This window comes from Phycodurus eques, chromosome 9 (genome assembly GCF_024500275.1).
Source record: "Phycodurus eques isolate BA_2022a chromosome 9, UOR_Pequ_1.1, whole genome shotgun sequence".
In the NCBI taxonomy this organism is placed as follows: Eukaryota; Metazoa; Chordata; class Actinopteri; order Syngnathiformes; family Syngnathidae; genus Phycodurus; species Phycodurus eques.
Genome location: NC_084533.1, coordinates 11,597,612 through 11,842,953, shown reverse-complemented (window position 1 = coordinate 11,842,953; position 245,342 = coordinate 11,597,612). Strand labels below are relative to the sequence as shown.

At 41.6% G+C, this 245,342-nt stretch overlaps 14 protein-coding genes and 1 long non-coding RNA gene across 33 annotated transcripts in view; 7 read left to right on the top strand and 8 right to left on the bottom strand.

Moving 5' to 3' along the window:
• The first annotated feature begins 3,591 nt into the window (after nucleotides 1-3,591).
• On the top strand, nucleotides 3,592-10,559 carry cd74a (CD74 molecule, major histocompatibility complex, class II invariant chain a). Its single transcript, XM_061686159.1, has 7 exons — nucleotides 3,592-3,780; nucleotides 4,772-4,938; nucleotides 7,297-7,391; nucleotides 7,544-7,597; nucleotides 7,682-7,768; nucleotides 7,849-7,918; nucleotides 9,974-10,559. Exons 1-7 carry the CDS (start codon nucleotides 3,701-3,703, stop codon nucleotides 9,976-9,978), a joined length of 558 nt encoding a protein of 185 aa, XP_061542143.1. The 5' UTR covers nucleotides 3,592-3,700; the 3' UTR covers nucleotides 9,979-10,559.
• Nucleotides 10,560-18,744: 8,185 nt separating this feature from the next.
• si:dkey-201i24.3 (kinesin-like protein KIF17) lies at nucleotides 18,745-28,507 on the top strand. Of its 6 annotated transcripts, none has more exons than XM_061686621.1 (15): nucleotides 18,745-18,790; nucleotides 19,465-19,593; nucleotides 20,043-20,117; nucleotides 20,202-20,284; nucleotides 21,735-21,845; nucleotides 22,016-22,147; nucleotides 24,879-25,015; nucleotides 25,091-25,302; nucleotides 25,373-25,432; nucleotides 25,626-25,758; nucleotides 26,592-26,713; nucleotides 26,812-26,943; nucleotides 27,157-27,324; nucleotides 28,164-28,305; nucleotides 28,378-28,507. In XM_061686621.1, exons 1-15 carry the CDS (start codon nucleotides 18,785-18,787, stop codon nucleotides 28,452-28,454), a joined length of 1,719 nt encoding a protein of 572 aa, XP_061542605.1. In that variant the 5' UTR covers nucleotides 18,745-18,784; the 3' UTR covers nucleotides 28,455-28,507. The 6 variants fall into 6 exon arrangements, with proteins under 6 accessions (XP_061542605.1, XP_061542604.1, XP_061542603.1 ...); XM_061686620.1 differs by having other exon boundaries at nucleotides 28,164-28,311; XM_061686619.1 differs by having other exon boundaries at nucleotides 22,019-22,147; nucleotides 28,164-28,507.
• A 947-nt stretch (nucleotides 28,508-29,454) lies between these two features.
• slc35a4 (solute carrier family 35 member A4) lies at nucleotides 29,455-30,564 on the bottom strand. Its single transcript, XM_061686624.1, has one exon. The coding sequence runs from the start codon at nucleotides 30,554-30,556 to the stop codon at nucleotides 29,597-29,599; it is 960 nt and encodes a 319-aa protein (XP_061542608.1). The 5' UTR covers nucleotides 30,557-30,564; the 3' UTR covers nucleotides 29,455-29,596.
• Nucleotides 30,565-30,777: 213 nt separating this feature from the next.
• LOC133408121 (SLC35A4 upstream open reading frame protein) lies at nucleotides 30,778-33,392 on the bottom strand. The gene is made up of 3 exons (XM_061686625.1): nucleotides 33,199-33,392; nucleotides 32,798-32,896; nucleotides 30,778-30,975 (listed from the first exon to the last, which is right to left on the bottom strand). The coding sequence occupies exons 1-3, from the start codon at nucleotides 33,211-33,213 to the stop codon at nucleotides 30,778-30,780; spliced, it is 312 nt and encodes a 103-aa protein (XP_061542609.1). The 5' UTR covers nucleotides 33,214-33,392.
• A 141-nt stretch (nucleotides 33,393-33,533) lies between these two features.
• Nucleotides 33,534-61,717, top strand: hmgxb3 (HMG box domain containing 3). Of its 6 annotated transcripts, XM_061685885.1 has the most exons (22): nucleotides 33,534-33,715; nucleotides 38,286-38,438; nucleotides 38,519-38,693; nucleotides 40,425-40,551; nucleotides 40,690-40,904; nucleotides 40,995-41,090; nucleotides 41,758-41,892; nucleotides 43,994-44,241; nucleotides 44,328-44,419; nucleotides 44,511-44,588; nucleotides 44,730-44,803; nucleotides 45,042-45,137; nucleotides 45,261-45,401; nucleotides 45,911-46,221; nucleotides 46,357-46,484; nucleotides 49,983-50,114; nucleotides 50,227-50,411; nucleotides 50,504-50,726; nucleotides 52,114-52,247; nucleotides 56,458-56,577; nucleotides 56,690-56,899; nucleotides 57,742-61,717. In XM_061685885.1, exons 2-22 carry the CDS (start codon nucleotides 38,299-38,301, stop codon nucleotides 58,300-58,302), a joined length of 3,621 nt encoding a protein of 1,206 aa, XP_061541869.1. In that variant the 5' UTR covers nucleotides 33,534-33,715; nucleotides 38,286-38,298; the 3' UTR covers nucleotides 58,303-61,717. The 6 variants fall into 6 exon arrangements, with proteins under 6 accessions (XP_061541869.1, XP_061541867.1, XP_061541871.1 ...); XM_061685883.1 differs by having other exon boundaries at nucleotides 40,425-40,904; XM_061685887.1 differs by having other exon boundaries at nucleotides 40,425-40,904; nucleotides 57,851-58,028.
• A 6,044-nt stretch (nucleotides 61,718-67,761) lies between these two features.
• csf1ra (colony stimulating factor 1 receptor, a) lies at nucleotides 67,762-90,648 on the bottom strand. 3 transcript variants are annotated; one of them, XM_061685266.1, is made up of 23 exons: nucleotides 90,511-90,648; nucleotides 89,350-89,465; nucleotides 88,010-88,125; nucleotides 84,567-84,854; nucleotides 84,197-84,484; nucleotides 83,970-84,106; nucleotides 83,724-83,889; nucleotides 83,434-83,635; nucleotides 77,779-77,894; nucleotides 77,577-77,688; nucleotides 76,696-76,895; nucleotides 76,325-76,416; nucleotides 76,112-76,238; nucleotides 75,667-75,771; nucleotides 75,449-75,559; nucleotides 75,196-75,358; nucleotides 74,701-74,783; nucleotides 74,516-74,619; nucleotides 73,330-73,452; nucleotides 73,143-73,254; nucleotides 71,888-71,987; nucleotides 69,328-69,439; nucleotides 67,762-68,800 (listed from the first exon to the last, which is right to left on the bottom strand). In XM_061685266.1, the coding sequence occupies exons 3-23, from the start codon at nucleotides 88,059-88,061 to the stop codon at nucleotides 68,642-68,644; spliced, it is 2,952 nt and encodes a 983-aa protein (XP_061541250.1). In that variant the 5' UTR covers nucleotides 88,062-88,125; nucleotides 89,350-89,465; nucleotides 90,511-90,648; the 3' UTR covers nucleotides 67,762-68,641. The 3 variants fall into 3 exon arrangements, with proteins under 3 accessions (XP_061541250.1, XP_061541252.1, XP_061541251.1); XM_061685268.1 differs by having other exon boundaries at nucleotides 89,354-89,465; XM_061685267.1 differs by lacking the exon at nucleotides 89,350-89,465.
• A 307-nt stretch (nucleotides 90,649-90,955) lies between these two features.
• Nucleotides 90,956-144,699, bottom strand: pdgfrb (platelet-derived growth factor receptor, beta polypeptide). The gene is made up of 23 exons (XM_061685570.1): nucleotides 144,045-144,699; nucleotides 127,505-127,565; nucleotides 125,809-126,126; nucleotides 125,445-125,702; nucleotides 125,014-125,144; nucleotides 121,893-122,058; nucleotides 120,844-121,024; nucleotides 119,092-119,207; nucleotides 115,537-115,660; nucleotides 115,242-115,453; nucleotides 112,952-113,046; nucleotides 112,719-112,851; nucleotides 111,738-111,842; nucleotides 111,447-111,557; nucleotides 108,756-108,912; nucleotides 107,958-108,124; nucleotides 106,682-106,794; nucleotides 106,370-106,492; nucleotides 103,655-103,766; nucleotides 102,028-102,127; nucleotides 101,840-101,945; nucleotides 97,002-97,276; nucleotides 90,956-95,085 (listed from the first exon to the last, which is right to left on the bottom strand). The coding sequence occupies exons 2-23, from the start codon at nucleotides 127,545-127,547 to the stop codon at nucleotides 94,938-94,940; spliced, it is 3,294 nt and encodes a 1,097-aa protein (XP_061541554.1). The 5' UTR covers nucleotides 127,548-127,565; nucleotides 144,045-144,699; the 3' UTR covers nucleotides 90,956-94,937.
• cdx1a (caudal type homeobox 1a) lies at nucleotides 132,345-160,412 on the top strand. The gene is made up of 6 exons (XM_061685571.1): nucleotides 132,345-132,568; nucleotides 133,007-133,230; nucleotides 141,214-141,351; nucleotides 153,218-154,031; nucleotides 158,372-158,520; nucleotides 159,045-160,412. The coding sequence occupies exons 4-6, from the start codon at nucleotides 153,689-153,691 to the stop codon at nucleotides 159,243-159,245; spliced, it is 693 nt and encodes a 230-aa protein (XP_061541555.1). The 5' UTR covers nucleotides 132,345-132,568; nucleotides 133,007-133,230; nucleotides 141,214-141,351; nucleotides 153,218-153,688; the 3' UTR covers nucleotides 159,246-160,412.
• A 1,091-nt stretch (nucleotides 160,413-161,503) lies between these two features.
• Nucleotides 161,504-175,930, bottom strand: LOC133407742 (uncharacterized). Of its 3 annotated transcripts, XM_061685937.1 has the most exons (7): nucleotides 175,886-175,930; nucleotides 173,916-174,041; nucleotides 171,509-171,820; nucleotides 168,849-169,103; nucleotides 168,536-168,757; nucleotides 168,269-168,443; nucleotides 161,510-161,752 (listed from the first exon to the last, which is right to left on the bottom strand). In XM_061685937.1, exons 2-7 carry the CDS (start codon nucleotides 173,962-173,964, stop codon nucleotides 161,689-161,691), a joined length of 1,077 nt encoding a protein of 358 aa, XP_061541921.1. In that variant the 5' UTR covers nucleotides 173,965-174,041; nucleotides 175,886-175,930; the 3' UTR covers nucleotides 161,510-161,688. The 3 variants fall into 3 exon arrangements, with proteins under 3 accessions (XP_061541923.1, XP_061541921.1, XP_061541922.1); XM_061685938.1 differs by lacking the exons at nucleotides 161,510-161,752; nucleotides 175,886-175,930 and adding an exon at nucleotides 167,078-167,163 and having other exon boundaries at nucleotides 173,916-174,179; XM_061685939.1 differs by lacking the exons at nucleotides 171,509-171,820; nucleotides 175,886-175,930 and having other exon boundaries at nucleotides 161,504-161,752; nucleotides 173,916-174,324.
• Nucleotides 175,931-186,148: 10,218 nt separating this feature from the next.
• arsia (arylsulfatase family, member Ia) lies at nucleotides 186,149-190,041 on the bottom strand. The gene is made up of 2 exons (XM_061686109.1): nucleotides 189,728-190,041; nucleotides 186,149-187,547 (listed from the first exon to the last, which is right to left on the bottom strand). The coding sequence occupies exons 1-2, from the start codon at nucleotides 190,039-190,041 to the stop codon at nucleotides 186,149-186,151; spliced, it is 1,713 nt and encodes a 570-aa protein (XP_061542093.1).
• A 7,561-nt stretch (nucleotides 190,042-197,602) lies between these two features.
• Nucleotides 197,603-212,439, top strand: tcof1 (treacle ribosome biogenesis factor 1). The gene is made up of 8 exons (XM_061686571.1): nucleotides 197,603-197,840; nucleotides 202,766-202,830; nucleotides 202,918-202,973; nucleotides 204,431-204,480; nucleotides 204,553-204,721; nucleotides 209,072-210,223; nucleotides 210,297-210,358; nucleotides 212,302-212,439. Exons 1-8 carry the CDS (start codon nucleotides 197,733-197,735, stop codon nucleotides 212,437-212,439), a joined length of 1,800 nt encoding a protein of 599 aa, XP_061542555.1. The 5' UTR covers nucleotides 197,603-197,732.
• LOC133407318 (uncharacterized) lies at nucleotides 199,980-201,990 on the bottom strand. The gene is made up of 4 exons (XR_009769147.1): nucleotides 201,925-201,990; nucleotides 201,768-201,858; nucleotides 201,346-201,496; nucleotides 199,980-201,265 (listed from the first exon to the last, which is right to left on the bottom strand). It is a non-coding gene; the product is annotated as an uncharacterized LOC133407318 (long non-coding RNA).
• A 7,762-nt stretch (nucleotides 212,440-220,201) lies between the features above and the next one.
• Nucleotides 220,202-228,380, top strand: tmco6 (transmembrane and coiled-coil domains 6). 3 transcript variants are annotated; one of them, XM_061685036.1, is made up of 16 exons: nucleotides 220,202-220,382; nucleotides 221,033-221,139; nucleotides 221,213-221,325; nucleotides 221,425-221,608; nucleotides 221,683-221,787; nucleotides 221,871-221,962; nucleotides 222,685-222,801; nucleotides 222,918-223,032; nucleotides 223,517-223,697; nucleotides 224,320-224,414; nucleotides 224,506-224,673; nucleotides 224,755-224,886; nucleotides 224,954-225,045; nucleotides 227,226-227,312; nucleotides 227,618-227,760; nucleotides 227,903-228,380. In XM_061685036.1, exons 1-13 carry the CDS (start codon nucleotides 220,292-220,294, stop codon nucleotides 224,987-224,989), a joined length of 1,536 nt encoding a protein of 511 aa, XP_061541020.1. In that variant the 5' UTR covers nucleotides 220,202-220,291; the 3' UTR covers nucleotides 224,990-225,045; nucleotides 227,226-227,312; nucleotides 227,618-227,760; nucleotides 227,903-228,380. The 3 variants fall into 3 exon arrangements, with proteins under 3 accessions (XP_061541020.1, XP_061541018.1, XP_061541019.1); XM_061685034.1 differs by having other exon boundaries at nucleotides 222,864-223,032; XM_061685035.1 differs by having other exon boundaries at nucleotides 222,864-223,032; nucleotides 227,860-228,380.
• Nucleotides 226,790-231,700, bottom strand: aldob (aldolase b, fructose-bisphosphate). Its single transcript, XM_061685038.1, has 9 exons — nucleotides 231,502-231,700; nucleotides 230,140-230,252; nucleotides 229,851-230,062; nucleotides 228,437-228,491; nucleotides 228,208-228,368; nucleotides 227,873-227,956; nucleotides 227,631-227,805; nucleotides 227,210-227,409; nucleotides 226,790-227,033 (listed from the first exon to the last, which is right to left on the bottom strand). Exons 2-9 carry the CDS (start codon nucleotides 230,249-230,251, stop codon nucleotides 226,938-226,940), a joined length of 1,095 nt encoding a protein of 364 aa, XP_061541022.1. The 5' UTR covers nucleotide 230,252; nucleotides 231,502-231,700; the 3' UTR covers nucleotides 226,790-226,937.
• Nucleotides 231,701-234,057: 2,357 nt separating this feature from the next.
• The window catches only part of rnf20 (ring finger protein 20, E3 ubiquitin protein ligase), an 11,850-nt gene continuing 565 nt past the window's right edge, over nucleotides 234,058-245,342 (top strand). The window contains exons 1-21 of one of the 3 annotated variants that reach the window (XM_061686277.1): nucleotides 234,058-234,141; nucleotides 234,505-234,691; nucleotides 234,794-234,862; nucleotides 235,205-235,303; nucleotides 235,408-235,555; nucleotides 236,195-236,380; nucleotides 236,518-236,633; nucleotides 238,133-238,279; nucleotides 238,362-238,436; nucleotides 238,531-238,650; nucleotides 238,775-238,954; nucleotides 239,063-239,198; nucleotides 239,319-239,440; nucleotides 239,544-239,703; nucleotides 241,685-241,982; nucleotides 242,101-242,218; nucleotides 242,358-242,507; nucleotides 242,616-242,828; nucleotides 242,948-243,073; nucleotides 244,189-244,329; nucleotides 245,157-245,261. In XM_061686277.1, coding sequence (XP_061542261.1) covers nucleotides 234,515-234,691; nucleotides 234,794-234,862; nucleotides 235,205-235,303; nucleotides 235,408-235,555; nucleotides 236,195-236,380; nucleotides 236,518-236,633; nucleotides 238,133-238,279; nucleotides 238,362-238,436; nucleotides 238,531-238,650; nucleotides 238,775-238,954; nucleotides 239,063-239,198; nucleotides 239,319-239,440; nucleotides 239,544-239,703; nucleotides 241,685-241,982; nucleotides 242,101-242,218; nucleotides 242,358-242,507; nucleotides 242,616-242,828; nucleotides 242,948-243,073; nucleotides 244,189-244,329; nucleotides 245,157-245,261 — 2,886 coding nt within the window. In that variant the 5' untranslated portion in view covers nucleotides 234,058-234,141; nucleotides 234,505-234,514. Of the gene's footprint in view, nucleotides 234,692-234,793; nucleotides 234,863-235,204; nucleotides 235,304-235,407; nucleotides 235,556-236,194; nucleotides 236,381-236,517; nucleotides 236,634-238,132; nucleotides 238,280-238,361; nucleotides 238,437-238,530; nucleotides 238,651-238,774; nucleotides 238,955-239,062; nucleotides 239,199-239,318; nucleotides 239,441-239,543; nucleotides 239,704-241,684; nucleotides 241,983-242,100; nucleotides 242,219-242,357; nucleotides 242,508-242,615; nucleotides 242,829-242,947; nucleotides 243,074-244,188; nucleotides 244,330-245,156; nucleotides 245,262-245,342 lie in introns of all 3 variants that reach the window. The other 2 variants (XM_061686276.1, XM_061686275.1) reach the window with 2 other exon arrangements.

Below are 245,342 nucleotides of genomic sequence, written 5' to 3'. Positions count from 1 at the left end.
TGCTACTGTATTTTAACTTGGAAGAAGTCAACACTTACTTCAACTCTCTCTCTACAGCCTTCTGATCCTATATAACTATCACTATGAACATCAATATAATACTCTAGTAATATAAGATACACATATTTATTCCTATGTACTGTACACTAATACAAATTATACCAGCAGCTGCAGTATCTTGGATATTAATGAAGGAAAAAACAGCAAACAATGACTAAACCAGAGAAAACAAACACCTACATACAGACCGTTTCCAAAAAATTTGAAGATCAGGTTATTTTCAGAATTACATTCAAAATGTTAAACTTTCATAGATAATAGATTCAGGGCCCACAATTGAAACAATTTCCAGTATTTATTTATTTTTACATAATTTGGGCTTCCTGCTCTTAAAACCCACAAAATGAGGATTTAAAAAAAAAAAAAAAAAAAAAATTTGAATACTTTGAAGAAATCACTATGTACTACTTAGTTTTTTTTTGTAGAAAAAGAAAGCAATTAGGGTCAAATTAATTCAATCAAAATATGGTACATTCAAAACCATTTGTTAATCTTCAGTACTTTGGTGGGAATCCCTTTGCTTTAATCACTGCCTCGATCCACCGTGGCATTGAGGTAATCAGCCTGTGGCATTGCCTGTGAGTTACGGAAGCCCAGATTTCCTTGATGCTTGCTGTCAGTTCTTTGTTTTTGGGTCTGATGCCCCTCATTTTCCTCTTGATTATACCCCATCGATTCTCAGTGGGGTTTAGAGTCGGCGAGTTGGCTGCCCAGTCAAACACTGATGGCATGGGCATCAAACCAGGTTTTGGTGCTTCTGCTGGTATGGGCAGGGGCCAGGTTCTGCTGGAAGATGAAATCAGCATCTCCATACAGAGCCTCAGCAGAAGGAATCATCAAGCCCTCTAAAACATTCTGGTAGACTGTTGCGGTGACCTTGGATTTAAGAAAGCAGAGTTTACCAACACCTGCACTGGACATTGCACCCCAAATCATGACTGACTGTGGATATTTCACACTGGACCTCGAGCAGCTTTGGTTCTGTTCTTCACCAGTCCTCCTCCAAACCTTTGGACCTTGATTCTCGAATGAAAGGTAGACTTTACTTTCATCAAAAAGAGGACTTTGGACCACTGGCCAACAGTCCGGTCCTCCTCCCTCCTTGGCCCAGTTGAGACGCTTCCTACGTTGGCTCAGGCTTAAAAGCGGCTTGACCCGAGGAACCCGACAGTTGTAGCGCGTCTGAATGTGGTGGTTTTTTAAGCTGTGACTCCCGCCTCATTCCACTCTTTCTGGATCTCTGCTAGATTCTTGAATCGTCTCTGTTTTGGTAATCCGCTGAAGCCCACGGTCATCTCTTTTGCTGGTGCATCTTCACATTCACATTTTGTCCTTCCACTAGACTTTCCATTGATATGCTTGGACAGAGCACTCTGTGAACAGCCATCCTCCTTAGCTATGAACTTTTGTGGCTTACCCATCCTATGAAGGGTATCAATGATGGTCTTCTGGCCAGTTATCAAGTCTGCAGTCTTCCCCATATTGAACCCAACTGAGAGAATTGAACTTGAAGCAATTTCATGACACCTGGGGAGAAAACTGTGCAGGTTCTTTGAGTTTAGTAGGTGATTAGTATGTGACACTCAGTTTAAAACATTTATGGCCTGCATAATTTGGGCTGATTTCTTCACAGTATTCTAATTTTTGAGTTCCTGATTTTGTGGGTTTTATGGGCTGGAAGCCCAAATTATGTAAACATAAACAAATAATTACTTGAAATTGTGGGCCCTGAATCCATAATCTATGAAAGTTCAATGTTTTGAATGGAATTATGGAAATAAATAAACTTTTCCATATTAATTTTTTTTGGAAAGGGTCTGTACATAAAAAGTAATATGCATATAAAATGCGTTGTCCCATATATTATTTATATTGAAAACTACCTTTCTGATATTTGGTGATTTATTTTTTATTTTATTTTAATTTTTTTTAACTGGTTTATGTTTGGACATTGTTTCAGCTCTGTTTCATATACTGCATTATTTGATATGCAAATGTATTGTTATTTTTATTGTAGTTCAGCATTTTGAATACTAAAATTTTCCATGTCCCATAATTTATAACCCCCCCAATCTTTCTTGAAACATTTTCTGTAAATTGCTTGGTAGTAAATTGTTTCTGGCTTTGTAAAGAAGTTATCATTTGAAGTTCCACTATATAATTAATGTTGATTATTTTAGACTTTACAAATAACTGGTTGGTATGTTCAAGATAACCAACTTTATGCACTACTCTAACGCTCTTTTTTTGTAGCATGCAGAGTGGATGAAGTGCACTTTTATACAGTATCTATTGCCCCTGGCCCGACACCTCTTGTTTTCCTTTGGGCTTGTCGTGTTAGAGGTCACCACAGCGTGTCATCCTTTTCCATCTCCTGCATCCTCCTCTCTAACGCCAATTGTCCTGATGTCTTCCCTCACAACATCTATCAACCTTCTCTGAGGTCTTAGGCTCGCTTGCCTTGCAGCTCCATCCCCATCAACCGTCTACCAATATACTCACTATCCGAACAATCACAGTCTGCTCTCTTTAACTTTGTCTCCAAAACATCTAACCTTGGTCGTCCCTCTGATGAGCTCATTTTTAATTTCATCCAACGTGGTCACTCCGAGAGAGAACCTCAACATCTTCATTTTTGCCACCTCCAGCTCTGCTTCTCTCTTCAGTCTTCTGTCTCTTCATTGCCACTGTTTCTACTCTGTACATCATGGCTGGCCTCACCACTGTCTTATAAACTTTGCCCTTCATCCTAGCAGAGACTCTTCTGTCACATAACACACCTGACACCTTCCTCCACCCGTTCCAACCTGCTTGGACCTGTTTCTTCACTTCTTTACCTCACTCACGATTGCTCTGGACTGTTGACCACAAGTATTTGAAGTCCTCCACCCTCACTATCTCTTCTCCCTGTAGCCTCACTCTTCCCCCTCCACCCCTCTCATTCATGCACATATATTCTGCTTTACTTCGGCTAACCTTCATTCCTCTCTTTTCCAGCGCATGCATCCACCTTTCTAAATGTTCCTCCACCTGCTCCCTGCGTTTACTAAAAAGAGTTTTGCTTTAGCCATTATAGAGATACCACTTCTATCTGCACCCATGCTGGATGATTTGTTTTATTGCTACCTCATACAATAATTCTTGTCATAGTCAAATTTAGTGAAAGCTTATTTTTGTCAAATCAGTTTCTAATTTTGATGAATTATGAGTTAATGGTGTCCAACTGTTGCTGTCAATTTTCACCTGCACTAAATGTATTTGGGTCATCTGCCAATAATATGAATTTCAGTAGCTAGCTAGCTACTAGCTCGTGGGTCAATGATGCTTTTTTTGTACTGTTCGTGTTCATTTTTATGACAAATGTTCATTGAAATTAAATGGGAGGCTGTCAAAGTAAGTGGATCTGGGAAACTTCTGCCTCTACCAACAAGTGATGCGGCGCTAAACTGACGAATCACAGCTTGCTATTACTAAGCCCCGCCTACTTCCTTTTTTTTTTCTCTCTCTGTCATCCTTCTCGCTTCCTCTTCCTTGTTTTAAGAGAAGCACTGTACTGCATTTATATGGGAAAACTCTGCCCTTGTCCCACTGTGGGTGCTGTAGTGTGACGGGAAGAAGCCTCGAGAGAAACAAAAGACAAATGGAGGAGATTGGTGAAAATGCTCCCCTGGAAAGGGCAGGCAGTGCTGACAACCTGATTCGTGTTGAAAGATCCAGAAGGTGAGTAATGGTACCAGTTGAGCTTCGAATTTTCTCCCTTTTACCATAAAGGCCAAATCAAATGTATTTTGTCACTTTATTGTTTCCCCAGACTTGTCATTTGGCTACACGTATTTTGTTTGTTTTTGTACGACTTTAACATTATTTTTAAATTAAGTGGTAATTAACACGAGAATCAATGTTTCTCTTATGTTTTGTTTTTCGTCGGCGAGTTTCACACTTTCGTTTTCTATTTCACAAGAAAAAGTTGTTTCAAAAAAAAGGCAAAAATGTTGTAATGTACCGCAGGATTTTTTTTCAAGGTGATAAAAACACCTTAGTTTGATTGATAGTTTGAATCAATTTGAATCTTTTTGTTTTCAAACGGTTGAATTTCACAAAGTACTTCCTCTTAGTAGGCGATTTAATTAAACTGGCAATTAGATGATTACCATAAAAATGGCAGAACGTTTTAATACATAAATAGTACATACGAATCTAAACAATATACTATATATCGTGGACCCCGAGATACGAACGAGGCGCGACATAAGAACACGTGCTTGTATGATAATTATGACCTGGAAATGTTTTCATACAGACGTTTACTATTGACTTCACTACTGTGTTGCCATACCTCCATAGGTTATTAATAGATAACTATTTCAAATTGATTGTATTTTCTCATTAAATAAGAACAAAACTAAATTTATTATTGAATTAATAATACATTGAAATCAAATTAAAAACTAAAAAGTGATGTTAACATTAGTGAAGGTATTGTTTTTAATGAAATAAGAAAAAAATATTAATTAATCAACAATTGATGTAAAACAAATAAAATTAAAAACTAAACATTTACATTAGTGAAGGTAATTTACAATAGCTACTCAGACATCTGGTGTCTTTTATATTGAAGTGACTCCACTAAAATCACACTGACCTATTTAATCATGTATACTGTAAATGATGATTTATTATTATTATTTTTTCCTCCATGATGCCACCTCAGGGGCTCCAATAGCTACGCCCTGAAGGTGGCAGGCCTGACTATGCTGGCATGCCTGCTGCTGGCCAGTCAAGTGTTTGTGGCCTACATGGTGTTTGACCAGAAGCAGCAGATCCAAATTCTCCAGAAGAACTCTGACAATCTCAACAGGCAGCTGCACGCAGCTCAAGGTAAAATAATTATGCAACACCGAGTGGTCTGTGATTGGCTGAACTAGCAGTGAAAGACGGGGTGTCTTACTAAGGAAGATTAGGGAACTGGAGTTCAGATATAGTTAGTGGTAGTTTCATCCGTCGGTCATCACGAGAGAGCTAGAGGGTATCCCAGATAATTTGGGACTTGCATATTGGACTCTTCGCCATTCAATCACGACGTTACATTGTGGGTGGCCAGCAGGACGCTCATCCCCCCGTTACTATCATTTTGAAGCATAATTTGTCAAGCGTTGGATTGTTGGCCCACTAATAGGGACCATGATCTAAAAGGAGATGTAAGTGAAAATAAAAAGAGAGGGGAAGGTGTGAAGGTTATGCTCATCAACCGTTCTCATTAATTTGAGTTGAACCTGCAGCGATGATCATCCTTGGCGACAATGAATGCAAGCTTTGCTAGTTCAGCTACTGTTAACTCATAAATTATGAATATAATTAAGTGTTGTTGAAAAACAATACATACTTTATCAACTATATTTGTATGGCTTGGCAGCAGCTGAGACTTATAACGTGGAAATCCTGCATGAGTTGAGTAGGTGGGTACCAAACACGAAGTGGGCAACTGTTTGAACATTATTTGACAAAACTATACACACTGTCTGCGATTTCAAATCCACCTGTTTTGAGAGCCTTATGCCGTTTTTTTGCCTTTTGCATTCAATCGACAAACCGCATAGATGTCAAATTAAAACCACATCATAGTAGAAAAAAATGGATTCTGATGGACGGGGACCTTTAATTAATCTAACATGCATGTTTTAGGAATGTGTGAGTGAGCCGTAGTACATGGGAAAAACAGACGAAAGCACAGGGAGAACATGTAAACGTCATACAGGAAGGCCTGACCAGAGATCTGAACTCAGAAACTTGACTGTGAGGCAGACACGGAAACCACTACATACCGTGCCACCTGATGATTGTTTAATGTTGTTTATACCAATGTTTTCCAACCTTTTTTGAGCCAAGGGACATTTTCTACATTAGAAAACATCTCATTGCACACCACCAAACAGAAATGTCATACAAAGTGGATACACAGTTTAATTGTATCTTCTGCAGTCCCATGGATCAGTCTTGAATTGTTCTGCCTGTCACTATACGTCGCCAGCATAGATACAGTAGTATAACAAAGATACATCATTTGTAGTCAATAATTTTTGAACCAATTACACAAATTGGATTGGATAATAATAGCACAGGCGGCACGGTGAACGACTGGTTAGCACATCTGCCTCACAGTTCTGAGGACCGGGGTTCAAATCCCGGCCTCGCCTGTGTGGAGTTTGGATGTTCTCCCTTTGCTTGCAAATTCTGTCAGGGTATGTAAACTTATGAGCACAACTGTACATATATGCACTCATACGTACCCCTGTCCTTTTGGAATGAAAGTGTAGGCTACACCTTTTTTATAACCACTAGGTGGCGGTGGCATATTAGAATGAAAGTGTACACCTTTCTCATAACCTCTTGGTGGCGATGGCATATTGGAATGAAAGTGTACAGCTTTTTCATAACCACTAGATGGCAGCATACATTTATACAATGTGAAAGTTTTTCCATTTGCCCCTATAGCTATGTATAATGCGCACTATTGACTTTTGACAATTTTTTTGGGGGGGGGTGGGGGGTGCATTATACACGAGAAATTACGATAATTGTGTTGCAGCCAATATATTGCAGCGGGTCGCTTTTAACTCAAATTGAATTCATAACAATTGAGATGGTTCCTTCTCTCTTGGAGAGCGTACAGGAGGGGAGATTGCAGTGGGGAAAAAGATGGCTTTCAACCATTAAAACGTGCACTTGCGCAAGTGCGAAAAGACAACATTTTTAATCGCACAAGCCGGAAAAAAAAGGTTGCATATGAAACCAATTCGGTCGCAGTCTCGAGCCTTGTAGTATTACAGCAAACAAGCCACAATGACCAAAGATACAGTTAGCACATAAACACTGAGGAAAAGAGAGTCGTTGAGCAATGTAAGCGTATGAGTAATGGAGAGACAATGACAATTGTGCAACTGATGCAGTGAGTCGTCAAGCAACATAAAGTGACTAGTTTGCACAATTGTCATATTATAATTATTGCACAAGTTTGTCAGATAGCGAACTGTTCTGGAAAGAAAAAGCTTAGCATGCTTGCTTCAAGCTGTTTATTAATCACTCTTGTAAAATATGTACAGTATTTGTATGTGGAAAGTGAGGAATGAATCCAAATCCAGTTTGACATAATTTTTACTAAAATTCATTTAGCATAGCTTAATTTGAGTGCAACAACATTCTTAGGAAAGAATATCAGTTTTAAACCTGTCCCCACAGTGGCTACAATAAAGATGCGTGAACCAATGAACAGCTTCCCTAGGATACATGCGTTTGTGGATTTTGACTCGGTGGCGACCGAGGCACCTGTGAAAGTAGGTTCTACCCCTTGCTCCCTGAAATACATATAATTGGAACATTTAATGAAGGTTGGGTGGTCACAACTGCATGCCCATTTGAAATATTATAACACAGTATTATTGTAAATGTCTAATATTAAAATGATCCTTTTGTCTTCACATCGCAGCAAGAGAAGAAGAGGGATTCCGTTGGCATGGATGAAATGATTGGGCTCATGGAGGTAATTTTCACTCAGGACCACCCCCCCCCCCCCCACCCCCCCCAATCCTAATTTTAACTAATCGAGTGAAGTGGACAATTTCAGGAAAACTTTGAGATGCCCAAGTTCAACGACACCATATTGGCCAACCTGCAGAGCCTAAAGAAGCAGCTGAACGAGACTGAGTGGAAGGTGAAGCAGCCATGTTCAGAAATGAGAGAGCGCACACACACAAACATTTTATTTATGGTTTGAAATATTTTTTTTTGCAGGGCTTTGAATCTTGGTTGCGCAACTGGCTCATCTTCCACATGTCCCAGCAGATGCCTATAACCGCAACAGGTGAGCAACTGTCTCCCCATAGAATCTTCACTCCACCGTGTGTAGATTTCAAAGTCGTTTGGCAGATAGAAACAATTCTTCAAAAAAAAGAGGCTTAAAGCTGTTTATTACCAACCTGAGTTGAAGTTTTTGTCAAACTGAACATAAAACAAAGAGACTACACATTTTGTATTCAAACCTATCATATAGCTTTGCCTTAGATAAGTCCTTTCCATTTCCTGACCCACTTATCCTCGCAAGGCTCACAGGAGTGCTGGAGCCTATCCCAGCTATCATCGGGCAGGAGGCGGGGTACACCCTGAACTGGTTGCCAGCCAATCGCAGGGCACATACGTACATACAAACAAACAACCATTCGCACTCACATTCACACCTACGGGCAATTTAGAGTTGTCAATTAACCTACCATGCATGTTTTTGGGATGTGGGAGGAAACCGGAGTGCCCGGAGAAAACCCACGCAGGCACGGGGAGAACATGCAAACTCCACACAGGTGGGGCCGGGATTGAACCCCAGTCCTCAGAACTGTGTGGCAGATGCTCTAACCAGTCGGTCACCGTGCCGCCGCTTTAGATAAGTCTGTTTGGCTTCATGCTAGCTTAATGCTAACAAACAACACAAAATTCCATAGATGGGCTAATCAATAGCATCAGTGTTGCTGTGTTGTAACTCTTCAAGCAATGGATATTTGAAAACAAATAGTGTACCAACACATGTAGACTGATATAGCAATTCACACAGGCATATAGTCTTGATCCTCTGCGAAGAATGACTAATATTACTGTGGTTTACTGAACAATTGTGTCTTCTTTATGTATATCCCCATGTCTGTATTATACTGCCCACAGATGGGCATGGCGGGCAGCACAATGTCCATTAGATTGAAGCAAAAAAAAAAAAAAAATTATACTTCATTCTATTTTATGTCATTACTGCATTTTTGTTAATCTAGTGCTATATTATATTCCGTGTGTGCTATTTATTTAGTAAGAAACAACAAATTTATTTATTTATTTATTTATTTATTTATTTTTGGGGCGGTGGAGGCTGGAACAAAGAAATGGAATTTCCATTAAGTTAATTGGGCAAAAATTAGTATTTTTTAGTTACGAGCGCGGTCCTGGAAAAAAAGAAACTTGTATCTCAATGCACCAATATATAATGTATTAATGATGATCACGTCTTCATTTACAAATTTAGGCCTGTTTGATTGAACACAAAGCTATTCTGTTGTATGAATGGCAACAGGTGGATACACAGGTTAATTGTACTTTGTCATCTAGCGGAAGAACATTTAAGTGTTCTACCTGTCATTATACATCACTGTCGTAGATAGATAAATAAAGAAGACGCATTACTTCCGGTAAATAAAAAAAATAAAAAATAGTTTGATGAAAATGTAATGGACAAAAGTGAAATTGGATCATTTCACATGGCACACATGGTGATCTCTAAAGGCACAGTGGTTGAGAATCCACAATTAAACACACAATCAGTTCCAACAGGCTTTTCAACTGTCAGAGTTTAAATAACATTTTCCTATAAATTAGTTGAGATGAAATGTTTTTATCCTTGCTCACCTTAGCTGGTGACAAATCGTATCCCGAAGAAATTGAAGAACTGAAGTAGGGCATGGGGCGCACGGTGGGTGACTGGTTAGCACATCTGCCGCACAGTTCTGAAGACCGGGGTTCAAATCCCGGCCCCGCCTGTATGGAGTTTGTATGTTCTCTGTGTGGGTTTTTTCCGGGTACTCCGGTTTCCTCCCACATCCCCAAAAGATGCACGGTTGGTTAATTGAAGACCCTAAATTGTCCAGAGGTATAAATGTGAGTGCGAATGCTTGTTTGTTTATATGTGCCCTGCGATTGGCTGGCAACCAGTTCAGGGTGTACCCCGCCTCCTGCCCGCAGTTAGCTGGGATAGGTGCCCCTAGTGAGGATAAGCGGTTAGATAATGGATGGAATTGAAGTAGGACATGTACTAAGCACGTGTTCAAGGGATTAATACTCTTGAAAGCATTTTTTAAAAAACTCTTCCTTCTCCCTTTTACAGTTTGAAGAAGAAGTGAAGCCAAGTGCTGTATATTTCTTCATCTTCATCTGGTTGATATATGCATGATTATCATTTTACTTCATATATTGTAATGGAACTAACTGCTTTAGTGGGGCCACATTATACACAATTGCTTGTTACGAGGGAAGCTTTCTTTCGTTCTCAATACCATTTTCAACTAAATATCAAAATAAATCAGTATACTTTTCAGTTTTTTTGTTTGCCTTTCAAAATGCTTAAAAGTTTTTTTTGTTTTTTTTTTATAAACACTCTTGGATTCGATCCCGTTACATTGGGCTAGCATAGGCCTACTTAAATGATTTGTTAATCATCAATCGTTGTTGTTTTTTTGTTTTTTAAAAAAATGTATTTTGTTTGTCTGGCAATGTTGTTGATTTGTGCTTTTCTACATCATGAAGATTGACATTGTGATGCAGAAAAAGTTCCACAAAAATTTAGTTTATTCTTTCATACAAACCTACATGTGAAATATATGTTGCAAGGCTTGGGTGAATAAGTTTAAGAAGTTGGTGAAGAACTTTATTTGCAATTCTCTCCACCAAAATAAAGTTTTTGTTCGACTCTATTGTGCCTCTTGGACTCAATCCTTTTTTATCATCAGTTTATCTTTGTTATAGTCCTGCGCTAGTATCCAGCTAAAAGAAAACCTATGTATGAGATCACTTTGTTTCAGAATTGCTTTCTATGTACATGTATTGTGGTTTGAAATCATTAAGAGCATCTCCAGTAGTTAAATGTGGATGATAATAACAAGCCTGATGAAGCTAGTACAATAAATATATGGAGAAATATAAAATACAGTGACGCCGTCAGTGTGAACGTCTACACAAAGTTGCGTATATAATTTAATACTGTAAAAAAAAAAAACGAGACAATAAAAAAAATCCATCGTTTCAGTAGGCTCAGTCAATTAAGTGGCTCAAAGAAGTGTGTATTGCACTATCGGTGAATTTCATTGACAATTTCGGCTTTTTTTGGGAGCGCAGACATCTTTACAAGGCAGATGGTTTATTTCTAAAGAGACAAGGGGTTAAGTTGTTGGCTGCCAAAATTTTTTACTGTGTACGTTATTCAGTGGCCCGAAAGGAAAAGACTGGCTTTGTTGAGATGGCTGAAGGACGAAAAGATGCAGAGATAAAGCGATACGAGGCGCAGATGGATTTATCAGCGTCACTCAACCAATCGGAGGAACAAAATGAGATGAGGCAGCACTTTCAATCTCCCACATTCCTCCATGCCCCATTGGAGCAAAGCCCATTGCAAAACTCACTCTATACTAGGCTTTACACGATCAGGATTTTTGGGGCAGATCACCGATCAGTAAGTTTAAAAAAAAGATAACCAATCACCGATCCGATCACAAGATGGAGCAACATGTCTATTTACATGACTTGTTCAATTATTGTACATACTTGTGTACTGTATGACTTGTTCAGTTATTGTATATAATTGTGTACTATATACTGAGTACTTTATCTTCAGTTATTCCCTAGCATTTGAGAAAAAAGTTAAAACATCAATGACCTCCAGGCATTCAACGATTGGCCACTGACATAAGTTTAATTCAAATCAACATTACAACATGACAGAAATAATGGGTTCTAACTTACTGTAATTAAATTACTTTAACAAATACTGTTGATGACATGCTAACTCTAACTTTCTCACTGTCCCGGCTATATGGACGGGTGTTGTCCAGAGTTTGCGTCAGTTTGACTTTTCCTGTTTTGTTTAATGTTTAAACGGATTAACTTCATTGTTTTTAGCAAATAATCATTAACTTAGAATTTTATGGCTGCAACACGTTCCAAAAAAGCTGGGACAGGTGGGGAAAAAAAGGCTGAGAAAGTTGAGGAATGCTCATCAAACACTTGGTTGGAACATCCCACAGGTGAACAGGCTAATTGGGAATAAAAGGAGCTTCCCTGAATTGCTCAGTCATTCACAAGCAAAGATGGGGTGAGGTTCACCTCTTTGTGAACAAGTGTGTGAGAAAATAGTCGAACAGCTTAAGGACAATGTTCCTCAACGTTCAATTGCAAGGAATTTAGGGATTTCATCATCTACAGTCCATAATATCATCAAAAGGTTAAGAGAATCTGGAGAAATCACCGCATGTAAGCGGCAAGGCCGAAAACCAATATTGAATGCCCGGACTTTCAATCCCTCAGGCGCCACTGAATCAAAAACGAACATCAATGTGAAAAAGATATCATCACATGGGCTCAGGAACACTTCAGAAAACCAATGTCAGTAAACACATTTGGCGCTACATCCGTAAGTGCAACTTAACTCTACTATGCAAAGCAAAAGCCATTTATCAACAACACCCAGAAACGCCGCCGGCTTCTCTGGGCCCAAGCTCATCTAAGATGGACTGATGCAAAGTGGAAAAGTGTTCTGTTGTCCGACGAGTCCACATTTCAAATTGTTTTTGGAAATTGTGGACGTCGTGTCCTCCGGGCCAAGGAGGAAAAGGACCATCCGGACTGTTATGGAAGCAAAGTTCAAAAGCCAGCATCAACACATCTGTGAAGGCACCATTTATGCTGAAAGGTACATACAGGTTTTGGAGAAACATATGCTGCTATCCAAGCAACGTCTTTTTCATGGACGCACCTGCTAAGTTCAACAATACAATGCCAAACCACATTCTGCACGTGTTACAACAGCGTGGCTTCGTAGTAAAAGAGTGCGGGAACTAGACTGGCCCGCCTGCAAGTCCAGACCTGTCTCGCATTGAAAATGTGTGGCGCATTATGAAGCATAAAATATGACAATGGAGACCCCGGACCGTTGAACAGCTGAAGCTGTACATCAAGCAAGAATGGGAAAGAATTCCACCTACAAAGCTTCAACAATTAGTGTCCTCAGTTCCCAAACGCTTATTGAATGTTGTTCAAAGAAAAGGTGGTGTAACACAGTGGTAAACATGACCGTGTCCCAGCTTTTTTGGAACGTGTTGCAGCCATAAAATTCTAAGTTAATGACTATTTGCTAAAAACGATAAAGTTTATCAGTTTGAACATTATCTTGTCTTTGTAGTGTATTCAATTGAATATAGGTTGAACATGATTTGCAAATCATTGTATTTTGTTTTTATTTATGTTTAACACAACGTCCCAACTTCATTGGAATTGGGGGTGTACAAGGGACAGAAAGTTGGTCAAAGAAATATGCCACAAAAAAAGTAGAACTACAAATTTAGTGAGGATAAAATGTGAATCTATCAAACCATTGTCTCTGGTTAGCTCTGCGAGACTAGCTCTTTCTAATATCAGGTCACTGGGTAATACATCAATATTGATTAATGTCATCATTACAACCTATGATCTGGACTTTTTGTTATTAAATGAAACGTGGTTAACAGGAAGTAGCTGTTATACGATTTTAAATTAGGCCAATGCCAGCTAATTTAAATATTATGAACAAGTGTCCAATAGGGAAAAAAGACAATGGTACTGCTATTTTCAAGTCATTATTTCAGTGTAAAGAAATTATGATGATATGGTGATTTTAGCTCTTTTGAATATCTAGACTATGAAAGTTATTTTTAATCAACGCAGCAATTTCTTGAACTTAAATGGACTTTTTGACAAATTTCAATCAGGTTTCCGAACTCATCACTGTACAGAATCTGCTCTTATCAAAGTGCTAAATGATATAAGGTTGAATACTGACTCAGGAAAGGTGTCAATTCTGGTCTTGTTGGACCTCAGTGCGGCTTTTGATACGGTAGATCATAATATACTGCTGAACAGGTTGGAAATGTGGGTAGGACTAAATGGAACAGTCCTTAAATTGTTCATGTCCTACCGGGAGTAAAGGGGTTATTTTGTAACCATTGGAAGTGTTCAATCTCATCGAATGGCAATGACCTATGGGGTCCCTCAAGAGTCAGTCTTGGACCCCTCCTGTTCAGCCTGTATATGCTACCCTTGGGTCAAATTCTTCAGAACTTTAATTTTGACTACCATAGCTATGCAGATGATAAACTTTTATATTGAGCAGTGTCTCCGGATGACTGTAGTTCAATGGAAAAGTGGATTGCTGTTAGTAAATACCTGGAGTTACTCTCTTTAAAAACCAAAGACCAAGTCCAAAACCTTGGTGTTCTGATGAGATTCCGACCTGACTTTCAACAGTCATATCAAATCAATTACGAAAACTGCCCTCTACCATCTGAAGAACATATCCAGAGTGAAGGCTTGTATGTGTCAAGCAGACCAGGAGAAGCTCATCCATGCTTTTATCTCAAGTAGACGTGACTATTGTAAAGGTCGTCTGACTGGACTCCCTAAAAAGAGCATTAAACAGCTGCAGCTCATTCAGAATGCTGCAGCTCGGGTTCTGACCAGAACAAAGAGATCAGAGCATATTACTCCAATTCTAAAGTCTTTACACTGGCTTCCAGTCAGCTTTAGAATAGATTTTAAAGTTCTGCTACTGGTCTATAAATCACTAAATGGTTTAGGTCCTGAATACATGAAAGAAATGCTCATGGAATATAAACCCAGTAGAGCTCTGAGATCGACAGACTCAGGTCAAATAGTGGAGCGCCACCCAACCTCTGACAAGGGAACTGCAGGGCACAGCTCATTACAATTTAGCTATTATGCTGCACACAAATGGAATAAGTTGCCAACAAAAGTGACATCACCCCCAAGTGTGAATGTTTTTAAGTCCAGGTTTAAAACTTATTTTTTCTCATGCTTTTTAGAGCATTTCCCCTTTCAAATCATATTTCTTGCACTGTACGCTGTTTTAATTGTACTTTTATTTATTTTTTCTTTGTTTTAAATGTTTATAAGCTGTTTTTTTCTTTGTTTACCTTGTTTATGAAATGCGCTATATAAATAAATTAGCTTCTCATCATTTTTGGGGTTACTTGAAATGTTTTATTTTTACCTAATTTGTTAGCCTCGAAAACCTTTGAAACAAAATCTAATATTATACATATAGCACTTAATTGTTTTGTATGATTTTGATGTTGAGACAATTAAGACTCTGCGAAATGAATCCTCATTTAGGAGTGACATGGAAAGTTAACTAGGGCTAAGTCAACTCCACAGTGTTGAAACATGACAGAAATTTGATTGAAAGCAGAATGTCCTTCATTTTTATTTCTGCCTTTTCCAATTATCTAAATCCAATTATACTGGATTCATGGCTGATGGCTGAAATGACTTTGTACCATGTGTCTTTCACTAAATTCAACCTTTCTTTCACAACTTTGTAACCATACTCCTATCTTTCGTGAAAGTATGTTCTGTGTCCTTAATAATTTAGAAGAGTGTAATATAATCCATGTAGCCTAGTGGAGATGCAGACATAAGCACAGCATGGCCTCTGTGGACATGAGAGACGCTGTGAGTATTATTTTGTTGCAAAATGGCAGATTTTGTATTTTTTAATGTTAAGTTTCTGGTGACCTTTTTTTCCCACAGAAGTTAACGAGGGAGGGTGAAGCAGTAAAAGTGGGAGTCGTAGTAAACGCAATACCAGGTAAGGGTCATTGCTAGAACTACAATGTACATCTAAAATACTGGAAGTTAGTTAAATTTGTGGCAGCATGGTGAACTAGTGTTGAGCACATCTGCCCACTTTTAAGTTTCTGAGTTGAGTTTGTATGTATGGAGTTTGCATGTTCTCCCCATGCTAGTGTGGGTTTTCTCTGTTCCCACATTTATAAAAAGTGTTGGGTTCATTGAAGACGAAATTGTCTGTTTGTTTGTTAGCCTATCAATGCTATCAATGCGAGTGTGAATGATTATTTGCAGAGGTGGGTAGCGTAGCCACAAACTACTCAAGAGTACTGTACTTTAGAATAATATGGCTCAACTAAAAATAAAAAAATAAAAAGTAGTACTCCAAGAATAAGTAACCAATAAGAATAATAAGTACACCCACCCTGAGAATGGACGGCTGCCGTGGTCGCCCATATCAAAAACTGACACTGCTTTAAATTTTGTTTACATTCATGAAACAGCGCAATGTGCTTCTCACCAAGCAGAGGTTACAGAGCCGTTCTTTTCTGTTTTTACCAGGTTTGATGAAAATTAGTCACTGAAAACGTTGCTTCTGTGTGGGGCCCCGGGGACGCGCAAGCAATTATTAAAAAAATAAATAAAACAGCAAGCAGAATGTAGCTCAACGCAATGATGTAAAATGGTGACCTACAACTTTGTTATGGCCGCTGTATCCACACTGCTGCTTGCCGTGGACTTTCTCTGTGCCTTCAGGGTGCTAGTGGATGTTATGAACTGCTGCCTCATCAATGCTGTATCTTTTGCTACGTACCCGTGCAAATGGGGACCGCGGCTGACGGCAATTGGCGCCCCGTGGCGATTTCCGTCGCCTGAACAGCGCCACGACCCCCGACCGGTATACTGTCCAACACAAACAGGACTTCTCTGCCCCCCTGGTAGGAGTCACCATCTTTTCTGAGGTGGACCTGGTGCGTGGCTACCGTCAGGTACCGGTACAGCTACAGCCCAAGACAGCGGTCATCACACCCTTCGTCCTTTTTTTATTTCTACGGACGCCTTTCGGCCTCAAGGGGGCGGCACAGACATTTCAGCGCTGATGGACACTGCTGCGTGACATGCTGTTCTTGTTTGTCTACTTGGATGACATCCTGGTGGCCAGCGCGGGTGCAGAGGAGCACCTGACCCACCTCTGGCTGCTGTTCTAGCGTGTCAGCGAGCACGGCCTCAACGTCAACCCGGCCAAGTGCCAGATCGACCTGTCGTCCATTACCTTCCTCGGGCACCACGTCACGCCACAGGGAGCCATCCCCCTTCCCGCTAAGGTGGACACCGTCACCAGAGTCCTACGCCCCTCCACTGTGAAGTCCCTGCAGGAGTTCTTGGGCACGGTGACGTTTTATAACGGAGTCATTCCCCACGCAGCTCACCTCATGCGGCCCCTCATGAGGTCCTGTGGGGCAAAGTGCCCAAGAATGAAGTGCACTGGTCACCCGGGATGGAAGAAGCTGCCTACCGCGGCCCTGCTGGTGCACCTTCTCCCACCGCCTCCCTTCCCCTCACGACAGGCAAATCTGACTACGCAGTGGGAGCAGTGTGCAACCGCCTCATGTGGGTCACTTTGCTCTGCCCCCAAGGAGGACCTCCAGACCTCATCTTTTGAGCTGGTTTACAGCCATCCATTACGTGTCCTGGGGGAGTTCGTCCTGGATGCTGCAGCCCCCTGGTCTGGTGTCCGGGGTTTTGCCAACGCCTTTGTCCCCATCCCGACATCTTACCCCTGCTTCCTCAAGTCCCATGCGCCCGCGAACCTATCATCAGCCAAGTACATCTCCATCCGCCATGACAGCCATCGGCTCACGCTGCAGACCTCCTACGAGGAGCCCTTCTCTGTTGTGGAAGCGGGTCTAAGAACTTTGTGGAGGACACTGGAGGTAAACAAGAGTGGAACATGGTCGACCCCCTCAAGCCTGCTCAGGTGGACATTGTTGTGCTGTTGCAGCTGGCCCTGCCCCCACGGCGCGGTGCCCGCCCGCTGCAGTCTCCGGACCCAGCTCCGGCCCAGGCTACGCACCCGCTCCTTGGCCCTCACCACCCTCCTGCTAAGCGCAGCCGTTTTGGATGTTTGATCCACCCACCAACACGTTCACTGTTTATCTTGAGACTTTGCCATTGACTCTTCGGTTATGCAGTTTTGTTATGATAAATTGAAATGGCCCTGTGTGGTGACTCACAAAGAAGAGGCATTCACCAGGGACCTGTACCTATAAGAAAAGGACAGCAGTTACACGAGTGTCCGGGTTCAAAGAGGTGGACTGTTTGTTGTTGTTTTACTGTCAATTAGTTTGATGTGGCGAGTAAAGCAACACGATGCTTTTTCGTCTCATTATTTACCACAACTCCACCGTTTCCTCTTAAAACACACAGGTAAAACATATGTTGCACACAAGTACGATTTATTTTTAAAAAATCACTATAATTTCTCGAGTACAAAATGCACTCGAGTATAATATGCACCTCCCAAATCGCCCTTTCACAGCAGATTCTTCCTTTTTGGGATGTGGGAGGAAACCGGAGTACCCGGAGAAAACCCACACAGGCACGGGGAGAACATGCAAACTCCACACAAGGGGGGCTGGGATTTGAACCTTGGTCCTCAGAACTGTGAGGCAGATGTGCTAACCAGTCGGCCACTGTGCCGCCACTATGTTACCGTACTATGCATAAATTTGTAACATTAGACACTACTTATCACTAGAATGAAAGTATATCCTTTTCAAAACCCCAAGGTATATGTCTATACAATGTGACAAATTGTGGTCATTTTTCTGAAACCTACTGTATGTATAATCCACACCTCGACTTTTAATGAACGTTTTAGTCCACAAAAATGCATATTATTCTTGAGAAATTAAATGTAGCGGAGTTAATGTAGCACGTTCCCACCACCCTCTGGTAGTTTGTCTATATGTGCCCTGTGATTGGCTGGCGACCAGTCCAGGTTGTACCCAGTTTCTCTTGCCCATAGTCGACTAGAATAAGATCCAGCTCACCTGTGACTGTCATGAGTAGAAAACTGATTAGAAATGGATGTATGGGGTTGGAATTATCTTTGCATAATATCTTTTTTCTCTCAAAAGGTCAAGAGTGTGTCTTCATCCATGAAGATGGACAAAGTTTGGACTACATATCAAAAGATAAGGTACTCTCACCATTTCACATTGTTTGCCTCTTACAAACTCAATGCTTCTCCAAACAGCAACTACAGCGCTTGACCTTCGACCAAGCTGTGACTGTGAACAACATGCAGGTAACAAGATGTCTGGTTAATTTGAGTCTGCTTACACAACAGCGCCGAGCAACGTGTCCACACATGAAAGCACAGGTTTCAAAATTCCTCCGCCCTTCCTTTATGTGACTCGCATACAACATTTCCTTGACTTCTGTTCATGACTACCATAACATAACTAGCCATATTTAAATAACAAAATGTTAGGGCAATAATGTAATATGATGGGGTGACCTTCAGGGTTCCCACACCGAACACGTTCGCTCTCTAGCCACACGACTAAGCCGTACACAAACAGTGCAGCTCGGCTTCTGGCTGGTGCATGTTATGGCTCGCCATACAGTATGTTTGGAAAAAAATCAAATAGCACTGTACAAACCCAACAGCGAGTGGCAGTTAAATAGCCTTTCCCAAGCTCTTTTATAGCGTACTAATATTCACTGCAACAAAATTGCTGTTTCTGTTGCACTGCACCCTTCATTTCCTCAAATAAAGATTTTTATGTTGCACTTTCCTGAAGTAGTTGATGTTTTATTTGAAATGTCAATAACTCTACCTGTGTAGACAGTTTGTGTTGCATTTTCCTCCATAACTGTACCAAACTGGGATATTTTTGGCATCTAAGACTTTTGCATGTGGCCTGCAAGGGAAATGTTTGACAACTCTGCTTTAAAGTGAGCATGTTACACTGACAGAGGTTCCATGGGAAGCTCCTGCGGCCGCTCACTGAATGCACGTGTGGAGGTTACAGTGGGTCACTGCTCATATGCGGAGCCTCCATGGAGAACATCAGTACTCTGATTGACGATGTTATCATCAAACAGGTGCGTTACAATTTTGTAACATTCTTTCACCTTTCAAATTTTCACTTAATTGGTCCAAAAATGATCATTGACTGGAAGCTACGTAGCTTTGTTCATCTATCAATGCCAGTAACGTATAGTGACAGGCAGAAGAATTAAATGCTCTTCCACTAAATGGCAGAAGGTACAATTACCCAGTTTATCCACTTGTTGCCAAATCCCCAACAGAATAATCGCTTTGTGTTCAACTAAACAAGCCCAAATTTCACATTTGAGTAAGTACAATTGTGAGTAAACTGAGATGAGATCATCGTTATTTCTGCATATACTGTGTATGTTTTGTGACATTTTTGTTGGGTTGTGCGCCTGCTGTGAGATATTCCTAATGTAAAATGTGTGCCTCGGCTCAATAAAGGTAGGGAAATATCTATATGGTGAAAGTATTATTGCCCACCTTGTGCTTTTTACAGCTGTTGACAAATGCGTTCAGTGGTGTGATGTCACCTGTGAAAGAGGAACTGTTTATCGCTGTGTCCTACCTTCAGGTTTGTTTGTGTGATGCCATAACAAGACAGAGGATTGTCAACACACACATATATATATATATTTTTTTTTTTCTTCTTCTTAAGTTTCATCCAGATGGCAGTACAGTGGACCTCTTCAACCATGACACACAAACTCTGGAGCTTATCCCCCATCCGGTCCTTGGAGGGTGAGTGTAAATCAGTGATCAGTGATGGCTGTAGCCAGTTTTGCTCTGACCAACCAATCAGAGGATGGAAAAATACTGACCTTGTGAGGAAGAATTTGAAATCTGACTCGTTAAAGAAACAGTCCCATTGGTAGTGTAGTTTAAGTTACATCGGCCAGCACTACTGATTCTCAAGGCCCTAGAGCAGGGGTGTCCAAACTTTTTGCAAAGAGGGCCAGATTTGGTCAGATGAAAATGTATGGGGGCCGACCATTCGGCCTGACATTCCTCGAACCATTAACATTGTAAATTAACATGTAAATATTTAACTATATCACTTTGCTGTCTGCAGCTAGGTCGATATTGCAAATGAGAATCTGTTTTCAATTGCATTACCGGGATAGTTAAAGGTTAAAATAATAATAAATGAAATACAAATCAACTATTTTATAAAAGTTGACTGAAATTTTTTAGAAACATGTATTTATTGATTTTGTTCTAACAAATCACATCCCAGTGCATTTTGACAAAGAATAGTATAGTGGCTATGCAGCTAGTATAGTGATTATACTATTATTATAATGTATAATATAGTATAGTCAAATCAGATGACAGAAATTTGACAAAACTGTGGTTTGATCATCACAAAAAATCAATTCACTGAGACGTGTAGCTCGCCTTTGTAGAATTTTCATTTGAATCACGGGCTCTTGTGAAAAAGCGCTGCTGTGCTATCAAAACAGCTTCCAGTGGCTTCAGTTTTTCAGCGCGTTTGTTCGCCGGTAGCTTGTCGTAGTTAGCATGTTTCGTCTGGTAATTAAATTCTTTGAAAACAGCCACAGCCTCTTGGCAAATTAGGCGGACACAGTTGTTTCGCATGTCAGTGAAGAAATCCACTTGTCCTGGACACTGCGGCCCTCGTTGTCTACTTTCCTCTTTTTAGTTTCAGTTGCCATTTTAGAAATGGGCTAAAAACATACCACAGGGGTAAAAGTTCACAAAGGGGTCACACAACGAGAGTGCGGCCACAGGTCTACTGCCACCCTCTGGTGAAATATAAAATGGCTTTTTTTTTTTATATGTCTGTATTGTTTACTGTGGTAAACTGTGCTGGCGGGCCACATATTATTGATTTTATGACATGATGCTTGGGGCCAGAGGAAATCTGGACACGGGCCGGACTTTGGGCATGCCTGCCCTAGAGAGAGATAGATTGACATGGGACCTCAAAGAGGTTGAAATCTGATTGGACTAAAAATAAATAAATGTTGGAAATAAATTCTAACAATTTCATGTAACAAATATTACAATGTAGGTTGTAAATGACAGCTCACCACAGATTTAAAATATGTGCCTTGCCTCAGTAGAGGTTAGGAAACCTTAGTGTGACTCATCCCATCCAATGGCAAACAAACAGACGCATGTTTTGTTTCCATTGCATTGCGAAATTCACTCTTGTTTTTCCACTTAGTGTTATCAGAGGTTTGGGCGAGTCGTGCGTGGGCTCTGCAGAGGAAGCCTACACTCTCTATAAAACATGCAGGGAAGCACAAAGGGCCAAAGAGGAGTTCATTTCAACAAGGTAAGAGGTCAAATGAACTCTGGCTGTGTCTGCCAGGGACTCACCCTGTGTGGTGTTTACACAACCTATAATCAAGCGTTTGATGGGATCACACAAAAAGACTCTCCTTTACCAGCTTGCCCTGCATTTAAATTTATTTATTTTTTTTTATTGACTGCTTTTGTGTTCAGCAGATGTAGTTGGCTGTTCACAGTGGCAGTGGAGAGGAAAGTCCATGAGGGTAAAATGTCCTTGCAGCTCTGTCGTAGCAAACTGCGGGTGTTCAGTCTGGTGGGAGCAGCCAATGAGACGGACCTCATGGGGTCAGTTCACAACAGGCTTTACATTTACATACTAGCCGTTATCATGCCTTAAAGTATAGCTGCAATGGGAATTTGGCTTAGGTAATTGACAAGTTTTGAAAATGACAAAATAACCAAAACCCTATTATCTGCATGGAATTACTCTACCAAACATACATGCATGCAGATACTTAAATAAACCATAATGGCCAGCCTGGAAAATTCCAACCAGAATCTATCCCTCCATTTTCATGAAGTTCATATCTCAAGACAGCACTGTAGATGAATTTAGAATGCGCGTTGTGATTTTGCAAACCTGAGACAAATTGCGATGGCAGGCTTTTTTTGTCTTGAAATACCGGCTCTGAAAGGCAGGTGCAAACAGCACCGCTGTGCGTAACCATGACAAGGAGGGCAGGCAAAATGCGAGGCGACAGGGGGAACAAATCTCTTGCTCTCGTGTGAACATTTTGATATGCGACAAAGCATTTGTATTGCAACATTTTGTCGACTCATCAGTGCAATTTTGGAGCTTTTGACTGATCTAAGGACTGACTCGGAGCCAGTCACAAGGAGTCGTGTCATATCACCGATGACAAAACTCCTTTTAATTCTCATTTCCTTGCGTCCGGGTCGTTTGATTTCAGTGCACGGTGACAATTCGTGCTGGCCTTTCTTAGATTAGTTTTACATTTGTGCAGTCTCAAGTTTTTAATGCAATGTTACACAGGACGGGCATCCGGGACAAGTTTTATCAAACAAAACATGGCTTTCTATGCGGTTTCTGGCTTCACCCAGATTATCAGTGATAACAATTCTGTTCCAATTACATCACTTCAAACTTCATAGGCTATAATGGTTCCAGTTAATGGTAAAACCTATAAGAGATACCAGAAGCGCAAAGACCTCTTAAATATGCCTTTTTCTGGCACTTTTACACTTGTTGCCAACAACATGCACAATCAGTTAGACTGCACAGGTGTCAAACTCAATGCCCAGGGGTCAGATCCGGCCCACTACATCAGTTTATGTTCAAACATGTATCATGTTTGTCAACTTTCATAATTCTTGCTAAAATTTCAAATTGTTATAGTATGTAATAAATAACATTGCGACATAGCTGGCATTTTTTTGGTACCAAAACCCTTTTTACACTAACCTGAACAATCATACCTGACTTCTGATTCCAGAACTTTTTATGAATTATTTTTTTGTTTTAATATAATAATATCCATCCATCCATTGTCTGTACCGCTTTATCCTCAAGGATCGCGCGCGTGCCGGAGCCTATCCCAGCCATCTTCGGGCGAGAGGCGGGGTACACCCTGAACTGGTCGCCAGCCAATCGCAGAATATAATAAATATGATGAGTGGAATAAACATTTCTATGGTTTCGCAGTCATAACGGTCCTCTGCGGGAAACCGTACCAATGTGGCCAGCCACAAAAATGGGTTTAACACCACTTAAGAGTGTGTGAACAACCAATTTAGCACCTGCTATTTGGAGTCTTAGTAACTCAGGTCCTATATTTGCGCTGTGATTAACTGCCAACCAGGGTGTAGTTTGCCTTTTGCCCGATGTCAACTTAGATAGACTTTTTCAATGAGTGCCATATACTGTAAAACAATGGTGAGCAAACTACGGCCCGCGGGCCACATCCGGCCCGTACATCATTCAGATACGGCCCGCCAAAGCTTGGTACAGAATTGCCCAAATCATATCAAAATCATGACTACATTTATTTGACCTTGTCCTGTAATGCCCAGTGGTTCCACCAGGTTGTCCTGTAATGCCCAATGGTTCCACCAGGTAGCGCAGTAGGTACAGTGGCAAATTGACTTGAATTTGGCTGTTCTGTTTTTACTCTGCTACTGCTCTGAACCCTTCTTCAACCATGAGTGGGCCAAAGACAAGAAAAGTCGACAGTGAGTGCTTAGTGTTAAATATAGAATGGACTACGAAATATTTTTTCACTGAAGTCCGGTCAAAGGCTGTACGGCTAACTTATTAAGAAGCCATTGTGGTTTTAGAGGAATATAACATCAGCCGTCACTTTTGTACCAAGCATGCTGATTATGCTATCAGCCAATCAACACGGGAACTGATGGCTACGGCTCAGCGGTTAAAATCAAGCTTGCAGGCTCAGCATAACAAACACCTTTTTCTGACAAACTGCCATCGAAGATTCAGTCACACGGAAACAGCGCCACAGGAGCTGCAGATGGAACTGATTGATCTCCAATGTGACACTGTCTTAAAAGAGAAGTTCAACTCTCAAACTGGATGAGTTTTATTCTTCCTTAAATGCAGACAAATTTCCAAAAATCCAGAAGATGGCACAGAGGATGCTGGTGGTGTTTGGCACTTCATATGTGTGTGAACATACTTTTAGTGTGATGAACACAAACAAAACATCCTACAGATCCCAGTTGAGTGATGAACACCTCAGATGTGTTCTGAGAATTGCCACAGCAAAACTAACACCAGACTTAATGCACTAGCAAAAAACGGTGATCAACAAATCAACACTGTTAACATTAAAAGTAAATCGAAGTATTAACACTACAATGCCTGGTTTTGTTGTTTATTTTTGATATGTAAAAGCATCTGGTCCTGGCTTGGCCCGCCTGTCAAATTTTAAGTCAATGTGGGCCTGAGCCAAAAGGTTTGCCCACCCCTGTTGTAAAAGGCTAAAGAAATGTTTCATTAATACACCATTCCATGTTGTTCATGTCAATTTGTGCTTTTCAGCGTCAACCCACTGCTGAAAGTTATGGATCAAATCCCAAGTGAAGCCACCAAAACAGATCCGCTCTTGCATTTCCTTCTAAGCGATGCACTCACAGGAAATAGCAGGACTGCACTCATCTACTGCATTCAGCCTCAAGGTGCTTTGCTTTGCTCCTCCCCACGTCCAAACTAACCTTTGCGAAAAACATGAGCCTGATTCCTCATCATTACAGACGGTTTGGATGACGAGACCCGATCTGCTTTAGCTTTGGCCCAAAAAGTGAAGCGTTTCCTGACGAGGGCCTCTGTATGTTGTTGGAGTCCAGAGAAAACACAGCAAGAGATCCGAGGTCGCATTATGGAACTGAGACATGCAATGATGTCAGATGCGTCTAATGGGACGTATAACATCCACAGGCTTGCTGAGCTCATCCAAAGCCTGCAGGTCAATTATATACTGTAACATCAACAATGAACTACATATTGACCTCATAAGTGAGTGGTGCCTTCCACAGATAGTGAAAGAGCAGTCCTGGGAGAAGAAAAGGCACGAATCAGAGAGGATTCAATTTAAGGTCTGAACCTTCCTTAAATTTGTTTAAACCAGAAGTGTCAAAAGTACTCACACAATGTACTTAAGTAGAAGTCCAGACAATTGTATAAAACAAAATAAAGTAAGAAGCCTATTTGGACAATTTGTACTTTACTTCCCAACAATGCTTTTAACCCCTTCTCCCCCAAAATAAACATTTTGTGTTTGTTCGGCAGTTCCGTGTGCCCCAAAAGGGCCAAACGGACGGTCACTTATCTGCAGGTCACAGCATCGATGCCACGAGGGGTTCAGACAGCGTGGAATGCTTGCAGACAGAGTTGAGGCAGGAGATGGAGGCACATGTAAGAGGTAACAGGACATTTCAAAATGCAGTCCAATACAAGAGCTGTATCACAAACTCCACATTATGGTTGTACAGTAGATAACATTTTTATACAGCCCTGTTCAAATTCCAGGTTTTTGTGACATAAAAATGAGACCAAGATAAATCTTTTAAAAACATTTTCCGCCATTAATGTGACACATAGCTTGTAAAACTATTTATTATTTATTTTTAAACTGAGATAATATGGTTGCACAAGTGCGCACACCATCTTGTAACTGGGGGATGTAGCAGTGTTCAGAATTAACCAATCACATTCAAACTCAAGTGAGTCAGCCCATACAGTACCTGCGACCATTTAAAGTGCCTCTAATTACCTCTAAGTGCCCCCCCCAAAAGTTCAGCTGTTCTCGTAGGCTTTTCTTGATATATATATATTTTTTAACTTCTATCAAAAGCCTGAAGGTTTTGTTCCAGCTGAAGAAAAACAGCCCAAAGCATGATGCTTCCGCAGTCCACCACGGTGCTACACTGTAGCTTATGGCATTACGAAAATCTCCCAGAGGTGTGGGGAAATGTGTTACGGCCAATGAAACCAAGGTTGTACGTTTTGGTCATAATTCTAAGAGGTACGTTTGGTATAAACACAACACTGCTTATCACTAATCTAACCTAGTGGGGAACTAAGTGTTTTATTGACACTTATTATATATACACAGTATGGTTTGTGCCAATTCAAACTGACCTCATTATCTTCATAAAGGCCAACCTTTTGCTATTGGATGCTGTTCGATTAAACAGGTGTGCCAAATGTTGTAGCCATTGAGTGTGTGTTGTGTGCCTCGTGTCATGTCTGCAGAAGACGGAGGGAGCGCGGACAAAGTCCAGGAGAGGGTAACAAGAATCCTGCAGTTGAGAGAAGCTCTCAGAGAGGAAACGATGAAGAACATTTCTGCAGAAGAATGTGACCTCTGTCTTCAAGTAACACGCTTCATCTCACTTGTCTTTTTCATTCTTTTACATAAGCTTTTCTGTACGCATAAGACACTCTCACTATGGCTTTTTTTTTTTTTCTTTAGCTAAATGAGGAGTATCAGTTGGAAGACTGCCATGCACACGAGCGTAGGAGGCAACTGAAGGAGCTCAGCGGGAGATTAATACAGCAGGAGATGGAGAAAATGGAGAGAGACTTGGCAAGGGAGCAGCTTCCAGTAAGATAATGGGATGAGCTGATAGACTGTATGCATTTCATATTATTCAGTGTGTCATCCATCTTAGGAGAGGATGCTGAGTCACTTGAGCAAATTCATTATGAAAATAAGCCATCAATCAATGTGTTTTAGGGGAATTGTGAAACAAACTACAAAACACTCAGTAGTAATAAGAGGTAAGGCACAAATCATCTATTTAAATGTACTTGTTAGAGTGAGGGCGTGCGGAGAGAGCTGCTGGTGATGAGCAGAGAGAGACAAGTTCTGGTGCTGCAGATGGAGGCCCTGCGAGAGGAGGCCCAGCAGGCCCACAAGGACCTACAGGAGCAGCGTCACAACCACCAAAGTGAGCTGCGACGTCTGAGGGAAGAGAGCCTCCAGGTGGGTCCAACTGTGGAAGTCAGTTAGCAACACATGTAGACAGACAATACAATATTCTTATTTTTTGTTTCGTGTGAAAAAGGACCAAGATTACTGCAGCTTCAGTCAGTTGTAACTCATCGTCGTCATTGTCTGTATAATACTGCCCCCAAGTGGCCAAGGTGTGCAGACTGGAAGTACGGCTCTTCCACACAGACGCAACCAATCGGAGGATAGGGGACGGTCTTAGCCAAATATGGACAAAGTGGATACAAAACTGGGTCAAACAGATGTAGCTGTCAGACAAAACCAAGGTGTTTTTTTTTTTTTTTATTGAATTGAGACTTTCACACTAAGTCCATGTTAAAGAGTCACTCTGTGGAGGTCTAAATAAAAATACAGGACCTTAAAGTAACCTTCACACACCAGTTTAAATTATTTTATATTTGCAGCTTTCCCAGAATACGACAACCCCGATTAGCATTAGCAATGAAAAGCCTTGGAAAGTTGAAAAATAAATAAAATAAATTGGACGACACACAAAACTGCCTAAGGATTTTGAGGTATTTATTTTGTACACTGTAACTTCACTGAATCACCACTTTGTATTAAAAATAAGAATAAATAAGGAAAACAGCACAACTTGTCCCTTCTGAAATTACCATTGGTTGTTCCCTGAACAGGCCTTTCTTCTTTTTTTGGTTTCATTGCGTTCGCAAAACCGCAGAAGATCCTTACTGCTACTTTGATTGTATTAAAGCAATAACTCATATTACCGTAAATTTGGTAGCTCACTTGACACTTGAAATGCCGCATAGACGTTTTTCCCCCCTTTCATTCGTGTACATCTGTCTCTGAAGGTGTTCCGGAGTTTTCATGAATCTAGTGAGGATCTGAGGATGTCCGAGGCCAGATACAGAAGCGTGCTGCTGGAGGCTGTGCACGACGCAGTTTACCAATCTGCTCAAAACCAGCAACTCCGAGCTGACAACAAACAACTGCGTAAAGGTGTTTGTATCTACACTTGCATCATAGAGAGATCATTATATGTCTTACTTACGTTTTGTTTTACAGCTCTGGGAGAGTTGAAGGATACACTAACCAAGCAAGGTGCGCACAAGGCTTCTGTATCCCCCCCAAAACTAGTCTAAACGATGCAAGTGTATGGAAATTAACTGGCCCTTATGACAATAAAGAGGCAGCCCTCCTGAACAAATGATATTTGCGTCATTATTTGAAAGTCCTCAAACCATCATGAATGGAACTTTTAAAACAATGAAAATTAAGCCACAACACACACTGGACAAGTCATTACGAATACACCTCCACAATCTAATGAGCTACAATACAAGATAAAAACCTCTCTAAAGGTAATGATCGGGTAGGTATTTATGTAATTTTGTCTATTGGAAATTTTCAGTGGTGTTAAAGTTTTCAATAGCACTTGTTCTCATTGGGGTTGCAGGTGAGCTTGAGGCCGTCCCAACAATTACAGATTGTTAAATCAGAATCCTCTTTATTTGGAAAGTATGTTAAAAACACACAAGGAATTTGTCTCTGGTAGTCGGAGCTGCTCTAGTAGAAAAATTGTCTATAAATGGAGAACGTTCAGCACTGTTACTTCTCTTTCTCTTTGTTCACAATTGTTAGTGGTATTAGTTCAAGCTGACTCTGCTTGTTTATACTTGTGATTTAGATGATCAGACTGCATTTGATGGCCAATTTATGCAGAAATCCCAAAGGATTCACATACTTTTTCCTCCCACTGTATTAGCCTTTTTTTTTTTAGGTTGGGGGTTCAAATCTGGGCTCCAACCTTCCTGTGCAAAGTTTGCATGTTCTACGCATAATTGCATGGGTTTTCTCTGGGTAATAAGTCTTCCTCCCATATTCCAAAACCAAATTGTAACAATTCAAATTTTTCCTTAAGTGTGAATGTGAGCGTGAACGCTTGTTTATCTATATGTGCCCTGTACTTGGCTGGTGATCAGTCCAGAGTGTACCTTTACTTTCAGCCAAAGTCAGGTGGACTGGCGTCCAGCTCACCCGCCATCCAAATTCGGACAAGTGTTCTAGAAAATAGATGAAATAGATGGCATTTATAGTGCTACGTAAGGGCAAACATTGTATTCCATTACGATGCACACCTAATTGAACCAGTGAGTGTATATTTTTAAAGTACAGTAATAGTTGGATTTTCACATTCAAACTCACAAAAAAAGGCAAGAAGAAAAAACAAGAGAACCCAAAGTTGAGTATTAAAGCAGTGACTAGAGTTTTGGTGAAGACTCCTCTACGTGTAGTAAAGATAAGCTGCCAGGGCGACCATGGAGAGCGGTATAAGGAAGAGGAAAGTGAGCTGCAGCCCTAAAACGGCCCACGAGAACACAGCGTTGACCAGCATGGAGCAGGAGATGACGAAGAGTCGTGTGATACCGCTGCCGTGTTTCAACACCACAGACATCAAGAGGCCGTTAGCCGCCTGTCCGGCAACGATGGTCCAAACGGTCCACGAGTATCCTTCCAAAAAGCTCTTGTCGCTCACCAGGGCAGAGAGGGAGGACAGCCCGTTGATGATTACGCCAAACCCGTAGAGGTAGAGATTCTGCAGGCTGAGCGGCAGCTTCTGGCTCTTCAGCACCCTCTCTGTATAAACAGCCGCCAGCCCCGAGGCACAGCAGTACAACAGCATGAGGAAGAGCCCCCACGCTGTGATATGAAGCCTGGCCCCTCGCTGCGCTGCGCTCACGTCTGTTGGATCCAGACTGGCGAAGCTGTGGCACACTCCCGCCGTCATGAGAAGCCCCAGACTGAACCACTGACCCCAGCGCAGCCTCCTGCCCAGGCACAGGGAGAAGAGTAGAGCAGTGGCGGCAATTTTGAGGTTGCTAAGCATCTGGAACGAGCTGGGGTCCATGTAAGCCTGCATGAGGACTACCAGGTTGTTGTTGAGGGCGTAGAGCGCCGCGGGGACGGCGTAGGGGGCAACGAGGAACGGAGAAGGAGGTGAGAGTAAGGCTGACGTGCCCTCGGTCGTAACGAGAGCGGCGAAGGACAGGAGCAGCTTGGCCAGCTCGATCATAATGACGCACGAGGACGGATTGAAAGGGACGCGGCCCTCAACCTTGCTCAGAGCAATGAGCGGCGCGTGAGAGCCGTAGATGAGGACCATCACGCACAACAGGGCGCCCCACTGGAGCCTCGGCACCCGTCGCCGCCTGTACTTCGTCCTCTCATTCTTGATCACGATCATGGTCAATAATACAAAATTAAATAGTAACTTAGAACGTGAACTGCAGTGCAATTAACATAAGGCCATGTCAAGGACGACCAAACAAAACATTTCATGAAATGTAATGGACCAAACCTCACAAGCATGAAGGCTTAAATTATAAATAGTAAGTGAAAATTGCTGATTGCAGTCCATCACTGACAAACAAGAAGTAGCACCAGGCTTTCGCCAGTCCGCCCAAATTACTTGGAGCCTTTTTTCAAGTTGTTGAGACGGTCTTTGATGGTCCTTTCAATGTTGGGCACTTGATAGTTCTGTGCTGCATATATGCCAGTGACAGTCCCCAGGAGCAGCCCAAAGATGGCGGAAGAGCGGAGTTTGGCCGCCACATAACCGGCCAGGAAGCCCTTGAGGAACGGAGATCCCAACAGTGTGCCACCCTGCAAGACGAAGCAGACATGAAACCCCCTGGAAAGTGAACATGTATTTGACACACCACACAGAACAGCTGTTAAACGGAACCCCAATTGTAATGACAATTAACTTAACGCAAATCATTCTGGGATTGATGATGTATAATAGTTGCTCTTTGCCACCCTCTCTTATATTAGTTAATGCAGAGGTGGGCAGAGTAGCCAAACATTCTACTCAAGTAAGAGTACTGTTACTCGACAATAATGTGACTCTAGTAAAAGTAAAAAGTAGTCCTCCAAAATAATTACTTGAGTAAGAGGAATGAGTACGGTGGGTGGGGGACAAGTACTGAGTAACTGATTTTTTAAATCAAATCTCTTTAGCAACTGACTTCTTCCTTAACTATTCCTCTATCTTTTTATGGTTTAATAAATCTGATAGAGTGGCACGTTGGACAACTGGTTAGCATATCTGCCTCATAGTTCTGAGGACCTGGGTCCAAATCCGCCTGTGTGGAGTTTGCATGTTCTGCCCATGTCTTCATGGGTTTTCTCCGGGTACAACGGTTTCCTCCCTCATCCCCAAAACATGCATGGTATGTTAATTAAAGACTCTAAATCGTCCGTAATTAAAGACTCTAAATCGTCCGTAAGTGAAAATGATTGTTTGTTTATATGAACCCTGCGATTGGCTGACAACCATTTAAGGGTTCAGGGTTTCCCTGTGTTTCAACTGTGCGGGATGGGTAAAAGTAAGTATATGTCACAGATTTTCGCCAATTGCGGGTGGGTCTGTGACGCAAACTCAACATAATAATCACGGGTACACAGTTTCTCAGCCAATGACTTGGCAACTTGGCTGGCTGGAGTTCCAGAGCGAAAGAGTCACTTTTAAGCATCGGCTGAAGCACAATTCCATCAATGCCAAAAGGTAAGTATAGCTGCAGTAGTAGCACACGTCAACCTGAGCCAACAGTTTAATCAGAATTTCCTCCTGATAACAGTTGTCGATGTTGGGGGTGAAGTGTATTTGTGTTTGGCTATGTCATGTGCCACGTGTAATATTGAGGCTGAGTGGCGATAATGCAATTGAATACTATGGGCAGTCGTTTTAAGTGAGTCTGTCGGATGGATTCATTTGCCAGTGTTGCAAGGTTAGCAGCACTGCATGGAGTTTTTGTTGGATTCACAGATTAGCGTGAACTAAAAGTGGTAGCTTCTGATAAGCGGCACACAACCTTTCACAAGCAGGCTGGTAACCCACCAGGCCCTGCCTCTTAAAGGCACATGGATGTACATGCACACTACATTATCGACAGCATCGTTGTTGCTTATTGCTTAGCAAAATTTGTTTTGTGTTCGACTACATTTATAGTGTGTTTAAAAAGTGTGCTTCAATAAGTTTAAATGTTTTTAAAGGATATGAGAGGGGTAAAACTATTTAGATTTTTTTCTGTCTCTACTGCAGATGTTCACCTATCTGGGTGGGACTGAATCATATCCGCCACACAAAAAAAATAAATAATAATAATAATTATTGATCCTGGGGTTATTTTGACGAAAGCATGTCACAGACATGTTATTAAGACACCAGGGAAATGTTTGAAATTCTGAGGGGAAAAAATGCATACGTTTCCTTTAATATTAAGGTCAGCTGACAATCTGACTGAATATGAATCAAATTATTTTATATGGGCACAAATATGTACATAATTGTATATTTTACACAATATGTAGTTGAAAAGAACACACCATCACTCCATTTATGACAAATGTAATATTTAAAACTATATTCTTTTTCCTACTCCTGTGCTTCAGTCATCAGATATGAGTTAATCACGGAGCCTACCTGAGGAATTCCCACAGAGATTTCGTTCTCCACTCGCTTCTGGATGTCCTCCAACTGATTTTTGAGCTGCGTCAGGTCTTTCAACCGTTTCAGGGGATCCTAAAAATAGACAAGCGCTTCACCGTTCCGCTTGAAATACAAATCATCCTCGTCTTTCGTGTTTGCATTAATATGCCAACAGCAAGTGCTGCTATATTATAAAACATGTCATTCATGCTTTCTGCTGCAGAGATTTCCCGTAATAAAAGTTAAACAGCTCTGTTTATTGGCACACCCGTGCAACCATAACTAAAAGGTCGTCATACTTAAATTAAATCCATTCGCAATGTTCCACTCTTTGTCGCCACTATGGTCTGACTTATTTAAGACTAAAACAATAAAAGCCGGATAGTTCTACTCACCTTGTCATCCGCCATTTTTTCTCATCGAGTTGATCAGTGTTCGATTAACTAACCTAAACCAAGCGTTGCGATTAGTTAGGTCTGAGTGCGTCTCTTCGGTAAATCACAATGTAATTTAGTGCAGTGTCTCAAACGCTCTAATATCAAATAAAGACTCTTCCTTTTTACTTCAACATTATCGATGCGTTTCATGCGCAATCCCACGGATGTGTTTCATTCATCCATACCGGAACCTAAGTGTCACCTTCACGTGTCAAAAACGTCCAACGTGATTGGCCAGTGTTTCCATAATACCGTCTGCTATTTGTTTAGAACCCAAGCTGCGAAATCGCCATGTTTTTTTGTACCAGTCGATGTGACACAAAGCGACTTTTGCCATTTATCCCTCGCGAATTCCACCCTTTAATAATAGAGTTTATTCTATAGCACTATTATACAGCCTCTTTGCAATATCCGGCCGTTTGGGCGTACTTAACATCATTTTCAGAGCATCGTGAAGCACTTCGGGCCATCCGAGGTAAGACTTCAACAAGAAGCCGTTTCATTGGACAACGCTGTGAGTTTGCTGGCAGTATGCAGTCGGGCCATTAACGCTCCGTTGAAACATCAGAGTGCAGGTGTTTTAACTTGTGTCGACACTCCATTAGTGCTCCTGTGGGCCAATATGGCAACATTTTGGAATGACCAAGACACTGTCATAGCTACCGAGGTGACTTGCCTGTATACACTGGCCGACTGGTGTCTTAACTTGCTTCCAATATGTCCTTATTTTAGAATTCCGGCTGAGTTCAGTGCTGGCCCCTTTATTTTGTGCTAACTACGTGCGATAATAATAACAATAATATATATATATATATATATATATATATATATAAACTCCCCTGAGACTGAAACTCAGGCGGCGGCACAAAGTTTAACTTGGTCCTTCATCCAAGGCAGTGGTGGGTACGAAGTACAAATGCTGCTCTAAGATACTGTACTTGAGTAGATTTTTGAGGTATGTGCACCTTATTTGAATATTTATTGTTCTAACAAGTTTTTACACACACTACATTTGAAAATTGAAATTTACTTTCTACTCCTTACTTTGTCAAAGTAGACTTGTTAACCTATTTTTCAACCTCCGTAGATGACTACACAACTTCAAAAAGATGTACAGACCCTTTCCAAAAAAATTTAATATCATGAAAAAGTTTATTTATTTCATAATTCCATTCAAAACGTTTTAAATTTCTTTCACCTACTGTGAAGAAATAGGTCCAAATTTTTCAGCCCATAAATGTTTTAAACTGAGTGTCACACACTAATCGTCTAATAAACTCAAAGCACTTGCACAGGTTTCCCCAGGTGTCAAATTGCTTCAGTTTGGTTCAGTTGTCTCAGTTGGGTTGAGGGACACCAGACCCAAAAACAAAGAAAAACTGACAGCAAACATCAAGCAAATCTGGACTTCCATAACTCCCAGGCAATGCCACAGGCTGATTGCTCAATGCCACAGCGCATTGAGCCAGTGATTGAAGCATAGGGATTCCTAACCAAGTATTGAAGATTAACATAATTGTTTTGGAAGTACCATATTTTGATTGATTTAATGTGACCCTAATTTGTATTTAATTATTATTTTTATTTATTTACAAAAACTGAAGTAAAATGGTAATTTCTTCACAGTATTCAAATTGTTTTTGAATTGAATTTTATAGGTTTTATGAACTGGAAACCCAAAATATGTAAAAAATAATAATAATAAATACTTGACATTGTTTAAATTGTGGGCCCTGAATCTATAATCTATCAAAGTTTAACTTTTTGAATGGAAATAAACTTTTCCATGATATTCACATTTTTTGGAAAGGGTCTGTAAATGAACCATGGCTGAGCTCTTGATTATTATTATTTTTTTTGTCCTGTTTGGCTGTTAGGTCAAGCAGAATGGAGGATCTGTATCCCTTTTATGCCGGAACAGTTTTACTGTGTTACAGTGGAGTTTTTAAGCTTCCGCTGTGGTTAGTATTATAATTGATGTTTATTGAGAATCAGAATTGATCAGTCGAACAGAACAAGGTTTCTGGAGGGGAGAGAGAAACGAAGACAAAGCACTAATGGTAAACGGGATGAGAAAAGTAAATCATTACATATCTACAACAATGAAGTGAGTGTTGCATGCAGCTGTAGTGCAGGAAGAACAGGACAAGATGGAATAGGAGAAAAAGCATGCAGGACAAGGGTCGTGAACCCAGCTGTACAATTGAAGTGTGGTGGGATTGACTGTAAATGATAAAAGTCTATAGGAAAAGAATGTGAGTTAGGGGATATACAAGCAATTCGCATATTCATAAGTTATTTTCACAATAAGTGAGTGGCCCCACACCCAGCGAAATAGGCCCAGGGGTGTGTGCCTGTGGACACATGCAAGTGAATTGACACTGTTTTGCATACACAGACTGCCAGAAGTGTCCTGTAATTGCTATGCCTACACCGTGGAGGCTTAGGACCCCACCCAATCAGTCGAGGGGCGGATACATTTAATTACGCTGCAAAATTGATCAAGACGGCGGCTGCGTAGATAGTGTAGAACCAAGGAGCACGCTGAGTACGTCACCACAGCATGTGACTAAAACCGACCAATCACGAGAGATGATCTCCGCGGCGTTCTACGCACGGCAACAGTATTTTGCCATGCGCGCTTGAAGCTACGCAGAGAGGCCGTGTGGGCCAATTCATCGGTCACGTGATGCAATGCGGGCGTTGTCAGCCACGGGAGTATAAAGAGGTCTTAAGTGAGAGCCAACCTACCTCCCTGTTAGTATGACTGCCAGGTCCCCGACTAGCAGTATTTGGCCCTACCCCGTGTATCAGCACCCACTACCCGCCCTCGAGTGTGGAAGGTGAACCCCCCCTGTCCAGGGAGGGACAAAAAACCCACAGCAGATCCCACAGCCCGCAGGGGACCACCTGCCCCACCCCCACGGGAAGAGGAAGAGACGATCGCAGCGGGACGCAAGGAACGGAGAGAAGAGGAGGAAGCGGACCCGAGGAGCGACAGGGGGGCCCCACCAGCACCCACGGAACCACCAATGCTCCCTGGGAGGTCACCCCAGTGGTTCACCCTTGCCCCTGAGATCGGGCAGGAGTGAAGAAAGTCCTTGTTTGATTGAGATCTTGGGCTCTCACATGGTGTGAAAAACAGAGTCAGCAGCGACTGTGAGGAACGTGATCCAGGGCACCATTAACAACAACAGAAACAGATTTGGAGAAACAAGACATTCCTCATCCATGGCCTTATTTAATTGTTTCATGTTGTCGGCACCAAGAATGATTCGTGGTGAATGTGTTGTCTTGTGCCAGGCTAAAACCCACAAGCTTCCTATGTAAGGTGGCATGTAAGGTGTTTTCTGTTTAGCATGGAAGTCGAGCCAACACACTCGCTCTCTTCTCAGTATTGAGGACTATCTAAGATAAATCCTCCCTCACCCCCATTGTGCGGCGGTATTAAAACGGGCATTGTAGACTAATTGACCCAAAAAATAGTAAAAAAGTTTTACTTCGTACTTGTTAATACTAGACTTTACACCGATCTGATCGGCGTGATCGTTATCGGCCAATATTTAGCATTCTATGCTGATGGACTTTGTCATGCTGCCACCACCATGCTTCACTGTTGGGATTGTATTGGACAGGTGATGAGCAGTGCCTGGTTTTCTCCACACATGCCACTTAGAATTAAGGCCAACAATTTCTATCTTGGTCTCATCAGACCTGAGAAACTTATTTCTAACCATCTTGTAGTCCTTGAGGTGTTTTTTTTTTTTTTTTTTAGAAAACTCCATGTGGTCTTTCATGTGTCTTGCACTGAGAAGAGGGTTCCGTCGAGCTACTCTGCCATAAAGCCCTGACTGGTGGAGGGCTGCAGTGATGGTTGACTTTCTAGAACTTTCCGCCATCTCCCGACTGCATCTCTGGAGCTCAGCCACAGTGATCTTTGGGTTCTTCTTTACCTCTCTCACCAAGGCTCTTCTCCCCCAATTGCTCATATTGGCTGGACGGCCAGCTCTAGGAAGGGTTCCGATCGTCCCAAAGGTCTTCCATTTCAGGATTATGGAGGCCACTGTGCTATTAAGAACCTTAAGTGCAGCAGAAATGTTTGTGTAACCTTGGCCACAATTCTGTCTCTGAGCCCTTCAGGCAGTTCCTTTGACCTCATGATTCTCATTTGCTCTGAAATGCACTGTGAGCTGTAAGGTCTTATATACACAGGGGTGTGGCTTTCTTAAGTCCAATCAGTATAATCAAACACAGCTGGACTCCAATGAAGGTGTAGAACCATTTTAAGGATGATCAGAAGAAATGGACAGCACCCGAGTTAAATATGAGTGTCACAGCAAAGGGTCTGAATACTTATTGCTGTGTGATATTTCAGTTTTTATTTTTTTATAAATCAGCAAAAATTTCAACAATTACGTTTATGGGGTGCTGTGTGTACATGAATGAGAGAAAAAATGAACTTGATTTTAACAAATGGCTGTAATATAACAGAGTGAAAAATTTAAGGGGGTCTGAAAACTTTCCGTACCCACTGTATTTTACAATTGAAAAATCTCACGGCACGCCAACAAACAAAAATGTCACAAAAAGTGGAGACATTAATTACTGTATGTACTTCCTGCCATCTAATAGAAGACCATTCACTTGTTCTGTCTGTCGCTGTGCTTCACTGGCATAAATAGATGAACAAAGATACATTATGTATTGTAAATACAATTCTTTGAGCAATTAAGTACACAAGTATGTACAGTAAATGAACAGGTCATTTAAATAGACATATTGCTCCATCTTGTGATCGGTTATCGTTTTTTTTAAACTTGCCGATCGACCCCAAAAATCCTGATCGTGTAAAGCCTAATTAGTACATTTCAGAGTCTGTACTTTTTTACTTTTAAGTACAAGCGTTGAAGCAATGCTTTCTACCAGAGCCTTTTTCAAGTGTCTGTCCTTCTACTTAGTACAGAGTGTAAGTATTTATGTAACCTCTGACTGAAACTAAAACTAAAGTGACAACAAAGTTAAGTCTGTTATCCTATTGGTCCTAGATCCAAGGGAATTATGGAGAAGGTGGACCTATGTGAGGTAGTGAAGCTGACAGAGGAGGTGGAGAGCGCCTACAACCAGGTTGAAGTACTTTCCCCCAAGAAACGAAAGCGCAAAAGTCAGGAAGAGGGTGAGGTGAAGCCGAAGAAGCCCAGGTAATGCTCACATCAAAATGTTTGCACACTCACAAACTGGGATTGAGCCTCCATGATTTAAAAAAAAAAATGTCATACAGGTCTGCCTACTTGCTGTACTACTTCGATGTCCATCAGATTATGCAACAGGAGAGACCCAATCAGCCACAATCAGAGATCAACAAGCGAATCAGTGAGAGCTGGAAAAGGCTCAGTGTGGCAGAGAAACGCTACTATCTGGACAAGGCCAACTCGGAGAAGGACGGCACTGATACAGTACGTAAAAAAGGTTTCACTACTCACAGGGATTAGGGATTTTCAGGGATTAGGGATTTTCAGTTTTCGGGTGAACTTTGAGGATGAAACTAAAATGGAATATAACCATAGATCATTTTACACTTGAAACTATGTGAGTCCCAGGATGCACATGTCTGGAAGTAATAAATTGAGTATTCAAAAAGGAGTCAAAGTTTTTGAAATCCTCTTTGATATGCTGATGTGCTTCTATTTGAATTCAAAAGATTTATTACCATACATACAACATTTACGCATGAACCTTTATCTCACAGGGCTGAGTGTAAGTTACTGTATGAACACATTTGTTATGAGTTATACAAATACATGGTATTAACCTTGTAGGGTGATCAGAGTCAGCCACATGTGCTCCCAGCACCCCTGAAAGTGCAGTGTCACCCATGATTGCAGCGACTCTCTCCTGAAACTGGGTGAGTCCCTCGGCGCTGATTCCTCCGCCTGGTTTGTCCACACTTTGGCGGTGGGCAGCTGTCCAAATCAGATGCCCCAGCCACCTCATCTGGCTCCTCTCAATGTGGAAGAGCAGCGGCTCTACTCTGAGCCCCTCCCGGATGACCGAGCTTCTCACCCTATCTCTAATGGCCCCCTGCGGAGGGAACTTATTTTGGCCGCTTGTATCTGGATCTTGTTCTTTCAGTCACGACCCACAGCTCGTGACCATAGGTGAGGGTAGGAACGTAGATCGACCGGTAAATTGAGAGCGTCGCCTTTCGGCTTAGTTCCTACTTTACCACAACGGACCGATACAAAGTCTGCCTCACTGCAGACACTGAGGAGAGGCTTCCGTCGGGCCACTCTCCCATAAAGCCCCGACTGGTGGAAGGCTGCAGTGATGGTTGACTTTCTAGAACTTTCTCCCATCTCCCGACTGCATCTCTGAAGCTCAGCCACAGTGATCTTGGGGTTCTTCTTTACCTCTCTCACCAAAGCTCTTCTCCCCCGATTGGTCAGTTTGGCCAGACGGCCAGCCGTAGGAGGGGCTCTGGTCGTCCCTAACGTCTTCCATTTAAGGATTATGGAGGTCACTGTGCTCTAAAGAACCTTAAGTGCAGCAGAAATGTGTTCGTAACCTTGGTCAGATCTGTGCCTTGCCACAATTCTGTCTCTGAGCTCTTCAGGCAGTTCCTTTGACGTCATGATTCTCGTTTGCTCTGACATGCACTGTGAGCTGTAAGGTCTTATATAGACAGGTGTGTGGCTTTCCTAATCAAGTCCAATCAGTATAATCAAACACAACTGGACACCAATGAAGGTGTAGAACCATCTCAAGGATGATAAGAAGAAATGGACAGCACGAGTTAAATATGAGTGTCACAGCAAAGGGTCTGAATACTTATAGCTGTGTGTTATATCAGTTTTTATTTTTTAATAAATCTGCAAAAGTTTCAACAATTCTTTTTTCTTTCAGTATGCAGTGATGTGTGTACACTAATGAGGGGCAAAATGAACTTAAATGATTTTAGCAAATGGTTGCAATATGACAAATTGTGAAAAATTTAAGGGGGTCTGAATACTTTCTGTACCTTTCTGTCAGGTGACTCGAGTCTGACTCGAGTCAGGTGACCCGAGTCAGGTGACCCGAGTCTGACTCGAGTCGTCTGACTCGAGTCCGAGTCAGGTGACTCGAGTCCAGATCTCTGCCAAAGTGGATTTTACATGGTCTGAATCTCATTGTTTTTGATTTTATTACAGTTGTTGTCTCCCAGCCCATCCAAAGACCTCCCAGGCTTCCGTAAGATCCTACCGAGAGCTAGTTACCTTGTTTTGACCGACGATCCCCAGGCGGGAGGTTCTCTGGCAGAGAGTCTCAATGATCCAGGTAATGGAAATTTGTCCTTTCCTACTTTGACTCAAGAGCTGAAAAAGGCCCAGACGCTTGGCCTGGCTTGCAAAGTGGATGTTTCTCAGAGGTCTGTGGGTAAACCTGGGAATACAGGAGAGATGTCGTATTCCACAGCAATCCGAGGATGCACATCCTCCTCTTCATCCATTACATCTGTGTCTCCAACTTCCAAAGACATTTCTTTCTCACTGAGCCCTGTGGATGTTACAGCAAACTGTGTTCAAATGAAAGAATGTGAGATAAGACATGCTGCTGGTGTTAATAGTGGGGTGACAATGCATCAAACCCAAGGGGAAACCACACAGATGGTTGCCATTATCCCCAACGAGGTAATGCCTTCACATCCACCAACCATGTTTATTGACATGTCGTTTTAATGGTAAAATTAAGTTGCATATATATATTTGTTTTCTTTTTAGAACATGCTTGAGCCCAAATCTTTGGCAGGAGTCAGCCCTTTGGGCCCCCTAATGATGGTCTCTGTGGCAGCTAGAAAAGAGCCGTCATACAAGATGGTAACGACTCAGACTTTTCGAACAACCTGACAGTGCTGGCACATGTTGAAGGTGGAGGTTGCAGTTTAAAAACAAAACAAACCCCCCCCAAAAAACACTTTGTCATATACTGTGTTAAAACTGCCTGTATGACCTGACTATAGAATATTGTTAAAATTCTTTTGAAAAATTACCCCTCTTTGGCCACATGTTATGCTTGGAATTTAATTTTAATTATCATTTTAAATCTTGTCCCTCCATGACAGGAGCAGCCTATCAGAGACTGTAAAGACTGAAGAATAATTTGCTGCGCACACGCCACAGCCTCGCTGTCTGTACACACAGCAGCCTCATGCAGATTTTTTTTGGCCAGATTATTTACCTCCGGTTAGCAGCAAAAGTTAAAAAGAATACATTGGACAGCTGTCAAGACAAAACAAGGATCAAGTTTTAATGCGGCTTATTTTCTGTGCACGATTGCACAATGCATGTCTCATGCACGTTCACGTTAGTGAGGGGTGTGGCTTTGGTCAGAGATGCGGGGGGCAGGGGGGGGGGGGGGGGGAGTGAAGTGAGGCTCCATTTAAATCTTGCTTGCAGTTTGAAAACTGCAAACGTCAGCTTTAAATCCAAGAATATAAATGTATACTGAATGTACGATAACGTTTTGTCTCTGCTTTTTTTGTAGGCTGTGAAAACATACACCAGAAGAGGTCGTGGGAAGTGTCTAAATCCTCATTGTTCATTTATCTACGTCACACGACACAAGCCAACAAAATGCCCTGAATGTGGAAGCCACCTTGGCGGCAAATGGATACCTGCAGTGAGTAATACTTTTGTAGGATTTTCTTGCCTGGCCAACGTAATCAATATAATGTAATCATTGATATTGTGGTGGTAAAATAATATTTGATAGATTTCTCCCTCACCGAAAATGTTATGTACGCTTGGTCAAGCTAAAGACATCCATACAAAGGGAGCATAGAAATTCTGCCTTTGCAAATATTTTACAGATACAGATGTGTACGTGAACATGTACTGTAGTTTTTTACTGAGTGAGCTTTTTTTATAGTTAGTCTAGTGGTTCCGAAAGTGGGGGGACCAATTGCTGGGCGGGGGGGGGCACGGGACAAATTAATGAATGAAAACATTGCAATGATGGCAATGTTGAATATTTAAAAAAAAGAAACCTGTTACACTTAACACAATTGCGCAGTGAAGGTGCTTGAAAACAGTTACACTTATCGCAACCTGCAGTTTATGGCAGTTTACTTTTATTTTTTAAGTTGAGGTTTGTATCAATTACATTGTAATAAGTTCATTGCAGTTCATTTCACATGTAATTATTACAATGTGTGAAATAAACTGCGATGGACTCTGAAAACAAAGTGGTGGGGGGAAAAAGCTTGCTCTGTTACATTTGGCGCCCACTTTGTCGTACCCATTACCGCCACGCACAGGACCGAGTATCACATGGCATGTCTCATGAGTCAGACACTTTTGGCTGTCGGAATCATTCACTCATTCCCTCCTCCTTAGTCACTACCAATGGATTTGTATATAGTCGACTATATCGTTCACTCATCAGTCAAATAAAAACAAATTTTCAACTCCATTCGAGCTCGATTACCTCATTGCATTTGCATAGTTTCAACCAGGGCGGACTGGGGGGGAAATTGGCTCAGGAATCATGGCCAGACTGGCCCAGTTAATGCGCGCAGTAAGGAGCCAGCCAACCGGCAACACAAATTTCATGTAACCCAATGATTCAAAAGAATTAATAAAAAAATTATGCTCTTTTGGACCATAATTCATGGAGTAGTTAATAACCTCAAAAACTAAAAATATAAACAAAGACAAAAGGAACAGACTAAACACCATAGATCATTTTACACTTGAGACTATGTGAGTCCCGGCATGCAAATGTCATGGAAACAATGAGTCCCAACCCAGGAACAATGAGTCCGTGCAACTTTGTTCTTAACTGGAGAAATTGGGTGGGATGGTTGTGTTTAAAATGGATTTTGTCACGTTGAGGTTTTAAGTGGTGTTGTCGGTGGTACGACTTTATACAAATTTGACATACCAGCTCTTTAGTGTTATCAGGATGGCTGCGTTCATCTGGCTCGAATCTGAAATATTCCCACATCTTCTCTGTGGCATTAGGCTTTGGAACTAATTCCATTTATGACGCTCAATTTTCTGTAACTGCAGCTGCCGGCTTGCTGTCAGAAAACTTACCTTCATGTACGCTTGCGACCGCATTTCATACGCATGCACATGCGCGCGCACACACACCCAATCAGACGGAGGGTCCCTGCTCTTCAATAGACCGCCCTTTGTTTCAACAAACCAGATCAATGTCAGCTGGTTTTACCTTCAATAGTAAATATTGAACAAATAAATAAATAATAATTTCAAGATGAGCGAATTTGATTAAATCAATACAAAGCACTTTTCCCATCCATATTATGTTGCTTTTTTTTTTTTTGCCCCACAATTTACGTATTTGTTTAATGCCGAAAATCAAACAACACCCCCAAAACGGAAAATGAATTTTATTTATTGCTTTTCGAGTGACCGTAGGTTGGTTACTGATTTTCAAGATGCATTGTGGCATACATTGAGAGCACTGTATATGGTATAACCTATACTTACTACACATTCAAACAGCACTACAAAAAGGCAAACTCACTCACTATATAGGGCATTATGTATGGCGTACTTCCGAACACACAATTTTAAGGCCTGGGCGGAGTTCTTCACTGTACGTAATGCTATTCTACTGTATTTCTCACAATGAATTTTTTTATCATTCTTTCTATTAGCTCTCATTAGATGACTGCTCCTGAGTGTAGATTTTAATTTAGTGTCAGTAATTTTGCACTTTGTGTTGCCTAAATGTGCCTGCACTTCTAAATTAGGCAAAGAAAAGCCAGCAAAAAAATGTACAAGTTTCCAAGCTGGGGTCTGAAGTCAAGTCCGGTTCAACCTACCAAGACACAGTGCAAGAGGAGAACGCTGATGCTGGTAAAACAAAACCCAGTGGGGGCAAAAAAGAAGGGCAAAGGTGCTTGAAAAAGATGAAAGCAATTCCGGGTGAAGAGCCAGGAGAGGGCAGCAGCAAGTCACCAGATAAAACACTGTGCGTGTCCATGCAGCCACTAATAAAGTGAGTCACTCTACAAATTGGCTCCTCTATGCTCTATTATAGTTTGTCCTCTTATTTAAAATTAATCTGTCCCTGTCTTTGAATAGGCACGTGAAAGAAATAGCCCTCAAAAGACACAGCATGTGCAATCTTCAGGGGAGGCCTGTAAGACCCATCTTACCTTCCTATTGTAGCACAGGTGAAGGGGAAAGCTGCAAACATTCTGATGTTTTGATCTCATAGACTGTGTTCACATCGTTTTACACTCAGGTTGATAATTGTTTCTCCAGGTCCTGCTTTGTTTCAGATCATCACCGTCCCAACTGTGAACAGAAAAATTCCGACACGAAACAACAAAGCACCTTCTGGTACATCATGTTCTCGTTTTGTATGTATGAACTCTATTTCATGTGATGCCTTATTTGATGACAACAACAACAGGATGTTATATCACCCCCAAAATAATGGACATTGTGGTTGTGTGATAATATTTTTGTTCTTAAACACAGAGCCACGAGAGAAATTCTCAGGTCTCAAAGCTGATACCTTAAAACAGCTCGGCCAAGAAGTCCAATCCAAGCAGGTAAGCACGTTAATTTATTGTTAACTCTAAATTGTGCATAGGTGTAAATGCGAGTGTGAATAGTTATTTGTCCTGTCTGTTTGTGGTCTGTGATTGGCTGGCAACCAGCACTAAGTGTACCCCGGCTCTCACCCAAAGTCAGCTGGGATAGGTTCCGACTCACTCGCGAGCCTTACAAACGCTATTGAAAATGGATTGAATGTATCAGGTGTTTTTAATCAATTTATTTTTTTCGTAGGAGTCTTTTGTCACAGCAAGTCAGCTTGTGTCCTCCCCATCTGATATGACCATTGTATCAGTTGTGCCTTTCAATCATGCGACAGTTGACAGCTTTGTAAGTGTACCTTTTAAAAATCACGTTGATCTAGTTATTTTTTATGAACGCTGCATGTCCAGTCTGTTTTTTTTTTTTTTTAAATCTTGTTTCCACATTAGCTCCACTTCTTTCTTTTCCAAGAAACTGGGACTGTCAACAGCGAGAGGCAGAGGTCACTGTAAGAACGCACTGTGTGACTACATGTATAAGAACAGACACAAACCGTTAGTGTGCCCTAAATGTGGTTGTAAGCTGACCCGGGGGAATCCTAAGGAATCCAAGGTGAAAGCTGACTTCTTCTACATTGCATACTTAGTTTATTAGTTATTTAAGCTCAACCCCTATCGTGCTTCAGACAAATGTTTTTAGTATTTGTTTGTAGATGGGGGGTGGGGATTGGGACCATTTGCATTATCTACTTGTGTAAGGCTTTTTTGTTAACTTTACATTCAAGTGTGATACTCAGGGTACTTTATTCATGCTGTTTTAGTATATTAAAGGCCAAGTAGTTTATAGTTGTATTAAGAGTGGACAGATTTATTTGAATGTGATTGTTCAAAAAAATAAATAAATAAAGGTGGGCTGTGTATAGCGTAAGCGCTTTTCAGGCAAGCAGGACAGGACAGATTTATCTTAAATCTTTAACTCTCCTTGTCTTTGTCTTAACTGGTTAATCTATGTTGTTGATATTAACTTTTAACCTTAATTGATGTGCTGGATGATTTGCAGAAGAAATGTCAGTTGTGTTTTACCCCTTGAATATCTTAAGTCTTTGTGATTGTCTGTTTTAGAGGTCGGATCGATTGGTGGATCCATACCAGCCCTTGAGTCCTGTTCAGAAAGACATCCAGCGGCAATCCACCCTGCAGCTGATTCGCCGTTGCCTGCAGATTCCAGAGAGCGAGACCGAGCTCCAGGAAACACTTGCTCTCATCCAGGATCTTAACGGTCTTCAAATTGTCCTGGTCCAACCGGGGGAGCCAAAGCAGGATGGGACCGTTGAGACTGAGACCCTGGTGGAGTCTGGGTGGCCTCAGTTCTATGAATCATCAGCCACTCAATGTGTCCTGTGTAAAAAGCCTCTTTACAAAGGAGATCAGAGGTGAGAAGATGGGAACAAAAATGCGGACATATTTAAGAGCACTGCCCAATTTCAGCTTCTGTTTTTGTAACTGTACACTATTGTCTTGTGTGGGTGTCTGCTTGCTTAACAACATGTTATGTGTGTCTAACCAAGCACGATAGCAGGACAGGAGGACTGCTGGCTGCTTACTGAGATGCTGATCCAGACGGCATCTCTCCAGCTTAAAGTGTGTCTCAATGCTCGGTGTCTGGCTATGCACAGCTTCACTGACCTGCATCCAGGTAAACCCTCCTCAGGTAAAGACAAGGGAGGTGGTGGTGGTGGTCCCCTCCCTTGCCTTTTTCTTTTTTATGTTTGAATAAAGCCTCACACTAACAAATGCATGTAAGTGGGTCACCAAAAGTCTCCTATATACAGCCAACGCCAATACAGCCAAGTAAATCACAAACCTCCACCAAGGCTTAATTTTCCAACTTTTGATGCACACCCTTGCCTGTTATAGTCACTGTGAAGTCAAAAAATTATACTGATCTGGTACAACATTTAATGGGTTCTTCCTTGACACAATTTGCATCTAAGTGCATTTGTCACGCATTATGCATGTAATGCAGGGATGGGAGGGTTACTTAAAAATGTATTCTGTTTCAGTTACTAGTTACCAGTTAAAAAGTGTAGTCAGTAGTGTACTCAACGTACAGTGGTGCCTTGATAAAGTGAGTGACCCGAGCAATCATTTGGCCATTTTTTTCTAATTTTTTTTAATAACCTTGACATGCAATCTCAAAACTTAAGATATAGGTGCTGATTGGTGGCAGTGAACTCAACTCAACTAACTACACGAGAATTAGCGCTTTGGCAAATAGTGAACACTTCTTTAAAAAAGAGGCTTCAAGCTGTTTAGTGCCACTCCCAGTCAAAGTAAACATAAAAGTAGGAGAATTACACATTTAAAACAAATATGGTGTAAGCCTTTAGTCTGCTAGCTTAATGCTAATGCTAACACACAATGTGAAGTGCATATTGTATATAAAACCCTTTGAGCACAAACAGTCCAACAACACATTTAGAAATTCAGTAAAGCAGTACTCACGGTCATGTATTCTTTATCCTCTGCGAGGTGCTGAGACATCTACATGGTAAAAACGTCTATGTACAGTACTGTGTATCCATCAGAACAATGTGCATTGAATTGAATGAGAACGTGTGAAAAAAACTGTTTAATTCTATTAAGTTATGTCATAACTGTATGTTTTAAAGTACAATATTATTGAGTGCTATTTTTTGTTATATTTAGATGAATAGCATTTCCATCCGTTTTAATAGGGAAAGATGATTTGAGATTGAGTCATTGTCAGAGTCAGTCTCGTTGCCGGTGAGCTGTTCAGCAATGATGCCTGCTTTCGCAAAAGCTCGAACAACAGTCAAAGCAGATACCTTAGCCCAAGCATCCACAATCCATTCACATATGGTGGCGTAACTCGCCCGGCGTTGCCTCCCTTTCTTAGTAAAGCTGTGTTCGCCATCTGTCATCCATGGCTCCCACGCCGCTCACTTCACTTTGAACGCCCTGTTTACACGGATGTCCAGCGGTTCATCAAGCCTCCCGGAATGATGGCAAGCCCCGAGTTATTGCAATCAGTCAAATGGTGACTTGAGAGGCTTCTCCCGACTGTTCTTTACTTACTAATCCATTGCTCGAGTTGGTCTTCCAACTCGGGCCACCTTGCCTTGTTTCGACGTTTTGTTTTTCTTTTTTTTCCGCGGAAACTCAGCTTCGTCTTCTTGACTTGGCGAAGCTTGTTTTCCTGCTTCCTCCACTTGCGAACCATGGATTCGTTAATCTTGAATTCTCTCGCGGCTGCTCGATTTCCATGTTCCTCCGCGTAACTGACAGCTTGCAGTTTAAACTGTGCTTCATAAGCGTGTCTCTTCGTAGGTGTCATTTTCGGGGGTCCTTAGCCAAACCGACATTGTTTTGCACAATGCACACCCCGGAAATGCTCCCAGTCAGTCAAGCGGTAAGGAAAATAAATAAATAAATAAATATTTTTTTTTTTTTAAATTAAAAAGAAAATAAATAAAAAAACACCCCGGCGCTATATACCTACTGTCTTTAGCGTCTTACTTCACGCACCATTCCCCTGTCCTCAGCCATGTCCGCTTTTCCTCTGTGGAAGCAGCATGTCGGCAGGAAATGCTTAAAAACAAAAAAAAACACCCCGGCGCTATATACCTGGTGTGGCTTTAGCATCCTACTTAATGCACCCTTCCTCTGTTCTCAGCCACGTCTGCTTTTCCTCTGTGTCAGAAGCGTGTCGGCAGGAAATGCTTAAAAAAGATAAAAATTAAAATAAGTCAAGCGGAGCGCTCATCACACAACAACATTTATAGATGTTGGAACTCTGTGCAAACACAAGGCGCGCCGCATTATAAGGCGCCCCATCCATTTTGGAGAAAATTTAAGACTTTTAAGCCTTATGGTCGTGAAAATACGGTAATTGTGGCTAATCACAATTTTTGGTTAATTGTCACTGATCACACCCAAGCCTAATTACCACCAGACTTGTTCAATCAAGAAATCACGTAAACAGAATTTGTCCTGACAAAATCATGTCGGACAAAACATCTAAAAAAGCTGCAAACAAAATGACACGTTCCAAAGAAATTCTAGAACAGTCGAGAAATAAAATAATTGACATCTATCAGTCTGGAAAGGGTTACGAAAGCCATATGTAAAGCTTTAGGATTCCATAGCAAACCATTGAGAGAGCCATTATCCTCACATGGAGAAAACATGACAGTGGTGAATCTTCTCAGGAGATTACCCCAAGAGAACAGCAATGACTCATCCAGGAGGCCACAAAGAAACTCAGTCCAACTTCTAAAGAACTGCAGTCCTCCCATGCCTCAGTTAAGGTCAGTGTTAATGACACAACAATAAGGAAGAGATTGGGCAAAAATGGCATTCATGGCTGAGTTCCAAGTGAACAACTGCTGACTAAAAAGAAAATAAAGGCTTGTCTTTCTTTTCCAAATAAAAAAATATGAATGATTCCTCATACCTTTGGGTCAATCGTTTACAGCAGAATTGCAGTAGTAATGTACATTAGTGCAAATAGTGCTAAGTTAGTAAGTTTTAATATTCCAGTGACAGCTGGGCACCTTCCCTTGAAACTTCCTTTGGGCACACATTTTCTATGACCTCACTCTACATCGGAAACTTGCTTTCCATCCATCCATTTTCTGAGCCGCTTCTCCTCACACTAGGGTCGCGGGCATACTGGAGCCTATCCCAGCGATCATCGGAAAGGAGGCGGGGTACACCCTGAACTGGTTGCCAGCCAATCGCAGGGCACATACAAACAAACAACTATTTGCACTCACATTCACACCTACGGACAATTAGAGTTATCAATTAACTGGGATGTGGGAGGAAACCGGAGTGCCCGGAGAAAACCCACGCAGGGACGGGGAGAACATGCAAACTCCACACAGGCGGGGCTATGATTTAAACCCCGGTCCTCAGAACTGTGAGGCAGACACTCTAACCAGTCTTTCACCGTGCCGCCGAAACTTGCTTTCATCAACTGAAAATTTTGGAGAACGGGGATAGATGCTTTTTGTATCGTTATACCCAGTGACTTTACACATGAAAGCTGAAAAGTGTCTTGGGGAGCCAATATCCTCATTTACCACAGTTTTGCTAAAGAGCTGTGGAAGCAATTTAATGTAGTATGAGTATAATATCATTTTTTTTTATTTGTTATTTTCTTTGGCAGGTTTATTCAATATTGGAAACAGACTTCTGGTTAGTATTGATCTTTTGCTGACGGTCAGAGCCAAAATCAGACTGGGCCACCCACCCTCGCAGGCTGTCAGGACCTTATTTGACCATGTCTCCAATCACCCCGGTAACATTTAACAATGTGCCAACTAGATACATGGCAATTTATGCAGAATATTTTGATTGAACAGCACATTTGCATTTTCTGTCATGCCCACATGTCTCCGTGTTTGCATCAGTCCATACGCTGAGTCCAGAGGAGATGTCCCAAATTCAAGAGTTTCTCCTGATAGGCTACTGGGCCTTCGAGAGCCTGACACTGCGAGACTATAACGATATGATTTGTGGCGTTTGTGGTGTCGCTCCCAAGTTCGAGATTGCCAGGCGATACACAAAGAGTGTGCTGGAGCTCAAGAATGTGGAGGTGGCATAAAAAAATAAAAAACACATTTATTTAACCATATATATTTCTCAAGCAACTAAGTAATTTCCTACTGCTTTATTGCCTCTCTGTAGTTCACCTGGCCTGAGTCTTCAGTGTCAGACGAAGTGAACGTGGATGACTTCTGGCTGACCATGGAGACTGAGGCCATTGAGCAGGCTGCTTTCCCTACAGACATCCCCATCACGCGGGTGGACGCTTCAGTTATTGCGCCCTTCATCCCCCCACTGATGAGGGGCCCCACTGTTATTAACACAGAGAAGGACAAACTCATGTCACACAAACAGCAGCCCCCAGGTACACCTTACTTTTAATTTGTCGCTGTATTTCAGTCACTCACTTAATTCTGACAGTATGTGTATAGCGGCCTCTTCACCCTCATACACAAGACAGTATGCGTCCTCAGTACCCTCCTCTATGGCAGTGAAGCCTGGACATTATACTCTTGTCAAGAATGCAGGCTGAACGCCTTTCACATGTGGTGCCCCAGACAACTTCTGGGCATCACCTAGCAGGACCGCTTCACCAGCCAACAGGCTGTTGTCCCAGGCTCGCATGCCTAGCCAGTTCGCCATCCTGACCCAGAGACGCCTGTGGTAGCTGGGCCATGTATGCAGAATGGATGATGGGCGTATCCCAAAAGACAACTTGCTACAGGAACGTGTATCCAACAGGCCAGCCAAATCTTTGATTCAAGGACATCTCCAAACCCGACCTGAAGGCGTGTGACATCAGCCTCAGATCGCACCACGTGGTGATCTAAAGACAAGGCTGGTGCCCGCCTAGCTTAGGAAAGCGGGAGAGCCAGTGGGAAGAGAAGAGGACCTGCAGGCGTGCGAGGCCCCAGTCCGCCCCTGTCAAATTTACCACCAAGTACACCTGCAGCAAGTACCAGAGGATCTGCCGCTCCTGCATCGGGCTCTTCAGCCACAGCAAAGCGCTGCAACGCAACTGTGAACTGACCCAGATGCAGACTCCATTGTCTCCCAAGACAGACGGATACTAACTCAATGTGTACAGCATTAATTATGTATGTTGCTTAAGGTGCTCTACACCAGGGGTTCGCAAACCTTTTGGATCCAGGGACCTGTTATAAGGGAGAATTGTTTTTTCAAAATCTTTCTTCTAAAATCTCTTCTAACAGCTATGTAATGAACAACACTGGCATCAGGGATTTAAAAACTTGAATGATGTACATATACAGTATCTAACAGGCACAGCGACTGTCCAACTGAATTCCTTATTTGCAGGGCTAATTTTTCATCCCAAACATAGATATCTATCAGCCATGCCCACTAAGCTCTACAAAATATAATGCATAGTGTCCTCTCTTTATGAACGATGTTCCGTTTCTATGGCAATGACATAACCTGTATTTGTACTTAAATCAAAATACACTTTAGTCGATACTACATTTATACTAAAGTCACAGTTACTTAAATATTTGGATGTAAAACACTTCTAGGCCAGTAAACCTTAGCTATGGTAAATTCACCTTAACCATGGGAATACTGTAATGTATTGTTATGTTGCTGTGCAAACTGTTCCATTGTGTGCTATTTGTAAGCTCAAAAGATCTTATGTTGGTACCATCATAAGCTGAAGACCCCCTGTAAACCTAAAAAAGATTACTAAAACCATGTCTAAAAAAAGGATAATAAAATATATTTCTCTCCTGTTTCAGGAGCCCCATCAGTTCTGGTGCGCCTCATTCACGATGGTGAGTTAAGGCTGGACAAGATTGAAGACCACAGCGAGGATGAACTGAGAAATATTCTGCAGCGTTGCGGGGCAAGCATCACTCCATGCTCTACCAAGGTGGGTGTGGGTGAATGCGCCACAGGCAGTCATGCACGCACACACGGGGTCTGACTCTTTGGTTAGCTTTCTCCTCGCCGCCATCACTGCGCCAACTTTTTTCAACAAGGGGGTTCATGCGTCTGCAGGAAATTTGGAAACTTAGTGCCGGCAGAGATTTTGCATTGACATTTTTTTGGTTGTAGAGTTAAGATTTATTTAAAAAAAAAAAAAAAAAAAAAAAAACATTCTCCTCTCTAGCCGCAGAGCTACATATCTATGCTAATAATGTTTGACTAATACTGTGCCATTTAGTAAACATATTTCTTTTCACACTTTGATCCACTTCGTTTTGGTTTTCTTGCAGTCCATGAAGCAGACCATCAGGTCTAAAGTAAACCTGAAAGAGAATCACATCCTTTTTAAATTAACTTAGAATGTTACTGAAAAAACAAATGCACCCATTTCTCTTCTATCTTTCTTGGTTCACCTTTTTGTTCAATCAGTTCGCTTAAAAAAAACAAAAACAAAAAAAAACAGAATAGTCTGTCCAATGACAACCTCGTCAGTCAACATCATGGTTATTTTTCACTTTTTAACAGATTGATTCTCATTTGAAATGAGTACAGTGCTCATTGCTTCAAACGCATTTAAACATGAAAATATACATTTTAAACACACTGAAAATGTATTTGACAAACATTTTAAGCAAGAAATATATAGAAAATACACTACCTTGACTTACAAGTTTAATTTGTTCCGTAACCAAGCTACTAACTCAATGTATTTGTATATCAAATAGATTTCACTCAATGATTTAAAACGCCCTTAAAAGTGCCATATTTTATCAAACCAACTTTTGTTTTGTATTTGGGATGTAATATTGGCTCTATGATGCCTCAGTAAACATGAAATATTAATTAAAATTGTCCACGCCTTCCTGAGTTACAGACATTTTTCTCCCGAGAGGCGTAAAATCAGGTTGTTAGAGTTTCTCAAGTTTATCCATGTCACTAGTGAAATCTCCGATCTCCCAAGCCAGTGCTGTCAACATAACAAACGTGCGCTCTCACAAGTGGGTCTTTTACACGGAAGTAACCAATCAAAGGGAAGGTGGTGTTCTTGGACAAAGCAAATATGGACAAATCAAAACCAAAACTAGGTCAAACAGAAGTAGCTATTAGAGGGGCCTTTTCTGGACACTCGTGTAATAAAACCAAGGTCACTTTATGGAGGTCTAAATTGCAAAAATATGTAGGGGTGTCCCAATTCGATCTTTGCGATCGGAAATCGGTCCGATGTCAGCAAAAAAACCAAAACATGGTTCGGACTTGATCTATAATCTCAGATTTGACCACTCTTATACAATCAGTCCATTCCATGCGCCGCTCCAGCTCTTCTATCCAGCAGTGCCCGGATGGCATGCTATGCCCATTCGATCACAACAACAGGTTGCTAAGTTGCTACCATAGTAGCAAGGAGTAAGAGTGAATGTTGCTTGCTTAGTCGTTTATTGACACTCCAGTTGAAGTTCACTGTAAAACTAAACCGACATAACAAAAACGAATTGCACATATTGAATGTTTAAATACAACCCCAATTCCAAAGAAGTTGGGATGTTGTGTTAAACATAAATAAAAACAGAATACAATGATTTGCAAATCATGTTCGACCTATATTTAATTGAATACACGACAAAGAAAAGATATTTAATGTTCAAACTGATAAACTTAAGTTTTATACTCAATCATGGCACCCACCCGTTCCCAATTAGCCTGTTCACCTGTGGGATGTTCCCAACAGGTGTTTGATGAGCATTCCTCAACTTTCTCAGCCTTTTTTTCCCCACCTGTCCCAGCTTTTTGGGAACGTGTTGCAGCCATAAAATTCCAAGTTAATGATTATTTGCTAAAAACAATAAAGTTTATCAGTTTGAACATTAAATATCTTCTTCGTAATGTATTCAATTAAATATAAGTTGAACATGATTTGCAAATCATTGTATTCTGTTTTTATTTATGTTTAACACAACGTCCCAACTTCTTTGGAATCCGACACGGTTTCTTTCTTCATTCTTCGATTTTGTTCACAAAAATCGCTAGCTCAAAGCTAACAAAATAAATGAATAATACCATTGTCGAGCTAATGGAAAGCAGCATCGAATTTGCAGCACTTATATCTCAAAATAATGAATATTGGTGCGCAAACACTGTAACAACACTCAAACAGGTAATATAACAATACCCTCCGCCATATATTATTCAAACTCTGAAAAACAAGTTATAATGACAATATTCGATCATGAGTATTCAGACCCTTTGCTGTGACACTCATATATTTAACTTGGGTGCTGTCCATTTCTTCTGCTCATCCTTAAAATGGTTCTACACCTTCATTGGAGTCCAGCTGTGTTTGAGTACACTGATTGGACTTGATTAGGAAAGCCACACCCCTGTCTAGCTAAGACCTTACAGCTCACAGTGCATGTCAGAGCAAATGAGAATCATGAGGTCAAAGGAACTGCCTGAAGAGCTCAGAGAAATAAGACTCTCTGGTCTGATGAGACTGAGATGGTTGGCCTTAATTGTGGAATGTGTGGAGAAAACCAGGCACTGCTCATCACCTGTCCAATACAGTCACAACAGTGAAGCATGGCGGTGGTAGCGTCATGCTGTGGGGGTGTTTTTCAGCTGCAGGGACAGGGAGACTGGTTGCAATCGAAGAAAAGATGAATGCAGCCAAGTACAGGGATATCCTGGACGAAAACCTTCTCCAGAGTCCTCAGGACCTCAGACTGGGCCGAAGGTTCACCTTTGAACAAGACAATGACCCTAAGCACACAGCTAAAATAACGAAGGAGTGGCTTCAACTCCATGACTGTTCTTGAGTGGCCCAGCCAGAGCCCTGACTTAAACCCCATTGAGCATCTCTGGGGAGACCTGAAAATGGCTGTCCACCAACGCTCACCATCCAATCAGACAGAACTGGAGAGGATTGTTGCATCATTCCCAAAAAGACTCATGGCTGTATTAGCTCAAAAGGGTGCTTCTACTAAATACTGAGCAAAGGGTCTGAATACTTATGGCTGTGTGATATTTCCGCTTTTCTTTTTTAATAAATTGGCAAAAAATGCAATAATTGTCAATATGGGGTGCTCTGTGTACATTAATGTGGAAAAAATGGGGTAGCAAATGGCTGCAATATAAAAGAGTGAAAAATTTAAGGGTGTTTGAATTCTTTCCGTACCCACTTTACCTTGTGGGATGGCGTGGCTGTCTTCTTTCCTAAAGTAGGCATTTCAACAATCGATTTAAAAAAACAAACAGACAAACAAGCCTATTAGTGTTTCACGATCACAATTTTTACTCGTTATCGTCTAAAAAATAAAAACATCCAGAGTTGTCAATATAGTGAAAATTTACACCCCAGAATACGTAGTAGTTCAATGAGGAAATGTCCTCGCCTTCTGCATGTGTCAGGCTGTGACAAGCTGACATGGCCAAAATCTGTCTGAAAATCTAATATTTCATCAGAAAACAAGCACAACACGTATGCAGAGATCATTTGTAAGTCTGGAACTATGGAATAACCGCCAATGTTCAGAGTATTAAATAAGTCCTTTATCAAGCCAACTGTACAGTACTTTTAATTTGGTCCCTATAATTGTATTGGCTCCTCGTATCCATTTGTCATCCGAGGCCTGTATTACATTTACACATTATGTGTGTGTGTGTTTGCACACTTGAAAGTCTGACTACTAAACTACTAAACATGAATAGAATATACCGTGCCAAAAATATGACGGAAGTTTGATGCGAAAGCCGTCCAATGACAGTTATGTTTTTAAAAGATGCTTTGTTCAAAACCTTTTTTTAATTGCTCCTTGGGGGGAAAAAGGAAATGATACATTCACGGTTTTAATCAAAGAGCGACCTTATGTGAATACCCCCTCAAGCATCTTGGATCATGCTTTATTCATGATCATTAGACATCTGACATACAGTATGGCAAATTATCCCTGACCGTTTGAATGAATGAGTTCAGTTGAAACAGAACATGATTTTTTTTTACCCTCTGAAATTTTACCTGAAAACCCATTCCCTAACTTTTTGCGAGTAGTGTTGATTAAAATGCAATATATACCCTCAATGTACAATGTATGATGAAACCTTGATTGACATCTATAAATGACAGTCATTATGTGAAATGTTCCTCTCTCTCGCCTTATTAGAATGACCTGCTGACTTCTCTGATCTCCATGTGCACGCTTGTTCATAGTGGCCTCCCCACAGGCCCCCAGGCACCTGAGAACCTCACTGCCGGCAAGCTGTCCATAGTTTGCCCCCATAAGGTAAAAGCAAATCAGCGTGTTGTCTATGTACCGTACATAAGACACCTAGTTATCACAGTGAGGGACCAAAACAAGTGAGCGAGTCCACCTCCACCTTGTTTTTGTTTGTCAGATTGTGTGTGGCTCCAAATACTTGGTGAGAGGAGAGACGGCCCGGGACCACGTGGATCTGCTGGTGTCCTCCCGTTACTGGCCTCCGGTCTACGTTGGCGACAGCGCTCGACAAGTGGCGCTTTGTACAGACATGCAGTACCCAGAAATGGCCGGCAGGATGTGGGGCAGAAATCAGGGCTGCTTCTCAGAGCCTTTTGATAAGCCAGAGGTGGGAAGGAATCATTATTAACAAGTTTCGGGAAAGGAATTACAGTAATTTTGCAAGTGTAATACGAACCCCCAAAATCGACCTCCAAAATCAGGAATTACCTTCTACCTGTATAATACGCACAATCAATTTGCTGGTATCCGTACTCAAAACATGAAGTATTATCCGTATTTTTTTGGGGTTTTTCAAAGAAATATTCTGCTCTGTGTGCAAGTGCTTATGGTCCTGTTGCGTACTCACCATGCATTTCTACTCGAGTTCTCATATTAGCAAAGAACAAAGACGGTGATTGACTCAAATCGCTGCGCAATGATACTGTCAGTTTAACATTTCAATAGTACTTTAGCGCCTTCAATGACCACCGGAGACGCTAGTCCATTTGGTGTTTTTTTGTGAAACAGAAACAGAAAAACAGCGCTGCTGTTGTCCGTAGCTGATGCCAGAAACAACAGAACAAAACTTACCCAACGCGACGGTTAGATTGCTTGCGCTGCCAGTCCACCTACCCCCGGTTCAGTCTTCCCACACACCGAGCTGCGCGATGCATTTAAAAGCTCTAAAAAAAATAACAGCCCTGAGCGCAACAGAAAACAGCATGCTCCACAACCCCTTAAAGATCGGCCACGTGTATCTACTGTATCTGATACAATTTAATGCACATTAAATCTAATTTAACTTCAATTACCAGATCCTACAAACCACTGCTGAACAACAGTTTGTTGTGTTGCATGCAAAAGAAAATAGAATGTTTTATTTTTCTCCGCAATTACAGACTTCAGACTTGAGCTGTGGTCACATTATCGTGTTTGTGTCTAAGACAACCTCTGGTGTTTGCTCCACAGTTTGTGTCATGCGCTGAGCTGCATGAGAAGCCGTACAATGCCGAACTCTCTACGTTGGGGCAAAATGAGCATGTTCACCCTCTCACTAAATCTTCCTCTTGTTGGTTAGTACATCCCCCTGATTCGTCTCCAAGCCACGAGACCGCTGTTCCGGAGCACCACTCAATGGCTTTGTGCAAAGACCTAGAGCACCTCATCTGCACTGTGACTCAAATTGACAAGGAAGACATTGAGGAGCAAAAGCAAATGGTGGACGATGAACAACAGGGCAATCAGAGTTCCGTGAACTCTTTGAGGACACAACGTGTGCTTTTAAACAACCCGGCGCATTACTACCTCTACAACCGGCTGCTGGATTTTCTTTCCAGTAGGGACATCGTGACTGAGCAGATCAACCAAGTGCTAAAGGTCTGTCAGCCCGGGGAGGTCGTCATCCGGGATGCGTTGTACCGGCTCGGAGTGGCGAACATCAACCTGGAGAGGGAAGAAGGCAAAAAAAGTGAGGTGGAGGAACTGAAACAAGGGACAGAGACAGCGTATGAAGTGGTCCTGCCTGAATGAAAACAGTATAAGGCGAAAGTTTATGCCTGAAAGCATGAATACTGTACAGTTCTCACAAATTGCTGGTCTTTTGGGTGAAATCTATGTAATAATCCTATAATGATCATTGAATGCACATGGCTTCAAACAGAATATTCTCAGAGGGACGTGGCCACTGAGCTTTGATAGTCACCGTGTCATCGGCAGGGTGTAACGGACCAACTGGAAGAGTCACAGAAAGGCACAGAACCAGAAATCCTTGAAAATCGTTCAAACACCAGCTGTGAATATTACCATTCACCTCTTTGTTAGAGAATCGCAAGCTATGCCAAAAGTACTGAATCTGTGAACAGTTGGACATGTGCATTCAAATGTTGCGAGAATGTCAAATTAAAGGTCAGAGTACAAAGGTTTTATGGCAGTTGGTTAAAATTCCTATTTGCATTGTTAATGTTTTGTCATACACACGCGTCATTTACAGCAAGTTGTCAACCAAGTGGCTGAAAATGTGGTTTTATTGGGCACCCCTGAACGTTCCCGATTTTGAGACATCCTAAATGTAGTTCTGGCCACCGCAAGGGCTACCGGAGGTGATGTAATGTTTGTCAAGCATTACCGTCCTGCATTTACTCTGATGGGGAGCGGTGATTTGGAATACGAGCAGGATTAGGATTTATATACACAGGAACAGTCTGAAAGCAGACTTGTGGTCAAACCCAACATCTTTGAACCAATTCGGAGGTCAAAGCCTATCTTGGACGGCAGCTACTGGCTTCTTTTAACAGCTGCACAACAGATGTTGGAAGGTGCTCACTACTATAGGTCAATGCGACTGAGGACGCTGGAGAAAGCGCGTCACAGTATCACTAAGAGTGGATTGGAAATAAAGACTGGTTATGTGTATGTATATACGTATACATAAATACTGAATATAAATCTATCCTTGCGCCTGCAGGCGGTAGTCAACAAAAAGCCTTCGAATCAAGAGCAGTCAGCCGTACATGAAAGGTCACCAACGTGCTGCTCTGGTTTGAATAATTAAGTGCAAATTGTTTTAACCATTTTTTCAAATGCTCAGTGCATAATCACCACTAGGGTTGGGCGTTGAAAATCGAGAACCGATTGGAACCGGGACTAACCTTCCGGTTCTCCCGGAATTGTTCAAATTCAAAATATCGGTTCCCAGTTTCGATGCCTAGAGTTTGCCGAACCAACGAAGAAGAACATGCACGAAAACGTAGCGGCGGCGGACAAAAGCGTTTCTTAACTTTGTTAAAATTAATGACCAGTTGCCTCAGTGCAACACTTGGAATAAGATTATATTGTGCAAAGCAGGCTTTCACGATGTGTAGAAGTCTGACGCGCTCCGACCCTCAGCCTACACCGCGCGGCACTTCAGTCAAGTCAAATTGGGTAGTGAAACAATACAATGTCTATGCCATTGAGGTAGCTAACAAGTTCAACGGTGGGTTGCACTTTTGCACTGATGGTTTTTAGCATTTATTTTAGTCTTCAAACCAACGTAAGAGCCAATGACAAAAAAAAAAAAAAAAAAAGCTTTAACATTTAACTAAAACTTCACCAAAACAGCAACTTTACGTCACAATGAATTGGGACAAAATTCACATAAACATTTGTCTCACAATATCACAAACACTAACCTTGTGCCTCATCGGTGGGTAGGTAAAGGAAGCAACGTTTTATAGCATTTGGTTCCATTCATTAGTTTTTTTGCAGTCTCGGTTTACTTTCATTTTCAAAAATCACCAGTCATGTGAAGGTACTTTTTGTGCCAAAATACTCAGTTCTGCTGCGTAACCTTAAATAAATAAATAAATATTTTAACAATGCTATATTTAACGTTTAGCTGAAACAATTAATAAATATTGTCAATTGTGTTTGCTCCACACATATTGCCTTTTAGTTTAGTTTAGATATTGATCCTGGTTATAAAGAGCAACTGAGTCAAATGTTCATTTTAGTCCATGCTGCAGGCTGCTAAGAAAATGGATGTTCATAATTTGGACACCCTTTATTTAAACCATGCAAACATTTTTCACCCAACCCCCTAAAAGAATCTGAATCGAAATGAGGAACCGGAATCGGGACCAGAATCGCTCAAATTCGAAAGGTGCCCAACCCTAATCACCACCAGTAGTATATTTGTAATACATGCAAAGAAGTCTGTACCTGCATCCTGCATGTGCCGCTTTTCTCATTACAATGGCAGCTGGTGTCCGGTTTGAAGACACGATTGTCGAAGGGAAAATCTTAATCACCGCAGCTGGTTTCAGCCTGGCTCGATCTATGCCAAGGTATCCAATACTTTATGCTAAATGTTTACAAAAACACGCTGGTTTGACTCTTGAGTATCCACTGGACTAATATTGTTATTAAATTGCTTGGAAGGTGGAAGAAGCTCTTATCACTGCCCGCACCTGCCACACTATAAAACATGGTGAAATAGCAAAATACGCGGCACAATGCCGAACAGCGACGTGCGCGTGCGTGCTAACTCCAAATGAACAGAGGGGGTGACACCCCATTTGTTGTCACAGCCGAAAATATCCGACAATAACCCGAAGACAGGAAGGGCCTAGATTCAAAATGCAGACAACACATTCTGAATTCTATTTATCCATTGAACTGCTCTATGACTGCTATGTAATCCCCTTGACATTATGGTTTGTAAAGGGGTTCTAGAGGTATCAAAAATGTTTTTTTTTTTAATCTTTGTGCTCTGAGCTTTAAGTTCAGATGTAAAGTTTGTCCATTTTAGGTTTATCCTGAGTTTTCACCCAAAAGTCCCATTACCCCTAACTTTTTGTGAATAGTGTATGTTGTATAGAATGAGAAAAAAACAGATGTGAAAATATGGATACATCTCACAATTTGACTGCATTGTTTACAGTAAATAAACTATTAAGAAAATACAGTATTTCAGATTTAATGCACGGTAGAATAGGCTCAGCTCCCTGTACAAGGAGCATGAATGTTTTTAAGAGTTTTGTCAAAAGGTGAGTGATGTGTTGAACAATAAATAAAGAAATGTTGAAGTTGTGTTTCTTTGAGTTTTAATGCACAAGTGATTTATACACACCCCTCCAAAAGTATTGGAACAGTAAGGTAAATTCCTTTCAATGGCATTGAAAATTGATTAATTCAAACTGTTTGCGATTCATATACTGAATGTTTTCAATGTATCGCAAAAATAAAGACTTAGCCTAAATGTTCCATTGACTTTGTAGGGGAGTGTGGTTAATTATGAACTTCTATTGTCAATGTTTTCCCGTGTTGCATCCAATGTTTTGCGAGATTGTATTTGCGCTTACACATACACTTACCTCTCATTTGCCATTTGTTGCCTTCGGGACTGAAGATCGATGTATCTCATATGTAGACAACTTGGACTTTTTATTGTGGCATAAAACATTCTAAGATGATGTACTGTATACTAAGTGTTATTTATCAAAAAATAAAGAAGCTTAGCACCATGTTACATTTGGCTTGCCAAGGGCCAGAAAATGGTCTTCCTGTGGACTTCATGTGGGCAAAATTCAAAAGTTTGAGACTTTAAATGGAATTAATGAGAAATATTTTATTACCCTTTTGAAAATCCCTAATCAAAGATGTAGTGAGATGTCTAAAATACAGAAATCATTTCTTGAGAAAATGCCTTGTCTTTTGTTGCCTTTATTTCAAGGGGTAAAGCGAACCAATACACAAACCCAGTTCCAATAGAGTTGGGACGTTGTGTTAAACATAAATAAAAACAGAATACAATGATTTGCAAAACATGTTCGACCTATATTTCATTGAATACACTACATAGACAAGATAGTTAATGTTCAAACTGATGAACTTTATTGTTTTTAGCAAATAATCATTAACTTGGAATTTTATGGCTGCAAAACGTTCCCAAAAAGCTGTGACAGGTGGCAAAAAAGACTGAGAAAGTTGAGGAATGCTCATCAAACACCTGTTGGGAACATCCCACAGGTGAACAGGCTAATGGGGAACGGGTGGGTGCCATGATTGAATATAAAACTTAACAAACTTAAGCAGCTTTGCCAAGGAGGACGCATATCAGAGCGGGGACAGGGCCCTGTATAATTGAGCTAGAAACCAGCTGACTAAAGAAATTAACATTGCAAAGAGGAACTATGCAGCAAAGTTGGAAAACAGTTTAGCGCTAACGACTCTAAATCAGTCTGGCATGCATTCCGATCGCTGACAAATTACGAGCGACAATCCCCCCCCCAAGCTGAGAACAATAGCACACAAGCCAACGACTTGAATACCTTGTACTGCAGATTTGAAAAGGACACTTTCACACCCCACACCCACCCAGCCGCACCACCGACTTCTGCGTTAACCATCAGCGAACAGGATGTGAGATGCATCTTCAAACAGCAAAAGATTAAAAAAGCGGCAGGCCCAGACCATGTGTCCCCATCCTGCCTCAAAGTCTGCGCGGAACAGCTCGCTCCAGTCTTCACACAGATATTCAATAGATCTCTGGAACTGTGCAAAGTACCATCTTGTTTCAAACGCTCCACCATCATTCCAGTCCCCAAGAAACCTACTCGGGTCTAAATGACTACAGGCCTGTCGCCATGACATCTGTGGTGATGAAGTCATTTCAACGTCTCGTGCTGGATCACCTCAAGAGCGTCACAGGTCCCCTGCTGGACCCCCTGCAGTTTGCCTACCGAGTGAACAGGTCTGCGGATGATGCAGTCAACATGCACTGCACTTCATCCTACGCGAGGATCCTGTTCGTGGACTTCAGCTCAGCGTTCAACACCATCATCCCTGAACTCCTCTCCTCCAAGCTTCTCCAGCTCAGCGTCTCACCTGCCATCTGCCAGTGGATTTAGAGCTTTCTGACGGGCAGGACACGCAGGTGAGGCTGGGGGAGGCCACCTCATCCACACGCAGCATCAGCACTGGGGCGCCCCAAGGTTGTGTCCTCTCTCCGCTGCTATTCTCTCTCTACACGAACAACTGCACCTCAGCGGTGCGCTGAGGTGCAGTTTGACAGCCGGGTGCCGGCTGTAAAACTCCTGCAGTTTGCAGATGACACCACTGTCATCGGCCTAATCAAGGACGGTGACGAGTCTGCATATCGACAGGAAGTGGAGCGGCTGGAGCTGTGGTGCAGCCGACACAAACTGGAGCTGAACACGCTCAAGACTGTGAAAATGATCGTGGACTTCAGGAGGCATCCTTCGCCACAGCTGCCCCTCACGTTGTCCAGCTGCCTTGTGTCAACTGTCGAGACCTTCAAGTTCCTGGGAATTACAGTCTCTCAAGACCTGAAGTGCAAAATCCTCTCGGACCCTCCACATCCTGGTCACCAGCTCTTCTAGCTCCTTCCCTCAGGTAGGCGCTACCGATCAATGCAAACTAGAACTAGCAGACATTCACAGCTTCTTCCCTCTTGCGATCAACTTTTTAAACAGCTAACCTACAATTCCATGACAACATGCTGGCAATTTTTTGACTTGAGTTTGTTGTCACATTTCTGTGGGGCCAATTATATATTATATATTACTCGTGCACTCACTGTAGTAGTCTCGCCACGGTGCACTATTTGCATATCTGTTGTTGACCAATACTGGCCACTCATGCTAGAGTAGCATCTGCTCCAGCTGCATACTGATTGAGGAATATCTGCAACATTTGCACAATCAACATTGTCCCAGATTATCGCACTACTCGCTTGAAGTCCCGACGCCCTCAGCACAATGGTCATTGCACCGGACTATTGCAATGTTAGTCTTTCGAACTGCTCTTAGTGCTAGAGGAATTGTAAAAAAAAAAATGCATTACCAGATAACTAGCAACCCTTTATTGCTCAGTGACTGTTTTTTGTCAATGTCTATATGTTTCAAAAGTGTTCTCTGTCAATTGACTTTCTGTTGTCGTACTATAGCGGCTCCAACTACCGGACACAAATTCCTTGTGTGTTTTTTGGACATACTTGGCAAATAAAGATGATTCTGACTCTGACTCTGACTCTAACTCTGATTCTGATTTACTCTATGTGTGTAGGCCGCTTAAACGATAAACGCGTGTGTGTGTGTCCCTGCATGCATGTGTGGGCAAGTTCACAGATCAAACACAGCGTAAGACGAGCCGATAAACAAGCCTTCGGGACCATTTAGGATTATTGGAGAGAGAGGTAGAGGCCTGATTCTAAAAGGAGCTTCCCTGAATTGCTCAGTCTTTCACAAGCAAAGATGGGGCGAGGTTCACCTCTTTGTGAACAAGTGCGTGGGAAAATAGTCGAACAGTTTAAGGACGATGTTCATCAACGTACAATTGCAAGGATTTTTGGGATTTCATCATCTCCGGTCCGTAATATCATCAAAAGGTTCAGAGAATCTGGAGAAATCACTGCATGTACCAACCAACATTGAATGCCCGTGCCCTTCGATCCCTCAGGCGGCACTGCATCAAAAACAGACATCAGTGTGTAAAGGATATCACCACATGGGCTCAGGAACACCAGAAAACCAATGTCAGTAAATACAGTTCGGCGCTTCATCCGTAAGTGCAACTTGAAACTCTACTATGCAAAGCAAAAGCCATTTATCAACAACACCCAAAAACGCTGCCGGCTTCTCTGGGCCCGAGCTCATCTAAGATGGACTGATGCAAAGTGGAAAAGTGTTCTGTGGTCCGACGAGTCCACATTTCAAATTCATCCATCCATCCATTTTCTTTTCCGCTTATCCTCACTAGGGTCGCGGGCGTGCTGGAGCCCATCCCAGCTGTCATCGGGCAGGAGGCGGGGTACACCCTGAACTGGTTGCCAGCCAATTGCAGGGCACATACAAACAAACAACCATTCGCACTCACATGCACACCTACGGGCAATTTAGAGTCTCCAATTTATGCATGTTTTTGGGATGTGGGAGGAAACCGGAGTGCCCGGAGAAAACCCATGCAGGCACGGGGAGAACATGCAAAGTCCACACAGTCGGGGCCAGGGATTGAACCCAGGTCCTCAGAACTGTGAGGCTGACGCTCTAACCAGTCGGCCACCGTGCCGCCCACATTTCAAATTGTTCTTGGAAATTGTGGATGTCGTCTCCTCCGGGCCAAAGAGGAAAAGAACCATCTGGACTTATGGACGCAAAGTTCAAAAGCCAGCATCTGTGATGCTATGGGGCTGTGTTAGTGCCAATGGCATGGGTCACTTACACATCTGTGAAGGCAGGCATTATACCAACCAAATGACATCTTACTAGAACACATCCATAATGGTTGCATGTTATGAGGTAGGTGCACACCTATAAATAAATTGACTGCTGTAGTCCACTACTGTGGTGAGGGGTTAAATTAATGGTTTAACTACTATGACTACGCATACGTACACTTGCTCTTGTCAGTGTTTGTGAATTAAATAACATTTCAATTTACAACTAAATTCTACAATTAACATATAGAACTGAGCTGCCTGGGTGTGATAAAGACCAGTAAAAAAAAACATTCCCCCCCCAAGTCATGCTTTTAAAATATTTCCATGCTTGTCATGTGCTGTGACAGCATCACAAATCCATTTTACACACACACACACACACACACACACACAGTGGGTATGGAAAGTTTTCAGACCCCCTTAAATTTTTCACTCTTTGTTATATTGCAGCCGTTTGTTAAAATCATTTGTTCATTCTTTTTCCACATTAATGTACACACAGCACCACATATTGACAGGAAAAAAAACTGAATTGTTGAAAATTTTGCAGATTTATTAAAAAAGAAAAACTGAAATATCACACAGCCATAAATATTCAGAGCCTTTGCTCAGTATTTAGTAGAAGCACCCTTTTGAGCTAATACAACCATGAGTCTTTTTGGGAATGATGCAACAATCCTCTCCAGTTCTGTCAGGTTGGATGTTGAATGTTGGTGGGCAGCCATTTTCAGGTCTTTCCAGAGATGCTCAATTGGGTTTAAGTCAGGGCTCTGGCTGGGCCATTCAAAAACAGTCGCAGAGTTGTTCTGAAGCCACTCCTTCGGTATTTTAGCTGTGTGCTTAGGGTCATTTTCTTGTTGGAAGGTGAACCTCCGGTCCAGTCTGAGGTTCTGAGCATTCTGGAGAAGGTTTTCGTCCAGGATATCCCTGTTCTTGGCTGCATTCATCTTTTCTTCGATTGCAACCAGTCGTCCTGTCCCTGCAGCGTAAAAACACCCCCACAGCATGACGCTACCACCGCCATGCTTCACTGTTGGGACCGATTTGGACAGGTGATGAGCAGTGCCTGGTTTTCTCCACACATGCCACTTAGAATTAAGGCCAACAATTTATATCTTGGTCTCATCAGACCAGAGAATCTTATTTCTCATCATCGTGGAGTCCTTCAGGTGTTTTTTTTTTTTTTTTTTAGCAAACTCCATGTGGGCTTTCATGCGTCTTGCACTGATGAGAGGCTTCCTTCTGGCCACTCTGCCATAAAGCCCCGACTGGTGGATGGCTCCAGTGATGGTTGACTTTCTAGAACTTTCTCCCATCTCCCAACTGGATCTGTGGAGCTCAGCCACAGTGACCCTAACCCTAACCCTAACCCTCTTCTCCCCCGATTGCTCAGTTTGGCCGGACGGCCAGCTCTAGGAAGGGCTCTGGGTGTCCCAAACGTCTTCCATTTAAGGATTATGGAGGCCACTGTGCTCTTAGGAGCCTTAAGTGGAGGAGAATTTCTTTTGTAACCTTGGACAGATCTGTGCCTTGCCACAACTCTGTCGCTGAGCTCTTCAGGCAGTTCCTTTGACCTCATGATTCTCATTTGCTCTGACATGCACTGTCAAAAATTTCAACAATTCAGTTTTTTTTCTGTCAATATGGAGTGCTGTGTGTACATTAATGAGGGAAAAAAATGAACTTAAATGGCTGCTATATAAGACAGAGTGAAAATCTTAAGGGGGTCTGAAAACTTTCTGCTTTTAAGCCTGTGAGAGTGCTGTTATTTGCTCAATGCAGTATGACAATTTTAATCATGGTGCCATAAACATACTGATAATAATTACATGCTGGTCAATGCTAGACTATTCATTCTGTGGTTATTTTTTTCTTTTTTTTTTGTTAAATAAATTATTTTAAATAAAACATACAGTATTCACCATTTTTTTTTTACATTAAAAAATCGATCTCATTGGTCAATTTTGAAGAAACCTTGGACAATTCTAAACCACTTGTTTCATTTCCATCTAAAAGCTACACATTGAATATTAAAAAGAAACACTTGTCAACTTAAAAAAAAAAAAGACCATTACATTGCAAAGGTCACTAAAACAAGTATGCTAGTGACGTGCTACACCAAGAAGCAGCATTATTTTAGTGGAAACCACACAAATGCCTCTGAAGTTATTTTGAGTGTTGCAGCATTGACTGATAGCTAAGGGAAATCTATCAGAAGAAGTCAATTATCAAACAGAAGTCAGGAAAATAGTCAAAAAGTAAAATCCAGGACAAACTTCACACTGGAGTTTCAGTGTAAAGATTTTATTATGATCAAAGATTGTCTCACTTGCACAAAACCACACATCTTGTATACTATGCATTCACTACAACCTTTGCTAAATCCTAAAATAAAGATACTTCTTGATATACACTAGGAGATATATACATGATCATTAATTTCGCACATTTGAAATACAGTGTGGCATACACATCTCTCATAGCTTATGTTACTTTATACATTTGGCAGTGTAGGCTGACTCCTACATATGGTCAAAAATCAAGATTATATGGAACTCTATAAGAAAATGGACAAAAAGGTCTGAAAAACACAAAACAACATTCACATTGTCAAGCATAAAACACTAGTCATCTATTCTACGGTGGATCCATTGGTTGCCATGCGCAGTTCAGATGTATTGCATTGCCCTGAACCTGTGGAGAATGCATTTGACTTAAGTGGGGCGATCACATGTTGCCGACAAGCCACGGCTACTGTAATCGTGTCACAAGAGCTCCTGCTATGACCAAAGCGTGGAGGGCAAAAACAACGTCATCATTCTTTGCCTCCTTCACAGTCCATTTGCACGCACTAGAAAAAAAAAAAAAAACAGGCTGAGCACTTTATACACAGTCGTCATTTGTTTGTTTTCGACCGCTGTGGAATAAAATACAGATGTTCACTCCCGTGGGAAAAACATACTGTTGTGTACAATATTATTTTTATGTTGTCTTCCGGATTTATGGAGCTGAATGATTCCTGAGCTGATAGAGCTACAAACAGTCAAGGAGGAAGCATGAAAGCTCGTTTCCTGCAGTCATGTCTATAAGTTTGAAGTTTTTGTTGACGGGAGCGGAGGTTACAGACGGCACTTCATTCGTCAAGGATTTTCAACAAAACTGATAGCTGTTAGTCTTCATCAAAGGCTGCTCCTCCTCCTCCTCGGGGTCACAAGACTGCTCACAAGGGGTGTCACAGCACTTGGGCTGGTCACACTCTTCGGGCTCTTCGGCCTCCGTGACCTGCTGCTGCACATTCTGATAAATTAACTGTGGGACAAACAGAGTTTAGGAGGTGAAGTTGGAAAGAAAAAAAACACAAAGAAAACATGACTTTTGTTTCTCATGTCAGTGTCTGTTAAAAACACTCAAAATGTTTTCTCAAAGGAACGGCAATCGGATTGGTTTGAGAGCACACTTGATTTAATTAATCAATTAATCGTGTAAAGCACATTGAGTTACCTGGTGTATGAAATGCGCTGTATAAATAAATTTGCTTTGCTTTGCTTTAATCCCTCATCCATACATACATTTTTTTGTACTGCTTTCTATCTCAGCCGGTCGCAGGGCACTTATAGAAAAACAAGGTTTCATGCTCACGGTCACACCAATGGACAATTTGGAGCCCTACAATGAACCTAACATGGAGGAAGATGGATTCCACACAGGAAGGCCCGGGTTCGAACCCCCAACTCCACAACTGTGTGGCAAATGTGCTAACCAGTTGTCCACCGTACTGCCCGGTTACATATTCTTATCGAAAAATAGATGTTCCCATCCTGCTGCAGACAGCTCACCTGTTCCTGTTGCGCTTGTTCGCCGAGCTGTTTTTGTATCATCTGACTGATCTTGCTGAAAGTGGGACGTTCGGTGGGCTCCAGATTCCAGCACATCTTCATGATATCATAGCTGGAGCAAAAGAATGAAAAGGGGGGATTTTCATTTTTGATCATATTTTAAGGTGTTTGTTTTGAGGCTTTGGGGCAGTGACTTACATTGTTAATTCTCCATGCATACATAAAAGGTGTGTAGAGAAAAGTTTCAGGACTCCTGTCACAAACCCAAAGTGCAAACTACGAGTTTTCCCCCTCAAAGTGGACCAGACGATCCTGCGGTGTTTGCTTCGCTCAGTGCGCAAGAAGAGGCGAGAATTTTAGCCAGGCAACTCTTCATCAGGACAACGTGCCTGCTAACAATGCCCTGAGCATCTGACACTTCCTGGCCGAAGACACTGACGACATCGAGATGGCCATGACGGCAAGCTGCGGAGGATCCTGGAAGAATACTTGCAGAGAAGGCTGGACAGTGTGTTGGACTCTAGTTAGATTACTTTGAGGGGGGAAACTAAACTTGTACTTAGTAGTTTGAATTTGACATCTAGTGCAACCTCGGTTTTTCCAAGCCCTACTATTCGTATGATTCAGTTAGAAAAAAAATCTCGGCTAACTTTTGTCCCAGTTTTCATACATCCGCGAGGTTTTCGTACAAAAAAAATATTGCCATTTATTTCCTGGGATTGATATACGTTCATCCGAAGCATTTCGTAAATTGTCAAATTCCACAATGCAAGCTTTTATTAACAACTCAAGGCGATCACCATCCCGGCTTGCTCGGCAACATTAACACATCCTGTCAAAAGACAGACTTTCAAAATAAAAGCACACAATATAATAAATGTTTCAACACACTTCCTTGGGCTGCATTGTGGCTTACTAAAAAGTTGCATTCAGTAAACAAGCACAAAATAGTTTGAGTGTGACTGCTAAGCAAGCCACCATGGAGCCGTGCTTTTACTTTGAAGGCCTGACTTTCGACAAGATGCTCCACCGATTTGACCCCAACTTGGCCAGAGTGTTGCTGAGCTTGTATGACTTCTATTCTGTTTCTGTATGTATGATCATGCTTATGTTCTTTCACTGTTTCAAGATTTGCCCATACACCTTCAAACAACAACACGTGCATATTCCTGCGGGAACCTGTGCAAATGTGGGTAAAAAAGTAGTGCTTCAAGCTCCCCCCTGAATACTGTTACCACTGTACCATAATAAATGCACTCATTTATGGTATGTAATTTTACAGTTTCAAGATTCGCACCATTTTTCCTTGATTTAATCCACTGTTAAATCTAAAATCCATCTTTAGTAGACACAGGTCAAATTTGACACACAAACATTTTAACACCCGTACAAAAGAACGACATTTCAAAAACATATTTTCATTTTCAAATTTGGGGTCAAAGAATGACATTTAGGGAATTTTTGTTGTCAAATTTCACTATGTGTCAAATTTGAGCAGTATAGTATGCAAGAGTTGAAGTTGCAATCATAACAAGGGGAACTACAAGGAAGTGTTTACATGCTTGGACGAGAGATTTGTTCCCTGCCTCAGTCTGTTTTTTTTCTGCCGTGAAATAGCAGTTCCATGGCTTACCAGCATGGCGATCATGTGGCTAACAAGCATAACTGAGGTCTGACTCACACAGGCAGAACATATGATTGGGAACTGACTCACATTTAGTCTGTACTGTGTCCACAGCACAATTATTCCGGGGTGGTGTGACATCCGCAAAAAATAAGTACATCCTCAGACTCACACACTCACAAGAGGAACACACATTCTTCTGTATTTTCCGCTGCCTGCTTTAACTCACAGTCCGTCCACCAATCATCCTCATACATTGTCGTCTATTGTAAATCTAGCCATCCACACAGCAATCTATCATCCATCATCTGATCCTGTACATCAGAGGTGTCAAACTCAAGGCTCGGGGGCCCGATCTGGCCCGCCACATTATTTTATGTGGCCCGCGAAAGCAAACCATCTGTGTCAAGCTCCATGATTCTAGCTAAAATATGTACCAAAACCTCAAATTGTCATATGTAATAAATAAAATTCGTTAAAATAATGCAAGAATTTGTTACCAAACCACTTTTTTACAGTAACTAAACAAACGATTATCCTTAGTTAGTTAAGTAGTTATCCATCAATTTGTTGTGTATATGAAATAATATGATGAGGCCATCAGAGGTGGTCCTGGACCGTTTGGCATACTGTGCGATGGCAGTCAATTGCGGCCCTTGGCCGATCATCAGCGGGGACGGGGGGAGTGCAACCCCCCACAGAATGCTGCCCTCGGCAGTTGCCCATATCAGAAACCGCACCTGTGGCGATTGAACATTTATATGGTTTCACAGTCATAACGGCCCTCTGGGGGTAACTGTAACTACAATGTGGCACGTGACAAAAATGAGTTTGACACCCTATCTATCATCCAAACAACTTCCCTCAACCCATCTCCATCTAACATCAACCCAACCAGCCAATTCTAGGTGAAACTGGAAAGGAGGGGGAGCTTACATCTCAGGTGGAGCAAAGTCTGGCTGACACATCTGGTAGCCTCGTTTCACCATCTTGTAGAAGCTGGAGTCCACAGCCATGCTGGGGTAAGGGCTCTTACCTGGTGGAGCACAATCACAGCAACAACACGTAATCAGAGTAAGTTGTGTGTGAGTGTGTGTGTGTGTATGAATTGAAAAAAATTGTCATATTTGTTAAAACTCTCAGTATGACCTGACAGGAATACATGAGTAAAATGATCTGTTTAAAAAAAACAAAAACAAAAAACACTATGGCCCCATCTTGTACCACTAATGTGTTTTTAAGAAATCAGCGTGGCAGAGGAAAAACAACCTATGTGAAACAGAAGGTGTGACTGACAATGTGTCAATCATTTGCTAGTGGCATCGTGAGCGCACCTCAGCAGCTTCACGCTTTCCTGTTACCTTGGGCTTCAGGAGCTTTGCTGAAACTATGGCGGAATAACCATCCATTCATTCTCTGTACCGCTTATGCTCACTAAGGTCGCAAGTGTACTGGAGCTAACTTTGGGTAAAGGGCAGGGTACACGCTGAACTGGTCGCCATCCAATTAGACAAACAACCATTCACACTCACATTCACACCTACAGTACTGTCTTCAATTAACCGTCCATGCATGTTTTTGCAGTATGGGAGGAAGCCGGACTACCTGAAGAAAACCCACACAGGAGAACATGCAAACTCCGCATACGAAAGCTGGGGGTGAGATTTGAACCCACAACCTCTGAACTGTGTGTCAGATGTAGTAACCAGTCATTCATCCTGGTGTTGCGGAATAGCCAACACTGCAAAATATAAAAATGCCCATCCCTCGTTTGCCAACTAGGCGTATGGTAGCGAAAAGGATTCAAAAAGGGACACGGAATTTAACTTAAAATTTTCTCAGTGACTACAGAATGTATCACGACTATGCACTTTCATAATAATAATAATAATTCATAATATCATTTTGAATGGCCATGCATATTTGAGAATCCTGCTCATACACGTTAGTGAGAGGTGAGTTTTAGTCAGAGAGTCGAAGGTTTGGGATTAATGAAGTGAGGCTACATTCATCTTGTTCTCAATCTTGTTAGCAGTTTTAACAATGCAAACATCCCCTTTAAGGGGTGGAATCAATAATATCGACCAGTCTTTTTACACAAGAATCTGTACAGTAGAGGTTCTTAAGTGCAGAGTGTGAGTACTTTTGCCACCTTTTGGCTGTGTGTGGGTTTGGATGTGTGTCATCTCACCCAGAGAGAAGATCTCCCACAGGAGGATTCCATAGGACCACACATCACTCTGGACAGTGTATACACAGTCAAAGATGCTCTCTGGAGCCATCCACTTCACTGGCAAACGTGCCTTCAAACAGACAAGATCCCAAATCCATTGAAATGTGTGCACCAATGGAAATTAGGTTGACAAATGTGCCCTTACGTTGCCCTTCACCACGTAGTTGGTGTCACTCATGATGTCCCGTGCCAGGCCAAAGTCACAAATTTTGGCTACTCTGTGGTCCGTCAGAAGGATGTTTCGAGCAGCCACGTCTCTGTGAATACACTGCACACAAGAAAGCAGCTTGTCTCATTGAACAGCAATACTACTTAGAGTTTTCTTTTAAACATATCAATATGGCGGCACGGTGGAAGACTGGTTAGCACATCTACCTCATGGTTCTGAGGACTGGGGTTAAAATCCCAGCCCAACCTGTCTGTAGTTTGCATGTTCTCTCCCTGCGTGCGTGGGCTTTTTCCGGGTATTCCGGTTTCCTCCCACATCCCAAAAACATGCATGGTAGGTTAATTGAATTTTAATGCTCTTTTAGGGGAGTCCAGTCAGAAGAACATTACAATAGTCAAGTCGACTTCAGATAAAAACATGGATGAACGTCTCCTGATCTGCAAGCCTTCACTCTGGATATGTTCTTCAGCTAGTAGAAGGCTGTTTTAGTGATTGATATGGTATAACTGCTGAAAGTCAGGTCGGACTCTATCAGCACACAAAGGTTTTGGACTTTGTCTTTGGTTAAAGAGAGTGCCTCCACATATTTACTAACAGCAATCCTCTTTTCTTTACTGCCAAAAATATTTCTCTCTGTTTTGTTGTGGTTTATTTGAAGGAAACTTTGGTTTATCCATTAAGTTTATCCATTTGTTTTAGACTGTGACACCACACCTCAATTGAACTGTGGTTATCTGGAGACAGTGCTAGATATAACTGTGTGTCATCTACATAGCTATGATAGCCAACAATATGGTTCTGAAGCATTTGACCCAAGGGAAGCAGATACCGGCTCAACAGAAGGGGTCTAAAAACTGACCCTTGAGGGACTCCATATGGTTTTGTCAGTCGACCAGATTGATAACTTTCAATGGTTATGAAATAACTCCTTTCCTCCAGGTAGGACCTGAACTATTTAAGGACTTTTCCATTTTGTCCTACCCAGGTTTCCAATCTGTTCTTCAGTATGTTATGATCTACTTTATGAAACGCTGGACTGAGATCCAACAAGAACTGACACCTTTCCCGAGTCAGTGTTCAACTGTATATCATTTAGCCCTTTGATAAGAGCTGATTCTGTACTGCGATGAGTTCGGTAATCAAACTGAAAAAAATGACTCACATTTTTGGCAGCCAAAAATTCCAAGCCTTGAGCCACTTGGTAGGAAAACCTCAACATGTCATCCAAGCCCAACGGCCATTCTCCAGTCTCCTCGCACACTGCGTCTAGGCACAAGTCCCATCATGAGAGCAAGACAATGAAGTTCTGTTGTAGGAAAAATTCACGTTAAAAAATAACAATGTTACTTTGTAATGGCTTGCTGTTTGACAGCTGACACGGTCTCATCTCCAAGTAGCTGCTTGAAGACTCACTAGAGATTCCGCTGTCACTGTAGGATGATACAGTCACAAAATCTTGTGGAACTCGAGGTAGAGCAATTTGGAAATCAACTTGAAATTGAACAGAAATCAGGTCCAAAACCGGGATGAGACAGGACTTTGCGCGAGAGGCAGGGTACATTGTGGATTAGTCACTAGTCAATCACAGGGCACATATAGACAACCATTCACACTCATATTCACACCAAAGAACAATTTAGAGTCTTTAGGTAACCTAACATGCATGTTTTTAGAAAGTGGGAGCAAGCCAGACTACCTGGAGAAACCCCACCTAAGCACAGGGAGAACCCGTAAACTCTATGGACGAAGCCCTGATACTCAGATTCACAACCCAAAACTTTAGGGTTCAAGGATTAAAGGTTCAAAACTCCATCATTGTTGCCATTGTGCTTGGTGGCGTACCTTCTTATGAAAAGTTTCTGATTGCAGATGTTTTTATAGTCATTGGAGCTGTCCATTATGGCAGGCATGTTCATGACAAAGCTCATAAATGTTTCTGCCTTCTGGCGGAGGAAGTTCAGTAGGTCCCCAAGGCCGCAATACTCTGTGATTACCAGCACAGGTCCTGAAGAGGAACCACGCCACATTAAGACCATTTGAACTAAAACCTGTACTGTTGCTGCACGCATATTACTCAATGTAGAAAACATGTTACCGCCATAGGTGCAGGCCCCCAGTAGATTGACAATGTTCTGGTGGTGTCCCAAGTGACTCAGGATCTTCAGCTCTGACATCAGAGCTTCTCTCTCGTCAGAATGGGCACTGGCTTCAAACAAACAACTCAGTGCCATTAGTCCGCCGTTGCTGACTCGATCACATGAAAATTATGATTGTGTTTATTATATTTTCTGGAACAATAATTAACAGTCACACCTTTTAACATTTTCACAGCCACACGCATCACGTTGTCTCTCTCTCCAAGACCGATGGCTGTGGCCTCCACCACTTTTCCAAAAGCTCCAGCACCCAAGATCTTTCCTGCAAAGTTGGACCTGACTTCATGACTTTGGAACACCTTTCATCATTATATTAATGCCTGAAACTCCGGTATGATAATCATCATTTGCAGTATACTTATGCACTGAGATGCAATGCAATCAGAATTCTGTCTTTACAGTAGTAATCATTTGAAACACCTCTCAAAAACGAATGATGAAACTTAAACTTCGACTGAATACCTACCTCTCTGACAGTGTAAATTAAATTTAAACAATGCTATCTTTGTAAAGGCATGATGTTCAATAAATTTCTTCTTTTGGATCTGCAGGTGTTTTGGAATTTTTCTATTAGACTATTTCACATAAATCATGCTACCAACCTAGCTTGAGTTTGTCCCGTGGGAACTCCCATTTTTCATTGTAGGGCAGTTGCGTAGGGTCAACAAAGGTGTAGTTGTTTCCATCTCTTGCCTCAATGATCTTCCAACGGATCTCATACCTGGGTTTCTAATTAAGGTAGGAAGGGGAAGAATAGTTTTAAATGAAGCTGCATTTGCATTTAAACTGCCATCATATTGTCACTTGCACTTTACCTGCTTATATTTGTAAAAGACAAACACCATAAGCACAAGGAAGATGGATAGAATGCCTGCAGATCCGGTCAAGGTGGAGGTGAAAAGTTTGTCTGCATAACCAAAGAAAGATTTAGTCGCGGTGACTGACAATGTTATGTTACAAAATCCAGTTTCTCGAATATGTATCTGTAGAAAATGTGCTTAAATAGCTTTGAGAATGGGTCATTAATATCGTGAAAAGAGAATATTAAGCTCCAAAGTAAACAGCTGGCTGTGAGAAATAAAGATATTTTTTTAATGCAGAACATCAAATGTAGTCTAAATCACGTCCTCATGACTCGGATAAAAAAATCCTAAACTCAGAAGGGCATTTTCGATTAGATATTCACCAGACACTTCCATGGCAAATGTGTCGCTGCTGACTCCAACGAGGTTAAAGGCTACACACTCCACTGTCATCCTCCGGCTTGAAGGTCCCACGGTCAGAACACTCTCCACTGCCACCGCCCCGTACTCCTCCCTCTGAACCTCCACTGTCTGAGCTTGCAATGGGGTGGCCATCTGCAGCCCAGTATTGCTTTCATTGCACCTGCCTCAATGCAAACAGGTTTAAAGTTAGATTATGGCAGTGTTTAGTAGGATTTTGAGCAAAATTCCCTGTAATGGAAAGGAAGTGTAGTTGAGAACTGGCATCATATAAAATAAATACATTAATTTATTCATCTTCCGTACCGCTTATCCTCACTAGGGTTGCGAGCGTGCTGGAGCCTATCCCAGCTATCTTCGGGCGAGAGGTGGGGTACACCCTGAACTGGTCGCCAGCCAATCGCAGGGCATATAAAATAAATAAAATATTTTTTAACTGGTGAATTTTCTTAACAGACTTTTGGTGGTAGTTGTGAACATGGTTTTCATACAACTAGTATGCAATCAATTCCTACTCAATTCCTGACTGAGCCAATGGGGTTAGACTCCATCCCTTGAGTGACCCTGGACAGAAGAGTTATAGATGGATGAGTTTTTATCTGGCACCTCAACAGCAGTCAGAAAGCAGACTAGCATCCCTCCAAAACAAATTATTATTATTATTATTTTTTTTTTACTTTTGCCCACAGCATGAGCCGAACTGTGACTGACCTGTTCCAAAGCCCAAGTCCTTTCAGATTAGCTAGTAACTACTGCTGCCCTTTGGAACCACATTTTTGCCATCCGTTAAAGAATGCATATTTGAATGAAAACACATTGTTTTTCACTTGGGAAGGACACTCACGTGGGGCGTATTCCAAAACATTGGTACCAGATGATTCTAGGGGCAGGATAGCCGAAGGACGTGCATGTCAGAGTAGTCACATTTTCCCATCTCACCATGGCAACTGGTCTCTCTGCCAGTGAGAGGAAATCAATTGCAATCCACATAAAGCACAAAGTCGGGACCAGGGAGTTAAACCAAATGTGCTGAACACGTCACTCACGATACATCTGAACTTGGAATGTGACGGAGGCATTGGCCAAGTCGCTCCGTGCATTGAAGGTGTATTGACCTTGCTCCTGAGCATTCATTCTCTTCAGTTGCAATGTCGCATGGTATCTGACAGGGGAGATAAAGGAAGAGGAATTTAATTGTGACTAATTCAGAAGGTCTGCACTTCCACATCGATATAGAACAGAACTTCTGGCTTTCAGTAGTCTCATTACCTGGGAACAAAGGTGGCAAAGGTATCATGTTTTCACGAACATAAGGCGCACTTAAGTCTTAAATTTTCTCCAAAAAGGACGGGGCGCCTTATAATGTGGCGCGCCTTGTGTGTGCACCGAGTTCCAACGTCTATAAATGTTGTTGTGTGAGGAGCGCTCCGCTTGACTTTTTTTTTTTTTTTTTTGGACCGCTTGACTGACTGGGAGCATTTCCTGTCGACACGCTGCTTATACAGAGGAAAAGCGGACGTGGCTGAGGACAGCATGCGGAAGTAAAGGGGGAAGGGTGCGTGATGCAGGACGCTAAAGCCACGGCCCCAGTAGGTAGTAGCGCCGGGATTGTGTGCATTGTGCAAAACAACATCGGTTTGGCTAAGGACCCCCGAAAATGGCACCTATGAAGAGACAAGCTTACGAAGCACAGTTTAAACTCCAAGCTGTCAGTTAGGCGGAGGAACATGGGAATCGAGCAGCTGCGAGAGAATTAAAGATAAACGAATCCATGGTGCGCAAGTGGAGGAAGCAGGAAAACGTGCTTCGCCAAGTCAAGAAGACGAAGCTGAGTTTCCACAGAAACAAGCGTCTCTACAGTCACCATTCGACTGAGGGAAATAACGCTTACAGAAGAAATTAAAATCGAACATTTTCAAGGAGGTCCATCTTGGTGCTTTTGTTTTATGAAACGGCGCCATTTATCCATCCGGGCAAGGACTACCGTGGCGCAGCAACTTCCGGCGGATTACAAGGAAAAGCTGGCCATCTTCCGCTCCTACTGCAGTAAAAAGATTGCCGACAAACACATCCAGCCCAACCACATCACAAACATGGACGAGGTGCCGCTCACTTTCACTCACTTTCGACATCCCGGTGAACCACACTGTAGAGAAGAAGGGGACCACCACGGTAGCGATACGCACAACGGGGCACGAGAAGTCGGCTTTTACTGTTGTGCTTGGTTGCCATGGTAATGGACAGAAACTGCCACGTATGGTGATTTTTAAGAGGACAGATGGCGAACACAGCTTTACTAAGACTGGGAAGCAATGCCGGGCGAGTTACGCCACCATAGGTGAATGGATTGTGGATGCCTGGGCTAAGGTATCTGCTTTGACTGCTGTCCGAGCTTTCGCGAAAGCCGGCATCATTGCTGAACAGCCCCCCGGCAACGAGACTGACTCTGACAATGACGAGAGGGAACCCGGCGTGTTTGTTGGAGAATTTGCCCAGCTGTTCTTTTTGGAAATATAAGATGAGGACTTTGATGAATTTGTGGATGAGGATTGATCAAAAAATGCCTTTTTAAAAACATTGTTTTAGCGTGCATGCATGCTACCGTATGTTTTAAGATAGCGTATGCGCGCCTTATGTATGTGTTAAATACTGAAATAGACCCCGTAACTGAGACTGCACCTTTTAATACGATGCCTCCTATGGTCGTGAAAATACAGTACTCACACTCAAACAGTAAAGACACTTAAATGTAATGCAAGTCAATTATGTACAATACCCATTTAAATAAGTTTGCACATTGGAGAAAAACATCACTCCACACAAAACTTTTGTTTGCCTCTTATTCATTTGCACAGTGCTCGTACTGAGGGAAAAAGAGAAATAAAAAAGCAAAATAAAAAATGACTGAAACTTTTTTTCAGTTAAGTTAATTGAGGGATGTCTCGGTCCCTCAATTAACTTAACGGAAAGTAAAGAGTTTTTAGACGCCTTATTAACCCTTGCAGAGTTGCATAAGGCCTTAAATGATATGCCAACAGGTAGAGCTTCAGGCAATGATGGATTTTCCAAAGAGTTTTATAAACATTACTGGTCTATGCTCGAACCACAATTTTTCAGAATGATGATAGAGATCAAAGATAAAGGCCTAATGAAAAGCCATACGAACAAAGCCGCAATAAAACTACTACTATTAGTACTAACTAGAACAGACCAAACTTTCCGAAACGCCACAATTGTTTTAAGAATCCGATTATTGCGGGCACTTTATCAGCTTGATGGAAAAGTCTAGAAACCACACAATCTCAGTCAGCACCATATCATTCTTCCCCAGTCTGGCACAATTCCAATTTTGAGATGAACAAAATACCCCTTTACTGTAGCACATGGGAAGAAAGTGGAAGTGACCGGCTACAAAAATAATTCACTCATGTTACATGAAATCTTATTCCAAGAATTCCAAATTATAGGTGGTAACTTCCTTCAACACTATAAATAACAATCTTAAAAAAAATTTCAACACGTGAATACTTTGGAACTGCCTGTTTCTGTTCAGAAAATAGTAGAACTAGTAGTACTACTCCCACAAAACAAAAAAGTCCTTCCAAAAGTATACAAATTAATCTCAAGGACACTTACCAATAGCAAAATGGGGAAAGGATGTTTCAATGCCTCCTGCCAATGATTATAAATATGCAGAAATGCATTCTCAATGACAAAGGGGAATTAGCTTTAAGGTGGGGAGGGGCTGCCCCCCTTTACTCTGTAGTCTTCCAGCCGGTCGGGCCGAGTCTAGCCTCTTAACCCCCCTTCGGTTATCGGACTGTGGAGTGCCTCCCCCCCTCCCCCCCTCCCCCCCCCTCTCTTGGCACCCTCACCAGTCCTTGCTCACGAAGGGGCACTTAACATGAGCTCGCTTTTGGCGGGCTACGGCCGTTTTTGGGTGGCGGCTAGCTCCTGCGTTGGGCCCTGTTGGTGGCTGGGTGGTGGTGGGTGGTGGCGGTGGTTGGGCGTGCTGGGTGAGGGGTGGGGGGGATGTTGGTCCAGTGACCATGGCCCTCCCTCTGGGACTGGTTGGGGCTCTTCGTTTGGGCTGAAAGTACACTTTTGAATTTTGTATTCTTTGTTGTCGAGATTGTTGTTGTTGTTTTATTATTATTATATTTATTTATCTATTTATTTTTCTTTTCTCACACAGTTTAGATCAGTTTGCATGGTGAGAGGACACATGCATGGAGTGGGGGCTTCTTCTCTTGTCCCTGTGTTGGCGGTTCCAGTGTCTGTGGGGGCGGGATTTTCTTCACTCCTTCCCAATCTCGGGGGTACGGGGGAACCACTAGGATGACCTCCCGGAGAGTATTGGTAGTGTGATGGTGACCCGCCCATGTTCCGTGGGTGCTGGAGTGGATACTCTGGCTGTTGGTGGTGGCGGTGGGGCGTTGTTTTGTTGTTGTCCCTGCCTGGTTTGGGGGGCGGTCCACCTCCCACACTCAGGAGCGGGTACTGGCGGGAATGTGTGTGTCTGTGGGGGGGGGGGTGAGCGGGGGGGACCCGGGGTCGGTGCTGCGGTTCTGGGTGGGGCGGTGGGGGCAGGGGGTGTTGGCTGGGGGGCTGGCATTGGGTCCCTGTGGCCCCCGCCGGGTGGCCAGTTGTCGGGGTGCCTCGGTGGTAACTCATGAATAGGCGAATTGCTTGTGTATCCCCTCACTCATACTCTCGTCCTATAGACTTTTATAATTTACATAGTCAATCCCACCACACTTCACGACCCTTGTCCTGCATGCTTATTCTCCTCTCCTTGTCCTGTTGTAGCTTGTCCTGTCCTTCCCTCACAGGGTGTAGCACTACAGCCCCATGCAACACTCATATTTAATGTTTCATTGTTGTAGGTAATGTAATGACTTACTTTTCTCATCCCGTTTACAATTAGTGCTTTGTCTTTTGTCTTCGTTTCTCTCTCCCTTCTAGAAACTATTTTCTGTTCAACTCTCATTCTCAATAAACCTCAATTAAAATACTAAGAAACCAAAGCGGAAGTTTAAAAAAACCAATGTGACACAGTAAAACTGTTCCGGCATAAAAGGGAAACAGATCTTCCATTCTGCTTGACCTAACAGCCGAATAGGACAAAAAACAACAACAACTGTACATGCTATAAAAATGCGTTTAAAAATGTAGGGAAATGGTTAACAAAAAAATGCAAAATTAGCTAATGATAAGTGAAAAAATACACCTTGTCTGTACAAATTTGTTTCAGATTAGATGCTGAATGTTCTTATGCCAGTAGTTTGTGCTCAAGCCTGGCATAAGACAATGCATTCCTCATCGAGCGCTGTTGGAGCCGACAACAAAACAATTATCTTAAATAAGTCCATGGATCGCCGATATCTTGCATCCCCAAATCTGTTGCTGCATCGTCATATATGCACCCTGGTTCACGTTCCTCCATGTTGCTACTATCCCCGATTTTTCAGTCAAGATCTTAATCCCTGGTACTACCAGTCCTGTTTATATCGTGTCATCGTGTGCCGAAGTTGAATAAGTAGCAAGCTTTTTTGTTTTTCTTTTTTTTGACAAAGTAAGGACAATAATGTACAGCTATCTGTGTTGAAATGTAAGGCGTAAAAGTAAAAATGTATCACAAAAGTAAATATTGATATAAAGTACAGCGACACTATATTGCCGAAAGTATTCACTCACCTGCCTTGACTCCAACATGATTTTAAGTGATATCCCATTCTAAACCCATATGGTTTAATGTGATGTTGGTCTAACCTTTGCAGCTATAACTGCTTCAACTTTTGTGGGAAGGATTTCAACAAGTTTTATGAGTGAGTTTATGGGAATTTTTGCCCATTCTTCCAGGAGCATATTTGTGAGGTCGCACACTGACATTGGGCGAGAAGGTCTGGCTCACTGTCCACTCGAAATCAATCAAGGTATTCTATCAAGTTGAGGGCAAGACTTTGTGCAGGCCAGTAAAGTTGATCCATACAAAATTCTCCCATCCATGTCTTTATGGACCTTGCTTTGTGCACTAGTTCACGGAAATTTAGGAACAGGAAGGGATCATCCCCAAAAGATTTGACTGTCCAAAATCTCTTGGTATGCTAAAGCATTCAGAGGTTCTTTTCCTGGAGCTCCGGGGCTAATATTTTGGAGATTTCTAAGTTTATGGGAACAGTTTGTTCCAACATGACTGTGCATCAGTGCACAAATCATGGTTCATAAGGACAGATGAGAGAGTTTGATGTGGATGAACCTGACTGGCCTGCACAATCCTCAACCACACTTTTGGATGAATTAGAGCAGAAACAGAGCCAGGCCTTTTCGTCCAACATCAGTATGTAACCTCATAAATGCGCTTCTGGGAAAATGGTCATAAATTCCCATAACATACTCCTAGGCCTTGTGGAAAGCCTTTCCAGGAGAGTTTAGATACAATTGCAGAGGGTGGACCGATGTCATATTAAACTCTATCGATTAAGAATGGGATGTCACTTAAATTCATGTCTGAGTCAAGGAAGGTGAGCGAATACTTTTGGCAATATAGTGTACCTGGAAAATCTGTTTAAGTACAGTAACAATGCACTGTACTGGAATTGAGCATGCATGTACCAAAGCTAAAGATGCTTCTCCTCTATCCCCTGCATTTATAAACCCAATAATAATGGATGTTCAAAGGAAATGTATTCTAAATTCACCTATTGTTATACCGGATGAACTTGTTCTCCTGTGCAGACGTGCTAGGAGATGTTGGCGTTTGCCAGCTGTGCTCCACAATGTGGGGGTACGCCTCAATGAGCACAGTGAGCTCCAGATCTTCTCCCTCGTTCACCTCAATTGCAAGACCCTTGTGGGTCAGCTTCGGGGAGAGTTGGGGCAACAGTCGGATGTATGGCTTGTCTGCATACATGACTCACAAGAATCAGTTCCTGACAGCATCTTTTTAGTCTGAATCATGCATCCATGGGTGACTATTCTCGTAGCTTACCTACAACCAGCAGGTATGTTGTCGAACTGTTCACCCCTGCTTCATTAGTGCCGATGCAGGAAATGTTGCCCGTGTCTGCAAGGTCCACAAAAGGGATGGTGAGGATGCTCTGTATGTCCAGACGATTTTCTCCACTGGAGCGGACCCTCTCTTCTATGGTGGGTTTCTGACGACAACAGAAAGACAAAGAGGAGTTCATGATTTTTATAAAACCCAAGAGAAATTCCCAGCATGGATCATACTAACTGATTTGGTGGTATATATCCAGGTGACATTGTAGTTGAAATTGGGATTGTGTGTGGTGCAGGAGATTTTAAGTTCCTCCCCAGCAATACGGATGTATTCATCAGTCTCTAAAAACACATATGGAGGGAAGCGGAGCTCTATAGAAGGACCAAATTATACAATTAGTCCAAAAAAGACTGCAGGTATCAACTGAGAGTTTTGGTCTGTTAACCCTGAAGTGGTCTCACTCTGGATGACGTTAATGGAGAACGCTTTGGAGGTGCGCTCCACTCCGTTGACCTTGGCCGTGCATACGTAGTCAGCGTTGAAGCTGGGGTGGAGGCTGTGGATGAGAATACCACGGTGCCGGTAGACAGTGAAGTTCATCCCAGGCGGAACGGTGGTGCCGTTCTCCATGCGGAGACTGATATCTGTGGCGCCTGGGTCAGTTAGGAGGCAGGGTAGCAAGTAAACCTCACCCTCTTTTTTCACCACCCTCAGCAAGGTGCTGCTGGTCCAGAAGACACGGCTGGGATCTGGCATAGGGAGAGCAAAGGATTGGAATCGTTAACCAGCATTGACCTGGGTGGAGGGTGACACTTATGTGCTGGAGCTCACCTTTTACAAACACATGAACTGATGAGGTCAGATTATGATGCTGTGTCCCACCTATGTAAAAACACTTGTAGGTCCCGGTGAATTGGGCCGAGGGATGCGCCACTTTCAAAATGCTGACATTTCCTCTCCCCCTAGACATGTAGCGTTTGTGTTTGGCCAGCCTGGGTTGCCAGTTCACAGGTCTGTCGCCCTCACACCTCAGATCTAGAGGGGTGCCAGAGTTGACCACCACCTCAGGACTCAAGACCACCTTTGAGTTTAACCGGATCACCGGACGCCTCCACTCCACTGGGTAAGAAGAAGATCCATGATTATAGTTATGAAATCGTCAAATAAGCTCTTAAATGAACTCTTTGATAACGTCACCCTGTGACACTACTGTTTTTTTAAAATAATGTAAGACTATGTCTTTGTTTATGTTCTGAAGGTACTTACGGATAATGATAAATGGAGCCTGAATCCCTATCACTGCATTTGAAAGGATTGTATTTATTAAATGATTGACACTGAGACCATGGGAATATCCAGACCCTTTTTAAAAGAGGTTTTAGGAGTTCTTATGCTTAAATTTGATCTTAGCACCACTAACACACAGAGAGAAGCAATTTGGTTTTATTTTGACAGCAAGGCAGTTTTGAATATCTGTCTAAAATGGGAAGTTTATAGTACACTATACCATATGTTCTGTTCAAAATACAAGTCCCAGAATGCACTGCAATGCACAGTTGCTCATTTGCGCTCATATTGTTAGTTTGAGTCATGTTTAACAAATAAGGGAATTTTAAGGCTGCAATAAGCGTTGCAGTATAGTGGTGCCTTGATTTACGAGTTTGAATTGTTCCATTACCAAGCTCGTAACTAAAAACACTCGGCTCTCAAACCATCTTTCCCAACTGAAATGAATGAAAAAGCCATTAATCAGTTCGACTCCCTCCAAAAAAAACACCACCAAACCATTTTGTCACGTGTTTTTTTAAGAGGAAAAATAGCAATCTACAGTTATGTACTTCACAAAAACAGCCAGTCATAACAATTAAATAGAATGTAAAGAATTAAACACTTTGTGTGTCATTATTTCATGCTTTAATTCAATGGACATTGTGCTGCTCCTTCTCGTGTTTGTACCTTGTTCACCAGGGGAAGTATAACATAGCCATATCCAATATACAAAGAAGACAGTCACAACCAAGTAAGTTAGTAGGCTGCAGTTATATTTGTTGTTTTTCCACAGAGGATAAAGAATATGTACCTGTGATTGGTGTTATGTCTGTTCACATGTATTGCCGCACCGTTTGTTTTCAAATATCCGTTCCATCAAACTACCGCGACATCATTGCTGGTTTCGTTTTGCATTGTCTGTTCACATTAAATTAGTGGACATTTGTAAGACGCTTATATAGCTTGGTTAAATACACAATGTGCAATTATCTCTGTTTTATGTTTAGTTTTACACTAACAGCTTGAAGTGAGCACTTTGAAGAATTGTTCACAATTTGCCAAGCTGCTACTTGCTGTGAAGTTTCTTGCCATCATTGTGCGCTTGTAACTCAAATTCTTGCTCGCAAACTCATCCATCCATCCATTTTCAACACCGCTTGTCCTGGTTAGGGTCGCGGTTCGCTGGAGCCTATCCCAGCTGACTTCGGGCGAAAGGCGGACTACACCCTTAACTGGTCGCAAATCAGTCACAGGGCACATATAATACAGACTGTCACTAAGTGGGAACTGAACCCACGCTGTCCGCACCAAAGTCAGGCGAGTGTACCACTACACCATCAATGACTCTTGCACGCAACTCAAGACAAAACAAATTGCCTAAAAGATAGTTTGTATCTTAAAGAAATTGGAAGTTGGGTCCCTTGTAAGTCCACTGTATTTGGATTTAAAACATGTTTACACATTCATTTGTAATTCAAGAAAACAGAGGGGGAGTCCGTATGCCTCTCAGGGACAAAAGACATTTGGTTAAATGCACCGTTGTAAAACCTGAACTGAGTTAGTGAGTTCTCAGTACCAGACTGTGTGTTTCAACTGTCATATGGACTAACTGTGAATAACGGTCTAATTTTGTCATTTCTCCAGTCATGGCTTCAAGTTGCAGTTTCCTTAACTCCAGCGCTTAACATTTGCATTATAATGAACTCTGCAGTTAATATTTAAACACAATAGCAGACCTTCTTCTAACATCTAAAAAAAATAATGGTTATATAATAAATATTTGAGATAGGATTGTCATATGTTAAGTGGAATGCACTTTAAGTTTGTCTTTCTGTTTTTGGGCTGAGGGTCCCGAAGGTTCAAATCATGCCTTAGCCTCTGAGTGACACTCTGGTGACCTTCCAACTGCCGCCTGCTTGCACTCTCACACTATGTAGAATCAACACCTCCTCCATGCAGGGTTATTAAAGTTTGAATTACAGTTTGTTCTGAATCTTTAAAGGTCAGAGGACAAAGATAAAAAAAAAAAAACATTCTTGATAACTCTAGAAACCCTTTACAAACCACCACAGCCATTTCAAAGGGATTATATAGCAGATATACAGCAGTTAAATCGATATGATGCAGAATGCTTCTTCTGCTTTTTGCATCCCGCGCCTTCCGGTCTTCGTCTCTTATATTTGCTGTCGTATGACTTAACGATGTCACGATGCTTTATCGTGTGGCATTTGGTTGTACAAATGGTTGAGGCAGCAGCAAGAGGTTTTTTTTTTTGTGGCTTTCCAAGTGAAAAAGGAATACGTGACCGGTGGAAAGGCAAAGTCAATCGACAGGGGAAGAAACGTGGTCAGCTATGGGTGCCTAGCAAGCATTCCAAACTCTGTGCTGGTCACTTCGAACCGGCGTGTTTTGAGAAACACTTAGCAGAAAGCATTGGATACAGAGGTAGAGGCTGAAACTAGCTGCGATTCCATGTTCAGGATTTTTCTCTTCGGCACATTCCCAGCATTGGATGTGTGACTGAGAGACACATCAATCAGCATTCAGGCCTTAACACTCTTCTTCTGGGACTTTCCCACCCATACATGCTTTCCATTCAAACTTCCATTGACCTGCCCCCACATCCACATATTATACAGTAATCCAGTGGAAAGCAAAGCAAATTCAGTCAATTAGAATTAACATGGCACAATAGAGGAGTTTGTTTTCTAACACTAATATATGAAATGCAATTAGAGTTCAAGCAGTTGAATCCTATATACATCCTCTTAGGAGCCCCCTCCGCCACCACAAAATCATGGCAGTTAATCACAACAAGGACACCGGAAACAATTTATTATAGCTACCAGAAGACAGTCAGTTTATTGGGACAGCATCCCACAGAAAATAAATCGGGATTGGTTATAAGGAAAGATGCTTAACCCTAATGCACCCCCCAAAATGACTTTTTTTAAAATGGTTTTAAAGGAAAATGACTTAAATTGTGACTTGTTTCCCAGCCTTACCTGAGGCGACGGAGACCACAAATGCCAGCAGCAGAGTGAGGAGCGACTGCATCCTGAGCCGACTCCAAAGCAGCAATTGAGTGTGGATGTGTGTGAGTGCAACACAACACTCTAGTCTGCAACGTGCGAGAGAGGCAAAACCACATCACCAGCAGCAATTTGAGTCGCCTTCGTTAACTTCTCTTTTCTGACCACATAATGTAGCCTGTGCTTTATTTTCAAAAGGGAACTCAACCCAACAAATATACAGAACTTCCAGAAAGCATCTGTTTGTAAAAGTTAGGGGAATCAAAGAATAAAATAACCTTTGTTGGATATAATGAGGCAGTCTTAAGTAAGTATCTATATCTCGTACCTTAACTCTCCTGTTATACCCGAAACCAGTATTGTACTCGGGTATAATATTGGTACTCATAAATTCTCTGCCACTGTATGCACCGATACCACAGCGCCAGCCTGATATGCAGTGCCGTGAAAAAGTATTGGCCCCCTTCTCAAATTCTTAGATTTTTGCTTAGTTAGCGCACTTTGTTTAAGATGATCAAACAAATGTAAATATCAGACAAACATAATCCAAGTTAACATTAAATTCATATTTTAAATGTTCTTTAAAATTATTATTATGGAGAAAAAGTTCTTCAAAGTTACATGGCCCTGTGTGAAAAAGTAATGCCCCCTTCTTGTTAAATCATCCATTAACTGTGGCTAATCCCATTTTTTGGTTCATTTTCACTGACCACAAGCAAGCCTGATTACCTACAGACCTGTTCAATTAAGAGATCACTTAAATAGAACCTGTTTGAGAAAATGAAGTCGGCCAAAAGATCTCAAAAAGCTGCAACAAAATGCCACTATCCAAAGAAATTCAAGAACAGTCGAGAAATAAAGTAATTGATTTCTATCAGTCTGGAAAGAGTTACAAAGCCATTTCTAAAGCTGTAGGACTCCAGTGAACCACACTGAGATCCATTATCCACAAATGGAGAAATTATGGAATGGTGGTGAACCTTCCCAAGAGTGGCCGGCACACAAAAATTACCCAAAGAGCACAGCGACAACTCATCCAGGAGGTCACAAAGGAGGCCAGGACAACATCTAAAGAACTTCAGGCCTTCCTTTCCTCAGTTAAGGTTAGTGTTAATGACAAGAATAAGGAAAAGACTGGGCAACAACTGGAATTTTCAAGGCGATCACTGCTGACCAAAAAGAACATAAATGCCCAAGACTTTTGGGAGAATATTATATGGTCTGACGAGATGAAAGTTGAGCTTTTGGAAGGTATGTGTCTCAATACATCTGGCGTAAATGTAGCACAGCATTTCAGATAAAAAACATCATACCAACAGTCAAACATGGAGGTGGTAGTGTGATGGTCTTGGGCTGCTTCGCTCCTTCAGGACCTGGACAACTTGCTGTGATCGATGGAAACATGAATTCCGCTCTTTAGCAGAAAATCCTGAAGGAAAGTGTTCGGCTATTAGTTTGTGACCTTAAGCTGACGCACACTTGGGTTCTGCAGCAAGAACCAAGTCGATCCAAAATACACCAGCAAGTCAACTTCTGAATGTCTTTAAAAAAATACAAAATTAAAAGTGGTTTTGGAGTGGCCTAGTCAAAGTTCAGAGTTCAATCTGATTGCATTGCTGTGGCATGACCTTAAAAAGGCCATTCATGCTAGAAAATCCTCCATTGCTGCTGAATTAAAATAGTTCTGCAAGGACGAGTGGGGCAAAATATCTTCACAGAGATGTGAAAGACTCATTGGCAGTTATAGAAAACCCTTGATTTCAGTTGAGAATGGCCCAACCAGTTATTAGGTTTAGGGGGCCATTACGTTTTCCTCACAGGGCCAGGTAGCTTTAAATTGTTTTTTGTTTTTTTACCCTCAATAAATAAAATCAGCATTTCAAAACTGCATTTTATGTTTGCTTGGGTTATCTTGGTCTGACATTTACATTTGTTTGATCTTAAACATTAAAGTGGGGAAATTACTGTATGCAAAAATATAACAATTTGAGAAGGCGAGCAAATACTTTTTCACGACACTATGTATACATCTGTGTGTGTGTGTAATTAAAGTGAAACATTTTTAAAAATACAGCCACTTAACAGTATGTTTTTAAAATCCTTTTTAATTTGCAAACAGGTCAATTTGACTCATAACACAAAAGGAGGGTTCAATGCAGTTTTCCAAATGGAATATGCATCCATGACTGAGGCAGTAGAACTGTGTCGTTTCAGCAAATTAAGCTTGGTAATGTAATCAGCATTTGGGAAAAAGTACAAACTGTATTTGGTTTACAGTGGTTTGTGTATTTCAAGAAGAGAATAGCCGCAACAGAAATTATCCAAATTCTTAACGCAATTTTTGTTCTATTATTAGCAGTCCATAAAAGATGAAGACTAAGGATGTAAAGGCCAAATTTAATTCGCCCATGGTTCATAATATAATGCTCTCAGCTATTGTGACATCAACTTAGGTTAATACAAAAATTACTCACCAGTGGTTGTGTTAAGCCTGGCAGACGAGATGATAAAAATGCCAGTGTCCCTTTTTGAACATCAGCAGCAGTCGCTTCGTGTCTTCTTCCTGCTTCTTTACACTGTCTCCGCCACTCATGTCACACAGCAAACATGAAATGTTTGAGGCAAGTAAGTGGTTGGGGGAGGGGACTACGTATGTGTGCGTGTTTGTGTAGGGAGTGGGGGGAGTGGCGGTTCAGCACATTATGCTTGACGAATTAATGACCCTGCTCCAATTTGCCAGATCAAGGCCAAATTCTTCCAAGATGAATAGACTGAGGAGGTGCAACGAACGGCCTCCTCCTCTGCAGAACTATAGTTGCCTACAGGCTTCTCCAGCTGTGGGAAGTGAGACGATTAACGAGAAAAGCACACAAAATCACCCCAAGGAATCAGATGCATGCACTGAGAGTCTGTGTGCTGATACACATTTATTTTCACAATACATAAAGTACACACATAGTAAACCTTACATTGAGCTTTGGTACCATAGCTTGTGGTTGAAGTGTCGCATACGTGCATGACGTTTGTAGGTGCACGCTTTATATCAGTGCACAGTAGCCCCTCATTATAAGCAATTTGCTGCAACAATATGTACAGTGAATAGACTGTACAAAAAAGGCACTCATTTGTTTCATTTTGTGTGAAGGCAGTGATATGCTATTTTTATTATTCTCCTCAGTGTAACAACCACACATCCTCACTGGCAGGTGACACCTAAATCTATTTCGGCCGTTTATATTTGTTTTTTTCAATTTAAATCAACTTTTTTCTTGCTATTTATGGACACAACTTGAACGTAAGTATTGGGACATACACTGACAAGAAGATAACATGGAGGAAAATATAGGAGCAGACACCCTTTGTAGCTTCCACTTTTGAAAATAAGACAATCTACAAGATTGTGTCTGGGAGATGTTTTTGTGAAATTGGACTACCTGGCTCTCAAGTTCACACATACATTTATAGACCTTGCTTTATGCATAAAGTTGTCCAAAAATATCTTGCTTTACTGAAAAAATGAAGATTCTGAGGTATAACAAAGATGTACAGTCCTGTCAAAAAGTATTTGCCACCTTCTCAAATGTGTTTATATTTTTTGCAGCGTCCTCACTTTTAAGATCATCCATCCATCCATCCATCCATTTTCTGAGCCGCTTCTCCTCACTAGGGTCGTGGGCGTGCTGGAGCCTATCCCAGCTGTCCTCGGGCAGGAGGCGGGGTACACCCTGAACTGGTTGCCAGCCAATCGCAGGGCACATACAAACAAACAACCATCCGCACTCACATTCACACCTACGGTCAATTTAGAGTCTCCGATTAATGCACGTTTTTGGGATGCTATGATTGATGGAACTATGAATTTCTGCTCTTTAACAGAAATCCTGACGGAGAATCTTCAGCCATCAGTTTGATAACGATCTAAAACACACCAGCAAGTCAACTTCTGTATAGTTAAAATAAATAAAGAAAGAAATAAAAATAAAAGTGGCCGAGTCAAAGTCCAGAGTTGAATCCGATTGAAATGCAGTGGCATGATGTTAAAAGGACCGTTCATTCTCGAAAACCCTCCACTGTTGCTGAATTAAAACAATTCCGAAATATCTCCACAGAGATATGAAAGACTCATTGCCAGTTTTGGAAAATGCTTGATTTCCGTTGTTCCTGCTGAGGAGGACCAGTTATTAGGTTTAGGGGGCCATTACTTTTTCACGCAGGGCCAGGTAACTTTGAAATAGTTTTTTTTTCCTTAATAAATGAAATCACCATTTTTAAAACTCCATTATATTTTACTTGGTTTATGTTTGTCTGATATTTACATTTGTTTAATGATCTTAAACAAAGTGGGGAAACTATGTAAAAAAAAAAAATATATATATATATATATATATATATATATATATATATATGAATTTGAGAGGGCAGCAAATACTTTGTCACATCACTAGATTTTTTTCAATTTAGTGTTCTCATAAATGCATTGCAATAAACTGATGTACACATGCACACTAATACAGTATCTTCATTTTTCGGATTTAAAACATTATCACATGCCAGCGAGAATTTACAGGTCAAACATCATTTACCAGAGCGAACATTTTACATTTACCTTAACCATGAATATATATATGTGTATATATTCTACATAAAGTGCAAATCTGGCACAAAACTACAAATGAAGACATATTCAGAAAGAAAACATTCATTCCAAAGGACAAAAACATCTCATAGTCTTCTCATTAGCTTATTCAACTAAAGCCATCTATTATTATGGGTTATCAAAACAGTGCATAGATTCCGCATTTCAACATGTGCATTTTCAATATTTTCTAACACATTATGTTTGTTTCTTTATATAAGACCTGGCTATCACACATCTGTATGAGTTATGGATTTCCATGTATCTAACAAATATAGAGAAAAAAGTGTCATACTTTATGGTTAATATTTCCCAAATATCACATTAATTACAGGCAATACTAAAGAATATTATAAGGAATGTACCGTATCTATGTCATCCCAGCATTCTAAGAGTGACAAAACCATGCCGATTATTGATTGTACAGACTTACATTGTGATACATTTTAATTGTGGTGTGTATATATATATATATATATGTGTATATATATATATATATATATACATATATATATGTGTATATATATATATATATATATATATACACACACACACACACACACACACACACACACACACAATTCCAATGAAGTTAAACATAAATAAAAAACGAATACAATGAGTCATGTTCAACCTATATTTAATTGAATTCGCTACAAAGACAAGATATTTAATGTTCAAACTGATAAACTTGATTGTTTTCAGCAAATAATCATTAACTTAGAATTTTATGGCTGCAACACGTTCCAAAAAAGCTGCGACAGGTAGCAAAAAAGGCTGAGAAAGTTGAGGAATGCTCATCAAACACCTGCTTGGAACATCCCATAGGTGAACAGGCTAATTAGGAACAGGTGGGTGCCATAATTGGGTATAAAAGGAGCTTCCCTGAATTGCTCAGTTATTCACAAGCAAAGATGGGATGAGTTTCACCTCTTTGTGAACAAGTGCGTGAGAAAATAGTCGAACAGTTTAAGGACAATGTTCCTCAATGTACCATTGCAAGGAATTTAGGGATTTCATCATCTACGCTCCATAATATCATCAAAAGGTTCAGAGAATCTGGAGAAATCACTGCATGTAAGCGCCAAGGCCGAAACCCAACATTGAATGCCCGTGACCTTCGATCCGTCAGGCGGCACTGCATCAAAAACCGACATCATTATGTAAAGGATATCACCACATGGCCTCAGGAACACTTCAGAAAACCAATGTATGTAAACACAGTTCGGCGCAACATCCGTAAGTGCAACTTGAAACTCTACTATGCAAAGCAAAAGCCATTTATCAAGTGGAAAAGTGTTCTGTGGTCCGACAAGTCCACATTTCAAATTGTTTTGGGAACAATTGTTGGTGGACGTCGTGTCATCCGGGCCAAAGAGGAAAAGTACCATCTGGACTGTTATGGACGCAAAGCTCATAAGCCAGCATCTGTGATGGTATGGGGCTGTGTTAGTGCCAATGGCATGGGTAACTTATACATCTGTGAAGGCACCATTAATGCTGAAAGGTACATACAGGTTTTGGAGAAACATATGCAGCCACCCAAGCAACGTCTTTTTCATGGACGCCGCTGCTTATTTCAGCAAGACAATGCCAAACCACATTCTGCACGTGTTACAACAGCGTGGCTTCGTCGTAAAAGAGTGCGGGTACTAGACTGGCCTGCCTGCAGTCCAGACCTGTCTCCCATTGAAAATGTGTGGCGCATTATGAAGCGTAAAATACAACAACGGAGACTCCGGACTGTTGAACAGCTGAAGCTGTACATCAAGCAAGAATGGGAAAAGAATTCCACCTACAAAGCTTCAACAATTAGTGTCCTCAGTTCCCAGAACGTTTATTAAATGTTAAAAGAAAAGGTGATGTAACACAGTGGTAAACATGACCATGTCCCAGCTTTTTTGGAATGTGTTGCAGCCATAAAATTCTAAATGAATGATTATTTGCTAAAAACAAAGTTTATCAGTTTGAACATTAAATATCTTGTCTTTCTAGTGTATGCAATGAAATATAGGTTGAACATGATTTGCAAATCATTGTATTCTGTTTTTATTTATGTTGAACACAACGTCCCAACTTTATTGGAATTGGGGTTTTATATTATATATATATATATATAGATGATGAACAAAGCGTCTCGAGTGTTTGATGGAAATAAAAGGCTCCTTTTAGTTCCCTGTTTATGGCCTGTGTAATGATAGGGGGGGGGGGATCCTCCAGCAAATGTTTTTTTCCCAGATTTTTTTCCAGCATTCCTAAATGTGACTAAAGAAAGCTGTCTTCTACCTCGGGCGTCCCCGAGAAGCCCAGCAGAGCATCTCTCTCGCTGGTCCCTTCCACCCGTTCCTCTTCTGGGAGGGTATCGGCTGTGTCCTGGGAAACAGAGTCTGTCTCCTCTTCCAGAACCACGGAGCTGAGACAGAGACATAATGACACATTTAACAACGTGCCCCTGATCTGGCTGTCACATCACACCACTTTTGTTGCTATTTGTCCTTAAAACAATGAATATCATGCCTCATGGATCTCTCTTTACAGATAGGAAACTGCATTCAAATGTCTGAATCAAAGCGAGACACATTTTGACGTGAATAAACAATGGCTTGCATTCAAAAATAGTCACATTATGGCTGTGTCTTGAAGCCTTAATGTGACCAACCTTGAGCCAACGTGCACATTTTAAATTCGAAAATAATCTCAATGCAAACAAAAATGTCATAGAAAGTGGATACACAGGTCAGTTGACATCGAGTGGGAGAGTATTTAATTCTTCTCCCTGTCTTTTCACCCAAGCCACTACGAGTAGATGACTGAGTGCTGATGAAGCCTATGAGTTTCAGACACATCTTGCTATATGTTTTTTAAATATTTAGTGACTAATTTATACATTCCTGTGCTGGATGGCGCTCTAAAAATGACTGAGGAAATTATGTATTTTACCTACGAATGGGCAGGCCCATTTATGGAGGGCGCACAGGTCAACTGAGCCGTACAGAAATGAGAAAGCATGCGGGAAAGGAGGAGGGGGAGGCCAGACAAACATTGAGCCCACGTCATATCGAAGTGTCGAAGGTTTTGTTGTAATGCTGAATTACAGCATTAGGGGGTGCCAAAATTCACGCATTATAGCTTTTACAAAATTTTATTTGAAATCAGACGTTATGGTGAACTGCGGCATGCAAATATTGAAATTTACAACAACTATTCAATTTATGATAAGAAGGGATTAGGTGGAGAACAATGATTGCAATATCCGTTAAAAGTTAAGAAAGATTCAATGTGCGGAACAGATTGATTCATTTTCCAAACCGCTTCTCCTCACTAGGGTCGCGGACATGCTGGAGCCTTTACCAGCTATCTTCGGGCGAGAGGCGGGGTACACCCTGAACTGGTTGCCAGCCACTCGCAGGGCACAGATAAACAAACAACCATTTGCACTCACATTCACACCTGCGGGCAATTTAGAGTCTTCAATCAACCTACCATACATGTTTTGGGGATGTGGGAGGAAACCGTAGTACCCGGAGAAAACCCACGTAGAACATGCAAACTCCACACAGGCGGGGCCGGGATTTGAACACCGGTCCTCAGAACTGTGAGGCAGATGTGCTAACCAGTCATCAACCGTGCTGCCTGTGGAAAAGATGGCAAATAAATAGAACAAACTCAATGAGAAAGAAACTAAAGTGCTTGAGTGGGGCACATAAAGGGATGAGACCGGCTGGATCTGGCCCCCAGGCAGTGAGTTTGTAGAAGCATTACAGGTTTTGATCCAATCACATGACAAGTAAAGTTCAAATATTTTTTTTTTATAAAATGGATCTCAACCAACACGTGGGGCCAGAGACCTAAAACTCAAAGCAGCGATCTCAAATTTTCAGACCACTTCCATCTCGTTGCTTGATAGACTGCCTGTTCATAAATTCAAATCTATTTCGTAAAAAAGATAAAAAGTAGACATGACTAAAGCTAAGTATTTGCAGAAGTTGAAAATTAGATTTGGAAGAAAGCTCAATGATTTATGGATTATGTCATGACGTTACACCTCCCACCCCATCTGATTTTGACTAGACTTTTTTTCTTCAGGGTTAATCTAATAAAAACATTAGCAACCCCCTGAAAAGCTCAACAATTCATTTGGCCACCAGCGTCAGTTGCACTTGGCTTCATGTTCATTTATTGTACATGAAAAGTGACTATCTCAACATGCCCAATTCAGCTATTGTCTTAGCCTCACATCTGGATGTGTGGGTGTGTGACGGAGAGGAAGAGAGCTGCAGAATTTGGTGGACATGTGCAGGCAGCATCTTAACTTCAAAGTTCGAGTACCTTGCGGGACTTTCTGACTCCATTTCAGTGAACGAGTCCTCAGGCTTGGGGTCCGGGATGGGTATGATGTAGTCGTTGTAGGAAGGGACTACCTCCTGCGAATAAGCCAGGCTTGAGCCCTGACCGCGAGGTTGTGGAGAGAAGGAGAGGGCGACGACAGAGGGGGAGCTGAATGTTGAGTTGGCGTCGGAGAAGGGGGAGGCGAGGCGTGGCTTAGTACGGGCCACAGCCGGGTGGTCACTCTTCAGGAAGTTGTCAATGACTTGGCTGTATCTCTGATGAACAGACATGACTGATAAGCTCCCAAAGGCGATGATACACTCACTGACCTTTAGCATAGATAGACTTTTACCACAAATACTGTTTGAGCATTATTCAATAACCGTGATTTCCAGCTTAAGGTCCATGGCCTAGTACTCTCTTTGTCCTCATTGTAAGACAATTCAGGGCACTTGTAGAATGAATAAGGCACACTAGTACAACCCCAATTCCAAAGAAGTTGGGACGTTGTGTTAAACAAATCAAAATAGAGTACAATGATTTGACAATCATGTTCAACCTATATCTAATTGAATACACTACTAAGATATTTAGTGTTCAAACTGATAAACTTTATTGTTTTTAGCAAAGTTTAGCGCCAAAATGTATTTATTGGAATTGCTTTTCTGAAGTGTTTCTGAGCCCATGTGGTGATATCCTTTACACATTGTCGGTTTTTGATGCTGAGGGATCGAAGGTCACGGGCATTCAATGTTGGTTTTCGGCCTTGCCTCTTACATGCAGTGATTTCTCCAGATTCTCTGAACCTTTTGATGATATTATGGACCGTAGATGATGAAATCCCTCGCCCCATCTTTGCTTGTGAATGACTGAGCAATTCAGGGAAGCTCCTTTTATACCCAATCATGGCACCCACCTGTTCCCAATTAGCCTGTTCACCTGTGGGATGTTCCAAACAAGAGACCCTGGACTGTTGAACAGCTGAAGCTGTACATCAAGCAAGAATGGGAAAGAATTCCACCTACAAAGCTTCAACAATTAGTGTCCTCAGTTCCCAAACGTTTATTGAATGTTGTTAAAAGAAAAGGTGATGTAACACACTGGTAAACACGACCCTGTCCCAGCTTTTTGGGAACGTGTTGCAACCATAAAATTCTAAGTTAATGATTATTTGCTAAAAACAATAAAGTTTATCAACTTGAACATTAAATATCTTGTCTTTGTAGTGTATTCAATTAAATATGTCGAACATGATTTGCAAATCATTGTATTCTGTTTTTATTTATGTTTAACACAACGTCCCAACTTCATTTGAATTGGGGTTGTAAAAGCTTAAACAGTTTTCCACACTTGATCCTTATTTATGATGAAGGCCATTGCCTCATCGCTTTGTGATACTATGCAATTGGAACCATCTGGGACTATTGCCAAACAATGTGAAAGGATGCTGTGACAAAGTCAAACCCTCCAAATCCTTTCCAAGTTCATTTTTGAAGCGTTTAAATTTCTATTAAGATCTGGATCAAATATGTTAATACTTTACTGGAAACATTGACTAAGAAATGTCATGACATTTTCAGAATTCTAAACAATACCAAAGAAAAGTTAAAATCTTAGATCCACACAGACAGTGTGTTATTTACAGCTCCTCACAAAAGTGAGACATTTGTGTAAATATTTTATTATATCTTTTTATGGCACCATTTATAATTTTTCACGAGGGGACTACTCACTTTTGTTGCTTATATTTTAAAAATGATTGGCTGTGTGCGGAGTTACGTTGAGATAGCTTAACATTTACACTGCAAACAGAGGCGGAGCCAGAGGGGAGGCCGGGGTAGCACTGGACCCCCCCTGAAATCTGATCGGACTCCCCCAGATGATTGAAATATCACGGCACCGCACGTCTTGTCGAAAGGAGCCGTTTGCATTTTGAAATCAGTGACACCTTTTGACTGCTAAGTCCCTCCTGTACAGTAGTTGGCGGTATGTACCACAAAGAGTTGCAATCCACATTTATTAGGAGAAGAAGAAACGCCACCGAAGAAGAGGATTTTCCCCAGAGCCGGTCTACGTCACGACCTCATTCTAAAGTAAGTTTTAGTTTAAAAACACTCGTGTTCAGATAGGAGATCGTTTTGCTAGCAGCCACCAGTATCAAGCTAAAGTCAACGTTAGCGAACATTTTCTTTCATCATTACGTATGGGGAATTTTTTATTTATTTATTTATTTTATTTCTTTATTTTTTTAAATCTGAAAAAAATGTATTGTATTTGACCTTACACCTTGAACTTTTTTACATTGTGTGACCGAGTGCACTGGAGCAGTTCGCAGCCGAGTGTGAAGCGGCTGGGATGAGAATCAGCACCTCCAAATCTGAGCCCATGGTCCTCAGTCGGAAAAGGGTGGCGTGCCCTCTCCAAGTCGGGGATGAGATCTTGCCCCAAGTGGAGGAGTTCAAGTATCTTGGGGTCTTGTTCACGAGTGAGGGAAGAATGGAACGGGAGATCGACAGGCGGATCGGTGCAGCGTCTGCAGTGATGCGGACTTTGTATCGGTCCGTTGTGGTAAAGGAGGAGCTAAGCCAAAAGGCGAAGCTCTCAATTTACCGGTCGATTTACGTTCCTAACCTCATCTATGGTCACGAGGTTTGCGTCGTGACCGAAAGAACAAGATCCCGGATACAAGCGGCCGAAATGAGTTTCCTCCGCAGGGTGTCCGGGCCCTCCCTTAAAGATAGGGTGAGAAGCTTGGTCATCCGGGAGGATCTCAGAGTAGAGCCGCTGCTCCTCCACATCGAGAGGAGCCAGATGAGGTGGCTGGGGCATCTGATTCGGATGCCTCCCGGAAACCTCCCTGGTGAGGTGTTCAGGGCACGTCCCACCGGGAGGAGACCCCGGGGACGACCTCAGACACGCGGGTGAGATTATGTCTTTCGGCTGGCCTGGGGACACGTCGGGATCCCCCCGGAAGAGCTGGATGAAGTGGCTGGGGAGAGGGAAGTCTGGGCATCCCTGCTAAAGCTACTGCCCCCGCGACCTGACCTCGGATAAGCGGTAGAAAATGGATGGATGGAGAGTTGGACCGCGTGCCAACCGGCGTAAATAATACAACAAGAAGGCCTCAGCGGTATTGTAGAGAACACAAGTGAACAACAGCATCATGAAGACCAAGGAACACAGTACACAGGTCAGAGAAAAAGTTGTGGAGAAATCTAAAGCAGGGTTAGGTTTTAAAAAAAAAAAATGTGCCAAGCTTTGATCATCTCAAGGAGCACCGCTCAATCCATCGTCCAAAAATGGAAAAAGTATGACAACTGCAAATCTACCACGAAATGGCCATCCACCTAAACTGACAGAGTGAGCAAGGAGAGCAGTGGTCAGAGAAGCAGCCAAGAGACCCATGGGCACTCTGGAGGAACTGCAAAAATCCACAGCTCAGGTGGGAGAATCTGTCCACAGGACAACACCTTATGGAAGAGTGGCAAGAAGAAAGCCATTGTTGAAGGAACGGTATCAGAAGTTCTGTTTACTGTTTGCCAAAAGCCATGTTGGGGACACCGCAAACATGTGAAATAAGGTACATTGGTCAGATGAGACCTCTAACAGATGCTCCCATCCACACTTGAGTTATTTTGAGCAAAATTGTCATCATCTAGATATGTAAAGCTCTCAGAGACATATCCCAAAAGCATAGCTGTCAAGTGCCCTGTTTTGGCCGCGACAGTACCTTATTTTACCCTTCTGTCCCGCTGGCCTTCCGGATTGTTATTGTCCCGTAAATCTCCCGTATTATAATAGTAAAAAACAAAAAAGAAAACAACAACAAAAAAAAACTGATCTCTGTCACTAGCATCGCAAGAGTTAGTGCCGACAGCAGGCACACACTTGAAAAACAAATAAGAGCGATGGATGAACGTGACAAAGAAGGTATTCCTGCCAAAAACAACAACAAAGAGGTCCTGTAAATATTTAGAAAAATGGGACCGCAAATTAAATGTTCTAAAAGAAGAGCACGATGGGGCACAATCACACATTTTGTACAATTTCCAACTGGGATGTTAGTGTCTCACATAGGGGAAGGAATGACGTCAGTCAGCATGAAAAGTCCACCAAGCACCGACGCTGGCTCGAGGCACAGAAACATGCCCCAGGTGATGTCAGCATTTGTGATTAGAAATACCACCGGTATTTGACCAGGTCATAAATGCGGAGGTTAAAATGGCAATGATGTGTGCCAAAAACTGTTGCTTTCACCTTCCGTGACGACAAGTGTGTAGCTGAGATGTTCCCCGAGTCTGCTATCGCACGGAAATACTCAGCAGGAAAAACCAAGGCAACACAAATCATCAAAGATAAGTTCAGTCAAATTAAGTATGAATATTACTGTATGTATGCGTAAAAAATGTCCCTTATTTTCACATCCAAAACTTGGCATGTATGCCCAAAAGACTTGCAGCCTTAATTGCAGTGAAAGGTGCCTCAACAAATTGACGTAGAGGAGCTGAATACAAATACACACCACATTTATTAGCTATTTTCTTAATATTTGGAAAACTATGCATCATTCCTGTTCCACTTTACAATTATGTGCTACTTTATGTTGGTCGATCATATAAAATATCAATTGAAGAAACATTTGTTTGTGGTTGTGAAAAAGTTCAAGGCGTATGAATACTTTTTCCAGGCACTCTATTTACACTGTAAAGAACCAATGTTAAAAGAGTAAATGTATCATTATATATAATTATTTGGCCTCCAGTCATTAGTATGAAATCTACATAGTTACACAGTTGAAGATCACAAACAAGGCAGAGTGAACTCTATAAAAAATATACCTTTTTATAGCTTTCAGTCAGCATGTTGCCCATACTGTGAACGAGGAAGGAGAACTCAGGTCTTTTTTCAAACTTCTCATCCCAGCACTTCTTCATGATCTCATAGCTGAAAACAAAGCATGTATGTATTTCTTCTTTTTCTACATTCATGTTCGGGTTCCTGTCAACACTGAGGAAGCAAAACTTACACTTCATCAGAGGCGTGAGCAGGTTTGGCCATTCTGTATCCTCTCTTTAAGGCACTGTAAAACATCTCATTCATAGGCAGGTCAGGGTAGGGGGTTCCTCCTGTGAAAAGTATGCAAATTGTTTTAAATATATGACCGGGTGGCTGTTCCAACAAGCAAGTTCAACATTATCAATCTGAACCTGAGTTCTGACTTGACTTCCCCTGAAATCGAAAACTGGGATCATTCAGCTCCAGAACAGCTGATCTGAATAAGTTCAATCAAGTCTAAGTATGTTCAGCTTGAGCTAAGCTTGTTGACAGTCACAACCAACATCACCAATGGAGCCCTGATATGTCGATTCACCATGCAAACCGATAAATAAGTACATGTAAGCTGCGTACTTCCTTCCCCCTTGGAATTTGAGGTGCTAATGCGTGCGTTTAGTGATATGAAAATTAGGAGTGGGACTCAATTTAAAAGATATTGTATTAATTCGAGGCTTTGTAATGAATTAATCTTGATTAATAACATTTCAATCATATAACAATATTTGTCCTAAAAAACAACTTGGATCAATTGAAATGGATTTTAGTAGTTGACTGAATCAAATAATTGACACAGACAGGAATATAGTTAACTCTGGAAAAATGCATTTAATCCATCCATCCATCCATTTTCTGTACCGCTTATCCTCACTAGGGTGTGCTGCAGCATATCCCAGCTATCTTTGGGCGAGAGGTGGGGTACACCCTGAACTGGTCGCCAGCCAATTACAAAATGCATTTAATTGCATTTCAATACAAAATAGTAAAAAACTCATTCAATAACCCTGGCCAAAATTAAACAGACCTAAAGTTAAATTTCACATTTTAGGATACTTGGGACGGCACGGTGAACGACTGGCTAGCACATCTGCCTCACAGTTCTGAGGACCAGGGTTCAAATCCCGGCCCCGCCTGTGTGGAGTTTGCATGTTCTCCTCGTGCCTGCGTGGGATTTCTCCGGGTACTCTTGTTTCCTCCCAAATTCCATAAACATGCGTGGTAGGTTGATTGAAGACTCTAAATGGCCGTAGATGTGAATGTGAATGGTTGTTTGTTTATATTTGCCCTGCGATTGGCTGGCAACCAGTTCACGGTGTTCCCCGCCTCTCGCCCAAAGATTGCTGGGATAGGCTCCAGCACGCCCATGACCCTAGAGGGGCTAAGTGGTACAGAAAATGGACGGGATGGCTACAGACAGAGAGAGCGAGAGATGAATTTCTTATATCTCACCAGAATATGAAAACAGTTCTCAGAATAATACAGTGCAATTGTACGCCACTGAAAACTATAACAACATTAATAACCATGACAGAACATTGCCGCATTTTAATGCAGGCAGCTTTCTTGTTGACGCTTAATACAGTGAGTGGGTGCATAATATGTACATGATGTGATGACCTACGAGTTACGATCTTGGCTTATTTAGCGTCTGTGCTCTACAACTGACTGAATATCACCTCTTGAGGAGAAAAATGGTATAAACAAGAGCAGTCCAGTGCTGTTAGCTCAGCACTTAAAGTGCAAGATGCTCCCTTATTTAGCTCTGAAGATATGAATCCCTCTCATGATTGATTTAGTGTGAAAAATGTATTTGGACTCACCGAGTGTGAAAAGCTCCCAGAGAAGAATGCCATAGGACCACACATCGCTCAAAGTTGTGTACAAATTGTGGAAAATACTTTCTGGTGCCATCCACTTGAGGGGCAGGAAGGTCTAAATAGAACACAAAATAGTGTTACAAATTTGAATTTTCAAAAGGGGATGTTTGTCACATGTGGGTAGTAGCTGGACCCAAGAGCAGGCAGAGGCAGATATAAAATGATGAACAGTTTATTGAGGAAAGGTTATGGAGGTGGTCCTGGATGTGTTGGCAGGCAGCGGCATGGACAGGTGGCAGGCAGTGGACAGAACAGGCAGATGGCTTGGAGGCAGGAATGACGTGGGTCAGGACTTAAGGCGCAGGTGGAGACAGGCTTCAGCAAAGAGACGTGGAATGTGGGATGAATTTTCAGAGACTATGGAAGCTTCAATTGGATGGAAGTGGGATTGATGATCTTGGTAATGGGGAAGGGACCAATGAAACGCGGAGTGAGTTTCCGGGACTCTGTCTGAAGCGGGAGGTCGTGAGAAGAAAGCCAGACAGATTGGCCCACCTTGTATTGGGGCGTTGGGGAGCGATGACGGTCCACGAGCTGTTTATTGCGTGTGGCGGACCGGGTCAACGCCGCTCGGACGTCCTTCCACACTGCCTGGATTCTCCGGAGATGATCCTTGATGGCGGGGACTGCCACTGCCTGCACCTGTTCTTTGAATAATGGCGGTTGGTAACCATAGCAAGCCATGAATGGGGACATTCCGGTAGGGGAACTGGTGAGGGAGTTGTGGGCATACGCAATCCATAGGAGGAATTAGCTCCGGGAGGAGAGGTTGCGTGCGGCAACACAAAGGAGGGCATATTCAAGGGATTGGTTTGCCCCCTCCGTCTGGCCGTTGGTCTGCGGATGATATCCTGACGGCAAGCTGGGTGCTGCACCCACCGCTTTACAGAATTCCTTCCATAACAGGGATGAGAACTGAGGACCTCTGTCAGAGACAATATCGATGGGAATACCGTGGAGTCTAAAGACATGCTGGACAAGGAGGTTAGCAGTATCGAAGGCGGATGGTAGTTTGGGGAGGGTTATCTAATGGACGGATTTGGAAAAGCGATCGACAATAGTGAGAATGATAGAGTTACCTTCAGAAGGAGGTAGACTGGTAACAAAGTCCAGAGCGATATGGGACCAAGGGCGGCTCGGGCTAGGCAATGTACGCAGCAGCCCAGCTGGGGGCAGGTGTGAAGACTTCCCTCGGGCGCAGACGGAGCAGGCTTGGACGAACTCCAGGGTGTCTTCAACAAGGCTGGGCCACCAAAAGTGCTGCCGGATGAACTGAATGGTGCGAGTGATGCCAGGATGGCAGGTGAGTTTGAAGTTGTGAGCCCACTGAAGAACGTCAGAGCGTGCGGAATTGGGCACGACCAGGCGGTTTGGTGGCCCGGTCTTGGGATCTTCAGGGACTCAGGAAAGGTCAACGGGTGTGGAAGAGGGTGGAGGTATAGCTGAGAGCAGGCAGTGTGAGTGGCAGTGAGGGCTCCATCCGGTGATGGCTAAGTGTGTCCAGTCGATGGTGGGGTTGTGTTTTTTGAGCCAGGGAATTCCGAGGACTAATGGGGTATGATTCGGCCGTCCAGGGCTGTGTCTTTCTTCGGGGACGGAAGTGGTTGGAAAGGGATTTGGACAGAACAGGCGGCTGGCTCGGTGGCAGGAATGACGTGGGTCAGGAACACAGGGGAGCACGCTAGGAGGGGCTGTAATATTTAGGCGAGGAGTTCTGGGAACAGGCAGGCTTATATACACCGGTGGTGATGAGGCTGATTGAAGACAGGTGCTGAAAACAGAGAGGGGAGGGGGGAGGGGGGAGGGAGAGGACACAAAGCGCCCTCCCGGCACCAATAATGGAACTGCAGGGCAGTATATGACAATGTTATAAAAATCATTATTGTTATTCAGCTATTCAGTTATTCAGCTGTATTTGATTTGATGGAAACGCCAGGGCACTTAGTTATTGGAAAACAAGACACAAACAGTTAAAACGTACACTCGCTTTACTAATAATACACTGAAGGAAAAGGTTTCTTTGGCCACCAATGGACATAATAGTCACATTGTTTTTTTAAGGCCTGTTTTAGATTTTATTTACACTACAAAAACAACAATATGGATCCTTCCTGCCTTGTATCGTGTCATGGTGTGAGGGATATGTTCTTGTCACACTTTGAACCCCTTAAAATCAGTGTCATTTAAATAATACAGCCCATCCTAGAATTGTAGTACACACAAAATTCCCTACATGCTACTTCTAGTGAAATATTGCACCCTCTCAGAAATCCCAAATTGAATGGTTTCTTAAATTGACAATGAGTTGACAGTAACAAACAGCCTCTGCAGTCACCAGATCTGAATCAAATAAAGCATCTTTGAAAAATTCTGGAAATGCATTATGCTGTGATTTGCCAGTATAGAGCACAGGACTTCAGAGGGTGCGATAACTTCCGTCCATCCAGTGATGCGGGTAAATGGTAGATAGCCTATAAGATATACAGTAAGTAATATAGTCACCAAGAAGAGGACTGATTTTGTTCTGTTTTTTTTAGATCTCAGTACATAGTTAGCAATTATGTATTATACATTTATGTGTGCCTTGCTTTCGCGACTGGCAAGCAGTTCAGGGTTAGCATTATTTGTTCATCTGTGTACAGTAGGTCTTCCACTCACGCTGCCTTTCGAGATGTAGTTGGAGTCGTGCATGATGTCTCTGGACAGTCCGAAGTCACAGATCTTCACCAGTTTTCCCTCACAGATCAACACGTTCCTGGCGGCGAGGTCACGATGTACACACTGCATGGGTGGAATACCAAATAAATCAATCAATCAATCAACAACCCATGCTCGCGACATTCGCCTGTTTCGATACTTCTAACCAAGCTTGGACTAGCACGTCCTAACTCTCATATTTTGGGTGTCTTGTTATGAAATTACAATCTTTAATAATAAGTATAATAATTATTATTTTTCTTCATGTCTTACATTCTTGGAAGCCAGGAACTCCATGCCCTTAGCCACTTGGTAGCTGAAACCCAGCAGGTCATCATAAGTGAGTGTGGACGAGTCACTGATGACCAGGTCCAGTCTGCCGCCAACTGAACAAGATGAGATGACGCACAAGAGAAAGTGAGCGGATGAACATGATGAAGATTGAGGGTCACTGCGGGATGAAGTGCAGCAGTCCTGTGACTGATTGTTTCAGTGGTGTGCATGTGTGTGCCTGTGGGAGGGACTGTTTTAGAAGTGGTTGTGAGAGCTTTTCAGTGGTGTGTGTGTGTATGTGTGTGTGTGCGCATGTGTGTTTGTGTGTGAGCGAGAGAGAGAGACTGTTTCAGAAGTGTGTGTGAGTGTTTCAGTAGTGTGTGAGAGCATTTCAGTAGTGCAGCTGTTTCAGTGGTGTGTGTGTGTGTTGCAAGAGAGAGCGCATTGCAGTATGTGAGAGCGTTTCAGTTGTGTATGATATGAGAGTGTTTTAGTACTGCATGTGAGAATGTTTGATAGCGTGTGTGAGTGTTTGAGTTGTGTGTGTGAGCATTTCACATGTGTTTAGGAGTCTTTCAGGGGTTATGTGAGTGAAATGAGTTTCAGTAGTTTGTGTGACAGCATTTCAGTAGTGTGTGCGTGTGTGTGTGTGTGTGTGTGTGTGTGTGTGCGTGCGTGCGTGTGTGTGTGTGTGTGTGTGAGAGAGAGAGAGAGAGAGAGTAAGTGCTTTTCAGTAGTATGTAAGAGAGCGGTTTATTTTTGCGAGAGTGATTCAGTAGTGTATATAAGTGGGGGGGAAATGCATTAGTGCGTGTAAGAGCATTTTAGTAGTGCTTGTGTGAGCATTTAAGTTGTGTGTGAGTGAAAAAAAATTCAGGAGTGTGCATGAAAACGTTTTAATAGTTTGTGTCAGAGCATTTCAGTAGTTGTATGAGAGTGTTTCAGCAGTGTGTGTGTGAGAGGTAATCCAGAATTAAGATCCTGTTGCCCCTTTATATGTCGTATGAGCTTCATATGCGCATGCCTTAATTCGCCTGCCACTTCTCTCCAAGCTTTCAACAAAAAAACGGATCGTGCCTGTTGATTATATGACACTCAAATGCTTTAACAGCAATTGTCACAGACAAATATAAAATGTCGTCTTCTCAAGGTCTCATTCGCCTTTTAGGCAAATGTTACATGGATGGCTGCACATCATTTGTTGTAAAGGAGTGAAAAGGAATTCTTGTGAACAGAAGCTAGAAGACGCCATCGACGCAGGTGGCTCCAATCAAACCTTGTTCCTGGTAGAGGTCCTGCTGGTAGGCCGACTCGTATGGAGATGACTGGATGTCGGCGTACTTGATGGAGTCCATCTGCTCTTGCATGGGAACATAGACACAGGGCTCGTCTTTGCTCATGTCCATGTAGCCTCCGTCGCTCTCGCTTCCAAATGACACGTAGCTGCAAGGAGGGTGGGATCATGATCAGGCTTCTAATACCCCCACACGTATTGTGTAGACCGGTGGTTCTCCGACGTTTACAATGAAATCTATTGCACACAAAAGTGAAGTAAAAACATTGACCAAGATAAATATTTTAAAACAAAGTTTTTAACTGAATTGTACTGTACCACTAGAGGGAGCCCGCTTACCGCAAGTGGTACTTGTACCACACTTAGAGAATGACTAGTATCACAATGATATCATCACACATATTTCTCCGAAGGCGCCACTAGTACACAGACCCTTCTGTCATCTGACCAAGGTAGAGAAAACAGGAGAAATGGCTGGAATGATGCTGTTAGCCTTCTTTTCAAGTCCCATAGTTTGAATATGTTACGTGTCAGTCGAAAAGATGTTAGGAGGTAAATTGCTTCCAAGGGAGATGGAACGGCGACCGTAATTTACATTTCAACAAGTCGGTTGTATATCTGGCGGTGCTACCCAAAACACAGCAAGTTTTTGTCATCCTTTTCAGTTCAACTCAGCAGTCGTCAATCATTTTGTGCCACCCAGAAGTGGCCTGGTGCCTACAGGATTGCTTACAAATATTAGGAAAAGCTCTACAAAAAGTTCATTGCTGTCCTTCTCACCCTTTCCCCTGACTGAGCGGACTGCTTCCCCTCGAGATCACGCAGCCTTCATCTTGGTTCTTCTCAGCAAAATACTGCAAGAAAGTGTACTTGTTCCTGTGCAGGTAGTCTACCAAGTCGCCATAGCGACAATACTCAGTCACCAGGTACAGAGGACCTGATTGGTTGATCGAAGAGGAAAGGAAAAAGATTGGATTAGACGCACATGGACTATGACAACGTCATAAAGGATTATACACAAATATGAAAAAGAATAACCAGTTAAGACTCTAACATTATTTAATGCGTATGTACCAAACTAACTAAAACATACGTTACGTGTGGCATCACCTTGGTATTAAACCAAACAGTCAGCAATTACTTATGCTTAAGCTATTTTAATAATCATCAAATGCTTCCTGTTTGTTTGACTACATTTCTGGTGTTTTTTTTTTTTTTAAATCATTAATTTATATGTATTTTCTAATTTATTTGTTGATGTTTTTGGTATTACTTTAATATATTTGTTAGTTTGAGTCAAAACAAGGAAGTGGATTTCTAATTAGTCTGGCAAATCCTGTCATTGACAGTCAAGCTAAATGTTTCTTGAAGTAGAATAAGTTGTACCTGTTATGATTGTTTAAAGAAATGTGCAAAATAATAAAAATGACGAATACTGTGTTTGCTTCAAGAAAGTCATCCTTGACTAAAAGCCAGTCAAATAACATTTAGGATAAAACACATTCCTATGTGTTACACCATGAGATGAAGTCCCAATTTTGTCATCCTTTTGCATGAAGTCTGAACTCAGCTTCTACTAAGGGTAGTTGAATATGACGAAAGAAGACCCCATCCAGTTTTGCTCGTTAGAAACCCAGCTGAAGTACTGTTTCCCCCCAATGTTTAATATCTGGAGGAGGTCTTCACTCCTTGACGTGCCATTCGAATTCCAAATATGTGGTGGGGTTGAACCACAATCACAAGCTATTTCTGAGCAATCAATTTTCTGGTTTAAAAAATGATATAAGACGATGGAACCATACCAAATTTGAGTCTCTGGCTAAACAGCAAAACAAATTCCTCAGACAAAAATAAAAAAATCATGGACCACGGTATTAGTGTTTGGTTATCTATTCGTTAGCCTGCAGGCCACCTCCATTTCAAAAATATGCATGGTAGGTTCACTGAAGACTCCAAACTGTCTATAGGTGTGAAAGTAAGCATGAATGTTTTGTCTTTATGTGCCCTGTGATTGGCTGGCAAACTCACACTTGTCCTAGAACAAGATTGTCCCACGTAAAGTTATTATTATACAAAGTGAAAAAAAGACTACAACAAAAAAAACATCTTGTGGTGGGAAGTAACAAAGTAAAAAAAATAAATAAATCCATCCATCCATTTTCTGAACCGCTTATCCTCACTTGGGTCAGGGGCGTGCCGGAACCTATCCCAGCCTACTCCGGGCGAGAGGCGGGCTACACCCTGAACTGGTCGCCACCCAATCGCAGGGCACATACAAACAAACAACCATCCGCGCACACATCACAACTACGGGCAATTTAGAGTCTTCAATCAACCTACCACGGATGTTCTTGGGATGTGAGAGGAAACCGGAGTGCCCGGAGAAAACCCACGCAGGCACGGGGAGAACATGCAAACTTCACACAGGCGAGGCCGGGATTTGAACCATTGATTGATTGATTCATAGGGCCAAATTAAGGAAGATGAAAGAGCCCATCAGAGCAGAGTTCATTTACATGTCGCATAATATTGAGAAATTTGACTGTCTCAAATGTCTAGCGTCTCGACTACACTAGAATAGATTGAAAAAGGACATTTTTGGCATTTCCAGCCAAAATGATCACGCAAACCAGATAAACGTGTCATGAGCGATGCCCTGCAGTCCTTTTTGTTGGAGCCTGGTGGCGCTTTGCGCTCCTCTCACCCTCTCTTTCTCCCTCCCTCTCTCTCTCTTCACAGTAATCAGCACCTGTCATCAATCAGCTCTCATCATCACCTGCATAAAAGCCTGCCAGATCGCGGAAATTCTCGCCGGAGTATTAACGCTCTCTTGCGGTACGACAGCTCCTCAGTCTCCACGTAATCTTCCTCAATTCCTCGTGTCCTTTCTGACCTCCGTGTCTCTCCTCGTCCTCAGTGTTCCCGCCTGTCCTCGCCACCGCCTGCAACACGTTCCGTGCCTCAATAACCCGCCGACATATTTCAAGGACCATCTCCCTTCCCCTTTTTTTCCCACTAAACTGTTCATCACAACCTGCTCTTGGGTCTCGACTGAATCAACTCATGACAAAAAGGAGAAGTAGAAAAAACAGTGATGAAAGGGGACCTTTCAGTACATTTCAGAGTCCGAACTTCTTGCTTTTACTAAAGTGTAGGTGTTGAATCAATACTTCTATTTTATACCAGTTATTGAAACCTTTTTTCCTGCTCAGTTTGTGGTAAAAGATTCTCTCACAAGCGAGATTTAAAGAGATTTGATTGATTGATTGATCGGTTTTTACTTAAGCGCACAGTGTGAATACTTTGGCCAACTCTGTTTTTGGGACAGTTCCTTAGTGACTCAAACAGGAAAATAAGGAGCAAAATAAGGAGGATAATCCTCGAGCAGCATTTTATATGGCTTTGTATCAACAGTTGAAGTCATGTTAGGTTCGGTGTCGCTATAGCACAGATGCTCAACATGCTTCCCACCATGCTTGGTGCAGGCTCCCAGTAAGTTGACAACGTTGAGATGGGGACCCAGGTGACTCATAATCTTCAACTCTGACATCAGGGCTTGAGTCTCGCTCCTTCTCGCTGTCGCTGGACGAAGACAAAGAGACATTCAGCTTCACATTTTGGAAGAGGAGAGTGAAAGCACACACTGCCCAGTGGCTCGTTGGCTGCATGTCAAAGCAGCCTGGCAAGCAAACTAAAGCTCGGTTGAGAGCGGCTGCAAGTCCGCCTCTCTCCGTACGTTGTGCTTTCAACTGCGCGGCTTACATTTCAGCATTTTGACGGCCACTTTTGTGCTGGATTGGGAATGCGAGAGACCATACGCAGTCGCTTCGACCACCCTGCCAAAAGCTCCCGATCCGAGAGTGCGACCTGAAACACAAAGAAAGGCTCAGTACAAAAACTGGACTTGAAATGGAGGGCATGGACAATAGGTCTTGGAAAATGAATACAAATCTGTCAGTGTCAATCAAAATTGCGCATATACAGTATATAAAGTGCACATTTATTTATCATTTAGTAAAAAAGGGAAGATTAAAGACTAACGTAATGAGTGTTTTCACTGTTTGAAGTGTGACAGCTTGCACAAACACCCACATACATTTTGTTTTCTTTCTGAATGAAGCGAAGTAATGTGATTTGGATTTTTTTTTTTTTTAAAGACAATAAAAACATGATCTCTTCTAAATGTAAACATATGCAGAGAAATGTTAGTTTTAAGTGTACAAAATATATTTGAAACCTTAGTAATCCTATTATTTTATTGCATACGTAATACAGTATTATTACTGTATTACGTATGGTTCCTTAAAAGGCACTACATAAACGTCAGTTAATATTCTTATTTTGTTTGTATAATATCTATTCATCCATTTTGTATATCGCATATCCTCATGAGGGTCGCAGGAACTGGGGCCTATCCTGGGCAGACTACACCATGCACTGGTCGCCAGTCAATCACAAGCCATTCTTTGTAGGATATTTAACATGAATAAATACAAAATATTTGCTAATATTATGACACAATGCTTCTCAACACCGCTTACCAAAGTACCACTACGCCATCAGTGACTCGTCCTCAGATTATTCAAGGCATATTCGAGCTATAATTAAACCGGCCTTTCATTGGATTTCATCGACACACTTTCAGTTTAATTCTCGAAGGGGATAACGATTGTCAAAATGCCTGATTGAATGTCACATTCAAGTCAAAGTCACGTGACGAGCCTCTGCACGTGGAGGACTCACCCAGCACCAGGTTGTCTCTGGGCATCTCCCAGGTGAGGTCATAGGGCAAGTGGATGGGGTCCACATAGATGTACTCGTGACCATCCTGGCTCACTGACTCTATGACCTTCCAGCGGATCTCATAGCGAGGTTTCTGACCCCACACACACGCACACACACACACATACACACACACGTGTGACTGACTGCTGTGACGTGCACAGGAAGTCACAGCTCGCAGTTTGTGGCCTCACCTTCCTCCACACTGCGATGAGGATGATGATGGCCAGGATGATGATGACCACTAAGGCGAGGACCGCTGCCAACACTGCCGCCTGGGAGAAGAGAGCTGCAACAGAGAAGAAACACACAACATCAACACAAGCTCCTATGGACAGCCGTTAGAGCATTTATTCAATATCCTACTAGTATGCTAATTGTCCATACACTAGTATGCTCTTTGTCCTCACTGGTAAGACAATTTAGCACATTAGTTGAACAACCAGGGCGCACTAGTAGAATGTCTACCTATGTCTTACTAGTGATGTTTATTTCCACCACTGCCTTCTACGACTCTGTAACATATCTGCGCACTAGTAGAAGGACTAGGGCCTATTAGTAGAACAACTACAGGTTAGGCAAAACTGTGCACTAGTTATCATCTGTGTGCCACTAATGACGTTAACTAGTAGAATTGTAGGATGCCACTAGCAGTACTAGTAGCACACACTTGTCAACTAGTGACATTTTTTCCACAGCTGTACGACTAGGGTGCACGAGTATAAACAACTACTGGTTTTTTTTATAGATATACTTGGCAAATAAAAAGGATTCTGATTCTGATTTGCTAATGAAGCAAAACCTCACACTAATTGACATCCCTATTACAATGTTGCTATTAGTACGCGAAGCACAGTTTTCAACCAGGTACATTTTTTCACTACTGCATGACATTTCTGCGCACAAGTAGAAAGGCTTTGGCGCACTACTAGAACAACCAGGTTGCACTAAAAGAAACATTTGCATGTTTTTAGGCAAAATAACATCACTAAATGACATCTGTACGCTGTGAGTGAAGCACTAGATGTTAAATTGGAGAATCTTATAATGTCATTTGTAGTACTGGTGATATGCAGTTGTCAACTTACGTACACTTTTACCTCACAAGCAACGTGTAGGTTTTTATTTTCTTTCAGGCTGTTCTGCTCAGCTGCTTGGTTACGCAGAATAGAGGCTCTGTAAGCCTTTTTATGCCAGAGCATTTTTTTTCTGTGCAACAGAGGAGTTTTGTATTCTGCCTCTGTGATTTCGGATTAGCGTTACGAGGTTTGATTGGGCAGAGACAGAGAGAAAAACAAGTCGAGACACCAGATGTAAGAGAAACAAAAAAGACAAACCACTATATGACACCGCAACATTACATTGGAGTCATAAAAAAAAATTTCATTCATCAACACTTTTACTTTTGTACTTAAGTATATTTCAGTCTGTACTTTTTACTGTTACTTAAGGAGTTGAATCAGTACTTATACTTTTATTTTTTATTTTTATATTTTTTTACCTTAGTATCAGCATTTCTACTTAAGTATGGCCCATCGTGTGTGAGTACCATCTCTGCATATAAGAAATCTCAGCTACAGACATAATGGAAGACTAAGGAATGTTACAGTAAGAAAGAAATATGTTAACAATGCTATTAATGCACCAGATATTTATGACTAAATATAATATCAAGTGTTACTATTTGATAAAGAGGCCCACTACGTTGCTAAAACATAAACTTATGTTTTAGCAACATAGTAAAACATAAAATAAACTTTTCCTCAATTAATCTTGAGACGTGAAGCTTTTAGCAACAAACTGCCAAGTGTTTGTTTATCTGCCCCTCGTTTTATAGCATATTTTGTTCATCATGGGACAGTACGCTGCTTTTACCGAGTGTATTTCAAGAGTCTGCAGTGCAGTGCTGTGCTGTGCTAAAGTCATCAATGCGCTTGTCAATTCACAGCAATCCTTTTAACATAAAAGAGCAATTAGACATTAATAAGGGATACTGTATTTAGGTTTAGGCATTACTTGTGTTTTAGTGGGGGGGTTTTCGGTCCTAATTTTTGTTTTGCCTAGTAATGTGTATTTTTTAGTCGTAGAAATTCCACTCTATGCGAGAAAAATATAAATGGATCCAGCTGGAGCCTGTCCCCGCTGACTTTGGGTGAGAGGCTGCATGGGTACACCCTGGACTTGTCTCCAGGCAATCGCAGGGCCAAATAGACAAACAAGCATTCACACTCACAGTCACACCTATGGACAATTCAAAGTCTTCGATTAACCTGATAAGCATGTCTTGGGTTGTGGGAGGAAACAGAAATAGGAGGAGGGACCCCACACAAGAACAGGGAGTACACGCAAACTCCACACAGAGATTTGAACCTGCAACTTCGGACTGTGAGACATGCTAACCGCAATAACCACCAGCTGATATGAAAAAAAACCCAAAAGAAACAAGCATACGCTACATTGGGTAGTTCTTCACATGAAACTTACTGCTGGACACCAGTTTGACATCTCTTCTGTCCACCATCCCCACCTGGTTGCTGGTCTCGCAGCGAACTGTGACCTGCTGCGGCTTGTGGAAGGTTAGACGGCTCCACACCTGACTGGTTTTACGGCTCTCGCTGTGGGTGACGTTGGTCTGGATGCTCAGCACCTCTGCTTCTGGTGCCAGCGGTTGCCATATTGTAGTCTTGTTATTGCACCTGTGGAACAATATGAGTTGACTGAGATGTTTTGTTTCCTCGTGGTCATCGTAGGGTTTGACATTCAGCGCATTGTGGCTTACTTGAGCATGCTGTCGCAGCTGTACCAATGTATGGTCGGGGTCGGGACCCCCTCAGCTACACAGGTCACAAGGTGTCTCTTCCCGGGAAGGTGGTGGTCCGTCAGATCTTTAATCTGAGAGGGAACTACGTACACAAACACACGTGGCACAGGCTCGGTAATCTTGACTGAGGTCAGAGGTGGCTTAAACACGCCTTCATCAGGTAAGGGTGTTAGTGTGGCTGGATTTAAGGTTGTGCATCGCTCAACAGTCAAATGTGGTTGTGACAGCAGGATGGTCATGCAAGATAAATGTCTTGCAGGTGATAAAAACGCCATATTCGTTTGCAATAGGAGAGCTGTATGTGGGAACTGCTCTCCTCCGCCATCGAGGCTGCCACAACTGCTCTGACACAATGCGGTAATGCACACGTCATGCTGTCCAATTTAGTCGAAAAATAAGCTATCGGTCTTAGCTTATCACCGTATTGTTGTGTAAGTACGGAGGTCATGTAATAGCTTTTACAATCTACCATTTGAATGAATGTTTTATCATTGAATTTGGAAGGCCCAGCGCAGTACTGGACACCAAATGTTGTTTAGTGTCACAGAAGGCCTTTTCTGCCTCTGTATTCCATTGAACAGGTGATGTCATTTTAAGGTTGTCTTCATACATTAATTTTGACAATGGTGCAACAATTTCTGCATAGTTTGGAATCCATGCTCTACAATAATTTGACCTAAAAATTATTATTATATGTTTCTTCGTCTGAGGTTTAGGATTTTTTAAGACTATAGCTTTCCTGTCTTCTAATATAGTCCTTCCTCCTACACTTGAATTATGGCCTAGATATTGGACTTGCCTTTTGCACACTTTTGTTTTTGTTAATTCTCTCTTCTGCTAGATGATGCAGTAAGGCTAATGAATCTTTGATGCATGTCTCTCCATCTGGAGATGCCAGGAGAACATCATCTACATATCGTAAAATTTGGCTCCCTCCTCGGGGAGTGAATTTAGACATGCGTGGTGTAATTACTTGTGAATAAATGGTTGGACTTTCACAGTAACCTTGTGGCAATCTAGTAAATGTATATTTTTTGCCCTCAAATGTAAATGCAAACCAAAATTGACTGTTCTTTTCAACTGGTACAGAAAATAATGCATTACTTATGTCCACCACTGTAAATACAGTAGCGTCTGGTTTTAATGAATTTAACAATGTGTGTGGATCATGCTGCTCTTTGTATTACTCCAGAATTTACTGCCTGTAAGTCTTGTACCATTCTCCAACCCACTGAAGGTGGGGCCTTTTTTAGAGGGAAAATGGGTGTGTTACATGGTGATTCTGGACACTCCACTATAACTCCTGCCTTAATTAGTGCTTCAATTACCGGTTTGATTCCTTCATGTGCATCTGGTTTTAATGGATATTGACGAATCCCCGGTCTATATTCTGTTTTGGGTCTAATTTGTACTGGTAAAATGATTCCTGCCGCGGCTTTTACTTCATTGTCTGAGTACAGATAATCTACAGTAATTTTAGCAGGTGTCGCATGTCGTAACCTTTTCTCATATCAATGTCTACTTTGTAGGGTGTGATGCCGGCTACGGCCTTTTTCACATCCTCATTAGTCCAGGTCCTATAGACCAAAATAGCATCTTTTTTGGTCCTCTTGGACGTTTGGATTTGCCACCTCAATCATTCTTTTCACACTTTTTTTTCAACCATCTTTTTCTCCCTTACTCTTACCACTGGTCCTGTCTCGTCATCTTTCTGTCTTTGAAACAACATATCTTTATCCCTACCTGCCTGCCTTTTCTGTTCACTTTCTAAGTCCTTATTTTTCTTACTTCCTTTTTCTCTTTCTCTACTTTCTTTTTCTCTTTTCGACACCATGTTTAGCCAGAAGAATAAGTCGTCATATCCCTCTTTTTCTATTTTTGATATATTATTTTTGTGTCGACATTTTATTTCGTCTCGAAGTTGAACAGATTTTTGCGAATTTAGCTGACCAGCGAAACCGTATTTGGTTATCCACGTGTTTAAATGTTTTATTTTGGAAGGGTTTTGGAGTTGAACATATTTCCAGTCTTTACACGTTAAGCGTTCTTTTGGATCCATTTTACTGTTATTTTTTCCCATTTTGTGAATTTGGAAGTCAGTTTATTTGCACCTAGAGTGACCTAAATACTGACTTTATTCAAAATGACGGTGACAATGAATGTCTGGGTTTTGGTAATCCTCAGGCTTCTACCCATACGGGCGGAGGATTCTTGTATATGCTTCCAAACCCAGTTGTCACTTACAATCCTGTCTTATACATTCATACCTTTACACATTCACACGATACTAGTAACGGTTTTACAAACACCCGAAAACACGGAATTTAAGTACGTACAGGACTCCGCCGTCCTCGCAGAATTTCTCGGAATCCGCCGTCCCTCTTTTACTTGCCAGGGACTAGTATTACACAAGGTTTATTCTGCCGCAGACTTCTTTGTCGCGCAATTCACTCACTCTTTAATAAAGTTTTTTTATTTTTTTTTATTTTTTAAATTGAACTCAGTCGTCTTCATTCCTGTGGATTGTCGTCAACCTTCAGATCCCAGTTGAGGAGAACGAAGACCAGTCCCGTAAAGGGTCTTACTTGCCGTGGCCACGGTCTCTTAACTGGAGGTCGGCTCCACAACTGGAATCCTCAGGTGTATTGACATCCGGCTCGAAGGACCAATTTAATGTTGGATCTATCTCACCCAACACTTATAAAAATAGACACAAAAGGAATGAAGACGCTGGTTTCTTTTGCTCATGAGGAGGGCGTATGGGAGATTGTTCAGAGTACAGCCTCTCATCCCGCTCTAAACAATCTCTCCCGTCGCTCCTGTATTTATTTGAAATAGGGAGGTTTTACAAGACATAACATACTAAGCTTACAAGACACAACACACTAAGGGGAGGGTTTCAAGGTGAAGACATGAGACCAACACCTGCCACGTCCCCGGCCACGTCCTTGGTCAAGGCGCCCTTCTATCGGATGATTCCTGCTGAGTCATCTTCTTGAAGGCGAGACATCTTCCTTTCTCAAAATCGTCCATAATACTAATGCAACCTTAGCAAATAAATGATAACTTCTACAATATATTTAACACATTATCAGAAAAACTGACCTACATTTACAACCTAAATTCTAAGATTTGTTCCATTAAATTCTATTAACGGATTCACCAACATTGGAATAACTTCATTTCGTAGCGTTTCTCTTGGCTACAATGGTTCCACTTCTGTATGTGCATATTTTTTGTCCAATCATATTTCAGTCTCTTTGTGCTGTCATGTCAATCTAATCTGCCCAAGGCCTTTAGACTCAGTCGTGCTGGCCTTAATTTATATATATATATATATATATATATATATATATATATATATATATATATATATATATATATATATTCACAATGGGTCTGTTTCTTTAACTAAACAGATTTGAAATTCGTTCTCACAGGGCCAGAGCACTGGCCCTCGATAACCTCAGCATTTGATTCATTTAGTTTGACACCCCTGGACTAGACTCTCACCTAGGACTTCCAGGTCAAAAGTCACATCCTTAGTGTCATCTCCATTGGTGACCCGGGCAGTGTAGAGCCCCCTCTGCTCCGGCCTCACCCGCACCAAAGTGAGGATGCTGACATATCTGAGAGAAAAACGTAGTGATTTTAACAGAACTATGTAGTAAGACTGTTGGCTCCTAACTCGGTGATCATTAGTCAGCTTTGTAAAATACATTTGCAGTTATACAAGCATCCCTCTTGTATAACAGCAACTAACTTCTTGTATAACAGCAACTAGTCATTATTCTACAGATGCTGTGATGTAAGCAGCAGTGTCAGGGAGGGCATCCCAGGCTGGTGATTTGTTTTTAGGCATTGACTAGATCACAGTAATCCTATGCCCTCTACTGGTTAGATTGTGAAGTGTGGGCATCCTGTGCCAGCTAGCACGTCACGTCATTCATTCACAGGTTTTACCTTTGACCTTTGTGAGATACTCAATGAAACGATTGGACATTTGTAATTGTAATTTAAAATATATATATGTTTTCTTTACTTAAGAAACTTGGAAATATATAATATCACAACATGCAAACTCCTGTGCGGAGTTTGCATGTTCTCTCTGTGCTCGATTGGGTTTTCTCCAGGTACTCCCGCTTCCCAAAACAAAACATTCCCAAAACATGCATAATTAAAGACGGTGAACTGCCCTTAGGTGTTAACTTAAATGTGAATGGTTGTTTGTCTTAATGTGACCTGTGCTTGACTGCCGACCAGTCCAGGGTATACCCCGCCTCTCGCTCAAAGTCAGCTGGGATAGGCTCCGCATCACCCGCAACTCTAACGAAGACAAGCGCTATAGAAAATGGATGGATTAGGTTTATATCAACACAGGTAGTATATTTTCATGTTTGGAATAAAACGAGTAAATTTCTATAATCCATCCATCCATCCATTTTCTACTCTGCTTATTCTTTTCAGGTTTGAAGGGAGTTGAAGTCTAAAAGGCTTATTTCACCCCGAACTGGTTCCTAGACAATCACAGTGTGCATACACACAGGCAACCTTTCACACTCACATTCATACCGTCACTGCGTGAGTCCTGAATCTTCCCAGCCTGCATAACAGTAAGTAAGGCGAATGTACCACTACACCATCAGTGATCTATTTTTATACTATTTTATCCTTATCTTTTTATCCATTATATCACATTTGATCTTAAATTACATTAAGTAACTCAATTGCAGAAAGTAAAATAAACCTGTGTATAGAGTAAGAACATTTGCGAAGAAATTGAGATCAAGACTACTTGTACTTTTTGTGACATTTTGCATCAGAGTTTTTCTAATGTGAAATATGTGCCTTGGCTCAATAAACTTTGGGAAGTCATCAAATGTGGTTCCCTTCCCTATATAGGGTTAGGATGGTTTGGAATCAGTCTGCTTTGCATTTAATTTATGCATTTTTGTCCCTTAAAACAACCTTTAGATGTCATGGTTGTAAAAATGTATGTTCTTTTTTTTCCATGTCTCGTCTTTTTTCATGACCAGTTCCTTCAATTATAGAATATTTTTAGTGATCACCCAGACTTATGTTTATAGTTCCTGTGTTTTGGTTGTGAGATAAGTCCGAGCCCCCCATCAAAGACTATTGTGTTACACTCTGCCTTATCTTCTGATGACTGACAAGAACCGGTCGTCTCTGGAGGCTCTTCTTCCGAGGAAGCTTAAGCGCTAATTGCTTAAATATCTGAGCTTTGCGTAATGGTTCTGGTCGTACCTGATCTCATGCTCTTGTCTGTTCATGATGATTTTGTCTCCTTTGATTGCAGTTCCGTCTTTGCTCCAGCTGACCTGAGGGGGGGGGTAGGCTTCCACCTCCACCTTCAGCTCCACGTTCTCCTGCAGCCGGGCCGAAACGTGACAATCCTCAGCCGGCTGTATTGCCACAAAGCCTCGTTCTGAGGGAAAATGTTTCCATAGATCATTAGCCACACGATGTTTAAAATGAATATAGTATTGAAACGGTTATTCATACAGACTCCACTTAGTGGATTAAGTCTATTTAGCTGACTTCTCTGAGCGTCAGGAATGAGGTAAACATACACCACCTGTTTTCCACAGAAAGAAAACTAAACATAACTGGCAATACCATGGATCATGGAGTTTAGAGTTATTTAAACATTTCATAAACATGACACACCTCACTGCCGATAAAATATGCATCCACTAAGCCCCAAAAGGCAGGAACATTATAAAATGAATTCAATGGTTCTCATGGAGCTCCTCAAACAGGAATGAGGCCTCCTGCAAACCGAGCGATGTGGCAGAAAATGACTGAAAAATTATAATAATAATAATAATGCAATAAAAATAAATGATTAACAAAACATTTAATTAAATACAAACAAATAAAAGTGTATTATACTGACATATCATATCATTGTTATAAATAGTATTTAATTTCCAAAGTGTGCCCTAGAAACGCAAAATATAATATGTTTCATCACGTTTCATGTTTTGTTGTAGTCAGCTTTTCTTTTTAAACATTTAGTATGTGCTTCTGTGTGTGATATTTTTTTTTTTATGTGCTTCTGTGTGTTTTTTTAAAGTACATAAATAGTGTCAAAGGTTTATTTTACACCTTCACTTTTTCAGTAACATAAATAAATACAGTAGATATTCATTTCCTCGAAAAGAAACTTCCTTCTTGGCTTAACTTGCAAAAAGCTCACATAATAAGCACTCTTCTTTTGGTTAGTGAACCACAATAATAATCTGTCCTCTGTGAGTTTGTTATCTGTGTGTGTGTGCGTGCGTGTGTCTAACCGAGCACTGTGATGTTGACACTGGCGGAGGCCGTCTGGTCCTGGACCCCCTCGTGGACATGGCACACATAGTTTCCGCTGTGGCCTAACGTGGCATGAGGGAAAATGAGGCAGGACCTCATGTTCATAGCTGACAGGACGTCTGTTAGTGGTTCCACATCAGCTGCCTGGAGGAGACATTTTGTGAGCACAGTGGTTAAACATGCAATATGCATCTCTCGGGTCACTGAGCATGGGGAATATTGGTGTCAAGGATTATATCGTGAGTATAATAAACAGAGTAAATAAGACAAATATCAATGTAAGTTGTATATATAGAATACCAGGTTCGAATGTATATATACTGTATTTACAAACTGAATGGATGAACATTTTTCAACTACTAATCATAAAATCAGGTTTATCGGTGGTGATTTCAATTCAGTTTTGTTGAACCCAAATGAGCATAGAAAGACTGATGAATTATTGACTTACATCCTAAAATTAGCAAATCCCGCAGAATCACAAAACATGCAACTTTAATTGATATTTCAAATGAAATAGATAACAATACAGAATACAATGATTTGCAAATCATGTTCAACCTACATTTAATTGAATACACTACAAAGACAAGATATTTATTGTTCAAACTGATAAACTTTATTGTTTTTAGCAAATAATCATTAACTTAGAATTTTATGGTTGCAACACGTTCCAAAAAAGCTGGGACAGGTGGCAAAAAAGGCTGAGAAAGTTGAGGAGTGCTCATCAAACACCTGTTTGGAACATCCCACAGGTGAACAGGCTAATTGGGAACAGGTGGGTGCCATCATTGGGTATAAAAGGAGCTTCCCTGAATTGCTCACTCATTCACAAACAAAGATGGGGCGAGGTTCACCTCTGTGAAAAAGTGCGTGAGAAAATAGTCGAACAGTTTAAGGACAATGTTCCTCAACGTACAATTGAAAGGAATTTAGGGATTTCATCATCTGTGGTCCGTAATATCATCAAAAGGTTCAGAGAATCTGGAGAACTCACTGCATGTAAGCGGCAAGGCCGAAAACCAACATTGAATGCCTGTGACCTTCGATTCCTCAGGCGGCACTGACATCAATGTGTAAAGGATATCACCACATGGGCTCAGGAACACTTCAGAAATCCAATGTCAGTAAATACAGTTCGGCGCTACATCCGTAAGTGCAACTTGAAACTCTACTATGCAAAGCAAAAGCCATTTATCAAGTGGAAAAGTGTTCTGTGGTCCGACGAGTCCACGTTTCGCATTGTTTTGGGAAAATGTGGCACTCGTGTCCTCCGGGCCAAAGAGGAAAAGAACCATCCGGACTGTTATGGACAGACAGTTTAAAAGCCAGCATCTGTGATGGTATGGGGCTGTGTTAGTGCCAATGGCATGGGTAACTTATACATCTGTGAAGGCACCATTAATGCTGAAAGGTACATACAGGTTTTGGAGAAACATATGCTGCCATCCAAACAACGTCTTTTTCATGGACGCCCCTGCTTATTTCAACAAGACAATGCCAAACCACATTCTAGCACGTGCTACAACAGCGTGGCGTCGAAGTAAAAGAGTGCGGGTACTAGACTGGCCTGCCTGCAGTCCAGACCTGTCTCCCATTGAAAATGTGTGGCGCATTATGAAGCGTAAAATACAACAACGGAGACTCCGGACTGTTGAACAGCTGAGGCTTCTACATCAAGCAAGAACGGGAAAGAAATCCACCTACAAAGCTTTAACAGTTAATGTCCTCAGTTCCCAAAAGTTTATTGAATATTGTTAAAAGAAAAGGTGATGTAACACAGTGGTAAACATGACCCTGTCCCAGCTTTTTTGGAACGTGTTGCAGCCATAAAATTCCAAGTTAATGATTATTTGCTAAAAACGATAAAGTTTATCAGTTTGAACATTACAGATCTTGTCTTTGTAGTTTCTTCAATTAAATATAGGTTGAACATGATTTTCAAATCATTCTGCTTTTATTTATGTTTAACACAACATCCCAACTTCATTGGAATTGGGCTTATATATTTAATTGAATACACTACAAAGACTCCATTTGAATTTGATGCTTGCACAGGTGGAACGGTGGCCGATTGGTTAGCACATCTGCCTCACAGTTCAGAGGACTGGGGTTCAAATCCCGGCCCCGCCTGTGTGGAGTTTGTACGTTTTCCCCGTGCATGTGTGGGTTTTCTCCAGATACTCCGGTTTCCTCCCACATCCCAAAAACATGTGTGGTAGGTTAATTAAAGACTCTAAATTGGTTGTAGGTGTGAACGTGAGTGTTAATGGTTGTCTGTTTCTATGTGCCCTACGATTGGCTGGCGACCGGTTCGGGATAGGCTCCACCATGTCTGCGACACTAGTGAGGATATGTATATATATATATATATATGCGATTAAACATTTAAATGGTGTCACGGTCATAACGGCCCTCTGAAAGAACTAACTATAATGTGGATCACGACAAAAAATATTTTTGACACCCCTGCAATAAACCATGAAACATTAATCACAAAATTAGAACAATCTAGAATTAAAGGGCTTTGCTTGCATTACAGTGGGTGAAGAGTTACTTAAGAAACAGGATGCAATTTGTAAAAAAAAAAAAAAGAAATGGGTGAATATCAATCAACACGCTTAGACATTATGTGTGAATTTAATGTACACACAGCACCCCATATTGACAGAAAAAACTGAAATCTTTGCAGATTTATTAAAAAAGAAAAACTGAAATATCACACAGCCATAAGTATTCAGACCATTTGCACAGTATTTAGTAGAAGCACAATTTTGATGTTTTGCTGTGTGTGTATTAATGAGGAAAAAAACTTAAATGATTTTCGCAAATGGCTGCAATATAACAAAGAGTGACAAATTTAAGGGGATCTGAATACTTTTCGTATCCACTGTACCTAAAAAAAAAAATCTACCCAAGTACAGTAACAAAGTATTTGTACTTGTTTACTTCCAAACAGTGCAACAGGATGGTAGGCACACGTGTTACAGAGGTGTTTCCACATCTTGATATGATTTGGGCTTTGTTATGAGGTCTGAGTGTGATGATCGTGAGGGGGAATGATGAACAAAAGCTCTTTTTTGCTCCCCTCCTACTCACCTCCCTGTTGGGGAACTCCCAAGAAAAAAAGACCAACTCTGCTCCGTGCACGGTGCAGTTGACTGTCAGTGGCTCGCCCTGCTTCAGCACCGTCTTTGATGCGTTGATGTAGGCGTCGATGGCCTCTGGGACTGAGGGGGGAAGTGATGATAATGGAATGCAATGACTGAATTCAACAACTTGAGGTACATCTGAACTAAACGTTTTATCTATGTGGTTTGGGTGTTGTTTTAAAATCACTAATAAAAAGCTCCAAGTGCACTAGTAGGATGACGAGGGCGCACTAACAGAACAACTGTGTCTTAACAGTTATCATTAACATTTTTTCCCCCTGTGAGTACCATGTTTGAGTAATGGGGCTAGTTTGGGCAAGATATTGCCGTGTGTGTGGAAGTGAGTTAATAAATGTGTTGTAAATTCTGTTCACCTACCGAAGATACTGAAGACATAGAAAGCCTGGGACTCTTTCACCTCTCCGTTCAGCTCGCCACGACACACATACGTCCTGTCCTCCAGGGCTGCAGTGTACCCCTCGCTGGGGACATACAGCCCCTTGACTGGGAGGTCAGTATCCTTCTCGTAGAGGGAGACGTTAATCTTGGGGTTGGTGACCACACAGGGGATGGTGGTCTGCTCACTGGTCTTGGTCAGCATACCATGAGCGCTTTCAACGAACCATACCTGAGGATCTGCAGGCAGAGATGGATTCTCTCAAACACACAAATTCAGCAGGAATTAAACTATGTTTTGCACGACTGTATTCAAAATTAGCTAAAACTGTCAGTCAGTCCAAACCTGGGACAAACACCTCCACCTCCTTCCTTTCTCCGGTGTGTCGATCACTGCACTGATACACTCCAGTGTGCTTCCAGCTTACGTTCCACAGGCTCAACGCACTGGATTTGGCGCCATTTTTTACAATTTGGTAGCTCTGCACACCAGTTTGGCCTTGTTCCGCCTGGAAATAAGGAACGTCATCCCTCTTGAACTCCCAGGTGGTCTCCCCCGAGCCCGAGCAGGTGAGCATGAGAGAGGAGCCCGCGGCAAGGACGAGCTGACCGTCATGCGGCGTGACCTCCAGGCAGCTCACGTCGCCGCAGAGACACAGGAGAACTGCAGTTGACACAATAAGGGAGGGGTCAAGTTGGAGGTCAAAGAGACCAGGGAGTAGTGGCATTGGTCAGAGGTTAAATCAACACGACATGCCAGATCCTGTTCTGCCTTACAATGTTGATGGATACGAGTTGTACGGCGCAACTAAGTGAGGCGATGAAGACACCTTGTCAGTGACAGATGTATTGTAACGGAAAGAGTTCAGTCAGGATGTCAGGATGCCAGTTGAGAAGATTAGGAGTTATGATGCATCCCACTTAGATCTTTCAAGGGTGGATCTCAAGCATTCCAATTGAAAGTAAATAAAAACATGGCTTGATAAGCATGTTGTCTAACATTAGAGAGCCATCCAAGTTAATGTGCTGACAGCGAGTGCCAAACTAATCCTTTTTGCCAAACTTGTTCACGTTAATCATTTATTCACACTAATTTCCAGGCAGGACAAGTTGTGATAAATGCAATATTAATCATGAATGAAAATAAAGATAAAGTGGATATAATCAGATGGTGACACTGTTGTGTGAAATAAGATTTTGACATCTCAGTAAAATCCCCTGAAAGAGCGCTGTACAGTAATTTCTCTCTTGCACTTTTTCGAGTTAGAGAGTGATAGTTTCCAACTTCTAAGTTTTGTACAATGCAACTTGTTTGTCGTTAAAGGCTAAGAATGAAAAACAAAAGCATGTTGGCAAAATTTGTAATACATGTCATAGCAGATTATTTTTCCAAATTGAAATCCTTAATCTGATTGAAACTTTTTTTGTATTTATTACGATCTTATTTAGCACAAGAAATTAAAACCTATTCTGAGATTTGACAGTTTTACTGGATAATCTTTTCCAATGGTTGAACGTGAAATTCCAGGCGAATGTGCAATGTGGATCAGATGTGGATGATGATATGTCCGATCTTGAATTCAAGATACAAGGGGTTTGGCAGGTATCTGTTGTTTTTTTAATTCCATGTAATGCATATATTTATTTACATCATTTTTTGTAGTCAATATTCACTCAACAACAGTCCAATTTCCTAAGCGTTTGTCCTCATTAGATATGTAACTGGAAGCAGGACAGGGAGGACACAAACAACCATTCATGCTCACATTCTCATGCTCACATTCACACCCATGGACAATTTAAAGTCTTCAATTAACCTAACATGCATGCTTTTGGGGTGTGGAATATCTGAATATCCAGAGTAAAACACACGAGAACATGTGACTTTGAGAAGAGACTAAGTTTTGAACCCGAATCTCCTCGCTACGAGCCCGATGTGCTAACCACCGTTTTCAAGTTGACTGTATATTCTGATAGTGTTGCGACGCTCACCATCTGTTTGGCTTCCCTGTGTCAAAGCTTTCATTTTGATGTGTTCTCACCTGTTACTGTCAAATTGAGGGCGAAGATGGTCACACCTCTCATAGTGGATCTGCTGACTTTCTGCAAACAAGCAGATAAGATTTTTTTTAATGCAGTACTCTTCATTTGTGGCACTAATCACCTCTTACATACACATCTTTAACTCTAAAGAAACCTTTTGGCAGATAAATGTAATAACATGAGCTATTGTGTGCACTATTATGTATATTCTATTACTGAGGGTCAAACGGGAAAAAAAAAACATTGCTTTGCCCATGAAATAATATTAAGTCAGTTAAAATGATAAAAACAGCAGGAAAATCTGGTTTGGGTTCACCCCAATTAACATTCAACGGGTAACCTCTTTCCGTGAGCCTTTGACCTCCTATCATGATGGATGGATCCTTGTCCACATGAAATCCATTAGACTGAGTTAAGTTTGAGTTGTTTTTCAAAGCAGCCTGCTTTCAATCAGAAAACAGTGACAGTGGCCAAAACTGAAAAAAAAAAAATGTGTTGCCTTGTGTCGATTTGAGGTGTTTTAGACGTGTCTGTGTGTCTCTGGTGGTGTTTGATGCCTCGCTGCACCAGAACAGTGCACCAATGTGTGCCTCCTTTTTCTTTGCAGCTCATCAGGGCTTTGACCACCAACAAACCGGTCACTGTGTGCGTCTTTGCAACGTGCACAATGGCAACAATGCTGCGTCCAAGCTATTCTAGCACCACGCTGAGGCATTAATTGGTGTGCTGTCAACAAAAGTCAAATTGAGGGCATTCACATGAGCGGTTGACGCAGGAGCAACCTGAAAGGCTTTTGCACCACTTGGACGTCATGTTCTGGTGTCCCATGCTCAATTCATGAATTGGACTCTGACCTTTGTCTAGTGAGGTGATTCATGATGACCGGCATCATACCCACAGCCTGGAGTACTCAAGAGTTCCAAAGTGTGAGGTCAGAGGACGAGGGGTGGGGGGTAAGGGAGGTTTGCTGATGTGTTTGGGCTCAAGGCCTGCAGAACAGAGATGTCTGGAAACAGTTAAGGATGCATCACTGCTAGTATGTAAGCAGGATGGTGAGAGAGGCCGGAATAGAGAGACTTGGGAAGAGCGAGGGTGGAGGAGGAAGTGGAGGAGGGACCCAATGGAAAAAATTGTGTAATCTATCGAAACATCAAATTCCCTTGGATGATATATTATGCATTAAGTAATTAAACATGATTTTTGTGGAAAGTTTTGTTTCCACTTGACGATTAAAACCAACAGCTGTGGTATTGCCAAGTATGCTTCAAACTTAATCATTTAGTTCGAAATGGTTTAGTTCAACAACTTGGACAACAAACTGTGCAATCAATAGCTCGACATGATTTAAGCGGAAACTTTACTCACGTCATCTTAATTTTATTATTTGTTTTTGCTTTTGTTGTGCTGGATTATATGTGTCCTTCTCGACATTTTTGATCGTTTGACATCACTAACTAAATAAGATTACATGGGAAAATTCTTCACGTGATGAAAAATGAATTTAATTTTTTTTTTAGATTTTGCCCCAGCCTTTAAGATTCAAACCAGCAGATGAAACCTTTTAAATGTAATGCATGAAGTGGGGCCTTGAGATACAGGTTTAATTCATTTCTTGACCATGCTTGTAACTCAAATAATTTGCATTGCAAATCATCTTTCCCCATTGAAATGAAAGAAAATGCCATTGATCCATCCCTCCAAAAATTTGTAATTTGTTTTTTTAATGACAAAGTAGCACGCTAAAATATTGTGTTTTATAAAAACATACAGTAATGAGATAATTACATTGAAGTTAAAAGAATCAAAACACTTGCTCTTCCAATTCAATGCACATTGTGAAGGACAAACAATAGTCCTACATGGACGGTCTGTACAATTAGACCGCTCGGCTCCTCCTAAAGAATATATGACTGTCTACTTTTACACTGAATATTAAATGTGTTGTTACAACATTTGTATTCCAATATTAGTTGCTTCAAGTGTTGTATGTGTTTCCTATTATGTATTAGCATTAGCCTTAAGCAAATAAACTAATTTTTTTAATGTATCTCAAGATTCAAATTAACTTTTCTGGTTGTATTCCTTAACCGAAGAGCAGTGACGTCCTTATTATTGGGAAGCTTTTATTTTCTATTACCGTAATGCCGAGTATGAACAAAATTAGGGTCGGCTGGATTGACTTCTACTTTACGAGTGGAGGCTGGCTTGACTGCAGAGGAAAACAAGGCAAGGTGGCCGAGTTGGAAAACCAACTCGAGCAATCGACGAATGAGCAAAGAACAGCCGGGAGAAGCGTCTCTACAGTCGCCATTCGACTGAGGGCAATAACTCGGACCTTTCCATCATTCCGGGAGGCTTGGCGAACCGCTGGACATCCGTGGAAACAGGGCGTTCAAAGTGAATTGAGCGGCGTGGGAGCCATGGATGACAGATGACGAACACAGTTTTACTAAGACGAGGAGGCAGGGCCGGGCGAGTTACGCCACAATTTGTGAATGGATTGTGGATGCTTGGGCTAACGTGTCTGCTTGCACTGTTGTTCGAGCTTTCGTAAAAGCCGGCATCAGTTCTGAGGAGCCGCACGGCAACGAGACTGACTCCGACAATGACGAGAGGGAACCCGGCGTGTTTGATGGAGAACTTGCCCAGCTGTTCATTTCGGATACAGAAGATGAGAACTTTGATGGATTTTTGGATGAGGATTGACCAAAAAATAACCTGAGTACATTGTTAAATACTTCAATAAAGTACAACCGAACTCAGTTTTGCTCCCGCTGCCTTTTTAAAAATATTGTTTTAGCATGCATGCATGCTACTGTATGTTTCATGCTAGCGTATGTTTTACCATGCCTCCGTCCAATAATACGTTGCGCCTTATGAATGTCTTAAATAGAGAAATCGACCCTGCAACTGAGGCTGCGACCTTTAATCCGGTGCGCCTTATGGTCGTGAAAATACGGTAATCTATTGTGAAGTGAGTTGAGTGCAAAGCCACCTCACTGTATAGTGCGCTCAAGTTAAAGCAAAATAATCAGCGGAATGATGGCTCATATATTGAAAAACTCTTAATTCAGGTCCTTCGTATCTCATGGTACAACTGCATTTAGTGTATTACGAAATATTCAAGAAAATATTTTTCATGAACAGGATATGATGTAGGACCCAAATGCAACTCAGAAAGAAATACAGTTCCAAAAACACACTGTTTAATAAACAGGCTTGGTTGGGTACACGGGTAGGAACACGGGGTTAACCCTTTGAAATCCATCTTGACAAATCAACCTGTCTATGCCAGTCTGATTCAAAATGATTTTTAGAACTATTGACAATATAAATCAAACTAAGCATGACTTTAAGTGGACATTTCACCTCATTATCCAAAATTCCTAAATATATTGAATTGAATTTAATCTGTTTATTTCAATGTGCCATTTTTAAAAAATTACAACAAAAAAAGAAAACATCTTACTAGAAAAAGCAAGTGAAACAATGATTGCAACAAATGGAAAAAAAACAACCCAAAAATTGTAAGTAGCACAAAATAAAAATGCACATCTGAAAAGGAGTGGGAAGAAGAAAAATGTATAAGCTCTCACCCCTTATACATTAGTTCAAAATTTATATCCGTTCGCATGCTGAACATCTTCCAATCAACAGCTTTGTGGCTATTACTTATAGTGTATTTTACACCACATTGTGGTGCACCACACCACCACCACACGTATAAAAATAAATAACAATAATAATCCCTGAAAACACCATCGTCAAACCACAGCCTCAGCCTTGTATAGGGACATTATCATTTGTTTGAACCCTAATTTGAATTGACTAAACTCTGGACATTGTTTCAACGTCATTCCCAACCCATTCCACAATTTGGCCCCACATATACTGCAGATACACACAAACCTTTGCTGGTTGCTCTTACTGCTTGGACTTCAAAGTTCCTACACCCCCTCAAGTTGTAGCCCCCCTCCCTCTCTGTAAAATGTTTTGGGATATTACCCGGTAATATGTTTTTGTTGGCTTTATATATATATTGTGCAGTATAAAAGTTTGCTAAATCAAAAAGTTTTAATATTATTTACTGCAATAATAATGTTTTTATGTGATCAAAATATCCAACCCTGTGTGTGGTTCTAACTAATGTTTTTGTAATTTAAAGAGTGGATGAAGAGAACTTTTGTAATTGTTACCCTACACTTCCATACAATAGGTCAAATATGGCAAGACCAGTGTACAATAAAGTATATACAGTATAGTGCTTTGTAGTCCAAGACATGTTTTGCTTTGTTTATTTTGGATGCTTTGTATGTACAATATGTGTGGCTTCCAGCTTGGTTTACTATCAATAGTTATTCCTAAAAATTTGATTTCTGACAGTTTTTCAATCACTAATCCATCTATGTTTATTAATAGTTCAGATTTTACTTTATAATTACCAAACATAATTGCCTTAGTCTTATTTAAATGTAATGATCATTTATTATTACCCATCCATGTTTTCACTTTTTGTGTGTGTGTCTTTACGAGTTCATTACAGCTATTGCAAGAATAAAATGCATTAGTATCATCAGCAAACAATATGAATTTTACTCATTTTGTGGTGAACACAGGTGAATACGTAGTTCGAAAACCCATCCATTGAGTGCCGAACACGTATTAATACGTGTTTTGTGGTTGTTTTTTTTTTTTTTACGAGAAGTCATAGAGGAGGCGCTGACGTAGCTCCACAGGGACTCGAGATCTTGGGAAGAATTGAGGTACTGTGATACAACCACCAGCAGAGGGGAGCAATGCACCATTTTAGAGTTGACAAATACTGTTTGCCGGCCAAAAATGGCGGCGCACACAGGCTGGAAGTCGGACGAGCTGAAGTATTTTTACACTCAAAGAGACAAAGTATATGTACAGTATTGGCAGAATATGCATTGTGGTAGTTAGCGCAATTGTGTGTTTTTGTCAGAAATGTGTTACAACTGAGATCTTGTATGACGAGGATGACGGCCCCCATGTTAACAGCCAGGAAACAACACCATGCGTCATGACTGACGTGATTTCTGGTGAGTTTGCCTCACTAACAGCGCATTACAAAGCTAAATATGTGATTATTTTTACTTAGCAAAAATGTATCATATTAGGTAGCAATATCCAGTTAAATCTTCAGTCATCACTGTGTCTTTAAATAAGTTGCCTTTGGCACTTCCGCTCCTGAAAATAAAAACCTCTTGAGTTGCTCCAAAAACATGACTGGTTCGTTTCCTGTCCCACCTCCGGCGTCTAATAGAAATGGGTGAAAAAGTAACACAATGATACTTTTTTTGTTAACATGAACATGGCTTTTACGTCAAGGAATGCATATGCTATATTACACAGGCAGAGAAACACGCAAACACACATGCATGCATTTGCGTGCACACACACACACACACACACACACAATACTTCTCCCCCCTTTCCCCCTTTTGTCACTGGTGTGTGTGGGGCTCTCGTTCCCACAGTATTCCTCTAGAACTTTCCCAGGACCGCTGATACACTTGGGACCCTGCTGGCGATGATGATGAAAGTGGAGGGGTTGCATTCAGCCCCGTTTGGATCGGAGGGGGCTAAAGAGGGGAGAGTGTCCACCGAGGGAGTCGTGCTCCAGTGCTCATGACTGCTGGGTGGTGACGGCTGCACGTGACCACAAAGCGAAGGCGAGCGGCAAGCAGCAACAAATCTCAAGGTGATTCCAGTTCTCAGTAAGACAAGCTCAATAATGGGTTTCAGGCGTCTGCGTGACAAGCTCAGTGTATCAAATGATACAGTTCTAGCAGTGGCGTGCAAACGTTTGTTGTGCTGCCCGGGGCACACAAGGCTTTGGCGATGCCACTCTAAAAACAATCGTCAAGGGGGGAGCTGGAGGGGGGCGGTAGGTTTGGATGCCCCCCCATCCAGGTGGGCCACCGCCCTCTCCGCTCCTCCCGTTTCACTCACAAATGAGGCTGACCCTCGACTTAAATGTAATCAGCAGAACAACATTTATTGTGTGAAAATACGTTTGGAAAGTCCTCAATGTAATTATTAAGAATTTTAAATTTTTTAACAATTTTTTAATGTTATGAGGGGTGAAAAGAGTAATTAGTGTCCCAGGGCAATCTGCAAGGGTGGTTTTAATCAAAACTATATAGCTTTGTTTTTTGCTCCCGTAAACGTTATGTTCCCAGCGTGAAGGTCAGATCTTCTAAGGGAGTTTTTCCTAAGCATTTTACACCAAGTAGGCTACAACTGAAAAAAAATATTTAGCTCTCTAAGTACCACCATCATGAAAAAAATTAAAACAGAGTGCTTTATTCCAAAAAGTATATTTCATATTTTCTTAAGCCACTGTAACATTATGCTCAGTTTGAACATTAACACTGTGCGTAATTATTGGAAAATTAAAGAAATAATTACGTTGAATGATTTAATTAAAATGTATTAGACACAAAAATGTAAATAAAAATTGGTCCAAAATAAAAGTTCATAAACAAACAGTTCTTAAAGAATAAATTACGATGTATTGGGCTAAAAAGTTAAATACAACTGAACTGTACTTAGTGCAGTAAATCTTTCACTTGTGGTACGGCACTTTAAAAATCACGGCTCTCGGGCACAGGTGTCAAACTCAAGGCCTGGGGGCCAGGGTGATCCTTCTATGCACCCCACACACTAAAATAAATAAAGTGTGTCTACTTTATGTGTCGTGCTAAATGTATTGGTTCTTTTAATTTTGGCAGAAAATCTGTATGGAAATGGAAATTTTAGTTAATTTAAAACGGTTGTACAAGCATCTTCACTAAATCTTTCCTTAACAGTCAAATGCAGGGGCAATTGTGTACAGTACATGTAATATGGAATACATTTCTAATGCTATGGCTTTCAGTCAGATGTGGCCCGGGACGAAAATGAGTTTGACATTTCTAGTGGGTCGTTGGAATTACTTACCGGATCTAAAATTGGAATAAATTGTAGATTTCTTGTGACCTCCACCAATTAATTTTGGTTTCTGTGTTTGTGAATATGATTACATTAAGAGAAATAAAATATTTCCAGCTAATTTTGCACAGAATACACATATTTTGTTGCTGATTATTATTATTTTTTTTTTTTTTCATAAACTGGGTGGATGATGTCGAATTTTGATGACATTATGACTTTGCCGTCTTTGTGAAAGCATAGCTGGACCATGCTGACAATATGGAGAATACAGAGACTCAAATCATTATAATTTCCATAACCTATATAAATATTAAAATGCCAACCTCGTCGTGTGTGCAACTGCTCACTCTTGGACGTCAGATGGCGAAGGTTGCTATTCTATCTCACCCTTACTTGGCAGTGATCTGTGCCCCTGTGAGTTCCATTGTAGTTTGTGTCGATTTCTGTTTTGTTTTTTTTTCTTTGTCAATGTGTGAATGACATGTACCAGGGAACATTGAAATCAATAAATATGCATACGGAATTTTTATTTACCACATTTTTATTCATTTCCCATTGTATCTTAATGATAAAATAAAAAATAAAAATGTTAAAAAATAAAAATGCAGAAGGTGTTGTCAGTGAAGGTGGACAATTTGGCCAAAAGAATTGTTTGGCCTCAATCTTAACAATAGAAAACCTTATAGGCATTAGAAACACGGACAGAGTTAATGATCATCTAACAGAGTTTGTGTTTATTAACGTGATGGTACAATAATCACCATGACGGATGAACTGTTTTCTCAGAGATGCTGGGAATTCAGTGACAGAGTGACCCTTCCCGCTCTCCATAAACAACAGCAGCTCCACTTAAAGTGTCACCAGTCGTGGAGGGAGGATGCTAAAATCGACCACAACGAGAGGCACTCGGCCCACGCAGGCCCATGATCGTATACTTGCGTTCCCCAGCGACAAGTAATCCTACCGCTGGGTTCATCTCGACACACTGTAGTTGCATGTTTGATTTAAACATCTGGCAATGATAAAGAAGTGTGTGATTAGGTGGGAACCATTTCCCGAATCATATTTTCTGCCAAATGTTTGCTCGAGTGTGTCCCTCGGGGGATTGATATTGCACTTTAAAAATAGGACAAGCTTCACTTCACAAACACTCACTAGTTTATTAAGTATACCTATATTAATGGAGTCGAATACAAACATTTGGCAATAAAACGAGCTATAACGTGTAGCTTTTATTCGATCTGTTTGGAAGAGCAGTTGATTTATTCTGAGAGAAAATTTTCCAGAAAGGCTTTTGAGCCACAGCTGGAGGGTTCGCACTTCCTGTCCGGGAATCTCTCCTGACCTTGAGTGGGTGTGAGCCTGTGATGCATCAATGAGACAGCAGACCAACGAGACCACTAACCAAAAACTTACGGAGACAACGGGGGGACAACATGCATGTGATGCGACTGCTACACATGCAGAAAAAAAACAGCTCTCATCAACACGCTGTGAGGACAACATGACAAGTACATAACATACAAATAGCATACAGTATACATAGGAAAGATCACACCTCACACACACACACACACACATTTTTATTCACACAGGAAGTGTCCATCTGGAAAACAAACATCCATCAGGTGGAAGATAATAACCCTGGTCAAATATAAGTCAAATCACTGTTGACTAACACAATCATTTCCTCATTTGCTTCACTAAACTCTTATAAATTGATTAGATTATTCAACTGTGTGAATTGACCTGTGCTGTGGGAAAATAATGGCCTGGTCCATCTTTGTCCAAACAAACCTCCATTTTTATCACCCAGCCAAATCCCCCTGAGGCCAACCTTCTGCTCCCTCGGCAGAGTGAACACCACCAAGTCAGCTGTTAAGTTTTATGTGAAAAGACTCACATCCCAGGCACATATAATAAGTTTCCTTTCTACAATTGTCACACAACGGTGTTCTTACATTTCAGTACTGGTCGATAACAAGTACCAATACTTCATAATGCCATTACAGTATATCCCATTTTGGTAAAAAAAAAAATATTATATATATATATATATATATATATATATTCTTGTACATCGGATTAGTGTCGCCAAACATTTCACTTAAATGTAGCCTGTAACACAGGACAACTGAAGTGACACACTATCATACCGTCACTTCTTTTTACACTGGGCTCTGTTTTAAAAAAGTGAAGGACATGGTGTTTTTTAGGAAGAGTTTTATGTACTAGCTCTAGAATTGCCACAGTTATCCAAATAACAGCAGAGCGATTAAAGGAACCATTGATTAAATCAGCCAGTCACCGTTTCACTGTACAGGTCCTTATTTGCAGTGCTTGATATTTGATAGTATATACTGTAGATCAACCAGGTAGCTCCTGGGGCCCACTGGGCGGAGGTGGGCCGGGCGCTCGGAGATCTTCATATATTTCGCAGAGCATAATTCGCAGTCGTGGCGGCACGGTGGACGACTGGTTAGCACATCTGCCTCACAGTTGAGAGCACCGGGTTTCAAATCCCGGCTACGCCTGTGTGGAGTTTGTATGTTCTCCCCGTGTCTGCGTGGGTTTTCTCCAGGCACACCGGTTTCCTCCCACATCCCAAAAACATGTGTGGTAGGTTAATTGAAGACTCTAAATTGTCCTTAGCTGTGACTGTGAGTGCGAATGGTTGTTTGTTTGTTTCTATGTGCCCTGCGATGGGCTGGCGACCAGTTCAGGGTGTACCCTGCCTCTCGCCCGGAGTCGGCTGGGATAGGTTCCAGCACGCCCGCAACCCTGGTGAGGAGATGCGGAACGGAGGATGAATGTTTACCTTAAAGTATCTTCCCAGAAGCTATATCTCGAGCGGTAAAGTGGTATTGGTGTCATAGTCTTGGAGCATTTGTACGAGTTCGAGTCACAGTACAGACGAACATTATTGGCTCCGATACCTTTATTGTAAAAGATGAATGCCTAGTTGAGTGTGAGTACACATTTTAGGCATTCTCAAAGGGTAAATAGTTTGACATTGTTTCAATTTTATGTATTTTGATTATACACCTGTTAACGGGTAAGATTAAAGAAAGTATTATAGTATGTATATTAAATATATGCCCGTAATTATAATTACTCCTGCTATGTCGTGTGTCAAATCGATCTGTTTGAACTAAATACTTAAAAAAAGAAATGCTCTAAACATATTCCACTGGCGTTATTTGTTACTTCATTTTCTGCTTGAAAAAAAGGTTTTAAAGATTTCATTTCATTCTATTTTTGATGATTAAATGTAGAGTGGGTCAAATTGACCCATGAACATTCTAAGGAAAAGAAAAAAAAACAGAGCTGATAATAATATCACTTTACACTAAAGGTCACAATTGTTTTGTTTTTTTAACGTTAACACTTTGTTAAGGTTTAGCAAATAGCTTTAGTGCCACCTTGACCAGTTATAAATGGTATAGTAACTCATTAATGATATTTCTGACACTTTGCAATAAAGGGTGAAAATCCTCATGAGGTGATTGCAAGGCTGGAAATATTACTCAATAAAATAATGGTAGCAGTAGCTTGAACTTGACTTGTTGCTTCCATTACATTTCTAGAATGTGCATACATAGCCACAGATCATTAAGGAACAGAAAAATCTTCTGTCATCTTAAATGCTCAGTACTGTATATGCCCCACAATGTGCTGATTTGGTTAGTGAGTGTTGCAGAGCAGCTGGTCTGCGTGCATCATGCATTTTTGCTGTGTTTGAAACCAAACACTAAAGTGTAAACACAGTAGAATCAGAACAACATGGTCAAGTGTACTTGTTTAAGGGCCGCTATGCACAAGGTCAAGCTATACAAAGAGATGTCTCGTAACAGGATATTTGACAAAGGAATCAGCAAAAAGCAGCTTGTATCATGTAATTTAGTAGCAGCACCGACGCTATTACACTTGCATGATCAGATTGTGTTTCAAGAATAAAACACATGTAGCAAAAACGTCTACAAAGAAAATATAACGCCGAGATCAGCTTCAGGATGGCGTCAGTGTGCAACCAAAGCCACCCTGCTCTCAAACTGAGGCAACACATGTTCTGGAAATTGTTTATGTGGTTTCCTCCATCAAATTGAGCATTAAACTCTGTTTGTAGTGGCAGTGGTAGGACGTTACAAAGAGCTCCTGCGTTAGGACCAACAGTGGAAGAGAATGACAGGTTTGGATGTGGCTGGCGTTTGATATGCTTTCCATGGTTTAGTTCTCTGCTGGCGGCACGGTGGACGACTGGTTGGAGCGTCTGCCTCACAGTTCTGAGGACTGGGGTTCAATCCCTGTCTCTGCCTGTGTGGAGTTTGCATGTTCTCCCCGTACCTGCGTGGGTTTTCTCCGGGCACTACGGTTTCCTCCCACATCCCAAAAAACATGCATGGTAGGTTAATCAAAGACTCTAAATTGCCCGTAGGTGTGAATCTGAGTGCGAATGGTTGTTTGTTTGTATGTGCCCTGCGATTGGCTTGCAACCAGTTCAGGGTGTACCCCGCCTCCTGCCCGATGACAGCTGGGATAGGCTCCAGCACGCCCGCGACCCTAGTGAGGAGAAGCGGCTCAGAAAATGGATGGATGGATGGATGGATAGTTCTCTGCTAGTTTGGGGGGAACCTACACAAGAGGAAACACATGAAACATACTGTATGTTGTCGCTGGGGTAATGTACATGTGCCTGTTCTTCTGAAGCAGTAAATCCTTATGTTGTCGCCAATTGGGCTTCTTTTACAGCAGCCTTTTTTTAAAGAAATATCAGTCCCACCCACGATTCAAACTATTTCTGCTCCTATGGGGAAAGAAGGATATCAAATATTGTTGCAATTACCCCACCTTCCTCTTTGACATTGAAGGGTTCGAGCCCCGAGGAGGAGTGGAGGAGGCCTTACACACACTTGCAGGTCCCTGGGCTATTACACACCCCCACAAACCCCTCAAAAAGAAACAAAAACAGCTGAACACTATTAAAGCCAAGTGTCTTAGTCCCACTCTTTTCCCTCTTAAACAGCACCAGCTTGTTAAGATGGGGGAAACAAGCAACGGCCCTGAGTGATCGTTTCCACTATTTGTGCGCTTCTGGCTAAAATGGAATCAGTCACATTCATAGTCTTGAGGTAGCTCTGAAGCCTGACTACAGATGGGCTTGTTTTGACTAAAGTGCAGGGCTGCACAGAATATTTTTATCATGGAAAATCAACAGGATGTTTTTCTTGGTCCTCTTGTCTCACTGTACTGTATCACAAGTTGAATTGCATTTTTGTTGCTGTGAAGACACCATTAACTAAAAAAAAAAGACTCCTGCCAATAGTAATGTAGACAATGCATGACGAAAACCTTTCTATTTGCGTTTTGTGTGTGTGTGTGTGTGTGTGTATGTCTGTGTGTGTGTACACACACACTATAGTAATTATTAATTGTTAAAATACTTAAAAATTCAATAAATTTCTCAAAATTATTGTAGTAAACGGTATGAAAGAAATCAATTACAGTATATGCAAATATTGTATAATGTGTCTATGTATATTATAATTATCGAAATTAACACATAAGGTGAACAAAACTGTATATAGTATGGAAAACCATCCATTTTCTATATTGGTTATTCTTAAGAGAGTCGTGGGTGAGCCGGAGCTGACTTCAGGCGAGAGGCCGGGTAAACCTTCCACTGGTCGCCAGCCAATCACTGAGCACATATAGACAAAAAAACTTAACACGCATGTTTCGGCATCACGCATTTTCACCAATGCATGTGTGAAAACCCCCACACAAGCACATGGAGAACAAACTCCAAACTCCACATAGAAAATGCTCCAGCCTGGAATCAAACCCCCAACCTCAATACTGTGAGGCGGTTATGCTCGCCACTCGTTCACCGTGCCGTGCCACCCAGTGCAGAAAAGATACTGTAGCTTTAAAACTGTCAAAGCGTTATTCAAGAGCTGATGTGCAAGACATCCATCCTGTCGAAATACAGTCAATGAGAACAGAGAAAGAAATCCGATTCTGAAGTCTGGATTGCAGAGTGTATCAGGTGTTTGTTTTTGTCTCAACTTTTCAGCAAAATGCTCTATTGTCAGAATCAATTCAGAAAAAAATCTTTTTCCTGCTGTATACAAATATATCACCACTTGATAGAACATAAAGCTTGTTGTGGACCGCTTATTACATCTTTCCATGCTTTGTTTGTACTTTCATTATGTAGGTCGCTCCAAATGTTGAGTCTTACAACTCATAATGAAAGCATTTCCTCCTCGCAGTGTCCTGCAGGAGAGGCCGTGCTCAATGAGGTGCAGCTGCCTTGTCAGCGCTGTGCCAATGCGGTGGGAGGGAAACAAGGAGGACGCCAGATGGCAATAACACTTAGTGCTCTTCACTGAAGATACCTTTCGAATAAGTCTCTAAGTGCAGCATTAAAGAAGTGGTGACTAATTGAGGCCTGGCGAGCCAAGTTCAGTTCAAAAGTAGTGATTAATAATGAATCACCCAATAACTGACTGCCTCAGAACAAGTCACCAAGTGCTGCATTTGATTAGAAATTTAAAAAAAAAAAATACTCCCAAAACTGAAGTGATATGTATTTTTACAGTGTTACAGTAATTTGAGTAGCGTCCAGCTAACAGGGTAAGGGGCAACGATATTGTTTGTCACGTGAGCGTGACAGAACGTTTTGTGAGGTGAATCCGACTGCTGGTATGTTGTCAACATGGTTGTAATGTGAAGCACATTTTCTCAGAGTGGTTGGCATGCGGCGAGCGGCGAGGGCCAGGAAACAGCTGATGATGAAGGATTAGGGTCGGCCCAGTGGAATGGAGCCGACCGAGGAGTTCGTACGTACCAGGAGTCTGATGCACGCTGAGAAACATCCTAAAAGGTGAGGACTCCGATTCAACCGCACTTGTTCTTTCATTTTTTAGGTATCAGGAAGAGAAATGCCTAAATATTATGGCCAAAGAATGCAGTGGAACACAAAATGGTTCATATATTTGAAATTGCTCCAATAGGAAATACTCAGAAATATGGACATTTGAATGGAAATACAAATAATCTAGTCCAGGTTCAAAATGGTCACCATCATAAAAGTTTTTTTTTTGTTTGTTTTAACATTCTTAACTGGCATACAATTGCAAAAAGAAGTTAAATAATATTAATATCAAGAAATTAAAAACAAAACACATAAAAACAGGGCTCTATTTTTGTGACTGGTGTAAATGGGGTGCGATGCGTGGCGTAATTTGGGGTGAGGCAGGTTACACCCGGTGTTGGTAATTCCGTGGCCCAGCAGCCCCAGTGCATTTAAAAGCGCATTTTAAAGAGCGATATTAGCACTGTTGTGGGCATGATTGATGTGCTTTTCCCTGCACAATTGGGGCGTTTTAGATTAGGGGATGTCATCAATCTGTGCCAACTGTGGGCCTGCGAAGCCCTTTGAGACTCTTTTAAGGGCTATACAAATAAACCTGACTTGACATGAACACAACCGACTTCAACCCTGTCCAATCAAAGCGGCTCCTCTCTTTGCATTTCAATACGGCACACTAGAAGTGCACTGACAGTCTTTGACCTGGCGGAAGAAAATAACTGATCTGCTCGAATCTGGGAGTTCCACGCATGCAAAGTATGTATATACGGATAGTGTGACACACAGTGAAGGGGGCACTTGGAGACTGCCCCAACCCCTGATTTTTTTATTTGCCCCCCCTCCGCCATGCTGGCCAATGGGATGATTTAAAAAGTATAATACTGATAATAATAATAATAATAATAATAATGTATTCAATGAATTGATTTCTACAATGATTCAGAGGGTTTGATGCCTGCTGTTCACATATTCATGAATGGATGATGTCTGACATCCACATGTCTGCGGTGCTCAAAATCTATCTGTCTGTGCCTTGATCAAATTCACCAAAATCGTGTTAAACCAGCGGTCTACTTACTGCACCGGACTTCGACGTGGTCCCAGCAGGTGTACGTTTCGGCCGACTTTGTGCCAGTAAAATGGCACATGCGCCTGGCACATGCCAAAGCACAGCATCGTTGCGCTGGGACGCCCAGCTTGTTAAGACTTGTCTACCAAATTGGCAAACACACGCAGTGAACCCTGCACTTGCAGGAAAATCAAGATACACCAGCTTTTGCGCTGCGCGACAGATGCGCCGACTGTGAAAATAGTTTCCAGTCTTAACACATTTTTTTAAAACAAAACACTGGGGCTGGATTCTTACTGCTCTAAATGTGAGTCCACTTACTCCACAATGCCCTGCCGTGAATAGCAAAAATCCACGAGTAATAGAAAAGGTTTATACTGTTATGTAATTGCCGATAGATGACACAATATGGCAGCAAAGGATTACTTCTGTCTCAATGAAGCACCTCAACTCACTTAAATGGTTAGTTGGCAAATTACCACCAGATTGTGCCACATCGAGGTCTCACATGATATGCTGATGTTTTGTGTGATTTGATCCATGACAGTGGTTTAACTTCCAATGCTTTGGTGAAACGTTTGCGATCCATTCCAGAATTTCAAATGGTATGACATCAGTGGCATTGGGCTTCAGAGATTCTGATGTATGACCGTTGATGGGAAAGGTATGATATGCATGCAATTTTCCAATAGCTACTACAAAATGTCAGCACCAAAAATATCCAAAGGCCTGTCTCTAATCAACATCCAGAGATCACCCAAAGGAAATTCCAAAGAGTCGAGGGGGAGAGGAGCAGATGCATGCCAGCATAATGAATCCTCAGCTTCGTATCAAAAAGGTCATCGGGATACACAAGATGGACGTGCCATTTTCTGATCCAGCCACACATAGTGCGCTGTGTTCAGGTGCTGAACATCTGTCGGGTCGCAGGGAAGAAAAAGTATGCATGCCGCGTGTGTCCCAGGCCATGAAACAGCTCTCATTTCTATAGTGTTACTCCCTTCAGGTAGTAAAAGCTTCCACTGTGATATACACAGAGCGGTGAACTTATCAAAAATAACTGTTAAGTGGCAGGTTGGATTTCACCACCCTATCTCTAAACTTCAACAAGCTGTTTCGGTTTGGGTCATTCCTGAGGAAAACCATTAATGAATAAAACAGCGAGGACTGTTGGTTCACTCGGCGTGACTGAGGAGTGTTTGCACAAACAAACGTTTAAGAGGAGAGGCACAAAAGTGGAGACAATATAAACAGCTTGTGAAATGATGCCAGTGTTGTACGAACACAGGATCCCTCGATAGACGCGTTCTCTCAGCGAGAAGCTAAACGTTGTAAAAAGGTTCACTACGAAAAGGGGGCGTCTATACAAAGAGATGCAAGTCACTCGCATGTTGATGTTTGAACAGGTTGCATTGTAAGTCCCTGCTGTGTGCACATTGACAAACATGTGGGCAACAAATACCACCAGCGAGAATTACTATAGCAGCTGGCAACAGCACAAAAGTTTGGGTTTTGGCCCGAGTTTGCCTAGAGTTCATCTGTAGGTTAAATTCCCTACAAACCCATTGGTAAGGTGTCACTAACAATGACAGACAACATACACACCGGTAACTAATAGTACCGGACAAGCACTTACCTTTCGAAGTTCCCAGAAACACAGATGAGCCTCCCCTCTGCTCTTCTTCGCTACGTATCCAGACGTGATCTCCTCTTTCCCCTCCTGCTCTTGAAATGAGAGGAGAGTCTTCCAGCTGTTCCTCTCTACGGGGGCTGCTGCTTCAGATGTGAAGATGTCTCAGATGTTCAGAGTCCGAGGGGGCTGTGAGGTTAATCTCCGCTGTCCCGGGAGCCTGCTGGAGGATGGATGCCTCTGAAGCGGGCTGTTTGGATAGTCAAATCACAGCACTGTAGGGGGACTCCTCTCCTCTGTCACAAAGAGTTTGGTTTATAAAAAAAAAAAAAAAAAAGTTCTCAATGGAGACATACACATGCACCCTTTTTCCCAGACACATTCACATGAGAGGGGAGAGTGTCAGTGGTCCAGACCTGCTGGAGTTAGAAGAGGCAGGGGAGGAGGGGGAGGGAGATAACTGAAAGAGGGGAGGGGAACTAAAAGCAAGAGAGGGAAGTTTTAAAAGTAAAAGAAGCAAAAGTGCTGAAAAAAAACAAATAAATAAAATACAGACTGGAATCTGTGTAACGGTCAGTGGCCATTTGTTTTGAATGACGAGAAGCTGGAGGTGAAGTGAGACAGTCTTAGTTGGCAGCAACGATCTGGACTGCATCAAGCCCTCCATAAAACAACAAACACAATGGGAATGAGAGAGAGAGAGAGAGAGGGTGGGAGAAAGAGGTTCTGGCAGGGCGAGGGGGGAGAAAAAGGTTTTGGCAGAGTTTGTGGTGGACTGCTTGGGAAACAAACATGGATGTCTCAGTTTCACAGGAAAATGGCCTCTTCCACTTTCAAAACAACATTGTTCAAATCAGATTTTTTTTCGTACACAGTGAATGTGAATTAAGTCAACCTGATAAATGCCAGGTTTTTGAAATGTAAATAAATGAGAACAAAATTCAATAATATCTGAACTTTTTTTGTACACAAAAAAAAACATTCTAAAAATAATTTGAACTAGTTAGTATGTGTCTACCAGTTCTTCATTTTGATTCCGGTCTGAACTCTGACTGACCCATTGCAAAACTGGGCTATTTTTCTAGTAGGATTGTAGGATTAATGTAAAGGCCTTATGATATTAAAGATGGCTGTGAATATTCTCTTTCATCCAGGTCATTTCATTCTTAGGGCATTGAATCGATCACAACTGTTCTGGAACTGATGAAGCCGGCTCGGATGAGAGGTGAAATGTCTTCTAAGACCAGCATAGTCCAGTCCAGATTCAATGCCCTAAGAAAGGATATCATAGATTGAAATTTCAAACATTTTTTTAGGATTTTTAGCAAATACCTGTGTAAATGACATCTACTCTTAGGCAATCATCCTAATGTCACAAAACTTTATTAGCAAACTTTCTATGCAATGTCACATGAAATTGGGCTCTGTGGGTCTCAAGAAGAAACCAGCTCTCTCTGAAACAAGAGGATTTTCAGGACACAAAGCAGGGAAACATAAGCCACCTAGGATGAGGCTGCCACCACCACGTTTTTCCAGGAACTTACCAGGCTTTTAATCTTCCATCTTGCCACTTATCCTACATGACACAGTCATTATAAAGAACTGTGTACAACACAAAACAGGCAGAAATTCCTGCAGCTCTTTTACCGTTGCTTACACTTTTTGGCAGTGTCCTTCACCAGTTCTCCTCTGGTCTATTCATGAATTTGGGAGGCATGTCCATTTCTAAGTGAGGCTCCGGTAACATCTTATCTTCACTTGTTGATGACACTCTTTTTTATGTACCACAGCATATACAAAGTCCTGAAAGCTCACTATACATTTTGCCTGACTGAGTTTCAACAGTATAAAAAAAGTAAATGTCAGAAAAATAATTTAGAAAAAAAATTGAGAGAAAATTAAAAAATTAATTTAGAACTATGTTAGAGTCACTGTTAGTACTTTGTTCACTGTAGTTTAACAAGTATGGATGTGACTAAGGGTTAATTGAAAAGGTTTTTCACCACTTCAAGTAATTCAGTCTGAGCCTATTGTAATGTAAAAGCCTGTAAACGATTGTTTTTATATACACAATGGACGTTATGAACTTGGCTTGTGGACCAAAAGGGCTCAGATTCATAAGCTATATGGAATAAAAACAAACCAGAAAACCACTACTGAGGTGCCCTTGAGCAAAATATACAACTGGGGGACTGTTTATGGCTTATTCGTCTTTTACATCACTGAAACCTGACATTTAAAACAGGGGTTGGAGACCTTTTTAGTCTGCTTAAGCACACAAAAAAACATTTTTCCAACTGCCCTCTTTCTTACCTGTTTTTTACTTTCAAGAACACATTTTCTTATATTCATAGATGAACTGTCTCAAAGGTTTCTGCTGCCCTAAGTTATTTGTAGGAGCATTAAATGAGAGGACGGGATGGAAGGGGCGAGAACAAAAAGAGGCTAAATTGGGCAGGAACCATGTTATCCTCTAATTGTGAGAGCAATTCTCCAGACCTTGCTGGGATTAATCAGAGAGTGTGCGAAACCCCCATCATTACATTGGAGGGTAACGACACAGCACTCCCACGGTAGTGCAATGGGCAAACAAACCCCCACCCTCAGCCCACACCTCTAAATCTACCAATTTAACCCACATGCATCTAGTAGTTAGAGTGTGTGTGAGAGAGCGAGCCATTAAACTTAGCCCGCAGGAGATCACGCAGCATTGGCGCCCATTATATACACTCTAATACACGCAATGCTGAATCAACTGGAGATAAGACACAATCTGTCAGTGGTCAGGCATGGATTGATTTTGCAGGTGCTAAAACAGAATAAGGATGACCAAATTCTTTCACTCTGGCAAAGTGGTTTATATTTTAAGGGCCGCTGGTCACATCAGAATCCTGAAAAATCCCAAACTATTTAACCATGTATTACCTATAACAGAAAGCTGTCAAGTAGCAGAATATAAAGACAATGCATAATCTTTTGATAGATTGTTTTAATAAGTTAAAAGTGAAGAATTCTCAAATTGTACCTTGCATCTTTCTGTTGTTCTCTGTGCAGTCCTCATGGGGAAAAATTTGGACACCCTTCTTTTAAATGAATCAAAAATATGATGAAAACAAATAGAGTCCGACAACACTGGCAGGCACATGGTCTAAAAACATTCTTTATTCTTACCAACGTGAGAGTGTTTTCTCTCACTGATGGTTGGCCAAGCCGCAACAGTGCATGCCTGTTGTGTTTTCAGATAAAACCAGAAATACTCTCCCATGTCAAATGATGTCTGTGTGCTCCGAAGAGACTGGCCTGGACTCCCATAAGAGGAGCGCTGGGGGAAAGACTCAAGCTGGTCACACTGAGAACAAGGTATGGACCTGAAAATTAACCCAAATTCACCTTGCGATAAACGAAGCCAAACAATGATCTGGAGTCAGATCATTTACACTGATAAAGTCTGAGCGACACAAACATGACATCCGTCCATTTAGCTATCCTGTTAAGCCAAAGCCCATCCCATCTTACTTCGGGTGAGATGTGGGGATTCCTCCTGGACTGCCCAATCAATCTCAAAACCCTGATAGACAAATGACCATCCACACTCACGTTCACACCTTTGGACAATTTAGAGCGACCAATCAAACTAACACGCATATTTTTGGAATGCTGGAGGAAGTCAGAGTGCCAGTAGAAACCCCACAGAACCACACGGAGAACATGCAAACTCCACACTGGTACACGTAGACCGAAGCCAAGATCCGAACCCCCAAAAGAGCTTATGCAAACCATATCGATTCATAAATCAAAAGCAATGTCTGCAAAACTGAGCCTGCAAGCCTGGCTCACAATTTCACTTGGTGTTTTGTTTTGTTTTGTTTTGTTTTGTTTTGTTTTGTTTTGTTTTGTTTTGTTTTGTTTTGTTTTGTTTTGTTTTGTTTTGTTTTGTTTTGTTTTGTTTTGTTTTGTTTTGTTTTGTTTTGTTTTGTTTTGTTTTGTTTTGTTTTGTTTTGTTTTGTTTTGTTTTGTTTTGTTTTGTTTTGTTTTGTTTTGTTTTGTTTTGTTTTGTTTTGTTTTGTTTTGTTTTGTTTTGTTTTGTTTTGTTTTGTTTTGTTTTGTTTTGTTTTGTTTTGTTTTGTTTTGTTTTGTTTTGTTTTGTTTTGTTTTGTTTTGTTTTGTTTTGTTTTGTTTTGTTTTGTTTTGTTTTGTTTTGTTTTGTTTTGTTTTGTTTTGTTTTGTTTTGTTTTGTTTTGTTTTGTTTTGTTTTGTTTTGTTTTGTTTTGTTTTGTTTTGTTTTGTTTTGTTTTTTTTTTTTTGTTTTGTTTTGTTTTGTTTTGTTTTGTTTTGTTTTGTTTTGTTTTGTTTTGTTTTGTTTTGTTTTGTTTTGTTTTGTTTTGTTTTGTTTTGTTTTGTTTTGTTTTGTTTTGTTTTGTTTTGTTTTGTTTTGTTTTGTTTTGTTTTGTTTTGTTTTGTTTTGTTTTGTTTTGTTTTGTTTTGTTCACACCAAACACATCCAATCATACATTTATGACTGTGCTTTGTTCATTGGGGTAGAGTCATTCGGGAAAAGAAAAAGGTCTCATGAGGTATTCCCACATAGTTGGGAGCATCGGATATTCCAAAATGCACTGGTGAAAGGAAGAATTAAGATTCTGGCGGAAACTAAGAGGTCCTGTCCAACTTCCATGAACCGTTTTGGATTTTTGTTAGCCTCACAGCATAATTGATTAGCTCATAGTTAACTTACTTTTACAACAACAATTTTAAAAAATTCCAATGTGCTTGTTAAAAATGTGTTTCTTCTTTTCTGAAAATGTTCAAACATGACTTAGTAGGTAACAATGCTATTCAAACCACTTGTGGAAAATTATGCCACAAAATGCCATTAATGTACAGAGTAATTGGGGAATCATTTCAGTACAATGAAAAGACCAGAAATCCAAATGAAATAAATAGAATAAAATAATGGTTAGTAGTGGTTAGCACATCTTCCTCACAGCTTTGAAGTTCAGAGTTCAAATCTCGGGCTCCAGCCTTCCTATGTGGAGTTTGTATGTTCTCCCTATATGGGTTTTCTCCGAGTACTCCGACCTCCTCCCACATCACAAAACTAAATTGTCCAAACGTGTGAATGAGGGTGTGAATGGTTGTTAGTGTAAGGGGATTTATTTGGACATTGATGTATAGCTATATGGACCCTTGTTATTATTTCATGTTTGGGGGACTAGAGGAATTGTATTGGTGAACGGATATGGGGTGATGAGACCGGGGTGTAACAAAAAAAAAACGACAACAAAAAAAGTTATTTGGGATGGCCAGGAGGCGAGTGGCTGCAGAGCTATTCCGTCTCCAAGTGCTGTTTTTCCACCCACGACTTTCATTTTGAGGTAACACTGTCTACACCACTAAGACAGAGTGTCACGTTCGTCTGTACAGTATGTGCCCTGTGATTGGCTGGTGTACCTCGCTTCTCACCCAAAATCACATTGGTAAGGCTTCAGCTGACTCTCATCAACCAGTGTGTTCTGACCATTATCTAGCCCCCTCTGATGCCCAGCGACGTGCGGTGAGGTTCATGATTGATGAGGCACTGACTATGTCACGTCTGGAGCTCTATGAAGCTCAACTCAACACTTCCACATGCTGGTTGTGGCACCTTACATACTAGACTCCATTGTACACTTTTAGTGGCTTTTCTGGTCGACAAGAAAGATGAAATGTCACACACTTTCATTAAATATATTAGACAGTCTGTTAAACGTCAGTAAGTGCAGTACATGTATGATAAAACGTATATTATTGGCGAAGTAATGAGGAAACACTCATGTCTTTTATGTGAAGCCACGGGCCAATCACAGCCTGCCTGAATGGATGTGTGCGTGGTCTCTTGAAGCATCATGGGAGCGATGACTCAAAGTGACTCGTAGCTGCGCTTCCTATGCATTTGAACAGGAAATATGAAAATTAAGCTATTTTAATGATGAAATCATTGAAATGATTGGATTGAAAAAGAAAATCAATGGAAAGCACGGACCATAGAACTGAAATGGAACAATTCAATGTAATCATAAGGTGTTTTTTTTTTACTATTCACATGCAGTGGAAAGGAAAGACCACCAGGGGACAGTGAGGCTCTGCCTCACTTGCCTACCCTGACTACACGTCACTGCTGATGCCCATTTACTTCCTCTTCTGTCTCTCTCTATGTTGCCTTATTTGACACTCCAACTACCAAATGTGGAGAAAGGAATCAATAAGCATGCGGTATGGGCTGATCTATACATTATAATCTGAGGCAGTTCTCTGTCATGGACATGAAGTGTTTCATGTCCGCTGGCCCTCGGTCGACTGCAGAGGACAAGGCGATGGTGGAGGATCACAGCGGATGTTTCTTGTCAAAAACAGCTGCTCTCCTCCACGTGTAAGCGCTTAGGTTTGGTGAAACGAGCGCACAAACTATAACTCACATTAGTTCCCCTTCTGTGCACTTGGACCAGTATAGAAACAAAAGAGTGGGAACACTGTTTATGCTGCACTGTTGAAGTTGAATCCATGCACAGAGAATTCCCTGACACCAAGCCCATTTTAAAGATAAATCCAGACTATTTATTGACACTGAAAAAGCTCTGGGGTTCATTTGAGCAGCAAAACAAGACTTGAATAATACTGTACAAATATTTACAGTGCTGAAGGGCTGTGCTTAGGCAGCTGTCATGGTGCGGTACATTCATGCATCTTCCTTTATTTTTAGCATGGTTGTGTTTATTTAACAGTTGTACGATGTAATGTTCTCGTTGCTGGGGATACAGTGTGTTTATGCTGCTTTTGGCACTTGGGCCTCCATTAACTCAATTGGTCTTCCGCTTACTCTTAAAGATGATCGTAAGTGTTCCGACCACGTTATGAATATTGAATGAATGTTTGGTAGCTGTATAGATGTCAATGGTTTTATAGATTAATATAAAATATGACAATAGTTGTGGAAGAATACCAAAGGGGCATTTGTGTTCAAATAATTGGCAACAGAAGTCAGTGATGGTGTAGTGGTGGGTTCAGTTCCCACCCAATGACGGTGTGAATGTGAGTCTGAATGCTTGTCTGTCTGTGCCCTGCGACTGACTGGCGACCAGTTCAGGGTGTAGTCTGCCTTTCGCCCGAAGTCAGCTGGGATAGGCTCCAGCACGCCCCGCGACCCTGAACAGGACACCAAGCGGTGTTGACAATGGATGGATAATTGGCAACAGCAGTTTTGTGACTCGACAGACCTTTGCTCCTTCATCTAACCATACATTGTATTTTGCTGCTCTCTACTGGCAGCAGGAGCCTTGAGGAATAACCATTATGTTCCTTGGTTTTTTTGTTGTTGTTTTTCCCCTGTACATTTATTTAAGTATTCATTTTGGGCTTCTCAATATAGGACACGGGTTCGAATCCGGCCTCCGTGGGTTTTCTCCCACATCCCATAAACATGCATGGCAGGTTCATTAATTGAAGACTCTAAATTGCCCCTGGTGCGAATGTGAGCGCAAATGGTTGTTTGTTTCTATGTGCCCTGCGATTGGCTGGCGACCAGTCCAGGGTGTAACCCACCTCTCGCCCGAATATACTGGCTGGGATAGGCTCCATCACGCCCGCGACCCTCGTGAGGAGAAGCGGTACAGAAAATGAAGTATAAATGTATTATTATTAATTATTATATTTCAGAAGGAGGTTATGTTATAATCAACATACCCTTCCTCTCCAATAGAATCTAAATTAAGAATTTAGGTAAACTGAAAGATGAATAATTTAGTCAAGATAATAAAACTGAAGGGATGTTTATTCATTTATATTTTTGCCCTGACATAGTTGAACCGAAGCTATGTTTTAGTCCCGCTCAGTGTGATATCTGCTGTATAGGTCAGTTGTTAAATTATGCATGCAAACTTCAGTTTACGATCACGACACTTTAACTATAGTCACAATAAAACACTGCTCAGGGTGACTATCGGCAACTAAAGTATATAGCCGAGTAGTTACAGGGTGCTGTAATTTTACTTTCACTCTGTGTAGACCTTTTGCCCCCTTTAACTTGAATCAAACTTTAATTACTTCCTCCACCTCGGGAACAAATCACACTTTTTGTTTAGCTATCATATAGTAAGCCTTTCATATGATTTACAAGTTCAAAAGCGGCAAATACAAGAGCCATACAAAAATAACATACTGTATGCCTATACAAAGATAATCATTTACACCCAAACCCTTAGAATCTTTGTACGACATTACAAAACGTTACATTTTTTTTCTTTAGTGCAAAAAATATCATCATCATTAAATTCTCTGTAATCACATACCAATAAAATGTAATTGTTTTGTCAATGTATTTTACATGTACGATATACAGAAGAGTGGATATAAAACGTCTACACAGCCCTGTTCAAAAGTCAGGTTTTTCTTTTAGCTCTAAAAAAATGAGACCAAGATAAATTGAGATGAGAGCATTTCAAAACTTGTTGCACCATTAATGTGATCTATAACCTGTGAAACTCAATTCAAGATTGTTTTGAGAGGTGAAGTAAAAATAAGAACACACCCTCTTGCTTAACTGTGATGAGGCTGTGTTCAGAAGGAACTAATCAAATTCAAACTCATGCTAAAATGGGAGTCAGCACACACCTGCCACCAGTTATAGTGCCTCTCATTAACCCCAAATAAAATTCAGCCATTCTAGTAGTCTTTTCTTGACTCATTGTTTTGTGCTAACGTTGACTGGTATTTTAAACTGTTCCTAATTCCTTCCACCTTGTCATTTTCACAAAAAGCTGGGATTTGAACAGGGGTGTGTGAGCTTTTTATAGCCACTTTATTATCATTACCTTTCTTTACTGCAATAGAAATCACTGGCTTCTCGTATCATGCAGTGTAGTTCTCAACCACTGCAAACTACAAGATACACAGTGCCGTTAAAAAGTATTTGCCCACTTCTCAAATTATTATTTTTTTTTTTTGCCTAATACCTCCACTTTGTGAAAGCTCATTATACACATATCAGACAAAGATAACCGAAGTAAACATAACGTGTTTTTTTTTTAATAGTGATTTTATTTATGAAGGGGAAAAACCTTTCAAAGCTACCTGGCCCTGTGTGATAAATATTTGCCCCGTAAACTTTAATAACTGCAAACTGATGGCCGTACATTCTCCTTCAGGATTTATCTGGTAAAGAGAAGAAGTCATGGTTCCATCAATCACAGCAAGTCATCCAGCTCCTGAAGAAGTACAACAATGACATTTTGAGAAGGGAGCTGATACTTATTCGCACCACTGTGTGTGTGTGTCTGTGTGTGTGCGTGTGTGCGTGTGGAAGCTTTAATTGTGTTGAGATTTGTCCTGTTTTGGATCTCAGAGGAAGGTCACGTTAATGCACTCACGTACCTTACAAGAGCAGGCCAGGTGAGTCTCAGGTAAGGGGTGACGTCATCATGGTACTTTTGAACTCCTCGGCTGTAAATCTATAAAGGTGTGTACTTGCTGCTCAGGAAGCTGGCCATTGTGTGTGTATGTGTGTGTGGAGTCAGTGTGGAGGGAAAACAAGAGGCATCGAAGTTGCTGGGAATAAACACCTAAAATGCTCCAGGAGATTTGAGTGGTTTACCTGAGAAAGGCTGCTGGTAGCCAGCATGTATCCTAACTCCCAGCCGGCCAGACTCCCGGCCCAGACGCTGCCTATCAACAGTCAGTACGTGGTGCCAACGTATGAATTCACAGCTTACCATCACATGCCGGGAGTCGCCGACCCCTCCGGAAGTGTCTGGAATCCGGTTTACCGCGAGGAATACCCGTTCACCTTCCCTGCTTCGAGCACCGGCGCCGGGCATGTGAATTTCAACTCAGCAGAACTGAGCGACATGCCCACTATCCCTGGAGGAGGAGGCCTCAACCCCTACAATCTTTTCTCCAGTCAGGACCCTTTTTGCTCCCGGAGGAGACCCCATGAGCCCGTCAAGGTGCTCGCACCCGCAGGTTAGACTACTTTATCATGAGACATGAAGTTAACATTTTCATTGAGCTTTTTATTTAGATTAGTGATGAGTAGTGTTTTTAGACAGGGAAAATGTTTACATACCAAGAACACAAGAGGCTCGCTCTCACTATCTGATGTGCCTTTTGAGTAGCCGATCATTATAGTTTAGTCATATCACGTATGTGTAAATACAATAAATAAATATAGCAATATGTAAAATATGCACACCTTTATATATAAACAAAAGAAGTTTTGCTTCTACAGATTCTACCAGTGTATCCCAGCTTTTATTGAGTCAAATGAAGCGCATATTCTACACAGCACATTACCAAACAAAAACGTCACAAAAAGTATGACCACTGAAATAATCGAAATCCTGTCAAAATGTACACATAAATTGACTCAGTGTGAAATATGGAGGACACAGGTTGGTACACGGGTTAATTGTTCCTCCTGACATCGAATAGAAGAGGATTTTAATTGCTCCACCTGCCACTATACGTTGCTGGCATAGATCAACAACACAAAATATATTAACGATAAATATATGGTAATTTTCTGATAAATTAAGTGAAATTGGATAATTTCCCACAGCACCTCTGATGATCTCCCACAGAACCCCGGTTGGGAATCACTGGGCTTTATATTAAAATAGAAAGATGAACAAAGCTGGTGGCTCTGAGGCTTTTGTTCCTAATTTTAGCCATGCTATATAATGATTCCCAGCCTCATCGGCTGTGATGTGGGGAAACTGTCCAATTTCACTTCATTGGTCTGAAAATGGCGGCACGGTGGCCGACTGGTTAGAGCGTCAGCCTCACAGTTCTGAGGACCCGGGTTCAATCCCCGGCCCCGCCTGTGTGGAGTTTGCATGTTCTCCCCGTGCCTGCGTGGGTTTTCTCCGGGCACTCCGGTTTCCTCCCACATCCCAAAAGCATGCATGAACTGGAGACTCTAAATTGCCCGTAGGTGTGAATGTGAGTGCAAATGGTTGTTTGTTTGTATGTGCCCTGCGATTGGCTGGCAACCAGTTCAGGGTGTACCCCGCCTCCTGCCCGATGACAGCTGGGATAGGCTCCAGCACGCCCGCGACCCTAGTGAGGAGAAGCGGCTCAGAAAATGGATGGATGGATGGTCTGAAAATGCGGCACAGTGGCCGTCTGATTTGAGCGTCTGCCTCACACTTCTGATGCATTACCAGATAACTAGCAAGCTGTTATTGCTCAGTGACTGTTTTTGTCAATGTCTTTATGTCTCAAAAGTGTTGTCTGTCAATTGACTGTCTGTTGTCGTACTAGAGCGGCTCCAACTACCGGAGACAAATTCCTTGTGTGTTTTTTGGACATACTTGGCAAATAAAGATGATTCTGACTCTGATTGCTCTAAATTATGCTAGAAGATATCAGTATCCTTTAGAATGGTACAAAATATGTCTCTTCAAAAGGGGTATGAACTGTGGTGATCCTAGCTTGAATGGAAACCTGTGCGAGACCCTACTTTGGTGCCCCACCCCCCCCCCCCCCACCTTCCCCACCCACCATCTCTTCTACAGAGGGCAAATTCCCCATACAAACAACAAGGATTTACATGACTATGCCAATTTAGAAAAAATACAAATAATTCACAGCGGTTTTTTGGGGGGTGCGTTCCCCGCCCAGAAATGCCACCCTGTGCAGCTGCACATATTGCACGCACCAGAAACCGCCCAGTGGTTATAAATAATCTTCAAATTGTAAAAAAAAAAAAAGAAAAAAAAAAAAAAGAAAATAAATTCTCTATTTGTCATTACTATTTGTAACACGCTCACTTTTGTCATTTCCACACCAGTAGAAATAAAACAAAAGTTTGACAAGGGTATAAATAATTGTATATTATAATAACTGTATATTACTTGTTTTGAAAGTAACATAACAAGAGTACATTGCCCCTCTAGTTACTTTGATTGTTTGGTAACAAAAGTGCGGTGTATCGTATATTTAATGTAGAGTCCTGATTTGATTACTGCATATACTGTAAATACTCTGGCTTCCTGTCCTTTTTCTGCTATGAGGCAAGAGCTTGCTCTGCAAGTGTTAAATGTGACATGGCCATGGCAAATCTGAGCAATCTTGATCTATGTTGCAGCCCCTGTTAGCTCGTCAAATTTGAGTTCAGGTTTGAACCTTACGCCACCCTTACACCACACCACCAAAGAAAATTGTCACAAAAAGTGGATACACTAATTGTCATCTAGTGGAAGTGTATTTAATTGTTCACTATATGTCGCTGGCATACATAGATGAACGAAGATACGTTATTTGTAGTAAATAAATAATGTCCAGACCATCCATCCATCCATTCATTTTCAGAGCCGCTTATCCTCACACTACTGAAATACATCACCTGCGGCAGTTGTATCCAAAAATGTGAGTGTAATTCATATCTTGCATTGTTCTTATTCTAGTGCACATTATTTTACTGAGACTATGTCACACTCCTATAGGAAGATCACAAAGTGTCAGTAAGGATGTCATTTTTTCCCTAATATCACGTTTGGATAGTTTACCTTTCTTCTTTTTTACGCTGACCTACCGTAAATAAATATGTTGCTGCCTGCACCTGCCCAATTCAAAGCATGCTGTCTGTGAAAAGTGCTAAAATAATACAAATTACTCACTTTTTGACTCAAGGCTTGAGGCCGGTACATTATTTTTAGGTTTCTCCCCATGACAAGCTAACCACTTATGCTTGTTTTCACGCACATCAACAGTTTCGACATACACACACGCAGAGTTAAGTCGGTGTGACTGCTCACACACATCCATCAAGCTTTTGGCCTCTCCCTTCCGCAAGCTTGTGTGGGACGTCAATGCAAAGCTAACAAAGCAGGCGCTGGAGGCAGCTAAAGGGTCGTTCCCCGCCCTCTCTGTCCACCGGGTGGGAGCACAAGGGTGACAACCTGGCGAGATAATGCGGCTTAGGGGAGCCACAGTGTGCAGACTGAACGTTGAGGCAGACCCTGGGGCCTCACGGATGTCTGCGTGTCCCGTGTACCCGTTTGCTCTACTTTGATCGATGTTGCCACACAGTCAAGATTTCCCGATCAATAACTGACTCACCCTTTTCTGTGAATGTGTGTGTGTCAATGAATAGCTGCCTGTGTAAATAACTGTGTAAACCACTCACGGCGATAAGACAAAAAAACCCTACTGCAATGCATTAGAGAGTCTACACTAGATATAGTTAAGTTTGATTAATAGAACTGATGGGTCTTTAAGTGGCGCCTGAACTTGAACATGGCACCAGACAAAAATCTCAATGTCAAAATAATTGGCTCCACAACATGACTCACTGCAGTCACGAGTCTTCTCAGTCTCTATTTTAATTTCATTTATTGAATAATTAATATAAAGAGGAGGTTAAATTGTGGAATTATTATGTACAAATATACCTCTCATATTACATCCTTAAGTGGACTGTTTTTTGTTATTTCTTTCATTGACCCACAAAAACCTTTTTATATATCTTTTATATTTAATACAGGGTAGTTGCTAAATTGAAATTGATGTGTGTAAATAAACACGCAATACTCACAATAGCTAGCGATATGGCAGCGAAGCCCCACTATTCTCAGGGGATGGAGTCATTGACACCAACTCAAAAAGGTTTGTAATTGCATATACAAGATGGTGGCAAAGTCATTAGACAAGGCTATGGCCTGACTAAATGAAGTGCTTCCCGTCACTTCAATGGAGTTAAATGGCCCAAAGGAATATTTTATATTCGACATAGCTTTGGTCTAAGCACAAAAATAGCAGATAGGTTAGTTTTTCAGCCAAAAATGTAGAATAGGCTCACAAAAAAATATCTGCAAATTACAGAATTACAGATTACAGAACTGCGGATATGCAGGCGCTAACTGAAAAAGCAATTGTTTTTTTTATTGACCAGAGTGGTTGAGTCATTAGCATAACTGCCTCATCGTGTGGAGGTGCGAGGTTCGAATCTAGGCTCTGCCTGTGCTTGCATGGTTTTTCTACGCAGGCTTCCTCCCACGTTCCAAAGACATGAAAGGTTGACTGAACTCTAACTTGTCCTTTGGTGAGATTGTGCGTTTGAAGAGTTGTACTGTAATTCTATATGTGATTGTGTTTACGACAAATCCAAGGTGTAAATCAGCTGGATAGGCAGGCTTCAGGTCAACCCTATGGGGACACAAATGATTGTTCCCAAATTATGCATAGCAGCAAGTGACGTCATGTGACGGATGGTGCTGTTGGTCTCTCCAGTGTCCTGAGTTGTCCCAGAGGGCTCCAATTTAAATGATGGTCATTAATTGGACTTGTTTTATATGGTACAGGAGGAAAGACTCGCACAAAGGACAAATACAGGGTTGTGTACACGGACCACCAGCGCCAGCAGCTGGAGACTGAGTTTCAGTTAAACCGCTACATCACAATGAGGCGCAAGTCTGAGCTGTCCATGACACTGAACCTCTCCGAAAGACAGGTGAGGACGCAGGACACAGCGGCGAATTGATGTACAGTATGCTTAAGTCTTTTCACAGGCTGATGATGAAGAGGGCCGTTATTTTTAGTGTTCATATACACTATTTGGAAAATGAATATTCAAAATTTTACTGCCCCTTTTAAGATGTGGCTAACATCATCATATCATACTTAAAAGAATAAGCTGTGTAAATACAGACCGTTACTTTGTCACGCAAGCAATGCTAATATGCACAAATATAACAAATATTAATTTTCTATTGTTGTCTCGAAAATTCCAATGACCTGTGGTAATATATTTTATTTTTATTTTGTGCATCTTAGCCTTTAGCTTAGCTGGTAGCGTCTAAATACCCATTGAATATGGTTGGCCACTAAAAGGGTGTAAAAGCTAAACAGGCGAAAATCAGGGCTGACAATGCTAAAATAATTTAAACATCTTGAATTTTTGTGATGATTTTTTTTTTCCAAGTGCATACATTTTGAATTAAATGCTAGTAACCGTTAAACTGCTATCGTTGTCAGGTGAAGATCTGGTTTCAGAACAGACGTGCCAAAGAAAGGAAGATAAACAAGAAGAAGCAGCAAGATTCCCAGCAGCCCACCACGTCCACCTCCACCCCACCTGTGCCCACTGGATCCATTGATGGCCACAACGCATCAAGCCCAAGCAGCATCATTCCATCCAGTGCTTTATCAGAAGGATACAAGATGGAGTTCATATGACAATAAAACTTTTTCTTTATTCTACAGAATGAAAGAAGTGATCAGTGAAATGGCAAAATGCATTTCACAATAAGGGCATTAGTCGGAAATGAACTATCTGACAACTTTAATCTGTGAATGTGGATCAGCCCACAGATACTGTTAAGACCTCAAATTAATAAATGCAACCATACATGCTTTAATTTGGAAATAGTCACGATGAAGAAAAACTTAAAAACAATGTTTGACAATGTTGGGATTTCTATATAAGTTCAGATATTATGTGTCTGCGAAGCAGCAAAGACTTTTTCTGTTTGCTATGCGCTCTATATGTAACAATGTGAATTGCACTAGAGCACATAAGGAGATAACACAGTGACATAACAGACTTGGCGCTCATTTTGATGCATCCATCCATTTTCCATACGGCTTCTCCTCACTAGGGTCGCAGGCGTGCAGGAGCCTATCCCAGCTATCTTCTGACGCCCTGAACTGGTCACCAGCCAATCGCAGGGCACATATAAACAAACAACCATTCGCACACACAATCACACCTACGGGCAATTTAGAGTTGTCAATTAACCTACCACACATGTTTTTGGGATGTGGGGGGGAAACCGAAGTACCCGGAGAAAACCCACACAGACACGGGGAGAACATGCAAACTCCACACAGGCGAGGCCGGATTTGAACTCGGGTCTTCAGAACTGTGAGGCAGATGTGTTAACCAGTCGGTGCCGTGCCGCCCAGTTTGACGCAGTCAAATAATATTTGTATGTATTGGAAACAGAAAGTGAGAACCGAGAATGCTTCATTTGTCACAATTAAGAAAAGATGAGTTTTTACATCCATTTTGCTACAGAAAATAAGTGAGAAAAGCAACTGCGCAGTATTTCACGAGTTCAGTTTTTATATTAAGACTTGAATATATTACAAATGTAAAAAGTTTGTTTGTGTGGTGAATGTGTACAGAATGTGTGGATTTGAAAGGAAGAAAACATTCGTGAAAGGGATAGGCTGCAGCACACCAGTGACCTTGGATGAAAGGTGCAAAGTTTTGGGCTAATGGAGAAGTTTTAGAAAGCCACATCCTGACGAGCAACCACAGATTGCTCAAGAGCATGTGACTGAGGAGCGAGCGGCCTTTACACCACATGCACGCACGCACGCACGCACGCACACACACACTCACACTATATTCCATATTCAGCTATTGCATGATTTGAAGTAAAAAAAAAAAAAAAAAAAAAAGTCACTGCCTTTATCGCTTCTTGTCTTTTTTTGTATGAATGTTTAACTTGTTTACGTCAGAAGTTAGGACTGTACGTGTAAGACTGCTGCAGACTACTTCAAACAGCTTCCTCTCATCTTTCGGTTTAAAAAGAGGAAGGAAATATTTCAAAAGTTGCACATTTGAATGCTCCACCTTTGCCAAAAGACCAATGAGTCATCTTGCTAATGTCTTGTGGAAAAGGGTTTACATGTTAAAGCGTTTCAGTTTTCTTAATAAAACATGTTTTGCTGAGCAGTAAACAAGGTCATTGCAATTATTTGTTTGGAGTTCTTTAGAACTATACATATTAATTTTAACTTTGTGATTCTCAAAGTGTGTCATGTATACTAGTGGTATGTGGGCTCCATGTAATTTTACACAAAAGAATCACTGCATTAAAAGTTGAAACTGCATATTACATGAGGAAAGCTTTAACGTTTTTACAATCCTTTTGTTAAGGACAGTTCTGTTGTATTTAACGTTAAAATTCAATACATTTGAATTTGATCTGTTTAAAACATTTATTAAGGTACTGTATATATTTTCATTTTCATCTGCAATAAGTTTGAATTGAATCATTATTTAAGTCTTTTCTTTAACTTTCCTATATTTAACTGCAGTGTTAATGTTGAAACTGTGAATAACATTACAGTGTCTTACAATAACATTTTATATATTTCTTAGAAAAAAACTTTCTCAATTTTTATTAACACTTCGTCTACTATGCCTGTGCATTTTAGTAAATGGGCTTTCACTTGTGTAGTGCTTTTCTACCTTCAAGGTACTCAAAGCACTTTAACACTGTTTCTTCATCAGGAGCAACTGGAGGTTCAGTATCCTGCTCAGGGTCACAGCGGCCAAGGAGTGGACCCAGGTGGTACGAGATTTTAAGAACCACTGTCTTATCCTATCCAGGGTTGTGGGTACCTTGAAGCCAGCTCTGGGCAAAACACAGAATACAGCCTGGACTGGTCGCCAGTCGTTCACAAGGCAATTCCAAAGATAGACACTCGATAGTCACACTGTCACTGAGTGGGAACTGAACCCATGCTGCCCACGCAGGATTCAGGCAAGTCAACACCATTAGTGACTCTTTTAGAATTTGAAATACTGTAGAAATGTTCGATGAGGTTCATAAAGTTGGAATTCCCCTACGTGTCCGCATTTGAACTAAAAACTACATGCTGTCATTTAAATGAAGTTCGCCCGAAGATAGCTGGGATAGGCAGGGATAGGCTCCAGCACGCCCGCAACCCTAGTGAGGAGAAGTGGTACAGAAAATGGATGGATAGGACAACAATCAGTACCTTTAAAAACATTTTGAAAATAAAAAAAAAAGGTTTGAGTTGTACAACATGCAACATTAACTCAGTGGTCTCCAAAGCATGTACAGTATATAAAGATTGAAGCTACATCAAAGATCATGTCTCAAGCCACGAGTGTGGGTTTATAGTTTTATATCTTTGGCATGATAGAGTCTGATCACATGAATGTGTCGCAACATAAGATTCAATTTATTTAATTGCCGCTCAGTCAAAGCTTTTATAGGTTAAGCAGAGCACAGTTTCCAAAATCCAACTTTTTAAAACATTTAAATATAAGATGAAAAATAAATGTCTGAGAGAATGTTACACACTGTGGTGGACTTAACACAACACAGAAGATGAAGATAAAATGGCACACAACTGTTGGAGCTGCTTTATGACACTGGCGTTGTGTTATCAATTATTTGCTCGGTAGATTATGTCAGTCAAAAGTTCAACTGAGTTTTAAGGAGAGCATTCAGTTAAAAATAATCTCAAGTGGGTGTTTGAGGACATTACAACGATCACAGACCATAAACATGTTAGATGGGGCTGTGAATCAGCTAAAGGGTTGACCAGGATTGTCGAACTTTGACCCCAAAAGACCAAACCAAATCAATCATAGTCAAAAAGTCAAAGTCAAGAAAGAATCAAGGTGTTTCTGCAGTGGTGAATTATATTATTCACACAAACACAATGTGTAGCATTTTATCTCCATGTAAAAAAATGGGTCATGTTGCAAAGGGTGATACAGTTTTTAAAAAATAAATAAATAAATCAAGCCTATCTTGCCATAGAGAGAGCAAAGGTTTGACAACGCCCATGACCAAAGGCAGATAGGACATGGTAACATGCTCCGAATGTATTTATTTTTTTAGGTTTTTTCACAATGTTCACGATGACATTTTTTTTTCTTATAAATCTAATCATTGTGCAATAATTGTGGCTGGACTTAATCAGGAACTACTGTGGACTCGGTCTGATCATATTGCCTGGTATTATTTGTTGTTCCATATTTGGAGGACAAGCACATTCTTCTTAAATGTGAAGGTTGCAAAATATTTCAAAAACTGAAGTATTTGAAGAAGGAGACTGTGCATGCATTCCACCATCTGTTGCTTGCCAGAATTTGTCAATTTTATTAAAATATCAAATTGGCATCATCAGTAATGTTCACTGTTCTACAGTGGACCCCTGCATGTTCACGGTTCAGCATTCGCGAATTCACTTACTCGTGGTTGTAACTTGTCAAAAACAAGATAAAAAAAAAATTTGTGGTAAAAATAGGCTACTGCCTACAGTATGTATGATATTTACTGTATTGTAACAGCTCTTTAATTTAGACAACAACCGGTTAATGTCACCTGTAATCACACCAAAAAACATAAACTAGTTGTGAAGAAGTTGTGGGTAGGCAGAAGTTCTAACAAAACACATTCGCTCACCCAATCACCCGATCTGTTCATGATTGACAGTGGGAGTGCAAACATAGGATGGCAGCATCCATGTCTACATTGGCTAGTGAGATTTTCGTTCAACCAGGACTAAATACGACATGAAAAGCAGTGGGGTCCGTAACAACAGCTCAGCAACCTTTGGTTCTAGGCGCCTGCCAGAGCCAGCACCCTTGTGATGTGCCTGAGTGCTTTGGCTGAACCAGACGGGGTGGGTGTCTGGGCCTCATGTGCTTGGGGGTGGCATGGGCTAAGAATCCTTCTGCACTGGCGAAAGATTGACTGCATGATCCTCGCCCAACACATCAGCAACCACTGAGACCAAATCTTCAGTACTGGTCGGGCCCAGAATTGGTGCTGCATAAGTGTCTTCGGTCCTCTATGTATGGATGCGAGAACTCACAAGTTCGAGGGTGAAAGGGGAACCATGTTGTACAAATTAAGTCTACTGTTCAATTCTTTTGCTATAGATACGGTGTGTCACACCCAGTGTTGCCACAGTTACTTTGAAAAAGTATCTTAGTTACTTTACTGATTACTTGAGCTTAAAAGTAACTTAGTTACTTTGCTGATTACTTGATTTCAAAGGTAACTAAGTTAGAAAAAAGTAAATTTTTAGTTACTTTCAGCAGCTGCCAAGTCACAGGAATATCACTTATCCACAGTGCAAACAAAAATTTGTTTGTACAAACAGAGTCTCCAATTAATGCATGTGTTTAGAATGTGGGAGGAAACCGGAGTGCCCGGAGAAAACCCACGCAGGCACGGGGAGAACATGCAAACGCCACACAGGCGGGGCTGGGGATTGAATCCCGGTCCTCAGAACTGTGAGGCAGACGTTCTAACCAGTCGGCCGTGCCGCAAAACATAATTACATAATAATGTAAAATTACACAAGAAGACATGTTCAAGATTCTTACTAGCGGTTACCATTCTCATTCGAGTTCTGTTTTTTTTTTTTTATATTTGATCTAACACCAATCAACAATCTCCAGGCAATTTGTAATATCTGATATATGAACGTGGAAACGTTGTCTAATCAGAAAAACCACAAGAACCCCTTGTTCTGAAGAATACTCCCATGCTAGAAGTGAACTGATGTCATCAGATTTGTAGCGAATACGCCCTGATGGAACAAGATGCCAGCATTAACCCCCACAACTGATAAATCCGGCATTCCTCCCTGCTGCCCCGCTGAGCCAGATGGTCACAGGAAGCCTGATTTATGTCATCTGGACCTTAAACTAACCTAGAAATCTGGGTTTCCACTCATCAAAGCCCCTTTTGGTGTGCAGGGTTAGGTTAAGATGCCGACCAAAGGTTCGGCACACACGCTGTTTAAAACAAGTCAAAAGAAAGTTCAGTAAACCATTTACTCCTTTGAAATGCATGCAAGGCGCTGTCACCTTATCGTGGTGGAGGGGTTTGTGTGTCCCAATGATCCTAGGTGCTAAGTTGTCTGGGGCTTCACGCCCCTGGTAGGGTCACCCATGGCAAACGGGTCCTAGGTGAGGGACCAGACAAAGCACGGCTCCAGAAACCCGATGAAGAATAAAATTAATGGATTTTCCTTTGCCCGGACGCGGGTCACCGGGGCCCCCCTCTGGAGCCAAGCCTGGAGGTGGGGCTCGAAAGCGAGGCCTGCACTCATGGGGCCCGGCCGGGCACAGCCCGAAAGGGTAATGTGGGTCCCCCTTCCCATGGGCTCACCACCTGTGGGAGGGGCCATCGGGGTCGGTGCAGTGTGAGCTGTGGGGTGGCCGAAGACGGGAACCTTGACGACTCTCTGGCAGGGAAGGAGCCCAAGCTGGTTTGTGAGTTCAAGAAGTTCCGAATAGATATAGTTGGGCTCGGCTCCGCACACGGCTTGGGCTCTGGTTCCAGTCCTCTTGAGAGGGGTTGGACTCTTTTCCACTCTGGGTATACTTATTGCCCACGGCTCGGTGCCTGTACATTGTGATTCACTCCGGTGGACGAGAGGGTAGCCTCACTCCACCTTCGGGTGGGGGGATGGGTCCTGACTGTTGTTTGTGCCTATGCACCAAACAAAAGTTCAGAGTACCGACCCTTTTTGGAGTCCTTGGTGGGGTTGCTGGAGTGCGCTCCCACTGGGGACTCAATTGTTCTACTGGGGGACTTCAATGCTCAAGTGGGCAATGAAAGTGAGACCTGCAACGGCGTGATTGGGAGGAACAGCCCCACCGATCAGAACCCAAGTGGTGTTCTGTTATCGGAGTTCTGTGCTCACCACGGATTGTCCATAACGAACACCATGTCCAGGCATAAGAGTGTCCAGGACACCCTAGGTCGCCGTTCGATGATCGACTTTGTGGTCGTGTCATCGGACTTGCGGACTGATCACCACCTGGTGGGGAGTTGGCTCCATTGGTGGAGGAAGATGCTGTTCCGACCTGGCATGCCCAAACCTATTGAGAGGGTCCGCTGGGAACATCTGGCAGAATCCCCTGTTAGAAGGAGTTTCAACTCCGACCTCCGGCAGAACTTCATCCAATTCTCGAGGAAGGCAGGGACATTGAGTCCGAGTGGACCATGTTCCACGCCTCTATTGCCGAGGCAGCTGACCGGAGCTGTGGCCGTAAGGTAGTCAGTGCCTGTCATGGCAACAATCCCCGAACCCGTTGGTGGACACCTGCGGTGAAGGATGCCATCAAACTGAAGAAGGAGTCCTATCGGGCCTTTTTGGCCTGTGGGACTCCTGAGGCAGCTGATGGGTACTGGCTGGCCAAGCGGAATGCAGCTTTGGTGGTCACTGAGGCAAAAACTCGGGCGTGGGAGACGTTCGGTGAAGCCATGGAGAATGACCTCCGGACAGCTTCGAAGAAATTCTGGTCCACCATCCAGCGTCTCAGGAGGAGAAAGCAATGCAACATCAACACTGTGTATAGTGGGGATGGGGCGCTCCTGACCTCGGCTCGGGACGTTTGTGAGTCGATGGGGATAATACTTCGAAGACCTCCTCACCGACATGCCTTCCGATGGAAGCAGAGTCTGGGGTCTCTGAGGCAGGCTCTCCTATCTCTGGGGTTGAGGTCACCGAGGTGGCAAGGTCCTGGGGGTGGATGATATTCGCTCGGAGTTCCTGAAGGCTCTGGATGTTGTGCGGCTGTCCTGGTTGACATGCCTCTGCAACATCGCGTGGACATCGGGGACAGTGTCTCTGGATTGGCAGACTGGGGTGGTGGTCCCCCTTTTTATGAAGCGGGACCGGAGGGTGTGTTCCAACTACAGGGGGATCACACTCCTCAGCCTCCCTGGTAAGGTCTATTCAGGGGTGCTGGAGAGGAGGGTCCGTCTGGAAGTCGATTCTCGGATTCAGGAGGAGCAGTGTGGTTTTCGTCCTGGCCGTGGAACAGTGGACCAGCTCTTCACCCTCGGCAGGGTCCGCGAGCGTGCATGGAAGTTCGCCCAACCAGTCTACATGTTTTGTGGACTCAAGTCAACCGTGTCCCTCGGGGGGTCCTGTGGGGGTTGCTTCGGGAGTATGGGGTACCGAACCCCCTGATACGGGCTGTTCGATCCCTGTATGACTGGTGTCAGAGTTTGGTCCGCATTGCCAGCACTAAGTCGGACTCGTTTCCGGTGAGGGTTGGAGTCCACCAAGTCTGCTCTTTGTCACCGATTCTGTTCATAACTTTTATGGACAGAATTTCTAGGCGCAGCCGAGGCGTAGATGGGGTCTGGTTTCGTGTCCTCAGTATTGCATCTCTGCTTTTGGCAGATGATGTGGTTCTGTTGGCTTCATCAGGCCATGATCTCCAACTCTCACTAGAGCGGTTCGCAGCCGAGTGTGAAGCGGCTGGGATGAGAATCAGCACCTCCAAATGTGAGACCATGGTCGTCAGTCAGAAAAGGGTGGTGTGCCCTCTCCAGGTCGGGGATGAGACGAGCTGTGGGTCGTGACCAAAAGAACAAGATCCCGGATACAAGCGGCCAAAATGAGTTTCCTGCGCAGTTTTTGAGTGCAACAATTAACTGCTGTAATCTCGAACTCTTATTTCATCAATGTAGCAAACATTCCAGAACAGAGAGATTGATTAGAGGTTTTTGTAATTTTTCCTAAAGTTTCTGAATATAAAAAGAGAGTGGCCCTCCTTTACGAGACAAAAATAATTTGATTATAACGTTAAACGTTCAATGGATGGATTTATCTCATATGTCAAAAAGGAAGTCTAATTATTTTCATCCAAGGTCAGTGGTTGATAAGGTTATGTACATATATAAACATGTGTTTACATATTGTGTCCCCAGGCCAGCCGAGAAACATTAAGTAATCCCACCTCCATCCCTGGTTCGGTTCGGTCCCCCCGAAATTAGGCTTTGCGATGGACCCTCTTCTCCAGAACACCAGTGTAGACCTTACTAGGGAGGCTGAGGAGTACGATCTCCCTTTAGTTGGAACACAACCAGTCCCCCTTCTTAAAAAGCGGGACCGCCACCCCCCTCTCCCAATCCCAAGGATCTCCACTCATTGTTGCAGAGGCATGTCAACCAAGACAGCCCCACAATATCCAGAGCCTTTAGAAACTCCGGGCAGATCTCATCCAACCCAGGGAGGGGCTTTTTAACCACCAAAAAGGGCAAATATTTTTAGGCAACTTCTGAAAGTCTTTGACACTGTATTGAGTCATTTCCAGCCAGCAGATATCCTTTCACAAAATAAAGATTCACTTTAATTCACAATTTGGCCAGAGTTTGAATGTCTTTTGTTTGATGACTGCTTGTTTCAATCAACCCTTCTCACTGATAATCACTTGGCAAAAGAGAAAAAGAACACTTAACAAAGGAAACAGATAACTTGTTTAGATTAAGAACACAACATTTTCTTGCATTCCTAATTCAGAACTTTATTAAGTACTCATATCATGGCTGAGGAGTTCAGTACATTCAGTAAAAAGTCACATTGAATATGTCATAGGCTTTTTGGTTTTATAACACCTCGGCCATGTACTCTTGAGCTTTTGTACAAAATAAATACAAAAGAAAAAATATCACCTGTCTCTGCGGACTTGGGCATAAACAGTTCCATCATCTTTCATCGCAACAGTTCGACGAGGTTGCTCGGAAAACTTTACTTGGCCGTACTCCACCTCCACTTCTTCTCTCACTTTCATTGACCTCCTCGGATGATCAACGATCCTGATGTCAGTGTACACCAATTCCTCTTCATCTTTCATCAAAGACAGAAAATTGAGAATTCATAAAAAATATAGTAAAAAAAAAAAAAAAACATTTCAAACCACAAATTGCCAAAATCTGTACCTTTTCTATCGCTTTTCTTTTTCTTTTGCATGAAGACAACCGCCAATCCAATCATTAAGAGGATCACCAGTGCTGAGAGAATGCCGCTCATTATAGGCAAATAATTCTTACTTTTACTTTGAGGGGTCTTGGATCCTGAGGTGGGATTGTCACACAGGGCTTTATTGATTTCAGGCAACCACTGAGTTATGAGAGTCCCATTTGAGGTGCAGTTAATGAACACTACAAGCAAGCAATTAGACAAAAACATCAACAATCAGCAAACTGTATTTTAACATCACCATAGTTGACAGATAAATATGTCCTTTCTTACCACATGATAGACTAACTTCTTTCTGGATTTCACTGACGTTATTTCTAATAGAGCAGACTAGCTGTCCTGAGACGTGTTTTTTCAGGCTGATTTTGTTTTCCTGAACATGTCCAGAGACGAGGTCAGTGTGCTGCAGTGGTTTTTGGTTTAGGTTCCACCAGTATTGAAGATTGTCCCCTCCCTTGGAGGAGCAAGACACCTGCTGAAATCCATCGGACGGACACTTCGAGACTAGATGAATGGAGGTCACAGGAGCTGAGAAAGACAGCAAACGTAACTTGTAACGTCAGCACAAAGCACCCAGTCACCGACGTCGGCCTTAGGAATTGTGCCCAGCTGCATTAATCACAACACCGGCAGCATACAGAGTTCGCCACCAGCATTTTTCACGTAAGTTATGATTTCAATTAAATTGGGAGAAAATGACATTGTTGTCACACGTAATTAAGTTGTGTGTTCCTGCAGGAACAAACCAAGTGTGCCAGCCGGCTGCCAGCTTTACCCACATTTTAATATCTCACCCAGCTGGCTGTGATTTTCACAGACTAACGCAGACTATAAATTGGTGTCTATCTGATTTAACAGCCAACAATGTTTTGTAAAAAAATTACTAAATTATGTAAAAGGAGCAGAACAACGCTGGTGGGCTCTCCAGCTTTAATTGTTTGGACATTGTGTGGTAATTTTCAATTAAATGCCGACATCTCAGACATCTTACTATTTCCAATAAGCAAACACTCTCCCTGCATGAGATGGAACTTTTGATGACGAGCCAACGTCATTGCGACTTATGTTTGCTGACTGGGCAAGGCACAGGTAGCATATCCGACCCACGGCATCATTTTATATGGCCCGCTAAAGCAAATAATATGCGTCTACTTCATATTTCTTTTGCAAATTGTCTTCATGTTGAAGAAAAACGAAATACTGTATTGAATGACAACATGGTGACTTAGTAGTTAGCACAGTTCTGAGGTTGCGAGGGCTGAGGCTTTCCTGTGGTGCGTTTGTACAGTAAGTTCTCCCCGTGCTTGCATGGGTTTTAGCCGGGTACTCCGGCTTACTCGCACATTCCAAACACCTGTTTCTTAGGTCAATTAGAGAATTTAAATTGTCCATATGTGGGAATGGTTGTTTGTCTGTACAGGTATGCGCCCTGAAGTTACCTGGTGACCAATTTAGGATTTGCGGCCTCTCGTCTAAAGTCAGCTAGGATATGCTCCTGTTTACCCGTGGCCCTGATGATAATATGTTGTATGTATGAATGGATGGATGCAAAGCCATAGAAAACAAAGTCTGGACAGTGATATGCCCTGGCGCCATATTGTCACCCAGCTTGATATAACGTTACTATGCAATGCAATGCAATGCAATTTCCCTGTGCATCTGGACAGCTGACCCGCTGCTCATGGAGGTACCAAAGTCTAAGCGGAAATTTAGCGGGATTTATTGCTGGTCCAAAACTATGGAATGACCTCCCAGAGCATATTAGCACCCTCATTATCCTTAAAACCCACCTGTATTTGCTTCTTTTTCATCTTTGCTATTGTTTTAGTGTTTTTAAATTATGTTATGTTCAATTTGTATTAATGCACAGCACAGGAAAATTATGAACAGTTCTGACAAAGACTAAATTTTGGCTAAGAAACATTTAAATGCCTTCCAGAAACATTTAAGCAAGCAGGCAAACATTCTCATCAACAAAACATTCATCCATTTCTTACACCGCTTATCCTCACTAGGGTCCCGGGTACGCTGGAGCCTATCGCAGCTAACTGCGGGCGAGGACTGATCTGAACCCTGAACTGGTCACCAGCAGGGCACATATAAACAAACAATCATTCACACCTATGGGCAACTTAGAGTCTTCAATTAACCGAGCACGCATATTTCTGGGATGTGGGAGGAAACCAGAGTACCCAGAGAAAATACATGGAGGCACGGGGAGAGCATGCAAACTCCACACAGGCGAGGCCGAATTTGAACCCGGGTCCTCATAACTATGAGGTACACAGGCTAACTAGTCGACCACCGTGCCCAACAAAACAAAGAAAGTTAATGTTTTGGAAAAGGCACAGGTTGAGTCCAGAAACTAACATTTTTGCCAGGAATTACAAGCAAACAAAATCAAGATTTGTATGAAGATATTACTTCAATCCAAAAAGACTGAATTTGCTTATGTGTGTGCTTACCATCCATCCATTTTTGAGAGCACTTGACATTATTTGGGTTGCGGGTGAGCTGAAGCCTATCTCCGCTGACTTTGGGCAAAAGGCGGGTACACCACGGATTGGTCGCCAGCCAATCACAAGGCGCATAGCAACAAAAATGTATTTACACTCACACTTACACCTTATGGATAATTTTGAGTCTTCAATTAACCTACCACGTTTTAGGGATGTACTGTAGGAGGAAGCCAGAATATCTGGAGAAAACCCACTCAAGAACATAAACCGGCACACACGGGGGCCTGAGTTGAGGTTCACAATCAAGACCTCTTGACTGTGAGGCAGACGTGCTAAGTTAACTACTACCGCACCGTGACTGTAAGCACCTTTTGTTTTCATGACCTTTGTTGGTTTTTTTTGTATTCCCAGTTCTAGTGTTGTTACATATGATACACATAAAATCAAAAGAAAATTGTTTTTTTTTATATTTACCTTCAACGAACAACTGCAGTCTCCGATTCTCAAGTTCAAATCCGGTTTGGTTATAGACCAAAAGAGTATAATTGCTAGTATCATTCTTGATCAGGTTTTCAATCTTCATCATTCCATCTTTTGGGGTGAAGCTAAATCTTTCAGATGCTTTAATCTGCAATTCCCCCTCTCTCCATTTAAGTACATTTTTTTTTTCTTTCATCAAGGTAAACTGAAGTGTGATTTTGTCCATCAAATAGAGGACTATTTCTTGACCCAGCGGTCCATAACACTGAGCTCCTTTTCTTCTGCAATCACAGGGCTCTCCCACACCTACAAAAGAATAATTAAAAAACATTCAATTACGTGAAGGGCTCGTTTCCAAAACAAGATAAAAGCCAAATTTAAAAATGATTGATCTTGCCATATCATAGATTGTGTAGACCATTACAGACAGGTACAGTGCCAAGATTTTTTTCTCTCCCGCTGATAACGAGGCATGGGGAGGGGCTGAGAAACTAATTGATTTTTTTTTCATGACTTCAGTTACGTTATAATATTCCAGGCATTTGTAATCCTCACACCATCTACGATTGAAGTAGCATTCCTACTTTCCAACTTTCGTGCCAGGATAACACCAAAGAAGAGGCCACTTTGGTTCATCAACAGGTGACTGGCTTAAATCAGAGGGCCAGTCACCTGTGTCTGTGTCAGCAGTACAGCTAACAGGGGCTGTAGATAGGGTTGCCACCTTTCAAAAATGAAAATGAGGGAGGCCCACAATGGCATCTAGGGACCCCTGTGTGATCAGGCAGTGTTATATGAATGAGTGTGGTTGGATGTTTTGTGGTGGTCGGAGGCGCCATAAACGCTTCTGTCAGACTGCCCCAGGGCAGCTGTAGCTACACAAGTAGCTTACCACCACTAGGGTGTGACTGTGGAGTGAATGAATAATTTGTGCAACTGTAAAGTGTCCGGTGGCACGGTGGACGACTGGTTAGCACATCTGCCTCACAGGTCTGGACCAGGGTTGAAATCTGGCTTCGAATGTGTGGACTTTGCATGTTCTCCCCGTGTCTGCGTGGTTTTTCTCCAGCTCCTCCGGTTTCCTCCCATATCTCAAAAACATGCATGGTAGGTTAATTTTTGTTTGTTTCTATGTGCCCTGCGATTGGCTGACAACCAGTTCAGGGTGTACCCCAACTCTCGCCCAAAGATAGCTGGGATGGGCTCCAGCACGCCCTCGACCCTAGTGAGGATAGGTACGGATAATGGATGGATGGATGGATGGATGTGACACTGAGGCTTTGGTTCTTCTGTGTTCTTACTTGTCTGCAGTGATGCTCTCCGGATGAATGCTGATGACAATCGACAACAGAACTTTTATGCCCCCGAAACCGGATCATCAGGAGTGGGATGAGGGGCGGTGCGGGTGATGATCGCACTGACGAAAACTGATCGTCAAGGGAGACGGAGATCGATGCCCACCAAATGCCCATTTTGATGCCCCTCTCCATGTGTTTGCCCGTGGCCGTCGCTGGAGTGGCTTAACAGGGGTTACAGGTATTTCTGATGGGGTTATAGCACCCACTAGCCCTGGTGTAGCACCGTCCCTGATTGGCCGACTGGTTAGAGCGTCAGCCTCACAGTTCTGAGGACCGGGGTTAAATCCCCGGCCCCGTCTGTGTGGAGTTTGCATGTTCTCCCCGTGTCTGTGTGGGTTTTCTCCGGGCACTCTGGTTTCCTCCCACATCCCCAAAACATGCATGAATTGGAGACTCTAAATTGCCCGTAGGTGTGAATGTGAGTGCGAATGGTTGTTTGTTTGTCAACTGGTTGCCAGCCAATCGCAGGGCACATAACCAATCCCAGGGCACATAGAAACAAACAACCATTCGCACTCACAGTCATGCCTACCGACAATTTAGAGTCTCCAATTAATGCATGTTTTTGGGATGTGGGAGGAAACCGGAGTGCCCGGAGAAAACCCACGCAGGCACGGGGAGAACATGCAAACTCCACACAGGCGGGGACGGGGATTGAACCCGGGTACAGATAATTATACCAATTAGAAAGAACAAAGTGTTAATTTGGCTGTAACTGTCATAAACCACATTTGGCATAGATTGCTATGTGCAGGTGAGCATTAGTCAGTAAATATTTACTTAATATATAACATGAATCATTTCATTGCCATATAGTTTATATTCAGTTAAAATTGCTTTGTTATTTTTCCATGCTAAAGTAAATTTTCTTCAATTTAACAATCTCTGTTCCAAAAACAAATTGTGATTTTAGAAGAGAAATGGAAATAGAGCCAACAAACTTAAAGGTAAACATATGATTTAATTTTTGCTGCATATCCTGTAAGAGTGAATCGCTTGACAACCATCAAAGCAAAGTAAAAGAAAAAGAAGAAATGTCTGACCTTGCGAAACTGTGAAGAGCAATACCACGAGTTCAGCTGTAGCTCTCATATCTTTGATGAACCACTCAGCTGCCTCCGAAGCGTTGCGAGAAAGAGTGTTGAGCAGGTTTTGTATTTCTTTCTATACTGCTGGCAGAAAGAAAAGGGAAGTTCTACTTCTCGTTTTATCAACACAACAACTGAAGGCCTTCATGTTGGAATCCATTGAAATTTAAAAAAAAAGATGTAAGGTAGCCTTTAAGGAGCTCCTTTACACAGACGATTGCTGAAAGTTGTAAAAACTGCTGAGATCACCACCAAGACACCATTGCTCTCTCCGCAAATCCTCCAGGAGGGCTGCCTCCATCATAAAAGACCCTTCTCGGACTATTCACACTTCTATCGTCAGGCCGGAGGGACAGAAGTGCAGGGCTACCACCATCTGACTCCTAAACAGTTGACAGGAGTAAGCATGCAGTTTAAGTTTACACGTGCGTATCTGTGTGTTGAGACTACCTCTGAACAATCTGCTTAAATTGCACAATACCATACACTATTTGATGTTCAAATCCTTTATTTTGTATTGTTTTGCCTCTATTTGTGTTGTTTTTGCATTGTATTATGTTTTTATATCTTTTATTTTATATCTTCTACTGCAGATTTGAAAAGGACACTTTTCCTCATCAAGGACGGTGACGAGTCTGCATATCGACAGGAAGTGGAGCGGCTGGAGCTGTGGTGCGGCCGACACAACCTGGAGCTGAACACGCTCAAGACTGTAGAGATGATCGTGGACTTCAGAAGGCATCCTTCGCCACAGCTGCCCCTCACGTTGTCCAGCTCCCTTGTCTCAACCGTCAAGACCTTCAAGTTCCTGGGAATTACAGTCTCTCAGGAACTGTGGGTGACCAACATCAACTCCGTCCTCAAAAAGGCCCAGCAGAGGATGTACTTCATGCGGCTTTTGAGAAAGCACGGTCTGCGACGGGAGCTGCTGAGGCAGTTCTACACAGCGGTCATCGAATCAGTCCTGTGTTCTTCCATTACAGTCGGGTTTGGTGCTGCTACAAAAAAGGACAAACTCCGACTGCAACGGACAATCAAACTGCTGAAAGGATTGTCGGTACCCCCCTACCCACTCTTGAGGACTTGCACACTGCCAGAACTAAGACAAGAGCGTGCAAAATCCTCTCTCTCTCTCCCTCCACATCCCGGTCACCGGCTCTTCCAGCTCCTTCCCTCGGGTAGGCGCTACCGATCAATGCAAACTAGAACTAGCAGACATTACAACAGGTTCTTCCTTCTTGCAATCAACTTCTTAAACACCTAACCTACAATTCCATTACAGCCTGCTGCCAATTTTTTTACTTGAGTTTGTTGTCACATTTCTGTGGGGCCAATTATACATTACTTGTGCACTCACTGTAGTAGTCTCGCCACGCTGCACTATTTGCATATCTGTTGTTGACCAATACTGGCCACTCATGCCAGAATAGCATCTGCTCCATCTGCACACTGATTGAGGAATATCTGCAACATTTGCACAATCAACATTGTCCCAGATCATCGCACTATTCGCTTGAAGTCCCGGCGCCCTTTGCACAATGGTCATTGCACCGGACTATTGCAATATCAGTCTTTTGAACTGCTCTTAGTGCTGGAGGACTGCATCTTTTTGCACAATTGTCAAAAAAAAATAAAAAAATAAAATGTACCGGCATTACCAGATAACTAGCAACACTTTATTGCTCAGTGACTGTTTTTTTTCTCTTTATGTCTCAAAAGTGTTCTCTGTCAATTGACTGTCTTTTGTCGTACTAGAGCAGCTCCAACTACCGGAGACAAATTCCTTGTGTGTTTTTTGGACATACTTGGCAAATAAAGATGATTCTGATTCTGATGTTTTATTTTAAATCTTTTGATATAACTTAATATCTTGGACTACATTGATATTCATTGCACACATCTGAAAATATATACAATCGACGTACCTGTACATTCAGTCGTTCCAGTGTATGGTTTTAGGTGCTTGGCTGAAGGTGCAGTAAATGCAAAGGTTAGAAGCACTGAAGGACTTCTGAAGTTCTATCTTGAGGGTTCCACAAAAAAATACTCCATGTGATTTTAAAAATTGTCTTCGATTGGCTGGCAACCAGTTCAGGGTGTACTCCAGCTCCTGCCTGATGATAGCTGGGATAGGCTCCAGCACGCCCGCAACCCTTGTGAGGAGAAGCGGTTCAGAAAATGTATGGATGGATGGGTCTATTTGAAGAACACGGTAACATGAAAAAATGTGACACGGACAAGAGCTTGATAATGATCATACAAACGTGATGTGCAATGACGCTCGGTCAAAGAGGACATAAAAAGATTATTCATGAGGGCCAGTTCTATATATTTGAGGCAATATATTAAGTATTCAGTGTTCCTCATTTGGATTAACCATACAAGATCAATAGCCAGAAATAATCAGATTTGCAATGTGCTGCTGGACATGTACTTCCCCTCGCAGGGCTCACTATTATACTATGGCTCCCTCCTCTGGTAAAATAGTATACAAGAAAATACAATACTGTAAATAAATACATTCAGTAAATTAGTTGGTTTGTAAACAAAGAGTCTGCTGAAACTAATACCACACAAACAATAACATCCATCCATCCATTTTCTGAACTGCTTATCCTCACTAGGGTCACGGGCGTAGTGGAGCTTATCCCAGCTGAATATGGGTGAGAGGCAGAGTACACCCTGAATTGGTTGCCAGCCAATCACAGGGCGCATACAGTATAAACAAACAACCGTTCGCACTCACATTTACACCTATGGGCAATTTAGAATTTTCAATCAACCTACCATGCATGTTTATGGAATGAAACCGGATGGAGGATGAAAAAGGGAAAGGCAGTTGGTCCCGATGACATACCTGTGGAGGTATGGAAGCATCTATGGTGGCTGTGGAGTTTTTGACCAGGTGGTTCAACAGAATTCTAGCAGGTGAGAAGGTGCCTGAGGAATGGAGGGAAAGTGGAACAGTGCCCATTTTTAAGAACAAGGGCAATGTTTTGTTTTGTGGGAACAACAGAGGAAAAAGGTTAATGAGCCACACTATGAAATTACGCAAAAGAGTAGTGGAGGCTAGACTCAGCAAAGAAGTGATTATTTGTGAGGAACAGCATGGTTTCATGCCTAGAAACAGTTCCACATATGCATTGTTTGCCTTGTGAGTGTTGATGGAGAAGTACAAAGGAAGTCAGAAGGGGCTGCATTGTGTTATTTTAGCTCTAGACAAAGCCCATGACAGGGTATCGAGAGAGGAACTGTGGTACTGCATGAGGAAGTCTGGAGTTGCAGAGAAGTAAGTCCGAATAGTGCAGGACAAGTATGGGGGCAGCAGAACACTGGTGAGGTTTGCTGTTGTTGGAGGTGGGAGGATTGCATCAGGGATCAGAAATGAGCTCCTCCCTTTTTGCAATAGTGATGGATAGGCTGACAGATTAGGTTAGACTGGAATCCCTGTGGACCGTGATGTTCCCAGATGACATTGTGAGCTGCAGTGAAAGCAGGGACCAGGTGGCGGAACAGTTAGAAAGATGGAGGCATGCACTGGAAAGGAGAGGACTGAAGATTAGCCAAAGTAAGACTGAATAATATGTGCATGAATGAAAGGGATGGAGGGGGAAAATGAGGCTACATGGGAGAAGAGATAGAGAAGGTGGAGGATACTTACAAAACATGTTGTTTTTTACTTTAAATCCAGTCCAGAACAATGGGGATTGTGGTCAGGAGGTGAAGAAATGATTCCAAACACATTGGAACAGGTAGAGGAAGGTTTCAGGTCTTTTATGTGTCAGAAGAGTCTCTGCTGGGATGAAGGGCAAAGTTTATAAGACAGTGGTGAGGCCTGTACGGATTAGAGACTTTGGCACCGAAGAGACAACAGGAAGCAGAGTTGGAGGTGGCGGAAATGAAGATGTTGAGGTGTGACCAGGTTGGATAAAATTAGAAATTAGCTCCTCAGAGGGTCAGCCAAGGTTTGATGTTTTGGAGACAAAGTTAGAGAGAGCAGACTTTTGATGGTTTGGACATGTCCAGAGGAGAGATAATGAGTATAGTGGTAGAAGGATGATGAGGATTGGAGGTGCCAGGCAAGAGAGCTAGAGGAAAACCTAAGTCAAGGTTGATAGACATATTGAGGAAAGACATGGGGGCAGTTGGCATTAGAGAGGAGGATGTAGAAGATACAGTAGGTTTGGATGGGAAAGGATGATGCTGTGATGAACCCTAACCTTAACAAGCCCAAAGGAAAAAAAGAAATGGCCCGCAAGCTTCAACTTAAACAAAAATAATTAATTGTTGCTCCATATAAATCATGTTTTTTTCCTGTAAGAGTGAAACGCCTGACCTTGTGAAAATCTAAAGAGCAATATCAAGAGTCCAGCTGTAGCTCTCATAATCACTGACGACGCACTCAGCTGCCTCTAAAGGAATGTGAGAAAGATTGTTGAGCGGTTTTTATATTTGTTCGTTTTATGCTGATGGCAGGAAAAAAAGGAAGTTACTTTTTGCTTAATCAATATCAAACTTCCATCTCAAAGGGAATAAAACTGCTAACTTAACCTTCAAGGAGCTCCTTTAAACACACAAGCAACACTAAATACATACTGTACAATACCTCTATATTCATTTGTAGGTTCAGTAAATCCAAAAGGGGAAACGCTTAGTTTGATTCTCTGAATGACTGCAAATAATTGTTTACTTGAAGAACACGCTTGTAACAAGGACGAAAGCTAGATGACAGTCTCACAAAGGCGATATAACCGATGACGCACAATCAAAAGGAATGTGAGGGGCAGGTTAAGATCCAATATGAAAGTTAGGAAAAGTCAAAGTCATTGAGGTCAAAGAATTGTCCAACAATTTAACTGAACCTCAAATGGCTTGACCAATGAAAATAACTACACATTACAATGATTACAACAGATGGAAGATCTGGGACTTTCTTAGATCCTGAATTGGTTGGAAATCAACTTTCATGGCTCTGTTTTTCAATTGCTTTTTTTTGTGTTGCAGTGTCTGGCTGAGCGATGGTGGGCGTTGACATCGGTGACGCACCAGTCACAAATTATAATCAGCAGCCTTTTTAGGTGCCATCGTGACAGTGTGCGGGCGTCAGAATATTCGCCATGTTCGCCGCCGACGTTTGTGCTGTCTCATCTTAGTTTATTCAACGAGTAGGTTTTTTTTTACCACACTGACCTTTTGTCGTGGCCCCATGTGTTATTCGTTTTTTTTTATTCTCTCTGGTCATGCATCTCTTTGTCTTAGCACTTCTCGCCCTTGCATGCTACTTTTGTTGAATTAAATTTTTTTTGGAGTCCATTGGTCTCGAGTCTATTTTTGGGATCTGCTTTTATAGCACAGCCGTCCATGGCCAAATGGATCCCACAGACTCAGACTCTTTTCGCCACGTGTTGGCAAATCAAGGACAGTTGGTAGGAAGACGTGAGAGGTCGTTACACGAGCTGCTCAGTATTCAGTATAAATCAATGGATGGATGGAGACATCTTTTGAGTTCTCTGAATATTTTTTTTCTTAATTGTCTGGGACAAGCAAATTTCTGTCTGACTCTGAACCAATCCACAGGTCAAATAACTCGATACCTTCCCCAAGGGTATGGGTGGGCCTCCCACAGTGAACTCACCTATCGCAGAATCATTGTGGCTGTTCTCAATGGCCCTAATCCCTACCACACTGGGGCATTTGCTTCAGAAACTGCAAAATGTACTGTCCTCATGGCACTCCAACAACCTTGACTCAAGCCTTTCTTAAAATTCCTCTTATTATTGATACCACCGGCCATTATTGCCACAATATGCACCAGCGACTACAACCCAACAGGATCAGGTGTGCTGAGACATTGTGAAATAACAAACATGGATATTGATCTGAAAATTATCTATAGTCAAAAGAAGACCACCCTCTTTGAGTGTGAAGAGAATGCCAGTGCCGGGGAACAGGACCTGCCTAGCACCTTCCATAAGTAGTGCTGACAGAGTTCATGCAGCATTTCTCGAGGTTTGCTTCCAGAGCTGCTGCTCTGCAAGGACATGACTTCCGCTGTCTCCTTGGTAGCACTTCATGTCCTGTACTGCTAGGCTGCTTGTTCCTTCCTCTTAACTGACACTCCCATTCCCAGAACTGCAGATCCCTTTTCCTGTTTAAATTGGACAATGAAGTCAACGTTAATGCCTCTGCATAGTGAATGAATGTCTATACCCTCACCTTGGCACACCCAAACCAGCCAAACATATTAAGACAGCCAAAAGCAAAACAAAACAAATTGAAAAATGTTAAGTTTAAATACCATAACAATGCCAAAGCAAAACAGACACTGTATTGAAAGCATACAACTAGTTTATATACACCTTACATAAACAAATAATAATTTGGACCACAAAAAAATGTATCAAAAGGCAAGTAAAACACACACACACACACACACACACACACACACACACACACTGTAATGAGGCGTAAACGCTGAATCTTGAACTCCAAAGCAGACAAAAAAGATGTACAACAATCGAGGGTTTTATTGAACAACGGATGTATATGAAAGTGAGCTACTAACACAAAATAATAACAAAAAACAATGACAAGCGGTCAACGTGAATAATAACAAAAACTGTCAAAAACTAGAGGAAGATGGACATAGTCACTGCAAAAGGACGATGCCTCCCTATAATAACTACACAAACAAGTTAAGGAAAACAGTAACGAGCACCTCTGAAGAAACAGAAATTTAACGACACCAATTTGTTTGTTGTAAAGTTATAAATATATTGAATCCAAGATGAGACCAAGATTTTCCCTCCCTGGTAATGTATTACTCATTAGTGTTACAAGATCTCAGGTGTGAATGGGAAGCAGGTGTGCTAAAATTGGTGCTATCCCTCTCTCATCCCGGTCACTGGAAGTTCAATATGACACCTCATGGCAAAGAATCTGATCCTTTTAAACCACTATATGGTCTTGGCTACCGTGCTGCAGCTCGGTTTCAGGGTGTTCCTTTTTACCTCAGTCATCTTTATGTAGAGCGACAATTTTTTTTTTTTCTGATCCTCAGAGAATTCTTTGCCATGAGGTGCCATATTGAAGTTCCATTGACGGGTGTGAGAGATGGATAAGACCAAATTTAACACGCCTGAGACCTTTTTATGGTAACTACCATGACACCATGGAGGGAGGGGGGGTGTAATCGGGGGCTAATCATTTTGTTGCCAGCAGTTTAGACATTAATGATAGTGCATTGAGATATTTTGATGGGACAGTCAACATCTACTGTTCTACAAGCTGTACACTTGACTACTTTTTACATTGTAGCAAAGTATCATTTCTTCAGTATTATCCCATGAAAATGTATTTGTTATTGTTCCACATAAGCGGCACGGAGGCCGACTGGTTAGAGCGTCAGCCTCACAGTTCTGAGGACCCGGGTTCAATCCCGGGCCCCGCCTGTGTGGAGTTTGCATGTTCTCCCCGTGTCTGCGTGGGTTTTCTCCGGGCACTCCGGTTCCTCCCACATCCCAAAAACATGCATAAATTGGAGACTCTAAATTGCCCGTAGGCATGACTGTGAGTGCGAATGGTTGTTTGTTTCTATGTGCCCTGCGATTGGCTGGCAACCAGTTCAGGGTGTACCCCGCCTCCTGCCCGATGACAGCTGGGATAGGCTCCAGCACGCCCGCGACCGTAGTGAGGAGAAGCGGCTCAGAAAATGGATGGATGGATTGATGGATGTTCCACATAAAACTCTGTACACTATGAAAAATAGTGTCCTAAAACCATATAGACTAATCATAAGTTGTCATCTAAAATATTTATAATAGAATATCTAATTGGATTTTGGTTTGATGTCATGTGTTAAACAACTTAAAGATAACAATCAGTCAGCAGTTGATAAGTCTTTCATTTTATATATAAACCCAACTATTACATATTTAGCAGGAAAAAAAATACTGTACATGTACACAATGTAATTCTGAATAGTTACAAAAACTGAAATATGTAAACAGATGTTCATATACTCTACAATATAAACATAGCTATCAAATAAGCTATATACTACAACTCACAAAATATTGCAGTCATTCTACAGTATTTGCTGATTTAATTTAGTCCATGATGAAAATTGTCTTGCGTAAGATCACTCGTTTTCCAAAATTCTACTGTAGTCTTTTTTTTCTTGGCTTTACCTGAACCTTGTCAGAAAATGAAAATGTTACCATTTTGTCACAGTAATTTATTTGTACAACATGTCTGTGGGAGATTCGTACCTGACCTCCTGTTTCGCCTTCTTTTCTTGTACACGCAACAAGACAAGACTACAATTACCAGTAAAGCGGCCAATGCAGAACACACTGGAATCAGGATGGAAAAACGATTTTCTGAAAAGAAGAAACAACAATTTTAACTATAAAATACAAATTCGCAATTCAGGTAACACTCAAAATGGATGTGATGGACAAACAACACAGTGGAACCTCCAAAATTGAACATCTTCGGTAAAATATCCTTCAAAAGAATAGATTGTGTTTGACTTTGGAGGTTCAACGGTATTCGATAGCTTCTGTGATTACATATGAATGGCCATTTTGACAAAAATGGAGCCACAGATTCTAGCAGACTGCTTATCACAGCGTCGTTCGATATTCCATTTGCTAGCCCTACAAAGCCAAAGTCCGTAAAACTTTGGTTTTGTCAAAGCAAAACTCGTCGGAAATAAAGGTTTTATTTCAGAAACCAACAACTTCCATATGCATTTTACTGGAATTACGGTAATTTCCATTGAAGCCAATCACAAGCACATGCATATTTAAGGCATCGCAAACTCGTCACTCATCATGCATGTCCTCAAAAATGTCTGTACCCATTATTTCTAGTTAACACGCTAACACTCATTTTGCTTGAAAGTGAGTGTAAAATACGGTAATTGCATGAAGCAATCCAAGAGAGATTATGTCATGAAACTCATTGGATCAGTAAACTTGGTGTTAGTGATGAGGTCTGCAGGTTCTATGAGAAAACCTTCACCAGTGTTTTTCGCAATCAAATGGGGCGACAGGATCTTGAGGATAGCAGCAACAAATATTTACTAATTTTAATTCAAAAAGAATAATACTTTCAGTATCAGTGTAATTTTATACAGTTTTGTGAAAATGTTGGACTTGTCTGTTTTTGACAAAAAAAAAATAGTTTGGAGTTGTCTGGTTTTGGGATGAAATCACATCAAAGACCTCTTTGATAGACAAATAAAAAAATTGTTTTTCCAAATTAGCATCTTAATTGCTTAATCTATATTCATTTTGAATACCCTAATTAAAAATTATTAGCTTTAACCTGGAACCAGAACTAAAAAAATAATAATAATAATTCTCAACTCATAAAAAAATTTAAATGTAAGCATTGGTGTTTGAACTTTTCGCTACTTACCTCGGACATCCAGTTCCACTGTGACGATTTTGACAAGGTGCCCATTCAGATCAAAGACTTCCACTGTATACTGACCTGAGTCAGTCCTCTCAATGCTGGAAATTTTTAAAGTCCCATTGTTAATGAAGAACTCTGTTCTATTTCTGAAGGCTTCTTGTATCACCGGCTTTTCTTTTTTCACTGTAAAAACAACGATGGGTCCACTAGGAAGCAGTTTTTTACATCGTAGCTGAAGGCCACTCATGTCGAGGATCACTTGGATGTAGACAGATCCTCCAAGCGTGACGGAGCAATGAGAGTTCTCCTTGGTACCATCACATCTAGATTCACCAGGTGTAAGGAAAGCTGTAAGAAGAAAAACATCAAATTTAGACTAGATTGAGAACATTATCCATGCATTATTCCTGATGAAAACATTACCATGTGCCGTTCCACCAAACAGCAGAAGAAGAATGAGAGCCTGCTCCATATTCCTGCCTTCTATAGCAAGATTGAGAGACAAACAGAATTATCATTAATTTAACAGGAAACGGGCAAGTCGAAAAGGAAGGAAGTTGAGTAAAATATCTCACTTCTCGTTTGAAGAATTACAGCAGTCTGTTGCGTGATTGAATGACCAAGCACAGTTTCAAGGTGGCTGCTTGTAACTACCTTCTTTCAACGCAGAGAAAACTATAGAAGAATGGACCAACATTGGGTAAAATGGTGCATCATGAAAACCTCTTCACAATCAGAATCATCTTTATTTAGCCAAGTGTGTTAAAAAACAGGAAATCTGTCTCTGGTAATTTTATGTAAAGTTAAATGTAAAGTGGAACAGATCATTTCAATTTCTCTTCATTGATATCTGAAATATTATTCTATAAACAAATCAGCGCTCGACCAGCATCCCTGAGCACATTGTGTTGTGCTGTATAGTACTGTTTTTTTTTTTATTTCCATTTGTTTTTTTATACATCAACTACATTTCCCCATGTAACAGCAATTATTATATTACAGGTTCTTAGTGTCTGAAACTAGTTTCCTCGTGCAAAATGTAAATTTACTTGATAAACAAATATTTCCAAGCCTCGTGTTTGACATTGTTGGCCACGCCGTTGTGATTTTTTCCGCCCACACTTGGCATCATATTGAGGAGCTGCTGAGGAGGAATGAGAAATGGACACTGTGTTTTAAAAATCACTAGGTGGGCACATTCTTAAACTTTGCTTCATTGTACATTGGATTCATCACATTTATGTCAAATGATTTAGATGTGTTGCTCACCTTTTTGAGTTAGAACACGAACTGAATACAAAAATTGTTTCAAAAGTATGTTATATAGTATTCCTTTTTAAAGTTTTCTTATGCTTTGTATGTTTTGATCATTATTTTGACACGGAATCTTAAATGTAACCAAATGTTTTAAATTGGATTCACTTGTAATGTTAATTTTAAGAGATCTTAAAAAAGATATTGGATGGTTTCACTCTTTTAAAACGATCTTTCTTTGTATTTGTCACAATATTGTACATATACAACATATATACGACACATATACAATACATTAATACATTGAGAAACAACAGGAGGCTTTTTGCAACAGGAATATGAAAATATATTTGGAATTAGCTATTGCAAAGTAATTTAGCGGAGGCAGTGCTGTTGTCCGTCACGATTCCCTTCATAGATAGATAGATTCACATTTTACGTGATAGGAAAACGTACATCATTGCTGAGGTAGCAGGGTCTTCCCGTACACTGAAAGAGCTGCAGTACAAAACAGAGTCTATAGCCAAAACACACAATGCTTTAAATAAAATATACATTGAAAACATTAACACAGAAAATAATACATTATAATATATTGATTGAATGGTATCATCTCAACAAGGAAACGGGCCTGGCTCTGGGCAACAGGTGAGAATTCTGTATTGTGTTTGAACACAAGGTTCTAGGCAATACTGTTTCCATTCTTCAGAATTATGAAATAGTGTTGAATGCACCAAACGTCCGGTAAACAGATAAACCAACATTTTATTCCAAAAAAAGAAGTCTGAATCACATACTTGCATCTATCTTCCAATAAGACAAAAAAATATCTTTCTAAACACAGTGGTGGCACTTAAGGGCCATCTTGCTGCGAATAAACTATATTGAAGTGAGTTGAGGAGCTTCATTGAGACAAACAATTCTCTGTCACTATCTTGTGGAATCTTGGTGCCAAGAAACTATGTTGAAGTGAGTTGAGGAGTGACATTTACACAGAAATAGTGCTTTGCTGCCATTTTGTGGCATCTGTAATCATTTAAAAACCTTTTTAGGGGCGTGTCAATTACTCGTTGTTGCTTTTCACGGCAGAGCTCGGTCCATATCCCCTGCGAATAGTGGGTAAACATCGTACCTCATCCATCCATCCATTTTCTGAGCCACTTCTCCTCACTAGGGTCACAGGTGTGCTGGAGCCTATCCCAGCTGTCATCGGGCAGGAGGCAGGGTACACCCTGAACTGGTTGCCAGCCAATCGCAGGGCACATACAAACAAACAACCATTTGCACTCAGGCCCAATTTAGAGTCTCCAATTAATGCATGTTTTTTGGGATGTGGGAGGAAACCGGAGTGCCCGGAGAAAACCCACGCAGGCACGAGGAGAACATGCAAACTCCTCACAGGCGGGGCCGGGGATTGAACCCGGGTCCTCAAAACTGTGAGGCTGACGCTCTAACCAGTCGGCCACCGTGCCGCCAACATCGTACCTGTGAAATTCATTTATGCCTTCTATTCATATCCTATTCGACATGATTCTCGTGTTGAGTCTCCTGAAAAATGACCTGCTATGAGACAGTTGAAGCTTCTTCTTCCAGTCTGTATTCTTCTTTGGATAAAAGGAGCCCCAGCTGTCCTCTTCTTCGTCTCCCAGCCAGGGAACCCAGGCACCACCATTGAGGCTAGGGTCAGCCCGATGGTCTTCTGATGGGTATCGTACTGGGACGGCGGTGCGGTTGTAGTACACCAATCTTGCCAGCAACTCTTTGACAATATCTGGTCTCTGCTCAGAGAGGTCAAAACGTTCATAGGGGTCTCCAGAGATGTTGAAAAGCCATATCGATTTCCTGGGTTCAGTGTGCCTCTCGAGGTTCCACCAGCTGCCAGGGAAGCTCGGAAGCATCTGGGGTGGGGTCCAGTCTCCGTAACCAGGATCTCCTGTGAGCAATTTCCAGTCCCCAGCTCGGATGGAAGCCTGCACAGCTGTATTCCAAATCCCATATCCCTTCTGCAGGGAGCCACTGCGAGCGTGGTTATAGAGAGGGTCAATGTTGTGCAGGATCTCTAATCTGGGAGACTCCTTCCCCTCACTGATGGCTTCCCAAACATCATATCCATCCACCCCCTTAGTAAGAGACTCATTCCCACCTGCCAAGCCTACCAGTGTGGGGTACCAGTCAGTGATGTGCACCAGGGCTTTACTCACCCTCCTCTTCTTCCTCAGCAGAGGACTGTGGACAAATCCCAAGCCTCGGACTCCACCTTCCCAGTAGGTGCCTTTACGCCCGCGTAGTGGCCAATTATTTCCACCAGACATTGGTTGTCCGCCATTGTCCGTAGAAAAGATGATGACGCTGTTTTGATAGTAGCCATACTTACGGAGGGCATATGTTATATTCCGAACCGCCTCGTCCACCACAGAGACCATGGCAGCGTACTTCCTGCGGGCCACATTGCCAAGCCCTCGGTACGGATAGATGTACTCCCGCGGGGACTGTAATGGTGTGTGAACAGCTTGAAAGGAAAGGTAGATAAAGAGTGGCTGAGAGTGGGAATCATGGCTTGCCAGGATTTTGCGGACCCTCTGTGTGTACAAATGGGTGGAGTATTTTCCTTTCTGACCCCAGGCTACTGTCTCATCTTCGTGGAGGTCAAAACCACATTGCCTCGGACCATCACAGGACTTGTAGGTGTAGTAATTGACACTACCGGTCAAGGAGCCAAAATATGTGTCAAAGCCACGTCGTGTTGGCAGGCACTCTTTCTTGTAAAAGCCCAAGTGCCACTTGCCCACCATGTGGGTGGAGTAGCCAAGCTCCTGCAGCCTCTGAGGCAGGGTGACATGGTGGAAGGGTAGACAGTTGGGCTGGCGGGGTCGGATGATTGAGTGCTGAAGGCCTGTGTGAATCTGGTACCTGCAGAATAATTACAGAACAGTGTCAGAGTGACAAATGTGCTGTAATATTAGTTCGACCAAATGTCTTAATTTTCTCCTTTACGTTTCTTCCTTCAGCAAATAATTGCATCTCACTCATTCTTCACAATCAGAATCAGAATCATCTTTATTTGCCAAGTATGTCAAAAACACACAAGGAATTTGTGTCCAGTAGTTGGAGCCGCTCTAGTATGACAACAGACAATCAATTGACAGAGAATACTTTTGAGACATAAAGACATTGAAAAAAAAACAGTCACTGACCAATAAAAGGTTGCTTGTAATCTGGTAATGGTAAATCTGAAAAAATATATAATTTTTTTTTTTTTTTGACAATTGTGCAAAAAGATGCAAAGTCCTCTAGCAAGTAGAGCAGTTTGAAATGACTAACAGAACAATCGTCCGGTGCAATGGCCATTGTGCAAAGGACGTTGAGACTTCAAGAAATTTATGCAGTTTAAAGTGACTTGTAGTGCGATAATCTGGGACAATGTCGATTGTGCAAATGTTGCAAATGAGTGCCCAGTATTGGTCAACAACAGATATTCAAATAGTGCAGCGTGGCGAGACTAGTACAGTGAGTGCACGAATAATGTATAATTGGCCGGACAGAAATGTGACAACAAACTCAAGATAAAAAAAATGGCAGCATGTTGCAATGGAATTGTAAATTAACTCTTTAAGAAGTTAATGGCAAGAGGGAAGAAGCTGTGGGAATGTCTGCTAGTTTTAGTTTGGATTGTTTGGTACCGTCTACCTGACGGAAGGAGCTGGAAGAGGTGGTGACCAAGATGTGGAGGGTCCAAGAGGATTTTGCTTCTTTGTACAAACATTGGTTAGTCTACGTGTCAATGACTACACCAATTTACCTATTTACAGAAGCACACATCTTTGAAATAAATAATATTTTACTCTGTTTGGGGAGCCAAATTGCTGACTATAAAGAAATTAAGCTATAGTCCCAAAGGCACCCCCTGGATGTAGGCTCTGGTAAAGCAGACATGTTTTTATGAAGTAACTTTTTAAAAATACCTTGATCCAAGGGACCGCAGCAGTATTTAGGAAGCAGACTAGCATCTCTCCAACAACTGGTTGCCATTTACACATTTTGCCCGCAGAAGAACTTGAACTGTGACACTCCAGTGGCAAAGCCCAAACCCTTACAGAAAAACTAATGCAACCTCCAGATTAATGGGCCAGAAGGCATTGTTTCTGACTTTTTTTATTTTTGTTTTAAAGCCAATTCCGATCCCCCTGTCCACATGACAACATATGATGAGGAAGGAGAAAGATAAATGTGTCATGAATTGTGCCCTTGTTGGAGCTTGGGTGTAGCTTTGCGCCCCTCTCGCCCTTTCTCTTTCTCTTCTCAGTAATCATCACCACCTCGGCCTCCATCATCACCTGCATTTAAGCCTGTCAGATCCAAGACTCCATTGCCAGAGTACTAATGTTCACCCGGTACACTGGCTATCTATTGACATGTAAGCTACGCCAGTCCTCGCAATATTTCTGACCTCCATGTTCTTCCTTGTCCTCAGTGCTCCTTCCGTGTTCCCCGCCCTGCTGACCTCTTCCATCACGCCACCAAGCCATTCACCTGCTCAAGCTACCGCCTGCGGCACGCTCCCTGTCTCGAGGACCCGCCAGTACACCTCAAGGATCCACCACCGAATCTCTTCTCAATAAACCATTCTCCACAAACTTCTTCAGCCTCCACCTGCTTTTGGGTTAAGTTAAAATAATCGTATCGTGACAAAATGAAATGTTTCGTTGTTTTTCACGATTCAAGGAGGTCAGCTACATAATATTGCCAGATTTTTTTTCCTACCAACAGTTACAGTACCTTTCAAAGTTTTAGTGAGTAAAAATGACTTTCAAAGAACTCAAATGTCATTATCATTTTGGGCAAGTATTTATATTGCGAGATGAAATACAATGCAATTGGAATTTATACCAAAGCTATAAGTTAAATTGTTATTTAATAATTATAAGATAAATCTGCATTTTCGTTGATTTTTTGTTTAAGATTGGGTTCACTATAAACAAATTCTAAATTAACTATTATAGTCAAGCACTTCCATACCATTTTTTTCGCACAACACATTTCTCAAAACCTAAAGGAGTTGTGCAGACTGGACTATGAGAGAGCTACTGTACCTCCCAGTGATGAGTTGGCTTCGGGATGGAGTGCAGATGGGCTGGATGTAATAATTCTCCAGCTTCACCCCATCAGCAGCCATCTTATCCAGCACCGGCGTCTTTATATCTGAGCTGTGATAGCCTATGTCGTTGAATCCCTGATCATCTGTCATTATGAAGATTATGTGAGGAGGCTTTGGACCAAGAGATCCCCCGCCAAAAGTCTGATCTGGCTCATTTTCCACCTGATTGGGACCATTAAAATCCCAGGTCAGGTATCCGAGGCTGAGAAGACTCATTACGGAGAATCCAGTCAGAGCTGTTGTAGCCATTGTTATTCGTTTAAAGGCCAAACAATCCAGTCTCCAGTGTGATGTCACCAAAGCATCTTGCAGTCATAAAAGAAAAAACTGTACCGTGCTCTGATATTTCAAATTTGAGAGCCTCAGCCACACATTCATTAGAGTTCATCGCCACTCCAAAATGTTTCAAAGCTCCAGGGAAAACATTTTTCTTCCCCTAGAAGTCCCGTTAACACCGCCCATTTACCTTGCAGCTTGGCTGAAAAAACATCAGCTTCCTACCACCTTCAGTCAAACCCCCCGCACGCACACACACACACACACGTACACACACTAATGTTTTTACTACGGCCAAGTAAGTAAGTCATGAACTAGATCAAATTCCAGCTCTGAGAGTTTAATATACTTGTAAACAGGTAGAAAGCGGGTGACTTTATTTATAAATTCAAGTTGAAATATCTCTTTATTAATTAGCTAATTAATCAGAGATTGTGCTAGACACCATGGACAAATTTATGGAAACTGTTTGGGCAAGGTCATTCTCTTTTCCAACATGACAAGGTTCATAAATGCAGGCTTGGATGAGTTTGTTGTAGACTGTGGAATAACAATAAACTCTCATCATAATCTTTTCAGACACCAGCAAAATATTTTCCCTAGAATGTACTGTATACATCGTTCAAGTATAAATCGTTGTATTTAATATGAAAAAAAAAAACAGAAGAAGAAAGCACCATCTCTGTATTTATGACATGATATGTGATCCAAGTGACCCATATTTCCATCTTGACACATAACTAGAAAGTAAAGAAAAACACTACTTGAGACTTGGGATCGGAGACAGACAGACCCTCAGTCAGAAAATGTAGTGTGCAGGGGAGATTTGAGTCGTGGGCAGAGTTGGATCGACACAATCATCAACCCTGTTCCACACTCCAAAGCTCTCACAAATGTTCCCTTAATATTGCTGCTGTTTTATGATTGATGCAGAAGTAGGAGGAAAGAGACAGACCATACAGCCTGGACTCAGACAACATCTCCAAGGAGGCGTAAAAGACCCACTTTACAAATCATCCTGCAAGTCAACACAATATGATGGGACTGTACTACCCCAGTACACAGCTTCTGTGTCGATAAAGACCCTTGTTACATCCCACTGTAGGCCTTCCTTGTGTCAAGGCATGAATGTGGAGTGTTAATGCATACATTTTGAAGATCGAAAGAGGATGTGTATGTTATTAGTTGTCAGAAAACATTGTCAAATACAGGCAACCATTACAAAGTGCATAAGCGAAAGTAATTCAGGTGTGGCAAACTTAACAATTTAGTAAAGAAAGCAAGCAAGCGCTGATAAACTGAACAACATCAACAGGCCTCGGAAACCACAGATGATAAATGTTAGAAAAATATAGGCCCTTATAAATTGCATTTATAAAATGGATTGTGTGTTCATTATAATCTCATAATCTTTTGTTTTAGTGAGAGGTTAAGAAAGTTGACCATGTTCCTCTCTTTCTCATATTCCTTTGTTGGTAGAAAGCAAGATGTCTGTGATTGGGGGGTGCGAATGGCAATAGGCAAGTAATAACTGCATGTTCATGTGTGCATACTGTATATGATGTCGCCAAAGGAGAAATAGGCAGACACTGCTTAGAGCCATCATGTTGTATTTCAACTGTCTCCTTGAATGCAAGTTCTTATTAAATTGTATCTCTCAATATTCTCAAAGTGATAGTCTGGTCTCTTTTCTACTAAAGTGTGAACATTTTTACCTTGCCAATAACTAACGTAGATGATGGCAGAATCATTTACTTGATGAAGAGAAAATGCTTTTTAAGATCAAAAGAAGGCAAGGCAAGGCAGCTTTATAGAGCTCATAATGTGCTTTACATTATTTTTTACATGAAGTACAATATTTAAAAGTATTAAAAAACAAAATACATTTAAAAACAAAGCATTGAATTAAAGACAGCTTACTAAAATTACTAAAAGAACATACACTAGAAGAAAATAAATATGTTTTAATGATTTTAAAATGCTTTACAATAGCTCAATCCTAAACATAAGAAAAAAAAATTTTTATCTGGATTTAAAAACATTCACACTTGGCTCTGACTTCACCTCTGTAGGCAGCTTATTCCATTTGTGTGCAGTATAACAGCTAAATGCTGCTTCAACGTGTTTGGTTTGAACTCTGTGTTCTACCATCTGACCTGAGTCTACAGATCTCAGACCCCCACTGGGTTTATATTCTAATAGCATTTGTTTATGGATCCATCCATCCATCCACTTTCTGTACTGCTTATCCTCAGTAGGTACACGGGCGTGCTGGAGCCTATCCCAGCTATCTTCGGTCCTATCCCAGCTATCTTAGAGTTTCCAATACATGCATGCTTTTGGGATGTGGGAGGAAACCGGAGTACCCGGAGAAAACCCACGCAGGCACGGGGAGAGCATGCAAACTCCACACAGGCGAGGCCGGGATTTGAACCCAGGTCCTCAGAACTGTGAGGCAGATGTGTTAACTAGTTCCCCACCGTGCCGCCAGGACTTACACCATTCAGTTATGTACCTTCCATTTTCTGCAATTAAATTCTTCAGATGTAATCGTCAACTTGTATCAGAATGACAGTACAAGGAAACGGGAACGTGCTGACTGAACCTCAGTGTACTGTATATGTGTGTAAGGGAAAGGTCTTAAGGAGGAGTGTAAATGCTAATTCAGAAGATCTTTGTGATGCTGAGGTGTGCAGATTAAATAGAGATCTGCAAAGGTCTGTGCAAAACATCTGAGAGTAACACATCTTACATTGCTAATATTGATACTGGCAGCAGGATAACTCGTGGGTATGAAGACTGCTGGGCAGCTCATGAGCCTCCCGTAAAGGCTAAGAAAATCCGGCTGTGGATGTTTGCTCAGCAGTGGAGGCATGCCTCGCACAGGCACAGAGCCATCGAAAGTGACAGAGTTGAAAGCAAGTCAGAGTGAGAGAGGCGTGCACCTGAAATTTTAACTCCCTCGTGTAAGTTTAGGTGTCCCAGAGGCAGTAATATGGAGAGGTAGAGACCTACTGGCCTCAAAGACATGAAGTGTCACAGTTGACAGAAAACCACAAACACATCTAAGAAGACACGCCAGTGAGTAGCTTTCCTGTGTGAAAAAAAATTTGTCTCCACATCAATGGACATCAATGTCTTAGGGTAACTGAACCATCACCCCCACCATTAAATATAAAAAATTTAAAACTATTTACACTCACACTGACTCATCCACACCATCTCAATGGCCAAACATTGACCAATGCAACATATTGTACTGTAAGTTACCCTTAACTGGTGAATCGGCACTATACTGTTATTTCCTGGGGGGGGTTTCTGAGAACATAATGTAGTAAGAAAATATGACCTCGAAAAGATTGAATTGAATAATGAAGAATTTAATAGGAACTTGGAGAAAACTGAGGATAAAATAGGCAATACATAATCTAAATGTTTGGACTGTTTTTTAACATCCATCCATCCATTTTCTATATTACTGTAATTTCTTGTGTACAATATCCTCTCAAGTATAATATGCACCCCCAAATTCGCCCCACCCAAATCAGCAATTCCCTTCTACCTCTGTATCATTCGTACCATCGATTTGCTGGTATCTATGCTCAAAACATGAAGTATTATCTGTATTTTATTAGGTTTTTCAAATAAATATTCTGCTCTGTGTGCATGGGTTTACGGTCGTGTCGGTTCCTCGCCGTGCATTTCTACTCGAGTTCTCATCTTAGCAAAGAACAAAGATGGTGATCGACTCAAAAATCAATGCTCAAAGATAAGGAAAGTACTACAATATTTCAATAGTACTGTTGAAAATAGTAGTCTTATTGGATAGGAAGTCTGGATTTCCACTATAATCTCTCATTAGCTTTGTTTATGTCAAACCGGCGACAGCTGCTTCATTGTTCCCTGCTGACGGCAAAAGTGATCACTTTCTTCTTAAAAGCAGCAGAGTAACTTGCCCTTTTCCTCAAAATTTTTTTTGTTTTACTTGGGAGATGTGCTCCATAAAATGGTGGTACAAAAAAATAAATTAGAGTGAAGGGTAGAAATAATCCTTTGTTGTCCACAGACGATTTGACTGCTTGCGCAGTAAAAGATGCACATACTATAACTGATAAACCAGCCATTCTTAATTATCTTAATGAGCACTTTGTTGCTTCAGTAACTCTGTTTGAGTCCTCACATCCACATCAATCTAATGTGCAAGGAGCTTGCCTTCAACCTCCACCTATAATAATAATGCTATGGTTCCAGGATTGGATCTGAATTAGCTGAATTGCAGCCTCCCCACACATACAGTAAGTGTGGTTTCATTAAATTAAACCTAAAACCATGGGAGTATTTTTACCACTTTTTCTATTCCTACTATCAGATAACTCACCGCAGTACAGACGTAGCCTGTGCCTTTTGCAAGCCCATTGCCCAATCCGAACAGGTTTATGGCCATTTCTGTCACACATTGACGAGTAGAGAATCAAGCAGAGACAGGGGGTTGCAGCTGAAATATGTCGGTCACCAGCAGATGTTTGGTTTTGGCTGAAAGAAGAGGCGCTGTTATTGAATACAGCTGCTCCCGTTTACCACGAATACTGCCCAGCCTTGCCAGTAAACCTGCACCTATTACCATACCTCTGACCTGATTTTTCTAAGGACTGGATGGACGTTTTCGCTTTTCCTGTGCGCCAGGTCCGTTCCTAAACATTTAGCTTTAAAAAGAAAAAAAATATTAAATTTAAGGACCTTAAATTCCATACAAAGATGCGTCTGTTTTAAGAATTTGCTCAACATTCATGTTTTTTTTTTGTTTATTCCTTCTCAACATATACAAATTACAAATTGATATGAGCCATATAATAGGTAAATACACATCACGTATGGAGACGTTTCGCAGTCTGAATATTTTCCAATCAACAATTGAATGATTAACACTTTGATGCATGAGGAGACTTGTGGAGGCCGAAATTAAAGTTGTCGGTCAAAAACGTCCCCTCCGGTCAGGCAATTGGATGGATTTGGGACACATTTGTCTGTAACTTCGTATCCAAGGCAAATTCTGGTTGCCACTGTTGTACGGAAGCTTTGCTGCATAGCTTTGCTTGGCATCGGTTGGCTCAAACTTGCATACTGTGATAAAAAGCCACGAAAACGAGGTTTCTTAGCCAATATTATGTGGAAGTGAATGGGACTTCTACCAGCCAACGTTAATGATCATGTGCCAGAATCACGTCACTATGACAGTTTCACGAACGCTCCCATTGAGAACGAAAGCCGGCGGAGACAAGCGAGGCGGCTACGCCAAGCTTGTCCCTCATGCAAATGGAAGTGCCTGGCGACAATGGACGCAAGTATTGTTATAAAAAAACAAACAAAAAAAACAAAAAAACATGTATACTTTATCAGAATTAGAATCATCTTTATTTGCCATGTATGTCCAAAAAACACGCAAGAAATGTGACACTGGTCATGTTTAGACGCCATGTGATGGAACTTGTCCATGTGCTCGTGCTTGTGCGCCAGCGAGCGAGAGAGACTGACACACTGCACTGGCTGCTTACTGGAACACTGCATGCGCTGGCTGATAGGTTTTCGTTTTTACCGCCATGAGATGTAACGTAATGTTGTCTTTAGCTTGATACCCGTGGCTGCTAGCAAAACGATGTCCTATCTGAACATAAAAGTGATTTTAAACAGTAACTCGTTTGGACACCACCGTAAAACGTACTTTAGGATAAGGTCGTGACGTAGACCGGCTCTGGGGTAAATCCTCTTCTTCTGTTGTGATTCTTCTTCTTCGCCTAATAAACGTGGATTACAACTCCTTGTGGTACACAGCGCCAACTATTGTACAGGAGGGATTTAGCAGTCAAAAGGCATCACCGATTTCAAAATGCAAATGGCTCCTTTCGACAAGACGTGCGGTGTCGTGATATGTCAATCATCTGGGGGGGTCCAGTGCTACCCCGGCCTCCCTTCTGGCTCTGCCCCTGGACCCTAGTGAGGATAAGCGGTACGGATGATGAATTAATACAATTGGACAGAATCCAGCTGTGTACTGTCACACCATATTACTTTCCTTGAAGACAATAAATCAATAAATCAATAAATAAAGGCTCCAGCACACCAGCGACCGTATTGAGAAGAAGCAGCTCAGAAAATGGATGGATGGATAAATAAATAAAGCAAAGGTGGTGGCATAAAGGTTAGGAGATTGGACTTTCCACAGAGGCTGCGGCCGGCCCTCTTCGGATTCTCCAATCTCCAAACCTTGATGCCAGTTTTCCTTAACCTTTGTGGGAATGCGTCACGGTGTCAAGGAGACCTGAAAAGGTGCCTCCTTTCGGACACAGGAAAGGAAGGACAGCAATATTTCAAATTCATTTGGCTCCACTTTTCCTAATTGACGTCATCGCGCAATGGCGAGTATTCCTGTTGTAAAGTCTCAAGCTTGCAGGTTTATCTGCACACTTTTGACAATTAGTGTCTTTTAAAATAATCCACAGATTATACCAATGTAAAGTATTTCAACAATGATTAAACAATATATACATCAGTATACTAAAAGGAAGTCAAACAACACATTAGGACCGTAAAACCAAGTGAAACCCATGAAAACTTAATAATGATGCAGAATCGAAAATGAAAATAAAAAAATAGATCGCGCAAGCAACAATTGATAAATGAAAGTCGCGAGCGGCATGTAGATTATTGTAAGAGTACCGTTTCTCTTAACATAAATACTCAAGTAAAAGTAAAATGCATTGGTACAATCATCCAGAATAAGTAAATGTAATGGAGTAAATGCAGCGCGTTCATGCCCCCCTCTGTGTACTATTTCTTTGACTAAGATAAAAGTTTTACTTAATTAAAGTCTCTAACGTGACACTCGAGCAGGTGGTCTGTCGCTTTAAATATTGCTGCTGTGGCTCTGCTAAAGGATCGTAAAGGTTGCCAGAGAGTAACCTATGCCAAAATGACTTATAAGGTGGTATCGAGGCACCTTTCCTCAGCATTTTGTAGAATTCGAACTACCTATCCTCCAAGTACTCCCGGTTCATCTCGCGCGGATAGGATAGGAAAGTTGCTAAACAAAAACGAGAACAGATTTGTATCAGTAGATACGACACGCCCAAAAACATAAGCACATTCCGTGTGTGTGGACGGCAAGAAAACCAAAAGACCAAGAATGCCGGTACATTGCGCTGCATACGGTTGTGTAAAATGCCCTACAAGTAGGACAAGGGAACTGGTAGTCCCTTCCACATTTAAGTCTTTTTTTGGGGGGGGGGGTAATAAAATGTTTTGTATGACAACATACACTTTGGCGTTGACAGAACAGTAACCGTCATAAAAATAGATTGAGAAATGAGCAAGTTACGTCTTAATTTGTGTACATGTATTGAAATCTACGGGAAGGACGACCTTCCCAGCATGGCCACCACGTAGGCACGTCGGTTTGTTGTGCTGCTTCAGCGCACGGGCCAATCTAGAGTTCATACCTATGTGCACAACAACCGGAACTGCTTCCTGGGTTCAGAGTTGAATCTGAGTGCACGCGTGAATCGAAGGAGTTAGCATTGAGTAACTTTCTTGTGTTGTCCAGGTTAAAGCATTATGCCAGAAAAAGCACGTTCACGTGCGTGTTTCCTGTTGTCCGTTGCGAGGAGACCATGTCTGTGAACGCGTCGAGTCACGAGCTAATCGTGCTGATTTTTCGCTATTTGAAAGAGAATGGCTTCCACTCGGCTGCTGAGGAGCTTCTGAGGCACAGCCCACAGGTACACACGAACAAGCAACATAAAAGGGCAACGGAGAGTTAGTTACCTGTATGGTTGTCCATCAGAGTGTGTGTGCAAAGTGTACATTGGAAATGCACGTGCACGTTAGGCTTCTTCCAACTGTTTCTATTATTTGCGGTGGTGGGAAGTAACGAAATAGACCACTATACCTACTTGAATTTTTCGTTATTGTCCTTAAGTAGATTTTTCGGGTATCTGTACTTGAGTATTTATTTGTCTGATAACTATTTGCTCGCTACGTTTGTAAATAATTTGGACTTTCTAGTCCCGTTTGTCAAAATAGGCTCGTTACTTTTATATATTTGTTTTTATAATACTTGTATATCACAATAGAATTTCATTGGCTAGAGGAGTGATACATGAATAAAATGAGCCCTAGTTTGTCCTCTGATTGCCACAGATAAATAGTTCTCTCTCCCTCCCACCATCGTCAGAATTACTTCTGACTTCACAGAAAACAATAATGAAAATAGTGAGTCACGGACATGGTTCGAAACACGGACATGGTTCGAATCCTATTAACGTGGGATTTTCGACGCCAAAATCGAGGAACATTTTCATCTTTGTCAGAACCACAGAAAATCTTAAGAATTAAAAATACCATAACGTGGTGGCAAAGGGATTTTCCAACAACGTAATCTGGAAATAACATGGATTATTTTGCGTAAAACAATGAGAAAACGTGATTTTGGTGGACCTCTGCTAAATCTTGCTTGAAATGCAGCACCGAAAAATTGGAAGGAAAATGGTGGCCGTTTTTATGGATTTAGAGGAACGTGAACCAGGGAGCATTAAAAACAAAGATGCAACAGATTCAGAGAAGCGATATATTAACAAGCCATGGCCTCTTTATGATTCGCGACGAACACATTTTCCTGTGCCAGCGTGAAAACAATGAACTGGTGTTCAAAAACTCAGTACTTGTAATTTTTCCAGTCTTTGTTTACACAAGTACCTGTACTTCCACTTAAGTATCTATTATTAAGATGTCGTTGCAGTTAGTATCAGAATCATCTTTATTTACCAAGTATGTCCAAAAAACAAGGAATTTGTCTCCAGTAGTTGGAGCTGCTCGAGTACAGTCAATTGACAGTATATTATGTATAACTCTGTCTCCTCTTTTGTTTGATGTCATATGTAAGAACTGACTTGGGGGGGGGGGGGGGGGGGGGGGAATGCTAAATTAGCTAATGACGTCGACTAAAAAAAAATGTGCCTTACTGTGTGTGATTAGTTGGGGGATTTTAAACGCCAGAAGCTCATGTTTTTCAGGCTGGCATGAGAGAACACATTCGCCACAAATATTTGTTGAACATCAATTTTATTTATTTATTTCAATTGGTCCTGCTCAGCTGCTTGGTTATGCCAAATGCAGTATATGTAAACCTTTTTCATGCTGGAGGAGGAGTTTTCTATACTGCCGTTGTTTTTATTATTATTATTTTTTGTATTACGATGGATATTTATTGAAAAATTGCAGTCGACCAGAACACGGTTTGATGGGGAGAAACAAAGACTCGAGAAAAAAAAAACGTTGGGACACTCACTGTAAGAGAAACAAACAAGAACATTATACGACACAACATTACACAGGAGTCGTATTTTCCTGAACAGTAGCACTACACCCTGTGAGTTGGGAACAGGACCGCCTCGATAGAAAAGAACAGGATGGGGACAGGACAAGAACAGTAGAGGGCAGGGGGAGTGAAGCCAGCGGTGCTATGTCACCTGTTTTTATCTACTTAAATCTGCAAGTGAATCAAAACCATCAAACATGCATAATAAAGGTAAGGGGTGTCTTGGAGTTCCAGTGCAGGCCCAATGACTAAGGACCCCACTTCCACCCAGCCAAGATGGAAGGGGAAGCTAGGAGGTCCATCTGGGGTGGCCCGGCCGCCCAGACACCCCAAGGGACCCAGGGCGATCAGCCAGCCCCACCTAAGCGCTAGTGATGCACCGAAAGTTCGGCCGCCGTAATGTTTCGCCTGAAAATAGCACAAAAGTAAATTTTCAGGTTCAGACCTAAAGACTCTTTCCACAGAAATAAAATCAAAATCACATGTTGCACACACTGACGGCTGGCGTTGGTGTCTGCTTCAGAGTAAACAATCATCAATGTCATATTGCTGACTATCCAGTTGAATTGACTGGGAAGTCACTTTATTGCACACAACCTACATTCAGTTTGATAAAGACAGTGCCATCAACCAACCACAAATGTGAAATAAGCATAAATGTTAAATAACATGCATTGAACAAACTACTGGTAACATAAACAAACATTTACATTTTTACTGCAATTCAAATTTGCATGTTTCAATGAATTATGGGAACAGTGTGGCTTTTCCGTCATCATGCTAGCGGCTATTATCCCAAATGAAGTGTCCCTATTGTTGTTTCCACTGTTCGTGGGAGGTGTCATTGCTGCATGCTATTTTGAGCCAGCTACCTACGAGCTACAGCTAACACGGCTAAATACAGTGCCATCCCGCAGAGGCGAATATGTGACTCGCGTCCATTGTCAGGGCAGCATAAGTCACTAATCATCGCCTCCATGACAGCGAATAAACTACACTTCTAGGCAAGTATTGTAATAACTAAGGACAGGCGGAGGATAAGACACGACATGAACACCATACTAATCGCTAAGCTATCACAAGACATTGCAAAACACCAAAATAAGTGTTTGGGTGGTACAGTACACTTGTCACAGTCTGGCAGGAACTGCATTATCGCAGAGATTAGCCATTTTGAAGAGCAAATTAGTACATGTTTATAAAGGAAAATACTGTTATATTCAATGCTAGACAGCCATACAGGGACCGGAAATGAATTAGTACGTCACCTCCAGTGTTTCCCCACAGGACCAGAATCTATTTGCGGCGGTGGGCACCAGCCCGGCCGGGCCTGGAGATAAGGTGCATCTCTTTTTGCGCATAAGGTGCATCTCTTTTTGCGCATCCATGTTTACGACCCCAAAAAAGCCAAAATGTTAGATTTAGATTTTAATAGAATACTGTACTTTTCTTTTAAGGGATGCTAGTAATAAAATACATTTAACAATAAATGTTGAGTTTAAACAAACACCGAATAAGAAATTCAATAAAAACATTACATTCTCTAACTTATATAAATACAAATTAATGTAGAGTATAATATCAAATACCAAATAACTTTCTAAATTCCAATAAAAATATAATGGCTTCCTGAAATAAGAAAGAACGTGGGTAACAAATCAAAAGAAGTAAGAAATGGTGAATTTTACATGGCTTCCTAAAATATGTTGGAAAGTCTTTTCAAAATTGAAGTCCACAGGATCATGTCCATTAACAGATATTGTGCAGCAGGCCGCCAGGTGTTCTCCTTGTAAGCGATGGCGGAGGTCTGTTTTCACCTAAGGATGACTTGAAAAGATAACAGTCAAAACTGCACCAATAAAAACAAGTTTGAAAGATTGTTTTAATCATTAAAGTGATAGTCTTACCCTATTTATTTGTAAAAAGTGAGTGTGAGAGATGCTTTCTCTTTGTGGTGATATGCCAGGCGGTCAGAGTTCTGTTTGGTCAACTTCTGCTCCAAACTCAACAAAGCCCTTCTTCCTGGGCCTTTCTTATGCTTCTGTAGGCTTGTGCTTTCTGCAAAATCCACAAAACATCCCTAAAATGTAGCAATAATAAAATTAAAAAATAAACAAAAAACAAATAAAAAGGCTATTAATACCTGACGCCATACAGTAATGCAGCTACTGAATTTACTGTGTTGTGTCACATACAGCCATGACTTAAACAGGCATTTTGAGCCACTCTGGGTCAAATGCAGCAAGTCTGTGTTGATTGTTCGCTGGTGCAGTCATAAAAGGAAAAGAAAGAAAAAAGGACTAGTCTTGCGTTAAGTGCTGAGTCTCACCTGTCGCTTCCGAACTGTACAGCATGTTGGCGTGTGTCCTCGGGACGAGGCTTTTTCGTGATTCGCTTGAAATCATTTTCAATACATTCATCTGTTTGAATGAGACGTCATCCGCGTCAACTAACGAGCAGAACCGCAACCATGCAATGCAAATTACCTTCGTGTGTTGTTCGGGTGCTAGCGACCCGCTTCGTCTTGAGCCTCTTCTTTTCTGGCAGACCACGCTGCGCGTCTTGGTGGAGGTATTGTCTACCGCCACCTACTGACCGGAGTTTAATGACACGCTGCATTCACAGCGAGGACGAACAGAAAGCGGCAAAATCGATTAGTATGGGCAGAGACGTGTAATAAATGAAATGAAATCAAATGAAATAATATACTGCAATAACTGTCCCGTGGTAATGTTCTTGAGATAATTTTGAAAATTCTGAAAAATTGTTGTGAAAGTGTATTTCTAGAGGTTGGCAGCTCTGTAGTCATAGCCATGAATGCAATTTTGCTAATCATTGGCATAGTTTTAAAATTAATAATTGGTGGATTTGATTTATTTTTATATTTTAATTAATGTAAAGCGCTTTGTGTTGCTTTTTTTTGTGTGAAAAGAACTTACAAATGCAGTTTAATTGATTGATTGATAATTTCTTCCAGTGTTTCGGCTTTCGGTTTTTGGCCTTGGATTCTTCTGTTTCGGTTTTCGGTTTCAGTCAAAAATCTTCATTTTGGTACATCACTACTTAAGCACCCAATCGGCCAGCCCCTAAACGATACAGTATTACACATGTAATGTACAATGTGTCCCTGTTAGAAACAATTCTCTTCACACAGATAATGGCCCCAAAGGTGACACACTGGTTAAATTGTTGGTGTGCACAGTTTTATGGATGTTGATTGGAAGTCACTGCTTTCTCTCTCGGAGCAAAATTGGCGCCTTTTTACTTGAACAGCCGCAGTGTGGGACGATGGGAGCCGAAAACAAACTGACTGTAACTCCATTCCAGGAATTTGTGGAGGGCGCTACAGAGTTATCGTCATCATTAGTGGAAATATACAGTTCCTGGTTAAAGTGAGTGTATTGTGGAAACTAAGCACACTGTTTACTGAAACTGTTTACAAATGCTTTGTTAATATTAAGTGCTTCAATTTCTGCCAGGTACTCAAAGAACAAGCACTCCAGTTCAAATGGAGGAGGATCAACTCCAATTGAAGGTATGCTTAAGTAACATTAACATGACCGTGTAAGAGCAGGCATACTTACAGTACATTTGTTTATTTGCCGATACGTGATAATACCACTTCTTACCATTTTGATTAAAATGTTTTATTTTAATCAAATATTGTTCAGAAATACAAAACACAAACTTTTCTTAAATGTGCCTTAAGTTTTACTCAAATATAACTCTTTTTAGCATAAGAAATTGCAATTACTGACATTTTAACATCCAAATAAATGTTTTTCTGAATCTTGCCGCACATTTCATTTTAATGTGGACAGTAACCAGAGGTGGGGGACTCGAGTCACGTGACTTGTTGATTTTAATTTGCAACTTGCTTAGATAAAACTTATGAAAGGCTTGACAGACTTGGGATTCGTAAGACTTTTGACTTAGACTTAAACTACATGACTTGACAAGTCATACTGCCCATATAGTGTGCCTTTTGTTTTTGAAAGAACATTTGTGTTTGTGTTGTGTGTGTGCCACCAATTTGGCCACCAGTACGTACTTTATCCTCAGACCACTGACTATCGCTGAGGCTGCCTCATGGAGCAAGGATCACAGTGCAAGCTCCAAAGATGATATTTGGATTAATGGATTGTTTTTCATGTAATTTTGAAAAAAAAACAACAGCAAAATGGAAGTTTTACAACGAAAAATAATTAAAAGACAACTTCGATGAGGTGTACCATCATCTTTCACACAGTTAAGATGGCTAGGCATTTAAGTGATAAGAAGACAAAGTGGCAGAGAATATGGGAATCTGGAAACATCCATCCATCCATTTGCCATATTGCTGATGATTACACGTTTACTCCCACATACAGTATATTTCAGTATTTATCAACATAGTAACAGTGTTACATATATTGTTAGCTGTAAACACTCTTGCAAATGTTAGGGAAAAAAAACATGTATTGTTCTAAATAGTAAGAATAAAATTGCATACATACATTGATTTCATACTCTTTAATTTGTGCAGGAAATGTACTTTTTGTGTGTATTTAATTTTGAGAGGTATAGATGTACTTTTTTGCATTGTGATCAGTGAAAAAACGTTTTATATGTTGTGACTGACCAAGATTGTACAACTCGACTTAGGACTAGCTTGAACCAAATAATGACTTGACTCGATTTTCTTGATATTTGGTGGTGACTCAACTTGACTTTTTTATTTATTTATTCTTTGGGGGGTTTTTTGTGTTTTTTTTTTTTTTTTTTTGTTCCCCAACAGTAACTTGGGACTTGCTTGAGACTTGAACGTTACGACTTGAGACTTGCTTGTGACATACACATACACGTGGATAAAAGTGTTGGTACCCCTCATGGTCACATCACGGTCACCTCTCTTTACCCACTGTCTTGCCCTTCGCGAGCAAAGTTCATCATCCATCTTACAGAGCCCAATTTGCAGTTGGCCTAAACGTGTTGTCATCTGTTTTTACCCAGCAGCTTCCAAGAAGGATGACAAACCTGCAAAGAAAGCACAAACACAGAAAGTGAGTTTTTCACTTGACTCCAAAAAATTCTAACTGGTTACTAAACAGAGTGATTATGATTTGTATTTTCAGTCAGTTAAACCACAAAGGGAACGCAAAGATGGCAAATTGTCAGAAACTGTCACCAAGAAGTTAAAGGAGCAACAAAATGCTGTGGCTGCTGGTGATGGTGGTGGTGATTCGGACTCTGACAGTAGTTTGGATGTTGAGAAATGGAGGAAAATACTGGTACAAATGACAGGTATGGGTGTGTTTGCAGGTGCTGTGTGTATCATATGAGCGACATTTTCGCATAGGTGATGGGAGGACCCACTTAATTCTGTAATGTCTCTGCCAATCAAATGCCCTCACAATGGTCAAGAAATGGGAAAGTGGCATGGATATCAGCCCTATAATGCACATTTAACACTGAATGTATATAAACAGTACATTGAGTAGTAGTTATACAGTACTTGCATTGGGATATAGTGAAATGTACCGTATTTTCACGACCATAAGGCGCACTTAAGTCTTAAATTTTCCCCAAAATGGACGGGGCGCCTTATAATGTGGCGAGCCTTGTGTGCACCGAGTTCCAACATCTATAAATGTTGCTGTGTGATGAGCGCTCCGCTTGACTTTTATTTTATTTTTTAAATTTATTTTATTTATTTTTTTAACCGCTTGACTGACTGGGAGCATTTCCTGCTGACACGCTGCTTATACAGAGGAAAAGCGGACGTGGCTGATGACAGCATGCGAACGTAAAGGGAGAAGGGTGCATGAAGGAGGACGCTAAAGCCACGCCCCCAGTAGGTAAATAGCGCCGGGGTGTGCATTGTGCAAAACACCGGTTTGGCTAAGGACCCCCGAAAATGGCACCTATGAAGAGACAAGCTTACGAAGCACAGTTTAAACTCCAAGCTGTCAGTTAGGCGGAGGAACATGGGAATCGAGCAGCCGCGAGAGAATTCAAAATAAACGAATGCATGGTTCGCAAGTAGAGGAAGCAGGAAAACGAGCTCCGCCAAGTCAAGAAGACGAAGCTGAGTTTCTGCGGAAACAAGGTGAGTTGGCCTGACTTGGAAGACGAACTCAAGCAATGGATTAATGAGCAAAGAACAGCCGGGTGAAGCGTCTCTACAGTCACCATTCGACTGAGGGCAATAACGCTTGCAGAAGAAATGAAGATCGAACATTTTCAAGGAGGTCCGTCTTGGTGCTTTCGTTTTATGAAGCGGTGCCATTTATCCATCCGGGCAAGGACTACCGTGGCGCAGCAACTTCTGGCGGATTACAAGGAAAAGCTGGCCATCTTCCGCTCCTACTGCAGTAAAAAGATTGCTGACAAACACATCCAGCCCAACCACATCACCAACACAGTGATCCACACTGTCGAGAAGAAGGGGACCAGCACGGTATCGATACGCACAACGGGGCACGAGAAGTCGGCTTTTACTGTTGTGCTTGGTTGCCATGGTAATGGACAGAAACTGCCACCTATGGTGATTTTTAAGAGGAAGACGCTGCTGAAAGAAAAGTTTACAGTCGAAGTCATCCTAAGGCCAATCAAAAGGGCTGGATGGACGAGGAGAAAATGAGAGAGTGGCTGAGTCAGGTGTATGTAGAGAGACCGGCTGTCACCGTCCCTGTTGATCTGTGACTCTATGCGTGCCCATCTAAAAAAAAAACAAGTGCAGCAAATTAACTCGGAGCTTGCTATCATTCCGGGAGGCTTGACTAAGGAACTCCGACCGCTGGACATCGGTGTAAACAGGGTGTTCAAAGTAAAGTTCCGAGCGGCGTGGGAGCGATGGATGATAGATGGCGAACACAGCTTTACTAAGACTGGGAGGCAACGCCATATGTGAATGGATTGTGGATGCTAGGGCTAAGGTATCTGCTTTGACTGTTGTCCGAGCTTTCGCGAAAGCCGGCATCTTTGCTGAACAGCCCCCCAACAACGAGACTGACTGACAATGACGAGAGGGAACCCGGCGTGTTTGTTGGAGAACTTGGCCAGCTGTTCAGTTCAGATACAGGAGATGAGGACTTTCATGGATTTGTGGATGAGGATTGATTTAAAAAAATAACGTGAGTACGTTGTTAAATACTTCAATAAAGTACCACCAAATTCAGTTTTGCTCCCGCTGCCTTTTTAAAAACATTGTTTTAGCGTGCGTGCATGCTATCGTATGTTTTAAGCTAGCATATGTTTTACCATGCCTGCGCCCAATAATACTTATGTATGTGTTAAATACAGAAATAGACCCCATAACTGAGACTGTGCCTTTTAATACGGTGCGCCCTATGTTCGTGGAAATACGGTACCTTAAAACCACCCCAAAAGTGACAGTTACTAGTATCCAAAAAAATAGTACAACAAAAAGAATTGAACAACAACTTGAAGTTGCTTGAAGATGCCTCTCTAAAACAAAACTGAAATGGATCTCATTGCTCACTCATAGATCATTTTACACTTGCAGGATGCATAGTTTGGAAACAATGAGTCCCGGCAATTTATCTTCACAGAGTACATATACAGTAATCCTCCACTATATGACAGTTGTTGCTTCGTGGTCCCGCTATACTGTATTGCAGATTTTTATTTGTACAATATTTTTGTTTTGTTTTCCATTGCTCTTGCTCTCTCTCAATATATTATGTTTCGGCCTGCTACGATAGCAACTTTTTTGGACATTATATTTTCCCCAAAACTATCACAATAAACGAGATCGGGTTTTTTTTATGCCACTGATATTATGATATTACAGAGAATTATAATTCAAGTACATCCTTTTTAAGAACAATTAACCATCAATTCTAGAGAACATTGGCATTGTAATGCAGAACAATAAATAAAATATCGGAGATAAATAAATCGAAATCAGAAACTGTCGCAAAAATTGTATATAAACAAATATTAAACATTTGGCACAGAGGTATAGAATCTTGAATCCAGTAAAGAGGCCCCACAATGTCTTAAAGCCTGCCAAATTTGAATGAATAAAAAAACACCACATACTTGCATTTGGGCTTTGTCACTGTTTTTAAATCAGATGCCATACATTTTGATATCACAATTGTTAGTCTTTTGATTTATTGCATTAATGTTGTCGTGTTATGTACCACATATAATTTTTGCTGCCTGTATAATTTCTGCTGCGTCTTGGCTTTTGAAAAAGAGATTTCATCTCTCAGTAATCTTTTACCTGGTTAAATAAAGGATAAATAAAATGTTAAATAAGGCCCACCGTCGAGCTGCTGGACTGTGATGTGAGACCTTTACCTGTCAATCAAATGACGCTGAAAATAAGTCCGCTGAAGTCAACTCCTGCCTCAATATTGATAACGTGTGTCGCTGTGATTATGGTTTATAAACAGTTAACTTTTCTGTGTGTGTGTGTGTGTGCGTGTGTTATGTGGGAAACAGAGCGCTGATGATTTAACAATGTCGCCGCGGTCGAGTGAACTTTTTAGTTCCAGCCCTTAGCTCGTTAGCTTGCAGGCTAGCAAATGTAATAAACCATTAACTGTCCATTAAGTGTCCCAGTTGTGTGCATCTATGAAGCAAATGCCGTTCTGCCAGCGTCTTGGTGCGCGTGAGCGGCATGGTGGGTGTTACCACAACAATGAAAACTTATCGAGTCCAGAAAAAAACTCCCGTGTCCATGGTGTTTATGGAACGATAACCCGCCCTACTCTGCCTCTGATTGGCTAGCACCAAGACAGCATTAGCACTTTTGAAGCTCTTTACTAACACACGCACACACATACATAGGGCGAGTCTAAAACCATGTGTCAACAGACGCATATTGAATATGTTTCATGCGTCCCTGCTAATTCTTGTGCGTCTCAGACGCAGGACACACATCACACGAGATCCTTGCTAACTGGTTAATCAGAATCATGATTAATCGAAATGATACTTGACAGATTGATTATTAACATAATCATTAGTTGCAGCCCTCGTCGACAGTATCCTTCATTTTATTCTCAATTGTTTTTTAACTGTGCTGACATTTTGCGCAAAAAAACACTAATTGATATTAGCCGTTCCTTGTTGGAACTTCCAAATCATTACCAGGGCAAATTCCACTCTTCCCCTCCACCGTGCAGGACCACAGTTGACATTGTTGCAATTTGCTATTTAAAAAAAAAAAATTAGAATACAATTTTAAAAAAGTTGCTAGATTGGTCAGAAAAGTCGCTGCATACAGCCTCAATATTACTAAGTTGGCAACACTGAAGACAAGTCATTGCTTTTGTTCGCTTATACTGCCGATGTGCACATCAAAATAAAAGCACTGCTTTCAAAATAAAAGCATGTCATATTGTATAATTTATTTTGACTCCATAAAGCCTGCGAGGGCCGGTCAGAGACTGAGGGCAGGGCTGATGTGGCCCACAGGCCGTACTTTGCACGAGTGTGCTGTCAGCTGATTAGCCAATGTTTATATTTTGGTAAAACCTCTAATTATGATGATGCAAAATACACGCACAGTAATTAACATATTGTTAAATTAATACTGGATAACCGTGCAAAAATATGAACTGGCATAGTCTGTGCGAAGTGTGCTGCTTTTTTAAAATATACTTTCCTTGTCCACAGAGGTCGACATAGCCAAGATAGATACCATCAATGCTTTGGACCCATCTATAGCAGAACCTGTAAAAAAGAGAGCGCGGAAACCTCAGGCTAAGCCTAAAATTGACACGTCTGGTAAACAGCCACCTGAAAAGAGTGATGTCTCTGAGAAAGTGGTGATGGTGGAACAAACAAAGTCAAGTCCCCCTAAAAAGACTACTATGGGAACGACTGCACCTGTGACCCCCTTGAACAGCACACAGCAGCCGATATCATCAGAGGAAAGGAGAACTAAATTGTCATCCAAAGAGATGAAAGAGGGAAAAGAAAAAAAGAGGGAAAAAAAGAAAGTTATAACTCCCACTGGAGAACAAGCTGAGGCTCCCACACCCCAACACAAGAAGAAAAAAAAAAAGGAAAGTTCCGAAAGCGAAGCGGGAGAGAACAGAGGCATAAATGGTGGCAAGGGCGAAGAAGCTGTCAACTCCGGATGCATTGGAAAACCCGTGGAGGATGTACCAAATTCCATTGAACCGAATTCTGAATCCCAAGATGAGCAGGTCGTGGTGAACACAATTGGTAATGCTGAAGAAGTAAAAAGAAAAGAAAAGAAAAACAAGAAAAAGCAAAAGTTGAATGCTGATAGTCAGAATATTTCTGAGACCCTGATAAAAGACAAGAAATCAAAAAAAAAGAAGAAGGGTGACAAAGGTGATGAAGACAGAATGGTTGAACCCCCAGCTGAGGACAAGGAATCCCGTAAGAGGAAAAGGACTGTTGACCATGTAGAAGTTGGCGAACAAGTGTCTCAACAGGAAAATCCAGACCAGAAAGACGACACCAGGGAAGCAAGGAAGAACATGGAGACGCCGTGTCACGTAGAGGTTCCCAATGCAAATGTGAGAGAAAAGAAAGCAAAGGAGAAAAAGAGAAAGAGTCATCCTGTAGAGGGTACTCCTCAGCAGGTGGGTGATGAAACGAAAATGAAGAGGAAAAAAGACAAAGCTAAACCTGAGGAGGAGCAGATAGTTGATGAAAATGCAAGTGTTAACATAGAAGAGATACCTGAAGCAAATACAGAAGTAAAGAAAAAAAAGAAAGAAAAACTTGGCTCGATTGACACAGTACCTCTTTTCACCCTGGAGACACCAAGTCCTCCATCACAGAAAAAGAAAAGTAAGTTAAAAATGAATAGAGAAACTTACAGTATTACGTCAGGATATGATGTTTTTCTTTTTTTTTTCTTCAGAGAAAAGCAAAGTGGATTCAGATGAATTCCCAGCAACACCGTCATGTGAAAAGCACAAGGAGGTATTATAATACCATGCATCCATCCACAGTGAGGTCATTAGGCTGTTAAAATATAATTTGATTTACCTTTTCTTTTTTTTTTTTTTGGTTCATTCCTGACAAGCAGGAGGATACGTTTTTTTTTTATTTTAATAAAAATAATATTAAATTGTTTTACCATTTTAACCCTTTTCCTTATTACTTTAATATAACCACCTACTAAGTTTGTTATAGTGCCCATTTTTGTTTGTGATAGATTCCTAAAAGAGAGGCAATGTTTCTCCCCAAATTCAAGACAAAGGAAGTTTTTATAAATCAAAACATATCCCTAATATCCTACTAAATAGCGTTAGATTGCAAAATGGAATATATGTCAATACTGCATACATTCATGTTGTTTTGTTCCACAGTATGATGTACAATACAATTTTATATGACATTAAACGGAATAGTGCTTTTTAAAACCAGTTGGTCTGGAAGTTGTGTGACGTGAGTGGCTGTGTTCGGAATTACTCGTATATCAGAAAAGATTCAGCACTGTGGTCACTAACAGGAGGTGCTTTTATAAACCCACTGGGGCCCCAGGCAAGAAGGACCTTGCCCCCCAATTTTTTTTTTTATTTTTTTTTATCATAACAGGAACACAAACAATAATTGACATGAAATTAATAACAAATAACTAACAACACGTCCCTAGAGCCAGTTTCTGTGGCCGGGGATCAGATCGCCAAGGTCCCCGCCTTCGGCCACCGCCCAGCTCACACTGCACACGACCCCTATGACACGTCTTGTTTACGAATGAGGGAAGAATATAACGGGAGATTGACATGCGGATCGGTGCAGCGTCTGCAGTGATGCGGACTTTGTATCGGTCCGTTGTAGTGAAGAAGGAGCTGTGTCGATCTACGTTCCTATCCTCACCTATGGTCTCGAGCTGTGGGTCGTGACCAAAAAAAAAAAACAAGATCCTGGATACAAGCCACCAAAATTAGTTTCCTTCGCAGGGTGTCCGGGCTCTACCTTAGAGAGAGGGTGAGAAGCTCGGTCATCCGGGAGGGGCACAGAGTAGACCCGGTGCTCCTCCAGATGAGGTGGCTCAGGTTTAGGTTTAGGATGCCTCCTTGGACACCTCCCTGGTGAGGTGTTCCGGGCACGTCCCACCTGGGGGAGACCCCGGGGACGACCCAGGACACACTGGAGAGACTTTGTCTCTAGGCTGCCCTGGGAACACCTCGGGATCCCCTCGGAAGAGCTGGAGGAAGTGGCTGGGGAGAGGGAAGTCTGGGCTTCCCTGCCACAGCTACTTCCCCCGTGACCCGACCTCTGATAAGTGGAAGAAAATGGATGGATGGAACGAACAACACTGAAACCCTTAACTCTGTGATGTGGGTCTAGACACGATGCATGAAGCGAGGCTGTGTGGAGTATTGGACGGACACATCGCCCAGCCGCTAGCTAGTAGGTTCCATTTCTCTATCGCCGCACTCTGTGCGCTGCGCGTGGCATAACATTTCAGGGAAGATGCCTTTTTGGGGGTTTGTAGGCATAGCTAAATGGCTAACTGTGCACTTGTAGCGGCAGAAATGGGCCAAGGTTTTATGACTTGGAATTACGACAGATAGCCACCGATTAAATGACGGCGCTCAGTACTTCTATATAGTGGATGTGACTATACGTCCTGCCCCCCCAAAAAATCAGACAACTGAGATGGTTAAAAAAAAAAAAAAAGTTAAACGCTGTAGCTCAACAGTCCAATACTAAGTCGTTCTGTCTTTGCAGTACTTATTTTTAAACATATTGAAAGATGCACCAGAGGCCAAAAAAGTCTAAATTTGACACACCACAGAGAACCCGGCTGAATCTGAATCAATAAAAAACAAACAAAACAAAAAAACACGATGTATGCATTCATGGGCATACTGTATAGTCTCTCTTGGGCTAATCTTCATTCCTCTCCTTTCCAGTGCATGCCACCACCTTTCTCAATGTTCTTCCACCTGGTCCCTGCTTTCACTGCAGATCACAATGTCATCTGCGAACATCATGCTTCATTGGGATTCCAGTCTAACCTCATCTGTCAGCCGATCCATCACCAATGCTAACAGGAAGGGGGTCGGGGCTAATCCCAGATGCAATCCTCTCACCTCCACCTTAAACTCCTCTGCCACACCTACAGTAAACCTCACCACTGTTCTTCTGCAGCCCTCATACTTGTCCTGTACTATTCGAACATACTTCTCTGCAATTCCAGACTTCCTCACGCAGTACCACAGTTCCTTTCTCAATACCCTGTCATAGGTTTTCTTTAGAGTGATAGTTCCCACAGTTCTGCCCATTACCCTAGTTCTGAAAAATGGGCACAAGCACATTTCGTCCCTTCCTCAGGCATCTTCTTACCTGCTAGAATTCTGTTGAACAGCCTGGTCGAAAATAAATAAATCTACCTCTCCGATAGCTTCCATACCTCCACTAGACCTGCCTTTTAATTTTGTTCAACCTCTTTAGTGCCTTTCCAACTTGTCCCTTACTAATCATTGCTATTTCCTGATCCACCACACTTGCCACTTTGACTTTTCCGTCTCTCTCAATTTCCTCATTCAACTCCTCTTAAGTATTCTTTCCGTCCATTCAGCACACTACTGGCACCAGTCAACACATTTTCATCTGTTCTTAACTACCCTAACCTGCTGCACATCCTTCCCATCTCTATCCCTCTGTCTGGCCAACCTATATAATCAATCTCCCTCTCCTTGTTTATTGTCCAACCTAGCATAGATGTCATCATCTGGCTCTTTTTTGGCTGTTGCCACCTCTACCATCACCCTACGTCATATCTCCATGTATTCCTTTCTCTTCTCCTCAGTTCTCTGTGTCCCACTTCTTCACTAACTTCTTCACTAACTTCTTTTCCTTGTATGATTTTCTAAGGTTCCACGACCAAGTCTCCTTCTCCCCTTTCCTACCAGAAGACACACCAAGTACTCTCCTGCTTGTTTCTCTGATCATCTTGGCTGTAGTGCTCCAGTCTTCTGGAAGCTCCACCTGTCCACCAAGAGCCTGACCCAGCTCTTCTTGAAAAGCCACACAACACACTTCCTTTCTCAGCTTCTCATTGTTCTCTGCTCTGCCTGTCTCTTCCTCATCTTCCTCCCCACCACAAGAGCAATTTTACACACCATCCTATGTCGTCTGGCTCCACTTTCCCTTACCACTACCTTATAATCAGTAACCTCCTTCAGATTACATTGTCTTCACAAGATGTAATTCACCTGCGTGCTTCTACCTCCACTCTTGTAGATCACCCTATGTTCCTGCTTCTTCTGGAAGAAAGTGTTCATTTTAGCCATTTCCATCCTTTTTGCAAAATATACCACCATCTGTTCCTCCAAGTTAATTTCTTAGATGGAAAACTTACCCATGACTTCTTCAGCACCCGTTTCCTTCACCAACATGTCCATTACAATCTGCACTGATCACGACTGTCTCTCCCTGCCCCTAAGCCTTACTGCCTTTCCAACTGCTCTCCTGGACACACAATATATCTAACTTTTTCCTCATCATTATTTCAACCACCTCACGAGCTTTTCCCGTCATCGTCCCAACATTCAAAGTCTCCACATTCAGTTCTAAGCTCTGTACTTTCCTCTTCTCTTTCTGCCTAAGAACCCGGTTTCTACCTGTCCTTCGTCTTCAACTCACCAAAGCTGAATTTCCACCGGCGGCGCCCTGATGACGGACATTGTTAACCCGGGCCACAAACGATCTGGTGTGGAATTCTTTGAATGAACGCTCATATTTTTTTGGCAAAGTTTTAAGCCGGATGCCCCTCCTGACGCAACCCTCTGAATTTATCCAGTCTTGGGACCAGCATACAGTTTGCACTGGCTTGTGCCCCCCATCGGGCTGCATTGAGACACTAGACCAAATAACACAAAACACTTCAAGGAAGATGCATTTTTCAGGTTTTAGACAAAGCTTGATGCTAACTACATGATGTACTTGAGCTAGAAATCGTCCAAGCTAATATTATTTGGAAACTCGCAATTCCGACGCATAGCCATATAGACGTCGCTCGTGAGTTATATAGTGGTGGAGGACCTTATACCAGAAAGCATATGCCCCAGCCCGCTTTGGTCATGGGGCTAGTTTTTAGCCCTGCCCAAAAGATCCGGCCAACTGAGATGTTGACATAGTTTTAAGCTATAGCTGAACAATTCAGTACTAATTTTGTTCTCAGTCTTTGCACGTTTTCAGTACTTCAAATATATTAAATCTATTTAGAAGCAAAACCTGAGAATGACTTTGGTTCAACTTGAATGTATTTAGAAGAGGGTTGCTGTTGTTGTTGTCCAAAAAACTAATATAGCACCTTGAGGAAGAAAAAAGAAAAGAGGACACTATATTTGGTTAGGTTACTTTAATATCTTCATGCAAGTGAACAAATGTTTATACCAATTAAAATACTAAGATCTGTATGGAATAATTGATGAACAGCCATTTTCATTTACCACTCCAATATTTTGTATTTTGGTCAAAATAACATTTGACCTAAAGCAAAAAAATTCCAAGGGATGTATATTGATCTATTCCAGACACATTTCAGTACCAGTTTGAACAAACCAAACGGCAGAATTGAGGCTGCTAACAAATTTAGCATTTGACAACAAATGCATTATTCTGCTATCCATCCATCCATCCATTTTCTGAGCTGCTTCAACTCACTAAGGTCGCGGTTGTGCTGGAGCCTATCCTAGCTATCGTCTGGCAGGAGGCGGGGTACACCCTGAACTGGTTGTATTATTCTGCTAATGGGAGAAATTATCATTGGCACCTGATGACGAATGGCATATACCTTACAATGTTGTGAGAAAGTATTGGCCCCCTTCTCAAATTCTTATATTCTTGCATAGTTCTTTAAGATCCAAATGTAAATATCAGACAAATATCAGCCAAGTGAATATAAAATGTTGTTTTTAAATGGTGATTTCATCTATTAAGGGGGAAAAACTATTGTTACCTGGAACTGTGTGGAAAAATTTATTACCCCTCTTGTTAAATCAAGAATTAATTATGACAAATCATATTTTTTTGGTTAATTTTCACTGATCGCACCAAACCTGGTTTCCTCCAGACCTGTTCAATCAAGAAATCAGAATATATCCCAGCAAAATCAAGTCAGACAAAAGATCAAAAAAAATTCCTAAACAGTTTAGAAATAAAGTAATTGACCTCGATCAGTCTGGAAAGGGTTACAGAAGCCATTTTTAAAAGCTTTAGGATTCCAGCAAACTGTAGGGAGAACCATTAAGCTCAAATGGAGAACTTATGGAACAGTGGTGAACCTTCCCAGGAGTGGCTGGCCTACAAATATTACCCCAAGAGAACAGTAATGACTCATCCAGGAGGCCACAAAGGAACTCAGGACAACTTCAAAAGAACTGCATGCCTCCCTTGCCACAGGTAAGGTCAGTGTTCATTACACAACAATAAGGAAGACACTGGGCTAAAATGGCATCCATGGCAGAGTTCCAAGGCAAAAACTACTGCTAACCAAAAAGAACAAAAACGCTCGTCTTAATTTTGCACACAAAAAAAACCTGAGTGATTCCAAAGACTTTTGAGAGAATATATGGAATGATGAGATGAAAGTTGTGATTTTTGGAAGGTGTAAATGTCGCACAACATTTCAGAAAAAGACCGTCATACCAACAGTCGAACATGTTGGTGGTAGTGTGATGGTTTTGGCTGCTGTTCTACTTCAGGACCTGGACAACTTTCTGTGATATATGGAACCATAAATTCTGCTATTTAACAGAAAGTCCTGAAGGAAAATGTTCAGCCATCAGTTTGTGACCTCAAGCTGAAGCATATTTATGGTTCTGCAGCAGGATAACAATCCAAAACACATCAGCAAGTTCTGAATGGCTTAAAGAACAAAATGAAGGTTTTTGGAGTAGCCTAGTCAAAGTCGAGACTTGAATCCATTTGAAATCCAGTGGCATGACCTTAAAAAGACCGTTTATGCTTGAAAACCCTCCAATTTTGCTGAATTCAAACAATTCTTCAAGGAAGAATGGGCCAAAATATCTCCACAGAGATGTGAAAGTCTTATTGCCAGGTATAGAAAACACTTGATTTCAGTCGTTGGTCCTGAGGATGGCCCAACCAGTTATTAGGTTTAGTGGTGCATTACTTTTTCACACAGGGCCAGGTAACTTTGAATTATTATTTTTTTTGCCTTAATAAATGAATTCACCATTTTAAAATAGATATTTAAGTTCACTTGGGTTATATTTGTCTTATATTTTAAATTTTTGGGATGATCTTAAAGTGGGGAAACTGCAAAAATATTAGAATTTGAGAAGGGGGCCAATACTTTTACAATGCCAACAAATTCAAACAAATGTATATTGTTTTGTCTCAACTTCTTAGGGGGTCTGCTGTTTACCAAATGTTAGCCAATAATGTGGAGTAAACATTTCTGAGTGCATCACTACTTTTCTCATTTAACAGATGCACATTCACATTTACCACTCTCGTGTTTTCTTTTCTGCATCCTCAGTTTTTTCTGTTTCTTTTGCATGCCCTGATCGACGAGTTCACTTCATTTTTGTTGTGAGGTAGATTAGTGCTATTGATATGGATATGATATTGGAAAAAAATGACATTGCGTTTTTTGTTTGTTTGTTTTTAACTGCAATATACAGTGGGTACGGAAAGTATTCAGACCCCCTTAAATGTTTCACTTCGTTATATTGCATCCATTTGCTAAAATCGTTTAAGTTAAATTTTGTTCCTCATTAATGTACACACAGCACCCCATATTGACAGAAAAAAACAGAATTGTTGACATTTTTGCAGATTTATTAAAAAGTAATACCTAAAATATCACACAGCCATAAGTATTCAGACCCTTTGCTATGACACGCATATTTAACTCGGGTGCTGTCCATTTCTTCTGATCATTCTTGAGATGGTTCCACACCTTCATTGGAGTCCAGCTGTGTTTTATTATACTGTTTTGACTTGATTAGGAAAGCCACACACCTGTCTATATAAGACCTTCCAGCTCACAGTGCATGTCAGAGCAAATGAGAATCATGAGGTCAAAGGAACTGCCTGAAGAGCTCAGAGACAGAATTGTGGCAAGGCACAAATCTGGCCAAGACTGCAAAAAAAATTTCTGCTGCACTTAAGGTTCCTAAGAGCACAGTGGCCTCCATAATCCTTAAATGGAAGACGTTTGGGACGACCAGAACCCTTCCTAGATCTGGCCGTCCGGCCAAACTGAGCCATCGGGGGAGAAGAGCCTTGGTGAGAGAGGTAAAGAGGAACCCAAAGATCACTGTGGCTGAGCTCCAGAGATGCAGTTGGGAGATGGGAGAAAGTTCTAGAAAGTCAAGCATCCCTGCAGCCATCCACCACTCCGGGCTTTATGGCACTGTGGCCCAACGGAAGCCTCTCCTCAGTGCAAGACGCATGAAAGCCCACATGGAGTTTGCTAAAAACAACTAAAGGACACCAAAATGGTGAGAAATAAGATTCTCTGGTCCGATGAGACCAAGATAGAAATTTTTGGTCTTAATTCTAAGCGGTATGTGTGGAGAAAACCAGGCACTGCTCATCAGCTGTCCAATACAGTCCCAATAGTGCCGCGTGGTGGTGGCAGCATCATGCGGAGGGGGTGTTTTGCAGCTGCAGGGACAAGGATGACTGGTTGCAATCGAAGGAATCAATGCGGCCAAGTACAGGGATTTTCTGGACGAAAACCTTCTCCAGAGTGCCCAGAACCTCAGAGTGGGTCGAAGGTTCACCTTCAAAAAAGAAAATGACCCTAAGCACACAGCTAAAATAACGAAGGATTGGCTTCACAACAACTCCGTGACTGTTCTTGAATGGCCCAGTCAGAGCCCTGACTTAAACCCAATTGAACATCTCTGGAGAGACCTGATAATAGGTGTCCACCAACGTTCACCATCTAACCTGACAGAACTGGAGAGGATCTGCAAGGAGGAATGGCAGAGGATCCCCAAATCCAGGTGTCAAAAACATCCAACAAGTTTTTCCCAAAAGGACTCATGGCTGTATTAGCTCAAAGGGGTGCTTCTACTAAATACTGAGCAAAGGACCTGGATACCTATGGCTGTGTGATAGTTCAGTTTTTCTTTTTAATAAATCTGAAAAAAATGTCAACAATTCTGGGGTTTTTTTCTGTCAATGTAGGGTGCTGTGTGTACATTGAGGGAAAAAATTAACTTAAATTATTTTAGCAAACGGCTGCAATATAACAAAGAGGGGAAAATTTAAGGGGGTATTTATACTTTCCGTACCCACTGTATATTGCGAGGTGAAATCATACAGGATCAGTGTTGGGAAAGTTCTTTTTTTTTTTTAATGCAAACTAGTTCAAAGTTCATTTCATCTAGTTCATTTTTGGAACGATTGAAATAATTTTCAAAGTACAAATTCCTGTCTAATTTCCAAATTAAAATGTATTTTCATTTTTTTTCTTGATTGTTACATATTCAAATTTCTACAGATGGTGAATTTGGGGTTTTTGTTTGCTGTAAGCTACAATCATCAGTTATACATACGCTATGTACTGTATTTGAAAATGAAATATTTCAGTCTGTGTGTTTGTAGTGCACCTATGACTTTCACTTACCTAACTAAATTAAGCTTTTAACACTATAATTTATTTAGATGTACCTGTGTAAAAGGGATGGCCAAGTAAAGTCCAGAAACAACCTATTCTGCAAGCTTGCTGGAGAGAAATGGGGCTCATCAACTATCACACTATGCACTTCAGCACAGCTCGTCCTTGTGTATTGTGCCCCTTTTTGGTCCAGATCATCCCATCCACACCACATTGACGCCCAGCTCAACAAAGCCATGCAAATCATAACTGGGACAATTCGCTCAACACTAAAACCCTGGCTGCCTGTCTTATACATTGCTCCCCTATGCATCAAGCCAACCACATCTGCTGCTCCAATAGATTGAAGGCTGCCCCATCTACCGATCCATCAAGAGAATACACTATATTGCCAAAAGTATTCACTCACCTGCCTTGATTCATATATGAATTTAAGTGACATCCTATTCTTAATCCATCGGATTTAATATGACATCGGTCCCCCCCTCTGCAGTTATAACATCTTAAACTGTTCTGGGAAGATTTTTCCACAAGGTTAAATAGTTTGTTTATGGTAATTTATGACCATTTTTCCAGAAGCACATTTACCTCGTAAATGTGCTTCTGCTTTTGGCAATATAGTGTATCTTCACCCCACCCACTGATCGACCCCCATCAAGAGGGAATGGCTGTTCAAGTAGTTCCCCAATAAACTGGTGTCAGACCCTACTCAACAGGTCCCTGGCACCACCAAGCTTTCAAGGAGACAGTGCTCAGCCATTAGTTTATTTAGGACTGGTCATGATCCATGCATGGCCAGCAGCCTTCATACATAGGGCAGTAGCCCCAGCCCACTGTGCGCTTGTGAAGAGGAGCAGACTTTGGAACACATAATTGAAGCGTGCCCTCTCCAAAGACTGAGGGGAGGATTAGCCACCCTCCACTCAGTAAAGCAAGATGCAAGTGACTGGCTGAAGGACTTTGCATTCACTAAATAAATGTATAAATGGCGCATCCAATGAGTATTAGAAAAATATTTGTTTTATTTGACTGGTGTTTGTAGTCAACTACAGCACAGTATATAAAAATGTTTATATAGTGATTAGGGAGTAGAGAAGGAGTGAACAATTCCTAACACAGTCCTTCTGTTGATTTCACCTTCCGCACTAGGTGGCGGTAATGTACATAATAGATGGCTGCCAACCGCGAATCAAACGCAAAAGAAGACGTCCCTTTTATTTGTTTGGTCTCAAATAACATCAACGGTGTCAACCTGCATCTTCAAGTAACGTTTCTGAAAGTTTCTGAAAGTTTAAATTATGTGGAGGTTAAGTAGAGTTCGCTATAAAGCTGGCCGAGCAGGCTTCAGCTTGGAAGAGTTCCGGTTAAAGAGGCGAGAGCACGAAAAAGGTTTTTTTTGTTTTGGTGTTCTTTGACGACATGTAACGAAGCAATGTACTGTAAAATCAGGTTGTTATTTTGTTTTATCGAACGGGTTCATCTTGTTGTCCGTGTGATTCGAATGGGTTGTGTTCCCGTTTTTATTTTATTTAGCAACTGCGTTTAGACATGGTCAACGTAAGCCTAGTTTCACCAAGCTCCTTTGTTTAATATAAGCTCCCTGGCCAACACCATTAAATTTTTGGTCAGCAAGTTAATGCTCAGTTTTGATAAACTTGATTATATATGTTTATCATTGTGGACGTTTGCTGTGGTGTAGAACTGTACTGCATCAGAGTCAAAATACAACCTACAATATATAATTTATACATTAATGTAAAAGTTATACATCGCTGACACTCTCAGTGAACCCTGGGAATTACAGTATTAATCTTTTGTTATGGCGGAATGTTTGATACAGTTCTTGTATTGTCTGCTACCACCTGTATAGTTTACACTCAGGCAAAGTACCTCTGGGTTAACAGAGGCTCTCTGATTTACTGTATTTTTCCATAGCCTGACTATCATGTTGGCAAAAACTGATGTCTGTTGAGTGAAGTGTGATTTATAATTTTTTTTTAATTTTTTATTTTTTTTTATTATTTTTTTTGGTGCTGTAGCACTTCGTCAGGCCCGCCGAGACAGAGAACTGGTAAGCAAGAGACTCCTGCTGAATGAAGATGACGGGCAGCAAGAAACCATCATGGACACTTGTTCAGATGAAAAGGTGAGTGACAACAATATCTTTAGATTAATTACAGTGGAATGAAAACATAAATACTTGCGTCTTCTGTGTGCAGGATGTTGTCAGTTTGTTACACAAAATTCAACACGGTGGTCTAGAGAAGGAAGCCCATCTTAAAACCTTGAGTAAATCTCTCCGTGACCCGGCGTCTCAACTGGTCTTCATCAAGTATGCCAATGTTCCTTTGATTTTGTTTTATGTGGAATCTGTTTGAACAGCCATAGGTTATTCTCTTCCTTTTCCCTCGCTCTGTGTGTATTCTGTCAGGCAAGAGAACAGTGTCCACATGCTGATCGGCCTCCTCACGGGCACCAACACTCTGTGTCGCCTGCAATCTGTCCACTGTCTCCACGAGCTGTCTCACTCTCCTCACCCCAGCGTGGCCCCAGCCTGTCTGCCCGCCACACCCTACCTCCTCACCTATCTAGCTGGACAAAGCACCAGGTTCACTGTTAGTGACATTTCTCCCCTTGTCAAATTACGTATGACGGAACCGTTCATCATCTTTTTTGTGTATTCACACAGGAGCTTTGCCTCTACACGCTTGGGAATTTATGCCCAGACAGTGATGTCGTGAGAGAGAAACTTCTGGCTCAGGGAATCATATCAGCCCTTGCCAGCTGTATAGAGGTACAAGATTTGCTTTGTCAGAAATACTGCAAATGAACACCATAAAAAAAAAATTAGTAAATTATTATCATACATGTGTCCAGAACCAGAGGCATAACATGGCAGTGGTGGAAGCCGTCGGTTTCACCCTTTCACAACTTCTCCAGACCAAAGAAGCGTCAGGGAAAATAATCCCGTAAGCACCTCAATCAACCATTACATGCTTAGTGATACAAGTGTGAAAACTAGTTAACAGCTGGTGTGTCAATATCGCTATGAAGTGCCTTTAGTGTCCTCATCAGAATCACGCTAGTCATCATGAAAGTCTAGCAGAAAAATTCAATTCTGAGATCTTATTATAAGTGGCCAGACATTTGCACAGATACCAGTACAATGATGAGTCTGCTAAAATGTTTCCTTCATTTTATTATTATTATTATTTTTTTTTTCCTTTCCCATTGGTTATACCGGTATGTGAAATTTTGCATGTCCCACACACATGTCATTTTTAACACAACGTCCCAACTTCATTGGAATTGGGGTTGTACATTGAATGTGAACTTCCATGGAAAATCTCAGGTTTTTGATTCAGAAGTGGGTCAGTCTTAAAGGCACCTCATGGCGATATTAACTTTAGGGCTTTAAAACAATAAAATGTCTACTTACCTTTGTTGATATGATAAATATGGCTGACGAATGAGGATGATGCCTCTGAAAAAGACCCATCGCAACCCACTTTAGGGTTTCCCTTCTTTTATTATTATTCTCTGTTGTTTACCTGTTCATTTAATGGACAGTCAGGACAGCGTTACATAGTCCACTTTTGACTTCATTTTAAAAAAAATTCTCTTAACGATTGCATATTGAAATCTGGAGGTTCCACTGCTGTTGCTTCATGGGCTCTCTCACGGTTTGTAGGTTGGTTCTGGCCTCTAGTTTACCTTCAAACCTTTTAGGAGTCCTGACACCCAACCAGAATTTTTCACTGGGGCCTGCCATTGAGTGTGCTTGGTGTCTGCACTACCTCACATGCAGGTGAGTGCTGTCCACTAATCTCAGCATGTATGTCAAGCAACACTTATTTTTTTCAATTGCAGCCATGTAATCGTTAATAAAGATGTGACTCTCCTCTGCTGCTGTCTTCTGCAAAGTGGTGAGGATCTCCAAGCTCTGTTGGCTTGCGGGGCTCTGTTGCAGTGCAGTATGTTGTTAGTGTCGCTGGGTGACACTGTTGTTCAAGGAAACAAAGAAGAAGGACTCGAACTGGTGAGTTAATTGTTGGCCAGTGTTTCCCCAACCATTTTTGAGCCAAGGATTCTATTTTACATTAGATCTCAGCACAGTACGAAACAAGAATGTCACAAATAGTTGATAAGCGGATCAATTAAGTACCTTCTGCCATCTAATGGAAGCACGTTTGTTCTGCCTTCACTATTTGTCGCTGGCAGAGATAGATGAACAAAGTTACATTATTTGTCATAAATAAATTATTCTCCGACCAATTAAGTACAATTGGATAATGCAGCGCATTGTTTGGGAATCACTTGTATACACAACTCCCACAAAATTATGAGCACTTGCAGAATCTAATGACTGCCAATACAGCTGCTGTATCAAATATTCTTTCTTTACAAAGGTAAAAATGCTCACGTGTGTTACCCTGTACAGTACACCATTTAAATTTTTTAGACATACCTGAATTGACAGTGCGCGGTCCCGTTTTTTTGTTTTCTGTGTTCCACCTCCTCAGCTCATCTGTCCTCTGCTAAGGTGCGTAGGGAACCTCCTGTCTTCCTACACGCCAGACGAGGTTAGTGCTTGTTTGAGTGACGAAGGGCTCGTAGCTGCTCTGTGTGCTCTGCTTCAGGCTTACGTCCAGAGTCGACCCGCTTTGGCCAAAGAGAGTGCCTGGGTCCTCAACAATCTCACAGGTGGTTCTTCATTCTGCAGACATTTTAATAGAATCATCTTTAAAAACAGCATTTAAGATGCGTTTACTTGGGTTATCTTTGTCGGCTATTTCCATTTGTTAGATGATCTTTAACATTAAAGTGTAGAAACTATGCAATAAAATAAGAATTTGAAGGAGGCAAATACTTATTCACAGCACTGTATGAGAAATTCGGTTTTCACCTTTCTGCTCAGTGTGAAATGCACTTTTGGCATTTTGTCTTTATTTCCCCACATTTTTCTTCTCTGATGTCGTCGTTGTGTTGGACGCAGTTTGCAAACTATAATGATGCATTCTCGCCATTTTCCCACTCCTTGAATCAAATATGTGCACCTTGCATTGATGACATAAGCTAACAGGCAGCTACTGTATATACAAATAGTATAGAAACTGGCTGGCAGTGAATGAGTTTAAATAAGCCGATCCCCGAGGCATAAAAAAATCCTCAAGCATTTTTTTGTCCTGTCCTTGAAATACTTTGAAATACATATTTGTTGCAGCCCTAATGGTGGCCATTTGTCACATTACTACTTTATTCCCAAAAACTTTTTCAGTTCTAATGTTTTTATAACTTGTAATGGTTTTCTTGTGATGTGATCCAGCTCGATCCAGTTTATTGTGTTCGGCCTTGATGAGCCTCAACTTGGTCCCGAGTTTGATCCGCCTTCTGCCATTCTGTCAAGGCATCAACACAATGGTCAGTGCAAAAACTTGAATTCTTTTTTAGCATCGTAACTTCTCATAGCTGAACGATGTTGGGCACTGCCTCCCTGTCATCCCATACTCAGATCCTAAGAGTTTTAGCTAACGTGGCCCACAAGAAAAGGGAGTTCTGCATCCAGCTGGCTGAGCTCGGATTGCTGTCTTCACTCTCTGCCACACTTAAAATGACAGCGCAAGAGGTGGTCATCCTGAGTCTGGACATCCTTTTCATGCTCTTAGGTAGTGGTTCTCAAGTGAGTCAAACGCTTGAGTCTCACCCAATGGCATTAGATTATCTTCATATTTCAACAGGGCTGCCTTATATTCTTCCTCAGGTGGTGGAGGACTTTGTGAAGCAAGGTGGCATTTCACTTCTAGAAACTTTGCATTACTGCAGCGAAGGAGATGTAAGGCGAAGGGCAGCGTACCTCCTGGAGCACCATCTTCTGTCCTCCTCATCGTACTCTGTAAATGCTTCACAATCAAATGTCTTCTAACCAAGAACTTGTTAGTAAAGCTGTTTTTGTGTTGCAGGGCAACTGCATCCCACATTCTGGACAGCAAGTCTGATGTGGCAATGTCACATTAAATTCAAATGCATCAAAGACCCATCTGAGAAAGGAAAAGTACTCAAAACAATTTCACATATTTTTTTTTTTTTAAACGTAAAGCACTGTTTTGTGATATATTTGGACCTTTGATCAATAGTACTGTAGTTTAGATTTAGCCCAAATTTAGTAATAGGGTTTATTCTTTACATAATGCATTCATGCAAGACTAATCTGTTTCAATTAAGCAACAAAATACATCTGAGTAAGACGTCATGCTTCAAATGACGATACTTACATTTTACTTCACATTTTTTCATGATTGGTTGTCTGTGTTGTTCATAAATGTAATTAAATAAAATGTATTTTTAGCTACCTATTGTGAAATAAACCAGTTGCTATGAGAGTAACCTCTGAATTAGATCATTACAGTTATTGACTACGTCTTCCTAAAACACAACATCAGTAAGAATGTATTACTTTCTACGCTTAACAGCAAAAACAAGTTAGATGAGTAGGCTACACCATGCAAACTCAAGTGTCCATTTAAACAAATTAGATGAAGCACCGCAGGTAGATTCCTTCAGGAAAATGGTTCTTCCTCAGGACCAGGCACGGGTCAGTCGATGCAGAATGAGCCGCAGCAACGTCGGAGTAATGTCATGATCGACAGTACCAAAGGGAGCATTGTGATCGAATAATAATATTTATGAGGTGTCGCAGTTTATAGCTAGTAAAAGAAAATTTGTCGATTTTGCAAGGGATGTTTCAGTAGAGTGGTGTGCCCTAAAACTGGGCTGAAAAAGTTCAAACAGATTGCTAGAGGCCATGTGATCAGTAGTAAGCTGTTGTGTTTCGGTAATTTACTAAATATATGGGAGATTTGACACCAGCCTATACTGTAATTACAATGACTCTCAGGGTCGAGGTTGTCGTTTCATTAATGGTCAAATAACGGCTGCCTTGAAAGCTGCAGGTACAGTGCCAGAGGAGAGTGATAAGTTAATATTTAAGATGGAAGGTCCAAAGATTAAAAACAGCTCTTGAACAAGTTTCCCAGGAAGAGGGTTGAGCAAGCATGTCATCTGTTTTGCCGCACTAACGATTTTTGTGAGTCTATCAAGGGATACTTCCCAAAGAAGAGAGAGGCAACCAGACAGGTATCCGCCTTAGTGCCCGTATTAGTCTCAGTGATCGTAGAATTCAACCAAACTTGAGTTGAAAAGGGGAGAGTTGTTGGCAGTACACTGCGTTTGGGTTAGTGTTGCCACTCCATCAAATAAGTATTCAGTGTTATTATATCGATACATTTTTTTGGTTTGTTTTTTTGCTAAAACGTACGCCTGTTTGTATTTCAGTAAACTATCGCTCCATACCTTACGGAAGACCTCACGAAGAGCAATGACTGCAAGCTTTGTTATTTAATCCAGTTACATTCTAAATCATAAATGAAGTTAAATATTGTTGTAAAATACAACGCAAGTATGTTTTTATGGCTCGCTCACTCAAAACCTGCAAATGCACTTCCAGCAGCGTACGAAAGCTTATGTTTACAAAGTTATCCTCCACGAAATGGGCCAGAACACAGCAAAAGTGACAGTGGTGCTATAAAAAGGTAGCTAAATTCGGTAAGTCCCCAACCAATGTCGCTTGTGTGTTAACTGCAACCGTATTCAAGTTTCCTTATTCACGATTTTTTTTTTTTGGTCATTCCATACAATTTTAAACCACAAAAGACAACATTCATATCCCTCATGAGTAGTCGAAAACCCAATACATACAACTGATGATACATCAATAAAAAGAAAACCGTCCAAACACATTTGGTTACTTAATTTATTCCTTTAAAGAGGCAAAAAGCAGTTCGTCAAGAAAAAGACAATCTTCCCCCTCGATGATGTACTTCCATCAGAGACATTACAGGTTGTCCGTATTTGGGCCAAGTGAGTTATCACTTAAGGTCAAAGCATTTAATAGATGTAGTTGGTGGTGTGCAGAGACTGCATGGAGGCCTGGTTGGCCGAGCCTGTGGCCTTGTACTCTCCTTTAGCAGCCAGACCGTTGATCTGAGGAGAGAGTTAATCATCAGCCAGGTTACCTGCGCCACATTATGTGACAAGCAGCTTTTGACAAATCATTTACCAGCCAGAATAAAGTTGGGAAATGCAAGATAAGGGTAAATTCATATCTCGCATGTGTTTATTACCCACTGGGCGAGCCCATCGCCGCCACTGATGCTTACCTTGGCCCTTTTGCAGAAAACCTCCTGTGCAGCAGCCTTGTTGGCAGCTTTGCCCTGCCAGGCTGCAAGAGTGGACGCCTGCAGCGCACGGCCATAGGAGAAGGTGAGCTTCCAGGGGCGATTGAGCACCACCTGGTTGATAGCGTTCAGGTTGAGCGAGGCCTCTTCCTCACTCTGGCCCCCAGACAGGAAGCAGATGCCTGCAAATACACAGGAAGTGACATTGACAAGTGAAGCAATGATTCCCCACTTGTGTGCCGTGAGAGATCATCTGCTTCCACTCGATGGCAGAAAGTATTATGTACTTGTACTATGTACTTTAAAACTGTACCCACTTTTTGTGACATGTTTGTTTGTTAGTGTGTCATGAGATTTTATCTGAAACATCTTAACATATGTTATCTCCAGGCAAAACACTCACCCGGCACGGCTGCTGGCACGGTGCGCCTCAGAGCCGTCACGGTAGCCATGGCGACCTCCTGAGGGGTGAACTTCTTGGTGCAGGAGTGTCCAGCGGTGACCATGTTGGGCTTCAGCAGCGTTCCCTCCAGGTACACATGGTGATCAGACAGAGCCTTGTACACAGCAGCTAGAACCTGAAGAGACTCATGCTTTTCAGAAACATTTGTTCATTTAAACGTATTCGACAGATGACCTACCCACCTTCTCTGTGACATACTGGCATCTCTGCAGGTCATGGACTCCATCAGGAAGGATCTCTGGCTCCACAATAGGCACCAGTCCATTCTAATGAGAGAGATGAATGCGTTTCTATTACCTCTGCCAAGGAAGACATACACCACATGCACTACTGGTCCAAGAAATGTTTGACATCTCTGACACATTTTTAGAGAATAATGCACAAGTCTTTACACAATTCAGGCAAATACAGAAATCTAGAAGGCTGCTGATTCATATTAGCATTGTTCAAATTTCACTGAGTGCCATTGTAGTACTTGCAAATTGGGTGTCATTTCTATTGAGTGGGTGATGCCAACCTGTTGACAAATGCTGGCATATCTGGCCAGTACGTTGGCATTCTCTGCGATGGCAAGAGGTGTGGGGCAGCTGTCTGAGATCTTCAGCACACACCTCCACTTGGCAAAGTCACAGCCGTCCTTCTTGTACTGGGCACAGCGCTCCGAGAGGCCATCGAGACCTGTGGACAAAAGGCAAAATGAGCATCCTCTTCTGCAGAAGACATTTTGTGATGAAGTTATTTTTTACCTTGTGTGGTTGTCTCTCCATCTGTTCCGTTCAGGCCAGCGGTGCCCTTGTCTACCTGAAGGAGGAAACAGCCATCAACTTTCAAAATAAAACAAGCCAGTGGACTGTGAGCCGTGTCCCACACCTTCAGAAAAAAGGCTAAAGAAAAATGCATTCTGTATCTGTCCTTTAAGGAATGACCTACACAAAGGATATTCAATTCAAACTACAAGGATGTAATAATGTGAATTAAGGACCTGTATGCCTATTGAGGACTTCCAATCTATTATTATACCAGACTGACTTTATGTACCCTTTCCAGGGCTAGAGACAGGCAAAAGGCCGTGTTCCATCAGATGGTATTTTTTCTCTCTTTTCAATATGTACTGATTAAATTGCAAAATCAACATAAATGAATAGAAATAAAAATGTCTAAAATTTGACTTCCTGGCTACAGTATGTAACGGTTTTCCATTAAAATGGTCATGACTGGCATAGAGTATGTCATTTTTGTTTTTTCCCATTGTCTAATGGTGCAGTTGCGCTTGATCTTTTGTTGTGCCTGCTGGCAACTAAAAATAGATGGAGTTTTAATTTTCCTTGTATGGAGCCTACTAAAATGGTTGGTGATTCTAATTTTTAGAATCAAGTATTCAACCATTTAGCCCATCGATGAATCCGATAAAATGTTATTTTGCATTATTAAAGACAACATGAGGTGACAGGGTTTTTCTCCATTTGGGGTCGCCATCGTCACATTCTAGTGTAGTATCTGTGACTTTGAGTGGGTATGGCTTTAAAAGACGAGGCAAGTAACATGGGTGTTAGCAAATGAGAACGTAGAGATGGTTGGCTCTTAACTGGCTATCCCATTAGCCAGTCTGCATGTCGAGTAACTCGGCATGAGTCGTGGCCGTTGGCAGCAAGTGTATGAAAGTGGTTATTACGCGTTTATTTTCTTACACTCTGCTCAATAAAGCGATTCAAAGCGCACCAGCGGCTGTGGCCAACCCTTGACTATCCTTGCAGGGACATTCCAATAAGTTTAAGGAAGGATGGTAGGCCATAGTAAATTAGCCAATATAACTTTGGACTTTCTATCTTCGACGGTCTCCTTCCTCGCTGCCATTGCGCAAAATTATTTCTACTCGAAATGGAAAGTGCAACTGCAGTAACAATAGTCTGTGTGAAAAATGATCCCTGCCAAGCTTTGAGGCATAGATTTTGCGTCAACCTTTTTTGTAATTGAATTATGCATGTTATTCCATTAATTGTTACAGCCCTTGTTGGTGCCCCATTTTCTTTCATTTACAAATTGGGCACATGCATCTGTAAAAGTCAAGTGTACAAAGGCAGACTTTGAGTGAAACGCCCCAGCGACAAGCAGTTTACACTCCTCAATGTACAAGAATTTGTGAGAGCACTGCCCCCTCACCTTGATGCCCACAACAATGCCTCTGTCTTTGATGACTTGGGGGAAGGGCTTTCCGCTGTCTGACTTCTGGTAAAGCGTCTCATGGAACAGAATGACCCCTCCTATGGCGTCAGGGACGGGATCGGCAGATGTGAAGAGGAGGTCGCGGAAGCAGCGACGGTTTTCCTCGGTGTTCTCCACGTTGATCTTCTGGAGACGCTTTCCCATGGTGCCTTGAAGGCAAGAAGAAAATGAGTGATTCCCTCTCAACTTGTTGTTTTAAATGACTCTTGCCCTCATGTGAACTGACCAGTAGACTCATCTGCCGCCAGTATTCCCTTCCCCGGGGCCACAATCTTCTGGGCGATTTCCGAGAGCTCCTTCTTCTGCTCCGGAGAGAGGGATGGGAATTGCTGAGCCATTCTGGAGGGGGAGAAACAGGTTCTTTAGGAAGTGAGCAAGCCAAGCTCTTTAGAAAACATGAGGAAGTTGTTGTTTTAGCTCTGTATCACTGACTGCCTGTCTTACGTCACCTCTGTAAATGTTTGGCTTGCTTTAACCTTCAGGTTTTCCCCCTCTCTATAATGTGCAACCAGTGGTGGGAAGTAACAAAGTACAAAGAATTTGAAACTGTATTTAAGTGAATTTCTTCGGTATTTGAGTATTCATTTTCTGATGTTTTACTTTTACTCCCTACATCTGAAAACAGATGTACTTTCTACCCCTGACTTTGTCAAAATAGGCTTGTTTTCATTTTTGCAACCTCAGCAGTTGATGACCTGACGTAAAAAAAAAGACATAAATAAAAAGGTAAAGTCAACCGTGGTTGAGCTTTTGATTGATTGAGATCTTATAAGGTGACAAAAAAACAGACAAGCGCAACATGGGGGAACGTGAATCGGGGAGCATTAATGAGGACGATGCAATCGATTCGGAGAAGCAAGCCATTGTCCATCCATGGCCTTATTTAAGGGAATTGTTAGCTGTTGTCGGCTCCAATAATGATTTGTGGCGAATATCTGGTCTTCTGCCAGTCTAAAACCCACCATTTTCTGGCAATACAATACAAAAACAGTCCCCGCCCCCCCATTGTGCCAAATAGTCACGTATTCTAGGTATTGTGGGCTATAGTTGACAGTAAGATTTCATTTTGACTTTTTCTACTTAAGTAAATCTCAGAGTCTGTACATTTTTACTTGTACCAGTGTTTTTGTTTTACTCAAGTCACAGTACTTAAGTAGACTATGAATACATTTGCCACCTCATATGTGCAAGTTACACATAGTCGTAGTACACGTTTTTTTAAGGACCATGCATGTATATAACAACACGAAGCCTCAATTGCAAAGACGGCAGACTTTTGCAAATCAAAAGTTATTAACGTGGGCTGCTTGCAGGGTTTTCCTTTGCACAAAGCCACGCGACTGACATGTTTGAGCCATGCTGACGCGTCAGCATTCGCTCAAATGATCACTCAGTAAGCAAAGGAGGATCAACAGGATTTTGCTTGTACAAGTACACACCTCTCGGAGCAAGTTTGGGAAACTTTAAACCGCTGGGAAAACGTTCGGCTGACATCCATAAAATGAGGCCCCTCTCTCCCCATCCCACCCCACCCGACCGCAGCCCACCCGATCCACAAAGAAAGAGCAGTCAAAAGTGGAAGACTTACTTGACAGGAGGACCGATGTGGCGTGGTGTCACACTGACAACGGAGGGCGAGGGGGGCGCCCAAACGCGTATTTAAGCGAGAGAAGGCGGCGCTCCGACTTGTGACGTGGCGAGGCGTGCCGTCACCCCGGAAATGCAATTGGCCCAAGGCGGACAGCCATGGGCGGTGTGAGGGGGCGTCAATAGTGCTCCCTTGTGGACTTTGGGGCAGGGGGCCAGGAGTTAAAACTGTCAAAGACAACACAGTGTAATCTCAGCAAAAAAAAAAAAAATAATGACGCTGGAATTGGGCACACTGTCAAATAATGCAATGTCGCAATACAGGTTCCTGTGCTTGTTTAGATGTGAAGATATTGCGGGAGATTGCATTCTGTGCGTGTTGCTCAATTATGATCCATCTGCTCTCTGCTGTGCTTCTAAAAGTCAACATTCACGCACTCGGCGAGGACATGTCTATCTGTCTATCCATCCATCTATCTATGTGTCAGTGTATCTATCTATGTGTATCTATCTATCTATCTATCTATCTATCTATCTATCTATCTATCTACATATTTACACGCACACCTATATATCTAAATATATATATATATGTGGCTACACGTCCCAATACTTTCGTCCAGGTAGTGTATATCACGCATCCTCATATTATAAATCTTCCAAATTGTCATTTCTAGTTGAGTTGTCGAGCAGAAGTACGATTTGCTATGATTGTCATGCAAGTTGTTTTTGAGGTAAATGCCATGCGTCACTGCCCACCAAACACGTCCTGCACAAATTGTTGACACTCGAGAATCGTTTTTTACACAATATGGACTCTGCACGGGGTGCAAAATAGCTTTCTGTATTGCTGATCACAGTTCAGTCAAGGGTCCATGAGTCGCTTTTATATAAGGAGTGAGGGAAAAAAACAGGGAGGAAAGTGAATTGTTGGACCGACAGAGAAAACCATGGTATCCCTCTAATCTGACAGTTAATCAAGTTTTACTTCTGTCAATAGTTTTGCAATTCAGATTTTAATGGTAATCATACATGCTATATACATGTGCGGTGAGGTTCATGATTGGTGAGGCACTGACTACGTCACGTGACTGACGTCTGGAGCTCGATGAAGCTCAACTCAACACTTCCACATGCTGGTTGTGGCACCTTACATACCAGACTCCATTGTGCACTTTTAGTGGCTTTTCTGGTCGATAAGAAAGATGAAATGTCACACACTTTCATGAAATATATTAGACAGTCTGTTCAACGTCAGTAAGTCCAGTAAGTGAGCGTGGTCTCTTGAAGCATCATGGGAGCGACGACTCAACGTGACAGGAAATATGACAATTCAGCTATTTTAATGATGAAATCATTGAAATTATTGGATTGAAAAATAAAATCAAAGTAAACCACGGACCATAGAACTAAAATGGCACAATTTAATGTCATCATAAGTGGGGTTTTTTTTACGATACACATTCAGTGTAAAGGAAAGACCACCAGGGGGCGGGGCGGCTCTGCCTCACTTGCCTACCCTGACTACACGTCACTGGTTATTTCATCCAGTTGCACTGCTCACACTTCATACACAATAAATAGTTGCAAAAGCATGATTCTATGGGCAGCACGAAGAAATTGTGGTTAGCACATCTGCCTCACAGTTCTGAGGTTGGGGTTGCAAATCGAGGCTCTGTGTGGAAATAAAAAAAACTAAATAATTGTATGGATTTTATTTTGATTTCAGAATTCAGTATCACCATCCACAAGGTCTGCTAATACAGTGAATTCGATGATCTGCATTTGTAAAGTCAGAGCGTGACAACATGGGAAACGCGTGAAAACAACGGCGACGCACTGCGGTCTGGTGCGGAGGAGCTATCTCCTAGTCTTTGAAAAATAAAAACCTTTGATGCCATTTCAATCTCCAAAAGAACTACCGCCGAACTATCGTATATAGCTCTTACACAACGCCAGGTTATAACACATTTAACAACAGAGGTTATACTTAATGCATGCATTGCGATGCATAATGTCCATCGCAAACCTTTTGGGGGGAGGCGTCAATTACAGAGTTTTGCCATTCGCAGCAGGGCTAGGTCCCTATCCCTTTGTAAATATATATTCTCTTAACTGTCCCATTTATTATAAAGGACCATTTAATTTGACATAATACGTTTATATTATTTAAGGATATTCTGTCATAGTGCCACCTTGAAATAGATCTACTGTACAGTGTTGTACAGATTTCCAATCACTACACTTAGTCTGCCGTGAGAGATTATCAAATTTCACTTAATTGGTCCAAAAATCATTATTTATTTACCACTTATGTATTTTTGTTTCTCATCTATCTAATACAGTGACATGTGGTGACGGGCAGGACAATGAAATGCTCTTCCACTACCACCAAACATCACCACCATACTTTTTAGGGGACATTTTTGTGTGGTGGTGTGCCGTGAGTTTTTTCTAAAACGTAAACACAATTTCGGATCATGTCGCGGCCTGTTATATCCCTCCGCAACACTAGATGGCGCACTCGTAAGTGATTTTTAATAGCTCGCTGCAGCTTCCGTTTCCGAGAGTAAAGAAGTTGCAGTGTCAACATCTGCTGAGTTGATTTCACATTTTCCAAACACTCCCGTGTCGAAAAGTGGTGAGGGTTTTTAAGACCGAGTCGGGTCGCGTAAACCATAAACGACATGAATCCTTAAATTTAGTGTTCGTTACTCTTTGTCCGTTCACATTCAATCGGCGTGTTAACGCTCATGTTAGCGTGTGGTTGACATTAGCCCCATAGTAGTCTAATGCTAATTGGCGATTCCATCTGTTTATGTGGCTTTTAGATACAGCGGGAGCTTTTTATGTATTTCTTTCTACTGTGTAGCGTTCAGTTGTGTTCGGTTTTACATGCAGACGCCCGCTAGGCATCTGTTTACTTTCTTAATAGTATGCCATACACACACAACAGAAGAAAATGTCTTTTACACCATTACTCTTGTATTTCCTGTTGTAACAGGTGTCTGAGGATGTCGGGGCAGAAGCGTCCTGCAGACCCCAGCGGCCCTTCCTCATCCTCTGGTGTGCACCCAGAGAAGCGGAGGGAGCGAGATGGAGAGGACGGAGGTCCCGGTGTCAGTGCTGCAGCTGCTGGTGGGAGCACAGCGGTGGAGACTGTCATCAAACTGGGAGGGGTTTCTAACTCGGTCAGTTTGTTTAGTATTCCCTCTTTCTCTTTTGTTTATACATAATTTAAATAATATTTGTTGTGGGTGTTCCTTAATAATCTCCTATCACTTGTATTTCAGGAAGAACAAGATATCAAAGCTCTACAGTCTAAGAACCGGAAACTGGGAGAATCATTAGATCAAAGACAGGTGTTACTTTCTTTTTAATTTTTACACAAAGCAGTATCTCTGGCTGAGTTCTAAATCAATCCCTATCCACCATATAGTACCCTAAATAGTGAGTTGACCATTTTGTAGTGCTTTTCAGTTATGTAGAAAGTGAATATAGGTATATACAGTACCCTCAGTGTATCCCACAAGGCATCTTGAAAAGTACTGTACAACAGATATGCTAGAAAAGCGAGGGCTATTCATTTGGTCCTCGGAACCTATCTGGTGCCTGCGGGTACCATGTTGGTGACCCCTGCTATAATTTCTTTTTGGGGCGGGGGGGGGCTGGAGAGTTTAATGTCTGGGCTTACTGGTTTGCAGGGGATTGAAGATGAATTGCGAGAGCGGATCGAGAGACTCGAGACCCGCCAGGCCACGGATGACGCAAGTCTACTTATTCTCAATAGATACTGGAATCAGGTGAGTACTCAGTGATATCTGTTCAGCGCCAAGACACAAGACCCACTTGAGAACCATGAACGATGTCAGCAAAATGTCAAAGTGTCTTCTTCCTTTGCTTTCAGCTTGATGAAAACATTAAGCTGTTCATCAGACTATATGACCAGTCGCCAAACGGACCAGAAAAGTCTCCATCAGTTGAGGGAAGGAACCTGAAGCCAGAAACACCTGAACCGGATGGGGACTCTAATCAGGAGAGGGCCAAGGACAGAGGTAATGGGAGAGGAAATTAAGAATGAATGTAGTGGAAGTGCTTTTATACAACATTGTGAGTTGAGATTCCCTTGATGACGAGAGTTGTAAAGGGTTAGAAAGTTTGATTAGTAGTGATGCACCAAAATGTTTCGGCTGAGAACAGCCCAAATGTGCATTTTTTGTTTCGGACCAAAATAGGGTAGGGAATCTCTGGGATGAGACCAATGCGTTACATATCTAGATACACGGGTAGTGGTTTGATTAAAAAACAATATCTTTACTTGCAGAATGGTTCGATACAATTCGATTCAGTATGGGAGCGCTACGATTCTCGATTCGAGTCGGTGCAGAAAAAAAGTGATGGTGAACATTTGCATATGTGCTAATCATAATGAACCTTGACTTATTTGCAGGTAACCTGCGCCACGTAGCTTTCCCATTACCATGTCGGCTTGTGTCCGGGTTGAAGATGCAATTGTCGAATGGAAAATCATTATCACCCCAGGTGGTTTCAGCCTGGTTCGAACTATGCCCGTGTATTCAATACGTTCTGCTAAATGTTTCAGAAAACACGCCAGATTGAAAGTTATTTATACTTGCTTAGCAGCAGCCAAAAGTATGCAGTATATAATAGTGCTCTCAACTGTTGTCACACAGGCCACCAAGGCGAGACCTCCAACTCTTTCCTGGCCACCTTGGCAAGCAGCACCAGTGAGGAGATGGAAGCCGAACTCCAGGAGAGAGTGCAGTCCAGCCAAATGCAGGCCACTCGTGTTGTGGAGATCTACAAGTGTCTAAAGAGCACAGTGGACCAGCTGAAGGCAGACATGGACTCTGGACTTGGTGAGTTAAAGAAATAAATGTTGGATAATTATGAACCTGTGGAGATTAAGGACCCAATTTATTTTAATGACTTGCTCAAAGCGCTTTACAGTAACTCTCACACTTAATCACTGATGATGGTGGATGCCATTTCTCAGCTGGGAGTTTGTGTCACGTAGCGTCCAAGTTAAACACCCTGCTGACCAGTGAAAATGAGCGTCTTCAACAGCTGTCTGAGGACCTCAAGCAGAAACACAGTCACATGACCAGTGAGGTAGGCATAATGGTCATTTAAAATATATTGTTGTATGACACAAAACTCCCTTTTTGTTCTCATATTGACTTTTCTTCCAGTGATCATATAAAGCATTATTTTGTCCTTTTTTCCTATTTAGATGATTTCCTATTTTGATACAGTATATAATGTATAAATGTGACCCTCCAGCACGAAACCTATCGGAACTCACATGGCTGTGTTTTGGCTATTTACATTTTTTGGGCTGGGGGGGAAAATAATATTAACAACTTGGCAAAGTTGACTTTAAAAATAGGTCAACACAAAATGTCTGCTTTGAAGCACCACCGGGACCAAAAAAAAAAAGTTCTGCCCGTTACCATGTTTTAACTTCTGGGACCCATGTTGCACTCAGAAATTTAATGCAGACAGTGACTGTGTTGGGCCAATGATAAACTTTGCCAAAAACAACACAGAAGCCTCTGTAAGTGGTTTTTAAAACACTGTTAGATGCGTAATGTACATATACATAATAAGTATGAGTGAGCTGAATTGTGGTTAGTGTTTTTTTTTTTTACATAAAATGGTAATTACTAGGACTCTAATGTTAATCGCGATTGCTAACCGTTTAGTATTTTGCTGTCTAAAATTCTGTACACCAAATTTATACCATACACTCTGTACCCACATATACAGTTTAAGGGTTGAAGTCCATCCCTCTTAAATAACAATAAACTGTATGTTAGTCATACAGTTATGTTAGTCAGTTTTTATTTTGAGTAATAGTGGGGTGGCGATTATTATTCGGTTATCCAAGCAATAATCAATGGGAGAATCGATTCTAAAACGATTTGATGGTGACAGCCCTAAGGCATTTCTGAAAAGGCATAAAAATGCTTTCCTATAAGGATACATTGTGGTAATCGGGAAACATTTGGTGAAGATGTCTGTTTAAAGATCGGAAGCGGCCTTTAAGCGTTAGTCTAGCAATATGGATGTTTTATTTGCACGCGGGACTGTATTACAACCTCTTGTTGGTTCATACGGGTAATGACGTACATTTGAATTAAATCCACGGCTGCAGAGAACCCCACGCTTTCTGTTGATATCAGAAATGATGTGGCTTTCCTTGTTTTTATCATGGCAGCAGACGATTTGTGCAGATTTTGCTGTACCCTCTTTTGAAAGCATTTTTTTTTTGAGGTATTAAGGTAAGAAATTCAGATCAATTCCACCTGGGAAGTAATTTATACTGATTTTCTGGTGTCTGAAAATTGATCTTATTCTCACTGTCAATACTTTATGGACTCACTCAAAACACGGCCGTGCGACTTCCAATCGGTTTCGTGCTGGAAGGTCACAAATAGAAATACAGTGGAACCTCGATAGAACAGACTAATAGGGGCGGGGCGTCGTTCGATATATCCAATTGTCCATTACATTGAAGCACTTTTTTTAGGTCATATGCACCCATATTACTGTATGTGTATTAACGATATGTCGTAGCCCTCATTCATGTTGTCACGTCTCTTGTCTAGTCCCGATCTCTCGGTCGCGCAGCAAACAAGGCAGACCAGCGAGTCAGCGAGTTGCAGGTTCTAAGTGAAGAGCTTCAGTGGGATATGGAGAAGATACGGCGACGAGAAAATCGACTCAATGCACACATGAGTGAGATATTAGAGAGGGTAATGCACATTTTCTGGGCAAATATATAGTGTATGCATGTATGTCAGTTCGTTGTTGCAAATTACAATTCAAACACCCTAGGTGAACAGCAAGGGCTATAAAGTGTGTGGGGAGGCCAGTAGTGTATGTGGAACCATCACTATCAACAAGAGAAAGGTAGGAATAACTTAAGTTTTAGAACTACTTTTACGAATGTATTTTAGTAATTCTAAAATTTTCTTGCTTGTTTGGTGTTGTTCTTTTCCTGCAGTTTGAGGAAATGAACAGTGAACTGGAAGAGAACCAGGAGCTGGCAGACAATCGTCTCATTGAGCTCCAGAAGCTCCAGCAGGACCTGCAGAATGTGCTGCAGGAGAACAACAACATGAAGGCGTGTATCACACATCATTCCATTGCTTTGTCGATGTCTTTAGTTTTAGAAAGCTTCATCACATCGCATTTCACAACAGTTTCTTAATCTTGTCTTCTGAACATATATATTTTTTTCCTTTCAGACTGAGCTGCTTAGTCGAGCAGAGGGCATGGTGAAGGATACTTCTGAGTATCGCTGTCTGCAGTCGCAGTTTTCTGTGCTTTACAATGAGTCTTTGATCCTCAAGGCTCAGTTAGACGAGACGCGTGCCCGTCTCAACACAACTAGGACGGCACGCCTTCGACAGCTGGAGCACATGGAGGTAAGCTCATTGTGTGTGTGTGTGTGTGTGTGTGTGTGTGTGTGTGTGTGTGTGTGTGTGTGTGTCTTTGCAAACTGCGAGCTGCCTCATTGTCGCCGTTATGTACAGAACGACGAGGTGACACTGCAGAGGAAGGTTCGCACCGAAGTGTTTCAGTTAGAAGATACCCTTGCTCAAGTCAGGAAGGAGTATGAGATGCTGCGCATTGAATTTGAACAGACTCTTGCCGCCAACGAGCAGGCAGGTCAGGATTGGCACCTTCCTCAACATAACACCGAACCCCAACCTGCATTTGCTCATCATTGTGTGAGAGGGTCGGTGGAGACATAAAATACAGTTTGCTTGTTTCTTGCTACTTCCTCAGGCCCTATAAACAGAGAGATGCGGCATCTGATCAGCACCCTGCAAACTCATAACCAGCAGATGAAAGGAGAGGTTGTGAAATACAAACTGAGACTGAGAGAGACACAAGCTGAACTCAATCAGGTTGGATGCAAAAAGGAACTTATTCTTAAGCATTGGATGTCTCATGAAGCGGAATGATGCAGGACATGGCACTAGAATAATATATATTTTATGTTGGCTGCAGATTCGCATTTCTAAAGGGAGTAGCATCTTGCAAACTCAGTCAAGCACCGAGATAGATGTGAAGGAGGAGATGACGTCTCCGACCATGTTAGCTGTCTCAGGGGAGTCAGCAGTCAAGTCAGAACCTCCTGACAATGATGCTTCTACGCCGAACAGCACTGGTAACCGTTACCCATTTAACTGTCCAAGTTAGACAATGTTGCATAAAGTATAATTTCTAAGGTCAAACACAGTCCTTTCGAGACCTGCAATTTGTTCTGATTTTGAAATGTTTGAAATATGGGACAGAATTTTCCTATAGGAAATGATAAGGTAAGACTCTCACCATCCAAAACCATCCATCCATCCATTTTCTGAGCCGCTTCTCCTCACTAGGGTCGCGGGCGTGCTGGAGCTTATCCCAGCTGTCATCGGGCAGGAGGCGGGGTACACCCTGAACTGGTTGCCAGCCAATCACAGGGCACATACAAACAAACAACCATTCGCACTCACAGTCACACCTACGGGCAATTTCGAGTTTCAATTAACCGACCATGCATGTTTTTGGGATGTGGGAGGAAACCGGAATGCCCGGAGGAAACCCAAGCAGGCACGGGGAGAACATGCAAACTCCACACAGGCGGGGCCGTGGATTGAACCCGGGTCCTCAGAACTGTGAGGCTGACACTCTAACCAGTCGCCCACCGTGCCGCCTCATCCAAAACCCTTTTTAAATTTCTAAACATTTTTTACAGTAACATTTTGGCACGAACTTTTAACGTAACGTTTCAACATTCTTACTAACATTCTACAACTGCAAACAGAAGTTAGAACAACAGAACACTTTTGTTAGAGTTAAAATTACTTCATATCTAGGAGACCTGGATAAATGTAAAGATTATTTAATATTCTTGCAAGAAGGACCATAGAACTAAAGCAGCCTAAACACTGGAGAAGAATACATGTAAATCACACCACATTATCTTCACTAAACATGGACTTTGCTCGATCTACCATTGTTTTCTCTTATCCGAGGGAGATGGTCTTGTCTGACTTCGACATCCTCTGACTTAATCAAGCAGGAATTATCAACCCAAAACCACAAACATATTCAAGTATAATCAGTCATTTGTCTCTATGAAGAATGTCACATATGTGAGACTTAGTTATGCGAGAATGTATAGCAATTAATCGATGATTGTATACAATTTGCCATTAACTTTCCCTTTGAAAACAAGTGCCAAAAAATGCCACAAGAACCCAATGTAAAAGCTAAACACACATCCAGAGTTAAGGATGGATGGATGTTCGGTGGTATCGGCCGATAATTAGCATTTTATGCTGTTCGGCTTTCATTTCATAAGTCGCCGATCTGATCAATGACATCATTGATCGGCTCCGCACAAGACATTTAACTCCGTGTCTTCGTCGCGTATGAATCCAAAAGCTAGTTTATTTTTATCCTTGTCACGTGTCTTGTTGCGCAGTACTATAACTATCTGACGGCCAATAAAGTTTTTTCAATCTTGTCAGTGAAAAAAACACATCGTCGGTGTCTATTTTGCGGTGTCTCAGACAAACAACACGTAAGCGTGGAGGTGGGGGTGGAAGTCAAACGGACTCAAACTCTGGACAACACCCGTCCATATAGCTGGGACAGTGAGAAAGTTAGAGTAACCATGTCATTAACAGTATTTATTAAAGTAATTTAATTGCAATAATGTAATTACAGTAAGTTAGCACCCATTATTTCTGTCATGTTGTAATGTTGATTTGACCTAAACTTATGTGAGTGGCCAATCCTTGAATGCCCCCTAGAGGTCATTGGTGTTTTAACTTTTGTATAAAATGCTAGAGAATAATTTGAGCTGGGATGGCTCCAGCACGCCCGCAACCCTTGTGAGGATAAGCTGTACAGAAAATGGATGGACAGTATACAGTACACAATTATATACAATAAATGAATAAGTCATGTAAATAGACACATTGCTCCATCTTGTGATCGGTTATCGTTTTTTTTAAACTTGCTGATCGGTGATCGGCCCCAAAAATCCTGATCGTATAAAGCCTAGTTGTGTGATAATCTAATTTCCCCCACGGGATGAATAAAGTATCTATTCAATTGAGCTATCTATCTCGCTGTCTGTCTCCCTATCTCTCAAGGCATTTCTGTGAAAACCGAGCCAGGAGTGGAATCTGAGGTAACAGTCAAGGAGGAGGAAAAAGAGGAAAAGAAAGAAAAAGAGGAAAAGAAAGACAAGGAAATAATTAAGAAAGAGGAGAAAGACCGGGAGAGGGAAAGGGAGAGAGAGAGGCCAACTCGCAGTGGGACGAAGGAAGAGAGGGAGAAATTGGGAAGTGGCAACCAACCTGAGGAGTCATCTGGGGAGCGTCTTTCTGCAGCTGGAGGGCCAAAGAGGAAAGAGATGGAGCAGCTGAAGATTGTCAGAGTGGAGCTCAAGTGCGTCACATCTGTGTTTTTGTTAGCTTTTCCTTTTTCTTACCATGCCTCCACAAAGAAGTAGTTTGTATTCATGTTGTTTGTTACCAGTGAAACTAAAAAAACATTGGCTATACAGGAAAGCTCAGGAGTCCCAGCGAGAGATGAAACTACTCTTAGACATGTATCGCTCAGCACCAAAAGAGCAAAGGGACAAAGTTCAGCTGATGGCAGCAGAGAAGAAGACCAAGTCGGAGGTGATCAGCCCTGCGTAACACGGTCACATAATTTTCGTGATGAAGTTCACAGATTATTGTCAATCTTTCAAACACTGGTGTGGAGGTGCTTTGTGAAATTATGATACTGTATTTGTTTGCCTGATGATGCTGATTCCAGTCGGAGGAGCTGCGTCAGAGGCTGAGGGAGCTTGAGGAGCGAGAGAGAAGGGAGGGGAAAAAAATGGCTGATGAGGAGGCCCTTAGGAAGATTCGATCTGTGGAGGAGCAGATCGACATCCTCAACAAAAAGTTGTCTATAGCAAAACAGGTGGGTGAGCATGTCGTTGCCACATCTATGCATGCAACTTATGTTTGTTCTATGGGTGTTACACTGAATCCACCTTGATAACACCCTCACTTCTCTGTTCGTCTGCAGGAGGAGGACGCATTGTTGAGCGAGATGGACGTGACAGGTCAGGCCTTCGAGGACATGCAGGAACAGAACATTCGTCTGATGCAACAACTGCGGGAAAAGGACGACGCCAACTTTAAGCTGATGAGTGAGCGTATCAAGTCCAACCAGATCCACAAGCTATTGAAAGAGGAGAAGGAGGAGCTGTCGGATCAACTGCTCACTTTAAAAACACAGGTGAGCGTCCACTGTGCGTTGCAAGGATACAAGCCCAAATATATGCCTATAGACATTAAATTTAGATTTCTCGCTATCATGTGTGTAATCACTACATTAACATGTTATGTACACGTTAGGTGGATGCCCAGCTGCAGGTGGTAAGGAAGCTTGAGGAGAAGGAACGCCTCCTACAGGGCACCATCAGCACTGCTGAGAGAGAGTTGACACTGAGGACACAAGCACTGGACATGAACAAACGCAAGGTAGCACCTCGTTTCCAGTGGAAGCCGTGAGACACTTTTGGGGAGTAACGAAAGTCGCCTATTAACAGCCACATTTGGTTCCAACCAAATAAGAAATAACTTTTAATAAATGGTACATATTTATGACTAGTTTGATATAATGTATTGTATCTTTTCTAACTATGCGACTAGGTACTTGCATACTATACTTAAATGGGAGTTGGAAACCAAATATCTTCAATATAAATGAGTACACCCCTCTTTTAAAAAGTAAGGTTTTAAAAAAATGTCTCAGCAAACACAGGAAGGATTTTCAGATTTCCCATGATTATTAGACTAGCCCGTGGTTCAATTCTTATAAATTAGATTTTTTTAAGCTATAGTTTAGCGTTAAGGACATTTGTGGGAGTATATTTGTAGTAGAGTATGCAATAGAACAGTGATTCCCAACCGCTGCGAGATCATCCGGTGTGCCATGGGAAATTATCCAATTTCACTTCCTTTTTCCCAAAAATATTAATTTACTACAAAAGATTTATTTTTGTTCCATCTATTTATGCTAGCAACATATAGTGACAGGTCTTCCACTAGAAGGTAAAATTAAATTTTTACAACAGAATAATAGCTTTGTATTCAACTAAACGGGCTATGGAGGTTTAAATAGCCAAAACATGGGACCTTGAAAGCTGTATGAACCTCCCTAGACCCTTATCTTCCCCACACTCATATTAACCTCTACTCTTTTAAACACTTTTTGTAGTACTGTAAACTATGTACCTTTTATTCCTTGTAATACGTTTACATACAGTTTTGTTTTAGGCGAGGAATAATTTTATTTTACCACAGAAAAATAACAGTAGACACTCAAAATCCTGTGATAATGGCGAATTATTTGTGATATGAATATGAAGAAAAATATCCAATGCGCTGAATCCGCAATAGGTGAACCGCGATACAGCGAAGGAACACTGTAAAATATTGATTCTGAAAGGAACTCAAGGTTTTCTACCAAATCATTCGGGGTTTACTCATTTAACCCTCATCTTAAGGATCAAGTTGTCAAACCGTATTAAGGGTTTGTAGTGGATCAAATAAAAGTCCCTGAAAGTTCAATCGGTGAAATTGTCATCCTCCAGGCTCAAGAGTCAACGTTGTTGTCAGAGGAGGTGCGAACTCAGCTGGAGCAGGTTCAGCAGAGGCTTGTCGTGGTCCGAGAGGAGGTCGTAGAGAATAGCATCTCCAGAGAGAAGGAGTCGTTTAACTCCCGACGAGCACAGGTAGCGGACACGTGCACATGAGACATCTGTTCCACATCGTGATCCTTCAGGAAGAAATGAACACAAGCCTCTTACACACAGGCCATCTAAGCCAGAATTTTCCCGGTTGACTTTTTTTTTCAAATTGTGATTGGAATATATTTTTCTGATTATATTATTTTCTGTCTTGAATAAAGAAATGACATCAAAGTTCAGTAATCTCCCGCCGATTTGTGGTTTACTAGTCACTATTTAATCTCTTTGCACTTTGATGAAATAGTCACATAGTCCATGGAAAACTCACCTATTCGCAATTTTTGTGTGCTTTCCAAAAGTCCCTAAGATGCCACAAGATGGCGCCAAAGCCCTGTCTAAATAAGAAAGTATATTAAAGTGAGTGATGTCAAATGAGAAACAAGCTTGATGTCTGGAAGTAGCTAAATTAAGCCTGGGTTGTGAGTTAAAGTTATGGAGATAATTCATTGCATGTACACGTACTTTTTTTTTTAATCCAACATCTGTAAAACATTTATTTTTAAGGGTAATGTAAAATGGGTTTGAAATTATATTAAACTCATAGTTTGCGTCTAGTTACAGTTTAAACTATTAAGAGAGGCAATTTGAAGCATTTTTCAGGGTGGGGATCATCAATTATTCACATTTTTCACTAAAGTCAGCCAGCCTTATATTTTTATCTACTCCTCACACCAATAGATCACTTCACACACCAGGGAAGTGCATCTTATTTGTCAGCAGATTTACACAAAATCTATATTGATTCTGCACAACAGGCCAAACAAGCAGCAAGTTGAATGCCTGCCTTCACATTGTTGTTTATGTTGTTTCAGGAGGACATCTCTAAACTGAGGAGAAAAATTGAGAAGGCCAAGAAACCAGCTGAGAAAATCAGCAATGGAGACGAAATACTAAATGAAGAAATTAGTGAATATAAGGTAAGTTCATGTCATGAACAAATTCTGACAACTTTCCATTCATCTGAGGACAAAACACCCCCCAACCCCCCTCTCACTGTC

Bases quoted from the DNA above. Each gene is read 5' to 3' on its own strand.
- cd74a (XM_061686159.1), top strand. From the start codon at position 3,701: ATGGAGGAGATTGGTGAAAATGCTCCCCTGGAAAGGGCAGGCAGTGCT. The intron at 4,939-7,296 runs GTAAAATAATTA...CTGTCCCCACAG, and splicing joins GCAGCTGCACGCAGCTCAAG to TGGCTACAATAAAGATGCGT. The intron at 7,392-7,543 runs GTAGGTTCTACC...TTCACATCGCAG, and splicing joins CGACCGAGGCACCTGTGAAA to CAAGAGAAGAAGAGGGATTC.
- aldob (XM_061685038.1), bottom strand. From the start codon at position 230,251: ATGGCTCAGCAATTCCCATCCCTCTCTCCGGAGCAGAAGAAGGAGCTC. The intron at 228,369-228,436 runs GTAAAAAATAAC...TTTTGTCCACAG, and splicing joins TGGAGAGACAACCACACAAG to GTCTCGATGGCCTCTCGGAG. The intron at 227,806-227,872 runs GTGGGTAGGTCA...GAGTCTCTTCAG, and splicing joins GCCAGTATGTCACAGAGAAG to GTTCTAGCTGCTGTGTACAA.
- tmco6 (XM_061685034.1), top strand. From the start codon at position 220,292: ATGTGGAGGTTAAGTAGAGTTCGCTATAAAGCTGGCCGAGCAGGCTTC. The intron at 221,140-221,212 runs GTGAGTGACAAC...TTCTGTGTGCAG, and splicing joins ACACTTGTTCAGATGAAAAG to GATGTTGTCAGTTTGTTACA. The intron at 221,609-221,682 runs GTTAGTGACATT...GTATTCACACAG, and splicing joins GACAAAGCACCAGGTTCACT to GAGCTTTGCCTCTACACGCT.
- tcof1 (XM_061686571.1), top strand. From the start codon at position 197,733: ATGTCTGTGAACGCGTCGAGTCACGAGCTAATCGTGCTGATTTTTCGC. The intron at 204,481-204,552 runs GTGAGTTTTTCA...TTGTATTTTCAG, and splicing joins AGAAAGCACAAACACAGAAA to TCAGTTAAACCACAAAGGGA. The intron at 210,359-212,301 runs GTATTATAATAC...TCTCCTTTCCAG, and splicing joins CATGTGAAAAGCACAAGGAG to TGCATGCCACCACCTTTCTC.
- cdx1a (XM_061685571.1), top strand. From the start codon at position 153,689: ATGTATCCTAACTCCCAGCCGGCCAGACTCCCGGCCCAGACGCTGCCT. The intron at 154,032-158,371 runs GTTAGACTACTT...TATATGGTACAG, and splicing joins CAAGGTGCTCGCACCCGCAG to GAGGAAAGACTCGCACAAAG. The intron at 158,521-159,044 runs GTGAGGACGCAG...TATCGTTGTCAG, and splicing joins TGAACCTCTCCGAAAGACAG to GTGAAGATCTGGTTTCAGAA.
- LOC133407742 (XM_061685937.1), bottom strand. From the start codon at position 173,964: ATGAGAGCTACAGCTGAACTCGTGGTATTGCTCTTCACAGTTTCGCAA. The intron at 169,104-171,508 runs GTAAATATAAAA...TGTCTTTCTCAG, and splicing joins ACTGCAGTTGTTCGTTGAAG to CTCCTGTGACCTCCATTCAT. The intron at 161,753-168,268 runs GTGATATTTTTT...TCTCCTCACTAG, and splicing joins GCCCAAGTCCGCAGAGACAG to GGTTGCGGGCGTGCTGGAGC.
- pdgfrb (XM_061685570.1), bottom strand. From the start codon at position 127,547: ATGAGAGGTGTGACCATCTTCGCCCTCAATTTGACAGTAACAG. The intron at 121,025-121,892 runs GTTAGACACACG...ATTTTCCCTCAG, and splicing joins TGTCAACATCACAGTGCTCG to AACGAGGCTTTGTGGCAATA. The intron at 119,208-120,843 runs GTACGACCAGAA...TTTTTCTCTCAG, and splicing joins AGACAAGAGCATGAGATCAG to ATATGTCAGCATCCTCACTT.
- LOC133408121 (XM_061686625.1), bottom strand. The intron at 30,976-32,797 runs GTAGGCTCCGTG...TTCGTCTTGCAG, and splicing joins TCTCTGTGGGAATTCCTCAG to GGTGGCACACTGTTGGGATC.
- csf1ra (XM_061685266.1), bottom strand. From the start codon at position 88,061: ATGCAGTCGCTCCTCACTCTGCTGCTGGCATTTGTGGTCTCCGTCGCC. The intron at 84,107-84,196 runs GTGAGACCACTT...GTCCTTCTATAG, and splicing joins CTCCATTAACGTCATCCAGA to AGCTCCGCTTCCCTCCATAT. The intron at 75,359-75,448 runs GTAACATGTTTT...GTTCCTCTTCAG, and splicing joins GGGGGCCTGCACCTATGGCG to GACCTGTGCTGGTAATCACA.
- si:dkey-201i24.3 (XM_061686618.1), top strand. The intron at 20,285-21,734 runs GTGAGTGTAAAT...TTTTCCACTTAG, and splicing joins CCCCATCCGGTCCTTGGAGG to TGTTATCAGAGGTTTGGGCG. The intron at 25,759-26,591 runs GTAACAGGACAT...TCATGTCTGCAG, and splicing joins GATGGAGGCACATGTAAGAG to AAGACGGAGGGAGCGCGGAC.
- arsia (XM_061686109.1), bottom strand. From the start codon at position 190,041: ATGGCTACAACAGCTCTGACTGGATTCTCCGTAATGAGTCTTCTCAGC. The intron at 187,548-189,727 runs GTACAGTAGCTC...ATTATTCTGCAG, and splicing joins AGCCAACTCATCACTGGGAG to GTACCAGATTCACACAGGCC.
- slc35a4 (XM_061686624.1), bottom strand. From the start codon at position 30,556: ATGATCGTGATCAAGAATGAGAGGACGAAGTACAGGCGGCGACGGGTG.
- hmgxb3 (XM_061685883.1), top strand. From the start codon at position 38,299: ATGGAGAAGGTGGACCTATGTGAGGTAGTGAAGCTGACAGAGGAGGTG. The intron at 40,905-40,994 runs GTAATGCCTTCA...TTTTCTTTTTAG, and splicing joins TTGCCATTATCCCCAACGAG to AACATGCTTGAGCCCAAATC. The intron at 56,578-56,689 runs GTAAAAGCAAAT...TTTGTTTGTCAG, and splicing joins CCATAGTTTGCCCCCATAAG to ATTGTGTGTGGCTCCAAATA.